The sequence below is a fragment of the Diadema antillarum genome, unplaced genomic scaffold, assembly GCF_040938485.1.
Source record: "Diadema antillarum isolate AM-2024a unplaced genomic scaffold, OU_Dant_1.0 seq00000005_RagTag, whole genome shotgun sequence".
Classification (NCBI taxonomy): Eukaryota; Metazoa; Echinodermata; class Echinoidea; order Diadematoida; family Diadematidae; genus Diadema; species Diadema antillarum.
Genome location: NW_027271127.1, coordinates 282,137 through 570,494, shown reverse-complemented (window position 1 = coordinate 570,494; position 288,358 = coordinate 282,137). Strand labels below are relative to the sequence as shown.

Genomic DNA, 288,358 nt, shown 5'->3' with positions numbered 1-288,358 from the left:
ACATAATTTTGGCTATATTTTGCTTGTTTATCTATTAAATGAAATGAAATCCTACTTTAAGATAAAAACATATAAAGCAAAAGTCAATTCTGAACAGAAATATTATTGTGCAAAAGTGTAAATCAGAGCTGTTTCATGTGAATATGTTTAAGCTGTACCCTGGATAGCCGGTTTTATTTTATCACTTTTCCTCATGATTCTGACAAATCAAACTGATATGAATCTTCAAATAGAATTCTTTATCAATAGATATATCAGATTACTGCCCAGGCAGGCCTATTCCAATAATGTTCGTTTTATTTCATTTTTTGCGCAATTTCTATTCGTGTATCCCCGTGTCTTTAACATTCACCTAACCTACATTGTATCTCTTATTGGTTGGGATGTCGAAACGTAATTACCATTACAAAGACATATCTTCATGTTTGTGGTTCATTCTTGCTAAGGTGCAATATTGTGCCCATAACTAGTCTCAAAGAAAGACCTATATGGTGTTGATCGACACTTGAACACAATATTGCATACCGTCGTGGCGCTACTCTGTACATGTTTTTTAAGACATCATAAACCTTGATGTTCTCCCATAATTTCATAATCATTCATCGGAGCATTTTTAAATTAAGTTGAGTCCTTGATGAAAGGGTCTGCGAACAAGCTAACGAAGAATACCTGACTGCTCGTGTGGTATTCATCAATCAAAATGGAATATGTCACAGCATTCCCTGCATGCTTACTGTGCGATGACGGAGTCAAACCCTACACGCTAAAGATTTTCGTTGCGACTCGATCTCAGGACAGCAAAAATAAAAAATAAATAAATAAATAAATAAGAAATATGTCAATATTTTTTCAAGGCCCTCAAATCTGGAATTCCATCCACTCTGATGTGAAATGTAAGAAAACGGTACAAAGTTTCAAGAAAGCTTTCAAGCGTATTTTACTTGAAAGGTATTCTGGAAGTTACCAATATCATTTTACGAATTTATAAGAGACTAGCAAGATAGGGTGTGTTTGTGAAAATGACATCTTGTGTATTATTAATGTGCTGGTCCATGTTTTTGTCTGCGTATGCATGTGTGTGTATGTGTGAGTGTGTGTGTGTGTGCCAACGTTTTTCTCTGTATATAATTACATCATGTATTTACTTTTCCGGGATTAGTTTTGAATAAGGCCCATTGCCTTATCACTCACCCCTCCACTTGATATCTTTGGTTTTTTGTTTGCTTTGTTTGTTCGTTTGTCACAGTGGGCCGAATGCATAAAACAAGCAATTGCTTGTAAGCAATTGCTTCAAGCAAAAGCACAAGCTCGTCTAGCAAAAGGTCTAGCTCAAGCAATTGCTTAAATCCATATGCATAAACTTTTGCTTGTGCTTATACCTTTTGCTTGTCCCGCAGAAGCAATTGCTTGCGTTTTCAACAAAAAGGACGTCACGCCTGTTCGAACACAAGAACAAAAGCGAGTGTGATAGCATGTATTTGAAAGGGCATGTGTGTACGGAAACATTTCCTGACATAGCAAATGAGCTATGAAATGACACTCATAAATGCACACCCACAGACCCACACACACACGTACTGGCTGATTCCCATCACTGCTTATAGTAGCCCGGATGTTCCAGATCGCACGTGGAGCGAGGTCTCTTTGCTCTCCACCAAAGTCAGACATCCTACCTGTTTTTCATCACATTTTGCGTGCTAACCACCGGACATTCCCGTTGTTGAAACAAAAAGTTTCTTACACTACTTGGGAGTAATTTCTTCTAGATTTATACCAATCCTGCACAAGTGTGGTCCTTCTTTTTTTTTTTAATATGAAAAATGATACTTAAAAGGGAACGTCCCAGTTAAGCAAAAGCTCAAGCTCATTTTACAGAGCTTGGAAAATCGTAAGCAATTGCTAGCAAGCACAAGCAAAAGGTGTGCTTTATGCATACGTTTTTAAGCAAATGCTTGGTCTCTAAGCAATTGCTTACAGGCAGTAAGCAATTGCTTGTGCTTGCTAGCAAAAGCTTCTGCTCGCAAGCAATTGCTTGTTTTTATGCATACGGATTCAAGTAAAAGGTAGCACAAGCAATAGCTAGCGTTTATGCATTCGGCCCAGTGCCATGTTATACTTGTCATACCATTGTCACTTTTTATGTATGCATATTTTATTAAGTGAAAATAAATGAAATTATGAAATAGAATCATTAAGAGAGCAAAATTGCGGATATATATGGGTGCAAACTACACGATTTCTTTTTAAGGGTTGATTTTTTTTTTTCATGGATTCATGCACGGTAAAGCCTTAGGGTAGAATGCATGCACATGAAAGATGTAAGCACATGTTTCCATGTGCTTGCAAACACCACATGTCAGAATGAATAAAGACTAGCTGTGATAGTGGAATTTCTCATGAATAAATAATAAAGCATTCAAACCCTGGCGAAAGTTCATTGTCAGGGTGTTAACCACAAACTCCCATACACACCCATTGACCCCTGTGCAAAGTGAAAGTTTTGTACAGAGGGTTGGAAATAGAGCAAAATCTGTAACCTAACTGTGAAATTGATCATGGATTTCACGAAACTGATTTATGCTTTAATATCTAAACCACCTCCAACAAAATTGTACACTATACAGCTATCACTCATATCAATGCCAGTGTTATCTGATATATAGTTACTGAATTATTAAGAATCAAAAGTGGAAAATGTTTTTTTAAAACGCATAATCCATAGAATACATTCGATGCAAAATAATGACATGGATGTTTCCTCAAGTGTCAATTCACAGACCCAGTCGTCTGGTCACCTATTATGGGCATATTCATTCTTCTCTTGAACATGATTTATGAATTCAATGAATTGTTGAATCGTGCGAACTTATGTGCACATAAGTTGACTCCCAACTAGCTTATTGTACAGCTCGTGCATGCGTGGTTGAGCTGAGCATGTAGCGCAAATTCCATTTCCACAGCAGATCAGCTCTTCTGAGGCTTTTCGTAGCGGCTCACTGCAACTCTGACTTCAACATTATTTTGTCCACTTCATAATATTAAGACCCCGCTGATTCCTACTTCGAGGAAAATGGTGAGTTAGAATATCATCGTACAGCATGATTTGAAATATTCACAATGTTTTTGACCAAGGCCTTACTCTCGATATTACCCTTCATCAAATTTCTTGTATCTGTGATGTTTTTGGTTGTATAGCCATGTCTTATAATGTAGGCCTGTAGTCAGTAATATTAAGATGATAATTTTAGAGTTCTGTTAAAATTGGCTAGTTTTGTGCGTGATGTTTTCTGTTTTATTTTTTCTTTTGTTTCGTAACCATTCTGTGGAATAAGATCAGCTTTAACGATAAAATGTCTTGCTAAAGACGTCATGGCACTCCGATTTCAGATTTCAGATTTCAGATTCATTTATTTTCCATTTAGGAAATTCTTTTTGTTGGCATATGGGCGTGCACATAAGAATATCTACATACATGCATACATACATTCATGTACATGTACACATTAATGGTACAATTTTCACTATAATATACAATTATACAAGCATAATCTATACTCACAAGTATACAGTGAACACATACATCACCACAAATTTCAAATAATTCTTTATATTTACCGATCAACAACAAAACAAAATAGTTAAGAAAACGTGGAGTCGGATATTAATAGGAAGTGTATCCTTTAAATAACCTTTACCCCCCCCCCCCCCCACACACACACACACACACGAACTCCCAAGGATAATACATCGCGTCGTGCCATACCACATTTTAGATTAATAACGAATAAAAGGAACGGACGCTGATGAATTGTTGATAAACGTATGGATAAATAGACCAGTGTACTAACTAAACTTATAATGGCAAACATTGCACGCTAAGATATGCTGGGATAATTCTCTGTAGTCAGGTAGTGTTAGTGGTGGACTTAAGTACACCCTGTGTATGCCATAAGGCAGTGCATTAGAATTGAACGATACATTGAGCTGCCATGGCGAGAGTTATGTAGTCACATTTACATAAAGTCAGCTCTTCTGCAAAATTATCACCACACGCATGAGCAGTGGCCTTGAACTCATGACACTTGATTTTCCTTTTCAGGTATTCAAGCAAGATACAATAATGATGAAGAAGCTCTGACCACGTAAACTTATTCAATTCTGACGGACAGAGTGATTCCTCCACAGAATATGAAAGTTTCATTAATGAATTAATCCGTAATATATGTATTTTCAGGCTATTGATTCATCTAGATATTCAGTATGTGATATCCATAAAGTATAGTGAGCTTATTATTACACATGAACGCAGTTTTATCAGTTACTATAACGTAGCCATCATTTAGTGGGTTGCGGAAAATTTGATAAGACTGTAGTGCAATTTTTGATACCATCAATAATCGAGAGATATGTTACTCAAGTAGACTATTGCGATCATTCATCCTTGCCTTTTCCGTTCTACGTCTTCTCAGGGTTTTCTTTTTTCCTGAAAACTCCAGGATGGATTGTTACTCATACAGGCAGCATCTTTACCCCGCAGAACCTTCAAATGCACTGATTTTTTTTTTTTTTTTTTTTTTTGGGGGGGGGGGAGGGGTTAATCTTCTTTTCTGTAACCAGTATTATTAAAGTAAATCAAATCAATGTTATGAATAAGTAGTGGGGGCTATATTTTCACCTTTTTGGGTGTTTTTTTTTTTTTTAATGTGGTGACAGGTTTAGAGGTGTCAACCATAATGGGCATCATTACACCCATTGCCATGGCCAGCACCCGGGCCATCATCTGTGGCAAGCTCAGTAACGGCTGAATGGCTGAGGTCTACAATACAAGTCTTAACTCCCGTCCTAACTGTGTAAAATATACAGCAAACTGATGTTAAAATAGTATGTAATATGATGGTGTCTTACTTTGCTCTTTTATCTTATGAAGACTTGAGTTGGTCAGGAAAAACGTGGAAATAGTTAAATATGCCTTATGTTATAAATGTATACAGGCACTACATATTTGATAATGTGAACACAAATTAGGCGTTTTCACATCAGCCCGATGTTTCGAAATAGCGCGCTATTTTGCAGACTATTTTCTGTGAAAAATATCTCGAGCTTGGATTTTTATCGGGCTGATGTGAAAACGCCTACTAACGCCATAATTGTATCGCTCTGATCGAGAAAATTTCTCGAGTCCAACTCTGCAAATTTCTGAAAAAGCGGGATAGTAGCGCGCTATTTGATAATGTGAAAACGACTCGAGAAATTAGCGCGATGCATCCATTATGCCTCGCGTGTGTGACCCGATCAATCCAAGGAGATTTGAGAAATGGAGTTCCAACTGGCTGTAAACATTCAAACAGCTGTCAGTTTTCTTTTGACGTACAAAAAAATTCCACAGGTGCATTTGTGACTTTGATGATTGGGGTTCCATGCCGCTGTCTTTCCGAGCAAAGAGATGATTCATTTGAAACGTTAACGTAATGTCGGCTATATTTTATTTGTTTTTATATTAAAGGAAATTAAATTGCAGGTAATGATAAGACATATGAAAAAGAAAGTAACTCCTGTCGAGGAATATGTCAAAAAGCGTAAATCTGAGCCGTACGTTGTGAAAATATTTTAACTGCACCTTTACTGGAAAGTCGATTTTGACATCATTCCGATCACTTCCGACAAATGAAACTGATATGGTATAATCTTCAAGTGTAGTTCTGTATTCATTTATATGTTAGATTAGTGTAAAACATGTAAAGTCGGGTAATTCTAATTCTTATTTCATCAATTTTTGTGGAATTTTTATCCGCACATCCCTGTGTCTGTACCTTTATGTACCGCTCATGTTTCATAAGGAGGGACAGCGAAAAGTAATTACCATCATAAAGACATATCTTCCATCGAGAGTGACGAGTCATGACGCAATGCCATATGAATCAATTGTCTTTCTATCTGTGAGGCAGTTCCAGTTTGGCACATTCTTCAAATATTTGTTAGTGGCGGCATCAAACATGGGATCAAAGGGAATAACACTGCTGTTACTCCATCTCTTGAACCTCCTTGCTTCTACTACCTTGTGGGTGCCAGCAGCGTTCAAGATCAAATATAGTAGGTCATTGTCAAATTCTACATTGTCATTTCGTGTTCTATCTTTGTATCTCACCTGGTAAGCACTGTCGACATAGTGTTGTGGTATTCTTTCAATAACTTTCCACACTTTTGAGCTATATGACCACAAATTCACTCCTCAGATCATCTTAAGATGGCTGTCAAGTGTTGATATTGGTGAAGTCCGACTACGTCAACAGTCAAAAAAGTCAATAAGCTTACATTTGAAAATCAGTGTAAAATCACAAATTCGATATGTGGGCAAGACATCACTTCGCTTTTACCTTGTTAGATGGTGAATATTTGTGAAGCTTCCGTTTCTAATTCATACAGCATCACCATACATGTCTGAGAATAGTGGTAAAGAAGATTACAGACTGGCAACAACGTGCAAAATTCGCAAATTTTTATTTTGTGCCTTATTTGCTGAACGAACGTCGTAGGAGGACTACAACCTGTTAGGCAATATGGCGGAACAATAACTCTATTAGTAGCTTTAAAGAATAAATGGCAATGATGTAGTACTGAAGCATACTTTTCATTAGATACTTTTGCAATGACTCCATGTATACTTTTAATCGAACTAGGTATATGATTATCAATGACTTGTGCTTGAATTACGACAGAATGATTCGGTGAGGAAAGTTTTTTGTCATGTCATTAAGGAAGAATTGAACATGTCAATATTATGCTATTTGTTCCATATTTATTTCTGAAGTGGTTAAATGTATTTTCCTAAAACATTTTTCCTTTTATATATACCTACGTTGCATCCAAATGCCTATTCGTTGAAAAATGTGGGCAATGTATTCAAAGGTCAAAGATCATGGGTTAATGGGCCTAGGGTAAACAACATTTCACTAGTTGCTGCTGTTGTTTTTTTAGGGGGGGCACGGTTCAAAGTGTCCTGAAACCTTGTATAATACATGCATTTAGTTTAATAGTCACTACACTTGTTATATGTATGATGCCAAACTGTTCCCGCTCATTAATGCAGCCGTTTCAAGGAAATATGATATTCTTATACTCCATGATTTGGTAATGCTTAGGTGGTTCATAAGATTCCATTGATACTGTGTATAGAACACAAAGTGGATTTGACAATGGTATATGATATCCGCAATTTGCTCTTTGACGGGGCCTATCATCCGATTAATATGGATAAGCACGGTAGTCCACTATTCGGAAACTACAAGTTAGATAAGTTGCATTCATTTTGCACGCGACCATGGCGTTATAGCCAAAGGTGATCTGCAAATCCCTGTGTGCCTACACAGGATTGGAAAACGTAACAACTTTCTGTGAATAGAACAACGAAACGGAAACTGGTGCATGCTGTCAGTCACTTTGTTAGTCATAATGATGGTTTGCTCATTGCAGTTCCGGAATCTCAGCTCAAGGGACTCGAAGTGATCCCAAATCAGTCGGAATGCGTGTATCACCCAAAACAAAATCTGAACACATAACTACGATCCTGCATAGTCTCCATTGCTAGCCCATAAGGGCTGGTATCAAGTTCGATTTTCATATCATATAACTTGTATTTAAATGTTTTCATCGAAATGCCCGTATACGGTATGCGTATGTCAGTTAACTATCTAAACCATAATAGATAATTATTGTCGTAATCTACGTGCCAAGAAGCTCATGTTTTAAACAAGTGTGAACTCCAAGACATGTCGTGATAAGGACTTTAAGACAATTATTGGCATCGTCATAATAAAACAAACTCCTTATTATAAGACATGTTTTACATTTTAGATAAATTCATGTCTATGCTGGAAACATAACTTGTTAATGATTCATGATGACGTCAATGTTACATGAATATTGTACGCATGGAAATATGTAGGCCTATTCCTTTAAATGCATACAAACAACTTGTTAAATCCTCTTACAGTACTCCCTTTTTAGATATGGTGGATACTTTAGAAATGTAAGTAGCATGCTCTGTTTTTGAAGCTTTGTGTACTGATAAGAAGCATATCTTATTCTTATATATTATGTGAATAAGTCCGCATTCAAGAACGTTTTGAATAAAACGTATCCAGACAACTGCATATCATAATTTTACCTCTTCCTTCATGCAGATGTATACTCTTGCCTAAAGGGTTTGTTTGATAGATAGTGATAGTGCTCACCTTATTGGAAAGGTAATTCGGTAAATATTTGGTTTCAGTATATCATTCAAACACAACTAAAGGGCTTTTTACACATAAGCCCCACCGTTGGTACGGGACTACCCTTAGCCCACTTTCTGTTAGCACTCGTTTTTGCCAAAGTGGGCTAGCCACACCGATAATTCCGTACTATCTGGCCCTGCTAAATAGCTGGGTTAGCACCGCAATTGCGGTGCCAAGCAAGTGAGTGTAAACAGAACGAAAAAATAATCCTGGGCTAAGCGACGGAGACGAAGTCCGACCCTCACTGACCAATCAGAAACGAGGTAATCAAGTGCTGCCGGTGAGTGCGTGTACGTGTACAGTACACAGCGTAATCATGAATATTCATGTGGTTTGGAAAGTACCGGACTAAGAAACACGAGTGTAAAAAGGTCAATTTTCTCCTTAGCCCCGGACAAGAGCTTAGTACGGGACTAATTGGCGAGTGTAAAAAGCTGAAAAAATTGGTACGGGACTAACGATAGTCCTGGGTCAGAGAAAGTATGGGGTTAAGAAACACAAGTGTAAAAAGGGTTTTAAGGGCTTTTTACACTTGCAAATTTTTGCTTAGTCCCGTACCAACGGTGGGGCTAAGGGGGGGGGGGGGCTAAGGGGGGGGGGGGGGGCTAAGGGGGGGGGGGCTAAGGGGGGGGGGGGCTAAGGGGGGACTTAGCCCCACCGTTGGTACCGGACTTTCCTTAGCCCACTTTCTGTTTACACTCGTTTTTGCCAAAGTGGGCTAGCCCCACCGATAGGCCCGTATACTATCTGGCCCTGCAAAATAGCAGGGTTAGCACCTACCCCACAATTGCGGTGCCAAGGAACCGAGTGTAAACAGAACGAAAAAATAATCCGGGGCTAAGCGATGGAGACGAAGTCCGACCCCGACTGACCAATCAGAAACGAGATAATCAAGTGCTGCCGGTGCGTGCGTGTACGTGTACAGTGCACAGCGTAATCATGAATATGCATGTGGTTTGGATAGTACCGGACTAAGAAACCCGAGTGTAAACAGGTCAATTTTCTCCTTAGCCCCGGACAAGAGCTTAGTACGGGACTTATTGGCGAGTGTAAAAAGCTGAAAAAATTGGTACGGGACTAACGATAGTCCTGGGTCAGAGAAAGTACGGGGTTAAGAAACACAAGTGTAGAAAGGGCTTAAGATAACTTCTATATTAACATTTTCAAAACTCACAAATTCCACACACACACACACATATTTCATGATACACAAGATCCAAATTACACCAATCCTATACATTTACTTTGCAGAGTGCAACGCCAACATAAGTTTGATATACTGAGCAAATAGGCTTCTTTGCACCCTCACGAAGGGTGTAAAGTTGCACCAAAAGTAAAGGCAAGAAAGGGTGCAAAGTTGCACCGAAAAACTAAAGGGTGAAAGATCGCACCCACAAGAAAGGTGCAAACTTAGCACCACTTAGTGTGGGTGGAAAGATGCACCCTCAAGAAAAGGTGCAACCTAGCACCACATAGTGTAGGTGGAACGATGCACCCAAGGGAACAACTTCGCACCCTCAATAAAGGGTGCAACTTTCCACCCTCTCTGGAGGTGCAAAGGTGCACCGCTAGGGTGCAAAATTATACCATTGCACATGGTGCAACTTTTGCATCCATTTCTTGAGGGTGCAAGATAACACCCATAGGGAGCCACCAGTGTGACATCACTATGCACCCTTAAAAGGTGCAAGAGTGAACCATTTTTGTTAGTGTGTACAAGTGCTGTGACTTCAAAAACACATGCAGGGAATGAGCCTAGAAGACATATACTAAGTAAATATCTCATGAATTTTTAGTACACGGTTAATATTGTTTATTTCAACTCTACAACCAAATCGTCTTAATGGGGGCATTCAGTCACTCAGACACAGTTATTGAGGCACTTTTTCCCATTCACAAGTTTAACCCAAATGCAAGCTCTTAAAGGGAGGGTACAGTATTGGTGGAGATGAGAAATGGGCTTTTAACTTTTTGCAAGATACCAAGAAAACACTTATGATGTAGTACAGAGCATACCATTTTAAGAGGAATTCAAAGTTTATTTGATGAAAATCGGGTTTGGAATGACTGAAACATCCAAAAACAAAGTAAAACAAAGCAATCGTAATAAAGTGTGGGTCCCACACTTTAGTAGAATCGCTCTTTTTTGGATATCTCAGCCATTCCAAAACCAATTTTCATCAAATAAACGTTGAATTCCTCATAGAATTACATGCTCTTTCATATTTCATAAGAGGTTTCTCATTATCTCACCAAAAAATGTTAGAAACCTGAAATTAGGTCTCAACCAAAACTGTACGATCCCTTTAAAGGAACGTTTCCCATGGCAGCCATTTTGCATTTCAACATGGCAGTGTACCGACTGGAAGCAGTTCCGCTTACGCAATAATAATACTATTTACTAAAGTGATTGGCTTACAAATAGGTCCTACATGAAAGTGCTCCAGTATGCTTGAGTTTGCAGGGTAAAGATCTTACAGCACCAAATATGGGTCGAAATCCATCTTGAATTTCAAGAGTGGCAGCCAGTGCGAATAATCCATTATTACAGAATGTATAATTACGTGTGTGTGTGTTTGTAAAAGAATGTACAATGTACACCACCATAAACATTGATATGCCGAAAAGTTGCTTGCAATAAGCTGAAAAGCAGTCATTTTGAATGATAAAATGGCAGCCTCAAAAATGATCTTTCTGTATTGGTTACAACATGAAATATGGATCAAAATATACATTCTGGTATGGCGGCCATTTTGAATTTCAAGATGGCCACCTTTAATATCAAAATGGACCATCATTTCAGAAAAGATCTTTCAGAAAGTCTGATAGCATATATGCATGCTCTTTTCCCCAAATTAGAACCTATACACAATGCATATGATATGAGATACAGGCCAAATTACATTTGCTACGGCGGCCATTTTGAATTTCAAGATGGTCGCCAACCAAAATGATCCATCATTTAAAACAAGAATGTATATATTAGCATGTCTGACATCATAAGCATGCTTTTTGCCCCAAATCTATAGTTTCCATGGTGCTTACAACCTGAGACACAGGCAAAAATACATTTAGATATGGCGGCCATTTTTAATTTCAAGATGGCAGCCCTCAAATTGTATTAAAACAATATACAATATCAGGAGATGGTGTATCAGAATGTCTGACATCATAAACATGCTTTTTGCATAAAATTTGAACCTTCTATGATGCTCACATTATGAGAACTGGGTCAAAATACAGTTATGGTATGGTTATACAGTTATGCTATGGCGGCCATTTTGAAATCCCAAATGGCGGCTGAAGACGTGGTCGAAAAAAATGGAACAAAAGTTTTTTGGATTCAGCACCCCAAAATTGACCAAGTTAGCTAAAAAAATCCATTTTGGCACGAAAATCTCACGGGGTCCAATATTTCGACATAGCAGACCGCACGATAAGGGTTTACCTTCGGCAGCAATTTCGGAGTAGTCTATATTTGCAAATCCTCATAATATTATGTTCAAATTTGAAGTCACTTGTGTTAACAGTGTTCATTTTCTTGTTTGATGTAAAACGGGATAAAGTGTATCTCAAAGTATATCGACAAAAATTAAAGCACTTAAAAATGCGAAACACAAAGGAGTATTCTACTTTCATTAACAAAACTAGAAATGTCGCTATGGTATGCCTCCGCCATAATACACAGTTCTCCTAATAGATGTATTGTACAATGTCTTCACAATATGTGATGACAGTTTCACATAGCTGGCAAAATATTGAAATGACAGATTTGTCACAAATGTGTTGAATGTTTACTTTCCTTGAACTAGGTTTCCTATGTTGCCTAAGAGTGCAGGTACATGTATTGGGGGATTTGAGGATTTTTACTTGACTTTTTGGCCCTTTTAAAAGTTTATGCATCGGGCGATTTTCAAGGTTTATGAAGAAAAATGTAATTTCACTATGAAATAGAAAATTTTGCACTTTTCTCTGGAGTTTGACCCTTAACCTTTGACCTTTTGGCAAGAAATTTCCCAGAGAATCTCCATTACATGTATACATGTATATCAAGTTTCAAGAAAAATCCTGCAAGCATTGCATATATGAGGATGAAAATAGTGAGATTTTTAGGAGTTGACCGTGACCTTTGACCCCCTGACCTTTGACCCCTAAATTCCCTAGATAATCCCTGCCAGTCAGTACATGCATATGTATGTACCAAGTCCCATGAAGATACCTTGAACCATTTGCCAGATCTGGAAAAAGACGAAATCCCATTTTCATCTGACTTTGATCTTTTGACCTTTCACCACATGACCTGAAACTCTCTCTCTGGAGAATCTTTATTCAGTAGTACATGTCTACACTAAGTTTTAAGAAAATACCTTCAGGCATTGCATAGATATAGGGGAAATAGCAACATTTTTAACATTTGACTTTGACCTTTTGACCTTTGACCTCTTGACAATTTTAATCAAGAATGCTTAATTAATCGCCCCATCATACGTCATCCTTGGATTAAGTTCGGTGAAAGTTGCCTTTCCAATCTTGATTTATCGCTAAACAGATATATTTTAGGATTTGACCTTGATCTTTGACCTTTGACCTCAGGCCGATTTCACTCAAAACACAATCAAGCAATCGCCCTATCAAACGTCATCCTCAGACAAAGTTTGGTGAAATTTGCCTAATCCAGTCTTGAGTTATCGCGTAAATGAATACTATTTCATGATTTGACCTTGACCTTTGACCACTGGCCGATTTTACTCAAATTCTAATCAAGTAATTGCCCTATCATAATTTATACTTGGACCAAGTTTGGTAAAATTCTCCTCAATATTACTCAAGTTATCGCGTAAACGAATGGGGACGGACGTACGGACGTACCTACCTATACAGACGTACGGACAACTCCGGCACCCTTCGGGTGGAGGCATAAAATAACAAAAACACGTCGGGCCCAGGAATATAGATTATACTTCTTTGATGGTTCTGTTATGTGTTTTGATTGATATAGGGGCTCAGCCAATGAAGCTTCGAGATTTGTCTACAGGCAACTGTCTTTCCACACATTTATTCTTCCTAGACGTATTTTTCGTCGACTTCTAGTACATGTACTACGCACACTGACCAGCAGCTCCTCAGAATCGCGCAATCTCTTGACAGGTGATAAGAGAATAATGATATTATTATGGCTTTAAAAAACACAAAAAAGAACACAAAAAAAACCTGGATGAAACGTCGCATGTTTGAGACTATACGTGCGACCTGGCAGATTCGGGGCAACTAATATCAGTCGGGGACAGTGATGGGAATCACTTAGCATGTGTGAGTGTGTGTGTGTGTGTGGGTGTGTGTGTGTCTGTCTGTCTGTCTGTCTGCGTGTGTGCGTTTGTGAGTATCATGTCTGTTCAAGAAATGTTTCCGCACACACATGCCCTTTCAAATACTTTCAATCGAAATGGCAAGCAATTGCTTGTGCAAGAAAAGCCAAAAGGTTCAAGTACAAGCAAAAAGTTGCTTGAGGTGGATCTTTTACTTGACAAGCTTGTGCTTCTGCTGGAAGCAATTGCTTGCAAGAAATAGACCGGTTCTGTAATGTATACTGGATATATAGGCACGTATGGATACACTTTTTTTTTTCTTTTTTATTTCACTCGGGGAACTTGCTAATTGTACAGGCTTTGCTTCTTATGCAAGTTCCCTCCATATTCGTTACTAGCTAGTGCTATTTCAACTCAAAGTGATTTCATGAAGATCAAATTATTTGTATATTACGTAGGTTCATACGTGTTTGTAGTTGCAAGTGTGTATGTATTATACTTTTTATTGTACCAAGGAGGTTCAAGAGATGGAGTAACAGCAGTGTTATTCCCTTTGATCCCATGTTTGATGCCGCCACTAACAAATATTTGAAGAATGTGCCAAACTGGAACTGCCTCACAGATAGAAAGACAATTGATTCATATGGCATTGCGTCATGACTCGTCACTCTCGATGGAAGATATGTCTTTATGATGGTAATTTCTTTTCGCTGTCCCTCCTTATGAAACATGAGCGGTACATAAAGGTACAGACACAGGGATGTGCGGATAAAAATTCCACAAAAATTGATGAAATAAGAATTAGAATTACCCGACTTTACATGTTTTTACACTAATCTAACATATAAATGAATACAGAACTACACTTGAAGATTATACCATATCAGTTTCATTTGTCGGAAGTGATCGGAAAGATGTCAAAATCGACTTTCCAGTAAAGGTGCAGTTAAAATATTTTCACAACGTACGGCTCAGATTTACGCTTTTTGGCATATTCCTCGACAGGAGTTACTTTCTTTTTCATATGTCTTATCATTACCTGCAATTTAATTTCCTTTAATATAAAAACAAACAAAATATAGCCGACATTACGTTAACGTTTCAAATGAATCATCTCTTTGCTCGGAAAGACAGCGGCATGGAACCCCAGTCATCAAAGTCACAAATGCACCTGTGGAATTTTTTTGTACGTCAAAAGAAAACTGACAGCTGTTTGAATGTTTACAGCCAGTTGGAACTCCATTTCTCAAACCTCCTTGATTGTACTATTGTTTGTATATATTTGCTTTATGACACTACCATGCACCTTCTTGTAAAAATTGTTAATTCTACGTAGCAATAATTTTGTATAGGTTTTCCCGGTCAATTTCATACTTTTGTCATTCAAGTTCCTATTCCGAGCATTCGATTTCAGGCATTCTACGCTCGCAGCACTGAATCAGCAATCAAATTCGAAATCCGGTCATTCGAATTCACTATCCGAGCATTCAAATTCACTCTCGGAGCATTCAAATTCCCTATCGGAGCATTCAAATTCACTATCGGAACATTCAAATTCACTGTCGGAGCATTCAAATTTAAGAGAGGAGCACGCATTTCATCAATGAGCATTCAAATTCATGTCAAGCTGGTGACGGAATCTCGTCGGTCATTCAAATTCGTGATTAGGCAACCATGTTCCAAATAACTGCATTCAATTTAAAAGAAGTCCTGAATTTAGTTAGTTTGAGGCCATGTATGCATGTGTTTTTCATTTGGCTTTGAATATATTGGGATTTATGATGATTATTTATTTTGCAGTAGAGGTCCACCTGTTCATTGACAATTTTGAACTCGCGCTTAGCAAATAGGAATATACAGGCACATGTCCCTCGGACTGGACATAAAATGGAGGTCCCATGTGTAAGAGAGTCACCACCCATGCACGTAAAAGATCCCACTTCATTCATCGCAACTGAATATGCAGCTGAATATATGGGTTATCCAGCCATCTTCTTTGATAGAAAATGAACAAGCAAACAAACATTAGGCACTGTGTAGGCCTACAGATGAGCATAATACGGAGGGTTGGTTGACACTTTCGAGGAAAACAAAACAATTTCGACTACATTGAAACTGATACATGAACATTTTTTACGTGTTGTTTGTTGTGTATTGCTGTCGTATTTAATTACATTTGCGGGACTATGTGAGATCATTGTGTGTCAGTTTGTTTTTAAATTGATGAATTTTTATTATGTGGTTGGTGTTGCGGCATTGTCAGCATGCAATATATCATCAAGAAATATGATTACTAGTCGTTGTGTTGTTTGGATGCACTGCTGATTAGATATTGCAATTTGAAATTTATTGAGATGAAAAACAAAGAATACATGAACAGAGAACAATGTAGAACATGTAAGCAATCCTAATTACACTATATGCAAGCATTCATTGGTTGTGTTGGCCCCTTTTCCTTTCTTAAAAGTCTCCTCCATTTTACTCGTTAAATTGATTGCACGAAGTAAGAACTTGATCGCCTAAAAATGAATTTGAACGCTCCAGACAAGCTCATTGGGACTATCACGTGACTATCGCATGAATTTGAATGCACGAGTAGGAAAGTCGGTGCTCGCATTTTGACATTGAATGCCTAATCGTGAATTTGATTTCACGAAAACGAAATAGAACGCTCATAAATAAAATTGATCGCTCGGATTCTGAATTTGAATGCCCGAATATTTTCGCGTGCGTGCGCTGCGTGAATTTGAATGCACATTAATGAATTTGAGTGACAAAAGTATGAAATTGACCGGGAAAACCTATATTATTTGGATATGGAAATAAATGAATTAAATTGAGTTTTGTAGGCCAATTCGGTTTGGATGTTTTTTTTTTTTTTGTTTTGTTTTTTTTTTTTAATGGTGATTTCTAGCTGAGGGCTTCAAGAATGCCTAACCAAAAGATAATTCACGCGCTGACATAGCAACGCAAATGGCTCATTGCTAATGCCCCAGTCACATATAAACACGGATGCTCAAGGATCTACACGGTGATCCGGGGAGATCCGAGGAGTTCGGGGGGGGGGGGGAATCCGGGATAGTTTCAACCTCGATGGAGTGTCGATGAGCGTTGATATGACTGTACACACGGTATCGACACGGCAGCTAGACGGATAAGGCTGGAAGAGCGCGGCGTCTACACGGACAAACACGGCAGCTACACGGCAGCCATATACGGATCACCCCGGATTGCTCTGCCAGCAATGCCCGGATGATGCCGGATGTTTTTGACCTCCAAAAGTTGCCGTGTTGGTCTCCCGGATGTCCCCGGATCTACACGGACGTACACAGATGTCCAAGGATGTCCAAGGCGTCAACACGGATCTCTCCCCGGATCACCCCGGGGCAATAGTCCATTGGAATTTTGTTATTGTTGTTGTTGTTTAATTTAGCATTAATCTGTGCTTCTTTCTAAGGCCCCCCCCCCCCCCCCCGTTACGGTCGCCACAAGTTATAGTGCTCTGAAGTCGGATTCATCTATAGTGTACCTCCACCTCCAACTCCACCCTAACCCCCCCCCCCCCCCCACACTTTGTCTATGTTTGTACTGGGTGTTGATCAAACGGTCTGTCGCGCAGCTTTTCATTTTTACACCCGTGATTATGGCTACAACTTATTCACATCTATAGTAATCTATACCGACAGATGGCCGCTCGATCTTCTGTATTTGCGAATATGTTTGGAAATTTACTTACAGATCAGTTCGGCAAGACCATCTAGAGTCCATAAAAAGGAGTCCAAACTGCTGATGAATGCCTTTCTTGAAACAAGGTATCTAATAATAAATGGTTGAACTGCTGTGAAGGTTCATTCGAGGAAACGTTGTAAAGGCCTATAGTGAAAATAAGGCCTAAAGTGTTGAGAAGACTCTTCGTTTGGAGAAAAGAAAGTGTCGGGGGGGTGTTTCGTAAAGATGTTCGTAAAGTTACGAACGACTTACGAGCGACTGGTGATCAGTTCTTGTGCTGAATTATGGAACATTATGGAAATTCTGATAAGTATAGCACATCAGAACTGATCACCAGTCGCTCGTAAGTTGTTCGTAACTTTACAAACAGTTTTATGAAACAGGGCCCTGATCCTGATGAGAGCCATCCTATTTCTCACCAATGGTCAGCTGTATGCCCCTGGGATGGAGGCGAGGAAGTACCAATTATAATTAATTGTAAATAAAATGTATAACATGTAGAAGTATGACACTGATCAAAACAAGAGAAGTGACAGTTTTGTCTGTCTCATGAGGCCTAGCTTACATTTGACATGGAGTAATGTGCTGAAATCGGTCCTTACATGCCGACACCGGTTTTTATTATACCGACATTGCCCTTTTGAGTGACCAGGGCATATTATTCATCAGATGACCAATGATCATCTATATGATTGGTTAAAAGTATTGGCAAGGGGAGGAACATGTATATGATATGATATGTACTTAATTATTTTTTTTTCATCTAGTTGCCAAGAGGATGGACTCAGTGGGATTGCATGAAGCTTGAGAGTTTGGTACAAAACCATGCAGGGCCCAGAACTAAAAAATCAGTTAAAACTCTAGATCTTCATGGAGAACATCGAGAACATCAAGATTAAGTTCATTCCATTACTGTACACGTCATCGTTATCCACCTGAATAATGTCCGGCGGACACGACGGTTTCACCTAGTATATGACCTAAATGGAACTCAGTTGATATCGGTGTGTGTGTGTGTGTGTGTGTGTGTGTGTGTGTGTGTATGTGTGTGAGTGTGTATGTGTCTGTGTCTGTGTCTGTGTTTGCGGGGGTGGGACTGCATGATGCGTAAAAGGTACGCCAACATCCATGTTGAATGTTGAAAACCTCGTTATACAGACCCCAAAAGGTCAAGAGGACAAAGTTTCATATCTCGGACCCAAGAAGCTGAGAAGACGAGATCTCGCCTCCTCGAACACGGGAGAGGTCGAGAAGGCGGTAGATGATATCGTCTATTCACGGAAGCACTTATAAGCTTTCATGGATTTTCATAGAACATAAGTGCCACTCAGCGCGATCTCCTACTCCACGCCAGATGCTCTCTCCCAAGATCCCAACCCATAACAAATCCACCAGGGGAATCCCAACTTTTCCAACCAGATGCATCATGCACACGTCCTAAGTATGTCACACATACTAAGAAGATTATCAGCCCTGCGATACATCAGCCATTTTCCACAACCTCTCACATTAACTGCAAATCCTAATTGGTTAATATACCTCTAAACCTGCAGGAAGTGTACATATTATACGTATGAAGGTAAGACAAGAAACAGACTCCACACTTGATTCTCCAACACCAGGTCAGATACATATTAATCCGGCACCAAAGGGGAAAACATTCCCTTACACCATACATCGTAACCTCCAATCTACGCAATCAAAAGTCTCTCAATCTCCGGGATTGAATTAATCCAAAAATGCGCACAACCATCCTAATGAGGGGATCTTTCTGGATTGATACACTCGGAACGCTCTATCCAAAGAGCCCCAATGTCGAAGAATAACCCCAACTTGCAAATGGATGTCTCAATAGCCCTTTGCGGCTTAAGGAGGCACGCAAATCCAAATCTTTAAGCCCCGCTTCCTGTGTCACACCACTTTCACAACAGACACAATCAAATCAACAGGAGACCCAAAGCCGTATGTATACACATCTTTCCATTCGTTCTTGACTCACTCTCGAATACTACCCTATACATGATAACTTAGTTACTCGTGATTTTCAGCTGATATTAACATATTTGCCACAATTTCGTGAATAAATCTGATTTGACATGAATTACGCTGATGTTGTTCCCATCTTTTGTGGCTAATTCTACTATATCATGCATACTTTTGATATATGAATTTGTGAATGATTATACAGTATGCGTACGCACATGCATACGTATGTCTGTGCATGTTGCATAGATGGAGAGATTATACTCACCATTACCACACGCACATTGCGTCTATACAGATATGCACAGCTGCGCATGATAGTTTCTTTAAAGGATGGAGGTGATATTTACTCTCGAGACACATCATTTGAATATATGAATTTAAATTTATTTCGAATTCAATTTCCAATACTGTTGAATGGTATCGTGAGTAGTTAGTTTCATCTGTATAGGCTCTAACATCACTGACAAATCTATTATAGTGAAAAACTGAGAAAAAAGGACATAAAAGAAATTGGTATTAGATACGGTTTAGCTTGTGTAAGGGAAGATTGTAACAACTATCTTTTATATTGATGACTTCATTCTGAGAGGTATTCAAATCAGCAAATGATTATATAACAGACGATAGCCAGTCAATGATTTATAGAACACTGGATTAGTTTTCTATAGCAGGTAAAGTCAGTAAAATTCCTCCAACCAATGGCACCAAAAGAGTGCATAGATCATGGCAAACTAAGGAGCCAAAAAGGATATTATCCGAACGCATTTTTTTTTTCGTTTAAAGAACTTTACTAGCATAATTCTACCCACAAACTCATTTTGTTCGATCTCACTCTCTACATTCTTAAGTGACATATAAGGATGTGTTCGTAGGCATGTACATCTTCCTTGCTCTTTCTCTTATTTCATAACTCTTGCCGTTTTATTTCTCCCAAAAAGGGAGTAGTCAAGTTTCAGGTGATGAACAAGCAATAATTATAAAGTAACGTTGTAAAATGATAATATTTTGTCTATAAGTCAAATCAAGTGAAGCCTCCGAATTGGTGCATGTTCGCTTCTGAAAAATTGCTGAGATAGAACCGTCGCCATAATGTCATCGTAGTTAGATACATTTACGTAAGTGGAATCACTGCCGTATGTTAGAAGAACTGATTCACATACATTCTAAAGGATAAGCGTTACGACCACTACAGGCTATATTATGTAAACATGTACAACGAAATAAATACAAGATGATGCGCGACATATATAGTTATAGAAAGTTAAGAATTCTTTGGTAGACCATCATAAAGTTTATGACAAATGTTTATTCTTGTTTGATTAATCTTCCGTTATCTTTTATCTGATAGCTTCAAACATGACGCATTCATGGTGTATGACTTGGCTTGGTACTTGTATATGGTATATAGATAAGGATTCTATGTACTCTTGGCTTGCTGATCTATACAATAACATACATTTAGCGAAAAGTAATTGATCCTGAAACATCAAGCGAAATTCAGAGGTTGTACAATGAACTTTGTGTCGACATGATATATAAAATTTTGCCATTCAATGAAGAATCATTATCCAACTTACGATATAGATGTTCACACTGAATAGTACGTGTCCTCCCTTTCCGATTAAAGCAGTCAAGGGTCAATGAATAACAGGCAGTTAGGTGCAGTTGTGCAATGATAGAGATGCATAACCTTTCTGTACATACAGAATTTCTCGTTTCAAACGAAGTGGCTTCGTAAAGGTGACTCAAGACGTCTTGAAGTGGCCAAACATGACCTTCTCTAGCCCCATGAATGGGCCTTCAACCAGCAGCGAGAGGATCAGGGCCGAGGCATAGGAGAACACCAGGTTGCCAACGTAGACATAACTCTGGGACAGACGAACAAGAGACGAACATTTGATTTCACTACATTTTCAAATATCCGCATACTCAGGTCTAACAAACATTAGGCAGAAGAGAGACATTCATGTAGATATATTTGACTCCATAATTTTGAATTTGATTCTCATTCTTTTAGCATTCTTACAACTGGTATATAGTGCAAAAACACCATTAACTGTTCTACTACACTACTATGTCACGATGTCACATGATTTATTAATGAATAAGATAATTTGATTTAATTTGTAATTGATTAATTTAATGAATGACGATACATCAATTAATGACAAAGCTTTCTTTAACACGGCTCGTGACGGGCAAATGTGTGGCACATTTTGATTAATAGATGATAAGCCGAAGATGATATCTTCTTCCCGGACCCATGATACAGGCCTACACAGCACGCAATGCCCGTATGTCAACATTGGGAAAATTATGGTGGTGTGGAAGAGCCTCTGGACTTATATGAATAGAGTTCTGGGTTCACATCCTATATGACGATAAAATCCTTGAAATAATGATATTTCACTCACACGGATATGTGAGATATATTAAGCTGGAAACGCAATGCTGGGGTGTAATTGAGAGGAAGCTCTGAAAGAGTAGCTAACATTAAAAGGCTATACTCTCGGTGGACATATTATTACCATCATCATTATTTGCATTGTTATCGTCGAAATGGTCCAGTCATTTTAATGTATAGGGTTAGCCATGTAGAAACACACTTTCATTTATTCTGCTTCGACGCACATGACCAGTAGGGTCTACAGATACGAGAAAATACGTGGAGAAAGATGTAGTTTCGTCCTAGATGAAACAAAACGTTGGTGACAGAGTCGGAAAATAATGGGTAAGAAGAATGAACACGGGATTGAAAGAGGAAACACAGAATGCAGGCATTTAGGTTCAGTCAACGTAATTTTGTCCAATTTGATTTAAAGAATCATTCGCTCCGTTTAATGAGGGTATACTGCTTAAGTGGACAAGGCTGTACAGACAGCAAGTTCCTCATCAATGTGTACATGACAGGTAAAAATGGATTATAGGACAGGAACCCCCGTCAATGCCTCCAGGACAATCATACTGAGGACAATTAATCCACAAGACAACCACCATCTACAACAATACTTATTACCCCTATATAGGACAACTACCCCTAGGGCAATTATACCCTCAGGAACACAAACCCCTGGGTGACTACCCCCACAGCCCGCACATCCCCGCAACTACCCCTAACGAAAATGAAGAAAAATATAAAGAGAAAAAAACAACAACACAATGATGGAAGGATGCAAATAAAGAATAGCATATGGAAAGACAGCAAGAGGATATCAAAGAAAGATAAAAAAGAAACATAAGGGAAGAAACATAAGCAGAAGAAGATGAAAAAGATCAAAACATACTATCATGACCAAGAGAAAATGAAAGAAAGATCAAAACAGGGAGTTAATAACATAAGAAAAAGAAGAAGAAAACACGGAGATACATTACGAAGTATCTGGGGAGCTAGCTGTACATTGTTTTGAGATAGATTTCTTTAGAGTAAAATGGGCCCGAAGGGTAATTGTAATAAGGAGGTATCTATTATAGGAAAAGTTTTCTCGGAGTAGTTGTCCCAGTAGTTGTCGAGAGGTAGTTTTCCCAGGTAGTTGTCCGGTTATGAACCTATCCTCACGACAATCTTTTTTAATTATTTCGGGTGCGCGAAATCATATAGAATATGACCGTCATGTTTCAAATGCGTTGGGATGGGGTTTGGCGTGATGTCTGGGACAATATGACTGTGTTCACAAAAAGATATTAGTTTTAGAATGGTAGACCCCTGTCACGAGATTTTACAACATAAACATGTGAATTTATTCTAGACCAACAACATTCTCCCAGTGTCACTGTGCTTAATGAAAAATGTCTGAACTGTTATCGGTCCGAGGGTGTCCATTGGACAAGGCGTCTGGTTGGGCTAACTCGTCATTGATGATGATTTAGTAATGCAGGCGTCACTGCCCCGAAGTTGAGCAAAATTGAAATGCAATAAAGGAAATATTCCAATTCGACTTTGATCTTCATTCATCGAGTTATTCGCAAAGGCATTTTAAAGCCCTAATTGTATATCCGCCAGTGGAATTTCTGAGGCTATTAGTAAACGGTCGTACTTGTTTGGTTAGTGATCAGCTTTTAACTATATACGGATAAGTTCGAAGCCATCTTCGCGCGAAGTGAAAATTCCAGTCGTATAGCCATCCAGTGCCAATTTCGGGACACTGTGACGCCAGCCCTATAGGGATACTGTATACGAGTAAGACTTTAGTTCACCTCAGTGAAGGACCGAATGTTATCATAAGTTGAGATAAAAGACAACAAGTGTAGAGAAGGCCTTCTGCCACTGGTATTGTTCAAAAACATTAAGAGACCATGGTTAAGGATTTATGCGTGTGTATGTTTTATGGGGTTTGTACTTAACAGATTTGTGTACTGCTATTTTCTTTTATGTTTACAATATTATGTATAAAAAAATAATTCACAGTATATTTCATTCTAAAATTCTAGGCTTGCTTTCAGCTGCTAAGTTGACGAGCCACATGTCAAGACGTTACAGCAGCCCAACTGATAATTGGTGTGCTCCCTTGTATCCCAGTGCAACCATATACAGACGTACAAATGCTAGAGTCTGAAAGTCACCCGGTTGTCTTCTTTAAGGTGCCTATTTGCCATGTAATATTCTGTAGCAGATGTCGTGACAAAAAAAAATATCCCAGGAAATCTTTCTTTTTCATTGTTATTCTCAATCCACGGAACAGGGGAAAGATGTGCAATATATGGCTTCGAAACCTCTGCGCGACCAAACATCGGAACATTCGAATATTCGAAGTTACATGTACAGCAGCATTTTTTGAGGACCACTTCGAGCTACACCGTGCATGTTTCATAATTCTTCACCATACGAACAAGTATATCAATTAGGCTATTCTCGGCCAGGACGTAGTTACAAGAATGTACAGAGTGCAATGAGGCATGTACAGGGACCCTTTGTGTGATAGAAGTTCACTGAAAGGGGAGTGAAAAAAAAAGTTCCTCATTTCCTTTGACGTATGTAATACTATGTATAAATGTTTGTGAATGTATATGTAAATGAGTATGTTCATATAACGCCCTTAACGTAGTGAAGTTCATTACTAGGGTCACGCTAGAAAAACACCAAGCGATTGTTTCGTGATAGGGATCTTTGAAGAACTGCTCATTCGGCGTTGATTATTTCGAAGTTCTGATCTCAAAATACTCAAAACAACTCATTATCCTGGCAAATCGCGTCAGCAAAATATGTTCCTCGGTAGATCCTTTTGATCATGTGGCGTATTGGGGGGGGGGGGGGCAAAGGGGGCACGTGCCCCGGGCGCCACTCCTTGGGGGTGCCAAAAACGAAAAAAAAAAAAAAAAAAAACGAAGAAGAAGAAAAAAACTCGCCCGGTCCGGGGGTTGGGAGGTTGGGGAGGGAGAATGGGGGGGGGGGGGGGGGCAGTAAACCAAATCAAACAAGATTAAAAACAAAACGTGATGATGACGAGGACAAAATAACAATGTTTATTGTGTTCACAAAAGAATTCCATGTTTTGTAAGCTGAAATACAAAATTTTTCGACTCACTCGCTGCGCTCGCTCGCCAAAATTTATATAAAAAGGAAGATAAGAACAATCCAGTAACGTGATGATGACGCGGACAAAATGACAATGGCTGTGTTTATCAACTCCTTTTCTCGGCAGAAACAGGTTATCCAAACAGCTTTCAAGGAATTTTTACGAGTTGATAAACGCAAAGCTGTTTTGAAAGCCCTTTAGGAAAGCCTTTTACGAAAGGGTGCGTTTATCAACTCTCCTTTCTCGGCAGAAACAGGTTATCCAAACAGCTTTCAAGGAATTTTCACGAGTTGATAAACGCAAAGCTGTTTTGAAAGCCCTTTAGGAAAGCCTTTTCGAAAGCCCGAAATTTGTGACGATCCAAACAGGTTTCCTAAACAGGTTTATATCAGAAACCTGTTTGTAAAAGCCTTTCGAAGTTGATAAACGCAAAGCTGTTTTGAAAGCCCTTTAGGTCGCCCTACTGCGGTTACGCAACCATGCGTTTCCAGTTTCTGAAAAGACGCGCGCCACGTAAAGTGCACACGAGTACGTGTACACAGGTGTATATCATAATCTCTTTGGTGTATACATACAGCTGTGTGTAATGCACGCATATGCTTGGAACAAGGAGGTGTTTCTAACAAGGTTTGAGAAATAGAGTAACAACAGTCTCATTCCCTTTGATCCCATGTCTCATGCCGCCACTCAGAAATATTTGAAGTATGTGCTAAACTGGAGCTGCCTCACAGATAGGAAGACAATTGATTCATGTGCCATTGTATCATGACTCATCACTCTCAAAGGAAGATATGTCTTTATGATGGTAATTGCTTTTCGCCGTCCCTTCTTAGACGACAAGCGGCACATTAATAGTACAGGCAGTCAGGGCTTTGGAAAGGGCTCTCGAAAGGGCTATGGAAAGGGCTATCGAAAGGGCTATCGGAAGTTGATAAACGCAGCCGACGAAAACAAGCGGCACATTAATAGTACAGGGAGTGGACAGGGCTTTCGAAAGGGCTATGGAAAGGGCTTTCGAAAGGGCTATGGAAAGGGCTATCGAAAGGGCTATCGAAAGGGCTTTCGAAAGTCGTTTAAACTGGGGAAAGTTGATAAACGCAGCCTATGTCTATTGTGTTCAAACATGTCATTTTATATTTAGCAGGCAAAATGTTCAACGGAGCAGCGGCTGCAATTTCTTTCGTTCTCAGTTTGTTGGTATAAATCGTTATCTATAGGGCCGTCACTATATCTTGATTAGAATTGTAAGATTCAATAAGCAAAAAATGACAAGAATTCCATGTTTTGTAAGCTGAAGTACAACAATTTTCGGCTGGCTCGCTGCGCTCGCTCGCCAAAATCTATTAAAATTTATTACATTTAAATCACCCTCAAAAAAACCCTTTTAAGTGCTTGAAAAAGCATATCATGTGGACTACCAGGATGGGGCTGGGGTTGAACACTTTTTCAAAAATTAGGGGCGCAATGTTCACGCTTGCCCAGGGCGCCGTTTTCCCTACATGCGCCACTGCTTTTGATACATTGCAAGCAAACTCCAAATTGCGAAAGATGATTTTTTTTGAGCCATTCTAAGTACTGTTACAACATATATGTTCTATCTTTATGATATTTGACATCGATGCAGAAGACCTAATTTATCAGAATCAATTATCACTGAACGTACGCGCCTATCGGTAACACGCTCTAACAGACGCCAGCCGTGCCGGAATTAATACACTCCATAAGTTCCACATCCATAAAGATAATCAAGTATTTCTTGGGTTTCTCTTTACACATATCAAAGTTCACATACTATATTAAGGCCGTGTCACACCTTTCCGGGCAAGCCTTGCGTGCGACTTGTGAAGAACAATTTTTACTACCCGGAGGTTCCCGCAGATGACCCGCACATGACAGTACCTAGCACGTACCGTATCTCACTCGTAGTCGCCCGGAGGTGCGCACGCAAATCTTTTTACCCGTAACCATGTGTAGGCCCTGTCACACCTTTCTAGGCATGCTACGCGGGCTTGTTGTGGGTGGGAATTTTCCAACATACCGGACAATTTCTGAGGGCGGACAAGGATTTGAGCGAGTCAGAGCATGTGTCTTATTTGCTGGACGCGTTCTACTTAAATTCTACTTGCGGGTATACTGTGTGACCTACAGTATGTACCAGGCGCGTGGGTGCTGACAACTCAGTGAAGGAATTCCTCTGAAGGAATGGCAGAAGTCCCAAAGAATGTCATTATCTTGGCTGCATACGGGGGCTGCGAAGTACATGCGTGGGAGTTACCTGCGAGGTGCTGCCGCTTAGGGCCTCCTATGGCGTTCTGAGTGGATCTCTGCGGGCATTTCCGCGACTCACCTGGAAAAAGTTTTGGCCATGCTCAAAATTTGGCTGCGGTAAAATGGGACTTGCGTGCGCACCTCCGGGCAACTACAGGCGAGATATGCGCTAGATACTGTCAGGTGCGGACCAACTGCGGAGAGCTCCGGGTAGCAAATTTGTTTCCCCGCAAGTCAAGCCGCAAAACTTCCCCAGATACGGTGTGACAAGGCCTTGAGCATGCTCAAAACTTGTTCTGAGTGAGTCGTGGGGGTTCGCTCGAGAGGTACAGGCAGAACACCAGTAGGAGACCCTTACCGGCAGCACCTCTCAGGCAACTCCAACACAGGTACTTCTCAGTACCTGTAAGTCGCTCGTAACAGAAAACGGATCGGTTTCAAAGCTCTCAGGCAGGTCACACGGAATACACGCAAGTAGAAGATAAGTAGCACGCGTCTAGTAGGTAAGAAACAAGTGCGAAACTCGCAACATTCTTGTCCGCCCGGGGAAGTTCTCCTGCGTGCTGGAAAATCCCTCCTCGCAACAAGCCCGAGTAGCTTGCCCGGAAAGGTGTGACACGGCCTTCATATTTCATTGACATGTGTATTGAAGCGAATGCAGACGCCGCGTTTCATTTTTCTTTCGAGCCTTCTTTGACAAACGTCTTTCCAAAAAGGATGCGGAGAGTGAAGAAACAGGACAGCAATTTGTATGGGGAATAGGCCTGAAGGATGAATGTGGTGACAGTGGTGTGTTCATGCGTTGAAAGTTGAAAGTTGAAAGTTTATTTTACTCAACAACCCATAATCTGGGTATCGGAGTCCAATGTAAAAACAAATATCACATAATTGATTTAATGATACAGAGTTGCAAATAACTTTAAAAGTATACAAAACAACTATAACAAAGTAAATAAGAGTGACATACGATTGATGAAAAGAAAAAAAGAAAAACGTACGGAAATATACAATGTATACACGATATGTGGTGAACAAAAAGAAACAAAGGGTAGGGAAATATGACGAGAGAGATAGAGAGATATGGGAGAGAAGAGAAGAGAAATAGAGGTGATGAGGGAAGAGTGAGAAGGACACAAAACTGGTGGCAAAGTACTTAGGCCTATACAAATTAACAATAAAAATACGAGTGACATAGTTCAGAAAAACAAAAAAAGAAGAAGAAAGAAACGGAAAAAACGAAAAGACGTAAGGCAATAACATCAAACGATAAGTGAAGAGTGAAGGAAATAATTATGGAGACGAGAGCGTGAAGAGGAGAAATGGGGGAGAGAGTGAGAAGACAAACAAGTTACAAATTTAATAATTGTAAAGAAGGTACAGCCTGTAAAAAGGCTTATTAGTATGTTAATAGTATCTAAGAAAAGGACAAAATAGATACTAGTAGGTAAATTTATACATGTGTCATTACATAACTACAAAACTTGGTTAGATTGTGTGTGTGTGCGTGTGTGTGCGCGCGCGCCTGCGCGTTTACTTCCTCGTCACATGGGCGCAAATAACCCTTTGTAATCTTAACAATAGAAAATGGAAACAGCACACTTACATATGTCAGAGGATCATAGTGTGAAAGAGTCTTCTGATAGTCGACCTGGGAAATGACGATAACAAGATGGATGAGGTAGGCACAATACGTGAGCTTGGCCAGCGGAACCCACAAGCTCATCTCGAGAAGGCTGCCTATCGGACCTGTTGGATGAAAATTATACAAGATATCCTAGAATAGCATAAAACGATAAAACGCAGTGCTAAATTATATTGTTTTTTTAGTCAGTATAACAAAATACAGCAGAATAATTAAAGCATACAAGCATATATATAAGAAAATAGAATATACAAATAGAATATACAGAAAAGAAGCGAAGCAAACTTATTGAGACACCTGGAGTCCGTTTCATGAAAGTCTATGAGAGATTTTTTGCTCATAAGACACACTTATTAGTCCATGGGCCAGGCCAGATATTGGTACCATCTGAGGTGGCAAAACCTTTTTGGTGTCATTTTGTTTGTCGGGCATAGATATGCTTATCAAGCTATGATAGCATTTCCAAATGAGTAGCTTAGTCATAATAAATGAATTTTTAACCACTTTGGTCTCGTTGTTATATCCCTATACTTCTGAATCGAAACTAACCGCTATACAAAGAAGACCACTGTCTTCTGTATGTTTCATAGAGCTGTAAAATGCAGCTCTATGGTATGTTCACAGGTGTTCTGTTGTAAACGCGGTGCGCTTAGTCTTTATTCAAGGCAGCGAAGGGAATATCCAAAGGTTATGATGTCCACAGCGCTTAGTCTTTATTCTAGACGGCGAAGGGAATATCCAAAGCGTTTGATACAGTGTATATCCTTTTATCTAAAAACAACAACAACAACAAAGCAATTCCTCGTGAATTTTACCGTATTTTTCAATTATTTATCATTTTCCGGCGAAAACGCTACGGTGAAAACGCTAATACCACGCCAATGTCGTTTTATTTCCATCCAACGATATAAGATAATGCAAAAACAATGTACCGGTACACTACGATACATTATAATGAATAATATTGTAAATGAACAGAGTGATTTTTGTTTAAAACTGATGTATTTGTTGATAGGGTAGTATAAAAACAGTATAGATAATCCCTTTTATGAGGAACTTTAGATATGATAACGGTACATTGGTCTAGATAAAGACTAAGCGCACCGCGTCACAGCTGTGGACATCATAACCCTTTGGATATTCCCTTCGCTGCCTAGAATAAAGACTAAGCGCACCGCGTTTATAACAGAACACCTGTGGACGACAGTGCTCTTCTTTGTATAGCGGTTAGTTTCGATTCAGAAGTATAGGGATATACAAACGAGACCAAATTGGTTAAAAAATCATTTATTATGACTAAGCTACTCATTTGGAAATGCTATCATAGCTTGATAAGCATATCTATGCCCGACAAACAAACGGACACCAAAAAGATTGTGCCACCTCAGGTGGTACCAACAACCCATTTTTCGGGTCTTGGCCCATGGACTATATGAGAGACTTAATGAAATGGATGCGAAAGTCTATGAGCGACTTTGGCTACTCTGAGATTTATATAAAGAATATATTCCATGATAACAATGTGGAATAAAAAGTCAGTTTTTCATAACTATCTCGAAGGGTTCTCTCCAATTTTCAGCTACACTATATGAGAATAAAACATGAAATGAATACTAAAAGATACGATGCACATGGGTGCACGTCACGAGACCGACACCCACGAGTTATACAGCCCACTAGTCGTAGAGCTCACGAGTCATGCAGCCCACGAGTCATACAGCCAATGAGTTATACAGCTCACGAGTCATACAGCCCATGAGTGCGACACTAAGCCAACAAGGCCCACAAGACCGACACATTAAGCCCCGTGTTTTATCTGTGAACTAGTGGGCTGTTTTTACCTATAGTGTCGAACTCATGGGCTTTATTTGCCCAGTGTCCAACACATGGGCTGTATGACTCGTGAGCTGTATGACTCATGGACCTCTTTTCTTGTCGGTCTTATTAAAACAATGACCAAATTAAAGTTGTTTAAAATCAACAATACAGGAACGAACAAAGTTTTTTCTTGACCGCCGTGTTTATTTCTTTTAAAATACGTTCAAATTTCAACGTATGAACCCATAGATATCGCCACGTTTTCTCGTGTTTCAAGCGAAACCAAAGAGAATCGCCCGTACAACACGTACGAAGCTATATTCACAACATGTCGGCGAGCGTTGAAGTATAGGCCAGTTCGTAGTTCAACTTTGCGCATGAGCAGAAAAAGGTTATTTGTACCAGTAGGCGTGAAGTCTGGTTTTTAAATTTAATAGGCGTTTTCACATCAGCCCGATGTTTCGAAATAGCGCGCTATTTTCTGACTTGGGACATTGCTTGGGACATTAACCAGATCACGAAATAGCGCGCTATTTGGTAATGTGAATACAAATTAGCGCTAGTTTTATCGCTCTGATCGAGAAAATTTCTCGAGCCCAACTCGGGAAATTTCCGAAATAGCAGGATAATCAATGCTCAAGTTCAAGTTCAAGTTCAACTTTATTTCCATTTCCATTGAATAAACAAAGAAAAATAATATACAATACATTAACAGAACATATTTGTGACAATTTCAAAAAAAAAAAACGTACATGTGATCACGAGTAACAACAGGAATTCCTTTTCTAAGGTATATACAAATACATAATACAAAGACTAGAATGGAAATGGAGGGTCCCACTAAAAAGCAAAGCTTGTAGGGTATGGGACCCTCGGAAAATACATACAATGCGAACTAGCGCGCTATTTGATAATGTTCGGGCTGATGTAAATAGGAAATTAAATATCGCGCTAATTTGCGATCGCGAAAAATATCTCGAGCTTGGATTTTTTTATCGGGTTGATGTGAAAACGTCTATTGAGATAAGCATAATTATGTGATACAATGATTATTCATGCTATCCTCGTAAATGTTACTTGCCAGTACATCCACCTGACAGCAGGTCCGGTATATGGGCAAGATTAACAGAAACGGGATAGAAGTTCATTTTGTCACAATACATGTTTGATGAGACTTTCGCCTACTGGATTTGTAGGCTTCTTCAGATTGGCGAAAGTTCCATCAAACAGGTAAATTACAACTGATTGTGACAAAATTAACTTCGTTCCAGTTGGCATTCAAATCAGGTGAATCTTTTCAGCGATTAACAGAAACAAGAATCACTTTTTGTTAATGCAAGCAATGCGAAATCAAGAAATTGATGCTTCCTCAATTAAGTTGACGGACCATATTCTGGTCACCTGGTCTACGCAAGTTCATTCTTTGTTTGAATATGAATATAATAAATCGTTATGTCGGGCAAGCCGATGCACCATTACAATTTTAAAACGAGTGAAGTGCCTAACCAACCGAGAAAGTATAAAGGTCATTTGTCTCAGTAGGCGTTTTCACATCAGCCCGATGTTTCGAAATAGCGCGCTGTTTTCTGACTTGGGAAATTACCCCGATCACGAAATAGCGCGCTATATGATAATGTGAATACAAATTAGCGCGCTAATTGATCGAGAAAATTTCTCGAGTCCAACTCGGGAAATAAAATTTCCGAAATAGCAGGATAATTAATGCGAACTAGCACGCTATTTGATGTTTGGGCTGATGTGAATAGAAAATGAAATAGCGCGCTCATTTGCGATCGCGAAAAATATGTCGAGCTTGGATTTTTATCGGGCTGATGTGAACGTGCACGTGAGCTAATTACAAACTGGCTTATTTCATAGGCATGCCTCCGGAGCATGCCTAATAGAGATCGCCATGTGTTGCAACCGTTTGAGGGGGGATTGCTGTTGTTTGTTTGTTTGTTTTGTTGTTGTTTTTTAAACAACTCTGCCACAGCAAGAGAAACCTGCTGATAATGAGGATTTTCACTCTGCAGAGTGAAACTATTTCGAGTATGGAATTATATGTGTTGCAAAATTCGGAATAACCCCTGATGATGGGTTGAAACCCACTTACGACATGAGCACAGAAAAAATACGATCAGGGTTTTCTCCTTTGCACACAGTACTGCAGCGCGAAATGACGGATCAACTGTTTTAAATCCTGATATGTTTGGCTTGTTTCCTATAAACAGCTGTAAGACTGTCTCAAAACACACAAAAAAGAGTTATGAAATCGGACGTGTAAATATTTATTTCTGACAACCGTTGTTATCATTATTATTTTCCTTTTTCAGTGTTTGTGATTCCCTGAGTTATCTCACATACTAAATCAATTCCTGAATACTTTCCTATTTCAGTGTTGAGAAAGATTTTTAGAGAGAGAGAGAGAGAGAGAGAGAGGGAGAGACGGACAGAAAGACCGCAGACATGACATGGACAAACAGGGAGTTGGTGGAGGAAAGTTACTGAAATTAGCTATTGTGTTTCAGCACATACTACAAGAAATTCTCGCAGCATGGTGTGACGCATGCCCCCACCGTGTCGTCAGCAGGTTATATAGCTGCTATCAACATATTCATTCTTGCTGAGAGAGGTGTAAATCTGAGTGCACCAATCATCTAGCTCAAGTGGCATAAGTGCTACCACGAGAAAATTATGATAGTGGTCCTTTTTGGGTATCTATCTATACTATGCGGACATCAAAATGTATTCACTAGTATTATCGCTGTTGATGTCTTCAGAACTTGCTTGAAAAATATTCATACATATTTGAAATCCCATCGCGTTTGAGTAAAAGCAAAACAAAACAAACAAGTAATAAACATATGAGTATGCAAATCGACGAAAAATCTGGCAAGGGTGAAATCTGTAACAAGATCTAGATATAATCGATATTCATTATCGGTGACTGACATGAAGAAATCCACAAACACGCACAAGTGTGAAGTTCCATCGTTTTACATTTACATTCATTACAGTTATAACAACACGTAATCATTCTGTTCGACTGGTTCACATGCACACACACACACACACACACACACACATCAAAAGTTTTCATGCATTTTCAAGATTGAAGGAGGCGCAGATTGAACAAGAAGGAGAAGCAAGAAGTCTAGACTTACTTATTAAAAAAAAACACGGAGAGAACAGTTTCGTGACTCGTCCGGGTCACCCCTTCAGCTCTGACTGACTGGTGAGCGTTCACCCGTAATGGATGGATGGCGATGTTATTGCCTTTATTGTTTGTGCGTTGAGGAATTTTCCGGATCATCGACTTGTATCTTTGGTGAAAGCTGTGTCAGGGTCCCTCCGCTGTTGAGGGAAGGATTTTCCGTGTTCATGTACACAGCTCCAGGGACTCCTCGTTCAAACCTTCTGGTTTCTTTGTCAAGAATGACAATTATCTTTGTCCTCAGAATGATGTCCCGCGTTGTTCAGATGAATGAACACAGATGATTCGTTCAACGCTTGTATAGATCTACGTGCTTGAAAAGACGTTTGTGGAGAGGCTGTTTGATCTCACCAACGAAGACCAGTGTGCAATTCCACTCTTTGCGCATGAACAGAAATGGGTAATTTTTACCAAAAGCCATATGTTGGTTTGTAACTTCACTCAAGCCCTGTCTTAACAAACCTTACCCGACAAAGTTAGGACACCGTCCAGAGGAGAAACTTCCTCGCCTCGGGCAATAAAACCGCAGGAGAGAGCGAGGGGTACCGTTTTAATATTAGACGTTTTCAGATCAGCCTGATGAAAAAAAAAAATCCAAACTCGAGATCTTTTTCGCGATCGCAAATTAGCGCACTATTTTATTTCCTATTCATATCAGCCCGAAGGGAATTAGCCCGATTTTTTTTCGAGCTAATTCGATAGCTCAGCAGCGTGAGTAGAGCGCGCGCTTTCAAAAAAAAAAAAAAAAAATACCTGCGATTTGTATGCAGGTTGCCTCCATCGATCGGGTCACACACACTAGGCATGATGGGATCAGGGAGGTGGGATAATAATGCATAGCGCTAGTTCGCAGATTATCCTGCTATTTCGAATTTTCCCGAGTTTGGGTAAAGAAATTTTCTCGAGCTTATGCCCCAGTCACATAGACATCCCGGATCACCCCGAACCACCCCCGATCTGATCCGGGGTGATCCGCGGGAGATCCGTGTTGACGCCTTGGACATCCGTGAACATCCGTGGATGTCCGTGTAGATCCGGGGACATCCGTGGACATCCGTGGATGTCCGTGTAGGTCCGGGGACATCCGGGAGGCCAACACGGCAACTTTTGGAGGTCAAAAACATCCGGCGTCATCCGGGGATTGCCGTGTTGGCAGAGCAATCCAGGGTGGTCCGTGTGGCTGCCGTGTAGCTGCCGTGTTGATCCGTGTAGATGCCGTGTTTGTCCGTGTAGACGCCGCGCTCTTCCGGCCTTATCCGTGTAGCTGCCGTGTTGATACCGGGTGTACAGGCATACCAACGCTCGTCGACATTCCATCGAGGTCAAAACTATCTCGGATATCCCTGGATCACCCCGACCTCCCCGAATCTCCCCGGATCTCCTCGGATCACCGTGTAGATCCTTGAGCATTCGTGTTTATATGTGACTGGGGTATTAGTTTTTAGATTAGTGCGCTTATTTGAATTCACATTATCAAATAGCGCTCTAGTTCGTCAGCGGGTTATGAAAATCCAAGCTCGAGATTCTGAAAATAGCGCGCTATTTCAAAACATCTGGCTCATGTGGATGTGTGCCCACTGATGCGAAATCCCCGCCTTTTTTTTCTAGATTGTGCAAAAAGGGCCGCCTTTTTTTTCTAGATTGTGCACATCTAGGTAGGCGATCGTGTATAGGGTCCACGGTGTTAGTATTAGTAACCAAAACGTGGTTATAATCATTTGAACTACATAGAGAACGTGATCGGCGCGCGGTGTGTTAATCATTCTCTGTCTGCAATATTGTGCATGCCTGTTGAGTGTATCAAAGGAATGTTGTGGGGGTAATATCTGAGTAATTCCCCTAGTTCGATTTTCACCGACAGTCCTCAGCAGTATGGAAAATATTCCTCGACGGATCCGGAAGTTTCCTCGACGTATATAACAAGGGCAGTAACATCGCCCACTCATCAATCTGGGGTGAATTCTTGCCAGCCAGTCAGAGATAAAGAAGTACAAAAGTGTAGATACCTAGATGATACCAATATGATGATTTTTTTTTTCTGATAGACGTTTTGCCACATTGAGCCATGTGGACTGGCTCACTGAGATTCAAACGCCTTCTTTTGCTAAAATACTTTCAAAATTAAAACGCGTTCTTAACCGTCGCCATGCAGTTGGCATGAATTCTATGCACTACCATGCTATTATCACTGCGTGCGCAAGTACAATAATTTCAGTTACTTTTCTTAATTTACAATGATTTGCTCTTCCACGCAGAACAAACCAGCGATATTTAGGGGGTTTAAATTATGCTCGTACAATGTTTAAACTTCTGATCAATAGTTTTGCACTGCTCGCGAAGAGTGTAGTGGAAATCCCCTATCAGGGATTTCTATTCTTCAAATGCAGAGATGAGCATGATCAGCTTGGGGGTGACCTTCCCCTCCCTGACAAGATTTACTGATCTTAGAGTTACTGCTACGACTTATCAGTAGTTCATCTCTTCACAAAAAACAAACACGATAAAATCTTTGATCAGTGGTTTTAACTCATAATCAGGAGATATCCCGCATTCCGAAACTCATGACATTCAATATACAAATCCTTCTCGAGAGCCCGTCCACAAAGCTGATGTATATAGTGACCCCCCCCCCCCCAATCTGATGTGCGTTGAGCATGCCCAGGTCGAAGTTGCAAGAGTGGAAATAAAACTAGTACAACTTGCACTGAGATTCGGGATATCATTAAGTAGCTATGCCACTTCGGGACCAGAGATATCAATAATTATATACTAGTATGAGAAGGACGTCTGGTGTGAGCACGAGCCATGATTAAACTCTTGGTTTACCCGTTACTAAGGTTTGCGGGTGCATTTCAGGAGTTGAAACGAGGACTGCTTAAATGTTGCTGTGTAGGATTGCTATTCTGACGAATTTCTTTAGAGAAAAAAAAATTCATTTCTTGATTTTTCTGGCACAACGTGGCAAAGATGAATACAATATCCCAACATGCAGAAAAAGAAGTGAGTAAATCAATCGGGTACTGAGTAGGCACAGGAACTGGAAAGCATGTTATGTCATATCATCGACAAGGAGTTTGGTTCATTAGGACTAATGAAAGACGAAATGTTTCTCTCTACTGACCTCCATAACCGAAGAGACAAGCAAAGATGATCCAACAGATGGCGAGCCCCCACGCAAAACGACTAAATGAGAGGTAGATGACCGACTCCCATTGTTCAATGTAGCGGTCGTGGCAGGACCAGATGCCATACACAGCCCCGAACATGGTGCCAAGGGCACACAACCACAGTGCGACCACCACGACCTGCAAGTGCACACAGTAAAACAAGTTGGTGCCCCTTGTTAGATGATACGCTTACAGTGTGCCACCTATTGTGTTCGTCAAAATCTTCCTTTCTTGGTTGATTTGATCTGGTTGATTGTCCAGTCCAGATTGAATAACATTTTTCTTTTCTTTTCTTTTGTTTTTTTGCGGATAATATTATATTCGTATGGCAGGAAACAGGAAGAAAATACCAAAACAAATGATTTAGAGTGTGAGAATGGATAACGCGCTGTGGGATTAACTATCACTTCTGATATAATTCATATCCATATAATTTATATCATTATGTACTATGCTATTGCTTTTGCCTACGTACTGTAATACCCCTTGGCCCTATAATGAATTAATCTAATACACATTAACAATGTATATTCATAGTTATGCCATGCTATCAGTACTATATGGAATGTTGGTATAGCTCACCTCCATCCTCTATATCCCGACTGAGGCCCACGCATAAGTCACAAGTCAATCTCTGCTTTGGACGTGAATCAGCTTAGGAACCTCGGAGCTCATAATTATGTAATAGTGTACGCACAGCATATCATACCATAATGAACAGTACTAGTTGCGTTCAGACGGTGATCCGTACCTTCGAGAATAAGCTCTTGCCCCTAAACTACGACGCGCGTCCGCTAGGCGAAGCTTATCCTCAAGGGTAGCTTACCATCGATGATAAGCTCCTGCCCCCGTTATTATGAGCGAGTCCCGCTCGATGATATATATATAAAAAGAATAGAACCGGAAGTTCGCTATAACCCTAGTACGAGAGGCATCGTATTTATATTCTGGAGGTTGACCTGGAAGCTAAAGGGAGTAGGGGGTTACGATGAGGTCACGCTTAAGTTCAAGTTGTGTCCGTTGAAAGAGCGTTAATCTGAGAAATCTCGCGGTGCTTATTATCATCGAGTTAACTTCAAGTTAACTTACCTTTGAGTGCATCTACATGGTACTTAATCAAAATCTTATCCTCGAAGATGGCTTAACTTCGAAGTTAATTATCACCGTCTGAACATAACTTTATATGGGTAAATGGAGTTTATATTTGTCGTTATTCACTCATTCAGTAGGCCTAGATTTATCCTCTACGTTGACGCGGTTGTGGCCAGTGTGTTATTGCGCATGGTTGAAGTAGCTATCCAATGGGAACAAGCAGAATTAAAAGGAATCATTGGCCTGTTGCTTGCACGGTAATTACCAAATTTTCTTGCGATCAACAAGAAAATCATCGGGATATCTATGAATAGCCCGAGTATACTATCGGAAATAAATCAGGACTTAATGCTTTCTACCCTTTTCCACGAAAGAAAACAAAATATGGCCTAAGTGTGGAAAGGATTTAAGCTATAGTAAATATTTTTCTGGTAATTCTCAATTAAAAAAAAAACAATCAAAAACCGCACTTGACCCACATCCAGATAACATAATAATGTATGCTGTACAGGGATTGTCTACAACTTTATTTCGACTTTAACAGTCTATAGATCAATAATGTGTGACAACTTGTGGAGTATGTGATCGTGTGCAAGCCGTATTTGATATTATATTGTTGTGTTTGTTTGTTTGTTTGTTTTTTGTATTTTTTTTTTTTGGGGGGGGGGGGCAAACCTAACGGAGTTTTTAAGCGTATTCGAATGTGAACCAGTTAGTGACTTGCCGTTGTATGCAATGATGATAAGGGGAATTTTAACACAAATGCTTTGATTATTTCCCTCTAATTGGGACATTACCTACTGTGTTCTGTACGGTGATAGAGAGTAGCAATGATAAAATGAAGATAAACAATACCCAGTGGATGTTAATTTTCTTGTCCTTCAGGTTGTAGATTACATAGCCGAGGAACATCCCCAAGATGTATGTGACGATACGAGTGTAGGGTTTACCGTAAATGTTGTCAGCCGCTGGATTATTGGCAGTGTTGTTGTTGTATAGTCTGTAACCGAAAGAAAGAGCATTTCAGATAAAGTAGAACAAATCAAGCTCGTTCGAACAAAACAGTAAGAATATTGCATCATAAACGGGAGAGTGTTATGACTTTTGGAGGTTCAGGAGAGCTGTGGTGTTGTTATTGTCGTCCATGCAAATTCGATGACCAGAGATGACTTCATGATTTCAGCATCGCTTGCAGATAGGAGTTCACGCAAAATGTCTTGTTTATTATTGTTTATATGATAAAAATCATTTTTTTAAGTGTTACATACAAACTTCTTGGAGTATTTTGAGGCGATGTCATGATCTTCTGATTTAATCTTGAAGTTCTTGAGAGCAATATAACTGCTTCACAGCATGTTTGTGTGTGAGTGAGTGTGTGTGTGTGTGTGTGTGTGTTTTGCTAAACATTAAAATGTTACTACCTTTTTATTTCGGTAACATTTTAACAGAAGTTACAGTTGTAATTCTGTTTGTTCGACTTCTACTAGATTATCAATGAATTCAGTGTATTATTTTACTTCATTTAAGTCACATATAAATGGGAATGTAATTCTTAACTAACAACCTCAACCTCTTCCCCAACAACACTACATTTCAATTCTAGAAATGCCAAAACTTCCCCGTTTGGAAGGGGGATATACTCCGTCCAACATCCTCCTCCCGCTAGGTCCATCTCCATAAACTATTGTGGGTTTCTCATTTGGCTGGAGACTATAAGTTGTCGACCTGGGGGGTGTTTCATCAACGTTTGTCAGCGCTGACAACTTGAATCACCATAGTATCAGTCAGTGACCAGAGCATCTCAGCCAATCAAAACCAAGGATTTTGCTGAAATTGTCAGCTCTGACAGTTGTCAGTGGGGAAGATGCTGTGTGTGGGTACACCATTGTCCAGTTTGGATTCGCAGCCAACTTAATGGCTGCCCTCCCTCTTGGCGAGTTAACTCAAAATACTGCACATAAAATATTCTTGCCCCCAAGAAAAAATGTTCCTGCATACGCCATACACACAAAAGTCATTACTCACGGTTGAGTGCCGTATGGATTAAAGTTGTAGCCGTAGTACCAATTTAGTCCCACATTGCAGGCAAGAGACGCCACCAACAATGATGTGAGCAAAGCAAGACCAGCCTTTCCATTCCTAGGAAATTAAGAGCAAGGATAAATCATTATAACTAACACCTTCAAAGGTCTATGTGTTTATGAACACTAAGACATGCGCGTGTTAGCATAGTCTTGTTTGCCCTCGTTTAACAGTGACGAGAAACTTGAACATAACTCCTCCTCGTATTTGTTTCTGCAAACACAGGTTTTAACAATCTGTTATATGGACTATTTTAAGTGGTCTCCCCTCTCCAGTGTGTTTGTAAATTTTCCTCATCAGACGCTGGAGCTACATCCAGCATATAACTGTCTGTGAAATATCTTCTATTAGGTATACTGATCGTGTTTACATCTCCTGTACAATATTGCTACTTAACAATTTCTTTTGATGTGTTCACCTTCACATATATAAACAACGCCGTTTTTGCAAAAAAAAAAATATATATATATATATCTTTTGCCAATGGGAAGAGAAAAACTTGTATATATATCAGAAACTGATGAAAGATTTGACACATTCAGACAACAATGCTCGTGGCCTATTTATCTTTCGTAATTTTCACATTCTTGAGAGCAGAGTCTACTTTTTAAAAAAAAAACGCTGCAAAAGAAAACACAAAAAAGAAACACACTGGCCTACCTGTAAAGCACGAGTAATATAAACGGACTGATGATGTAAAACTGCATGTCGTTCGCCAAATACCAAGACCACCCCATGCACTGTAATGTAACCCAGAGAAAATGAAAACTTGAATGTTCCCCAGCATCTCCTTGTCTCTACTATGAACATGTTCAATCATCAAAATTGGGACGAAATCAAAATCTTTGCAGAATTAATGTCAATCTTCATATAGAGAGTGCTGTTACATGTCATTATAGGTACATTTTCAACAATATTGTCACTGGTATAGGGGCAGAACAACAAAACATACTTTTCCAACATGCCAACATGGAAGATGAATTAGGGCACTTTCAACTGAAAACATGCCCTTCTTCATTTTTGTGCCGGTACAGAGTAAACTGATTCTCTTTCTGCAATATACAAATAACTCATTTTTTTTACTACTGAAAGTGTATATATACATATATACATATATATATATATATATATATATATATATATATATATATACATATATATACATATATATATGTTTTTCTGTATCATTCTCTTCTTTCTTGCCTTGAAGACATACATTTCCTTAAATTTGGTAAATTCCTTTCGACAAACATTGAACATGTACCAAGCAACTGTATCATCTTCTCCTTGGGTCCACCATAATTATATTCTTCGGTTATGTGGCGTAATGATTGTGTTTATTTGGTCTAACAGACAGCAGTCAGCAGGTTTCTGCAGTAGTTTTAGTTCGCCTCATACCTGTGATCTTAACATACTCATCGGGTTCTTCATTTACCTGGTACGTCGCTTTATACCATACTGTGTATGTGGCTTGTCGTTAATCTTTTCCGTCAACAATAGTGGGGGAAATTATGAAATGCCTACAATAGATCGATTATTGGGAAAACAGCACATTTTCAGAAAGGTGTCGTACAGTATCTATCAGCTCTCCAGGCCATGGATAGAGGTTGTTTATGTAGAGAAAGTTCGTCCACCAGGTTTCCCTGCATGCGGTCCTGACCAGTTCGTGTTGAGCGTCTGTGCGGGGACCCTGAGCAAAGTGGGGTTTAAGCAGGGCCCAGATTCCCATTGCTGCTGCGTAGGGAGGGGTGAGGCGCCACCACCGATGAAAATAGAAAATACCCCAACTGTAGACTTTATCCATATTCTTCTTGGCTATTTGCCGCAGCGTGAAGAAGGTGACGAGAAAGCCACTAAGAAATCGTGGTTAACAGTGGAAATAAAAGTAAGTGCAAGTATCAATATGTGTGCTAATTGCATCAACTAGTTACTGTGAAGAAAAAAAAATCTCAAAAAAAATAAAGTTCATGTATTTTGCCGGGATTCAGCAGAGGAGCAATACGGTCCTCTCTCTAATTTGTCACATTTTCAAGTTTGTTTATAGCTGTATTTTTTTTTCTTCTAACCATTGCGTCGAGTAGATTCCATTGTCTTGTGTTAATGGTGCGAAATATGCACTCAACAGTGTCAGACAGAATCCAGCGAACAGTATTCATATAACTCATCGACATAATACTATGAAACCAACACCAATGCGTATATTCTATATTGATTTTCCAGGCAACATCGATTTAACGGATTGTGACACATCCGCATGTAAGTCGTATCTCGAAATCTTTAGGAATGTAGTGTTCTACTGCTCTAGTGATAATCATTTTATCTAATCTCTGCATGTGAAATCAAGTTCAGTTCAAAATTGTTGAAAAATCATATCAAAATGATAATCATGAAAAGCATTAACGCGTCTTTTTATCATCATAAGCAGATTTCTAATAAGAAACATGCCGAGATCTAAAGTTTGTTGTATTTCTTTCTTCTCAAACATTTTCATCGGTTTGTTACATAGTGTGTAAAAGTAGGCGTTGATGGAAGTCAACTGGTGAGGAGACGAATAACTGCAGATGGTGATAATTTTATAAAATATCATTCAAGATTACAAATACATTGTACCTCATAACGAAGAATGTGTCAACAGAAAAAGATGCATTCGCAACCCCAAGGAATCCGAAATTTGAGGTTAGCTCAATGGCTTGTGCATCGTTATCTGCACAGGAAAACGAAATAAGAACAATATTGTTATTGCAGAGCAAAGGAATAGGCTACTCGCCAAGTACCAAATATCACAGATTACGGCTCGTTTTTCCAAAGGTTTGTGAATCCAGAAACTATTCCAAAGGTTTGTTAATCCGAAAAAGAAATAAGGTTCGCACATGTAACTCTGAAGGTTCGTTAGCACGCACCCTTTTCTTTATTTCACATTAACGAACGTTATATCAATTTCGGATACTTTTGTATACTGCGCTTACAGGTAAATTGAAATGCCGCTCACGTTAGAAGCACTCGTTAAATACTCAGCACTCAGTGTGGGACCAACTCATGCAAGGGTAAGATGCGGTTGTATATCCCAAGGCTAGAATAAAACAATCATGCAAAGGGGACATCGATATGCTGTTTAACTTAGTTTTGTAAGTACATATCTGTACCAAGTAACTAAAGGAATTATCCAACATGCAAGGAATGCTTTACATACCATGCTATCAGGATAATATAGCCCCTTGTGTCCCTTGAATGCAGCTGTAATAGGCCTGTAACTGCTTTTTCTCGAAGTACTCTAACATCGTGATACGTGAGTATTTTTTTTTTTTTTTTGGGGGGGGGGGGGGGTCCATATAGTACTTGACTTTGATGGACTCACGGTGGCACCAGCATATACTTTTTTTTTCAATTTGGATTTCTCTTCGGAGGGGGGGGGGGGCAGAGGCAGTGTCGCCAAAATGTTTTGTACGACTACTGTGACTACAGTTGGACCAAAAAACAACAATATCATAACGAAAGAGTGGCAAAAGTATAGGCGATAATACCGATGTAAGGGATGTTAAACTGGCAGGTGTGTCCCAAGATGATCCAGAACATGCTGATGACGCGGAGACCGTTCAAAACTGCCATGTTGCCAGCGGCCTTCTTAGCGCTGAGAAGTTTGCGACCATTCGTCACTGCTGAGAAGGACATCATGGTTCCGTCCAGTACAGCTGGGTATGTCAAGGCATTGAAACAGAAAGTGGTATACAATGTGTATGAAGATTACAAAGTGTAGTGATGAGGGGATTTTGATAGAAAAAGCGAGAGGATAAGTGAGAATTAGATTCAATCTTATTTTCAGATGGTACATGCTTTATAGGGTAGGCCTATATAGCACCTGAGGGCGGTGAAGAGGGGTTATATAGTTGGTGTAAAGTGCAGAAATGAATGATACTTGATATGTACAGGACGAGGGAGTAAAGAGAGAAGACAGTGGTTACAACGCGTTCATCGTGGGAAATATCATGTATTGGACCCGCCACATTGATTATGCAAATCAATTATATCGGGGAAAATCAGGTTCTAAATTGCTTTTTGATATAATTATTCCTTTTATTTACACTTCTATAACTAGCACTATCAAGCCCACTTGTTGAAAAAAAATGACGTCGCATTAATGAATTAAATCAGTAGATGTGATAAGGTTAGGAAAGTGAGGGCAAAGTTCAAAATGTGTTTATAGAAACAAAGTACAGCAAACAACTACAAGTATTTTATGACATAAAAACATAACATTTTGTGATTTTTACAACGTGAATGTACCTTTATTATTTCGAGTGAGAAGACGAGATCAGGAATTAGACGTTTTAGATTTTAGAAAATAAGCCGTACAAAGTAGTACTGGTATTTTAACTCCCTGATCATCTATTGATCTATTGCCATTTATTGTTTTGTTTTGTTTTTTAATTGATACATGTAGTTTATCTGAGCCTGTCGAAATAAACTCGTGTGTTTCTTTCATTGTCAGCATTATTTGTCTGGTAATCAAGTCCAAACGTCCATTCAGATCAATGGCCGACAGTTTCGACACTTGCAATGGGCAAACGTCCAGTCAAAGGGGCCTTCTACAGCAAATGTTTCTTCCATCATGAATACTAATACCACTCACTTGAGGTCAACTAATTGTGACATATTCATTGTATACTCTATGGTTTTACTCTCTCCATTGCGTTTCCACCCTTACCCCAACCAAGTCGTATTTGTGGCTTCTCATTCTTCAGCTCCTTCGATTTTGGCGTTTGTGGGTTGGAACCGGGAAGGGCGATCTTGTGTTTTCCGGCTGTGTTCGCAACATCGAGCAACGCCGAACCGTTGCGGCAGTTATCAGTGTCTATGACAATCTTCTTTAGGACAAGCTTGTGCAAGAAAACGTCATAGAAAGATCCCACTACCACCATTAAGGCGAGTAACGACAAGATGGACCTGTTAACGCAAGAAGAACAGTCCGTGTTCAAACGTTTACAATATCTTCTGTTATTTAGTTACCATGGCATTCTGTCAAGTTGAATAGTGATTACGTAAGTTGAGCTTATAAAGAGACAAGTCATGTAGAGCAGGTATATGACCAAATGTGAAACTTGAATATGGTATGACACTGGAGGTACACAAGATGATTTTTAACTCAATTCCCTGCAGGTAATTCGGATTTTGTTGAATTAGGTTACAAGTTATTGGAATATTTTGAAGAAATGTGCTTTATAACCTTGATTCACTGTGACTTCGTTTGATACCGTGTACATGCTAGTAGTATGAGAGATATGATATGATATGTTAGCAATCAATGCTTAATTCAAACTTACAAGAATGCTATGTCCGCTTTTCGCCATGGCTCTGGGCCCATACATTCGTACGCTCCAAATGGCTCAGGGGCACCAAGAGCCAGCCAAACTGAGAATAAGAAAACGTTGTGAAGACACATTACCTTAGGTTTATGCTGAGATGGGGAAAATTGGGTTGAGAGGTGAACAATTTTTTAACATTCTGAACCGTTTTGTTTTGTTCACGGAGATCAAAGAAGTTAATGCTTTGGAAAGGCCACAGAATCGTAATTTCTCAAATATACTTCCCAAAGACAATACTAATTTATTTAAAACGCTGACTTTTGATATGACGCTCCATCACAAAACTCCTCTACGGAAAGGGAGGTTTTGCAATTTGGATAAAAACAAGGATAGTTATTATAGCCATCGCAGCTTTCATTTCCCCTTACATTTTCTATAGTTTATTATCTACAATGAACATGCCAGTGCTAACAAACTAAAACAACGTCGAAAAACTCAGTGTATTCGCCTATTTAGGGGTTTACCTATTGTACAATCAAAACCTATTAACATGACAGGAATATGGTAAATGCGTGTACATATTACTGCTGTATTAAGTCGTCTTTCACTTACACTCATCAGAAACAGCTTGGATTTCAGCCTGGCTGCATGTATTCGGAAAACAGGTTCCCCATGTCATTAGGCCAAGCTGTTGAAGAGTTATATATCACGAGGTTGCACTTCTTGAATTGATACTACGTGTGGTCTCACAAAATTGTGCAAGATCAAACTGTAAGTGTTCAAAATTTCTAGAGCAGATATATAGGTCAAATGGAGGAGAATGAGAATAACCATGGCAAAATGATACGAGTGAATTGGCATTTCCGAAAATATGACATTAGACAAGAAGAAACAAGGCGAAGGATGGCATTCATGCTCTTGTATCGTTATTATAATGCAAATATAAGTGGTATGGGATTTTTGGAAAAAAAATAGAATTGGTGTAAAATGCATCTTCTCTCGCAAAAAACCAAAAACAAAAACAAAAAACCAAATGTGATGCAACATGATATTCCTGACACATTTGTGCTCCTGATACTTTTATCTCTCATAATTTTTTTCACAAAACATGTCACTCAAATGCTTGCACTAAACTGTGTTGGTCCATATAGTTGTGCCCAACACATTTGAAAACCGCATATATCTCTAGGCTATCATTAAAAGATGCGAAGAACAGTCAAACGCATTTTCAAACCTACTTTTCAGGGTCAAAGAGAATCTAAAATCAAAGGACGACCTCACTTTCTTTTCAGATTAATATGATTGACAGCAGAAAAAAAAAGTCGCCATTTTTTTTTAGCCGGTTGAAATGATGGCACCTTTAAGACATCAATGTATCCGCGCCTTGACATATTTGAAAGCGATGCGTCTGAGACACATTTATCATACACATGAAATTCAATCGCAATTTACATAAATCATTTATGTTGGTTCAAAACGTGTAGGGCTCCACGCGGAATTTCTTACTGGGAAATAACAAAGAAAAATGATCAATAAGAGATAGATAAATTGAAAAGTATGAATGTTTTCAATTACACGATTGTTCTCATTCATCTGTCTTTAGAAATATCATCCTGTGTATGAAAATTACTCTGCATGTACCTCATCTCTTCATTAAAAACTCTTTTACTAAGATGTATTCATCCAAGGCACGCGAAGTCTATGCATGGTTTAGACCAAAAAGATCATGAAGAAAATTGTTATTTTACATGTACGTTTATTTTTGATGTTGACAGGTTTCCCTCTGTCATCTATCGCACATCTGATAAAACAAGGGAAAAGTTTTTCTTTATATAACAGGTTTTATAATAACGTTCAGGTGAATCCCGTGCATTATAGTTATACCTCAGTCACAGAAATCATTCCCGCACCTGGAGTACAGTCACTCTACTCCTTTAGTAGCAGTCCAGTCAGGCAGTCCCTCTACGTTAAGAGGGGGTATGCCGGGCAGGGAGGGGGGGGGGGGGGGGGGTGGGGTAGGCTATACATCCAACCATTACACATGGTCTGTACTCCCTATATGCCAAACCCAGAAGCCGAGAAGAGAAAGTGCTCCTACTTGTCATCTGCATCGCCCTCACTAAGGCATTTGACCTGGTATAAGTAGAGACGATGTCTACAAGATCCTCCCTACCATTGACAGCCCACCGAAAATGAGAATGACTGCATCATTCCACACCAACATGAAAAACACTCCGAAGTTTCGTAACCATGCAGCATTGTAAGTGGCGTTAAACAAGAACGTGGACTCGCTCCCCTTTCGTGATTTCTTCGCTATGTTTCTGAAGTAAGCCTTCTGCACTGCATCAGATTAAATACGGGACTATTCAACCCCGTTTGCCTCAGAGCAAGGTCCATGGTATGCAAAACCTTTATCGACACAACCGCTTTTTCCTGATATGATGCAGCACTTGTGTGATAAACATCCCTGGGGAACTCCTGATGGGGGTGGGCGGCAGCCTGGGAATGACAAACGTCTTGGAACAATATATGTGACCGTGCATCACAAAACGAACATAAAGTCGCACACACTGATTTTGTCTAAGGACTGAAAATAGGTGAAATGGGTCAACCCAGTCGATCTTTCTGAAAGAGTAAGTCTTCTTCTAAAATATACAAAATTTGGGATCATAAAATGGGCAGGAAAGTGTGTTTTTTAGCAGTTTATCTCGAGCACTTTTTGGGTATAATAGTAAGATTAGGTGTGTCTTTAGAGTTCACTTTTCATTTCTTAAAAACCTTGTACACATTCTTAACTTCCGACTCTAATAACTTTTGAAAGGGTGATGCTACTGCTTTGGAAGTTGGCATTGATTTATGGACAGAATATGTTAATAAGGCGTGCTCAATATCAGTTAAATCTGATAATCCCTTCATTGTTGTTACTCCAGCGGTTAACATCTTGTTTTTTGTCCCATTCATCACACAGCCAGCACGGCCTGGTGAAGATTAAGCGCTTGAATAGACACTGTACTTTAGAGTCTCTTTTCTCAGTTCACACTTTTCCTGAGTGTATGCTTTCTTTCCAATATTTGAATAGGTTAGAAGAGTCCATTTGATTTGAGTTATACATCATTGTAAAGCTTAGAGTCTGCTCTTTCAGAATACAAATTATGTTCTATAGACACGACGCCGCTCATTCTGCACTGCAACAGTGGGGCACTGTGGCATAGTTGATGAGAATCGCCACTTTCAATCGGAGGTCTCGAGTTCGATTCCCGTAAAGTGCCTACGTCCTTGGACAAGACGTACGTACGTGTTTACCCTCACTATGCCATTCTCGACCCAGGTGTATACATGGGTACCTGGCAACGTTAGCCGGTATTAGTAAGTGGCAGGGCCGTCTTGTAGAGCAGTGACAACATTGAATATTCAGGTTTACCTTAAGATAAAGAAAACCGTATGATGATGTTGGCTAAGAGCTTGAAGTCGTTGGCCAATTCCCTTATCTTGGCTCCACTATCATCAGGTCATTGGCGACCTCTCCCTGGACTCGACAGAGGATTGGGAAGTCAGCAACAACACTTGCTCTCCTCATCACATCTCGTGCCTGGGCAAATCCCAAACTGACTTTGAAGACCAAAAAGGGGGTATACACAATGTCTGTATGATTATAGTACACTACCATACGGCAGAGACACATGGACTACGTCTCTTCTGTCGTTATTATGGGCCATATTATAATATATATCAACACCAGACAGGAGAAGCGATAAAATACCATCTATCTGAGAAGCCAAGGTCACACCTTATTAGAAGGCCTATATTAAAGGACAAGTTCACCTTCATAAACATAAGGATTGAGAGAATGCAACAATATCAGTAGAACACATCAGTGAAAGTTTGAGGAAAACTGGACAATCGATGCAAAAGTTATGAATTTTTAAAATTTTTGTGTTGGATCCGCTGGATGAGGAGACTACTACAGCTTGTGAGTCATATACGTACAACAGTATAAAGAAAATGTAAAGAAAATTCAACATATTTTCACTTTTTTCGCATAATAAAAGAGCACTTGACTTGACTCTTTCTAAAGGCAGGGGGAATAATATTACCCATAACATTTGTTGGTAACGAGTCGGGGGAATGTGTACTTTTTGCAAAAGATGAAATTTTGTGAAATTCTCTTTATATTTTCCTTATATTGTTGTACGCATGTGACATCTAAGTTATTCACACACTGCAGTAGTCTTCTCATCCAGCAGTTACTGCACAAAAACTTCAAAAATTCATAACTTTTGAACGGATTGTCCAATTTTCCTCAAACTTTCAATGATGTGTTCTACTAATATTGCTACATTCTCTCAATCCTTATGTTTATGAAGGTGAACTTGTCCTTTAAATGTGGCAAGATTGAGTGCCCAATGCTGATGTCCTTGCCCATCCTGGCCTTCCCAGCAGGACGCAGTGAACAGGCTGGGACACGTCCATCGGATGGAAGATGGTAACATCTTAAATGACATCCTGTAGGAGAGCTATCATCTTGAAGGAGAACCGAAGGCCAACATCAACTGCGATAAAAGGATGTTGTGAATAAAGAGACCAGCATTAAGGGCCTCTCAGCTCACAGGAAAAAAAAAATGAGGAAAACCCTGAACCAGCGTCTCAAATCAGGGGAGGAGAAACTGATGCAAGCGTGTCCGGGAAAAAAAAATAGTAGAGTCATTTCAACAGACCAGAGACAGCCACCTAAATAATAACTCGACCCACGTGAGAAAGACTGTCATTCACACGAGACTGTTCAGTCACAATGGATGATGTCCAAGCCAAGCTGACGACTAGGATTCTAATTATGGTCGGTCTTCATTGAAGAAATCCTATTCAATTCAACTAAAAATCATACAGAAGATGAATGTAGCGTAGGTAAATTTAAAAGTTTTCGTAAACTGGTGTTACTGAATTAGTTTAATTCATTGTATAAATTCTATTGATTTCTTATGATTTTTATTAGAATGCAAACATACTCACACCACCCAGATAAGTTTGGAATAAACAATACTGAGCGTCGAAAGAAGGCACTCCTGATGTCTCGTTGGCCTTGTTAGAAGTGCAGAGCCAGATGTCGCCATAGCTTTGGAAATTGTAGGTGTACAACGACTTCTCGCTGGGAAGATCCCCGTGCGAAGTGTACACTATATAGGTGATAGACATCATGTTGATTCTGTTGCTAATATGACCATGAGTAGAGTTCATCATAATAATCATTGTGATGATTGATGAATGCAGTAATGGATTATCCTCACGTAATTTCCCGTTTTCTTGGATAGCAAGATCACCTTTTTTGAATTTAGATAGCTCGACATAATAGCGAAGTGAAATAGTCATGTTCAACGCCCACTCCCTATAAAAGAAGACAAAAGAGAATTCTTGAGACAATGTAGTGATTTGTCAACGCAGAATATTCTTCATTGCAATAATTTTGATGAAAGATATCAATACAATATGTTTCTATTATTTTGGATTACGTAAATTCCGGTAAACTGCGCGCTTAGAAACATCCGTATTAAGCGCCTAATAAATGTAATTTGTTATAGGTTTTCCAGTCCATTTTCACACTTTTGAAATTCAATTTCAAAGATTTTTCATTCAAATTCGTCCCGAGACTCTCACAGAATGCAAATCCTAACTTCAATTTAGTCAATCGTCACTGTAATTCGTTATTCGTCATGCATTTTCAGAGACATCGCATTCAAAATCGTAGATTGTCATCGACTGGAAAATGTAAGAATCAAATTCGTCTTTGTTCGCACAATTCTTATTTCATGATTTTTTTCAAATAAATTATAGCATTGGTCATATAGTGTGAGGGTGCACTAATTCTAAGCCTGCTTTACCTCACCTTCTCCCGGCATTGGAATCAGTAGACATTCGTAAACAATACAGTATATAAACACACACAGGAGATTGAAGGATAAACGGCAGTCAGAGAACATTTAAACCCGGGCATTTCAAACAGTAAAATTCTATTATCATGTCGTGACAACTTTTGGACTTAATCTTCTACTTCTGCCATCCGCACAAGCCACCGCGGAAGTACGTAACCCAAAAATAAACATTAAAAATATAAAATTGTCTGGAAATCGTGGATCACAGTTTTCGTTTGTTTGACAGTACATAATGTTTGTCTCCGTGTGTTCTGTGAGAAGGGAGTGTTTGTTTGTTTGTTTGCTTGTGTGTGTGTGTGTGTGTGTGTGTGTGTGTGCATGTCTGTCTTTGGTTTTTTGTGTGCAGGGGTACGGAAAACGTGTGTGCATGTTACTCCTAAGTCCTAAATGTGGAAAAAGTGAACGGTTGCAGTAAAAATGAAACAACTAAGAAACTCAACAGAAAAGATATGTGATGAATTTAAAGGAAAATTTGACGAACATGATCGCTAAAGACGAATTTGCTTTTGCTGTTATGTGTGCAGCGAGTATGACGGACGAATTTAAATTGTAAATGACGAAATGTGTAACGAATGACTATAGGTTGAATAGATTTTGTTTGAAAATGATCGACAAAAGAAAAATTTGAAACAAGGATTTGCATAGTCCAGATCTCTCGGGGCGAAATTGAACCACAAATCTGTCAAATCAAATTAAATTAAATGAAAAAAGTTTGAAAATGAAAGGCGCATCGGGCGAGCGCCCCCTCTTTATTTTTTTAAAACAAAGGAAATAAAATGAAAAATATGAAATGAAAACCGAAAGTAGTACCGGAAATACTGTTTCCCTCTTTACAGAATTCCTGGATCCACCCCTGTTAGCATTATTATCATTATCATTATTATTATCATAATTACTATTATCATTATAACGAATCATTATAACGTTATAACGAACGCGGTCATAACGAAATTCCGCTTATAACGAAGTAAAAGTTTGGCCGTAACGTTATTAACTTTATGTATTTCTATTTTTTATTTGTCCGGTTATAACGAAATTTCGATATAACGAAAGAAAACTGCCGGTCCCGAGGACTTCGTTATAACGGAAGTCCACTGTAACATGTTTCATAATGTTAAATATTAACATGAACACTGATCACAGTGGGTTACTTTATAAAATGGTACACACACAAATAAATAATAAAGATAGATAAACTCTAATGATAATATATATCAAAAATTATAAATCCAGAGGGTTAGATAAGTACCAACAGTAACTTTTTTTTTGCTGTCGAATCTTATTGACAATTGCAAAATTATCCATTTCGATGCAATGATATGGATAAGTAAAATACAATGTGTAGGCCTACCACCCAAAATTCTCATTGTGACGTCAGAATACTTTAAGACTTTTGCGTACTGAAAATTACTTGAATAAACAGTAAGGTCATGCACATAAACAAGACAATATTGTAACTGCATTAGTCAATGTTGTTTTAAAAGAGGGAAGCCATTTCTTTTGAGATGCCTCTCCAACGAGAACGTCGAGCACACAAATCACACAATGCGTGTCTTTGATGTCATTACAATGTCATGACTAGCGACTTATCATTCTGATCTAACTAAAATTATACCCAAAGGAGTCCAAATGTATATTCTCTACGATTAACTCTCTTATATATAAGGCAACGGCGTAGCCAGGATTTGATGTTAGGGGGGCGGTTAGTCTGCGAGGGAGCGAAGCGACCGAGCATGAGCGAGCGGAGCGAGCGAGGGGGGGGGGGGGGGGGGAGGGTGTGGGAGGGTGTGGGAAGGACTTTTTGCATTTTGATGTTGTAAATGGTGCAATTTGACGCATGTTTTTGCGCGTTTTATCGACGTGAAACAGTCCCACTTGTTTAAGATAGCAGTATACTTTGATGTAGATTATTATTGAACATTTTGCCTATAAAATGGTATCATTTAAATAATCATCTTGTATTAATTCTTACTCTAAATATCATGAACGCGACTGAGCCAGAGCGAGCGGAGCGAGCGAGGGGAAAGGGGAGGGTGTGTGGGGGGGGGGGTGTCTCCCTCCCACGGTGAGAACTTTTTGCATTTTGATGTTGCAAATGGTGCAATTTGATGCATGCTTTGGCGTGTTTTAACGAGTTGAGACAGTCCCACGGTTGCAGTACACTTTAATGTAGATCATTATTGAGCAATTTGCCTATAAAATGGTATCATTTATATAGTCTTCTTGTATTAATTCTTAAGCGGAGCGAGCAAGGGGAAAGGGGAGGGTGTGGGAGGGGGGCGTCCCCCTCCCACGGTGAGAACTTTTTGCATTAGTTGTAAATGGTGCAATTTGTTGCATGTTTTGGCGTGTTTTAACGAGTTGAGACAGTACCACTTGTTTAAGGTTGCAGTATATTTTAGTGTAGATCACTATTGAACAATTTGCCTATAGAATGGTATCATTATTTGAATAATCTTCTTGTATTAATTCTTACTCTAAATATCATGATCGCGACTGAGCCAGAGCAAGCGGAGCGAGCGAGGGGGGAGGCGAGGGGGTGGGAGGGGGGTGTCCCCCCTTCCACGGTGAGAACGTTTTTGCATTTTGATGTTGCAAATGGTGCAATTTGATGCATGTTTTGGCGTGTTTTAACGAGTTGAGACAATCCTACTTGTTTAAGGTTGCAGTATATTTTAGTGTAGGTTATCATTGAACAATTTGCCTATAAAATGGAGTCATTAAAATAATCTTCTTGTATTAATTCTCACTCTAAATATCGTGATCGCGACTGACCCCGAGCGAGCGGAGCGAGCGAGGGGGAGGGGAAGATGTGGGAGGGGGTGTCCCCCCTCCCATGGTGAGTACTTTTTGCATTTTGATGTTGCAAATGGTGCAATTTGATGCATGTTTTAGCGTGTTTTAACGAGTTGAAACAGTCCCACTTGTTTAAGGTTGCAGTATATTTTAGTGTAGATTATTATTGAACAATTTGCCTATTAAATGGAATCATTTAAATAATCTTCTTATATTAACTCTTACACTGAATATCATGAACGCTGTCTGTTCAGCAATCAAATAGAAAAAGCATGAACACGAGGGTGTAGATAGGGGCATATACCCTCCCACACGAAGGTGATTTTGCATTTTCAGACCTGAAATTCAGCGATCTGGTGCAAATTTTTGCACTAATGGTGCAATACTTTTTATATCGAAGTGCTAAAATCACGGAATTTAGCTCTTATTCCGAATGTGCATCATCTGTGTGTATGTATAAAGTCTAGTGAGGTAGAGCTAAGGAGAAGGAGGACTTCCCCTCCCGTTCGCGGAGCTTTTGCGTTTTTAATCGATCTGGAGCACACTTTTTGTGGAAAATTCGGAAGTTGTCATTCCCAAAAATGTACTAGGTCTATAGTGGGTAACAAGCAATGGAAGGGTGGCAAGATACCTCTCCCATATTCAAAGGAGCCTTTTTTCAGTTTTAAGTTTTTAGAACTGAAATTCAACAATCTGGCGCACACTTTTGTTGGAATATTATGGAAATTTGTCAATCAGAAGAGAAGTGCAGCAAGTCTGTGGAAGGACATTTTGTGTCATATTTGGAAAACTGTTTATGTTCAAAGTGTAGCCACAGTCTACTTCTATGCATGGGGGGGGGGGCGAGCAGGGAGAAGGCTTCGGCGAGTGTTATCTCCATCGTCCGCTTTTGCCTTTTTAAGTTGAAATTGAGATATCTCGTATGTATGCATACTTGATGGAATATTTGGGAAATCACACACAAAAAAAAAACTGATGGCGGGGGGGGGGGAACTGAGGGAGGAAAGGCTTGACTAAAAGGGGAAATTCCCCTTGTACATGAGGGAACTTTGAGTTTTCGGAATATAAGTGATAAGTCTTGTGCACTCAGCATTATTCATAATTTTTTGTAAATCTAAAATGTGTACTAAGCTAGAGAAAGAGGCACAGAGGGGGAGAGTTTGGGAGGGGGATACCCCCTCCCAAGCACGAGAGATTTTGCATATTTGGAATTGAAATCAACGATATGGTGCACACTTTGAGTGAAATATTCAAAAAAATATGATCTTATCTGACGACAGGTTGCAAAGGAGACCCGCTTCTTGTGCACGCATACAGTATACACGCATTTTTTTTTTCCGCCTGCCAAATCCCGGGTCCAAATCTTGGGGGGGGGGGGCGACCGCCCCCATCGCCGCCCCCCCCCCCCCCCCCCCCGGCTACGCCAGTGATATAAGGATATATAAAACAAAAAGAGTGTGTGGGTTTGTGTGCTTTGTTATGGCCATACACTCTGTACACGTACTAGCAATGAGTGTAGTTTGTATGGGGAGCGCGGGGGGGGGGGAGGGGGGGACTGGTTCGGTCACCGTGTGCCGTTGGGTTACGTACTTCCGCGGTGGATTGTATGGATGGCAGAGTGAGTGTAGCTGTAGCTGCCCTACGGTGGCGCTCTTCAATATGCTTCAAATGTGTGGATTGACCGTTAGAACGGTCTAAAAATACTCCTGAACTCAGTAAATTGTATGGCTACATTTTGCGTGTTTTAAATTACTTAACTTTACTCATACTGACTAAGACTTTCATATTGGTGATTTTAATCCTTAACTCACACTTTGGAACTATCTTAAGCCCTAAAACGAAATCATACCAAAGAAAAAATGCCACTTTTAATTGAAATCTTTTTCCAGAAGACACCCTTTCCCCCCCCCCCCCCCCCCCCCACCACCACCACCACCTCCACCACCACCATACAACTTACTTCTCCGGGCATAGTAAACACCATTGCGTATATCGGTGAGGTACTGCATCAGGTCGGTGTAGCATCTCTCGGAAAGAGGAGCGTCATCCATCAGCACAAATACGCGCTCGCCTGATGCCATCTGACGCACTGGCGCTTTGTTCACCATGTCTGTCAGCTGGTTGCTAGCAGCCTGCACGAATGCCAGAAAAAAAAAGAAAAAAAAAGATTTCTCGGGCCTGGAATTTTCCTGATGTGTGTGTTTTTCACACTGAAGCTCTTGCTTTCTTTTCATACAGGACACTATGTGGTTGAATTTTCTAACTGAATATTCGTGTAAAGATTAAACTGTAAATATCTTCTGCTCATTACGCGCATTGCAGTCATTTGACTGGGAATGGAGTTTATTTCTCACTACCATCAACCTGGGAACCCAAGCTCCTCGTTGTACCATATGACAGCTGTATGACGAACTCATGTCGGTGTTGTAACATTTTGAACGCATATGTGAAAATGTTGATACATTGTTTTAAAAAAAAGTCACTTTGAAAACATGTTAGATGATAAGATTGTAGAATCCAAATTATTCCTAACAACCATATAGTAGCTGATACTTTTGTCACAAATCCATAACTAAGTTGATTTCTACCTATACCTGTTTCACCCCAACATCACTGCCTTCATTCTCTTTTCTTCTCAGTAGACACACCCCCCCCCCCACTTCCTTGGTTGAAGCTATATACAATGTATCGATATAGACCCAAAATATACTTAAGAAGTAACCAACGTCCTTACCTTCAAGAATACGCTGTTGTTTTTGGAGAGAGACGTGATGTGTTCGTAATTCATTCCTTTTTCAGAGAATAGTTTTTCAACACTCCACTGCCACGGTTTAGTCTGACCTGTAACGTAAATCAGTATAAAATATTTGTATATTTGATTAATCACTTCTGCGATAGTATAAAGCTACTTAATGATTTCTGTTACATAATATTAGCTATCATCTGATCAGTCAGAGATTACTGACATTCCGATTTCGCTGAAGGGTATGTTTGCATGTTTCTTATACCGCATATTCATGTATAAAGTACAGTTACTTATGACAACCTTCCATATCTTGTCTTACATATTTTCCCTTGTTAACGCTTTATAAAGACAATTGCCGTCTAAGAGCAAACGAACAATACGAGGGCAGTTCTTTACGATTATCACATCACTCCACATCACATCAACGTCTGGAAGAAAAAAAAAAACATTTTGCTGTGTTCAAATACAAAAACTTGGAAGCTTACTTGTAACCCTTTTGAAGATGTTAACATCGGGATACATAAAACTCACCTTTTGAGATATCTTTCCAGATCCTATCTAGTTGAGGATTCCATTGGCCAAATATCGACGGTGGATAGAAAGTGACAAGGAGTGCTAAGTAAGAAAGAGCTAACACCATCTTAGATTTCGCCATGATAGCTTCTCGTCCCGGAATGATAGTTGACGTCCGGTGTTTCTGGCCATTCGGTGATAGAATGTGCAATGTCACACTCCTCTTTCAAACTTCGATACTAGTAGCAGTATGGATAGGTACCTACGCGATAGGTATATCAAAGGTAGATATCAGTAGTCTTGTTTCATGGCTTATCATTGAATTTAATATATTGTTAAGTTTGAGAAAGGGAGTATAAATGTGAATGAAATTGTTTTGTATTTTGCCTTCGGCTAACTCTGCCTCTAAATACAAGAAATCCTAGTTGTTCCCTGTACCAAATCATTCATATTGAAACAAAACGGAAAAGAACGAAAAAAAAAAATTACTGACAAATGGCCTTTAATTGAAGCTACTTTGTTACATCATTGGACTGTCAGAGAGAAGATTAATAGTTGATCTGCAACTAAGACAGAGATAAGGGATTACGTAGTACTTTAAAACGGAGATCGCTCAACTGCAAACAAGCAAAGGTGTGGTTGGTTCATATCTAGTTGCGATTATATAAGACTCCATCCCGGAATTTCCACCAGCGTTTAGCTCCTCAATACACCCTTTTACAGAATCGGTCATCAGCCAAGCAATCTACGGTCCTTGTGTGAGTGATTGTGTGTAGGAGCGTGTGTTCAGTCTGACATGGATTATGAATAAGTGCTAGAAAGAAAATTTTGTTGATTAACAGGACTACGCGTCATGGGTATTGTAATGTTATTTGACTGACTGTAGAGTAAAAACAGAAATCAAGAGTTTTGTTTTGTTGGTTTGTTGTTGTTATTATTATTATTATTATTACTATTATTATCATTATTATTATTATTATTTTGTCTATCAGGTTTAGCCTCATATTTGTGATTTTCGTGAAATCTGAAACAAAGCTGCCTCAGCAGTGTCGAGTGTTTGGAATCACATAAATTTCCAAATAATTCATACACTATATAGTGTTACTGGCCTCAGCGTCCCGCTCAAATGCATACACAGAACACACATCGGCCTTCATGCAAACACACGCAAACATGCACACACATCCACACACACACACACACACACACGTCACAGACCCTCATATCCTATTTATTGTATCTATACTTTTAGAGAATGGCTTATCAAAATAAAAACTATACACGATCAAGAAATTTTGCTAAACCTTGAAAGAAACTGTTTTACTATCAAAGATTTGAATAAAGGAATTCATCCATACAGGAAATAAACTACCAAAAAATGATATAAATGTGAACTGAGTGAAAGAAGTAATATTAACAGAATACAGCAGTGAAAGTTTGAGAAAAATCTGGCAGTCATTCAAAAGTTATGTATTTTAAAAGTTTTGGCGCCGTCATCACTGGATAAGGAGAAAATTTCATTTTTCATGAAAAGTATACACATCCCATTGACTTGTTACTTATGCCATGGATCCTACCACAAAAGGGTCCATGCTTATACATAGTTAAGAATGATAATATTATTCCCCTATTTCTTAAAGAGGTAAGTCAAGTGTTCTTTCATTATGCTAGAAATTGTAAATATGTTGAAATTTCTATATATTTTCACTAGACTATTGTCCATAACGATGTCATGAATTGTAGTAGTCTGTTTATCCAGCAATGACAGCTCCAAAAATTTAAAAGTTCATTTTTTTTTTTACGTAGATTGTCCGATTTTCCTCATACTTTCACTGAACTGTTCTACTAATTTTGCTGCTTTCACTAGATCCACAGTTGTATTTGGGTTCGGGTTTTGGAAATTTGACTGACGGGATTACGATGAACTGGCTGTGGTTCTCGATTTTTTTCATAGTAACTTAATAATAATACCTGAAGTTTAAGTAAAAATTTTGATTCCATAGAACTATACTCCTTTCAAAGTGAAATTATCTTCACTTCTCCGCTAACAGCTATCACAGACACCTGGGTCCATGAAAACTCCTCCACCATTATTCAACAAATAGAAAACTACAATACCGTTCTGATTGCTGGTGTGGCAACGGGGGTGCACGTCACGAGCTCAACACCCACGAGTCATACAGCCCACGACCTACAACAATGTGAACAAGTCCCATGAGTTCGACATCAAGTAATAAGGTCCACGGGCTATACGGCCCACCAGCTCGACACTTGATAAATAAGGCTCATGAATTCGACACAAGGCAAAAAGAGGCCCACGAGATTGACATTAATGACAGGATTGATGTATACAGTGTCGGTCTCGTGGGCCTTTTTTCTACCTAGCGTCGGTCTTGTGGGCTTTATTTGCCCAGTGTTGCATGGTAGGCGCCTTTAATTGTACTTTCGTGCGTGTCACTTGAAAGAAGTCAAATTTGATATTGAACTTGTACATGCATTGTAAGTCCCATTATGCGCTTGTCTTTTTTTTACAGGTATTTCGTGCAAGCACGATTATCATTTCCTTAAAAGATATATTTCATTATCTAAATGATCTGCTGCCATGACAACATCACCAAAAATCAGGAAACAGACAAATGATGTTAAAGTCCGCCATAATATGAGCAAAATTTAAACTACAGTCATCCATTACCTACTTTTTCATAGCACTAACTTAACTCAATATCTTTTGATTCTGGAGAAGATTTCTTTTTCAATTCCATAATTTGAGGCTTTTGCAAAATTTTAAGAAATTGTAAAATTTCAAAAGTTCAGGCTTAATACCCCCTACACACACACACACACACACACACACATCCTTAGCCACGAGGAGGGCACTCGCGCATCATCATAAGCAGATATTGTCTCATTTAATTACTGGTTATTGTAAGAAACTTATGTTGCTTCAATTCATAATAAACAAGTAGTGCGACTCCAAAGACATGAGCTTGCATTAAACATGACCAAACAAGGCGATTCTGTGACGTACAATTCTGAAGGTAAAGGACAATGGGTTGGAATTAAATGTTTCCAGAATGAGAAGACTCTATTTGTGACTTCAAAATACGAGGAAAGGGTATCCTTGATAGTATGCCTCGTACTGTCTGGAATGTGGACATCATTAAGGACGTCACAGCACAAGTTTATAGTTTGGTCAAGATAGGATCATTGGACAGGAAGCAATGACGTCAAGCAGAGGCTTAACCATTGCAAAACGAAATGGTTTAGAACATTTGACAGGAAGAAAACGCAGGACAGTGAGGAAATGGGGGCGGGACTTCTGCAAAAATTTTTTCCAAGAATGAATGTCATCTGACCTATTTTACATGGAGGCCTATGGTCTAACAAAGATGTTTGTGCGTAAATTTCAGATGCCGCATATGCGCATAGTATTGCTGAACGCTCAGGATCAGGCTACTAGTATTACGTCACTTCAAATTGGGAAGTTCAGTCAAGGAGGTTCAAGAGATGGAGTTACAAATGACTATAATTATTCAATCAGCTGTCAGTTTTCTATGGATGGACAAAAGAATTCCACAGGTGCATTTGTGTCTTTGATGTTCGATGCTTGAAGCCGTCATCTTTCTGAGCAATCTGAAGATTCATTTTTAACGCTAACATAATATTGGGTATATGCTGCTCGTTTGAATATCAAATGCAATGAAATTTCACCTAATGATAAAGCATATAAAACAAAAGTCAATTCCGTCCGAAAATATGTGCAAAAGTGTAAATCTGAGCTGTATTTTGTGAAAGTGTTTGAAATTTTACCCTCATGAAAAGCCGGTTTTATCACTTTTCTCCTTATTTCCGCCAAATGAAACTAATATGGTATCATCTTCAAGTATAGTTCTTTATAAATTGATATGTCAGATTAGCGTACAGACACGTACAGTCGAGTAATTTTGATATCCATTTCAGCAATATTTGAGCATTTCTATTTGCACACCCCCGTGCCTTTACCATTGTCTACCGCCCATCGTTTGTAAGTAGGGATAGCGAAAAGTAATTACCATCACAAAGACATATCTTCCTTGGAAAGTGGCTGGTGATTATGCAATGAGACACGAGTCAATTGTCTTCGCATCTGAGCGGCAGGTCCAGTTTGACCAAGGAGGTTTTATACATGGAGTTCCAACTGGCTGTAATTATTCAAACAGTCGTCAGATTTCTATTGATGTACAAAAGAATTCCACAGGTGAACTTGTGCCTTTGATGATCGATGTTCCAAGCCGCCGTCTTGCTGAGCAATCTGAAGATTCATTTTGAACGTTATCATAATGTTGGCCATATTTTGCTTATTTATTCATTAAATGAAATGAAATTTCACTTAATAATAAAGCATGTAAAACAAAAGTCAATTCCGTTCAGAAATTTGCGCAAAAGTGTAAATCAGAGCTGTATTATGTGAAAATGTTTAAAACTGTACCATCCTGGAAAGCTGGTTTTATCACTTTTCCACTTAATTTCCCCAAATGAAACTAATATGTAATGATCTTCAAGTATAATTCTTTATTGATAGATATATCAGATTAGTGCCCAGGTATGCCCAGTCGAGTAATTTTCACCTTCATTTCAGCATTTTTCCTCAATTTCTGTTCGTGCATCCTCGTGTCTGTACCACCTACCTTTTATAAGAAGGGATAGCGAAAAGTAACTACCATCACAAAGACATATCCTCCTTTGAAAGTGGCTGGTGATTATGCAATGAGACACGAGTCAATTGTCTTCGTACCGGCGCGGCAAATCCTGTTTGGCACATGCTTCAAACATTTTTGAGCAGCGGCTTCGAACATAGATCAAAGGGAATAACTCTGTTGTTACTCCATCTCTTCAACCTCCTTGGTTTGACACATACTTCAAATATTTTTGAGTAACGGCTTCGAGCACGGGATCAAAGCGAATAAGACTGTTGTGACTCCATTTCTCGAACCTCCTTGGTTCAGTGAAGCAGAGTGTGGGTATGTAATGTGATTCGGGGATTGTGCATTTCGGCTCGGACAGCCTGATCGTCCAGCAGAGAATCTCTCACCAGGAGGATTCGAGTTAATGACTATTAAAATACATGATCATTTTTGTTTCTAGTTATGTAAATACCGATATGGCATCGTATGTGTAAGGTCGGTGAATCAAACAGAATTTTAATTGCACTGTGGAAGAAAATAAAATACAGACCCAGAATAATGCTTAGATTTTAATGGGCTGCAATGATTTATCGTCCCAACTCAATGTTAAAAGATAATGATACATCGTGAAAGATAACTATGGAAATTATTTGTGGTTGATATGAAATTATGACTGAATTATGAATGTGTTTTTGTTGATAAGATCGTTGAAGAGAATCAAGAATAACAAAACACCACAGATTATAAGGGAAGTATCATGTTATTAAAATCAACAGGGTGTTTGGGGTTCCGAGGACCACAGTTTGGGTTCCGAAACGGAGCACAGTTTGAGGTTCCGACCAAGACCAAGGTTATTGGAGATCCAATGATCATAAAGGAAGACGACCTGCTACTCCAGGCAGGGCACCGTGTAGAGCCCACTAATGTCAAAATCGACCACTAATGTCAAAACAACCACTAATGTCATAACACGTCGAAGACAAATGTCATAACAACCACTTATGTCATAACACGTCGACGACAAATGTCAAAACAACCACTAATGTCAACACGTCGACGACAAATGTCATAATGACCACTAATGTCATAACACGTCGACGACAAATGTCAAAATCGGATTAACCACTTATGTCATAACACGTCGACGACAATGTCAAAATTTCCGTTTTTACTGCAAATGTCATAACACGTCGACGACAAATGTCAAAAGCGGATTAACCACTAATGTCATAACACGTCGACGACAAATGTCAAAATTTCCAAATTTACTTAAAGAGGAGTCGCCTTTACAAAATCAAAGGCTGGTGAGACCCTCCCCCCCCCCCCCCACCCCTCAATTTTCTTATTTTTATTCCTGTTGGGTTAACAAAATATAGAGAGGGGGCACCAGAGGGGGGTGCGCCCCCTCTCGATCCGCGATCGCGTCAACACGCAAATGTCAAAATTGTATTAACCACAAATGTCATAAGACGTCGACCACAAATGTCAATACTCATTGCTTGCATTATAGGAGCGGATACAGGCATTCCGTAAAGGGGAGACGCCTTTACAAAATCAAAGCTGCCGCAACCCTACTCCATTTTTTCTTTTTATTTCTGATGTTTTAACACAAAAAGATAGGGGGCACTAGAGGGGGCGTGCGCCCCCCCCCCCCCCCGCGATCTGAGATTGCTTCAACCAGACGTTAATGTCAAAACCCATTGTTTGCATTACAGGGGCGCATCCAGAAATTCAGTAAAGGGGAGCCGCCTTTACAAAATAATTATTAGGGCTGCCGCACCCCTCCCCATTTTTTTTTTTCTGTTGTTTTTATTAAAAAGAGAAGGGGCACCAAAAGGGGATGCGCTCGCTTCTCGATTGGCGATTGCGTCAACCACAAATGTCAAAACTCGTTGCTTGCCTTACAGGGGGCGGATCCAGGAATTCCGCAAAGGGGAGTCGCCTTTACTATAACAAAGGCTGGCTTGACCCCCCCCCCCCCAATTTTCTTATTTTTATTTCTGTTGCGTTAACAAAATATAGAGAGGGGGCACCAGAGGGGGATGCGCCCCCTCTCGATCCGCGATTGCGTCAACCGCAAATGTCAAAATTGGATTAACCACAAATTAACCACAAAATTAAGGCTGCCGCAACCCTACCCCATTTTTCTTTTTATTTCTGCTGTTCTAACAACAAAGAGATAGGGGACACTAGAGGGGGTGCGCCCCCCCCCCCCCGACCTGAGATTGCGTCAGCCACAAATTAATGTCAAAACCCATCGTTTGCATTCCAGAGGCGGATCCAGGATTTCAGTAAAGGAGGAGCCGCCTTTACAAAGTGATTATTAGGGCTGCCGCACCCCCTTTTTTTGTTTTATTTTCATTGTTTTGATTTTTTTTTAAAAGAGAGGGGGCACCAAAAAGGGATACGCCCCCTTCTCGATCCGCGATTGCGTTAACCACAAATGTCAAAACTCCTTGCTTGCCTTACAGGGATGGATCCAGGAATTCCGCAAAGGGGAGTCGCCTTTACAAAATCAAAGGCTGGCGAGACCCCCCCCCCCCCCCTTTTCTTATTTTTATTTCTGTTGCGTTAACAAAATATAGAGAGGGGGCACCAGAGGGGGATGCGCCCCCTCTCGATCCGCGATTGCGTCAACCGCAAATGTCAAAATTGGATTAACCACAAATGTCATAAAACGTCGACCACAAATGTCAAAATTTCCAAACGTACTGCAAATGGCATAACGCGTCACAGGGGCGGATCCAGGAGTTTCGTAAAGGGGAGGCGCCTTTACAAAATTAAAATTGCCGCAACCCTACCCCATCTTTTCTTTTTATTTCTGCTGTTTTAACAAAAAATATAGATAGGGGGCACTAGAGGGGGTGCGCCTCCCCCCCCCCCCCCCCCCGATCTGAGATTGCGTCAACCACAAGTTAATGTCAAAACCCATCGTTTCCATTCCAGGAGCGGATCCAGGAATTCAGTAAAGGGGAGCCGCCTTTACAGAGGGGGATGCGCCCCCTTCCGATCCGCAATTAAATCGCAAATGTCAAGATTGGATTAACCACAAATGTCATAAGACGTCGACCACAAATGTCACAATTTCCAAGCGTACTGGAAATGTCATAATGCGTCACAGGGGCGGATCCAGGAGTTTTGTAAAGGGGAGGCGCCTTTACAAAATTAAAGCTGCCGCAACCCTACCCCATTTTTTCTTTTTATATCTGCTGTTTTAACAACAAATAGATAGGGGCACTAGAGGGGGTGCGCCCCCCCCCCCCCCCCTCGATTTGAGATTGCGTCAACCACAAGTTAATGTCAAAACCCATCGTTTCCATTCCAGGGGCGGATCCAGGAATTCAGTAAAGGGGAGCCGCCTTTACAGAGGGGGATGCGCCCCCTCTCGATCCGCGATTGCGTCAACCGCAAATGTCAAAATTGGATTAACAACAAATGTCATAAGACGTCGACCACAAATGTCAAAATTTCCAAACGTACTGTAAATGTCATAACGCGTCACAGGGGCGGATCCAGGAATTTCGCAAAGGGGAGGCGCCTTTACAAAATTAAGGCTACCGCAACCCTACCCCATTTTTTCTTTTTATTTCTGCTGTTTTAACAACAAGTAGATAGGGGGCACTAGAGGGGGTGCGCCCCCCCCCCCCTCGATTTGAGATTGCGTCAGCCACAAGTTAATGTCAAAACCCATCGTTTGCATTCCAGGGGCGGATCCAGGATTTCAGTAAAGGGGAGCCGCCTTTACAAAATAATTATTAGGGCTGCCGCACCCCCCTTTTTTGTTTCATTTTCATTGTTTTGATTAAAAAAAAGAGAGGGGGCACTAAAGGGGGATGCACCCCCTTCTCGATCCCCTATTGCGTCAACCATAAATGTAAAAACTCATTGCTTGCCTTACAGGAATGGATCCAGGAATTCCGCAAAGGGGAGTCGCCTTTACAAAATCAAAGGCTGCCTTGACCCCCCCCCCCCCACCCAATTTTCTTATTCTTATTTCTGTTGCGTTAACAGAATATAGAGAGGGGGCACCAGAAGGGGTGTGCGCCTCCCCCTCCCCCTCGATCTGAGATTGCGTCAACCACAATTTAATGTCAAAACCCATCGTTTGCATTCCAGGGGCGGATCCAGGAATTCAGTAAAGGGGAGCCGCCTTGCAAAATAATTATTAAGTCTGCCGCAGCGCCCCCCCCCCCCCACCTTGTTTGTTTTATTTTCACTGTTTTGATTTTAAAAAAAGAGAGACGGCACCAGAGGGGATGCGCCCCCTTCTCGATCCGCGATTGCGTCGACCACAAATGTCAATACTCATTGCTTGCATTATAGGAGCGGATACAGGAATTCCGTAAAGGGGAGGCGCCTTTACAAAATTAAAACCTGCCCCACCCCCTTTTTTTTCATTTCTGTGTCTTGTTTAAAGAAAACCGTATTCTTACTGATTTATATCGTCTTCAGCTGGGTTGTTTTATGTACAATGTAGAAATTAACGCTACCCCTGCTGTATTTGAGGAAATGTTTCGAAAAAATAATGTTAGGTATGCGAATGATTATCATCTTCCTAAGAATAGAACTAGTTTTGGTAACAGAAATTTCACGTTTACTGGTCCTAAGCTATGGAATTCCTTTGATCGTTCACTAAAACAAGCTCAGAGCTTGAATAGCTTTAAGTATAAGCTCAAAAATTTGTTTCTTGATAAGTATTAATAAACAGTTTTATGGTAATAAAACGTATGTATATTTCAATCAATGTTTTCCAGAAGTACTTTCATTAAGTATACTCGGGAGGTTATCTTCTGTTTCATTCATTATTCTAATGGTATATGATGTACACTGTAAACACTTATACATAAACCTGTGCTTTGTAACACATACATGACTTGTTGTATGTATCCATAGTACAGTTCATGTGCCCTTGTAAATAGTGTATATATGGTGTTTTTGTTATTTCACTCAGCCTTATCCATGATATTATTTTGTCTATAATCTGTAGGGGGACTACATCTAACAAGCAGTGCTTCTAAGTAGTCCCCTCCACATTTGCACATGGTGTTATTTTTATCTCAGAATATCACGATATTTTGTATATACATGTAATATACTCTGTATAGTTTTGATATTTAATGTCCACTATGTGTTATACCCTGTATATTTTATCATTAAAAAAAATGTCCACTATGTGGAATATGAATAAATTTCATTTCATTTCATTTCATTTCATTTCAATGCAAGCAATGAGTTTTTCCATTTGTGGTTGACGCAATGATGGATCGACAGGGGGCGCATCCCCCTCTCTATTTTAGGTTAAACTAACAGAAACAAAAATAAGACAATGGGGGGGGGGGGGTGAGAGGGTGTCGCGCCAGCCTTTGATTTTGTAAAGGCGCCCCCCCCCCCCCCCCCCTTACGGAATTCCTGGATCCACCCCTGTGACGCGTTATGACATTTGTGGTCGACGTGTTATGACATTTAGTGGTCAATCCCCGATTTTGACTTGTGGTTGACGCAATCGCGGACTGAGAGGGGGCGCACCCCCTTTATTGCCCCTCTCTTTATTTCGTCAACACAACAGAAAAAAAGAAGAAAATGGGGAGGGGGAGGGTCGCGCCAGCCTTTGATTTTGTAAAGGCGCCCCTCCCCTTTACGGAATTCCCGGATCCGCCCCTGTAATGCAAGCAATGAGTTTTTCCATTTGTGGTTGACGCAATGATAGATCGAGAGGGGGCGCATCCCCCTCTGGTTCACCCTCACTATATTAGGTTAAACCAACAGAAACAAAAATGAGAAAAGGGGGGGTCGCGCCAGCCTTTGATTTTATAAAGGCGCCCCCCCCCCTTTTTTTTTTAACGAAATTCTTATGACATTTGTGGTTAATCCAACATTGATATTTGTGGTTGACGCAATCGCGGATTTAGAGGGAGCGCATCCCCCTTTCATGCCCCCTCTCTTAATTTTGTCAACACAACAGAAATAGATATAAGAAAATGGGGGGGGGGGGGGCCGAGGGTCGCGCCAGCCTTTGATTTTGTAAAGGCGCCTCCCCTTTATGGAATTCCTGGATCCGCCCTTGTGACGCGTCATGACATTTGCTGTAAATTTGGACATTTTGACATTTGTCGTCGACGTGATATGACATTTGCAGTAAAAATGGAAATTTTGACATTGTCTTTGTCGTCGACGTGTTATGACAGTAGTGGTTGTTTTGACATTGTCGTCGACGTGTTATGACATTAGTGGTTGTTTTGACATTTGTCGTGGATGTGTTATGACATAGTAGCTGTTTTGACATTAGTGGGCGATTTTGACATTAGTGGGCTCTACACACCGTCACCATAGCTTAGAGCAACCAAGCAAACAATCAAGATAAGGAATATTGAAAACTTATTGAGTTTGCACTTATGTTATCATTAAGATGAATAAAATAGATAAACAAAATTGAGATTTTGATAATTAAAAAAAAATTGTTACATCTGAATAATTTAATAATTTAAATAGATGGATCTGTGTGTATGTGTACATATCTATATATATATATATATATATATATATATATATATATATATATACATACATATATATATACGATATGGGACCCTCATGACAAACATGAATCCCTGATAGCTTTTCAATGGACTTACATTGCCAACGTCATGCTCCGATTTACTATCACGAAGATAAACGGTTCAGAGACCCACCTCATCTTGTCTTTCACTGACGCAAACTCACACCTCCGGCCCCCATAGAGACATTCCAGCCAGTAGTTGTGCCTTGTCCGTGATGGAATACTGTATCAGACTTTCCTGATAGTCAACGGTCTTAGTCAAGACCCTCAATAGCAAACAATCAAGATAAGGAATATTGAAAACTTATTGAGTTTGCACTTATGAGAATACTGTATGGTGGCACTATTGGTGGAATACTGTTGGTGGAATACTAATACAGTACTAATACTGTGGTAATACTGTTTGGTGGCACTATTGGTGTCTTGTTTGTTCGTTATTGATCATATGTACATAAAGTTCATCACATCGCATCCTGGTCGCTGATGAAGAATGCGATGACTAACCTGTTTGGTGTCTTGTTTCTAAAACATGCGCTTTCCTCGCCAGGATAAAGCGTTTTAATGCCATGTTAGGTTTTAATCTCATATATATATATATATAATCTAACATCACATCGCATCCTGGTCGCTGATGAAGAATGCGATGACTAACCTGTTTGGTGTCTTGTTTCTAAAACATGCGCTTTCCTCGCCAGGATAAAGCGTTTTAATGCCATTTTAGGTTTTAATCTCATTCACTTCTGTTCGTTATTGATCAGTGACTACCAGGAAAGGCTGGTTGACTATCAGGTAAAGTCTGATTGACTATCAGGAAAAGTCTGATTGACTACGGGAAAGACCGTTGACTATCAGGAAAGTCTGATACAGTATTCCATCACGGACAAGGCACAACTACTGGCTGGAATGTCTCTATGGGGGCCGGAGGTGTGAGTTTGCGTCAGTGAAAGACAAGATGAGGTGGGTCTCTGAACCGTTTATCTTCGTGATAGTAAATCGGAGCATGACGTTGGCAATGTAAGTCCATTGAAAAGCTATCAGGGATTCATGTTTGTCATGTTTTTTAACACTGATTTCATCCTTTCATCTTTGGCTCTTCGTGGAGGGAACCAGTCCATGGATGCGTCGTTGCTACGCCAAACGCGCACAGACACACTGCGCGGTTACCATGCACTGTGGCAGCAACTATCAGTCTAGACGCATTCCATCACAAGCAGGTTAGTTTTGAAATCCGTCCGACCAGGAGCAGACGTATACCCTTGTGTGTATGTTCTGCTTCAGAAACGGATTTTTAATCTAACATCACATCGCATCCTGGTCGCTGATGAAGAATGCGATGACTAACCTGTTTGGTGTCTTGTTTCTAAAACATGCGCTTTCCTCGCCAGGATAAAGCGTTTTAATGCCATTTTAGGTTTTAATCTCATATATATATATATATATATATATATATATATATATCATTCACTAATTGATTTGTATTCAGCTGAAAGAGACAGGGTATGTCAGTTGACATCGGTTCGTTTATTGTGTTTTATATTGATGTTTTGTGTATTTTTCTGAGGGTCCCATATCGTACAAGCTTTACTTCTTAGTGGGACCCTCCACTTCCATCCTCATCCTTAGTTGACTTGTATTATACGCTTTATGTATTTAACAAAGATGTAATCACATCTACTTTTCATTTTCATAATTTTCTTATGTACCTTTTCAAGTTTTGTTCTGTATCACAAATATCCCGTGTATACGCAATGTACATAAAGTTCTTTGTTCATTTTGATGGAGGTGAAAATAAAGTTGAAAAGTTGAAAAGTTGGTATTTTGTGCTTTCACCGATTACACACACACGCGCGCGCGCGCGCGCGCACACACACATTATTTTGATCTATAGTAGATAGATCAGCTCTTTGGGTGTAATGTACCAATGTCAATATTAATGGAGGTTGTTGTTGTTGCCGGGTGTTGTTGTTGTCGTTTTTAAACAAAATACACATGACACATGTATGACCGGAATATGTGTAATGAAAGATAACGAAATGTCTTCGCCATTACCATCGGAGTTAGACAAAAGGAGAAAACCTTTCACGCGTGCTCTTTGCTCTCTTTCTACGAGACTTCAATCATTTTCGCCAGGACAAAAGGTCGTGGCTTGGATGTATTCCTAATAAAGGCTCAACACGCATGCCAGACAAATTGAAATCCACGGTGTACATTAAACTTTTCACATTGATTCATGCAGATGTTAACTTGATTCTATTACTAGATCATCAGACGCCTTAAAAAATCTAAATACTGTATCGTAATTACAGGCTGGTTTTTACATGTCAATTCAGACAAAACAAAGATTGTTATTTTCTCACAAGGTAAAGTGAGGAAACTGCTTTCCTTTAAATTAGGAATTAAGTATAGTAGTAGGTATACTACGCATATAGGCATAACATTCAATCACACCAACAGATTTTAAAAAGCGCAGACGAAACAATTACACGAACCAAGCCAGGAGAGCTATGTAAACAAGATCACAATCTTTGCACCTGCCAATAGATATAATCTTGGAGTTATTTGACCAATTTGTTAATCCAGTTCTTCTGGGAGGCATCGAAATCTGGGGGTTCAAAGTTTATACGTGATCTCAAAATATTTCACATCAAGTTCTGGTGTAAATGGCTAGATAAGTCAACGGCAAATTGCATGGTGTTAGGTGAACTCAGATGTGTCGACGCAGTCTTTATAGAAGTATAGTACATCAATAATAGGATGATTGATTTCTGGTGTAATTTACAACACTCTGGCGAAAACAAACTATCACCGGTGACATAATAATGATAATGACAATACTACTACTAATGATAATAATAATGATAATAAAAAATAAATAAACTATAAATTGTTATAGACAATCAATGCAATCTTGTATAAAATTCTTTTCTCAACAGGCAACCAGTGCAGTTGGTTCAGCAAAGGAGTTGCTCTGTTTATGCTTCTGCATTTTAGAGCGATTTTCAATGCGCTGATCTCACATAGTCCCGCAATTGAAGTAAACAAAAAAAAACCAACAAAAAAAACCAAGACATATACAATGTTCATGTTATCAGTTTTGATGTAGTCGATTTTTTCCGAAGTTGTCAGTCAACCTTCCCTTTTATGCTCGTCTGTAGGCCTATACAGTGCTTAGATATGCCTGTATATTCCTTCTCGTGAGGCCCAAGTTCAAATTATTTTAGGATGAAAAGGTGGATCTATGCTGCAGATTAAATAATATTTATCATCAATCTTAATTCAAAGATATATGAAATAGACACACATACACGGCCCCAAACTATAACTAAATTCAGGACTTCTTTTAAATTGAATGCAGTTATTTGGAACAATACTTATGGTTGCCTATTCACGAATTTGAATGACCGACGAGATTCTGTCGCCAGCTTGAAATGGATTTAAATGCTCATTGCTAAAATGCGTGCTCCTCTCTTAAATTTGAATGCTCCGATGGTGAATTTGAATGACCGGATTTTTAATTTGATTGCTGATTAAGCGCTGCGAGCGTGGAATAGTCCAGGCTAGGCTCCGTAGAAAGTGCACCTAACCTTGTTTTTCGATATATACAATGTTTTTTGATGGTTTCTTGTCAATTCGAGGGTGCTGATTCCAAATCCGATTGATGCCACTCGCGTAACCTTGAGCATTTTCGGTAAAATGCAAAAATCCAAAATGGCCGCCAGATATGCTAATTTGACCATGATAATCCCATTCATGTCAATTTTATGACCGATTATTACATCAAACTTTTTTTAAATTTTTGTTCCTTGAGTAATTCTATTTGCACATGCTAGAAAATTTTCATTTAATGTAGGTACATTTAGTATTTTAAGCTTATTTTCAATTCAAAATGGCCGCCATTCCTATACTCATGTACTTTATGAATGGCAAAAAAATATGCATAGAAATAGAAGACGAATTTGCTGTTTTTCCAGTCACATACCTACGCTGTTATAAAGTTTTGCATGTACATAGCAAATTTGATGAGTACCACTTGCAACACAAGCAAACAAACAAACAAACAGAAAATATATTCTTTGTAATCTTATACGTTCTTCTTAATACAAAAATTCAAAATGAATGCCACTCATATACCCCTGTACAATATGAACGATAAAATGTGCGTGGAAATAAACGAATTTTCTCTTTTTTTCTGTCATGCAGCAACACTGTTTATCAATTCGAGTGCTGATTAGAAATCAGAAGAAATCAGGAGGTTGTTTAAGGCTGTTTTATTTGTGATGCAATCATCCAAATTTGCTTCCTCAATCTGGATTTTTCGCAAGGAATTTGGGAAAAAGCCCAACAGAACTTGAATTGATCATCACGATCGTTTATCAGGAATTATTAGACATGAACATTTGATACCTACTTGCCTTGAGATGTTCAACTTCATAAAATTTACTCTGATTTACTGAAGCTAAATCTCAGATGATAACACAAATGAAATTTCCAAATAACTATCTAAAATATCGAACTACCTAAAATAACTCTAATCTAAAAGCGATATTATACAAACAGTTCCGAGAAGGAACATGAGGCAGGGGAAAGTTGAAAAAAGGGACCACCCCACTTCCTTCCCTTAAAAATCTCTGATATTAAAAAAAAAAAGTTTTTCATGTTCACCCAGAGTATGATATGCTTGAAAATACAAATGACAAATGACCTTCTGTCTGATCTGTATAAAGTAGATCAGATTTACCACTGGTTCTGTGATGGCGTGATTTTTCACCTATTTGCTCAAGGTTGGTTAAATTGTAACAGCATGAACTTGTGTACTTGCCACTGTAAAATTGGTTACAACTCGTTATTCCGAAGGTTCGTTATTCTGAAGGCTCTTTAATCCGAAGATTCGTTAGTCCGAAGGTTCATTTTTCCGAATTTCATTTTCGGAATAATGAATCTTCGGAATGACGAACCTTCGGAATAACGCCACAAATGTTCGGATTAACGAACCCTTTTTCATTTTCGAATTAACGAACCTCTAGGTATAGGGAATTTGTGTGTTTCCGATTGACAACCCTTCGGATTAACGAACCCTCGAAATAGCGAACCTTCGGAATAACGAACAACACCCGTAAAATTGACACATTTTTGTGTCTGGAGATGAGTACACTGCTCTTATCATACCTTTCCTTCAGTGATGAATTGTGGAATTATGAAATATTTACCAATGTTAGTAAAATTCTGCAGGTGATTCATGATAAATATAATGGGATGAGTCCATTTTAGTCAAGGGGCTTGTTTTACACCTGTTTGCCCCCACCTCTGCTGCTGCCCAGCCCTGCCCGACGGCGACCCCTGCAATCCTGCAATTGCCTTACAAGGTACTTAGGGGTCACTGGGTGATCTTGCCATAGAAAGAAGGTAAAGACGTGGGGACTTGCTTGAGCACTCCTTTACAGAAGATCCAAAGCCCAACCTTACCAGCAACCATCCACAGAGCTATCTGACGATAGACATGCTGACATTGTTGCCTAAAATGTAGCCATGATAGGTGAAAGGCTTCACTGTTCTCGCGATAGATGGATTTTACCACCAGTTTTCTCGGAGTGAATGTCTTTGCGTATGATGTCCAGGGAGACTCTAAGATTTCTTAAGTGCTGCCTCATTCTGAAAGCAGTGCTATAACAACTTCACACTGCTTGTCTTTAATTTTCAGCACTTGCAGCTTCAGGATTTCGCAGACCAACTGACTTAATACTCTGAATGATGGCCTCCTCCAGGGTGGCTATAAACTAACTCCACTCCTTTTAACATGGTGACTTGATAATCACTTCGTGAAGGAAGTTTGCTCGTGCAGATGACCTTACCCTTACGTCTCATAGAATGTCCTTCGATGACATTAGCCGAGTACTAACCCATCTCAAGACAATAGAGGAGTAATTCTCCTTCTGGAGACTTTGCCTCAACCTTTACATGATTACCATTAGGCCCATGCCTTTCATCTTAGCAACCATCTTGTCAACGCTATTATGTTCAAGGTAGCCTTCTGTGGCAAGCATAGGCTAAGGAAGTCTACCCTCCTTCACTGGTGCTCAATCACTCTCCCTCCTTACGCTGAAAGGAAAGGATGGCAAGTGTCCCCGTGCAGTGCCGTCTACGCATACCCTGATCTTGGCTTCCAGTCATGATAACCTGATAACCTGACCTGCATGGGCGCATTTCATGAAGCGTTTTGTCTGACAAATTTGTTCTCAGACAATCAGATGCAATGTTTTTAGGCTTATAACAGTTTTTTTCCAAATATATATATATATATATATATATATATAGCAATAATAAAGTCACAACAGAGGAATGCAGGGAATGCATTAATAGCCAATCTTGATTTAATGAATAATCCGAATTTTCGAGGAACCTTCCTCTTCTTCAGGGATGACAATGCGAATATTCACAATGATTATTAAGAGTGAGGTGTTACTCCCTTGCTAGCGCGCGCAATAAGTGTAACCAAAACAAAAAAATAATAGATAATAACAACAAACGCATGTTGTGCGCTTATGAGTGTCATACTCTACGTCATAATAGATAAGACGTCACACTAGGATTGCGCGCGCTGCACAAAAAGATCATGAGACAATAATAGCAATAATAGAAACGTCATAAAGGCAATGAAGTTAGCATGATACAATGAAGGTGCCAATGGATTTTCACAGTGATATGTCAATATCCCACCAGTGCGCGTAGTATCAGTGTAACCAAAACAAAGGATAACAAATAATAACAATAAACGCATGCTGAGTTGCGCGAATATATGAGTGCCATACTGTGCGTTATAACAGAGAAGACGTCACACTGAGATGGCACGCGCTGCACCAAGGAGACAATAATTATGAACGATAATAGAAACGTCATAATGGCAATGAAGTGATACAATCTGTCAAGTGCTTGTACGCATTATATACAGAGGAGAGACGAGAGAGCAAAAAGTAGGAAAGGAGGGAATAAGGAGAGAAGAAAGAAGGACACAAGAAAAAATGTCATAATATACATGAGGTACACTTACTCGTAACACATCAAGACTGCGCAAGTTGTCTAGTACCAGAAAAATAAATTGAAGACCTCTACAAGGGTGAAGTTATCAGTAGCGGAGTAGCAACTGAAATTAGTTATCGGAAGAAAGTGTATGGGCTGAGCCAGGAAAGATCTTTGTTCATACCTGTTTCAAAACTGCGGCTCCGAACAATGAATCGCAGTTCTGCCCATTTTTCTGGTACTAGACAACTTGCGCAGTCTTGATGTGTTACGAGTAAGTGTACCTCATGTATATTATGACATTTTTTCTTGTGTCCTTCTTTCTTCTCTCCTTATTCCCTCCTTTCCTACTTTTTGCCCCACTGGACTACGCCCTCTTGTGGTATAATCTCTTTGGTTATAACGCACAGTATGGCACTCATATATTCGCGCAACTCAGCATGCGTTTATTGTTATTATTTGTTATCCTTTGTTTTGGTTACACTGAGACTACGCGCACTGGTGGGATATTGACATATCACTGTGAAAATCCATTGGCACCTTCATTGTATCATGTTAACTTCATTGCCTTTATGACGTTTCTATTATTGCTATTATTGTCTCATGACCTTTTTGTGCAGCGCGCGCAATCCTAGTGTGACGTCTTATCTATTATGACGTAGAGTATGACACTCATAAGCGCACAACATGCGTTTGTTGTTATTACACTTGCGCTAGCAAGGGAGTAACACCTCACTCTTACTAATCATTGTGAATATTCGCACTGTCATCCCTGAAGAAGAGGAAGGTTCCTCGAAAATTCGGATTATTCATTAAATCAAGATTGGCTATTAATGCATTCCCTGCATTCCTCTGTTGTGACTTTATTATTGCTATTTCTAGTACTGCCAATACGCGGAACAACTACAATGTTTATATATATATATATATATATATATATATCTGACAAAACGCTTCATGAAATGCCTCCCCCCGGAACCTGCCATCAATGTGTCTGAAATCCCACAAGCCAATCTAGATCTCCCCCCCCCCCCCCTCTCCCCATCACTGAAAGCTTTGACCCAAAAACCGGATGGTGCAGAAGCTGGTCTGAGGCCATGGACCATCCAAGTTACCTACAATACTGTCTCTGGCCTGGCAACAAAGCCAGACGGCTTCAACGGACTTTCATCCTGGTCCTACGGCAAATGATCACCCTCTGACCCTTGAGTGAGTCATGGAAGTGCTGAACATCATCAGATGTGGTTGCAATAAAGGCAATTGCGGGTAGGACTGATATGCATCTTTAGTCCTATAATCCTGCAAATTTGGGGCTGATGTCGCCTGCTGCCAAACATCAAGAGATCTTTGAAGACAATAAAAAAGAATAGTTTTGGTTTTAAGACGAGAATGAATGACCTCATGATGTCAAAGTATATGTAATAAACACATGGGAAGTGTGACAGAACTGAAAGAGGTACTTCACATTGGTCCTTGGTTTTGAATAGTTTGAAAGGAATTGCGTTTGGACAGTTTTGTTTATACCTTCATCAATGTTTGTTGTTGTTTTAATTCAAGATTCGATAACATCAAAGCGGTACTTTTAAATCATATCATATAAAGTGATGGAAGTTATGATCCATTTCAAACTCACCACAGGACTCCCCCCCCCCCCCCCAATTCCTTGCACCATTTCTGTCCCTATTAATAATGGTTTCAGTGAAATACATGTTAGAAGCCTTGCTTTCTAGTTTTCCCTCCATTTTCAACATTATTTGATAAATACCATGTATCTAGGTTCTTAACATTGTGTGAGTATTGCATTTTTATATGCAACCTGCATGCAGAACAGGAATGTATATTGATTTTTTGCGTGATGTGTAGTGCACTTATATTCTTTGATGAAACAGAATAAAAGATAAGAAATTGTGTTAAACATCGTAGCTAAGGGTTACCATTCATAATTCAAATAATTCAGTTAATAATCCAAATTTATGTGGTAAATAAGGACTTTTCATCACTAAAGAATAACTTTTTGTTAAGAACACCCTTCAGATATATGATCAGCACTAGATCTTAATAAACGATGTAGCTGGATGTCAGAAAAAAAAAAACACCCAGCAAATTGGCTTTCTATTTCCACATATATTTTTGCCATTCATATTGCACAGAATAAGAGTAATTGACGACCATTTTGAAGAATAAAAATACATGTAGGGCCTATTTATTGTAAGTGGCACCCAATATATTTGCGTTGCACACGCAACACTTTATAACAGCTTAGGTACGGGACAGGAAATACAGTGAATTTGTTCTATATTTCTATGCATTTTTTTACCAGTCATATTGTACATGAGCATAGGAATGGCGGCCATTTTGAATTGAAAATGAGCTTTAAATACCAAATAAATCTATATGAAACGAAAATTCTCTTCTAAATATAGATGGAGTAACTCTAGGAAAGGAAATGTACAAAGTTTGGCAGAATAATTGGTAATAGAATGCGCCTTATTCTGATTATCACGGCCAAATTAGCATATTTGGCGGCCATTTTGAATTTTTGCATTTTGCCGAAAATGCTCAAGGTTACGCGAGTAGCATCAATCGGATATGGAATCAGCACCCTCGAATTGACAAGAAACCATCAAAAAACATTGTATATATCAAAAAACAAGGTTAGGTGCCTTCTAGTCTGGTTTCCAGACCCTTTGCCAACTGGACTCCGCGGCGACGAAGTCGCCGCCTTTGCGCGAGAAAATCAACTTAAACTATACTAGTTTTCGACGTTGAGGGCGTCAATATCATGGATAGCGAAATAGTATGGGCAGAGGGTCTGGAAGCCAGACTAGGTGCCTTCTAGCCTGGACTAGAAAGCGTGAAACTGAATGCTCGGAATACGAACGTGAATGGCAAAAGTATGAAATTGACCAGGAATATAGCATATTAAACATCCCTCTAAAATCCTATATGACAGACTTTCACCAAACGTGCAGCAGGTAGCATCCCTAGGGTAATAGAATGTCTTCTTCTTTTCTTTTCTTTTCTTTTTTTTTCTTTTTTTTTTTTGTTCGAAAGGGCAACAAGCCCGGGGGGGGGGGGGGGGTGGAGGAGCGGAGAGGGTGAGAGGGGGCAAAGATCTCAATATTTGGGATTGTAAAAATCTATGGAATCAGAAGTGATATAGCTAATACAGCGCTATATAATTAGCACATTAATGAATGTGTTTTCAAGTTTGCTATGGCGAATCCAGGGATGCCCAAGGGCAGAATTTTCACATTTTCAGCTTCTTCTCGAAAACGGAGGAAACTGTTTAAGTGGTCATTCGACGCCAGATGGCCGCTATAGACAGGTGGTGGCTCTAAGACAGGTATTACTATACCCGTATACAGCCAAACCTGTCTACAACGGCCACCCCGAGGAAGACGGAAAAAGTGGCCGTAAACACCGGGGCCGCTATAGGCCTACAAGTTCTTTAACAAGGTCTTTTCTCTCGGAGGATTGTTTTTAGTGGTCGTACTAATATACGGCAGTTGGCCGCTATAGACAGGTTTGAATGTAGCCCTACAGTAAAACCTGTCTATAGCGACAATCCTAGGGAGACGACAAAGTGGCTGTTATAGACAGGTGGCCGCTATAGACAGGTTCTTTAACATGCTTTTTTCTCTCGGAGGGAATTGCATACTAGTGGTCGTATACGGCAGGTGTCCGCTACAGACAAGTGATCGCAAAACACGTCAAACCTATCTAAAGCGGCTACCCAAGGGAAATGAAAAAAAAAAACATGTCCGTTATAGACAGGTGGCCGCTATAGACAGGAGGTCGCTAAGACAGGTTTATAACTGTAAATACAAATGGTAATGGTCCATGCGTATACTAGTAGTTTTGATAGAGAGTTTATCTTCCATCTAACATTACATACACAATACCGGTGAAGTGAATGGTTTGCACATTTCCCGGCAAAACTGACCGTTTGCACATTTCCCGGGAGACGTTTGAACATTTCCCGGCTACCCGGCTCCACTCTTCGCTCATTGACACATTTAATACATGTATGAGAAGGGCCATTCTCAGATTAAGTGTTCAATTCCACGTGAGTAAAACCGAAAAATCAACCACAAAGTAATACATTCAAAGATGTGTTTTTGGTAACTTCAAAACCGGTCAAATACGAAACAAAAAGTGGAACATTCTAAATGATGGCCATTCATTGAGTAAAAATGGATTGAAATAGAGCATCATATATGATTTTTGATCACCAATCAGATACGTTACCGCAAATTTACATGTTGTAATGGACTCCTAACGTTGAATTAAATTTACTGTTTTGATCCAATTTCTGTTCAGGAAAAGACATTTGTCCCCCCTAAAGATATTGGGATTTTTCAAGAGGTAAAGACGTTGTCATCCCTTGCTAGTTAGTAGAAATTATTTCTGTGTGGTAGGTTGAAATATGTTTTATGCTGAAATAAAATATAACCTTAAGATTCACTTTGTATTTTTAACAAATTTCGCTTACAAATAAAGTTTTGAATGCCACAAATCATGCAAAGGGAACGATCCGATCTGGAATTTGCACAGGAAACAAATATGAATTGCTTTCCTGGGGAAATAACTATTGAAAAACATCGAATTGCCTTTGGTAACGTATCTGGTAAAATATAACTAATAATTTTAGTTGTGTATGAATTAATAAATATCACCTGTTTAGTTATTTACTTTATGAATTGATGTAAAAAAGAATGATGTAATCCCAAATTAACAATTTTAAACATTGTACGTAATATCTAAACTATGAAATGTAGTGGAAAAGAGCCCTAAATATGAGAGCTGAGTTCTTCATTCACAGAATATTCTCATCTTACGTTTGAATGTATTTATCCATCTGACTATAAATATTCATTAAGTTTTGATGGATAATGCAAACAAGGTTAAAAAATATATTTTTGCAGGCACTTAGAAGGAAGTAGGTACAGTCTCTATGAACTTGAAATACTAAAAAGTTGTTTTATCTATGGTAACGTATTTGGCTCACCCCTTTTAATGAAAATGAATAAATAATTGTTCAACTTATCAATGAATCTTGAGTAGTTCTTCATATGTTGAAAAACACTAGAATAAATATGCAACAGAACACTGAAACTTTTCTCGGAAGCTTTTCATAAACTAGTTTCTACTCTTTCAAAGTTAGGTAACGTATCTGGCGTACCGTAAATGAATCCGTCGGTGAAGTTACAGAGCAATATCTACTGAATATTCTTCATTTGAACATAACTTTAATTTTTTATAGAAGCATCATTCTATGCAGAATTGTTTTATGAACACTTTGTTTTACATAACATCATTTGTCACCGTGGGTGCCCTGAATAATACGTAACGTATCTGCTAAATCTGAAAAGCAAAAAACTGATATGCTGAATCATAGCTTCGTCTTGTAAAATAAACGTTAAAAGTTGTTGCATAGAATATGAAAGTGGCTGGGTTTTATAGATTAGAACTTTGGAATTTGTGAACACACAGAGATTTGTTTGTCAAAACATGTACAATTTTTTTTCAGCATTTTGATTATGTGGTAACGTATCTGTCGGAATACTTGGCATTAAGTTGTGAGACACTGACGCACAAAGAAAAATCATGTGGAAGTGTTGCTCTTTTTCAACTTCCTGTCCTTTTGGTGTAAGAATATAATCCTGAGGTCCCACAAAACGAAGCATGTAATGTGAAGGGATGAATTTTGACCAGATTTGATCCCGTGGAAGCACAAGACCAATGAACAAAATTCGGTCACGTATCTGCGGTAACGTATCTGTGGTAACGTATATGGTCGATCATGATATTATGAGAGCGATATCTACCGAATATTTCTCAGTTGTACTAAACTTTAATGTTGAATCGATGCGTCATTCCGAGGAGTAGCGTATAATATACAATTTGTCTGACATTGCAATATCTGTCGCAGTGGGTGGCGTGAAATGTATGTAACGTATCTGTCCAAATAAAAATGTAGAAAACCGATATTTCAAACATTGTACCGTATTCTCAATAAAAAGCTGTTGCACAAAAAATCTAAGTACTTGCAATGTATGGAGTATATCCTCAGGGTTTCATATACACAGGGTCAGTGCATAGTCTTGTTATTTTCGCAATGCTGTAACACTAAAGAAACTGGTAACGTATCTGGCGGTGAATTTGGCGACAGGTTTCAAAAGGCTATAAAAAAGAAGTCAATAAAAATTTTGGAACTTTTCGAGTATTGTGATTAGCACATATGATTTGCTTATCGTCCATGCAAATTATATTTGGAAAGTGTGTTTGTGGACGGAGAGGAGCAATAAAACATAATTCTAAAATAGCCGGCGACACTGCGTTTTGGGGGTCCTAACGAAGTTTAACAGCAAAATTTTATACAAAAAGGCAGACAACCGCATTTGATCGTGTTTATTTTTAACAAATAATGTCCTCGTGATATATTATAAACATTTAAATAGTATCTAATAGGTTTCAGGGAACCGCAAACGGTCATGGAATGTCGGCGACACCAAAATTCCGTATTTGCACACTTTTACTGAGAATGGGCCAGAAACTACCTGAAATGGATTTGAAAGTCTCCGAACTCGAAAGCGCTACACTGCGTGTGGTTGCTGGTGGGGAGAAGTCAGATATCAACACCACACGTACGCGCGCCAGCATTTGTCTCTCCGTGATGGTGGCCGGCTTTTCCTCGAAAGGTGGGCTGAGTAGAATCTAACAGTTAGATCTAATATTACATCAAGAGACGCCGAGTTTATATATGGGGCTTATACTTTGTAGTTTTCTCGGGTTTAATGTAGAGTCAGATGAAATTTACGTAGAAAGCTGTCATTCTTCAGACAATTCCATCTGTTTTAACGATGTTATATCGTGTAGTCCCATATGTAGTGTCTGCTGTAGGTTACACGGCCTTTTTTTTATGTTTTTCTAACGTTAGGACTTTTTGTAGCGTCTAGATATAGATCTACATTTGTAGATCTAACACTTAGATTCTAGACCCTCGCAGCGACGCAGGCCTAACGGTTAGATACTAATCTGATTGCCTCCGCCAAGGAAGGAGGATATATTTTCATCGGCGTTTGTTTGTTCGTGTGTTGGTGTGCAAGATACTAAGTTGTGAACAGCTTTGGATAATAATAATAATAATAATAGCTGGTTTTTATATAGCGCATTTCACACTTAAAGGGAAGGTCCTGTTTTGGTTGATGATGGCACGTCGGGATGAAATTTTTTGGCAAGATAATGAGAAACTACTTATGAAATATGAAAGAGCATTGAAATTTATGGGGAATTCAAAGTTTGTTTGACAAAAATTGGTCTAGAAATGGCTGAGAAATGCAAAAATACGTCGTCCGATAAAAGTGTGGGACCCACACTTTCCCCCGTGATACGACCTTACCTCCCTCTACCGTTTGAATTTGACTACATTGGGCTTGGGGCTTTTTCAACCGTTATCTTCCGCACACGCGAGCGATGTGTACCGCACGGCTTGGTCTGGGAGGTTGACCTTTTCACCTCCGTGAATTTGGGAGACAGACGGCGCGGCGCGGCGAGGGAATATTGCGTAATCATGGGGGTTCATGGCACATTTGCAGACCTGTATGCACGTCGTGTGTGCGTGGAGTTCTGTGATCGCACTGCGGTATCAGCCGTCGCTTGTTTACTTGAGGGCACATAGTCTCTTTTCCTCGGTGTGATGCTGCGTATAGAGCTCTACGGATTCCGACTCGAGAGCAACTGAAACAGTTAGGTTTTGCAAGACGAGGTATACATACGTCTCCGACCCAGAAACCTCGCAAAAGAATATAGAATCTTTCGAAATGAGGCGTAGGGGACAACGAAGCCAAGGGATCGCGATTATTGAAACTGGACAAGATGCCTTCATCCCGTAGAAATGAACCGACGCGACACCTGGATCTACCGACCCCAGCTCGCGATGTCCTGAGTGAAAAAGTGAGTATACAGGCATTTAGTGTAGAAGTTAGTCAGTCCGACCCATCTTTATCCGTAAGTGCATGATGTGAGAGCTTGAAGTTTATCTCGTGAAGAATATCCTGTGCCTGCTAGAAAAGATGTATAGGATGACCCACAAAAGACTTGATTACTTTATTTTTTCACCTTGATTTTCAAGGTTTTATGCGTGTAAAAAGTTCAGAAAAATAGATTTCTGAGTAATGAAATTCGCGAGGGGTAATCGGCCAAACGAGAATGAAGTAGGGTCCCTTAGTGCAGAGTGTTCGTTGATCTGTAAATGAAATAAATTTACTATTCTGAAGCGTCCATAGTATTCTCAAGATTATGTGTATCGATCCGAAAACGAAATAAGGCTCGTTATTCCAAAAAGGAGATTCGTTAGTCAAAAATGAAGGAATATTCGTTATTAATTCTAAAAGTGAATAATATGTGCCCAAAGAGAATGGGGGAAGGGGTGATCATAATTTCTGTCGAGTATAGTTTACATGAGATTTGGAAGGGGATGATCTACACTGTATACTATACTAGGTAGTATCAGAAACAGGGGAACACAATGGCGCGGCAGCATTACACCCTCGTCGTGTCATTTTCTTTTCCCTACCTTTGAGTAGCCCCTATTTATAATAACCGTTTCTACATCATATTACATAGCTCATCCTTATAATGTAATTAATCTGTCATATCATAATCATAAAAATGAAGTATACAATACCTGCAACATAACAACTAACGCTGGCCGTTTGGCGGAGATTCAGTGGTCCGATGCATCATGATAATGTGCGTGTGTTTGCGTATCATTTTCATTCAATTTTCTCTGCGTAGTATCCTATATGCTTTTTTATATGTATTATGATTTGTTTGCTTTTGTTATCAAAGCTCTTCAATTACTGTTTGTTATTATTAAGTCGACTGAGACTCTACTTGTATAGGCCGTAGAAGACTGTAGGTTGTTCATTCACTGTGTCAGTTTTGTCCATCTATGTAGATCGTACATATTGTACATAGATCCATCATGATGAATTGCTGTTTGCTTTGATGTGCCCTTTTCTTTGAAGTGCTGAATAATTATGAAAGTTATAATAAATGGAAATATGAAATAGATTTTGTAATTTGACAAGCTATAAGATGATTTGCAGGTTGCATAATTCCATTTCCATTTCATAATTTGTTATCACAGTCAGTGTGAACAGCTTGATGTCAGGTTCTAAAACTTTTTAGGATGCTATGATTATGTTCCCCGGATGAATCCCTTCTTCATCCTGGGAACAATGCGTGTATAATTTTTCATAGATTGTCGGTTATGAATGCAACCAATGTATTTTCCTTTTAAACTTTCAGTAGGCTATGGATACTCTACATCTCAAATGGCACTTTAGTGGTTTCTCGGGACCTCTGAAAATGAAATCAGACCACCAAACTTCTAAACAGTTTATATTTTGACGGTTCTATCGGAGAACTGTGTCGAAAAAAATGTTTCCTTTCATTGGTAGGCCACGATACATTTCTTTTTTCGGGTCATCAAAATTCGAATTGAACGTTTTTGTAAGCGATCCGAACAGGACACCAAAAATAAATGAATAAATAAAACTCAAGTTTGTCTCGGAATTAACTTGTGAAAACTCAATTGATTCCATTAACAGGGAACGCGGGATATTGCGATGAATCATGGTAGTCAATGAGATACGTTGTATGACCCGACGTTACTCTTTCAATATACGTTTACGCGTGAAAAAAGAATGAATCTCTAATTCCACTGTATCAATTTTTTTATAGATCTCAGGAGCAAATCGAGAAAAGACAGGAATGCGCATTGGAAGCCAGTCAACAAAGGTAATGTTATTCTAATAAATATATCAACAAACGTGACCTGTTCTTTTTCGCATTGTGTGTGTGTGTGTGTGTGTGCATGTGTATTTGTGTTTTTGTTTTATTTTGTTTTGTGTTTGTTTTTTTTTTTGTAGGATGTGAAAACACGTAAGGCCTATATCGGCCTATATGACGCTTATTTTTATTCCGCGAATTTCTTATTAGTCAGAATGGAAGGCATTGTGTGAATATCATTTTACTCTGGTACATAAACTACGGGATGTGCAATTGGATCGTATATTAGTTGAAGAAAATGTCTACTCATGGAACCATGGTAATGATAAAATTATATATGAAAATGTTTCTGTTTTGTTCTTTATTACACAGGCAGATGTGTTCAACAAAATAACAAAACCAAAACCAAAAGCACTAAAAAAATTGGAGAGGTTCGGACATGCCGATTTTCTATTCCCGGCCACGAAGTATCGCCAGAGACAAGTCGCTTTATCCATCTGTCTTTCTCCTGAAAAGTTTCTTCCTCCACCTCTCCGAAGTTCGGCTGAGCCCCTTCACAGCCTGAACGTTCCTGGCGAAAACCATGCCCAGCCCTCATTCCATCTGGCCCGCTGCTACCACTGCCCACCTGTCTAAAGAGTTGAACATTGGGGAACGACGTTGATGGCATCACAGCGAGTATCCACGGTGGTTGTTCAAACTGTGTGAACAGTTCCTTTGGTAATCTACTCTGCTGTGGAATCGGCAGTAGACTATATCATGGTGTACTATTAGGCCGTATTTTTTTTTTTAATACAGTGTACTGTACATTGTTCTAAGTTTTGCACACAACTATATCCCCACAAACACAAGAGTCACTATTAGGGTTCGCGCGTATGCCAAAAAGCGGGATACAAATCTCGAGATTTACATGACCATCGTAATCTCGAGATTTTTGCAAATGTGCACACAAAATCCCACTAATTTTCGCGATCAGCATCGCGACGGTACCCCCAACAAATCTTGCACTTGATTTCTGAAATAGTGCGCTGATTTGCTCCCGGTGACCGCGTAAACGGCTGACCGAAAATACTTTACTCATCTCCAGATTTTATATTCCATCATTCAAACGAGCATCACAATAATGGGTAAATGACAACATCACACTACTGTGTGGCAGCTGCGTAAATATTGTCGGTACATGCAAACGCGTGAAGAGGGGGAAAAATCTCGAGATTTGGAGTTCAATCGTCATCCTGGGTCGTCATCCCGCTATGTTGTTATACGTGTGGATCCGGCTAATGGCGCGTAGATATTCTACATACTGGAAAGATAGTAAACACAATATCAAGACATGCATGATCATGAATGCGAACGATCCGGGTGAACAAGCGCATGTTGTATCATTGTACTGATAGGGTATTATGAAGGAAATTGTACGTATAAGGTCCACGAGTGTTACTTTAGTAGCCGCGTTTGTACGTACCATATAGCGGGTTACCAAGCTCCCCGAAACTCGAGTTTTTATTTTGTTTTGTTTTATTTGTTTTCTTTGTTTTTGTTGAAACCGTTAATCGACACTCTCCAAATTAATTGGTTAGTAGAGTATACTATGCGCTCGGAAACTAGAGTTTGTTGGGCTTTTTGTCTGTTTCTTTATTTGTCTGTTTTTATTTTTGCAGCCTTTCTCCCTTACAGAAATACTAGTAACTCGCTAATTGCCTATCGATAAATCGATAAAACTACAAGCGTTGTTCTTGAACCTCACATACATTGTCGAGTGCACGCCGTTGTGGCGTGCGCTATGAATGATGGGATATGAAAGATTCGAGTTTTTGTGGTCGACCGTTCACACGTATCTGCGGGACAAAGATTAGCGCGCTAATGACAGCAAGATTTCTTGGGTTTAGCATTGCGCTGCTGACCGCGCTTTGTTGGGTTTTTGTCCACTCGTGCAAAGAACTCAGTTTACTAGCGGGTTACAAATTTCTCGTTTTGTTACCCAGTAATTTTTATACGTGTGAATCCCCCTATAGGCGTGTATAGATGGGTAATGAATGCCAGCGCGTTTTCACTTATTTTCATGTTTATTTAGGCTGTATGTTTGTTTATTATTGCCCTTGTCATATTCAACAAAACAACAAATTACGATACAAAATAATAATATTATACTCGGTATACATTACGCAACAGTCACTCCAAAGATATTACCCTGAATGCCCATCCCCCGTCACATGGACGTAGGGCCTAATTTACACTGTACAGTGACGTTCAAACAGTAAAAACATTGACTCAACGATCAATCATTAGTTCACACATTGTATACACACATGTTTACATGTATGCTGGTTAATTTCTTTGGTAGTGCAATACGCTGTACAGGCCTGCTGGTAAATTCCCACAAGATGTTCGTAATCTGTCCTTTTTAGTACCTCGGATAAGCTTGATTTTCAGACATTTCCTTTTTTATGTCGAAGGTATATTTTCTCTCTTCCTTTTCTCATATTATCCCTGTGAATTATCCCTGGATGAATTTTCTTTGCAAATATGTGGCTCGACCGTAAGTTTCTTATAGATAATCTATTACATCGGTAAGTATGTATATTTTGCTATTAACAAACAGGCAATGTTCGCACCTCTTTAAAATAATGGCAGAGAGAAGTTTAAATTTGCGCTTTCAAGCACAGCGATATGCTTGACGTGGAATTATTATAGGTGATATATTGAATACGACTGGGAAGAACACTGTCGAACCGAAGATAATGATAATTCACATTTACTGCTCAGTATTATCAGTGTAATTCATTTTTGTATAATATTCACATTATTAGTATTATGTCTCGCCATCGTTGTTGTTCCTGTTACAGGTCATTGGTCATTGGTGTTTTTTGTTTTTGTATGTGTGCTATATGCCTATATCTCGCGAATCGTGAAGAGGCTAATGGCTGGGAGCCAAATGATATCAGATAATTATTGTCGATAGCATTAGCACTAACTGGAACGGATTCCACGTACTCTGGCGTTATGAGCATCGTCAAAATAATCTTGACAAAACATATTTTCTCCTCAATCAAAACAGAGGTTCTCAGGAGGTTTGTAATGACAACTTATATAGAGAATGAAATTATATGTGATGATGATAATAGTACAGTATTCATGATAATCATTACAATGGTATAAAAAACGGTAACAACAAAGGCAACAATTTCAAGCGGCAATACCAATTCCAGGAGTTAGCTGTTTTGTTTAGATATAACTTCGATTTTTTTTAATACCACGAACTGCGTGTTTGTGATTGATGAAAAAAAAAGTTAAGTGCATTAATTACTTCACGCAACCACATTGGCCTCATTAGCTGTTATACGAGTTGATAAGAATAGTCACAGAAATATTCATTTTCAAAAGTGATTGACACTTCGTCTTGTAATTGTACTTACATTTCCCTTGAAATGTTGGTATGTACGGTCCGATATCACCATCTCCGGTTCTGTCCGAGGTCATAATGTGCAGTAATCGTGGATACTGGTTAGCTCGGTTAGCTTCAAGAGGGATAATTTTAAAGCGAGATGCCGATCCAGAGCACTTGCAAGATATACTTACTTTATACACTTACTTTATACACTGACGAGAAACTAACTGTAAACAATCGAGGGAACTTGATTAACCACAACTGAAATGCTCTTCCAGGGAATATAAAGCATATGAAAATATACAAGGGTTCACCTTCAAGATCAACTCTTCTTGTTTTGTTCTAATTTATTTATTTTGTAATTCAATTATTTTTTAGTGTCTTTTTATTGCACTTCATTGTACTTGAATGATGGTGAATAAAACTAGACTGAACTAAACTAGAACCGAGTTTGTAATCCTTGACAAGATCAACCTTGTTTCGTTATGTTCGTCAAGTTCACAGCTTTGTCGACCTCATGTTTCAGCAAGGAACTGTGAACGGAAAGATATCCCCTCCCTCTCTCTCCCTCCCTCTCTCTCTCTCTCTCTCTCTCTCTCTCTCTCTCTTTCTGACCTTAGTTTCAGGCTTACCGTGTTGTTTTGTTTCAGTTTTTACATCAGAATTGTCGGAAAAGATTTGAATGTAATCCATGGTCGGGGAGGTGTGCTGCCGCACATTTTCAGCCCTCGTCTTACTGCATCCGATTGAAAAATTGCCTTTTATACATCGACGTTTATAAGCATTAGAAATCTGATCAGTGTTTTTGAAGTATCTTTGACAAAATAAATCATGGATGTACATAATCGAGAAGAATTCAAACCTACGACCTCCTGATCTCCGGATTTTCAGGAATATATTGACATCTTATTCCTACACAAAATTTTGGTACACTGTCTTTTACATCTATGTATCTGTGTATGCCCGAAATGAGTTGGATGTGATGTATACAATTTCTATAAAATGATACATGTATCTATAGTTCACACCAATGTCTCATCTGTATTATGGTTTGCGAATTGTCTCCATGTTGATACTTTATAGTTTTCCCCTCCAAAATAGCCCAAAAGAGTCTTGCTATTTAATTTAAAGAGAATTGCTGCAGTCTGTAGGCCTATCGTTATATTTTTATACTATGTGAAAATTATTTACCATAATACACGCATTTTTTTAAATATTACAATGTTATTGTATATAAGATCAACAGATTTATCATTATTTATTATAAGGCTTGTTTCTTATACTACTTACCTTTCCGCATCAAACAAGATACATTGTTTAGCACTGTCAGAATTGTGATTGAAAAAAAAAATTATGTGGTGTGGTTTACGTAGGTACATGTATACAAGTATTTATTATATATACAGATATATATGTATATATATTATATATATATATATATATATATATATATTATATTATATATATATATATATATATATATATATATAAAGTAAAAGAATTAGTAGAAGAAAAACGCCGTAAAAAAATAAATCATAGACCTTGAAGATCTTAAAAACGGAGCATAGCTCTCAAATACTGAAAGGCAAGGTCACACTCTTCATCAGTTCAAGAGTGTGACCTTGCCTTTCAGTATTTGAGAGCTATGCTCCGTTTTTAAGATCTTCAAGATCTATGATTTATTTTTTTTTTACGGCGTTCTTCTTCTACTAATTCTTTTACTTATTATCATCAAGATGCCGAGCAGACCAATTTTCTTATTACATTTCTGTATATATATATATATATATATATATATATATATATATATATATATATATATATATTGGCCTCTTGTTATTACTATTTCTATTTCTGTTCAAATGCATGCAAATTGGTTGCTATTTTGCTTTTATGTTTATGTCTCATCAAGCCCTTGAAAAAGGCTGGTGAAACAGCCGAAAGCTTGGGGAATAAAGGCAAGACTGAACATCACTGCAACGTCTATACTGCAAGTTTTCCTTCCGTCACACTCACACACACACACACACACACACACACACACACATATATATATATATATATATATACGTAAAACTGTCTCGAAATTACTCAAATTTCCAGTTCTATTCTGAAGAATGGGAAAAGACACGCGAATACAAGCGGTGTTCAAAATTTACAACAAATACACATGTAAACACATCTATGAACACTGAAACACTGTACAGTTTGTGATATGATGGTCACTGCATGTTATAGATTTTGCTTGTGGAGATAGATTGACAAGAGTTTTTGCTTGACGGCATCGTCTTCCATACGGTTACAGCTCGTTATTCCGAAGGTTCGTTATTCCGAAGGCTCGTTATTCCGAGGCTCTTCAGTCCGAAGTTTCGTTATTCCGAAGGTTCGTTATTCCGAATTTCATTTTCGGATTAACAAAATCTTCGGAATAGCGAACCTTCTGAATAACGCTACAAAAATGTTCGGATTAACGAACCCTTTTTCATTTTCAGATTAACCAACCTCTAGGTATAGGGAATTTGTGTGTTTCGGATTAAGGAACCTTCGGAATAACGAACCTTCGGAATAAAGAACCTTCGGAATAACGAACAGCACCCTTCCATGTACAGCCAAGATTTCAACCTGCAGATGAGCCAAGACACCTTGTTTCATACGTGAGTATATAGGTATCATAAAAAGCTGTCATTGATTTGAAATTGTAACACGACATTTCCATATAGAATAATGTAAACCTAAATATAGAATCAAATAAAATGTCTTTCAGGGTGCCTTACTAAAAATTGTTTGATTAAAACATTGCTGATTTCTCCGTACCGAAACTTTTATGGATCATCACATCGCCTCCAATGTATACGTTGTTTATAACAAACGCTCAGTAAGATTTGTGTAATATGAACCATGACTCTATTCTGTCAATATATTTCGAGTTTTGCAGTCGAATTTCACTGTGGGGTGTTTGAGAGATGTACATCATGATAACTGCTAGGGAGTTGAATGTTCCAGCATGATCCTGTCGAATTTACTTGTATTATAGGTATACATCGGAGCTCTATTGTAGCTCGATCCACTAAACATGGGCAAGTCAGTTTGCATGCTATGCACAGTGAAATCAGTGAAATTTCGGCCACTGTAATTACACTGAACAAAACATACGATGCCATCGCTGACAAAAACCTGACAATTGATATTATATATAGCATTCTATATCACTAGAAGTTTCCATGAAGTATAATACAACATAAATATGTAATCAAGTCACTGCCAGGGGGTCTTACCAAAAACAATTCTGAGTAAAATATTTTTGATTCAATGATTCATCACATCGCGTTCGGTACGTGTTTACTTATTTTGTTTACACGCGCTAAGCAGAATAAAGCAGAATGAACCATTTGTCAAGCAGGTAAGTCATATTATTCATGACGTGATTGACAATACAGACTTTGCCACAATAGTTCCGTAACGGTAAATTAACACAAAATCTATAATCATCGTTTGATGATAAGAAACCAAGTGTTGTCTTTATTATATTCCATGAATACTTCACGTATAAAACGTTGTGATACTATATACTTACGATACCTGCCCGTAAAAAAATGGATCATTCACGTAAACAAATCCCCGCTCTTATTTTTTTTTCGGCAGTTGTAACGGGGAAGTGACTGTATGTGTATCAGACACAGCTATTAAAAAAAAAAAAGGTGATTTCATTCATGCAAACGTGTATTATTACTATTTTGTCGCATGATTTCGGACATGAATTTCATACAGTTCAGAAGCAGCAGTGAGATTGAAATATCAACATACCTATAGAGATGACCCTTGGTTGCTAAACATACCGATTTGGCAGTCCAAATCAAGGAACCAGCCAATAAATGGTATATATTTTCCTTCTCTAATTCAATTCAATGTATTAATTTCTTTATTTCCATCTTTGAAAAGACATGATTAAGAAAAAACTTTGAATTTCAGAAACTCAAGTCCTACAGGCCTACCGGTAATTGCAGTGTCGTTGATTTTCAATTGACAATTACAAATGCATGTCGCATAACTCACATTATTATCAAACATAACTCTCTAAAAAAAAGATCGAGTGAAAATATTCACTCTCGAAGGAGTGAATACAAAAAAAGAGTGAATTTAGAGTGAAATTGGAGTGAATTTCGAGTGAACATGTTCATTTTCACTCATTTTGGAGTGACCGCAGGGATCACTCGAAGATTTTGGACTTTGCCACAATAGTTCCGTAACAGTAAATTAACACAAAATCTATAATCATCGTTTGATGATAGGAAACCAAGTGTTGTCTTTATCATATTCTATAAATACTTCACGTATACGTTGTGATACCAAGGAGGTACTACGTACGATACCTGCCCGTAATATGGGTCATTCACGTAAACAAAAATCTCGGCCTCGAATTATACGATTGGTAAACAAAAGCTATCATTGATTTGAAATTGTAACACGACATTTCCATAAAGAATAATTAATAAACCTAAATAAAATGTCTTTCAGGGGGTCTTACTAAAAATTATTTGATTAAAACATTGTTGATTCCTCCGTACCGAAACTTGTGTATGGTTCTATCACATCGCCTCCAACGTATACATTGTTTATAACAATATAACGCTCAGTAAGACTCAATAGGCGCTTTCACATCAGCCCGATGTTTCGAAATAGCGCGCTATTTTCTGACTTGGGAAATTAAAAAATATCTCGAGCTTGCAGTTTTATCGGGCTGATGTGAAAACGCCTATTGTGAACCATAATAAGCATTATAACTCCATTCTGTCAATATCGCCGGTGGAGCTCTATTGTAGCTCGATCCATGGCATGGGCAAGTCAGTTTGTATGCTATGCACCGGTGAAATCAGTGAAATCTCGACCACTATAATTATACTGAACAAAACATACGATCCCATCGGTGACAAAAACCCGACAATTGATAGTACAAGTATATATAGCATTCTAACTAGAAGTTTCCATGAAGTATATACAACATAAATATGTAATCAAGTCACTGCCAGGGGGTCTTACTTAAAATAATTCTGATTAAAATATTTTTGATTCAAATGATTCATCACATCGCGTTCGGTACGTGTTTACTTATTTTGTTTACACGCGCTAAGCAGAATAAAGCAGAATGAACCATTTGTCAAGCAGGTAAGTCATATTATTCATGACGCGATTGACAATACAGACTTTGCCACAATAGTTCCGTAACAGTAAATTAACACTAAATCTATAATCATCGTTTGATGATAAGAAACAAAGTATTGTCTCTATTATATTCTATAAATACTTCACGTACAAAACGTTGTGATACCAAGGAAGTACTCCGTGATACCTGCCCGTAATATGGGTCATTCACGTAAACAAATCTCTGCTCGTTAGCTTTTTTTCGGCAGTTGTAACGGGAAGTGACTGTATGCGGTAAATTTTGATTAAAAAATGATAATAAATGACCAGACGATAGATTGCCTGAATTTCACCCCAGCATTTTTTTTTTTTTTTTTTTGGGGGGGGGGGGGGGGGGGACTGTAACTTCACAATTAATTTCTATAAAAATGTAGTGTCTATACTAATGTATTTTGGGTCATTTGGAGGTTGAAATCTTGATGCAAACTTCTTTCGTTTCATGTGTGTGAAGCTGCAGCCTGCAATAGGTGTAGCGTTTCAAATATTGGCGTCGTCTATCTGTTTGGATACTTTCTGAAATGTCTGTTGACACACACACACACACAAAATCGGAAGTTACCGATCGAGTTTTTTTCCTACTTTTGGGAATTGTGAGGGTGGCTAGTCGCGATTATTCATAAGTGCCTCACATGCGCTGATCAAGCCCGTGTCAAGACAGTCACTAACATATCTCTGAGCTGGCGGTTTGAACATCAAAAATTCAATCGAAATCCATCTAGGATCTTTTTTCTGTGTGTGTGTAGTAGCTAGTACACGTGTGTCTAGTCTTCAAACTTTCATGTTCGAGATGATAAAATCGTTGATGCCGGTGGTTCTCAAATACAGACATACGTGAAATATCTACAGTCGGTGCCATAATCATTCAATTACAGTACTTTCTTCGGACTCACAAAGTTTAGTACCCAATGGCACAACCTTGGATACATAGTATTTAATGGATGGAGCTGTACATTACTAGACATTCGGATTATTTCCATAACCAGGTAGGTAGGGATACTGGTATCGGCGACCCAACACGTTCAATGGGGTTACGATACCGGTGTGTGTTCCACCGTACACCAAATGAAGCAAGTGGCTGGGCATTGGGTATTGTGTGTGTCTCTCTGGTGTGTGTAGGCCTGTAGTACGGCGAGAGTTGGGAGAAGGGGAGAAAGATTCTGCCGAGAGTCCTTGGGGAGCTCGCAGAGTGATAGGAAAGCCTAAAAATAGATGTGTTTCGGTCAAGGGGTCAGGAGGGCCTGTCGCTTGGTGGAATGGAAGGCGTGGAAGGTGGCTGGAGTTTGGCTCGCAAAACGCAGAGACAGTATCGTATTGCAATGGAAACGGCAGGTGGCGCTCTGTATGTAACGGTCATCCTGATAGATGTTGGAAAGATGTTGCCTTCTCGCAGCAAATTACTATGTACTAAATTCGTAATTTTCTCATCTATTTTACCCTGTAATGTGAAACGAACCATCGTGGATGTTGATACTATCCTTCCTCAACACAATTTCATCAAGTATTCTGCAAATACTAGCTAATAAAATTCTGATACGCCACATAAACAGGAACAGGACCATCCCTTTAAGTGTCTCAATGCGCTTTACAGACTATTATTACCCCGGTCACTGGATACATGATTTCCAACCAGCACTAAACAGTGCTCATTCTCCACTCCCTGGGGAGCATTCCAGCCAGTCGCAGCCATTTTACAGGCGCGCACATGCTGATCAACCAACATAAGCTTTCTCATCCTACCGGGTACCCATTTATACTCCTGGGTGGAGAGCAGTAATGTGGATAAAGTGCCTTGCTGAAGGGCAAACTTAGTTAGATACTACACTAAATTTACAGCTCGTACAGTTAAATTTACACTACAGGAAGGGTTAAGAATGACACCAAGTCAAGGAAGTAGTGATCCGGAAATTTTTATGGATCTCATGAAGGATATAATTATATAAATATATATATATAAATTTAGATATATATATATATATTTTTTTTTTTTTTTGGGGGGGGGGGGAGCAGGTAGGGTCGATGAACTTGGGAGTTAATAAAGCTGCACGTACTACTATGTACTAGAGGTTTGCATATGCTGGACTGTAGTAAAAGTGAATGCTTGGGCGAGGTGCATGCTGCGCAGCTGGAACTATTAGACTATATTTAGGCCTAGAGAGCCTAGCTTCTATTTACTAGACATAGAACAAGATTCTAGCTATAGTGTGGTAGTGGAAGGCGCTGATGACATAAACAAAAGGCTTCTGAGTCTAAGTAAATATTAGGAAATTGGACAGTTTTCAGCCTGCATATATGATACGTATGAGTGGAAATCACTGATCTCATTTCATTTGGAGAACAAGATCAGCGACAGTGGTTGAAGTGAGCTGCTTGGCGGAGGTCTGCGCTCTCAGAATGCTTCTCTGGAAGCTAGTTAGTGAAAGTGAATAATTTTATAAGTTGGCTTAAATACTTTATGATGTCATCAAATAAAAAAAAAACACTGACTCGAAAGACAATTGTCCAAAGTACAACATGCTCAAATATGGGAGAATATCGAGCGAAAGTTACAAAGATACATGCAAAATAAATGTGAAAAAAAAATTAGATATAGGCCTAGATCTATTTCAAAGATTATATTCCTGATTATGATATCATGACATCATGATATAATTTGGAACCGTAATAACATGAAACTTATGCAATGAAATTTACATTTCATTATTACCGATATTGAAAATTTCATGTTAATTTGGCATGTCATTATCAAGATACTGCGTTCACAAAATTCTTCAGAAAGGAAAAAGGAAAAAAAAAAGAAGATTCTGTTTAATAAACAAACACAATAGGTAATACGCTATTAGCGTATCACCCCAAAAAAGGAATACTCTGTATTCCTTACATCTGACACTGTTAGGTTATCTCCTGATTATAGTTTTTATAAATACACTACACTGTAGCTGTCTATTATCATTGATAGACCAGTTTCTTCCTCATTTTTGTGTTTAACCAGGACCAACGTGACTCGATGAATTGCATGACTTGTCTGAGCCAGACTGACACAGTGCATCCTTGCAATACTGGATAGGAGTGATCTAACCCATGAGCGTGGTATGCAAGGGCCAAGAACACCATCAGACTCGCACTCAGAGCTTTTGATCTGTTAGTTGGACCTTCTACACTGTATGTCTTCCCTCAACATATCAACAATGTAGATATGTATGCATCCTTCCCTGGTAAGTACAGTATGTTATTCTTTTTTATGTTAGCCTCAGAAAGTTTGTGCAGTTGGTCCTCCCATACTCTAATCTCTGGCCATATGTTTGTGTTCATGCAGGGCTGCTGCCATTTTTAATTGAGCAATGCTGTGGCCTAGGATTGCTGGGGTATAGCTGAAGTCTGACATTACACCTCTGCCCTACACATACACCTGTACTTTAAGATCATGCGTAAACTAAAGGTACGCATGACTTGTGAGACTTCAATTTGCGTTGAAATTATGCTGTGGATTCCCATTATAATGAAGTCTTCAGGACCAGCAGTTTTCTTTCGTTATATTGAAATTTCATTATAACTGAACATGTGAACAATAAAAAGAGAGTGGCTAATGCTGCGTTCTGAATTTTTACTTTGTTGTAACCAGAAGTTCATTATAACCGTGTTCGTTGTAACCAGGGAGGTGGTCTCTTTCCACCTCCCTGTTGTTTTTTTAGCAATTTTTGGTTCAACATACATGTTCATATTTATGTAGTTCTAACCTCAAAACTACATGCCAGGGCATGACAAACTTGATGTCAAAAGATGTGAAAGACTCGGAAAAAAAAAAGTTGTCAAACATTGCAGCAATATATAGCGAAAACTTTGAGCAAAGAAAATGGGTTTTCATCGGGTTTTCGAGGGATGCGCAGTCAGTGTGACAGTGAATCTTCAAGGCATCTAGGTTGTATGTAAAAGGGCTGAATCCTTGCCAGTTAGCTGGGCTAAGTATGGGTTTTGGTAATCTTCAGATGAATTGAACAGTCTTGAAGATCCTATGTAAATTTGCATTCTCAGCAGGACATCAAGGTTATGGATGATGCAGACGTATTAGCTGACAATGGAGCAGTGCCTGTGGTGACCCTCAAATCTACTGTGGCAGAGGAGTCTGGTAATGAGGTAATGCAAGTGGACAGCATCTCACACTTTGTAATGGATTACATCATAGCTGTCAGACTGGCTGTACAGGAACTCTACTTCTCTGATGATATTGAAATACGCATGTGCTGGTGGCTTATCTACTGCCTCATGGCTGTATGTTCCTGCATCATCCTAGCCTGGAAGACCTATGGTCAGGAGATCATGATGGTACTGGCATGTCAAGACAGACAGATGACTACTTTGAAGTCAAGTGAAACAAGGGGTAGATCTAAGTAAGTAACTCAATTCTGTTTTTACTCAGTGCCCCCTCCGTCTTACACAATGTATCAGAAGCCTGCAGAAATGGCATTTGAGGAACCAGAAAGAGTACTATTGAGCTGTCAAACCATTTACTAGTATTACTTTAAATTTCAAAGAGTTTGAAGGTTGGTGCTTTATCATCTGTACAGTCTGTGAATCATGAATAAGAAAACTGAACAGGTATCACATGTTTGTGACAAAGCTGATGCTAGCTTTTTGACCTGAAAAAAAAAAAAAAATTGTTTTAACACTCAACCACCTGCTGTAGCACATAAATAAAGACACTGCACACAGTACTTGTCTACAGTAGCAGTGTTTGTTATATTGAGTTTCCCCTGTACTGCATACCAGAAAATTTGATATGCACTGTAGGGTAGAAACACGGGCAATTCAAATACAGTGCATTCCCGTTACAACGAACACGGTTATAACGAAATTTCGTTACAACGAAGTAAACGTTCTGGTCCCAAAATTATCGCCATTAAAGTCTATGGTACAAATTCGCTTATAACGAACACGGTTATAGCGAAATTTTCGGTATAACAAAGTCTTTTCCGAGTGCCACTTACAAAGAATAACGAAAGAAATGTGCTCCGTTATAAGGAACTGAGGATCACTTTCGAAAATATGTAGCGGAACAAGCATTTATAGCGTCTCTGCATGGGCGAACGCGTCACATCACTGTGTGTTCGCTTGGTGTGTCACTCACAGTTTCCTAGGGGAACTTGCTTCATCGTAATACAATAATCTGAAATTAAATAACTATTTGTTTTATTGTTCACATAGCTTTCAAGTGTATGACGAGTATTCAACAAACAGAATATCATATGCGTGGCTTCCTTGTTTTCGCTATATATTGTATTTGTTCGGTTATAACGAAATTTCGTTATAACGAAAGAAAACTGCCAGTCCCGAGCATTTCATTATAACGGGAGTGCACTGTAACAAGAAATGTGCTGTAATCAAAATAAAAAAAAAGTTATGGTGCAACCTAGGTTTGACATCCTGATGAAAACTGTCTCATGGACAGCAGTCATACATGTAGGCCTACATGTCATTGTATCCCTAGTACATGTACAGTGCACTCCCGTTATAACGAAATGCTCGGGACCGGCAGTTTTCTTTCGTTATAACGAAATTTCGTTATAACCGAACAAATACACTATATAACGAAATCAAGGAACCACGTATATTCATATTATGCTTGCTGAATACTCATCATACACTGGAAAGCTATGTGAAATGTGATGGGATAATTGCAAGTATTACAACAATAAACGTTAGTTCCCCTCAGAAACTGTGCGTGACACAAGGAGCAAACACACAGTGTGAAGCGTTCACCCATGCAGAGACGCTACAAATGCCTGTTCCGCTACGTATTTGCGAAAGCAATTTGCATTTCGTTATAACGGAGCACATTTCTTTTGTTTTTCCTTGTCTGTGGCGTTCTGAAAAGACTTCGTTATAACGGAAATTTTGCTGTAACCGTGTTCATTATAAGCGAATTTTGTACCATAGACTTCAATGGTGATAATTTTGGGACCAGAAAAATTACTTCGTTATAATGAAATTTCGTTATAACCGTGTTCGTTGTAACGGGAGTGCACTGTACCAGAGGATACCTTGGATTCAGAAGTGTTATGCTGTTGCCACCGGCAAGTCACATTTGTATTGGATGTGCAATACTTGCTATGATTTTAGGCTGCAGATTTTATTCAAATTCGTGGAGGTTATCATTTTAAAAATAAAATATATACCCGCTTATTACTATTGCAAGTACACTTGTAGCACACTTTGCTTGTTCTGTCATTACATGCCAAAAGGTTGATTTTTTTAGAGTCTGCTTGTAGGTCTGTTCTTGACTGATTTTGTTCAGGTTTTGTACAGAGGTTAAATTATGCATCTATAGTCCAATCTTCTCTTTTATGGGGTCAAAACCAGTCATTATTCCAATCCAGTGATATGAAAAAGTAGGGAATGGTCAAGGATGAATTTTTCAATGTGTCTGTTCGTGGATGACTGTAGAAATATTGCAGCAAATCATTTCATTGAAGTTCTCTTCAATGATGAAATACATACTGGAGAGCTGAAATTCTAAGTGTTAATGTATGAGTTGTATCAAAATCAGGTATTACAGGGATCAGTATAGTAAAGATTATGTATGGTATACACGCCAAAATTGCAGTACACAGAAGAATGTTCGTCAAAATAGGAATTGCAGATTTTATCATTGTTCCCTTTTCTTTCTTCTCATCTTGCCAGTCCAAGGATTAGCACACATAAAGTGTCTGCACCATCGAAGACACCTGAAGACCTGTGGGGATTATCAGGCAGTAGGAGACCTCTTGAGTCATCAGTTTCAGCTCCCAGTCACCAACAGCATTCCAAAAAGGATTAGTTGTGAAGTCTTGAAGTAACAGTGCTGTGAAAAACAATGGAATAGTCACCACAGACAGTCATGATAAAGACAGTGTGATTTTAGAAAAGTGTGCCTGTTGCATTTGAAACAAAAAAGGCCGAAAGCCACCACAAGAATCACACACAGGAGAGCAATATCACATTGGCGTGATGTTTGAACTATGGTTGTAATTCAGTGACAATCTTCACCTCCATCTGTTGTGTTGTCAGATGTGAGCTTGTGACTGTTACTTATGTGTTGGAGAATGACAGATGCCAAAATGAGAGATATTAGTGAGACTCTAGCTGGAGTGCATCTTGCTGGTTGTGTGGTTTATTGGAGCAGACCCAGTTGCTGCACGCATTGCAATGGTATGCATGTGTGCACAGTGATATCAATAATATAGTCAATCACATAATAGAACATCCCCCTCTCCTTAAAAAAAAAAGAAAGTATGTACATGTACTTTACTATGCAATTCCTGAAAAAAGTAGGCTTGATTTGTCTCAATATGTATGCCTCACAAATCTCATTTTGGATGAGCTTTAACAGTTAAGTATCTTGGGTCATATGCGCCAGGTGATAAATGGAATACAAGTAAAAACCTCAAACGGTTCATGCAGTTGAACACATTGTGCCTGTGCACATAAATTTCATCTTCCAACCCCTACATGTAGCTATCATTATGCATACATTATGAAGAATGCATATAACTTTTCTTTTCTTCTTTTGAACTCAATAAACATCAACTTGCAACACTTGACACCTTGTCAGAGTATGATAACTATCCCATTACATTCATGGTATTATTTCCTTTAAAGATGGGCCATCCTTTTTGCATTCCTTCCTAAATAGCACAGAACATGATATATTCCACCAGAATGACAAGACTATTGTAAAGCTATAACATTTCTGTGATATTTGAAGGTTGTTAGCCGTCAAAATTCAAATAATGCACCAAATGCTCACTGTAACATATTCTGTGTACAAGGCACTGCTGCATATACTAATCCTCCTGTGGTTGTAATATGATACCTATACTTCGAACAAAAGATATGCAAGTTAAAGCTGTCAGAAAAGAAGAATTCACAAGCTTTAATCTCTAACTTTTTTATCGATGGCAAATAACAACACACCAATTACATGAACTACATAAGTGCATCACACAGGTCTGTGAAACTAAACGTAGTTTAGATAAGTGTAATTTTTTCGTAGTATGAAAAAAATTATTCAAATCTTAGCAGTCAATTAAACTAAACAAATAAAGACCCTCTTGAGTTCAAAATTTACAGGAGGTTTCCAAATAATGTTTTTTTTTTCAATACCTAAGTGTTCTCACCAATTTTTCAAAAATTTGCATGCAGAAGGGATGGCCCATCTTTAATTTGAATTTAATGACGTGGTTGCTTTGCTTATCATTTAGCTAAGAATCTTTAATATGTCACTATGAATTTTGCATTTTATTATCTTAATACCGAGGTGAAATTTTCTTCAAGTCATCAGTCTGTTATTGAACCTATTCACATCACACTTAATGTTATTAAAAATCATTTCTTTTATATTTACAAGACTTTCATCTTTATACCACATCAATGTGTTTGAAAGAGTTAAAATGCATAACATATGTAAACAATTCAATTCCCTCGAATCTGCCTGCTTGGGCTAAACAGTATAATGTATATGGTTTGTTTTACTTGCACGAGTATGAGTATGAGTGAGGGTGTTTAGGCAATATCCTTGTTCTACTGTGCCTCAACTTGTCAGAAAGCCGCTGGTTGAATTATTAGCATATAAGCTGATGTGGGTTTGGAACTTATGCTTCTCAATACTGCAGTGGCTTCCTGACAACTCTTCCAGACCTGGTAACCATGGTGTCGTCGGCTGACTGTCTCTTGAGAATCGGTTTGGGAGGGGATTGTTCGAGCGTAGGCTGGGGTTCTGTAACTTCTTCTGCAAAAGTCACATGCCTTCGCACTGGGGTATTATGTCCTTGCTTCGCACATGTGTGTTAGTAGAGGGGACTTCCTGGAGGTGGCTTTGGTTCCTCCTGAGCATTGATCCACTGAGTGTTTCTACCTTGTAGGAATGCGGTTGCTTGCAAACTCTTGTCACCTTGGCAGGGATCCATGTTTGATTATGCTTGTCTCTGACTCTCACCCTTTGTCCCACTTGGAGTCATGGGAGGTTTGATCCTGCTGTTCTGTCATAGTTTTCTGTCATCTTTTCCTGCTTTCTTGACAGGTTGTGGAAAACCTCATGAGAATCAAGGTGTCTGTAAGGTGGTGACTTGGCAGGGTCATGTGTATCTGCCCTTCAAACAGAAGTTCTGCAGGTGATGGCAGCTTACCTCCGAGGGGGGTGTTTTGATTAGTGTTGTCCGAGCAGTGTACACTAAACTTGATCCAATAACTGGTTGTCCAAATCAGCTGCCACATAATTGCATCCAGCAGCCAGTTGTCGCAATCTTGTCACATATGGGGTAACTGTTTCCCCATCTTCCTGTTCTGTTTTACAAAACAAATGGCATTGAAATGTGGTGTTTGATGTCACCATATAGTGTGCATTCAATGCATCTATGTCTTTCTGGTATTCCTCCTTCTTTCCGCTATTCAAAACTTCTTAAAAGTTTCCCTAACTGCGGGTCCTGTGGTGAAGTAACGCCCTCCGCTGTGCTTTCTGCTCCGCTGTACTCTCATCGAGAAATAGGCCATGACTGTCGACATTGGCTTTGAACTCTTCAAGCCATGCCTTCCACTTCACGCTCACGGTGCTTGCATCGCCCGTCGGGTTAAAATAAGGAACACCGCAAAGTGCTAAAAATTCAGCTCCAGCGACTGCCATGATGAAATGTTCCAGCTCAAAGCCACGGATTTGAAATCCGAAATGTTTCTCCTCGTCACCAATGTCATATTTGTGGCCTGAAATGTAAAATTAATAGCAACATCAACACATGATTTACCAGTGGCACATTGGTGTGTATTTATTTCCCTGCTTCCATTATTCCACACATTCCGCGCCTGCCTACATCGCACACATGCGATCTGACCTCAGGTCAGGTTAATAGGTCAACCTCTATTTGCATACATCTCATGCATATTCATTATCATGACAACAGTCTAAAGCTTTGCTTCTGCACCTGTTCACAAACTTATCAATGGTTTCGGTAGAGTTCCAATCCTTTTACTTGCAAGCAATTGCTTGTTTTTATGCATACAGTTTCAAGCAAAAGACTAGCACAATCAATTGCTATTTTATGCATACTGCTTGTTGAGGTAGGCAATCACAAATCATACAAAAATGTGTGTGTACATAATAACTCTACAACTATGGAGTCTAGATTACACATACTCCAGTTTTATAGCATTTTGTTACTTAATTTGGCACATATGTTGAGTTGAATGTAAAGTTATGTAAGACAATTTTTAATTAAACTTTAGCAGAAAATGCATTGCAATGGTAACGGCACATTGTGGCTCCTAAATCGGGTAAAAGGCTTGTGGATGGAACTACAGGTGAATGGCCACTTCTCCAGTTTTCTCGCGATTCAAACAAAATTTGGCACAAATGTTTAGCACAATGTAAAGTTATGCAAAGCTCATTTTCCAATATTGCAGAGTGTGTTGTTATGGTAACTGCATTATGGCCCTCAAATCTAGGAAAAAGGCTTGTGGATCTCACTAGAGTATTTCACTGATTCATAAGAAAATTGCCACACATACGAGACAAAATTTTCAAGATACTGGGCAATGCACCACCATGGCAACAGCTTATGGCCCCCATTAAAAAAAAATAGCCTTACAGCCTCCAGTTTTTATGCAGCTAAGAAGAAATTTTTGCACATTCATGACTGTGATACAAATGTATAAAGTCTTGCATGCCGAATCTGTAAAAGTAGCGGAAGTGCGTTGCCATGGTAACAGTGCATTAAAACCCCTAAATCAGGATAAAGCCTTGCAGATGGAACTTCTCCAGTATATAAGCCATTTGAATGAAATTTGGTGCAGTTCTTGAACTTGATTCAAAATTGATGACAAATGTGTAAGCTTAGCAAAGAGTGTGTTGCCATTGTATCGCTGCATTATGGCCCCAAAATCTGGAAAAAGTGTTATTGTGAAATGAAATGACCAAGATTGTAAGCAGTTTAGAATTCGGCATAAGTGGTAATTGTGCTGTAAAATTGAGCAAGACTGACATTTTTCTTGAGTAGCTGAAAATATGTTCAGTGGGGGTATTCATCTTGAGTGATAGATCTAGTTGAGATAAGACCAAATTCTAAACAAACCAGTTCCAATCTGTGTTCATTATTGCTATTTTGGGGATAGGTTCATTACATAACATTAATCAACAGCACAATTTATGGCAGGCCAAGAAATAACACGGTCACACAGAGTTTTCCATTTTACTCAAGACATACAATGTTTATTATTGCAATGTGCAGATTCAGCATACAAAGTTGGCATCGTGTGTACTGTGTGCATTACAATGATGACTTCTGACATAAATACGTCAGTACATCACAACCTGTGAAATTGTTTGATTGCATGATGTACAGTGGACTCCCGTTATAATGAAGTCCTCGGGACCGGCAGTTTTCATTTGTTATATGGAAATTTTGTTATAATTGATCAAATAAACAATGAAAAACAAAGAGAAGATAATGTTGTGGCCTGAATTTTTATTTTTATTGTAACCGGAATTTAGTTAAAACCATGTTTGTTATAACAGGAGTGCGCTGTACATATCAACTGATTAGAGTCATTTAATTCGTTTTTCTGCATCAACTAAGCTCCGCCCCTCAGCAATATGTCTTGCCTTTCATGATGTCAACAGTAAAGTTGGCTTAAAGGTGCATGGTCCCGGTAGTGTGGAGGGCGCTGTTGATGATACTGCTGATCACCATTAGCATTGATACGAAGATTACCGAAGTTGAGCTGTCATCAAGAGTAAAGTGCGTAGGTGTTGCTAAGTAACGTTCGTTGTCTTCGTTGTCTTCTGTGCACATCGCGCAGTCTGTAGTAATGCCAGGGTGCGTGCATATGTGCTTGTTATTATGACATCACAAAAGAAGCTTGCTAAAGCTGTCATCCCTCTCAGCCGAATCATGAGCTGAACTGTGATCAGACCACTGACTACAGTGAATGGGACTTCTTCGGACTCGGGGAAGTGGGCCACAGCGTAAGCGCCAAAGAGGAGTCGATAGCATAGGTATAAGAAACTTGCGCCGTGCGCCCGCGTATGCATTTGACTAAAACACCGGGACCATGCACCTTTAAATAAATGGTGTGCATGGATTGCCATAATCGGGTCCACCAGCTTACAATACTAAGACAGGTTTCATACAATAGGCCGTTTCTGTGTATTACAATGCATTGATGTTTCTTTCCAACATACTACATGTACTATCAAAGCATTTCATTCACCAGCTCCTAATTAGGTTCCTATGGCTGGAATTCACATAGTTGTTGCTAGGTTGGGAAAACCTCTGGCAAGCTTTGTGATTGTTAAGGATAACCTGTGAACAAAGCAGGCATAGAATTTGAAAACATTACTTTACCAAAACAGTCTATTCCACATCTTTTCTAGCAATACTCTTGCTCCTGGAACATCTAGCACATTGCAAATGTGTACACTCCAAATCACAAGTGTAATTCTACAAGACCTGTTTTGCTGTTGTGAGTTTGTGCATTAGACAAGCTAAGGTGCATAACATGTACACATTGTGATACTTGTGTTAGCCGACTCAATTATTGATGACATCACAAACTTCAAGAAAATTCTGTTTTTATGGGGACAGGTTAGTTTGTGTACCGCCAAGTCACATTGTAGTTGGATGAGAAATGTTCCTCTTATTTTTAGTTCCAGCAAAGGACCTGTGTGGTAAGCAGATCAGTTTTATCAAAAAAACAAAAAACAAAAAACATATATATACATGCATATATATATATATATATAGATACAATTTAACTTTTGGAATACGCATGTACTTGTATATCAATGTCGTCCAGTGCAGGGCCAGTAGGTACAGGTTGCCCCTGTTACATGAACATGAATATCATGAAATTTCGTTAAGAGTAAAAATTCAGAAAAAACCTACTAGTCTATGGTGCAAAACTCCCCACAATGAACACAACTTTAGCACAGGTACAACAAATAACATATTTCCCCGGCAATAAGTCTTAATTCCGTAAGAACATGTCATGTGAATAACAATTATTAGGTTTCACAAGCAATCTACACAGGAACATGGATGAAGGGCGTCAAACGGATGTCATAATCAAGGACTTCTTTAAATCTTTTGACAAGGTTCGACATGAGCAGCTATTATGCAAATTGGACTTTTATGGTATCAGGGGGAAAATCTTAAATGGATTCAAAGCTTTCTCCAAGGAAGAAGTCAGTTTCCTACATGATCACTGACAATAAACATCATACATAAAATCTTCAAGAGGACCTAAACAAAATTGGTGACTAGGCAAAAAAATGGATGATGGTTATGAACACAGAAAAGTGCAAGGTTTTGACAATTTCCAGGAAAAGAAGAAAAGTGCAACACATGTGTCATCTAAACGCCCCTCTTGAATCTGTTGAATACGTGAAGTACTTGGGTGTACCCATCAGTTCTGAGTTGAAGTGGACCCAACACATCAATAATACTGCCAATAACGTCCTTGCATTTCTATGACGCAATCTTCGCATAAAATCCTCTGATGTCAAGGCCACAGCTTACAAAGCATTGGTTCAACCAATTGTAGAGTACTTATGCTTCCTCAATTTGGGACAAATCTTCCAAGAACCTCATCAAGAAAGTGGAAATGGTCTAAAGAGCTGCGAAGTTCACTCTGAATTGCTACCATAGTACTTCAAGTGTCACTAAAATGCTGCAAGAACTTGAGTGGACTACTCTGGAACAGTACCGAGAAAATGACGGGCTAACCATGATGTACAAAATACACAATAATCATGCTCTTCTTTCAGCACAGGACTATCAAACAGGTTGCTCCGTTGACGAGAGCCACCCAACCACATTCCTATCAGATACCATACTCAAGAACTGAATCACATCACTATTCGTTCTTTCCGAGAACAGTAAAGAGCTGGAATTCCCTGTCCTCAGAAATTGTTGCAGTGCCATCTGTGGGAGCATTCCGTAACCAACTAACGTTGATCACAGCGACTAGTCTTTGTTCTTCATATAAATTTGTTATGTTCATGTAAATTTCTCTACATAAACTGTATTATAATGTAAATAACACAGTCTGCAAGAATCTTCAGCTTATTAAAGGAGGAAGACTTAGGCAGAAGAAGAAGAATTCATTTACTCTAGTTGAACCAACTACTAGTATTGGGGCGTGGTGCCCATTTGAATTATTTACAATGTGCACTCCCGTTATAGCGAACACGTTTAAAACGAAATAAAATTAAAGCCGTAATATTTTGTGCTCAGTGTTTTTTATTGGTTCTTTGTTCGGTTATAGCGAAATTTCAATTATAACGACAGAAAATTGCCATTCCCGAGGACTTCATTTTGGCTGTCAAATTTATCATATCTCCCACAAAGTTTGGTACCGGTAATAAATTTGACCATGCTTTTCGGCTCATCTGAGCCAAAAGCTTCAAATGTGAACTATTGTGATCATTCATCATCCAGCATGCCTTGTGTGCGCAAACTTTTTACAGTTTCATCTTCTTAAAAACCCCATGACAGATTTTCAACATACTGGCCAGCAGGTAGCATTCCTAGGGGGAAATAGCAAAGTGGGGCCCAATATACACATGGTCATCTTCTTTTCGAAAACCTGTGGTCAGATTTTTATCAAAGTTGGCAGGTATTACCGGGAGAGTGTAGAATATATGTTTGTACTAATGGGCACCATTCCCAAATTTTGGGTACACAAGGGCACAATGCCCATAGGGGGTGGGATGGGTGTGGGGTTGACATAAAGCTCCCAATATGAGGAATCATTACAAATCTGCCATATGTGAGTTGTTGTTTTTTTCACACTGGCAATAATACCTCCTAAGTTTATAGAAAATGTGACCATGCATTCTTTAAAAAGAGCAAAATGTGAAAACTGGCCCCAATTTGGTCCAATTTGGGGGTTCAGGGCATGCTGCCTCCCCCCCCCCCCCCCCCCCCCCCATTGTACACACACACACACACACATAAATGGGCATGTTGCCCTTTTTTTCAATATTCTATCACCCTAAATTTTATCATCCAAAAATTCTGCTAAATTTTGTTAAAATTTATCCAGGCATTTTCAAGAAGATAAAATACAAAAACTGGCCCCAACATTGTCCCCCACCCACTACCCACCCCAATCAGGGAAGGGGTCATTGTGGCAATTTGAAGAAATTCCGATCCTACCACCCTAGGGATGCAACCTGGTAAGTTTGTGAATATGTGTTAAGGTGTTTTCAAGAAGAAGCTGCAAAAGTAAAAAGTTTACGCACAATGCACGCCAGACAGCGCATGACAGACAACAGACGCCAGATGAAGAATGAAAAAAGCACAGTAGACAATGGATACTGAGTGGCGATGATTTAAATACTAAACACTAAACAAAAAAAAAAGTTCCCCCTAAAACAAATTGCTGTAATTTCTGAATCAGGAAGCTTTGAGGAAATCTTAGCACAGGGGCAAGTAGTTGAACTTCCAATTAAGCTACCTATCACGTAGATTTCAGTGTATATCGTCGTGTCACGCTTCAGTGAGCACGACTTGAAGGCAAAATGGTCACTTTTTGAAGTTCACAAGCCGTATTTTGTAACTTTCATTTAGTGATATTGGAACAAATTTCAATTTTCCAGCATAAGAAGGCATGCAATGCACAATTTATGTGCTTCCTGTCATACCATTTGACTTGTGGGCAAAATTTCACGGTTGAGTGATCACAGGGTAAAAATTGCCAAAATGGCAGTTTGGACAGGTTTCCCATGGTACAATTGTTTCAACAGATGAAATTGAAGTTTTGGAAACCTAACAACAACTTTTGCACACAATGTTGGACAATTTACGGTTGAATGACCACATTATAAAAAAAAAAATCATATTGAAATTATGCAGTAGGCAGTGCTTTGATTTTGAGCTTGAATCAACTGAATGACATTTTTTTTTTTTTTTTTTCATTGTGCTTAAGACCGATGTAGGCCTACATGTGCAGTGATCCTGTAGCATTTCCTTCAAGATGTCACACTTCAATGAGCATGTGGGGCTGGTAAACCCCTTTACCCTATAAATGGACTAAATTCAGTTCCTGTGTTGTGTAGACTTCAAATTATTCATGGGGAATTAGTCTAATTTCATCTTGATAAACATTCTGCTGTGTTATGCTTCAGTGAGCACAAGAAATGTGCCTTTCAAAAGAATTTGTAAGGATTTGAAACTGCCACTAAGGAACAGTTTTGGAGGTAAACTCTTGCTTCTTGTTGGCCTCAATTCATGTAGGCCTATTCAGTAACTCACTGTAGCATGAACAAAGGCTATCAATACAGTAATAATTGCTACATTTCAGCATCACTTTCACCACTATTAAGAATATGTTCATACATCAACATGTATAGGGAAGCAGATATTTGATATAACGTCGGCCCTAAAGTGACTGAATGACCTCAGAAAATAAAATCAAACGGAAATTTCATTTAACTTTACATTTCAATTTAAAAGGAATTTCAAGCAATGCGTGCATATTGTTATTTTGTAGTTTTATTACTTCATTCAGCAATTTCTTTTTATTCTATACCTTGTAAAATGCCCGTTTTCTTTCACAAATCAAAATAATAAATTAAACAAAAAGGAAAACCATCTTGTTCTTTCATTATTGTAAGCAAGTGTCAACTCGTGTGAGACAAATTATTCTTCATGAAATTTTAAATGAATTGAATTCTTAAGGTTTACAAATTTCCTATTGTTTATGAAGAAGTTTAATATGTAATGTGTGAATGCAGATATTATGCAATCTGTATTGTATTGTCAAATTATCACATAGAAAGTCTGCAAAAATTCAGACATACTGCCTATACAGAAAAAACAAACCTGAATATATTCATGTGTGTTGAATGTGTTAAGTAATCATATTGTCGGAGATATTCTTTTGTTGCTCATTTTTAAAAGTGTGGACATTATATCAAACTTATGACTCCTTACTGTCAAGCCATATTTTCAACAACGGAGGACATTAACGTTTAACAGAAGTGAAATTTGACACTTTTTCATTGTTTAATTATGCTCATTTTTGCCATAAGTTACTGCATGACATCATGACGTCACCAAGAATCAAAATCTTAACGCCAAATCAATATCCATTAGCAAGGTCCCAAGGATTGGATTTGCATAATTGCTCATCTCTGTGCTCGCTGAAGTGTGACATAGTGGGATATTATCCAAATAAGATCAGAATAAGAGAATGCTTCAATACTTAAACCAAAGGTAGCGAATGAACATGAAATGTACAAGTTAAATGAAATTTCCATTTGATTTTATTTTCTATTTTTACCCGTGATCACTCAACCGTGAAATTTTGCCCACAAGTCATATGGTATGACAGGAAGCACATAAATTGCCTTCTTATGCTGGAAAATTGAAATTTGTTCCAATATCACTGAATCAAAGTTACAAAATACGGCTTGTGAACTTCAAAAAGTGACCATTTTGCCTTCAAGTCGTGCTCACTGAAGCGTGACCCGACGATATACACTGAAATCCACAGGATAGGTAGCTTGGAAGTACAGCTACTGGCCCCTGTGTTTAGATTTCCTCAAAGGTTCCTGATTCAGAAATTACAACGATTTGTTTTAGGGGGAACTTACTTTTTGTTTAGTGTTTAGTTGCTTAGTTTAACCCATTTAGCTCTGGGGAGCAATGGCAAATGATTGCACAATAGCTCAGTTGAGTCCATTAAGCTAGGTGAGCTCAAAAGGGAACAAAGCAATATTGAGAAGAAGCTTTTTGTGGTGTTGGTACACTGGGAGAAACGATGAGACAATGGTGGAACAAAGGAGTCAAATGAACAGAACTGGATGTTGGTAGTGGGCTCCTGGACTGAAATATTGTACATGCACTGTTTTCTTACAGATACATTTCAAACAACTTCCTTTCACATATTTCACAAGGGATCACTAGACAACCATATTGGCGCAAAATTTTAAAAAAAAATAAAAATCCACAAAAATTAGCGTATTTGCATAATTAATAAGCCGTAATTAGAAAATTGTGGCAATATTTGTAAAATTAAAGGACAAGTTCACCTTCATAGACATGTGGGTTGAGTGAATGCAGCAATATTAGTAGAACACATCAGTGAGAGTTTGAGCAAATTCGGACAATCCATTAAAAAGTTATGAATTTTTGAAGTTTCTGCTCAGTCACGGCTGGATGAAAAGACTACTATAGCTTGTGATGTCACATGAGTGCAACGATATAAAGAAAGAATAAAGAAAATTCAACATATTTCCATTTTTCTCGCATAACAAAAGAACACTCGACTTCTCTCTTTCAGAAGGCAGGGGGAATAATATTACCCTGAACATAGGTCAGCAGCGAGTCAAAGAAATGTGCACTTTATTCAAAAAGTAAAGTTTTGTGAAATTCTCTTTTTATTTTCCTTATATAGTTGTACGCATGTGACATCATACACTGTAGTAGTCTTCTCTTCCAGCAGTGACTGTGCAGATTCTTAAAACATTCATAACTTTTGAACGGATTGTCCAATTTTCCTAAAACTTTCACTGATGTGTTTTACTCATATTGCTGCATTCTCTCAATCCTTATGTATTTGAAGGTGGACTTGCCCTTTAACTATGCATTCTTTTCGGCTACATCATAAACTAGGTGCATGCTGAATTTGGTGACAATCGAACTTTCCATGGCCGAGATCTAGGGGGTGGGGGCCATGATGGCCCCCAGTCCTCAAAACCTTCAAAATAGCCCAGTCCTTTTAGGGTTGAACCTTTTGCTTGCCAAGCACAAGCAATTGCTTGCGATTTCAACAAGATACGTCACGCCTGTGCAAATACACACAAAGGCAGGTTTGATACCGTGTACAGCGGGACCAGCAATTTTCTTTCGTTATATCAAAATTTCATTATGACTGAATGAATAATAAACAAGAGACCCGGGGGGTCACGCGCTCACCCGAGTATCGCAATTTCACCTGCCATGCATTCTTGCACACTCTTACCTGAGAACATTGGAAACTTAGGTCTGCATATGGATCCCCCCTGGATCTGCAATGAACAAACTTGAAACTAAAGTCATCAGTGTACAAACTCATGGTATTAACTTTGCTTTATCATTTCTGGTTCTAGAGTAGATTTTAAATATTCCTTAATGTGGGGGGGTGGGGGCCTCTAGGGGCCCCCCAAGAGGGACATGGTGCCCATTTGAAGGAATTGAGATTCTATACCCCTAGGGATACTACCTGCTAAGTTTGGTCAAAATTCGATCATCATGAGGTTTTCAAGAAGAAGATGAACATGTACAATTCAGGCCCCATTAGCACCCATCCCAATCTCCTCTCCTGGGTCCCAAGGGGGGGGGGGGGCACCCCTGATTCCGCTAATCCTATGAACAAACTTGAAACTACAGTCATCAATGTACGAACTCATAGTACCATACTGTATTATCTAAGCCCTATCACTTCTGGTTCTAGAGAAGATTTTTAAAGATTCCTTAATTTTAGGGGGTTTGGGGCCCCATGGGGGCCCCCCAGGTGGGCCATAGTGCCCATTAGAACAAACTGAGATCCCATCCCCCTAGGGATGCTACCTACCAAGTTTGGTGAAAATCAGACATGGGGATCTCAAAGTGAAGATGAATATGTACAATTTAGGCCCCATTAGGACCCCTCCAAACCCCCTCCCCTGGGTCCCAAGGGGGGCACCCCTGATTTCCCCATGAACAAACTTGAAACTACAGTCATCAATGTACTAACTCATGGTATTAACTAAGCCCTATCACTTCTGGTTCTAGAGAAGAAGATTTTTAAAGATTCCTTAAGTTTAGGGGATTTGGGCCCCCCTGGGGCCCCCCGGGTGGGCCATGGTGCCCATTTGAAGAAATTGAAATCCTATCCCCCTAGGGATGCTACCTGCCAAGTTTGGTGAAAATCGGTCATGGGGTTCTCAAGAAGAAGATGAAAATGTAAAAAGTTTACGCACGACGCATGACGGACGCTGGACGAAGAGCGATCGCAATAGCTCACTTGAGCCTTCGGCTCAGGTGAGCTAAAAACATGGAGTGAATAATGTTGCGACCAGAATTGTTACTTCGTTGTAACTGGAATTTCGCTATAACCGTGTTTGTTACAACGAAAGTGCACTGTATTTGAAAGGGCGTGTATGTGTGAAAACATTTCCTGACATAGCAGAAGAACTGTAAAATGGCACTCATAAACGCATACACACACAGACACAGCCACACACACACATACTAGCTGATTCCCATCACCTCCCCAACTGCTTTTTAAAGTAACCCGGATCTGCCAGGTCGCATGTGGAGAGGTCTCCTCGCTCTCCACAGAAGTCAGACGTCCTACCTGTTTCTAATCATATTTTGCATGCTAAGCTCTGGACGTTCCCCTTGTTGAAATGAAAAAGTTTCTTATACCTCTTCGGAGAAATTTCTTTTAGATTTATGCCACTCCTGCTCAACTTTGGCCTTTCTTTAATGAATATGAAAATGATGCTTAAAAGCAAATGTCACAGGTATTGAAAGCAAAAGCTCAAGCTCATTTTACAGAGATGGAAAATCAAAAGCAACTGCTAGCAAGAACAAGCAAAAGGTCTGTTTTATGCTTACATTTTTAAGCAAATGCTGGGTCTTTAAGCAATTGCTTGTGCTTTCAAGCAAAAGCTTTTGCTCACAAGCAATTACTTGTTTTTATGCATACGGATTCAAGCAAAAGGCTAGTACAAGCAATTGCTAGTTTTACGCAGCCGGCCCTTTGTTTGGCACGGGTATCTATATCATCACCAGTCAGTGTCTTGGTTTGTCAACACTTCATCATGTATGTACATGAAATCTGAAAATATTTCCATATTCAACTCCACTTACCCTTTACAATGTCTCATATATGTTTTCTTTCATCTTTGGGTACACAATGAAATACACTATTTAGTGATACAAATAATGGCTGCATTTATCTAACTCCAGAGAGAGAATCATGTTTCAAAAGAAGTTTTGAATGGCTTTGTACGAACATGGTTCGAAATGCAATTCTCGTAATGCTGCATTTATCTAAACATTAATGCCAATTCAAGTGCAATGTTGACACTGTGGAGCTGCTTTGCACCGTTCGACCTGGGAAGTAGACGTCAAGCAATGCGCACGCTTTTTTGTAACCAACATCATGTACAGTAGATGCTGGAAGTTGACCTTGGAAGCTTGAAGAAATGTGTTTCAAAACGACATTGCACTTTCTTGCAGAAAGGCGATCATGGTCTCAAACGCATTTCAAATCGCCCTTTGAATGGTGTTTCAAATAAATTTTTCTAAATGTGTTTGAAAACATGGTTGCATTCATCTATGCCTCTAACGCATTTAGGATTGTGATTCTGCCTCAGAAAATGTTCAGATAAACACATCCAATGAGTGTACAGAAATCGAGTACCATAAATAACGGTTTTATCCACACTCCCTTTGTTTGGTCATCTGGGAGAAAAAAGTGACAGCCTGCCCACGACGTGGATAATGCCATACAATGGGCGGACATACTGCCAACATGTACGTTGGTTAAATTGAGTGAAATGTTGGTCCAAAAGAAGGAAATATACGGTAGAATGCCTAAAGGAAAGGAAATATTTCATATTTCACCAACATTCCATGTTGGTAAATGACCGATTAATAGAATATTAGCAAAGATGTAAAAAACAAAACAACTTTAATAGTGAACATTGTCTGCACACTAAGTGCAGACAATGCATTGGTACATGTATTGTCTGTAATATAAACCGCACGCTGAACTTTTACACTCTTCAGCAGGAAAAAAGATGCGGTTAATACCAGTATACCGTTATTTACGGTATGTAAATGGCCATACACTGCATTCAGGAGGTTTCCAGGTTTCCAATATTGAACTCGGGTATCTCTCTATGATAACAGGTTGCTATTCTTAACTTTGTTTAAAGTGTGCACTTCAAAGACAGAGCAAAACCTCCATTCAATAGGTACAAGTGTTGTAGGACTGTATGCATTCTTAAGATGTCTCCACCTGTGTTAAAATCTTGTCTGTCATGCATTTCATTACATTATCACCTTAAATAGAGCCAAGTAAAACTAATACTGCTGTACCATTCAATGACTAAAGTCTCAAACAATTTCTTTTGACGACTCACTTTGGCAGCTTCGACATAATTGAGAAATCACATATTCCATCAAGTACACACAAATCTATGTTTTCTTGCCTTATTTATATTTTACACTCCCACTTAATATCAAACAAAAGGTGACAGACAATAGAGAATTCTTCATACTTTTTTTCTTTAAATTCACAAAATCTGACACAGAAAGAAAATTGAGAGGATAGCAATTGTCACCTGAAGTGCAGGGAACCTATATCTATGACTCAGGAGGATGCACCAACAAAATATGCAGGTCCATAACATTTGTGCCTGTTAAACCTGTGATAAGTAAGTCCTTCCCATCATTCCATGTTTTGTAAAAGGTGTATGAGTCATTGTTCCTCAGAAAGCTTTCAGAATCTAGCCCAAATTGCCTCATGGCAGTTGAAGAGTTGAGGACTGCCAGAGCCCCAGCTGCATTTGTTGGCCCATCTTGCCCATCAGTTCCAGCAGAAAGGAGACCAACACGATATCCTAGATGGTGGAACTTCTGGAGAGGCAAAGAAGTTTCCATGACAATGTGAGCCGCCAGGGCAAGCTCTTGATTCCGACCTCCTTTTCCTGAGCCTGTGATCGTGACGACTGTTTCCCCCGCACCAATGATGCAGACGGGCTTGTTGTCTCGGACTGCTGCTTTCACAGTATCTTCCACATCTTGCACTTTATCTCTAAATGGGTTGAATGCCACCTGCAGTGACTGCCATGTGTGACAAAAATGTTCTTTTTTATCGGTCAACTGTGACTTACAAGAGTGATATACCTCAGAGATGGCAGTTGCTAGGGCAACATACATTTTTGCAACATCCTTCGCTTCACCATCAACTGCACATGAAAAATTCAAAGCTGAATAACCCAGGTCTTTGGCACAGTTTATTGCACTTGCTACAGCAATGGCATTGCTGCCAATAATGAAATTGTTGACATGAGACAGATGTGTTAAGGCTGCTTGCGACATGAGTGCTGTAGTACTGTCTTGAATACTAAGGCACTGAAAGATGGAAGGAGGAAGTTGTTCTACTCCTAGGCCAAAGTCCTGAAGTATCTTGAGACAATCACCTGGAGAGGAGTGATCAGGAGCAGTTGGGCCACTAGCTATGAGGTCTATAGGGTCTCCAATGATGTCTGACAGGATCAAACTAATGACCTGCAATGAAAATTACACAAATGTATAAAGCATTGATAAAGGGTTCAAGGTCACAATCCCATGCAGGTTCATATGAATTTATACTGCATTTGACTGCATTGACAGCACTTACTTATTCATTCATTTTAACACTAGCTATGTTAAAATAGTGCTCTACATTTGGTCTTACATCTTGTTTTATGCCCTGCCCCATTATTTCTCAACCAGAATTGCACATTTTGCTTTACAACAGCTTAGGTTTGATATGCAAGCTTATATTGCTGATGTTTGGAACCCTTCGAGTTTAATGATCTTTGTTTTGTTTTGTTTTTTTCTTTTTGCTGTATGTATACTCGGTGAGAGATCTTTTGAATAAAATAAAAAGGTAGGCCTGAAGTACGATTAGTAAATATCATCACGTCACAATGCTTGCTCAGCTATATTGAGATCCTTTTCTAACACCTCTGTCACACAGTCACATCCCAACATTGGGCCTATTATAGTTAATTGTCCCATACATAAAAAGTAGCAATTGCTTGTGCTGGCCGTTTGCTTGAATCAGTAGTAAGAATAAGCAACTACTTGCAAGCAAATGCTTCCAATAGCAAGCACAAGCAATTGATTAGATATGAGGCATTTGCTTAAAAATGTATGCATAAACATACTTGAATATGCTTGTTCTTGTGAGCATTTGTTCAACCTCCATCATACCATCTAGAGCTTTTGCTTTAGACGCATTCACATTTAAAGGACAAGTTCACCCTCATAAACATAAGGATTGAGAGAATGTAGCAATATTAGGAGAACACGTCATTGAAAGTTTGAGGAAAATCGGACAACCCGTTCAAAAGTTATGAATTTTTGAAGTTTTTGTGTAGTAACCGCTGGATGAGAAGACTACTGCAGTGTATGAATAACTTAGATGTCACATGCGTACAACAATATAAGGAAAATATAAAGAGAATTTCCACAAAATTCCATCTTTTGAAAAAAGTACATATTCCCTTGACTCGTTACCGACATATGTTAGGGGTAATATTATTCCCCCTGCTTTTAGAAAGAGACAAGTCAAGTGCTCTTTTATTATGCGAAAAAAGTGAAAATATGTTGAATTTTCTTTACATTTTCTTTATCCTGTTGTACGCATATGACTCACAAGCTGTAGTAGTCTCCTCATCCAGCGGTTCCAACACAAAAATTTTAAAAATTCATAACTTTTGCATCGATTGTCCAATTTTCCTCAAACTTTCACTGATGTGTTCTACTAATATTGCTGCATTTTCTCAATCCTTATGTTTATGAAGGTGAACTTGTCCTTTAAGCATCATGTTCATGCTCATAAGAGAAAAGCCAAAGTTTACATTCATAAATAACTTGCAAAGAATCGCTCTTCAGTCATATATGAAACTACTTATTTTCTACAAGGAGAATGCTCAATGGCTAGCACACAGATTTCTATGTGAAAGTGATGAGAAACAGGAGGATGCCTGACACTGGCGGAGAGCATAGAGGCTACAGTCCACTGTAAGCCTGGCAGATTCAGGTTACCAGTCAACAGAGGGGGAAGTGATGGAGATCAGTCAGAATGTTGGTGAGTTTGCTTGTACAATCTGTCAATACATTCTTCCTTTGCATACTATGTACAAATTTATGTGATCAAGCAGCACAAGTGAGTGAAATACTACACTATCTGCCATTTTCTTCGTGTGTGTGTTTTTTTTCTTTGTGAATATGATTTCAATATTATCAAATGAAATTCTAATAAAAAACACATGAAAGTGTGTGTTAGTGGGAGCACATGTGCAAGCATTTGTGAGTCTTCATTTTTACTGCTATGTCAGGAAATGCTTCCTGCATACCATGCACTTTGAACGCAATAAATACAAGTACAGTATCAAAGGGAACCTGCCTTTGTTCTCTATGAATACTGTTTGTACAGAAGTGACGTTGCTATTGTAGAGACCTACATAACAGCTTTGAGCACAAGCAAAAGATTTATGCATATCATACATATTTAGGCATTATTAGGCATATTTAGGCATGTTTTGCTTGACTAGCTTGTGCTTGTGCTTGTGCTTGTGCTTGTGCTTGTGCTTGTGCTTGTGCTTGTGCTTGTGCTTGTGCTTGAAGCAACTGCTTGCAAGTAATTGATACTTTTTATGCATATGGCCCAGTGTCTAGACTGAAGTACTTCTGTGTTTATATGAAAACCATAGAAGACATCAGTCTATGAATGCATTATTTGAATTGGATTCAAACTGGCATTGATAAAACCATAGGCCCTAATGTGTTTCCCATGTGTTTATGGGAAATAGATCAACATCCTCACAATGTTGGACACATTCAACAGGGAATAATTTTCCTGGCATTGCTTAGCAATTTGCAATGCATTTTGGTATACCGGTAACTGCTATACGAAATGTCACACGTGTTGCAATTTCATTACACTGAATTGTAAACTAAACACTAAACAAAAAGTAAGTTCCCCCTAAAACAAACCTCTGTAATTGATGAATCAGGAACCTTTAAGCCCCTGTGCCACTATGCCATTCTCGCTACGATTTGACAATTTTCTCAGATCGGGAAGGATCGCGTAAAACCTGAGCCGATCTGGACACAGTACGATGTTAGAACGCTCTAAGTACGCTGCAGTTACGACTACCACGTTCTTGCTACGCTCTTACTACGATGATCGGGAATGAGGCATTACGATCTCTGCCGCTGCAGCTACGCTTTTAAAACGATGTATCTACGCTGTCAGTGCGATGTTGCCGATGTTATCCGATCGATGCACGCTGTATCTATGCTCTGAACGATCTATATGATCTTATCACGCTGTCAGCCCATTCAGAGAGCTGAAAAGTGCCTGATGTGCCCCGATTCGACTGTCGATCTGCAGTCAGTCAACTTATTAGCATGTAGAACCGACGAAGAAATATATTGTGTACCTACAGTAGAAGAGGCTCCTCAACTTACGGTTCTTTTGCAGCAATGCATTGCTATAAACAAAGATGTGCTGATTTTTCCAAGGCTTTTTCTTGATGTCCTTGCTTTTATAGTCCGTCTTCCTCCAGTTGTAGATGATTTCATATTCTTTAAAATTCTGCTATGTCCTCTTCCTCCTCTTTAAGCATCACGTGCAGTCTCTCTTTCTTCGCTTATGGGTAGCTGCTTTGCTGCTTTCTTCTCTTCTTTTTTTTTCATCTCTTCTCCTTCTTCGAAAATTTGAGCTCCTTCTTCTTCATGTTCTGCCCTGACAGGTGCAGCGACAATGCCAACCTCCTCCTCAACAGTTCTGCCTCTCGATCTCTTTGATCTTCTTCTGGCAGACACTTTTGGGCAAGTTTGCTTCCCGTTCTTGTGCCGGTGTTACTACGCTCAGAAAGACCTTGTGATGCTCATTCCGCTACGTTTATGATGCCACTACGCTCTTCCCGCTGCGTTTATGTTGTCACTACGCTCTCCCCGCTTGCCGTACGATTAAAAATAGGTCAATTTTGATCGGGGAGATCGGGAAGAAATTTTGAACAGGTTCAAAATTTCTTCCCGATCTGAAAAAATGCCCGCTCCAACCCCGACCTCCACACGCTGCTGCTACAATGCTTCCGATCCCCGTACGCTTTTGCCACTCTCTCCCGATCTTCTAAATCGGGACAGATCGGGGTCCAGATCGTGATAGTGGAACGGGGGCTTTAAGGAAATCTGAATACAGGATCATGTAGCTGTATTTATCGGCTACCTTTCAAGTGAAATTCAGTGGATATCACTTGGTCACGCTTGAGTGAGCATGACTTAAAGTAAAAATGATCTCTTTTTGAAGTTCACAAGCCCAATATTGAATCTTTGATTTGGTGATATCAGAACAAATTTCAATTTTCCAGGATGAAAAGGCATGCAACGTATAATTTATGTGCTTCTTATCGTACCGTGTGACTTGTGCACAAAATTTCACGGTTCAGTGATCATGGGGTGAAAATTACCAAAATGGCCAATTTGACATGTTTCTCATGGTAATTTCTGTCAATTGAGATTGAATTCGTGCAGAGACTCCAACTCTCCTGCTTTCGACGGGAGATCTCCCGCCGAAAGCCCATTTTTGCAGAATCTCCCGTTCTCCCGCTTGAGATTTGATTTCTCCCGCTTAAAATGATTTCTTCTTTAATTTTATTGTATGTTGAAAAATAAGCCTTAGAAAGCGTGAGAGAGCATCTAGAACCCTAGACCGCCAGGAACTTTGCGTTCGTGATGTGCCCTTCGGGCACATCAAGTTGGAGTCTCCCGTTTGCTAGGGGTTTCAGGTGGGAGAATCTCCAGATCAGAAGGTGCTTGGGGTTGGAGTCTCTGTTCGTGTGTTGAACAGTTTTTAAGCACAATTCACGTAATTTCACGGTCGAATGAGCACATTAAAAACAAAGAAAAATAACAATTTAAATTGTGCAGTAAGAATTGCGATAATTTTGTGCACTGAAATCAACTGTATGATGTTTTTTTTTTAATATTGTGCTAATACCCACACGCATATCAGTGACCACCTGACATTTCAGTCACGCTTCAATGAGCATGTGAGGCTGGAAACCTTTTTTTTTTTACCCTACACAATGAAAAATTGGCAGTTTGGCCATAATCCCCATGGTAAGTTCATGTGAAGAGGAGGAATTTATGTTTTTTAAAGCTAACAATGGCTTTTGCATGTAATGTGGTTTATTTTACGGTTGAGTGATCACATTATGAAACAATGATTTATCTTATTGAAATCATCCAGCAGGTGTTGCTTTGATACTCTGCATTTAAAATCAACTGAAAAAAAACATTTCATTATTGTGTTTTAGGACCTATAAAAATGTCTCAGTGATCCTTGGCATTCCTTCAAAATTTAACACGTCAAAGGGTACCTGGGGCCGAAAATCCCCCTTATAATCCATGGCTACCTTTGATTAGATATTGAAGTATTCCTGGGAAATTGGTCTACTTTTAGTCTGATGAAATCCCCTTGTTGGGGCAGAGATGAGAAATTATGCAAATTAAATCTCTGGGCCCTTGTTCTCGCTACTGAATACTAATTTTGGCATTAAGTTCTTGATGTCTTTGTGACGTCATGAAGTCATGCATTAACTCAAGGGAAAATAAATGCAATTAGTCATTGACAATGGTACCAAATTTTACTTTTGTTAAACATCAATATCCTCCCGCGCTGCAAATATGCACCAAGAATCTGGAGACAGATAATGATTGTGGTGAGATAGTGGCCTTTGTTGTTCATGTGGTGTTGATGATTGTGATGGTGATGATAGTTGCTTAAAATGTTGGTTGACTATTATGTGATCATTATGGCAATATTACACAGATTGGGTAGCATCTGCACTCACTTTTTAGGCTCTATCCGCTAACACCACTGAACACGTCTTCATAAACAAAACAAATGTAAATCTTATGGGAATTTCAGCCACGAAAAATGGTTTTGACCTGCACACTTTGCTCATCTTATGTGCTCACTGAAGCATGTCACCATGTAATTTTTTATTGAAATGTTATTTTTTTCATTGACATCAGGGTAATTTTCCAACATTTCAACTAAAACATAAAAACAATGAATACTCTTTTATCATATAGGGTAAAAAGGGTTTTCCAGACCCATATGCTCATTGAAGCGTGACTGAAATGTCAGGTGATTACTGTGTGCACAGTGGTATTAAACACAATACAAAAAGCATTAAACAGTTGATTTCAGTGCACAAAATTATCGCAATTCTTGCTGCACAATTTAAATTATTTTTCTTTGTTTTTAATGTGCTCATTCAACCGTGAAATTACGTGAATGGTGTGTAAAAACTGTTCAACAAACGAATTCATTCTCAATTGACAGAAATTACCATGAGAAACATGTCAAATCGGCCATTTTGGTAATTTTCACCCCCTGTTCACTCAACCGTGAAATTTTGTGCACAAGCCACATGGTGCGATAAGAAGCACATAAATTATACGTTGCATGCCTTTTTATCCTGGAAAATTGAAATTTTTTCTCATATCACCAAATCAAACTTGCAAAATTGGGCTTGTGAACTTCAAAAAGTGATCATTATTACTTAAAGTCATGCTCACTCAAGCGTAACCAAGTGATATCCACTGAATTTCACATGAAAGGTAGCCGATAAATACAGCTACATGATCCTGTATTCAGATTTCCTCAAAAGTTCCTGATTCACAAATTACAGAGGTTTGTTTTAGGAAGAACTTACTTTTTGTTTAGTGTTTATTTCATTTAAAAAATATGTCCATAGACTAAAATTACTACTAGTATTTAATTTTGAGAAGGAAAATTATCCCTGGTTCTAAGCAGCCCACTGCGTTTCCTTCTACCTCTGCATATCTTCTTGGTATCAATAAAATATCAAAGCTTCATAGAAAACAAAAAGGAAAAACACCCATAATCAGCATGTTTCAAAACCAACTTGAAAACAGTATACATGAATAAGGATGTCATATTATTTGTGAACTTCTAAATGGTCATTAGTCGATCATACTTGTAGTCATGCTCACCTGTGCTGGGTATGCAAGCTTTGCAAGTCGACCACCTTTTAGTGTAGAGAGATTCTTTCTGACTGTGTTAAGTTGCTTGATGGTAGCTCCGCGGCTGGCAAGGAGATTGATTGTGTGAAGTTTGTCTTCTAGGCTGACAGGAGGAGCAGGGGCAGGAAGAAGTGCAGAGCCACCACCTTTATACGATATGAAAGAATACGGTATCTGTAGAATGCTGTAAAACAAAATGTTTTCATAGCACGAAATTTTTCGCAAATAGGAGCCGACGACCTTTTATACGGCATGAAATTTTGATAAGTTGCCTATAACATTCAATGCTTATAGTGTACTAAGAACTTTCACATGCATTTTAATTTCTCGAATCTTGGCTCTAGTGAAATTTGCAAAATTAAAATGCATGTGAACATTCCTCGCTTTACAGTATCATGTGCTGTCAAGAGTGCTTGACTCCAGAATAAAGCATTCTTTGTCTGTGCCAACACTCATTATTTTGCTCCTCAAACACCACTGTTCTACCGCGTTCACACATTGAATGTCCATGACTGCAATGTCTTGCAAGTTGCCTCTCTGATGCAGGTATTTCACCAAAAGTCTTCCCCCATACCTCACTGTAATGTTTTGTTTGAACAAAAATGTACATAGTTACAACACCTGACTGTCAACAAAATTCCACCAATGGAAAATGGACACAAACATCCATTCAAAATTAACTCGCCACCTTGGTCCTGTCATTTGAAATTCATTTACTTGTACACTATTCAAAATTCACAATTTAACAGGACATTCAAAAAACATTTGAAAATATTCCTCCACACAAATATGAGTTTCAGAAAGGATGAAAGGATGGGTTCGAGAGGTGGTGAAAGAGTCAAAGTGAATACCTGCGTATTTGCTGTATGAATTAATGTTAAGTTCACAGCTTGCCCCCTTCAGTACATCATCTGTGATAAGACCTTGTTTTATTTATTTGTACGTACTTTACTCTTTCTGTGATAAGACTACCTAGTACTTGTTTTGTAATCATTGTTGTCTCTTTTACAATGTAATTCTTTGTGCAATTCAGTCTTATGATGGATACCATTTTACCAAATACCATTTATCTCTCAATTTATGAACACTTTAAGGACCTCTGTATTCTCTCTCCTGACAACAATATTCTTGTAGCAGGATACCTTCATCCATCATCAGCCAAACAAGGCATTGTACAGTGTATAAGCTGTTATTTTCGCGAGGGTTCAATTTTCGTGAATTTAACAACACATGAAAATATTTCCATGCTCGAAGGTAACAGCACATGTACAATAAGCCACGGTGTCAGTACACGAAAACAACATCTTGCGAAAATGTCTATGACCTCCCCAAATGAATATCTGTATGCGAAAATAACAGCATATAGAGTACATAAAAGCAGTGCAGTAACCAGCACAAATTTCACAATGTTGTATGCAACAGAGTCAAGGGAGAATCTTGTAGACTAAGTTTACTATTAGAGGTATGGCAGACATAGCAGCCTCATTAAAGTGTTCAAAATAAAATACTTTTGTTTAAAAAAAATTGATAAAATGTGAGAAGTGATTTATTATGGAAACAATCACAGAAATCAAGAAATGAGAAAGCTCTTCAGAATGTTTCCTTGGTTCTCTTTCATTGCCTGTAGTTCATGAGATCGAGAAGTACTGGCTTGAATGGAAAATGGCCACAACCATGAGAAACTGAAGTCACTCTCATGAAGATGGAAATGTCATAAATCATGACAACTGGGTAATTCTGGCTATTTGGGCCCTCACCCAGGGAGTGTTCAGAGTGTCATTTGCACATAGGCCTCTGATTGTCAAGGTGAAAAGGTGAGCTACTCGTGAAATCAAAAAATTTGCGTCACTTGGGGCCCTCACTATCATTTCTAAAAGCTATGATCGTTCCCCAAAATAATGATTCCTAATGAAAATGTCACAAATCACACACACACAAAAATGGCTAATTCAGGATATTTGGGTTCCATCCAGGACGAACAACCACATTTGTACAAACTGTTATCCTCTTTCAATGATCATTCCTTCCAACTTTGGCTAAAATCCAGTCATCAGTTGTCACACAGATGAAAATGTGAACTAGAAATGTTGCTATGGTGTGTGGCATGCCTCCGCTATATCACATTATTCTCCTAATAGGTCTACAGTGATTGGCAAGTAACCCCTACCTCAAAACATTGTCCCATGACATTTGCTCCTGGGACAATAGCTCCCATGAAATATCTGCACACTTAGCCAGATATAAATTCTACCCACAAACATAACCCTAACCCTATTCCTAATTCTCATATCAAACTAAACCTAAAACCCTAACGCAACTCTAAATTAACCCTAAGTACTTGGAGAAAATAAGACCAGAGCAACTGTCGCACTAGCAAAATATTGTGTCACCGGTAACATATATAGACCAATTTTCATGACAATACTTTGAGCCATTTTCAAAATGTGGAGAAAAAAAAAACAAGGCAAGTGCCATAATGTGTCTCGCCCATTCGCGCACAAGAAATTTTACGGGAATGGGAAATAACAGATAAACAAAAGAGACAAACAGATAAAAAAAGAGTGTATGAAAGGGTAAAAATTTATGGCAAAAAAGAAACGTGCCATAAAAACTTACAATAGGGCCCTCAAAGATTGTTGACCCCTGCCTGTGACCTTTGACCTTGTGGTGATCATCCACTCCCCAAGTATGGTCACAAATGGAGTTGTGGATCAAAAGTTATGACCCATAATAGAAACGCGCCCTAAAAACTTAACATTGGGCTCTAAAAGTTCATTGACCCCTGCCTGTGAGCCTTGACCTTGAGGTGACTTTTATATATAATAAGATGTGAGACTTTGTATGACCCCTCTTCCCTCGAAGTTTGATTGCAATTAAAGCCCAGAGTAAAGAGTTATTGAAGTTTTTGTAGCGTGACGGACAGACGGAAGACGGACGGACGACGGACAGACAGACGCCGCAGGCGATCCCTTAGTCTCCCCGCACCTCCGCTGGGCTCGACAAAAATCACATCTTAACATTTTCACTTCACCTTTGACCCCATGGCTCACATCTTTCCATACAGAATCATTGTGCTGTAATCTTGTATGATAACAAGTTTAAGTGAATACATTGATTTCCTTTCAAGGTCGGGAGAAAGTAGATTTCAGCATTTTATCTGATACCGGTACTTGACCCTTGACCTTCAAACACATGATCAAAAACTTCCCTAGAGAATCACTGCCATGTAATCCATGCACATGCACAAAGTTTCATGAAAATACCAAAACCATTTCTGAGAAATGGAGTAAAAAAGTAAAATGTTAGCATCTTTACTTGATCTCATGGCCCAAACCTTCCCTAGAGAATCTTTATCTGGTAATGTATACATTAAATTTCATGAAATAACCATCCAGCATTGCAGAGATATGGGGGAAGCAGTAAAATTATAAAATTTGAACTTGACCTATGACCCTTTGGGCCCCTATGTTGAAAGGCACACTTATACATACACATATGCCAAGTTTCAAATTTGGATACCTACATGTGTAAAATGGTTATACCAGTTACTAGGCCCGGCCTCAGGCTGGCCCAAATTGCGATACTCGGGCCCGGAGTTTGTGCATTTACACCAACGATTTTGAGCCAGCCTAAATGAAAACATTTATATCTTATCAAAGTGGCACTCCCAAGACAAACAAATAATTCTTTGAGTGGCATACAGTACCTCGCACTGGAAATTTGTAACAGTCACATTTGATATGTTTATATCTTTACTTGGTCCATCCATCAAATGAGGACCATTTTCAGTTTTTTAACGAAAAATTAACAGCTATTCCTGTTGTAAGTCATGAATGAAGAAGAGTGAAAAAGAAAATCAGGACTGTACAATCAACAAAACACAGCAAGAAGAGAGCAGTATGATGAGGAGCGTTGTCAAAGGAATACATTTCTGTTGGTTTGTGCAATTGTTCTTGTGTGCACTGCAGATGTTAGCATTTTACTGAAGTATCAGCAGTTGTTTAAATTCAATGAAATCTGCTGGGAAATTTGGCCGATACTGGTGGAGCACACACAAGAACTGTGTTGCCGCCATAAAGCACCCAAATGCCACTGAATGCAAAATATTCTCCACAGACTTTGTCAGCCGACGATTACGATCATCATTCTTTACCTATTCAAAAAGGTGTATAGTATACCCGGTAACTGGGGGGGGGGGGGGGGGGGGGGGGTGGAGAGAATAAATAAAAATCCCTCTACTACTGGACACAGGATTCCATAGTGATTTAATTGGCCCTCAGCAGACCAGCTCTATGTCATTGAGGAGCTCCAATAAAGCTTTAAATTGATTTTGCATTATTACCTCCGCCAAGGAAAGAGGTTAAGTGACCATCGGCGTTGGTTTGTCTGTTTGCAAAATAACTCAGGAAGTGGAGAACGGATTTGCATGAAACTTGCAGGAAAAGTTGATAATGACTGGTAGTGATTTGGGAATTTTTATGGATTTTTGAAGGATTTATCTTTTGGCGTATAAGGTCAATAAACTTTGGAGCTAAAGCTGTGCGTACTGGATGTATATACAGTATGTGCATTAAAGCACATGTTTTACTTGGGCAAAGGCACCGTGCAGCTGGAAGCTGATGACATAAACAAAAGGCTGATATTGCATGCATGTATGGGTGGAAATGAAGTAGCTTGATTGGCGGACATCTATGCTCTCCACGTACTGTAAAAGTGGATATTTTTGCATGACTTGTTTTAGTTCTAGGCTGCGTAAGATGAGTTTCGCATGTTTTTAATTCAGCAGAATCAAGCTATCAACTACTGGACTATACAGCAAATAAAAATATTTGCATGCTTTTATTTTCGTGCTAGTTTCTGGTTGTGCAAAATGCGTGAAATTTCCACTTTTACAGTACTTTTATAGTTACCTCCACCAAGGAAGAAGATTAAGTGATCTTTGGCTTTGGTTTGCTTGTTTGCAAAATAACTCACAAAGTTGTGAATGGATTTGAATGAAACTTGCAGGAAAAGTTGATAATGACACAAGGAACAGATTTAAACTTTGATAGTGATCCTGGAATTCCTTTTCCAAATATCGACCGATTCTGTGAGGCGGTTTGTGTATTATCGGCATGGGCAGCGCCATTACTGCCGTGTCCCAGCCGACCCCCTCCCCCACCCCCTCATTACATTAGCACACGCACGGAATGAAAAACTGATGCATGGTTGTTTTAGCCAATAGGCGTCTCGTACTGAGTGCACGAACGCTTGCTCAATGCGCGAACCTTTGTTACAAGTGCGCGTACTCCTGCTACAAGTGCGCGATAAACATGTTACCCATGGGGTGGGGGAGAGGAGGGGGGGTAGGCTGGGTCACTGCAATTTGATCTAATGGCTGCGCCCAGTGCTACAAATTGTCTGCTGCCCTCAACGAACCCGAATCGGTCAATAGGTTCAATGAACTTCGGGGTTCAAGCTGCACGTATTACAGGTTTGCATATGCACATTAAAGCATGTGCTCTGCTAAGGCAAGGTGCCGCGCAGCTGGAAGCCGATGACATTGTACAAAAGGCTTCTAATTGGGAAATTGGGTGATTTTCAGCATGTGTGTATGGTTGGAAATAACCTGCTTGGCAGAGGTCTTTGCTCTCTGAGTGCTTTTCTAGTTGTCTCAATGAGTGGTTCCTGCACAAAATCTGGTCATGATGTATTTATTATGAGGGAAATGATGAAAGGTTATCCTTTTTCTTTAATAGAAGGCCTATTTGGACCACCTTTTTAATGTTATTAACCATTTTCATCTTTTCTTTTACAGGTTTCAACTTGCAAAGCGTCAATTACGGTTTAATACTAATGCTCAAGACATTAGGCCTACTATTATCTACTACTTTTGATCGTCAATGCCCTGCTTCTACATCCAAATGTATTTCTAGTAGCCTTCTAAATGTGTTAATTAGGTGGGAAAGTGGTAAATATACATGCTACTCACCAGATATCAAGACAAGCATAATATCCTTTTCAGTTAAACTTTCAGCTAGTGCTGCAATCTCTGTAGCAGCTGCTAATGACTGTGCATCTGGAATGTTGTTCAGAGCCCCTTCCATGAGCTTCACCTTTGACTCAAAGGAGGGGAGCAGGTTCCTGCAACTAAATTGCATACATAAACCACACAAGGGCCTGTTTTATGGGGAGATCGACAATCAATGTAATTTTAATGTAGACACTTGTACAATAAGTAAACTGCTCAGCACTGACTGGTTACATTACATAGGTGAAAATTTTCAGTGTGAAAATTGTTGTGCATTTTGTACGACCAGAAACTAGTGCAAAAATAAAAGCACTTGAATATACTTTGCTTGTCATATGTTCCACTGATTAATAGCTTGATTTCACAGGAATAAAAACATCCGAAGTTTATCCTTCCTGACCGGGGCGATCACAAAAAATTACTCATTAGAAAATATCCACTTTTACAGTATCCAAAGTGACCGGTTTACTATAGCATCAAAGTTTGGAGATATTCACTTCATTAGAATTGAGTGACAGGCTTTTCAGTTCACCTGTTGCTAACTAAATGCAATTTAGTTTGCATGCATGCATAAGATGTTACTACGTAAAGCAAGCTTTATGGATGTTGTGAAACAATTTTTATTACCAAATTTGTGAGTAAACTCAGCCTAACAGGTACACTCAGCTCCTTGTAATGGGGTCATGAGGGGCCGAGTTTACCCATAAATATGGTACAAAGGTACATGCATAAAATCTTTATATACCTGTGGTGCATACAGTTGTAACCCAGGCTTTGCATATTACAGCTGTAGGTTTATCCACTACTGGCAAAATGTCTGCACCTCACCATCTCACCATCATGGAGGCTCACTATTCTCTCCTTATTCACCAGTTTGACCCAACACTCTTTCACCCTTCTACAACAGTCCAATCCCTTTAGATGCATTCAAATGTGAGCAGTTCATGACATTTCATACTTGGGCAAGTCCAAGATAACACGCACGTTACGTATGGGACATTCAGAGACTTTTATGACCTGAAAAATAGTGTTAATGGCCTTTGATCATATTGAACTTTATCATGGTGATTGATATCTAGGAGAAGTATAATCATGTAAAAAATTGCAAAAAATGACCTTGACAATTATATTCTAGAAGAGAAAATATGTGCCGTTACGTATGGGACCAGAAAAATTTTGTTTTTTTGAACATTTTTTTCAACCTCAAAACTCTCTGAAAGTATTTCATTCTACAACTTGTAACTCACTGTGATGAAAGTCACAACACTCAAGATTATCACAGGTAAGTTTCATGTCATTAGGCAAAAAGCTCTAATTACAGGTTCTAATTAAAGAGAGACATGACGTGTTACGTATGGGACAGTTACGTATGGGACACTTTGTCCCCCATTCATTTAGTGTGTGGAGAACCATGTTTATGGGTATTTTGCATAATTATTGAAGTAAAATCAGTTGAAACTACTCAAATACTGATCCAGATTGTCAAGGAAACAATATTCCCCAAATATTCATCATCATAGTCATATTCAATCATATTTTCATATTTTTATGACCAACCTGAGTATGCATGCCCTTTGTCCCCCATTCGTTCAGTGTGTGGAGAACCATGTTTATGGGTATTTTGCAAAATAATTTTGCAAAATACCCATAACCAAATTTTTGCATTTAATTATTGAGGTGGAATCAGTTGAAATTACTCAAATACTGATCCAAATTGTCAAGGGAACAACATCCCCCAAATAATTTACCATCATAATCATACTCAATCATAATCTATATTATTTATGACCAACCTGAGTATGTATGCCCTATTTTAATCAGGATAGTTACTACCTAAAAAATGAATATTTTAAAGTGTTTACTTCCATTGATGAAGGGCAGTTGGCCATTTAGTTTCAATAAAAACCAACTTGACACAAGAAATATTAATCTTGATAGATAAGCAATACCTGCTGCGTGGAATTCCAGTAATTGAGTAGATGTATGATGTCTGTCTAGCAGTCAGGTCATTGATTTGAGTCACACCTCAGTATGTATACCCATGAATTTTGTTGTGGCTACTATTGAAAACTGAATAAGGACAATTTGTGTATCACTTGCAATTTTAAAAAAAAAAAATCATTTTACTTTATTTTATTTTTTTTTTATATCACAACCATTTCAAATTGGATCGCCATCAAATTAACTTTGAATTCCTCTAGTCTTAGAATTGTATGCTTTTTAGTAATTCATATTGTTGGTTTCCAGTCATCTCATAAAATGTTGAAAACTGAATCCCCATTTTATTTCTACAAAAACTATACCATCCCTTTAATACTGATTTTCATTGTGTACTTTGCCATCTTCCCCTCCCCCTTTCTGAAAATTGTTCAGTCAAGTACATGTATTGTTTCAAGTGTCTATAACTCAAAAAAGTAGCTCCAAAGTTGGGATGCTTTCTCCAGGATGATTGACCATTTGTGCACTGAGAGACCTTCCCAGCTAGCTACATGCATTCACATGCAATATATATGAGGATGTCCCATACGTAACGCATTTGTCCCATACGTAACATTATTTCAATGCCTAATAAAGAATATTTCTTTTGTACTGTTTTTTCTTTTTTCTATGGTATTTATTTTCTCTAAACAATAAATTAGAACTTTCCAAAAGGGCATTCAAATAACCTTAGCAATTTCAGAAAAAACCTAAAAAAATGACCTCATTTTGTTACGTATGGGACATCTCATGATAGGACACAAGCTAATTTGCATAATCATTTGCATAATCCCTAAATTTTCATACCAAGTTAAACTATTTGATGAACTTCTTATGTCCACATATTAATCAAATATCATTTGCTTTCCTTTGAATAAATATGAATTTTTATAAATGTCCCATACGTAACGCTGTGTTTTACATTTATGCAAATGAAGCCCTTGAAATTTGCATAAATTTACATAATATCATTTTTTCCTCCATGGAAATCAAAACTTCAACTCATAAGCTTCAAAATGATACCAAATATGTCAATATTGAGCAAAGATGAAATTTTGCCTTCTGAGGGGACCTTATCTTGGACTTGCCCACTTCCTTTACTGTGACCACCCAATGCCCTCATGCCAGACCAATCCCCCTTCATTCACATGAATTACGATAAAATGTTGTCACATCATAAGCCAGTACTGAGTAGTGTTCTTCATGCCCATGCCCGTGTGATGCCCATGCTATTTCCAACTTTCATAAAAATTGAAGTGTGCTAATGTGTGAAAACGTGAACTAGTGAGAACAACTGGAAGAGGCTGATACAGCAATTACAGCATACATGATAAGGCATCACTTAGGACTCCCACTGTGTATAGGACCTACATGTACAGGCATACTACGTAAAAGCATTACAGTGTGAAACTTTCCTGAATTAGATCAGAGTTTTTCATGGCATGAAACTTGTGAATTGCCGACCATGATGGTGTTACAGCATTGTACCAGCATTCAATGCACTGCGTAGACAATAAACTTTTGCATGCGCTTTACTTTTGCGAATCACAGCTTCTCGTAAAATTCACAAAAGTTTCATGCACATAAAAATTTTTGGTTTTACAGTACCAATTGGTACTGCATTTAGCAAAAGAATTTGGTCAAATACCTTACCAGAATTCATCTGTACATTGCTACTGTACAATTCTGGGCAAACTTTGGACAAGGTGATAAGGGTCACCTAAGTTGCTTGAATGAATACTCACTCTCTGTCTTTAAGCATATCCTTGATTCCAGATGGAATACTGGCAATGCCACCTGCAACGTTTTCTCCTAGGACATCCTCTACAGCACGCACCATTCCAGTGACAGCCTTCCCAAATGCAACTATGTGGACATTATGATCCACATGATATTGCTGCTGATTAACGGTCAATGTTTTCCCTTTTAAATGCAGAACATCTAATTGTCAGATATATGTACAAATCAAACAAAAGAAAACAAAAATAGTAATTTGAAAGAGAAAACAAACTTTCATTTTATAGCTGGCATCAACAAGCAGTAGGAAAACTTGTTTCTATAAGACTGATAACTTTTTTTCACACAAAACAAGGAAAACAGAATCACATACAGAATGTTTGAGATGTTCTGAAAAAAGAACTTAAGACAAAATAAGTATACACGACAGGTACCACGAAGTCTAGATGTTTTCATATATTTCACAAAAATGTCAAATCTTCATTTTCTCTTTGATACCAGTGAATAAAGTCTGAACACCAGAATTTGTCTCAGCAATTTCCTGACCAGCACGCCAATCTCAATCTTGTTAAGTTAACAATTAACAGTTAAGTTTATACAATACTTAAAAATAATGTAGCTATCTCATTGGTCCATTGCTCATCACCTGACATGCAGTTAAAAGATCCATTGCACACTGTCACTGACAGCGTGCAGTACCTTTCAAAATATAAATCAAGCCCTTACCTCGAACCATATTACCAGGGACAACAGACTGAACACCAGCATCAAATATTTGTCTGGCAGATTTCCTCAGCAGCATGCCAAAATCATTTTCCTCTTGTGTCAGTGAGGTAGAAATGTTAGCTGCCATTAGGTATGATGAAGAGCCACACAAATTCTTTGTTGACCTTAAGGCATGCTTTGTGATGCAACAGGTGTTCTTGGATGCCAACCATGAAGTCCTCAGCATAACTCTTGTCACTCCCTGATTTGTTATCATAAAACTGGAGGTGTTGTAATATTACCTACAGCAAACAACAAGAAAGATACATACACTGTAGTGAAATTTACATACATATGTTTGCTTACAGTAAAAGTGGAAATTTTCGCACATTTTGTTGCAGCCAGAAACCAGTGCGAAAATCAAAACACACTAATATTTTCGCACATTGTATGTTCCACTAATAAATGTCTTGATTCCATGGAATTACAAACAAGTGACATTCACCTCACCCAGCCAAGGGCAAAAAAATTGCTCACATGAAAATAACTACTTTTACAGTATATATCCGTATCAATGCCAGTATTACTACTACAGGGCTGGCAGAACTGGGGCAGGAGTGGGGGGGGGGGGGGGGGGGGAGGCTGGGGGGGGGGGGGGGCGGGGGATACATAGGGTGTGACCACTTTGGACCCCCTCCTTCTGTTTTTCACCCCGGAAGTGGCACAAAAAAAAATATATATAAAATCTGGTTAAGCTTTTGACATTTGCTAGCTGATGAAGCAAGGGAACAGCCCTTTTTTTAATTTTTTTTTCCTTTTTATTTGCTTGTCAGCTCATTTGAAACCCAGAAGTGGCACCAGAAAATATAAAGTGCCCCCCCCCCCCCCACTTTTCAAAATGTGGTGCCATGCAGCCATGTGCCATGTATAGGTATACTAATATGCCACTGTCACATAGACCGTTGTTCCTTTCATGAGACAAATGGTCAGTTGCAAGCAGGATCTACAGTGACTAGATTCATCAAAATCAAGAGGTGCCATAAAAAAAAACAGACATGACATTCATCAGCAAAGAAATTTAATGACTCATTATAATTGATGAAAGGTGCATTGTTGATTTTTTTTTGTAATAATAACAGTTGTACCATACTGAATGTACCGTGACTTTGTAGAAGTGGCAGAGTAGTTAAATGACTAGTGCATATTACTATACATGTATCTGTAATATATGTGCTAAACATATACATTTAAAATATTAGATACATAGGGCAAGACCACTTTGGACCCCCCTCCCCCACCCCCACTTTTTTTTTTGTTACCCCGGAAGTGGCACCAGAAAAAAAAACCAAAACAAAACGTAAGGTTTGGTTAAGCTTTTGACATACGCTAGCTGATGAAGCGAGGGAACAGGCTTCTTTTTTTTTTTCTTTTTTTTTTCTTTGCTTGTCAGCTCATGAAACACAGAAGTGGCATCAGAACATATAAAGTGGCCCCCACCCCCCCCCCCCCCCCCAGCCCAACCAGATGCTTTTAGTACGCTCTGTGTCGCTGCTTCAGCGACTGGGCTGTGTAAAGTTCCCCCCCCCCCCCCCCCCCCCCCGGCCCCCCAGCTTTTCAAAACGTGATGCCATGCAGCCATGTGCCATATAGGCCCTTACATGCCACAGTAGGAGCCCACAGTCACATAGACCGCTGTTCGTTATCATGAGACAAATGGTAAAAAAAAGGTAACGTTAGGTTGCAACTTGCAAGCAGGATCTACAGAGTGACTAGATTCATCAAACTTCACGATCAGGTGCCATTTAAAAAAAAAAAAAAAAGAAAAGAAAAACATGAATGTACAAAAATACATTGAATACGAACGGTAGAAGTGGCAGCGTGGTTAAAAAAATAGTGCGTATTACTACAATGTAACTGTAATATGTGCTGAACACTACAAATACAATAGTTTAAACGACTAAACATTAACGTTAAGTTAGATCTAGATCTAACGTTAGTTCTTTTTTATGAATTCACAATTATGCAATTCACAATTATGCAATTTGCAAACATGAAAATTTGTATTCATTGTTGAAAATTTCTGTACACTAAATGACTAACATGTTAATCTTGTTGAGACTCTGTCATAACTCGACTCCCGATCGGGAGTCGATAGAGTTTAAAATCTTACAATCTAATTGCTACAGAGAGTACAGGTGCAGGCAGACAGTCGCTGCCCCAGCCCTAACCCCGTCGCGGTGCGCTGTAACACAGTTTACGGTACGTATTTGTCCGTATGGGGTCGCTGCTGCGGTTACGGTTACCCCAGCCCCAGAGTATCCAACAAGAGGATGCATGCTGGCAGTGTAGTAGTATCTGGTACTCTACCGGATTTCGAGCAGCAGAGCCGACGCCTACGGACCGGGAACTGGCCAGCTACATCCGACAATCGGCAGTCAGCGGGGCGCTGTAACACAGTACGTATTTGTCCGTATGGGGTCGCTGCTGCGGTAACTACGTCAGTGCCGTATATCTACAGGGCCAGGCACGAGCCAGGGAGGTGAGAGGAACCTCTCACCTCCCTGGTCCTATTAAGGATTGGTGCATAGGCCGCGCGCACAGACCTCGATGACAGGCCTAGTAATACATGAACATGTTTTTTACCGTACTATATCTTGTCAAGATTCAAGACCAGGAAATTAAATATAATATTCCCATTTTGAAGATAATCACGCTTACCGCAGGTGTCGCTATTGTTGTGTCGAGTCCAGTGCCGTATATTAAGAGAGTCTGGCCAACTCGGTTTTCGGCTTATGTGTTTTGAAGCCTGTGATTGGTCAAAAGCTGGTCCCGTGATCGACAGGCGCCATGTCGTTACCAAAGTCAATCACGCGGGCGTGAGCAGAGTTCATACGCAGTGCCCATTGTTGAACATGCGCAGCTACGCGTTAATATTGCTTGCCTTTGGGACATCCCCAATATCAGTCACGGTGCAGTGTCCTTGCCGTTGTCTATTTTATTGAAGTATACGAAAGATATTTTGATATCTTACTGCGATAAACTGAAAATTCGTCATGCTTTTCCTGCGCAGCATTGCGTTGCGCTTACCGACCTGGCTCAAGTGTAATGATGCACCGCTTTCCGATAGATCCAAAACGAAGGAAAGAAGTGGGAAATTACAGTGTGACGGGAAAACTATATTATTTTTTTTTCTTTGGATTCCTCGCGGTGACTATCCAAGTTTTGATTCACATTAAGATTGTATGTCACCACTATAACGTACGAAGTGTCGCCTGAGGCATTTTGTCTGTCCTTCATTCGTAATCAATTTTGTTGAAACTGTTGGCCATGAAACTTGACATGATTGTGTGCATGTGAGAGTGGACGAAGTTTTTTTCTAGCATATAGTAAACATGCTCAAAGTGAACGGTCAAAATCATAATGGTTAAAATCTTAAAATACTGCCATTTCCCTCATATCTGTATACAATTTCTGAAGGTGAGTATAATACATGTATTTCCAGACGAAACTTACTGCACGACCGTGATTCTCTTGTGATTTTTTTTTTTTTTTGAGGGGGGGTTTGGGGTTGGGGGTCATGGGAGGTGGCAAAGGTCAAGGATCGATGTCAGGTAAATGTTAAAATTCTACTATCTATTGTTTAAATATTATTACCCAGTTCATCCATACCTTGGAGATTATACCCAATACACAAACTTAAAACCTGCATGCCAGCACCATTACTACACAATGACGAATAGGGAAAGATTTTTGCCATGATGGTCAAAGGTCAAGTGAAAATACTAAAATGACAATAATTTCCGCAGATTTTTAAAATAACCGCTTAAAGTATTGCCATGAAAATAGATTGGTCAACTTACGAGTAAAAAATGCTCAAATTCCTTAATACTTCTCTTTTAAATAAAACTCATCCATTTACACCTAGTTCAAGGAAAGTAAACACTCGACGCATTAAATTTTGTGACATATTTTTCTGCCAGTAATAATAATATGTGAAACTGTCGTGTAACATTGTCAAGGCGTACGCTACATCTGCTAAGAACAACTTATATGTCGGAGGTATACCGGTCGCCATTTGGACATTTTCATTTTTTAAAACTCATTTCATATCCATTCAATGGTCCTGATCATAGTTTATATTTGGTACGGATGTCATTGACGATATCCCTCATGATTATTATGTTATTCAGGTACTTGTGCTTGTTCAATTGTTCAATTACACATCTTTTTTTGAAATCATTTTTAAACAATTTGAGATCATTTTACATACCATCATATGCACTTGCCGATGACGCTTCATGTTGTATATACATTGTACATAGGTGTATTCCTCTTGAATTAGGGCCTACTTACACTAGTAGGCCTTCATGTCAGTTTATGGTACTAAATAGGATGGTAATTGATGGTTATTTATGTGCGAAACAGTAAAACTGTGAAATTCGTCTATCGTCTGTGCACAGTACAGCTAGAATTGTAAATATCATTAATCATTTTGTTATACAATATTCTTGTTCCCTGGACAACTTGCTAAATATACAATAATATAGCATAGGGGCCTACAGTCTAGTGAAAGTTTACGACACGACATACTGTGAATTCTTCTTTTATTTATACAGCAATAATTTATCATATTTATATTCAGGAATCATGTCCTTTAAACAGCTTCCCTATTGTTTATATATACCTGTGTGCTTGTGTCTATTTGAATGTGTAAAAATGATTGATTGTTGGCTTTGTTCAACGTGGATGGAATGAATGAATGTCCCTCCCCCAACCTACACCCTTTCTCTCTCTCTCTCTCTCTCTCTCAAAAAAAAAAAAAGTCAAGCAACACAGTGCCTTGCGCCTTTGGGACGCCTGCGCTAACCCCAAAGCGCACACGCTAAAACCATAAGCGCACTGTACGCTGGGTAACGACATGGCGTTCAATTTATGAGTTGGCCAGACTCTCTTAATATACGGCACTGGTCGAGTCGCTACTCGTGCACTACAAGGACTCGTTACCGTATGGGGCCGGGGCGCGTTGTTACACCATAGAGATATCTGGTTAAGCACTCAGTATCAAAGAGCGTAGCGAGCATGCACGCGCAAAAGGGGCGGGGCGAAGTTACATGTACACGCGTGTACATGTATTTTTATCGTCTGCTACCGGTACGTTAGTGGACTGGTAATCCGGCATGGATGTTATGGATGTTATTACCTCCGCCAAGGGGGGAGGTTATGTTTTCGTTACCGTTGGTTTGTAAGTCAGTTAGTTAGTTAGTTTGTCCATGTGCAAAATAACTCAAAAAGTAGTTAACGGATTGGGATGGAACTTGCAGGAAAGGTTTAAAGGGATGGTACAGTATTAGTGAAGATGAGAATTAGGCTGTTAACTTTTTGCGAGATATCAAGAAAACACTTATGATATAGTACAGAGCATACCATTTTAAGAGGAATTCAAAGTTTATTTGATGAAAATCGGGTTTGGAATGACAGAAACATCCAAAAACAAAGTAAAACAAAACGATCGTAATAAAGTGTTGGTCCCATCGGGCCACACTTTCTTAGAATCGCTATTTTTTGGATATCTCAGCCATTTCAAAACCAATTTTCATCAAATAAACGTTGAATTCCTCATAGAATTACATGCTCTTTCACAATTCATAATAGGTTTTTCATTATCTCACACACAAAAAAAAAAGTTAGAAACCTGAAAATCAGGTCTCAACCAAAACTATACAATCCCTTTAATGACACAAGTAACAATTACACGATTAACTTTTGGTAGTGATCCGAGAATTTTGGGGGAATTTATGAAGGATGTTTGATATTTTGGCAGGTAGGGTCAATGAACTTGGGAGTTCAGGCTGCGCGTATTTGAGGTTTGCAAGCGCGCAATAAAGTGCGTGCTGCGCTCTAGTTTCTGCTAGGGCGAGGCGCGCCGTGCAGCTGAGGGTTTATGACGTAACAAAGGCTTCTATATTGGGAAATCGGGGCACTTTCAGCACACATGATTGGTGGAAATCACCGATATCTCTATGGAAGAAGAAGATCAGTGGTGGAAATGAGCTGCATGCTTGGCGGAGATCTGCACTCTCAGAGTGCTTTTCTAGTTAGGTTTTGTTTTTGGTGAAATTGATTCATATTTCATATATTTGGAGACCATTTTTTAAATTTATGTTAATTTGCTGTTTCGGCTTTGGACGGGATCAACCTGTTTGAATATAACTCGTTTCCCCTCCACTTCGTGAGTCTCTTGTTGATGTTGTTGTTTTGATTTATTGGCGGTATCATTCATAGTATCTGATGAATATTTTGTCCAAGTAGGTTGTAGACTTGACAGTCTGCGGCCTACTTACAGTCTTGATAGTCTCCTAAGGTGATATATATTCTTAAACAATCATGTAGACCCCGAAATGATTTAAGAGCTCAGTCATGAGAGCATTCTCATACTTTGAACAGCTATATAATGGCTTTTTTTATACACTGTTGGTCAAAAAGGTGGAATAATTTTGTTTTGAATAAAAGTCAACCGTTTTGTTCGCATTGAAAAGGCTGTCTGTAGACAATCTGGTATGTTATTGATTACGTAATGTCACCCCATTATTCAGGTGATATTTGAACATGAGGAATGTGTTATTACGCAACGAAGTTACCTTGTGCAGACTATAAAGCTACTGCTTGTAGCTACAAGGGCTACAAGCAGTCTCGTATAGGAGAAATCCTATGGATTTCACAGGGTATACAGTCTCCAAAATTCTTAAGCGTCATTGTGAGAGAGGAAATGTACTGCCACGGAAATCACCAGGACGTCCCAGACTGATATCAAGTAGAGATGATCGCCAACTGTTGAATCTTAGCCGTAAAAACCGGAAGTTACCCTCGAGTCGTCTTCAACACTTGTGGAGGAGACATCATGGAATCAACGTTTCAAGATCAACAGTCAATCTCAGATTGATACAACATGGCTCCCGAGCACGATGATTGGTTAGATGTCCACGCCTGGCGGTTCGCCAAGGGGTAGCTCGTCTCCTTTGGGTCAGGCAGCACAGGACGCTTCCACTAGCCTGGGAAATTGGCAACACGTTATCTTCATGGACGAGAGCCAGTTCATCCTTGACCATAGAGATGGGAGACGGCGAGTTCGTCGGTTAGCTGGGGAAAGCCTTCGGGATGACTGTGTCTACGAGACAACCCAAGATGGAAGAGCTAGGCCCAGCGATGGTCTGGGCCGGAATCCATTACGGAGGAAAAACGCCACTAGATACCGGGTGGCACCACTAGTGGCGTTCATTGTTACTTATCTGGTGAACGCCGCTGTCTGCAGGGAGATATTGGAGTTCCACTGCCTTCCATATGAAAGACATGTGTATGGATTCAATTTCCGACTGCAGAATGATAACGCTAGACCGTACAGGACAGCTGTAGTTAGAGAATTCCTAGAGGTATAGGGGGTTGAGCAGTTGCCATGGCCAGATTGTTCGCCAGATATGAACCCCATAGAACATGAATGGGATGCCCTAGGCCGAGCCATCAACGGCAGAGAGGTCATTCCTCAAAATCTGCAGGAGTTGGCAGCTGCGTTGAGGGAAGAGTGGTAAGCCATACCTGTCGACGTCATCGACAACCTGGTGGACAGCAATCCACAGAGCCTACGCGCACTGATTCGTGCTAGGGGCGGATATACCCGGGGTGGACAAACCCGAAATGTCCACCCCAATGTGAAATCTTAAGAATAGTGACTCAATTTGATGTGAACTTGTCAATGAAATCACAAAACAAGTTTTCTGGAAAATTGAATGACGTTTAAAACAAATATTCTGTTGATAAAGTTTCTTTTGTAATAATATCAATGTTGTTTCATGCCCATAGTTAAGAGTGATTTAGACATATACTTGTTAAAAATCACTGTGAAAGTGTGTAAGCGGCAAGATAACAAAGTTAAGTGATTGATATACATTAAACATATTATTTTCCAAGCACATTGTAATGGATATGTCGTAAAAGTTTGAGACAGAAAAAAAAAATTCCACATTTATGACCAACTGTACTTACGGGCTTGTACCACGTTACTTCAAATGAGGGCAACGTTTTCACTACGGTTATAGCGGCGAGGCGTGTTCCCTATTTGAAAAGGAAAAAAAAAACTCTGAAAAGGGGGTACTTTTAGTTCTACGAAATGCTGCTCGAGAATTGTTAAAAGTAAATCAAAACAAAAAACACAAAATAAAGTAATAAAACGAGGTGTATTTGACTGTGCCCAAGAATATTTTTTTTTCCTTTCTGATTTCTTTAATCTCTTGGGATTTCCTGAAAATTTTAGAAACATGGTTGTGAAAGTTTGAAAATCATAGCAAAATTGATCGACATTTATGGTACGAGATTTTCATTTTCGTATACTGAAATAGTTCTTATGTGTTATGAGATCACATTTGACCCCCCCCCCCAAGAAAAAAAGAGAAAAGAACCCCTAAGATATTGTCATAATTCGTAAAACCTTACCTGAACTGGGATGGGGTGTCTGTCTTGAGATAGGGTGTGGGAATGAGAGCTATCACCTTGACCATATGAGACTTAGAGGACGCATTGAGTATTGTTCCGGAATTAGGGTGTCTCCAACGTTGGAACAGCTTATGGAGAGTGTCTGCGAAAATCCCACAAAAGAGGGGGAGGGGATCAGCAATTTTGGCAGCCCTGAGATAGGGTGTGATTTCAAGGGGAGGGAACGACAATAACTACTCTAAGGGGGGACTTTATACACACGAATAAGTTTTTGTTTTTTTAAGGGGTGGGTATCCCCCCCCCCCCCCTTCTATTTGGATTCTGTGAAATTTATGTGATCTGTGTTGACGGCTAACAAACCCATACATTATTGATCCGCACGTTTCACTGAGGAGAAATAATCTGAAGAACTTGGTGGTTTATTGTCAGTCATTAATTTTATTCTGCCACTAACAGCCATTGTAATCACCGTATCCTGAGATACTGCCACAGAACTCTTCACTCTTGGGCACTATAGTAATCAGACAACAGGGGGCGCTAGACCACAGTGGAGCACTGTTTTCTTTCTTGCGTCACCTATTTTCTTCTTTTTTTTAATGATTTTTTTCTTCAACCAAGAATGGTTTCTTTTTTTCTTTTCTTTGAAAGGTGAACAAAAATTGCTTATACCTCCCTTTCCTCCACATCTTTTTTCTTAGTATAAAAAAATGTATATATATATATATATATATATATATGAAGAGTTTGTTTGCAAAAGCCGATAAGTCCATTTTTTAAGATTTTGAAATACGGTCTCTGTCATAAAGTACAAAATAATACCTTTTAAATGATATGTTGGTCACTACATATAAAGGTATATTTTTGAAGTTATGGTCAAAAGAAGCAAAAATGTTCTTATTATTCTCTTTATTTTTCTTGACCTTTAATCGCAAATATCTCCATTTGACAAATATGGACTTATCGGTTTTTGCAAACAAACTCTTCATAAATATATGACGCATTCTTGCATAATACGTGTGGCCATTATAGAATTTGTATGATCCGTGTATACCAGTTCACAGTTTCATTTTTCTCATGAGCAGGAAAACGTAATTTGCATAATCAAGCATGTTGGGTTTTTAATTAACTGTTATGAGCGTGTGTGTTGTGATGATGTCAGGGCCGGCGGAGCGTTTTCAAAAGTGGGGGGGGGGGGGGGGAGGAGGCCACTTCCGGGTTTCACGAGCCAACAAGCAAACCAAAAAACAAACCAAAAAAAAAAAAGGTCTTCAGCTCATCTCTCCCCTTCCACTTTCGGGTTTCTTCAATTGACAAGCAAAAAAACAAACAAACATAACCTTCCCGCGCTCACACTGCAACATCTCTATTATTTCTTTTTAGTGCCATTAACGTACTTCCGGGTTATAAAAAGTGGGGATGGGGGGGGGGGGGCAAAGTGATGACACCTTATGTATTCCTTTGTATGGTGCACAAAAAGTGGGGGGGGGGGGGGCCCTGACCCCCCCGATTCCGCCGGCCATGGATGTAATGATGGTTCATCGTTGGTCATTACTTTTATTCTGCCATAACCATTGTAATACCATTATAGACGTGTACCGGTAGCTACCCTTGGGTTAGCTACCCTTGGGTTAGGCAATCAACGTTAAATACAAACAACAGGGGGCGCTAGACCACAGTGGTGAATGGTCTGCTTGATCGCATCGCTTCTTTTCGTTTTTGTTTTTCTGAATGAGCTATCTTTTTTTCAACCAAAAATAATTTTCTTTTTCTTTCATTCTTCTGTTTGAAATATGAACAAATGGCTTCTTTTTTTATCATTTTATTCTCTCTGAAATTTCCAATTTTCCAGTTGTCGTTTTGTTTGTTTTTTGCTCCAAAACTATATATAACCATTATTTTATGATTATCTCATAATGTTGCCATTGTAGATAAAATGTTAGTATGTTCACAGTTTCCCTTTGAGCATCCGCACACTGATCTCTTCTCACTACGGGTAGAGACCACTTGTTTCGTATGAAAGTTTAGTGTGTGGTGTACGGAATCAGTTCCTGACGGGTGCACGTCACGAGTCACGAGTCACGAGCCATACAGCTCTCGAGTCATAAAGCCCACGAGTCATACAGCCCACGGGTCATTATACAGCCTACGAGTCATACAGTCCACGAGCAGGGTGCTTGACACCGGTCAGATAAGGTCTATGATTCCGATACTGCGCAACAACAACAACAACAACAAAAGGCCTATGAGTTTGACACTAGGCAAACACGGCCAACAAGTCCGACATGCACTCATAAACTAGCCTACATCACGGGGCTTTATTGCCGACCTCGGCAGTGTCGGTCTTGTAGGCCTAGGGCCTATTACCTGGAGCAAATGCACACCTGTTTAATTTGCCAACATACATACGCAAAACACACACCTAATTTTTTAATTCTTTATCCGATTTATAAAGATTCGTAAAAACAATACACAACACGCACGCACACGTACAGATGAATACTTTTCTTCGAAAATATGTATTTCTGATTCCATGTATATAGGCCTAACAAAAATTGAAAATTACTCAGTCATACTGTAATCAGGCCCTATTTGGCCCACTATCCTGTAATTTTCATTATCTAAGTCCATTCGCTCTGATCAGGCTGCAGCTGTTCAGATAAAATCAAAATTTTTGACCTACGCCACAATGATCAAAACGTGCTTTGTCTGAAAATAAATACACTTGTATCATTCAATTTTCATTGCGAATACCTGTATCATCCTTTAATAATTCACAACACCGGATTTTGTCACACACACACACATACACACACACACACACACACACACACATGCACACACACACATACACGCACACACACACGCACACACACACACATACACTCTCTCTCCCTCTCTCTCTCTCTCTCTCTCACACACACACCTTTCATTTTCGGAAATACGAACATTATTTCATTTCCCGACTATAAAAGAACCTACAGAATTCGGATCATGCAACGAACATTAGGCCTATTTTCAGACAGCGGACCTTCGAAATAATAGGAGTGGTACATCGTCTGGAAACCAAATCTTATTTCATTTCCTGATTAAAACGAACCTTCGGAATAATGATTACCAACATTATTTCATTTTCGGAATTACGAACAGTTGGAATAATTACCTTATTTAGAGTAACGAACTTTCGGAGTAATGAACTGTAAGGCCCTCATCTCACTATATAGGAAGGCGACCATGGCGATCTGTGGCGATTTAACAAATCGTGGCGCGATCGCCGTCCGTCTCCATTTTTGGCCTCCGAGGCGATTACACTATCTCTCTAAGAAAAAAAAATCGAATGATAATATTCACTCTTGAAGGAGTGCATGAATACAAAAAAGAGTGAAAATGGAGTGAATTTCGAGTGAAAATGTTCATTTTCACTCATTTTGGAGTGACCTCAGGGATCACTCGAAGATTTTGGAGTGATCCTTGACGTCACTCTAAAACGAGTGATAATGAACATTTTCACTAAAAATTAACTCCAATTTCACTCTAAATTCACTCTCTTTTTGTATTCACTCCTTAAAGAGTGAAAATTCTTACTCGATTCTTTTTAGAGAGTACAGTTTCCCCACGCTCAACCTGCGCTGTAGGCGATAGCGCCACGATGATAATACGACTCTGCCACGTTGTTGCCGCATTTCCAGGCCGACGAGACGCGCTGCTTCTGCGATCAAACCGACTGTATTGCGATATTCGTACGCTTTTGCAAGACCTCGCTACAACAGTGATGCGATCGGAGCGACAGGGATACGTTGACGCCGGGCTCATGCTACGACCTCAAGCGATCGGGGTATAAAATGGGTTTCATAATTGAATTTCTTCAGACAGATGTCAGTGACAAACCAGCATGGATATGCAGAATATGGTTTTACCCTTACATCTTAGCATTCTAGAACACACCAGTTAGAACCTGATGTGAAATTGCACTACCAGTATTAAGTAAGTCATCCATTCAATTAAAAGGGTAACATGTGTATATAATATTAAAGAACCGGCTTACGAGCAAACTACAAATCGTATCCTACGATGAGACAATTTTATGAAGATATATTTGAAAAGATTACAACTTAATTTACTCTCATTGACTCATTGAGTGGTATATGACAAACAAACAATTTTAATAAACAGAGTTGATTCGTACTGAGTATATATAGGTGGAAAATGAATTTTACACGTTTTTCTCCATGTCCACCTTCCTGGTCTGTGCATCACTTTCTGTCGTTCATGGTTGGTTCCTGTTACGTAATACAGTAAAAGTGGTAATTTTCATGGACGAGGGGGGCCGCTTTCCGATGCGCTTGAGTTACGCCTATGTACGCGTTACTACCGCTCGTGAGGCGATTGTGATACGCTCGCTACGGAAGTTTTGGACATGTCCAAAACTTCCGTAGCGAAGTCGCCGACCATGGCGATGGTGGCGACCCTCCGCGCTTCTGTACCGCTCAAGAAACGATGGAGAAGATTTAAAGCGATCGAGCCACGATCCGCCGCGCTTTGTCGATTTTTGATGATCGTAGCGGAATCGCCGTCTAGTGAGATGGGGGTATAATACATGTAGTACAGATGTTGTACCACGTGGTAAGAAACAGGGGCCGCGGAACGTGTTTCAGTGTTGGGGGGGGGGGGGCTGCGGGACCCCCCCCCCCCCCCCCCCCCCCCCCCGCTTAGACACACCGGCGTAGCCAGGATATGATGGGGGGGGGGGGTTACTATGCGAGGGAGCGAAGCGACCAAGTCCGACCGAGAGGGGGAGGGTGTGAGAACTTTTTTGCATTTTGATGTTGTAAATGGTGCAATTTGATGCATGTTTTATCGACTTGAAACGGCCTCACGTGTTTAAGGTAGCAGGATATTTTGATGTGGATTATTGCTGACCAATTTGCCTGTAAAGTGGTAGAATTTGAATAAACGTCTTGTATTGATTCTTACAATGAATTTCATGAACGCTCTCTGTTAAGCAATCAAACAGAAAAGGCATGCACACGAGGGTGTACATAAGGGATATTTCTCCTCCCACACGAAGGTGATTTTACATTTTCAGACCTGAAATTCAGCGATCTGGTGCAAACTTTTGGTGCAATACTTGGAATTTTTTCTAGCTCCCCCCTCCCCCCCCCCCAAAAAAAAAAATAATAATAATGGAAATGATTAGGGCTTTTTTAGGGAAATGTTAATAGCAAAATCACGGCATTTAGCTCTTATTCCGCGTGTGCTTCATCTGTGTGAATGTACAAAGTCTAATGAGGTAGAGGGGGGTGTGGGAGGGGGATGCCCCCTCCCGCTCGACGGAGCTTTTGCGTTTTTAATTGAAATAAAGCGATCTGAAGCACACTTTTTGTGGAAAATTCGGAAATTGTCATTCCCCAAAGTGTACTAAGTCTGTAGAGGGGATCAATCAATGGGAGGGTGGCAAGATAAGCCTACCCCTCCCATATTCGAGGGAGCTTTTTTTTTTTTCATTTTTAGAACTGAAATTCAACAATCTGGCGCACATTTCTGTTGGAATATCTGGAAATGTGTCAATCAGAGAAGTGCAAGTCTGTGGAAGGAGACATAGCAGGATGATGTGGGAGGGGATAAGCCCTATTCTCCCTCCTACATGAGGGAGATTCTGTATTTTCTGATCGCAGTTAAACGTTTTGGTGCACACATTTTGTGGCATACATTTGGAAAACTCAAAGTGTAGCCATAGTCTGCTTGTATGCATGCACAGGGCGGGGGCAAACAGGGAGAAAGCGTGGGAGAGTGCTATCCCCACCCTTCCCGTACGAGGGAGCTTTTGCCTTTTTAAAGTTGAAATTGAGATATCTCGTACAAGCATATTTGATGGAATATTTGGAAAATTATCCAGAAAAAATGATCGGGGAACTGAGTGGAAAGGGTTGATTAAAAGGGGATATTCCCCTTGTTTATGAGGAAACTAAAATTTTCGGAATGTAAGTGAGAAGTCTTGTGCACTCAGAATTATTCAGAATCTTAAGCCCCCCCCCCCCTTCCCCCCCCCCCCCCCCCCCCCCCCCCGCTACGCCGATGCTAAGACGGGAACTTTATGTAGGGGCGGAATCTTTGGAAATTCAAATTCATGGGTGTTGTGATTTTTTCCCCAATTCCCCCCTTTTTTTTTCTTTCTTTTTTTTTTCACGAACCAAAGCCCCCCCCCCCCCCCCGTTTCCGCGGCCCCTGAGAGGTATTCAATGTGCTAATTTCGAGCCGCTACGCAAGGTTTCGATCCCTTGTCCAATTTCTGTCTTTCTTCACTCTGTCTATTATTATTATTATTATTATTATTTATTCGGCTTTCATTCACAAATTTCATAGTACATATTTCGAAATCAGAACATACACTGGAGTGGTAAGGGTGCACCAGGTTGGGCAGCCCGGGTCTGGAAAGAGCCAACTAAATGACTTGGGCCCTCAGGCCATCCTCCCCAACCCACCTGGTGCACCCAAAACAGTCAGTTTACAATATTACAAAAAATACAAATTTCATTAACAGGCATATATTTAAACAAAAACAAAAACAAAAGAACCGTTTCTTTATAAGTGTCAATTTAGATATGTGTAACTACCAATCTTTCTTATTCCATTCAAATATCAGAGGCCATTTTCTACATAACAAAACTAAGAGAGAATATTAATAATACTTTGCACATTATGTTTGTCAACTCTTGAATGGCAGACATCAAAACCTGACTCACTTAAAAATACATGCAGTTAACGCACAATGCATAAATTTAAAGTTTCCATATAAACCATATATATTCCCTACAGCATTTCATTTTGACTTCATTATATTTGGACAATTAACAAAACAGAACTGCAAGAGAGAGAGAGAGAGAGAGAGAGAGAGAGAAAGAAAGAGAAGAAGATAAAAAGAAAAAAAAAACATCATAACTATTAAATATCTAACTCAACGTACCCAACCCAACGTAGCACCCAGGGAGCCAGCTCAACCAGCAATACATAAATTTGAAGTTTCCATATAAACTATATTCCCTAACAGCATTTCATTTTAACTCCATTATATTTGGACAATAACAAAACAGAACTGCAACAGAGAACGAGAGAGAGAAAGAGAAGAAGATATAGAGAGAAAAACATCATAAATAGCTGAATATTTAACTCAACGTACCCAACTCAACCCAATACCCAGGGAACCAGCTCAACCAGCAATGATTATACTGCATGCTTTCTATTGGGAAAAAACAAAAACAAAAACAAAAACTACCATGGCAATGTACCGCTGCGGCGGCTCAACATTGAATAACTGTACACTCTTAAATTTTCGTCTTACCCGTATTATCCGGCTATAAGTAATTTTCAAAAAAAGAAAAAGAAAAAAGAAGAAGCAATAAACTCGGGGTGTGGCCTAATAAGGAGTATAAGCCAGCGCAAAAAAAAAAAAAAAAAAAAAAAAAAAAAAGTTGTCACCTGCTAATTTAAAACCGCTGTTGTGTTTCCGTGCCAATTTTTAGGAGATGCGCAGCGCGAACAAGTTGCTTCGCAGAGCCACCATGACCACTGCATAACAATACTAGTAACCTGTACTGCATACATTGATCACACATTGATAATAATGATAGCTCTATCTCATGCAGCACAATGTTCCGTTATTGTACTGTACAGCAAGCTAGCTGTGTGAGTGAAAACACAAACGTGCACGCTTTTTTTCATACGAGTTCTATTCCGTAGTTTGATACATAAACATTACGGCCGGACACACACTCAGTTTCACGGGACACGGAGTTCGCGTCATTCAGTGTTTATACCGTCAAAACAACTTAGAATAACACACACACACACACACACACACACACACACACACACACACACACACACACACACACACACACACACACACACACACACACACACAGAATTAGGGAACATGCAAAACCATACATACGAAGTTTGTCAAAATTCAGGGAAAAAAAAGAATTGAAGTTTTAAAAAGAATAATCCTTCCGCATTTTTTTTCCTTCTTTTTGGCGCCAAAGTCGGGATGCGGCCTACTCGGAGGTGCGGCCATATCGCCGGAGAATACGGTATAAAGTATTCATTGTGGTGTTTACATTTTAGAATGAGCAGGTGGACCTAGACTGCAAAATGAATACTGACACAATCTAGCTTCATCATTAATCCCAATATATTCAAAGATAAATGAGCAAAAAAAAAAAAAAGGAAAAAAGAGTTAACACTGCATAATTCAGGAATGCAGTTATTTGGAACATGGTTGCCTATTCACGAATTTGAATGAACGAAGAGATTCCGTCGCCAGCTTGAGATGAAGTGAATGCTCATTGCTGAAATGCATGCTCCTCTCTTCAGTAAATTTGAATGCTCCGATAGTGAATTCGAATGACCGGATTTTGAATTTGATTGCTGATTCAGTGCTATGAGCGTGGAATTCGTGACACTGAATGCTCGAAATAGGAACTTGAATGACAAAAGTATGAAACTGACTGGGAAAACCGACATAAGCATAAACATGACGATAACTACAGACAGGGGAACACAGAAAAATAAGAAAAGGTTAGCACACTGAAAAAAAAAATAATTGGATAAACAGAATGAAAGAAGTTTCATCAAATTAAATATTGAATTTCAAAGATGTCACAATTCGCTGAAATCATAGTATGCTTTGCAATCAAGAGCGCTGGAAAGGGGGGGGGGGGGCAGAGGGGGCACTTGCCCCCCCCCCCCCCAAAAAAAAAATATATATATATATAAACGCGACTTTTGTACTCTGTTTTTACAGAAAGTCCCTACCCTGGGAGGGGGAATACCCCCCTCCCACACCATTCCCCCGCTCTGTCGCTTCGCTCCCTCGCCGAGGATCTCAAACCGTCACATAAATGTACCCCAGCATGTTATAATCAGTCCTTCACACCGATCTTTTTCCCGCTATGTATGAATCCCTAGTATTTGCTTTTAAATGCCCTATAAACGCGACTTTTGCACTCTGTTTTTACAGAAAGTCCCTCCCACACCATTCCCCTGCTCTGTCGCTTCGCTCCCTCGCCGAGGATCTCAACCCGTCACATAAATGTACCCCAGTATCATATAATCATAGTCCCTCACACTGATCTTTTTCCCACTATGTATGATTCCCTAGTATTTGCGTTTAAATGCCCTATAAACGCGACTTTTGTACTCTGTTTTTACAGAAAGTCCCTACCCTGGGAGGGGGAATATCCCCCTCCCACACCATTCCCCTGCTCTGTCGCTTCGCTCCCTCGCCGGGGATCTCAAAACGTCAAATAAATGTACCCCAGTATGTTATAATCATAGTCCTTCACACTGATCTTTTTCCCACTATGTATGATTCCCTAGTATTTGCTTTTAAATGCCCTATAAACGCGACTTTTGTACTCTGTTTTTACAGAAAGTCCCTACCCTGGGAGGGGGAATGCCCCCCTCCCACACCATTTCCCCGCTCTGTCGCTTCGCTCCCTCGCCGAGGATCTCAAACCGTCACAAAAATGTACCCCCGTATGTTATAATCATAGTCCTTCACACTGATCTTTTTCCCACTATGTATGATTCCCTAGTATTTGCTTTTAAATGCCCTATAAACGTGACTTTTGTACTCTGTTTTTACAAAAAGTCCCTACCCCCCTCCCACACCCTCCCCCCCTCGGTTGCTTGTGTCCCCGTCGAGATTTCGCCCCCCGAAAAAAAAAAACAAAACAAAACAAAACACAGAAGTGTTCTGGGGCGCTTGTTTGCAACTACAGCTGTACACACACACACACACACACACACAACTTAGATATTGTGAAGTCACCACCTCACAATTCTACTTGGGATTTGTGCATAAAATACAATGTACACTGAAAATAATGTTTTAGATCACTAATTTAGTGATTGTAATCTCTTTCTCCAGAAAATCTGAATTACTCTGTCAATGTAAGTAGGCCTACATGTACAAAGAGAAAGTTATGCAAAAGACATAAGTTTTTCATCTTGATTTCACGTTCTTAAAAAAAAAAACATGCCTCTATGGGACTGGAATGCCTCTGCTACGCTGCATTATTCCCAATATGTCTATACATCTTACCAATGTGAGACAAGTTCACATGACTTGCAAATAATCACTAAATGATAATAACATATGAAGAGTTTGAATGCAAAAACAAATACCATTTTCTTTTCTTCATCATCAAATAGGGAACATGAAATCAATGACACTGCAAAACTTACATAACAAGAAATATTTTTGAAGACATAATCAAAAATATCATCTGAATTATTTGTTTTTCTGCAGACCAAATCTCAAACATCCCAAATTGATAAGGATAGATAGATCTGTTTTTGCAGTTAAACTCTTCATGTATAATATACACTAATTTCCAAGATAATGAATGTACTTTAAGCCATTTTCACACTATTGGAAAGAATATGAACATTTCAGAATGTCAACTTGACCCATAACCCCATGGCCAGAATCTTTCCCAATCGAATCATTGTGTGGTACAAAATGCATGTGCAATGTATACACAGTACTAAGTTTAATCAAGTGTATATATGTTGAGTAATTTCAGAGGCATGGAGAGTATAGTGTCATTACAGCATATTAACCTGACCTTTTACTTCATGACTCATAACTTTCCAAGAGAATCTTTTTCAGGCAATACAATATGTACTAACATTCATGAAGATACATTGAGCCATGTCCAAGGTACGGAGAAAGGGGATTTTTTCTTTTCTTTTTTTTTCTTTTTTTTGGGGGGGGATTTTCACTCGACTTTTGACCTCTGAGCCAATGGCCCAAAACTTTTCCTACACAATCTCTATCTGGTAATGCATGTACACACTCGGTTTCATGACAATACCTTCAGGCATTACAGAGATATAGGGGAATAAGTGAAATGTTAGAATTTGACCTTGATCTATGACATTTGTCCTTAAGCATGTGTACCCACTCTCATTTTGGATGTACCATACCTAAAACAGTTCTTAAGTTATGCCATTTACAAAATCAATTATGGACAGATGACCGGACAGGCAGATGGATAACCTGAAAACATGTCTCTAGTGACACTTTGTGGTGGAGGCATGACAAAAAAAAAAAAAAAGACTAGGAATTAGTGAACATTTGTGTGTAAGTTGAAGAGAAAGCTTTTAGGGTGATGACATCATCCTCTCCCCAAATTTGCACATATGGCTGGTCCAAATATCAGTGTTTGCTGAAAACGTAGAATCATTTTGATGAAACCTCTACCATTCTGTATGTCTGACATCACTCTACTTACAATCAGAGCCAAGTTGAAAAAACTGTGGAATTTGCCATTTGTTATGATGATTTAATGTTTACTTTTCAAGGTGAGAGGATATGCTAATCATTCCTTAACATATTCTTCATTCACTCATTCAAATGTTGCTTATGAATTTCAAGTACCAGCATATGCACAGATATGCATATCACAGCTAAATGTATTACATCTCAAATATTTCAGAGAAATCACATATAGATAGCAATAAGATAATCCTATTGAAAAATTTCACCCTTTTGTCATACCACATAGACTCAGAAACTCTGGTTCCATCAGGGAACTTACGCCATACAGCAAAATGCACTGTATGTTAGTTTTCTAAAAATGGCACACAGTAATACTGAGCTGGAACTTGACAGGAATGTAGTTGGTAGTAATTGTGAATTGTTAACTAAAAACAAGAAACAAGTTTTGACTTAGACCTTCATAGGTAAGTTGACGTGTGGCTCATTGTGGATCACTACTTGAGTTCATTATCGAAAGAGTTTGACAATATTTTATCAACTGAAGATGTACTGCAAAGCATAATGTTCTGTGTCTGTATCTTAGGAATTTGATAAGTTAAAGATTGCTCTGTTTATAACCAACTAATTCTGGTGACTGCTCATATACACTTAAAATCTAATTGGGCCACCATGAACAGCTGTGCGTAAGTTTTTAAATATTCAGCCATGAAAGTTCTAACTTCTACACAAAATTGGCTCTATCGGTACTGGATATGGGAGAAAAATTGTGCAAATCAACTTGTATTCTCACATGTGGACCATACTGGACCCTTCAGGCCACCCACCTAGACAACAGCACATCCTATATCCTTCTGAATTATTCCTGCAAAGTCTAGCTAAATCTAGATCTTATTATCAGAAAGATTGAGGATTAAGGACCTTCATATAGCTGAAATTGTATTACCCTGTGGGCTATTCTTGCTAAGTTTGGCTGAAGCAAGGAGGTCTGGACTTAAGCGTCTGACCATGAAGAGCTTTTACTCTTCACCAGCCACAAGGCTTTGATGCTACAAACACTCGCTCAATCAGTTTGGCCCCTACCACTGACATAACTCTGAAATCAGAAATGTTTTCCCCTGCACTTACTAGTACCAACAAAGATTAAACCAGGGCTACCAATGAACAACTTTTTTTCTAACTGTCATGGCTTGTAATGCTTACATGCAGGTTTAAGAAGTTTGTAGTACACAGCATTGTCTGGTATCCTGCCCGTTCCAGACCTGTGTAAAAATGTTTCCACTGTCTAACTTACAAAACCATGTCAAAGTTGATGATGGCTGATTGAAACATTGAAGGGGACACTGTGCACAGAGATATGGAGATGAATAAACTTAGGGACAAGTGATTTGTATTCATGATGCAAGTGAATAGTTAAATAGTTGAATAGTTTCAAATCACATCTAGTTAAGTCAGTAATTTCAAGTCACACCACAAAATTCATTTCGACATAACAGAATGACACAGCACTGTGTATAAAAAACAAACTCCAAAACATAATTGATTAAAAAACAAGCAAAATATAAAGACAGAACTACTACTTCTTTTGTCTCCAAAACCAAAGTACATGTAGTGTCTTTGACCTTGTGAAGCATCAAAAGATATTCCATGATACATGTTCTTCTTAATCCCCTCTAATTAACAGGAAATTCTGACATTTTGACCGTGGCCTACAGTATTTGTATGATTCATGCCCTCTGGCTCATCAGTAATGTGCCTTGTCACAAAATAACCTATTCGATTTCTGACATCTATTTCTGTATCACATCAAAATTACAATGCCTCCAGCAAGTCCCTTAGTGGAGGCATGAAAACAGTGATGGAAGGACATGCAAACCGACTGGCAGACAAATGGATGGTAAAAAAAAAGAAAAAAGAATATGATGCTTTCATTGCCATTTGTGCACAGGAATATAGACTGAGAGACAGATATGACGTGACTATGACTGCAACATATAGATTTATACCCAAAAGCTGGTATTTTCATACAAATACAGTTTGGCCAGACAGAATTAAATCTTAATACAAATGTTCACAAACAAATATTGTGCAACATATTTGCTTCTGTTCACTGTTTTGGTCTATTTCCTTAATTTTTCAACTACAGTTTGGACTAGAATAATTTTGGAATGAAAAAAAATCCAAAAATCTCCTGAGTATTAAGTTTGCTCTCTTCAGTCCATCAAATGCCTGCCTGAAAAATAGAATCAAATAAAGGGTGTCTGAAAAGCTATCTTGAAGTCAAATTATCTTACTGTATCACATCTTACAGACACTTCTTGCCAACTGGGTACCATTCAGTATCATTTATCCCTGAACCACTTCTCAAGATCAAATTGAAACCAAAAAACTAGTTGACAATGTCCAGTTTCCTTCTGAATGCTCACAAAGATCAATGACAACAAAATATGATGTATCATTATTTACATCACAGTTCCAGTATGTACACTCCTTTACAAACTTCAATGAGAGCAACAGTCTCTGTGGTGAATTGATTTCACAACTGGTGGTGCAGAGAAAATATCTGCTGCATTTATGTTCAGAGTACTATTAATAGAAACACTCTTCCGTCACGTTTCAAGTAGTCGTCCAATCACTCATCCACCATGTGGTACTCCTTTTCTCCGCGGTTTCCAGTATGTACACTCCTTTGCAATATCATTCCAAATGTTAGTCTTTGTGGTCAAGTAAATCTTCAACTGCTCGTGCAGATGAAATTTCTGCTGCAATTATGTTCAAAGCACTGTTGACAGGAACACTGTTCTGTTCAGTTGAAACATGTAGTGGTCCAATCACTCATCAATATTGGGTAACCAGAATGCCTGCATAAGATTTCATAAGTGAACAGAAAGAACAACATACACTGTAAACAAGAGCATTTTATCTATTACGAATTACTGTATAATTTGTATTATAGAGCGAAAGAGTGACACCTTACTATGGAATCAATCATTACAGAAATTGTTTTAACAGTATCAGATATGGTGACTTATATTTGTATGACCTCCATGCAAAGAAAACAGCAACATTTATACTGCTGTGGAATTGATGATTGTATGCTTCCCCTACACAATATAAGAACAAATTTCCAGCCATCCCTACATATCTTCACATTCATTCAATGTTTCTGCAAAGAGACTGTGCAGTAACATCAACATATTTACAAGTGTGTAATTGTGATTCATGGGTCAAATTGTGATCGTTACTTTGGTGCATTCATTCCCCTAATCACACATCTCATATGCAAATTGTTAAATAAAATGTAGGTGAAAAACTTGGGTTAACCATCCATATTTAGAAGTATTTGCAATGGCAAGACATTAGTCAATGGAAAACTTTGAAATTGCTGGTAATTTGTGACTGGATTCAAGTCCATACATATTGGCACAAGCAAAATTAAAATCAAGAAAAAAAAAAAGCAATATGAATACCAAAACTTACGTATTTCTTCCAATTTCCTGATCTACCCTATATCTGTTCCAAGAAATCAATCACACGAGTCACAAAACGCTTTCATCAATTTTGTAAACTTATCAATACTGTTAATCAGAACAATGTCTGAAAAGGAATATGATGCCTGAATAAAAAATAATAACAATGATAAGAAGTATTGCTTTTGATATTATGAACAGTCATTAAAGTAACAAATAAAGAATATCCCTCCCGAACAATTAGCCAAAGGAGCTAACGTTGATAGTCCTGAACCGATTAAACAGCATACACGCAAGGAACATTGCATGCAATTCTATACATGCATTACTGTCCAATGATCCCTCACAAGATTGTTACAGAACATTTGCCTTACCATGTGCTGTGATGAGCTGGCAAGCATGAGGAACTTTGGGTTGAACTGGAGACAATAGATGGGGTTTTCCTCATGTCTAGACTCTAGTGTAGCTACCTTGTGGCCATTCTCAGTGTTCCAAACATGGATAATTCCATTTTGTGAACCTGCACATCAAGAAATTACAACAACAAATGTATAAATATTTTCTGACTGTGACCTTCACCTTAGATCTCCATTCCCTTGGCAAAACACAGTAATCCATCTGATGATTTGTTTGCATTATGTGATGACACAGCTGGAAAACTGTGTAAGTTTGATCCTGTCACTGAAGAACCTGTCAAGAATACATTTAAACTTTGTAATGCGATGTCTCCAGCATCATGTCTCATGAAGAAATATCTCACAAGTAACCTGGGCACTCTGACTATGATTGTCAATCTTTCCTTGCAGTCTGGTATATTTCCTGTTAATGCGGATCACGCAATCGTCACACCAATTACCACGAAATCATCACTTGGTAAAGAAGACATAAGATGTTATAAAAAGTTGTAAGAGTTCTTTATGCTATGTCACTAAAAAACTTACTGAGAAAGTTGTTGCCACCTAGTTCATGGATCATCTGTCTGGGAATGAGTTGTATGGTTCTATGTAGTATGGATATTCAGAGGGAAGCTTTTAGTCCATATGTAGTTGCTGCAGCTGCCAATGATGATTATATTGATGCTGGTATTGTAAATAAAGAGGGCTGGCTTTGCAAGTTTCATTCTCTCCAGTTTCTCTCGTCTGTCACTCTTTCTTTGCTCTTTGAATGATGAAATCATCTTTCTTTTTCTTTTTTACAGAATATTCTTGCAACAACAACAAAAAAACGGTACTTATCTATTCAACTAGAGCAAGTGCTAATATGATAGCAATCATAGCATCATAATGTGCCGACTAGCATACATACTGCAAACACTTGAAAAAAAGTTCAATAATTCCTTACCTGACAGAACATATTGGGCATCTGGGCTAAACGATGCTTACAAGCCAGGCACCCTTGCCATTTAGGTGGCCCTGTATGGAAAAAGAAAAATGGGAAAACTATATGCAAAATATGTGACTGTGTATCACAAAACCTTTATAAAAAATGGCATGCCAAGTTTTTTGCGTGAGGACTCAAAATTGGTGAAATGGGTGAACGTAGTCAATTTTAGGTCTCTCAGTATTTTCTGGAAGAGCAAATTCTTCAAAATAATAAGTTTGGGATCATTAAATAAATGAGAAGTTGTGTTTTGTTTTGTTTCTTATTTTGCAGGGTTTTTTTTTTTTCATTTTTTCTACAACACCTTTTATGCAGAAGTGTGATTCGGTATGTCTCAGAGGCTCCACTTCATTTCTTATAAAGCCTTTCCACCTTCTTCACTTTCAACTCTAAAAATGTTTGAAAAGGTAATGCTCCTTCTTTGAAAGTTAGCACTGGCCACAAATGGATTGGGTTAAAAGGGTGTACAAATTTTAGCTTTATCTAATAATCCCTTCAGAGTCATTGTCATTTTACATACTATTTATTATCTATTACTATGCTATTGAATAGACCCTAAACTTCAAAGCCTCTCTTCTCAGTAAATACTTTTAAGGGTACAGAATGTACTTTCATTCACCTATTTAGATAGGTTAGGAAAATCCATTTGTATTGTGTTATGCATCATTTCAAAGCTTGTAGTCTGCTCTTTTAGAATCTGCCAGTAACTAAAAATCTTTAAAATGTATGTCTGGCAACTGTTTGGTGGTTTTGTGAGGCAGGTTTAAAGTTCTATACTAACAGTGTGCATTTAGACAGATGGCATTCAATGACTGACAGTCTTCCTTTCTTCTTTTGCCTTTCTTTCTCTCATCTCTCATTCCAGGGGCAGATCCAGGAATTCCGTAATTCCGTAAAGGGGAGGCGCCTTTACAAAATTAAAGGGGGGCGCACCTGCCCCCCCTTTTATTTTTTTTAAATTTCTTTTGTTTTAACCAAAAAAAAAAACTTTTTTTTCTATCTATCTCAACATTGCTGGCGCATTCAATTCTAAATACAACCATAGAAAATCTTGACCTTTTTTCCCTTTTCTATATTTCTACAGTAATTAGTATGCATGAAAATTGTTGTACTGATGTCAGCAGGAAAAGACAGTTGGTATTTTCTCAGTGAGCAACATGGCACCTACTTATGCGTAGGTAAATGAATAATGATCTGTCGCTTTCTTATGACCTAGGGCAACTAGAGAGTTTGAATAAGCCCTCAACAGTAAAACAGGGCAGAAAGGTAAGTTTTGAGAAATCTCTCTCTTGCTTTGTTGTTCCAAAGAAAGTGCCTAGCAAATTTCAACAAGTTGCCTTCATGCCATCCAAGTGTCAAGTAGGCGCCTGGCTCTAAAGGAAGTGTCTGGCAAACTTCGAGAAGCTGTCTTCTATAATCCTCGAGGCACCACAGGCAAGTTCCAATGTCACCTTGCTGCGTGTTTAATTTTCTGTAGATAGCGCAATATGAAATGAATACTACACTTGTCACACATACACAAATCCACACACTTGCACTCAACAGCAAATGCCAATTAGCTGCGGCTGTCCACAACTGGGAGCAGTGGAAAATGAATCTTAAGTAGCTAGTTGCAGCAGGGGCAGCCTGACAGAAAAATCTGATGAATGTGGAGTGAGTGCACTGTAGGTGTGACTGGGGTAAACAAATGCTGTGAATCGATGTGATGGAAGAGAGCTCTATGCAAGATGGAAAATACAATTACAGCCAACTATGGATACCTCGACATCGGATAAGCCGAATATCACTTACCTCGGGGGCAAAATGAAAGTCCCGATTGTTCCTATGGAGTTTTCGTGTATTAAAATTCGCTTAGCTCGAAAAAAATAACTCGAAGTTCGGTTACCTCGAAGGGAAATCTACTGTCCCGATCTTAATTAACTTATTGTTTTTCCAAGCATGTTGCTCGAATCAAAATTGCAAACATCACTCAGCATCTCTGATTAAGCATGCATGGACAGCAAAGACATGTCAACAAATCCGTTCACACTCGACTGTAAATATTCTGAGACCAGAACAATCGCGCGCTCAAAGAAACAAGCGGCACACAGTTGACAAGAAAAATCAAAAGTCAAGCAATTATTCGACATTAGTTTTAGCACCATACGGAGCTGAGTCTTATCGTCATTCATTCCCAAAAATATGAGCAAACATCAGACATTTATTTTAGTATCATACCGAGTCGAATATTATCATTATTCATTTCCAAAATTTAAAAGCAAACATCTGACATTTATTTTAGCATCTTACGGAGTCGATTGTTACCGCTGTTCATTTTCAAAAGTAAAGGCAAACATCCAACTTTTTTTTTTGGTGGCGCGATCAGGCTACCTAAATCTTTATTTCTGAAATTTTTGATTTCATTTCCGATTTTCATTCAATTCATTCATATAAAAGTCGATTCAATTCCAATTGACAAGCATGTAAACAATCCGTAGGCACTATAACAGATACCATGTTGAACATCGATAAATGTCGGATAAGTCGAAGAAATTCGACGTACATGCACCTCAAATTTCGCGTACGTCGAACCATTTTCTTCAGTCCCGACAAATTCGAGGTATCCGAAGTTGACTGTATCTTTATTATCAAAATCATCTCTAACATCACAATCCATGTGATCAGAGTGCAGTAGATCAGCTGAAGTTCTTCATGAGTATTCTGAGATAGTACGAGATACATGCACCAGATTTGTATTGATGCATTGAGAGAGGCAACCCAATTTTCTTTTTTTCCTTTTTTTCCCCCTTTTTTTTTTGTGAATATTATGCTAACAGAGCAGATAAATATACATCATCTGCACCCACGAAATTCTTCTTTTTATATGGAAGCACAAGAGACCAGTGAGTCTAGCGATCACAAGCAGTGCACTTTACTTTCATGGCACTACACTTGAGGAAAACTATTTCTAAAATCTTGAGATTCTGGGATTGTAGCAGGCATCTTGGGCAACACCCAACTAATTTTGGATATGGGCCCCACCCCAGGGTCTTCCATAGGGGCACCACCACTACTCTGTTAAAATTATGACTGCTTCCCTTATGATGATTCCTACCAAGTTAAGTCAAATTCAGCAACCAGTTCTTAAGACGACGAAAATGTCAAAAACTATAAAAATTAGCTGATTTTGTGTAACTGGGCCCTACTATACAGACCATGGTATGGTGTGAGACCATCATTTGTATAAGCTATGATCCCTTTCCTCCAATGATTATTCATGCCAGGTTTGCTCAAAATTCAGCTCCAAAATTTTTGGAAGAAAGGCCCAACTATACAGACCGTGGTATGGTGTGAGACCATCATTTGTACAAGCTAGAGGTTCTATAACTATAACTTCCTTATTATTTGACTGATCATAACCACTGTTAATACTGTTAACTGGAGTCTAATCATTCTCATGACAGACCTTTCCCCCTACAGTTGTACACTCAGGTGTGTATGACTTTGAATTAAATGTTTAATCATTAGGAATCACATTTAACCCTAACTAGGCCGGGCTATTTAGTTAGATGATAGAGCCGGGGGGGGGGGCCTCCCCCCCTCCGGATCTCGGCCATCGACCGCGCGATCGCGACGAAAATTGGCACACGCATTGCCTATGATGTAATATAAAGTACCATAAAGTTAATTTTGAATATCATTTACACTAAATTATGCTAATTTATGCATAATGATGCATGAAAATAGACAATTTGGTATAAATCACTAAATAAAGCTCAAAACAGGCACATTTTTGGTGTAAATATTCTTTTTAGTGTCCTTAGCAAATGTAAGAGAAAAAAAATTGCACAATCAAAAAAAATTTCCTAAGTATTTTATTGTTTTTTGAATTTCTTATGTATTTCTTTGTTTTTTCGACTTTATGTTTTTCTTTGTTTTTTCGACTTTATGTTTTTCATTGTTTTTTTGAAGAAATTTGTCCGTGACATTGTTCCGAACACGAAAATGCGTTATTAATTGATTTTAATCAATAAACCCCCAAATAATCATGCTTTTATGAAATTTGCCTGTAAACACAGTTTGCATTGAAATTGTACACAAATTCACGTTTTTGAGCAATTTTTGGTCTGACATGCACATGCATATTTATGCACAACTTCGGAACCGGTTTAAGGGTTAAGGACGTTCCTCAGTTATGTTTGTGTGCATCATAGCTGCCCAGGTTGGTCAGTGATGTCACAATAAACAAGCAATCATTTGCCACACGCACTCAACAATTACAAGTGCGCTTACAAGCGAGTATGTTGTCACTCAGTTAATAACTTCAACCGATCAGTTTCGCATATGTACAAATTGTGAAGATTTTAGGTATGTTTTTGTTTCTTTTTAATCCTACTCCAAATGCTCATGGCACTAACGATTTTTTTTTTTCAAAAATCTTATTCTGCTCCACTCTGAAACCATAGAGGGTTAATTACAGCTATTTCATGTTTTGTTTTGTTTTTTTGTCTTTTGTTTTTGTTTCGTTTTGGGGGGAAAGGGGGTTGGGGGTGGGGTACTCAAGGTGCATCGCCACAGTTTACAACATATCAACCATTGCAACAACCAACAAATGCAAACTACAATTAACGCCATCATGCCAAGATTTTTTTTCCTTTGGAGGACAAACTCATGTCAAAACTCCCCTTTCCTTACTTTCCTTACTTTCCATCTTCCAGTATCACTTTCTGAGTTACAGCAGGAAAGGGAAACAAAAACAAAAACAAGTCATGTCAGTGTGCAGTTTTCCACTAACATCCACATATGGGCTGTGCAAGGAAATTAAAAAAAAAAACATGCACATGGACCATCCTTTCTGAATATTTTCCCACCCCATCACTGCAATTTTGACAAGTTTTTTGAAAAAAAAAATGGGGTTTTGAGCCTACAGCATGAGATTTATGACCCCACCCTATCAGGGCATCCCTGCATAGGTTCCTGACCAGATTTTGGGGTCTTGCAATGATTTCTGTAGCATGGGGGCACTGCTAGCACAAAAACGAATACACGAACCTCCCATTTTTATTGTGTTTCTGCATTTTAAGTAACCCCTCTTCTACAATTTTGTAAAGTTTCGTGAAAATGACATGGGTTTTGAGTGTACAGCATGAGATTCGTGAACCCCACGTTTTGAGTGTACAGCATGAGATTCATGAACCCCACCTGATCAGGGCACCCAGGATAGGTCATTAACCAGATTTTGGGGTCCGATGATTTCTATCATATGGGAGTGCCGGCAGCACAAAAACGAGCACACAAAACCCCCATTTTTATTGTTTTTCTGCAATAAGTAAGCCTTTTTCTACAATTTTGTCAAGTTTCGTGAAAATGACAGGGGTTTTGAATTGTTGTATACCATGAGAATCTTGCACCCACCCGATCAGGGCATCCCTGGATAGGTTTATGACCTAATTTTGAGGTCTTACAATGATTTCCGTCGCATGGGGGTGCTACTTGCACAGCAACGAGTACACGAACCATCCATTTTTACAATTTTTCTGCATTTAGTAACGCTTCTTCTACAATTTGGTCAAGTTTCATGAAAATGACATGGGTTTTGAATTTACAGCATAAGTTTTATCAACCTTCTCCTATAGCCCACCCCCTAACAGAAAACGTTCCTGACAGGGATTTGAGAGATTTTGGCGGTTTCTGCCGCGTGAGGGCGCTGCTTGTTCAAGAATGAGAGTGTATACACCAACTTTACACACTTTTCCTCGTTTGGATACCTTTTTCTGCAATTCTTGTAAAATCTGGAGAAAATAAAGTGGATTTTGAAAGAATTATGGGGATTTAAATTTACCAGTACAGATTTTGTTGCCAATCGTGGCCTTGATCCTATAACACTATCATTTTGGTACTGGACGGCAGATTGCCATATTCTTCAAAGTCCCATAGAAGAAAAACAAGCACATGAACCTTTGGTTTTATTTGCATCATGTGAAAGTGGAAATTTTTGCGGTGTTGAAATTTTCGCGCATTTCGCGCAACCCGAAACTAGCGCGAAAATAAAAGCACATGAATATTTTTGCTCACCATATGTTCCAGTAGTTGATGTCCTGATTACGCGGAATTAAAAGCACGCGAAAGTCTTCTCAGCCCGCCAAGTGCGAAAAATCAGTCACGCAAAAATATCAAATTTTACAGTATTTGGGCTTCGGATGCGTCAAAGTTACGTTATGGGGAGTTTGAAGAAAATGACATGGACTTCACCTTAAGTGAAGAACGTCCTTATGTTGTTTTTCATCCATGTTATAATTTAACAGGACTGTCGGCAAAGACTACCCATCAACTCCCACACATGCTTACCATGAATGTCTGCAAGGCCTGCCCTGTGAATGCATCAATGAGTCTGATGACAGGGCCATTCGTGGTGATTAAGATCTTTCGTCCATCTGAGCTGAACTTCAGTGATGTCCAGTCACAATCCCTGTCTTGCAGAAGCTTGAAGGTGGTGAAAGGGCCCTGAAAACACAATAGTTCACACTGAGTACTTACTTCTTGTGGGTTTTTTTTTTCTCTGGCTGCAATTGTTAATCAAGTATACTTATGCCATGATTTCAGTGCAAGTGAAATGTTGTATCGTAGGTTCAGTTGTGGAAAATCAGTCTTCTGTCATAATGTGGAATAGCACTGCACTGTCAGTGTGAAGATAATGCAAGAGATGACATGCCCTTCCATTGTTCTGAAAGTGATATTTCTTTCCAATATCCTTTAAAGTAACAAATTTCAAGACATCTGATTTTTATTGCTTTCCTTCATATTAAGCTCTTTTACAGAAAATATTGTCATTTTTCCACCTAGGTAAATATACTGAATTAACCCTAAAAAGACTGGGCTATTTTGATGCCTCGCAGGACTTGGGGGGGGGGGGGGCTTCATTGGGCCCTCCTCCCTAAGATCTTGGCCGTTGACCGTGTTGATCGCAAGGAAAATTGGCACGCGTGTCACCCACAAGGTAATCTACAAAACTGAATAACTAATTATTCCACAATTATTCAAATTTATTTTTGATAAATTAATCATGCTAATTTATGCATGAAATTAACAAAATTGGCTGTAAATCTGTAATTAAAGGTCCAAAACTGCTAATTTTTGGTCTAGGTACTCTTTGCAGGATTCTTATCGAATGTACATCAAAAAAAGGCGGTATCAATTTTTTTCTTATGTATTTTATTGTTTTTTAAAATTTCCTATGTATTTCATTGTTTTTGACTTTTTGTTCTTTGTTTTTTTCGATGGAAATCATCGGCGACACTATTCCGATCATAAACAACTTAAAAATAATTGATTTTGATCAGTAAAAGTAAAAATAATGATACATTTATAAATTTTGGTCAGAAACGGAACTTGCATTGGATTTGTACATGAAATCACATTTTTGAGCAATTTCGGGTCTGACATGCACTTACAAAATATTGCGGAACTTCATAACTGCACACCCGGGCGTCGTGAATTTGGTCTCAAAAGTTGCGCAAGACTTAAAAGAAAAAAGTCATAAAACATCGCGGCGCAAGATTTTTACATTACAGATTTATCGTGAAAAATGTAGAGGGGGGGGCCCAAAAAGCCCCCCCCCCCCCCCCCGTCTTTTTAGGGTTAAGCCAATTTCTCCTCCCTTCAAAAAAAGAAATAAATAAATGAATGAATAAATAAAATAAAAACATTTTCTTCCCACTCGATGGTTTCTTCTCCAGACCAAAACTGAACAATAAATCTCCCTTGATAATACATGCATTATGGTATGAGGTTTATTCGTTCAAAAAACAACTTTTTGGCCATTTCCATCACTTCAAAATCTTTCTCCTCTTAATTTAATCACTCAACACTTTTACAACAGTGGTGACAGGCATGTAGTTTAGAGAACAAAACAAACAAACAAACCAACCTGACATAACATTCATTTTACTTCTGGAGTCTCCGAAAGAGACTACATTGAGAGACCTGCTTTGCGCACGCGCAGTCATATCGCTTTTCTACGCACGAGTATTCGGACGTAGTTCCCATATCGCAGTCGAATTATCGGGTTTTTGATCGCGTTTTCGCAGTACTAACGGTTCTAGAAACCAGCAGTTAGTGGAATTTAGATTTCCGCAATCGTCCTATATCGTACAACGATTATTCGGTGCTTAGCAAGGCGGCAAGCACAGCCTCTTCTAGTGGCCTCATTCCACGAAAGTCACGCGGTGGCTACATCGTGATGGAGGCACAACAGCTCCAACAGCTGCATCATCCGGCTAAGCCCGGCGCAGCGGAACGCATCAACGTTGTTTGCGAAGAACGTTCCTCTCCGACAGACAAAAATGTCATGCCGAAAAAGAAACTAGTTAAGTCGGATATGGGTTCCAGTACTAACATGGCGGGTAAAGTGCCGCAATCGAAGTGGGGCCAAAAGACGGCCGAAAAATCCTCGGATGTCGAGGACAGACTATCGAGACTGGAAAGTCTTCTGAGTAAAGTGGTCGACGCGCTGCCCAGTGCAAACTCCATGCCGAAACCGGCATCGCGCCATTTTGTGACATACGATGAGGCGCACAGCGCCAGACAGTGTGAAATTCCTATGGAAACTGATTTTCAACGGTGCAGGGAACCGCACGTGCGGCTCCACGCACATGACACGGGCGAAGCCAACAGGGAAAAAGGCGAATTTGCGTCAGACGCGGCAGACGTCGTGCAAGAAATTCCCGTTCTCGCAGCAAAATTTGCCAAGCCAGGTGATACGGGGCTACCGGTGGACGAGGACTTAGCCAGCTCTACTACTTACAACATCAGCCACCCGCTAGAAGAAAAAGTGTTGGAAGAGACGGCATCTAAGTATCCAGCCCCGAGCAACTGTGTTTACCTCGCTACACCGAAGGTGAACGGCCCGATCTGGGATAACCTACCGCAACACACACGCGGTAGAGATGCTAAGTTACAGCGTGTGCAGAAATCGCTGACGAAGGGCCTGAGCGCGCTAATACAGTCCTTCCCATCACCTCGGCTGACTGACACACAGCAGGACGCATTGGCGTTGCTGTGCAATGCCAATTTTGAACTCAATTCGTTGAGGAAAGAGCTTATGAAGCCGGACATGGCAGCCACTTACTCTCATCTTTGCAAACCTTCCACTCCCGTTACAAAATTCCTATTCGGGGATGAATTGGGAAAGAGAATGAAAGATCTCAAAGAGGAGCAGAAAGCTGCATCAGGGGTGATGAGAAACCCAATTTCGCGGCCACAGTCTAGTACGTACTACCCGTACAGGGGAGCAGCTTTCTCCAAGCCACAATACAGAAGCGCTGGCTGGACTGCAAGTTCAGCTGCTTCAACACACAGACCAACAGCCGGCGGTAGTAGCAGATCTTTTTTAGGTCAGCGCCCACAGTGGGGTCACAGCAAGCAGCCACCACCCAGCACAGCAAGCCGCCCCCCACAACAGGCTCCTCAGCACAGGCCTCCAATGCAGCGCAAGAAATAACTACCAGCATACCCAAAGAGGTAGGCAGTTTCGATTCACATCATGATCATACCTGCCGTCCCCAATGTATTTGTACATGTGTGCCATGTATTCCAAGGAAAGCTCCAGTGGCAGTCGGAGGTCGAGTGAGGCTTTTTTACAAGCGACGGTGCCAAATCACAGCTGATCCATATATTTTGGCAGCAATCAGGGGTTAAAAAATTGAGTTTGAAGAAGCATGTAGGCCCCCGAGGAGGGATAAGCCCTTCATTCAATAAAAACCAAACCAGCACAATTCAGCTTGTATTGACAGAGAGATCTCAAGCTTACTGACTAAGAATGTTATCGAAGAATGTGGTCATGAAGAAGGAAAATTTCTCTCCAACATTTTCACACGACCCAAGAAAAATGGGGGTGTCCGACTACTACTTGATTTGTCACATTTGAACAAGTGTGTGAGCGTACAACACTTCAAAATGGATAACATTCATACAGCTGCCCTTTTAATCTCCCCAGGAGATTTCCTAGCCTCAGTCCACCTCCGAGATGCTTACTACTCCATCCCAATTGACAATGAATACAGAAAATTCTTGAAATTTCCATGGAAAGGGAAATTTTACAGATTCAAAGTCCTACCAAATGGGCTCAGCACAGCGCCCAGACTTTTCACCAAGCTCATGAAATCTCCTGTCTGAACTAGGTTTCGTAGTCCACGAGGAGAAATCTATGCTAGAACCCCAACAAGAGCTCACATTCCTAGGGTTTAAGCTGCACACGGGTGATATGACTATCTCCCTGCCAGAAGAGAAAATGCAGGACATTATCACAGTCTGTTCAGATTTGCTTGACAATGCTAGACCCACAATCAGGCAGGTGTCACATGCTATTGGGAAGATAATAGCTACTTTCCCTGGAGTCCAACATGGCCCTCTTTTCTACAGATGCCTAGAACGTGACAAAAATGCCGCCCCTAAAGCTAACAAAGGCCATTTTGACAGACCTATGAAGCTGTCATTAGAAGGGAAAGAAGAGCTAAAATGGTGGATTAATCATGTCATTGAGGAATGTGCACCTATTATGCATAACAGACGTATACTTGAGCTGCGTACAGACGCTAGTGGGCTTGGTTGGGGAGCCACAAATCTGTCCATGGAAACAGGAGGCAGATGGAACAATCTTGAAATGAAATGAGTTAGAAAGAATGATATCGATTACCTGGAAACATTGGCAGCCGGGTTTGGACTGAAGTCCTTTTGTTCTTGTTTACATGATGTTCATGTCCTCCTTAGGTCAGATAACACAACAGCAGTTGCTTATTAACACGGGAGGTATTAAGTCCAAGGACTGTGAGAGTGCAGCTAGAGACATCTGGAAGTGGTGCATGGAACATAATATTTGGGTTACTGCAGCACACCTTCCAGGGAGTGAGAATACTGAGGCAGACAGCAGGTCTAGAAAGTTCAGTGACCGAAATGAATGGATGCTTAACAAGCAAGCGTTTAACAAACTAATTTCAGTTTTTGGGCTTCCAGACATTGATCTCTTTGCTTCCAGACTAAACAACCAACTTGAGAGGTATGTCACTTGGTTGCCAGATCCAAATGCAGAAGCCGTAGATGCATTTACATTGGATTGGGGAGAATTCAAATTCTATGCCTTTCCCCCATTCTGTCTCATCCCAAGATGTCTTCAAAACACTAGGACCGATAGAGCTGAAGGCATAATGGTAGTGCCAAATTGGCCCACACAGACATGGTTTCCTAAGCTGAAAAGGATGTTAAAGGGTGAAGCACTGCTAATTACAAGGAGTAAGAACCTATTAACACAACCTGTAACGCATGAACCACATCCCTTGTATGATCGAATTGATCTTCTCTGTTGCAGGTTATGCGGCAGTCCTTCGAAAGGACAGGACTGAAGAAGGAAATTGTGGACATTTTGGCGGCTTCTTGGAGAGCCTCTACCCAGAAGCAATATTGTGTGTACATAAGGAAGTGGAAAGACTTTTGCAAGAGCAAGAAGAAAAGCCATCTTCACTCTAGTGTTCAGTTTGTTTTAGAATTTCTTAGTGAGCTTTTTCATGTAGGAGGTTTTGGATACAATGCACTCAACACAGCAAGAAGTGCACTCGCGTCATTCCTAGTTCTTGAGGATGGTGCCTCTACAGTTGGGAACAACATTTTGATATCAAGATTTATGAAGGGAGTTTTCCATCTCCGAACCCAAAGACCTCACTATGTAGATACTTGGGATGTAAATATTGTGTTTTGCTATCTCAGAAAGCTGTCACCGGCAAATGCACTGAGTCTACGAGATCTCACCAAAAAGCTATGCATGCTCATTGGCTCTCATCTCAACACAGAGAGCACAGTCATTGCAGCTCCTGAATTTGGACAACATGATACTCAAGGGATCATCAGTTACATGTACATTTCATTTCAGCGAGCTACTAAAACAAAATAGGCCGGGAAATGCTGGCTTCACACTGAGCATGAGAGCCTACCCCTCCAGATCATCAATTGTGCATTGTCAACTACATCAAAGCCTACATGCGGAGGACTGAGGAAATTCAAGGTCAAGAGCGTCGGCTCTTTATTAGTTTTCGCAGACCCCATGCGAAAGTAACATCGCAAACCATCTCCCGGCGGATCAAAGATGTTATGGCAGTGGCAGGAATCGACATTTCAAAATATAAGGCTCACTCAACAAGAGCAGCTGCGACGTCAGCTGCACACGGAGCAGACTTGCCAGTTTCGTTCATCCTTGAGAAGGCAGGCTGGACGAATGAAACTGGAAATGTCGCTATGGCGACCGATGCCTCCGCCATAATGCATGATTCTCCCAGTAGGTGTATAGTACAATGTCTTCACAATGTGTGATGACAGTTTCACATAACTGGCAAAATATTGAAATGACAGGTTTGTCAGAAATATCTTGAATGTTCACTTTCCTTGAACTGGGTTTGCTATAATTGTCTAAGAGTGCAGGTACACATATTTGGGGAATTGAGGATTTTTACTTGACTTCTGACCAACCCTTTTATAAGTTTATGCACTGAGTAATTCTCAAGGTATGAAGAAAGAGTGTAATTACAGTACAAAATAGATTTCTTTTTTTTTTTTGCATTTAAACCTGGCCTTTGACCCTTAACCTTTGACCTTCTGGCTGGAAATTTCCCAGAGAATCTCCATTAGGTAATACATACACCTATATTAAGTCTTAACCCTAAAAAGACTGGGGGGGGGCCTAAAAGGCCCCCCCCCCTCGACATTTCGCGCGATTACTCTGCAACACGCAATGCTCTCGCCGCGATGCTCTATGACTTTTTTCTTTCAAGTTTCCCGCACATTTTGACACCAAATTTGTGATGCCCGGGGGTACGGTTCTGAAGTTACACAACATTTTGTACATGCATGTGAGGCCGAAAATGGCTCAAAAATGTGATTTTGTGTACAAAGTCAATGCAAATTGAGTTTTTTCACATGGTTCATATAAATATGCTTATTTTTACTCTCAATGGCTAAAATCAATTTGTTTTAGGAGTATTATGCTTCAAAAAGTGTCTGCCACAAATTTTGTTTAAAAAAACAACGAAAACAAAAGGTCGAAAAAACAAAGAAATACAAAAGAAATTCATGAAACAATAAAATGAATAAGAAATTAATTTTGATACTAAATTTTTTTTCAAGTGCATTTGCTAAGAATGCCACAAAGAATAATTAGACCAAAAATGAGCACTTTTGGAGCTTTATTTACTGATTTATATCAAAGAGTCTGATTTCTCGCATAAATTAGCATAAATAATCAAAATAAAATAAAAGAAGACTATTTTGGAAAATTTAAATATACGATCTTGTAGATTACATCGCACACTATCCTTGTGCAAATTTTCGCGGCGATCGTGCAATCCACGGCCGAGATCTTAAGGGGGGGCCCTTTAGGCCCCCCCAGTTTTTCGAGCTACCAAAATAGCCCAGTCTTTTTAGGGTTAAAACTAATAATGCAAGCATTGCATATACTAGTATATGAGGGAAATAGTAAAAATTTGAGGAGTTGACCTTGACCCCCTGACTATTGACCCATGACCCCTAAGTTCCCTAGATAATCCCTGCCAGTCAGTACATGCGTATGTACCAAGTTCCATGAAAATACATTGAACCATTTGCGAGAAAAGTGAAAATGTAACATTTTCACCTAACCTTTGACCTTATGACATGAAACTCTCTGGAGAATCTTTATGCAGTAGTACATATCTACACTAAGAAAATACCTTTTGGCATTGCATAGATATGGGGGAAATAGCTACATTTTTAGCATTTGACCTTGACCTTTTCCCTCTTGCCAATGTCACTAAAATCTACTCAGCCCATTGCCTCATCATACATCATCCTTGGACCAAGTTTGGTGAAAGCTGCTTCATCCAGTTTTGAGTTACTGTAAAAGTGGTTATTTTCGCGCGACTAATTTTTCGCGGTTTGCCGGGTCAGAAGAGTTTCGCTTGTTTTTAATTCCGCGGAATCAAGACATCACGCACAGGAACGTATGGCAAACAAAAATATTCGCGTGTGTTTATTTTCGCGCTAGGTTCTGGTTGCGCGAAATGCGCGAAAATTTCAACACCGCGAAAATTTCCACTTTTACAGTATCATGTAACAGATAAATTTCAGGATTTGACCTTGATCTTTGACCACTGACCTCTGTCCCATTTCACTAAACAAGAGACCCGCGGGTCTAGCGCTCACCTGAGTATCGCAAGTTCACCTTTCACGCAATCACTAATCTAAATTATTCACAGCTCTACCAAAATTTGACCAGGCATTCTCAAGTAGAAGATGAAAATGTACAATAAGGGCCCAAATTTTAACAGATTCCTTAATTTGGGGGGATTGGAGCCCCCTGGGGCCCTCTGGGTGGGGCATGGTGCTCATTTTGATAAATTGAGATCCTGACCCCCTCGGGATGCTACCTGCCAAGTTTGATGAAAATCCATCACGAGGTGTTCAGGAAGAGAAGATGAAAATGTACAATTCAGGCCCCCATTTGGACCTTCCCAACCACCCCCCCCCCCCTACCCCTGCCCCCAAGAGGGGCACCCCTGGATCTCCTATGAACAAACTTGAAACTACAGTCATTAATGTACTCACTCGTAGTATTATCTTAGCTCTATAACTTCTGATTCTAGAGAAGATTTTTAAAGATTCCTTCATTTTGGGGGTGTGGGCCCCCCTGGGGCCCCCTGGGTGGGGCATGGTGCCCATTTTAACAAATTGAGATCCTAACCCCTTAGGGATGCTACCTGCCAAGTTTGGTGAAAATGGGTCATGGGGTTCTCAAGAAGAAGATAAAAATGTACAATTTAGGCCCCATTAGGACCCCTCCTCACCCCCCTCCCCTGGGTCCCAGGGGGGGGGGGGGCACCCCTGATTCTGCCATGAACAAACTTGAAACTACAGTCATTAATGTACTCACTCATAGTATTAACTTAGCTCTATCACTTCTGGTTCTAGAGAAGAAGATTTTTACAGATTCCTTAATTTTGGGAGGTTTGGGCCCCATGGGGGCCCCCTGGGTGGGGCAGGGTGCCCATTTTAACAAATTGAGTTCCTAACCCCCTACAGATGCTACCTGCCAAGTTTGGTGAAAATGGGTCATGGGGTTCTTAAGAGGAAGATGAAAATGTACAATTTAGGCCCCATTAGAACCCCTCCCCACCCCCCTCCCCTGCGTCCCAAGGGGGGCACCCCTGATTCTGCCATGAACAAACTTGAAACTACAGTCATCAATGTACTAACCCATAGTATTAACTTAGCTCTATCACTTCTGGTTCTAGAGAAGAAGATTTTTACAGATTCCTTAATTTTGGGGGGTTTGGGCCCCATGGGGGCCCCCTGGGTGGGGCATGGTGCCCATTTTAACAAATTGAGATCCTAACCCCTTAGGGATGCTACCTGCCAAGTTTGGTGAAAATGGGTCATGGGGTTCTCAAGAAGAAGATAAAAATGTACAATTTAGGCCCCATTAGGACCCCTCCTCACCCCCCTCCCCTGGGTCCCAGGGGGGGGGGGCACCCCTGATTCTGCCATGAACAAACTTGAAACTACAGTCATTAATGTACTCACTCATAGTATTAACTTAGCTCTATCACTTCTGGTTCTAGAGAAGAAGATTTTTACAGATTCCTTAATTTTGGGGGGTTTGGGCCCCATGGGGGCCCCCTGGGTGGGGCATGGTGCCCATTTTAACAAATTGAGTTCCTAACCCCCTACAGATGCTACCTGCCAAGTTTGGTGAAAATGGGTCATGGGGTTCTTAAGAAGAAGATGAAAATGTACAATTTAAGCCCCATTAGAACCCCTCCCCACCCCCCTCCCCTGGGTCCCAAGGGGGGCACCCCTGATTCTGCCATGAACAAACTTGAAACTACAGTCATCAATGTACTAACCCATAGTATTAACTTAGCTCTATCACTTCTGGTTCTAGAGAAGAAGATTTTTACAGATTCCTTAATTTTGGGGGGTTTGGGCCCCCTGGGGGCCCCCTGGGTGGGGCATGGTGCCCATTTTAACAAATTGAGTTCCTAACCCCCTAGGGATGCTACCTGCCAAGTTTGATGAAAATCGGTCTTGGGGTTTTCAAGAAGAAGATGAAAATGTAAAAAGTTTACGCACGACGCACGACGGACGACGGACGACGGACGACGGACGACGGACGACGGACGACGGACGACGCACGACGGACGACGCACGACGCACGACGGACGCCGGACGAAGGGCGATCGCAATAGCTCACTTGAGCCTTTGGCTCAGGTGAGCTAAAAACTAATCAAGTCATTGTCCCATCATACATCATCCTCGGACAAAGTTTGGTGAAATTTGCTAAATCCAGTCTAAGTTATCGCGTAAACAAATACAATTTCATGATTTGACTTTGACCTTTGACCTTTGGCCGATTTCACCCAAAATCTAATCAAGTAATTGCCCCATCATACCTTATACTTGAACCAAGTTTGGTAAAATTCCAGTCAATATTACTCAAGTTATCGCATAAACGAATGCGGACGGACGTACGGACGGACGGACGGACGGATAACCCGAAAACATAATGCCTCCGGCACCACTTCGTGGGGGAGGCATAAAAACTTTCAGAAAGTTCTACAGCAAACCCTTGCTCGATGATGGGAGCAAGTGTCTCACAACTGCTCTACTAAAGAAATGACCAGACAAGGTAAACAATTTACCCTTTTTGGTAAATGACAATTCATAGTCATTTCTGTCATCTTTCTTACAAATATGGCTGCTGGGCTTCAAAATCTCAATGTAGTCTCTTTCGGAGACTCCAGAAGTAAAATAGAAAGATTAAATGAGAACTTACCTGTTTGAAATTTGATCTTTATTTTACGAGGGAGTTGTAGGAAGAGAATACATTCCCTCCTCTCCCTCCCAAAGTTTTCAAACTTGAGGCTAAGTTCTCCATAATCTTTCAAATATCCAGCAGCCACATTTGATGCTTTGAAAAATGACTGCGCGTGCGCAAAGCGGGTCTCTCAATGTATTCTCTTCCTACAACTCCCTCGTAAAATAAATATCAAATTTCAAACAGGTAAGTTCTCATTTAATCTTTCTATTTTTACACATTCTATAGAATAAAGTCAACTTTGATTACAGAATCATATAGGACTACTCTCTTATTTACTTGCATCTTGCACACAGTCTAGAGTTCTACCATGCATTGACTTCGCTAGAAAGTCTAGTTCTGTAAGACCACAACTGTATTTCCTTTATACCCGAAAGCAGTACAGCTGTATATTATGGTCTGTTACACACCTTGTCAAATGACCGAAGATCATAAAGTTTAATCATTTCTGAGTTGATTCCACAGGCAAATATGAGGCCTTCAGGGTCAAAGGAAGCAACAGGTCTGCCTTGAAGATGCATCAGTCCCTGCATGTAGAAGAGACAAAAAAAAAAACACAAGCAAACAAACTAGAACTATCACTGAATAGTTACACAGCACCACTACAGCAGTCTCATATGCCAAACTTCAAGTCAATGCTCAAACACTGAGGGAGATCAATAGGTCAATCAACATATTTTTGCATGATATGATATAAAAAATCAAGCACTGTTAAAACTGCTGTTGCTTTGGCAACAGATTTCTTAACACTCACAAAAAGGTGTCTTACAGAACTACACATTACAGTGATCATATGTGCCGTATTTCAAGAGAAGTGCTTTAAAACTGAGAGCGTTTACAGAGTTCGAAATTGGCGATGGTCCGCTGGCCATTGGCCACCCAAAATCACGTCGGACTAGCTAAAAGTCATAAAATTCTGAAGTTACTAGTCCATCTGGCTAGCCAAAATATTGCTTCAGTGTCAAAATTGATTCAAAGTAGTCCGCCTGCCTAGTTTAAAAAAAAAAAAAGTTAAGTGCGACCCCTGGTTTAACCCACAACATTTTGTATGATTTTAATGAAAATTAGCTGTTGCCATGACAACATATTAAGCAATACTGACAAAAAAGGAGACTTACACATCTACAAATGTACCTACGATAATTGTCACAAATTTCAAGTCAATTGCTAAAAAAAATGAGGGAGTAGTTAAATCCACAAGATTTTGCAAGAGACAAACTTACCGACCGACCGACACACTTCTAGTCTCTGAAAGACACAAGATACTATTTAATGGTTTTTAATGGAAATTGTGAGACCTTTTTCCATTAAAATCACATATACGTTTGTATATTGAATATATAATGCCATGCAGATTGGTCAGACATACCTGGCAGCTGGGAGATCTGAGATCCCAAAGCCTGATAGTCTTATCCAAAGACCCCGACAAGAAGCTGTCATCTATGGGAGACATACTCAGACTGACGACTCTGTAAGCATGAATGGGCATTTATAAGGAAGATTGTGTAATAAATCATACAAACTGCCCTGGCAACACTGGTTCACTGCCATGGAATCTCCCACCTACAGTTCACCTCTACACAAAATTTTGAGAAAAATCCATTCAACAATGTCGCTTGTAAAGTGCACACAACATTCACCCTTTTACCTATTAATGGTGGAACAGTGAAGACACTGTCATCCTAAAGATACATGTAGGCGACTACCTGGTACATTTTCTATGATATACCTCTTCAACAATTTTGAATGAAATGCGGGAAGAAATGTGGCAGGTGAATAGCACAGAAAATATGTAATGCTGTATCTTTTAGATACTTCTTATTCTACATGTTTGACCAGTATCTTAGCATACCCTTATCTTGTGGAATTTTGTTTTCCTAGACATGTTTTCAGAGATTTTGCCTTTAATACTTCTGCTTTCATTCTCTTTAATACATTGTTTTTATATGACCTAGATATCTGGGCATTATATCCATCCAAAACACTACTAAATTGCACCATCAGAGCTAATAACTTTATAAATCTGAATGAATTTGGCCAAACATTTCCTGTGTTTTACAACATTAAAATAATTATGACCATCGGTATGACTTCAAAGCATACAGGAATGTTAGACATCCAATTATAATGCTTTAGAACCCAAACATGTGTTTGCATGGATTATAAAGGGTTGCTACTCCATCTACAACGCCTCCCTGGTCTGAGGCAGACAATATGAAGGGAAAACACTTGAATTCTTTTGTTTCTTTCCCCCACTGCCCTTGACCGCTGCCAGCGGTGTGAAAGCGTAGAGATGATATAGTACAGGTTGTACTTGCACTGTCACTAAACTCTTCGTTCTGAAGTGAGAGCCTCATACAGTACAGTATACCTGATAATTTAGAAGCGATAAATATCAAAAAAAAATATGCTACAAGTAAATAGGACACACAAAAAGGCTGCCCGCAGAATTCATATCATAGCTGATAAATTCCATAAATGCCATGAACTAGTCCTTGGATTTCTCTTCACAGAAATCATAACAATGATAAAGATATTTCATTGCCAGAGTGCTTTAAAAAAAGAAAAAAAAAGTCTTTTTTAGCCTGGTGTTCCCTTTGAATACTCTAGCAATATTTGTTTGTTTTTATGCCTCCGCCACGAAGTGGTGCCGGAGGCATTATGTTTTCGGGTTGTCCGTCCGTCCGTCCGTCCTTCCGTCCGTCCGTCCGTCCGTCCGTCCTTCCGTCCGTCCGTAATGAATTTTGTGGACAGGGTAACTACCATAACCTTTTGAGGTATCCTAATGAAACTTGGCATGTATGTGTATTAGGGGGTGAAGTTGTGCCTATCAACTTTTGGGTGCACATGCTCAAGGTCAAAGGTCAAAAGGTCAAGGTCAAATGCTTAAAATTTTACTATTTCCCCCATATCTATGCAATGCCTGAAGATATTTTCTTGAAACTTAGTGTATACATGTACTACCCAACTAAGATTCTCTGGTGAAAGTTTGAGGTCATGAGGTCAAAAGGTCAAAGGTCAAAAGGTCAAGTAAAATGTTAAAATTTCACTTTTTTCTCTGTGTCTTGGAAATTGTTCAAGGTATCTTCATGGAACATAGTGTATATGCATCTACTGACTGGCAGTGGTTATCTAGGGAATTTAGGGTTCATGGGGTCAAAGGTCAGGGGTCAAAGGTCAGGGGTCAAAGGTCAAGGGCAATACTTCAAAATCTTACTATTTTCCTGTGTATTTATAAATGCAATGCCAGCAGGATATTTTTTTTTTTTAAACTTGGTGTATGCATGTCTAACCCAATAGAGATTCTCTGGGATTTTTTTTTTTTTGCCAAGAAGGTCAAAGGTCAAAAGGTCAAAGATCAAGTGAAAGTGCTGAACTTACTTTTTTCTCCATATCTCGGAAGTGGCTCAAGTTATCTTGAAACTTAGTACATGCTGAATTTATGTATGTTCTGCCTGACAGTGCTTCTCTTATAAATCAAAGGCCAGATGAAAATGATAACAATTTACTGTTCTATACGGAAATTGCGCTTTTTCTCCATACCTTGAAAATTACTCAGTGCATAAACTTATGAAATGGTCAAAGTCAAGTTAAAGATCTTAAATCCCCAAATACATGCTCTCCTATTCATCCAATTAAACATAGGTCAAGGAAGGTAAACATTCAATACATTTGTGACAAATATGTCATTTTAATATTTTGCCAATTTTGTGAAAATGTAATCACACATTGTCCACATGTACTATAGACCTATTAGGAGAATCATGCATTATGGCGGAGGCATACCAGTCGCCATAGCGACATTTCTAGTTTGTTTTGGTTTTTTTTACATTTTGTTGCAAAGTAAAATGTGCAAGCAAGTGTGATTACATTCAATATGATACATTATCTTCTATATAGGATGTTTTAGCGGTGCATCAAAAACGCGTATTGTAGTCCGCTCAATTTTTACCGTTCAATATCAGAGCATATTGAACGAAACGCATATGCCAACGTATTAATTCCCCATAGACTACCGTTGTTACTGACCGTTCAAGATCACACCATATCCTGTCTTGTGTGTTGCGCGAGCACTTGCTGAATGCGCAAACGCTTGCTGCTAGTGCGCGTCATTTTGTTACAATTCACAAGCGCGCAAACATCTTGCTAGTTGTTTGTTCCCATACGTAGTTTTAGGGGCTTCCCCTTTTCAGCGCTAGGATGTGACTGCCAAGTCAACTTCAAAGACGAGTAGAAGCCCGGTAATTGCGAGCAGTTTATGCTTGCTCTACTTGATTGTATAGATGATAATAATTATATTGGATGGCCTTGATTCATGGAATACCAGGGAATATCGCACTCGTTAGGGTCAATATTGCACTCATCTTCGATTCGTGCAATATTGGCCCTGACTCGTGCAATATTCCCTGGTATCCCATTCATAGCCATCCAATATAATATAAATATTACACTGTACACTATAACACTGCACGTACATGTAACTCTACTATATACACACACAAAAAAAAAAATCAAGGATTTTACGAAGGAACATCATACCTCAAAATTACTCACTCACTTATCTGTGGGATTTAATCAATGTCAAATCATGCAACATGTACAATATGTATACGTCTGTATGTGTATATTAAATACATTATACCCATGTCATTATTGATATGAAGTTTATTTTTTCACATTTGAACGTCTGTATGCTAATAAGTATGGATGCTTACACCACTTTTCTCATATCTTGTATATCAAGGGAACAGTTTGCACTTACTTTTTAGTGTGACCAGGAAAGTATCTCAGGTACTTGTTGTCATGAAGTGACAAATATCGAATGGTGTCATCAACCTTGTTTGATGTGTAGATAACAGTGTTCTGAGCATGAGTAAACCGAATAAGATCAACTCCATACTTCTTGCTGTAGAGGGTCCGCTTGGGTCTGTAAGGAGATATAAGTGCATTACCGGTACACACAAATTTAATGACTTTTTCTTCTCTAAGCCAGTTCAAGTCATGGTACAGTGCATTTCCACAAAATATTCAAATTGACTTTAAAAGAGTAAATTCTGACAAACAATGGATGAAGTTTCACACAAATCTTGACCAACAGAGAGTCAAAGAATCTCACAATTTTATGCTTCCACGATATCAGGAGCAATCACACACACAGACACACACACTGAAGAAGGTGCTGACGCCATTACCGGTACCTTGCAAGCTTCCATTAACTTGCACATCACACTTCAGTAAATTACCTTTTTTTTTACATGAAACCGGTAAGAATAAATAATATCCTTTCATATCGAACACATAAAGTCATTGTAGTCCTGTAAGGACCCAAACTTGATGAGTTTTAGGGGAAAGGGGTTGTACTTGCAAATTATGAAGCAAGAAAATGATTTTAGGATATTTGTACACAAAACATAGAAAGAATTGTGAGGTAGGGACAGCAGCTGCATCTGAGTACTATTGAGTACAATCACTTGATTCTAACAAGTGCCAAATGTTCACGTACACACTGGTCTCAATGACACTAGACAGAATACATACAATGTAGTATAACACTACCACAATCTGTCTCATCTCAGCATTTGGGTCATGCCCTCCCCCCCCCCCCCCAAAAAAAAACAACATAACAACAACAACAACAACAACAAACAAACATGATCACATGAAACACAAGACCATGTTAACCTCTCTATTTACCCTGCTGAAGCAGCCCGTACCAAGTTTTGTAGTAACCAAACGTCACAACCCGTGTGCCCCAAACACACTTTATGCCAAGTGAATAAACCCATGGAGGTTGAAAACTATTCCTCCACATAATAAACAAAGTCTTCAAGAATCAAGTTTGGGCAAACCATGGGCCTAATATACATGGACTAGAAACGACAGTCTTTCTTTGATCGCATATCACCGCTGCCACCCGATTAAGTGCATCTTAATGAGTACATTCAAGTGCTTGGATAATGACGATTGCACAATCATGCATCATCACTGACAAAAAAAAAACATTTCCCTCACTGCAGTCTTATTTTGCTGAGGTGCCTTTTCAGACTCAGGTGCTTTTGAGTAAACACCGATGAAAGGGAGCAGCAAACCCGAAAACATGATAGTTCTGTCACAAAATTGAAAATTACTGAAGTGGACACTTGTGGACAAGCATGTAACATGGCGTAATGATAGGACATTCACATGTCATCTACGGTCACTGTCCATGTTTACTCTGGAACATTGTGCGAAAAATGAGAAAAATTAGATTACAAATCACACCCAACTTGCCAAAATAATTGCTTTCTCTTGTAAAGTACACTCATTTCACAAATGAAATTGCTTGAGCGATAATTTTCCCAGTGTACACTACATGTACAACTGCACATGCATTTTTCTTGATTTAAGATAATTACTATCTTCTGCGCATGTAGTTTTTAGATTCCTCAAAGCGTCATCTTGTTTCTATCCAGGCTGGCTGTCGGTGGTGATGATGAGATCAAAGCAGGAAAGCATGTTTAAAATGCTCTTGTGCCACTTTTGACAGAAACAGGTGCATGAATTAATTAACAAGCGATGAACGTCCATGTGTAGTAGGTCCATGGGCAAACCAAAGATTTAGGGGCCATGCACATCTACATTGTATGACCTCAAACTGACATAAATTGAACCATGGACAATGGGCACAGATAGAAACTTCCTTTCATCTCTCCCTCTTTTCGTTATTTCCTGCAAACTCTTTAAAATGGGTGCAAGCATAAATCTGAAGAAACTGTAGCATGATAAGAGGAAAGAGAGTGCTTAGGTTTATGTTTCAACATCATAAGTGTACAATGCGCAGGATACAATTCTCCCTATCGTACATAACTCTTCGAATTTGAATGCGTGTGGCGCTTTAATTTTTTTACCTTTAAGTCTTGGGATATAAACTTCCGGTTATGAGCGCGCGATGTGTAAATGTACGATTTTATGCACATTGAACAACGAAGGATAGTATTCATAGATCGTATCAAATTCTGTCTTATAATCTCGCGAATAACAGAGTTATTTTCTAATCTGTAACTTTACATTAAATCAATGGGATTCTTCTGCGAAGCGGCCCAATGCTGGGCTGACAATGCCAAATGACGAAATTATGGAAAATATCCATAGATGAAGAATGAGCCGTGGGTGAAGTTCCCAAGAGACAAAGTTCAGCAGAAAGCAGGGAAAATCTGCTTCACAGGAAAGACCCCTTTGACCTGAAGTGAAACATGCATATTTGTTTGAGACATTTCCAGAAAGGAGCAATTTTACCACATGGCACTGCAAATGCCTCACCGAAATATTTTTACTGGAACAATTTCGGACAAGATGAAGCACGAAGGGAGAGAAGTGCTCCATCCTAGTGCCGACATATCTGGGCCAGTTCGCAATCATTGCCCAGACCCATGCCCAGCCTAGCCGCACCAGACGTGGACCCGAATGCGAAGCGGCCACTTCGTGGCAGCGTACAGGGGGTTGCCCCCAGCCCTTCATTTACCAGTCATAGGAACATTTCTTTCACTAAGAAGGTCCTTTAATCGCGACACAGACATTCTCGATATTGGTCATCAGGTCGATCCATGTTTGCTTGTGCATGACAAGTTCTGAATGTACATTGTACGATCAAAGATCCTACACTATATGGGACAATTTTCCAGACCTGCAAAACCGGAAGTATACATCCCAAAAGCGATCAATCAGATATCGGTATCGCGAGGTGATATCGCTTGATATCGGCTATATGCAACAGGGAGAATTGATTGGCTGTATCACTATGTACGAGTAGACGCATTTATACACACCATGTGCAAACCTCTAGTTGTACCACCACCACACACACTTCCTACAGTACACTGACATACAATTGTACTATTAAATCGCTACACGTGTTCAGAAATAGCAAAGTCCCAACCTTTCTTCAGGCCCTCTGTGAAAAAACAAAAAACAAAAACCTGTCACCATTAACCCTACTGCAAAGACAGCAGAATTTGCAGCGGGATTGTGGCTGCATGCCAAGCAAAGGACAACAACAGAGATGTAGGAGTTGAAAGTCTAGCTGCACATAGCATACGTTTACTAGTAGGCAAATCAAGCTACTAGGTAGAAATTGATGAAGACTTGGTTTACATGATGTTGGGGCTACTGTGTGCAGCTAGCAGATTGTTTACACAAATAGGCTGCAGACACAAACTCCTGCACATGGGAAGTTGGGGTTTCTGGCAAAGCTTTTGGGACTTTTGTGTTTACAAGTGTCAGAATGACAAGCTGTAAACCCAGTGTGGCGGTATATTACACATGTATAGTGCCCATGCAGTCGCAGCGGACGACTATAATTAACTCCCCCGAAACCCACGAAACGTTTTGAATTTTCAACCGTCACCGAGGCAGTGCGAATCGGGCGTTCTCAATTTCACCAAAATTTCACCTTCTCATATCTCCGCTATACATTGACCAAAATCGCTCAAACTTTCAGTATCAATGTAAAATCATGATTTCTATCTACATACGAAAAATCACGAGAAACGATCAAGGATTTTTAAAGTTATTCAATATTTCATGTTTCTCTGTCTCGGAAAACTACCGTCCGATTATTTCCAGACACATCTGGACGCACCACTTAATATTCATGAAACTTGACATACATATTCATAAGACATGTGCGGACGTAAATGTAGCCCTGTTCGCTTTGCCGAAGACCTATTTTTGAAGTTACAAGTGAAAATAAATGAGGTATCTTGTCAGAAATCTTGGAGCAGCAAACCAGAATAATGACGTCATATTCTAAGAAAAACTGATTTGCGCTTGCGCAATGAATGAACTTTCCCATGCTGCTTCGATCCAGCGAGCTGATTGGTCGATGCATTGCAGCGTACTGTTACTGTGCGATGCGAGGTGGCTACTGCGGATGCCTAGTAAACTGCACATGCATGTTATGAGAGTGGGACGCGGTGTGTCGATAAGTACATTGTACAATGTACAGCAGTGTGCTGGGGACCTCGCTATACCTCAAAGACAAGCACTTACGTTATCAGAACTGTCCTATTAAAAAGAATATAGCAAAAATTTGAATATATATTCGGCTATGATACCATTTAAATGCAGTTGCAAATTCTTGACATTGGATTATTCGGACTTAACGCAGATTTTACTGCACTATAGTAAGTAACATTACAACTACGAATTCCCGGTACGAGTTACGATCAGAGTACAGCAGTGCCGTACGGCACTGAAGTACAGGTGACGTTAGAGCGACAAAGATGTGGGTACGTGGGACTGTACCCTGTCTTCCCGTGTGCGAATGACTATGAAATTTCGTGCTCGGAACGAAGGTAGAAAGTGCACCACTTTCGATTATTTCCAGACATATCCGGACGCATGACTTCTCGAATGTGATATTTTAGAATTCCGGAAAGAAATACATACTTAGTAACATATTGGAAAGTTTTTTGTTGTTCACGAAGTCAAAATGTGAAATTTTAGCAACGATTTCTGACAATTATTTTCCGTTTTGAAAGTGAAGTTATGCCCCATTTTGGATTATTTTCTCGTCGTTATTTAAAAAAGTTAACATAATGATAGGTTAAAATGAGGTTTTTACTTTTCATAACCGTTTGAATTATCAAAAAATATGAATAAATAGTAAAGTTACGGCAGTTTTGCTGCGACACTTTCCTAGCGGTTTTCGTGCGAAACGTGTTCATTCAAGAGGAAAGCGAGGTCAGGTCAAAATGAAAACAGTGAGTTAATTGCACCCGTCCGCTGTGACTGCATGCTATACCGTGCTGTGCGATGCAGATACAATTGTACAATACAGGTGCATACTTCTGCGACATAAATGAGAGTAGACGGTCTATTGAAACACATTTTCTGGAAGTGTGTACTTGGCTTTAATAACAGGTAAGAAATTTGCTTCTCGTCACTACCCAATTATGCAGAGACTCTAAAAGGCGCTAGTGCAGTTTCGCATTGGGTACCTAATTTCCAGTTTTATGACATAAAATTTAATCTTTAGCTCAAGGCAATATGTGAAAACCTTTTCCTATCCCTCTCTGAACTTGTCATTACTTTAAATTCTCAAAACAATGAATTTTCATGTAAAACTAGAAATGTCGCTACGGCGACTGGTATGCCTCCGCCATAATGCATGGTTCCCCTAATAGGTCTATAGCACAATGTCTTGACAATGTGTGATGACAGTTTCACACAATTGGCAAAATATCAAAATGACAGGTTAATAATAATAATAGTGAGACTCTTATAAAGCGCATATTTCTACCTAAAAAAGATACTCAAGGCGCTATAGAACAGAGTACATATTGTGTCACGTTACAACAGTATCACAGAAACTAATAAGACAATAAACCAACAAACAATAGGCCTACAGCAGTGTATATACGTACACCTACTACACATCGGGTACAAGCTGTATACAATATCGTCAATTCAAATTAAAAATATTGTCTTGAGATTCTTTTTGAAACTAGCAATGGAAGATGCTTCTCTAAGAGATTTTGGCAGGCCATTCCATAGTTTTGGGCCCATATTTATATGAAAAAGCCCGATCCCCCCAATCATGCTTGATTCGAGGTACCTGTAATTTTAATAGCGAGTTTGATGAACGGAGATTACGTGGTGGTTGGTGAAGATGAAGAGTATTTTGAAGGTAGACAGGGGCAAATTTGCGCAATGTACGGTAAACAAGAAGAAGAATCTTGAAGTTAATACGTTTTTCTACAGGAAGCCAGTGTAGGGACCGAAGTATTGGGGTAGTATGCACAGTTTTCTTCTTGAAAGTAAGTAATCTAGCGGCACAATTCTGAAGTCGTTGCCGTTCACTGAGTTCTTTTTGTTTGCCACAAATGCGCTGAATGTTCACTTTCCTAGAACTAGGTTCAATTGGATGAATGATTAAAACGTCAGAGTGCAGGTATTTGGGGGAACTGATAATTTTTACTTGACTTTTGACCCTTTCATAAATTTATGCATTGAGTAATTTTCAAGGTATTGAGAAAAAGTATAATTTCAGTATCAAATGGTAAAATAGTATTATCTAAACCTGGCCTTTGACCTTTGCATTCATCAAGTTTTAAAAAAAATCCTTCAGGCATTGCACGAATGAAAGGAAAGTAGTAATATTTTGAGGAGTTGACCTTGACCTTTGACCCCTGACCTTTGACCCATGACCCCAACTTCCCTAGATAATCACTGCCCATCGGTACATGCATATATACTAAGTTCCATGAAGATACCTTGAACCATTTGCGAGATATGGAGAAAAACATGAAATGTCAACCTTTTTTTTCCACAAAATAACCTGTGACCTTTGACCTTTGACCCGTGACCCTAACATCCACACAAAGTATTATCCCCCCAGGATATACCCTCATACCAAGTTTGATGCAAAACCACCTCACTGTTCTTGAGATATCGACAAAAACAAAACGGGACAGACGTACGGACGTACGGACGTATGTACGGACAGACGGACGGACGACCCGAAAACATAATGCCTCCGGCTACTTCGATGGCAGAGGCATAAAAAAAATCAATGGTAGATCCTACACATTTTCACGGCAGCATGCAATACAGTCAATTGTTTGATCTACAATGTGTAGTGACCTCAGAGCGATCACAGCAAGTTTTTCTGTGTTAACTTTAAAAAAATAATAATAATAAAAATACTTGTTTTTTCCTTTCCCTCAGCTTGTAGTGTACCAAGTCTTGCGGTATTGGTTGTATAATACAAAGCACTTGATTGAGGTTTGTTGTTATACTGTGTCGTGTGTGTGTTTGAACGAACTAAAAATCTGAAAATGTGGTTCTAGTAATTTATGTCAATCTTGAACTAGAAATGTCGCTATGGCGACTGGTATGCCTCCGCCATAATGCATGATTCTCCTAATAGGTCTACAGTACATGTGGACAATGTGTGATTACATTTTCACAAAATTGGCAAAATATTAAAATGACATGTTTGTCAAAAATGTATCAAATGTTCACCTTCCTTGACCTAATTTAAATGGATGAATAGGAGGAGCATGTATTTGGGGATTTAAGAACTTCGACTTTGACCCTTTCATAAGTTTACGCACTTGAGTAATTGTCAAGGTATAATTGTATGGAGAAAAAGTGCAATTTCTGTATTGAACAGTAAATTGTTATCATTTTCATCTGGCCTTTGATTCATAAGAGAATCAATGTCAGGCAGAGCATACATATTGTGTACATAAATATGTACAGTGTACTAAGTTTAAAGATAACTTGAGCCACTTCCGAGATATGGAGAAAGAAGTACGTTCAGCACTTTCACTTGATCTTTGACCTTCTTGGCAAAAAAAAAAGAAAATCCCAGAGAATCTCTAGTGGGTTATACATGCATACATCAAGTTTTTTAAAAAATAATCCTGCTGGCATTGCATAAATTTATAAGGAAAATAGTAAAATTTTGAAGTATTGCCCTTGACCTTTGACCCCTGACCTTTGACCACATGAACCCCAAATTCCCTAGATAACCACTGCCAGTCAGTAGATGCATATATACTTTGTTCCACAAAGATACTTTGAACAATATCCAAGATACAGAGAAAAAAAGTGCAATTTTAACAATTTACTTAACCTTTTGACCTTTGACCTTTTGACCTCATGACCCCAAACTTTCACCAGAGAATCTTAATTGGGTAATACATGTATACACTAAGTTTCAAGAAAATATCTTCAGGCATTGCATAGATATGGGGGAAAAAGTGAAATTTTAAGCATTTGACCTTGACCTTTTGACCTTTTACCTTGAGCATGTGCACCCAAAAGTTGATAGGCACAACTTCACCTTCTAATACACATACATGTCAAGTTTCATTAGGATACCTCAAAAGGTTTTGATAGTTACCCTGTCCACAAAATTCATTATGGACGGACGGAAGGACGGACGGACGGACAGAAGGACGGACGGACGGACGGACGGACAACCCGAAAACATAATGCCTCCGGCACCACTTCGTGGCGGAGGCATAAAAATAGTGAATTTTGGCCTTCAGTAGACTAGAAATTACTGAAAAAAGTGGAGGAGACAAAGGAGAGAAAAGAGAGACAAAGAGATAAAGAAAAAGGATGGGGCATAACCGCATGGGGGAAAAGGAAAATACATAGTGTCCAAGAATATAAAGATACAGTGTACTGGTACATGTACATAGCACTAAAGGGACAAAAACACAAACTAAAAAGATTTTGGGGTTAGAAAGTAGCCTTGAATGAAAAGGAAAAGAGCATAGCAAGGAGAGAAAGAAGAGACAGACGGGTTCAAAACGAAAGGAGCAAAGGAATAATATAAAGATAAATTAAAAAAGGAAAGGAACATACATGTACAGAAATGGATTGAAAATTAAAGAAAAGATAAAAAGACAAGAAAACAAATCAAAAATTATATTGAAAAGAATGTTAGACCTTTGACCTCAATACAAAGTATTTACCTCCGAAATTTTCAGCTGTCAAAAAAAGCTCAGAAAAGGAAAGACAAAGGATACAATGTACTTCACTATAAGATGTGAAAACATATTGGTCGGGAAAGAAAGAAAATGAGGATGAAGGGAAAGACAGATGGAAGGAAACAAAGTCAAAGAACAGATAAGAAAAAGCAGCGAAAAAGATATTTTAAAAAAGTCAGGAGGAAAGACAAAATATTGATAGGAAGTTCAATGAAGAATATACATGCACTTAAAAAATGAAAGAAGGAAAGATAAACACACACACACACACCCTCACACAATCATACATATCACATATTGATTAAACATCAACTGCTCTGTAGGCCTACAATTGTAGAATACAACCACTAGGCACTACAGCAAGACTTGGTACAAGCTGATGGAAAGAGGAAACAATATCTTTTTAAAGATAAGTAGAGGCCTATTGTTACTTCCTCCAGTCCTGGAGAACTGCATTTGATTCGCAGAAAGAAATTTAATGATACACCAAGCATCATGTACTAACGTGGTCAAGAGTCAAATCGAAAAAAAAAACTGACAAGAACCAAAGGAGTAAACAAAAGCAAAGATCTGAAAAGATAAGGCAGGTGTTTGATCATGCAGGAGATACAACATGTATGTGTGACATCACAGACGAACATATCACATACACAGAAAAACCATAGCATAGATACCATAGAAAAACTCCCTGTGAATAGGCCTAGTAGGGTTGGGGGTACCACCTATCATCACCCTAAGGATCTGTAGCTTGTTTATTCTAAAAATATAACACAAAATCGCCTAATTCTTAACTCAAATATGCCATAAATACTGCAGTTTTGAATGTCGTGACCGTCTCGTTGATTATGAATCTCCGTTTTAAAATAGCGCAATTTTAGTGCGTGCGTTCAGTTTTCTTCGCGCAGCTAAAAAGGGTACCTTGCGATCGGCACCCCCTCGGTAATACACGTGAATTTCACAGCATAGGTACTACACGTGAATTTCACAGCCATGCGTCGTTACTGAGCGGATGTGTAATTTTTAGCTTGGTTTGTTAGTTTGTTTTTTAGTTTAATTTTCGTTTCTTCGTTTTTATTCTTTATATATACAAGTAGCTAATGACACTTAATCCCGTGCGTACCATCGCGTTGAATTCTATACACAAACAGCCATGATACGGAGGGTGCCGATGGGAAGGTACCCTGCCGATAGGTGGTACCCCTACCATACTAGTAGTGTGACTATTTAATAGTATTAAATGATCGACGGAATCACGCGGTGCCTACATGGAGTAAAATAAAAGTTTGCCAAATAAACATTCATTCTGCACAACTGAAACACATTAAGACTATCAAACGTTAGGACTCCCACTGTCCTGTCACTTTTATTAAGCATTTGCCCATTCCACTTTGTAAAGGCTGCCATTTTTAAACACACACACACAAAACAGTGCTGTGCATGCACCACATGCCACAGACAAATCTTCAGACCAAAAAGTCTAATTCCGCGAAAAACTTCTCATTTATAATGATGACATTTGCTGGGTCAGTTTTTCGCTTAAAACTGACCCAGCAAATGTCATTTATTATAAATGAGAAGTTTTTCGCGGAATTAGACAGACTTGTCGGTCTAGGGGTGCGTTTATAAGATTTTGCGGGCCTAGAATCACTGTTTTGAAACACTGTTTTGAAACACTGTTTCAAATCACACTTTCGTCAGGAGAGCGTTTCTAAGATTTTTTCTCCGAGCGTGTTGGGGCTCTCGCTCAGACTGTGCCATTGTGCAACTCACTCTACGCAGTTTTTCCTCGGCAAAAGATCAAACAGGGTGCGCGCAAGGCATTGTGACGTCATTATAAACAGTGTTTGCGATCGCGGTTGCGTTTATAAGATTTTTGAAACACTGATTCTACAGAAACACTGTTTGTAAACGCACTATTTTGTGCGTTTACAAACACTGTTTCAAAACACTGTTTCAAATCAGTTCGGGAAACCCACTCACAAGGGGGGCCCCTCCTTATGCACTTGTCAATGTAATGACGCACCCCACTACCCCCGGACATGGGTGCGTCATGGTCATTTTTTGACTGACCACACGGGGTTTTTGACGGACACCACAGTCACTTTTTTGACGGACATAACGCTGCAAGTGACGAACACCACAGTCACTTTTTTGACGGACAACACGTTGAAAGTGACGCACACCTCGGTCACTTTTTTGACGGACATCCTCGGTACATTTGACGCACCCCCGTAAATACTGAAACGATTTTTGCATACGTTTTATTCAAGCAATTTCATTTTCTTTTGGTTCGTACACATAATTTGTAAAAGTTTCGGCAAGTTTCCCTTACCATGTAAGCACCGTATTGTCATTCACCGTACATCACGCTGCTGCTACGATATTCCGTACAGTAGTATGTACGTATTCTGTGTATGCAATCCATACATGCAGGGAGGTGGAAGAACCTTCCACCTCCCTGATACATGACAATCACATGTGTGCAGAATGCGCTGTATGTGCGCGGCCATTGCTAGTGCGGTTGATGCATACTGCTGCAGCGCAGGTAGGTACACACCACGCTACGGCATTCATATTCCCGCTCGAGTACTGCGTAACTACAGCCAAGTCGCGGTACGTAGAGATTCGCACAGCTAACAGCGTCGCGCGCGCGTCTGGCCAGCTGGTCGGGCTATCCCGCGAGCAGAAAATGGCATGCGGCAAGCAGTTCTTCTGCTGCCGTTTCGACAGGAAAGATTGAACTAAGTTGTTACATCGCTGAACAGTCCCTGGTTTGAGATTGAGTATGCAAGATTTCATGGGTTTGTTGGAGGGAAAATGTAAGGAGAAAGGGTGGCTTTTAAATTCTTTGCTTGCTAGATTCTGGCAAGCATTTTTTCCTCTTATTCCAAAACGCTTCCCGACTTTGATTTTCATTTGCCGCGGGAAAGCGCTCACTGTAATTTCACTCGCGGTACGTGTATCCGGGGCCGGTAGCGTGCAAAAATGCGTGTTATTTTCCATAGCCAAGTGACGTACCATGACGCACCCCTCGGTCAAAATTTTGACCGACAATGATGGGATTTTGACGCACCCCTCGGTCAAAAATTTGACGGACAAAGCTGGTAAAATGACGAACACCTGGGTCACAAATTTGACGGACCAAACGAGGAAATGACGCACCCATGTCCGGGGGTAGTGGGGTGAGTCATTGCATTGACAAGTGCATTATAAGTAACCCGTCCCCCTTATAAGTAACCCCGTCCCCCTTATAAGTAATCCCCGGGGCACCCCTTATAAGGAGTCTCCACGCTTTTTTGCAATGCAACGCGAAAATGAAAGGACTGCAGCAATTCGCTTGATTATGTCCATAAAGCTTCACAAGTTTCCTAGTTACTCACGAAATTTGAGCAAAATCGGTTTGAGGCATCATATCTAAAATCATGGATTTAAATGCGATGTCAAACGACCCATGCGAATGCTGAAATGCGAGCGATTACTGGCGTGAGTGTCGCCAGGCGCGGCGGCGCGGCAATGCTTGAGTGCAGACGTGGCGACTGAGTACGCACTCGAGCATTGCCGCCCCGCCGCGCCTGGCGACACTCACGCCAGTAATCGCTCGCATTTCAGCATTCGCATGGGTCGTTTGACATCGCATTTAAATCCATGATTTTACTTTTTAGATATGATGCCTCAAACCGATTTTGCTCAAATTTCGTGAGTAACTAGGAAACTTGTGAAGCTTTATGGACATAATCAAGCGAATTGCCGCAGTCCTTTCATTTTCGCGTTGCATTGCAAAAAAGCGTGGAGACTCCTTATAAGGGGTGCCCCGGGGGTTACTTATAAGGGGGACGGGTTACTTATAAGGAGGGGCCCCCCTTGTGAGTGGGTTTCCCGAACTGAAATCACGGCGAACGTTTATAAGATTTTTTTTCGAGCTAGAATCACTGTTTGGCCATAAACAGTGTTTCAAAACACTGTTTCTGGCCAGAAGAAAAATCTTATAAACGCACCCAAAGACAAATCTAGCCTACTTCTACATCTAGCCCTCTACTATAGATCTAGACAGTACCAGACACCGCACTGTGCTCCGAAACGCCGTGCGGAGCACGGCGTCTTCAATTCCGTGCACCAGCGACTGGGCAGTGTAGCTGTTTAATAGACCATACATCGTGAACTGAAAGCTGCTGCAGATTAACATTAAATTTACATTTTTTTTTGGGGGGGAATACAGTTTTTACTACAACTATCTGCAATGAGCCTAATCGATTAAGAGCTCAGACTCTATTTTATAGGCCTATTAAACGTTAGGCCTTTTTCGTTAGACAGTCGTTAGAAGAGAAGGGAAGCTCATCATAAATAAGCAAAGCTTACTTTCCCTCGAGGCAATCGTATATAACAATCGAGTCATCTTCACTGCTTGATATGAGCGTCTCGCCGTTGTGGGAAAAGTCGATGCTGTTGATGCGTTCAGTGTTTTGATCTTTAAAGAGTTTTGCGACTTGAAAACTCTTCATCACTTGGTCAGACAACTTCATGGTGAGGCAGCCTATTCTACGGCACAAAAATACATATCGATGATTTCTACAGTACAGAATACTTGTAGCGTTAGCTATGTAGGCGACTTCACTCGGCGACGGCGTTCTACAGCATATGCATAACAGGCATTACATGTGCGTATAAACGAGTGTTTGTAAAATACTACGTGCGTGCTGTGTACATGTATAGATGTATGCTCTACACTGCTCTACACTACACACAAAGCGATGTACCCACAGATACCGCGCTGACATGGTCGGAATGGTTGTACGCACCGAACTAGTATTTGCGGCTCTGAGCCTGAGCTGTACGTACAGCTCTATGGGTCATGCTGTAAGTTGAATGTATGACAAGCCAAATGTAAATATATAGTACTCAGTATATCCAACTGGCCACATACTAAAAGTACAGTAAGTGATGTAACGTGATGTTGCGGGTATCTTGAACCATGGACCTACAAAAGCAGTTCCATGCTTGAACCAACTCAATTTAGTCTACATGCGTTTGCATTACAATATACATTGTAATATAATTGGCAGTTGTAGTAATCCGAAACCAGCCCATGAACGAGGAACAGAGGGGTGTGAAATTGTGAATTTCAGTATTTTAACGCGAAATTATCCCCAGTTAATAATTATTACTTCTTGAGTGGTTTGTTGTTTGTTTTATTTAATTTTCTTCAACATAAATTCATACATAGGTAAAAATAATTGTTAGTAATATCACAGAAAACATAAATATACAGATAATAATCAATAATGTACAGTTGTAGGCCTTTCATATCGTTCATGGGAGTGTCATATCAATGATTTGTGAGATTATTTTACGTAACATACAATTTAGATGCAATATTATTATGTTGAAATATTGTCTTTTATCTGCTTTGATGACGCTTTATCCAAGTCAAGTAATCCCGTATCTAACTTATGGAGTCCTTGCTTGGGGAAATGCATATTTGACATACACGTAGCTTGACAAACTTCTTCTTCTTCTTTCGCTGCTCCAGTGATATATAGATTATAAGTTGGCGGCTCGTGTTTTGACAATCAGATTGAAGAAAACAATAATCATTGTATTATATCTGAAGACCAATACGGTTTCATGAAAAATCGTTCTGCACCAGACAGCATTGATATATCATAAGAGTATTATACAAGGAAGATTTGATTACTGTGATGTAGTGTGGTCAAATTGCAGTAATATAAATTGCACAGATTACAAAATCGGACACTGCGTACCGTTCTGAAGGTGAACTAGAGGTTTTCAACACAATTGATATTATGATCAGTTAAGTATTTCTACTATCGAAATAAGACAGAAACACAGAATGTAACATGCAATGCATAAAATTGCTCATGGAGTTTACCCCCAATGTCTGTGTGAGTTGTTTTCATTTGAATAGACAAATTATTTTTTTCAGATGTAATATGTTAAAATTTGAGTTAGGTAGATTTTCAACTAATTTTAAACGTAGGAGTTTACAATGCAGGGGATGTAAAGTGTGGAATGATCTACCAGATAATATCAAGATTATGAGTTTTAATAATTTCAGGTTTCATTTGAAATAGCAGCAGTTGTAGTTTGATATTCACTGCATTTACATCATATCAATTATCATAATGTTTCGTATTATGTTACGCGATGAGTACTATTGACATTTATTTTATATAAATCTCTTGTCAACGTCTGTATTTTTTTATTCATATGCTGTTATATGTAGATATACTTTTCTCTTTCTTCGTGATTTTTTTTCTCTTTTTTTTTTTGTTCTTATTTCAATCATTGCTATACTGTCGCTGTTACTGAATCTATATGTTTCGTTCTGTTATATCATTGTATACATGCACGGACTTGCAGAATAACAGCCGATGGCTAAGCAAGTTTCCTTTTTATTGCCGTGTTGAAATAAAATGAAAATGAAATGAAATGAAATCAGAGTGTATACAGACAGTTCAGGATGTAATCGATTATTGCCAATATACTGAAACACCCGCTATCATTATGTCATTAGATTTCAAGAAAGGATTTGATACTTAACCATGAATTTTGTTTGGTTTGTCGAAAGAACTTAGATTTAAAGGATCTTTCATCAAATAGATTAAAACGTATAATGCTAATGGTAATGAATTGTGGTTGGATATCTGAAGATTTTTTTTTTTATTAAAAGAGGTGTACGGCAAGGATGTCCGTTATCAGCTCTTTTGTTTATTATTGTTGCAGAATTTTTAGCGGCAAAAATTAAACAGAATGTGAAAATAAAAGGTATTTTAGTTCCCAACATTGAATCAGATAATGAGTATAAAGATATTCGAATAACGCAATTTGCTGATGATATGACTACAATTTTAGTCGATTCTGCAGTTGATTCGTTTAAAGAAGTAATGAAAGAAGTGGAATTTTTTGGTTAAAATGTTGGCCCAAAAATAAATTGGTAAAAATCTAAGTTTATGAGATTGAATTTAGATATTCAAAATATTGCCGATTTAAAGGACAAGGCCACCTTCATATACATAAGGATTGAGAGAATGCAGCAATATTAGTAGAACACATCAGTGAAAGTTTGAGGAAAATTGGACAATCCGTTCAAAAGTTATGAATATCTTAAGTATCTGCGCAGTCTTTGCTGGAAGAGAAGACTACTACAGTGTATATGATGTCACATGCGTACAACTATATAAGGAAAATAAAAAGAGAATTTCACCAAACTTGACTTTTTGAATAAAGTGTACAGTTCTTCGACTTGCTATACTGACGTAATTTAAGAGTAATATTATTCCCCCTGCCTTCTGAAAGAGAGAAGTCGATTGTTCTTTTGTTATGCGAGAAAAATGGAAATATGTTGAATGTTCTTTGTTCTTTCTTTATATCGTTGTACTCATGTGACATCACAAGCTGTAGTAGTCTTTTCATCCAGCCGTGACTGAGCAGAATCTTCAAAAATTCATAACTTCTGAACGGATTGTCCGATTTTGCTCAAACTCTCACTGATGTGTTCTACTAATATTGCTGCATTCACTCAACCCACATGTCTATGAAGGTGAACTTGTCCTTTAAATCTCACAGAGGATGCCATAAAATGTCTTGGAATGTATATGATGGGAAATGTTACAAAGAAGTCGAAAACCTTAACTGGGAAGGCAAAATAGGGAAAATAAAAAGTACGTTAGATTTATGTAGAATGAGCAAACTGACACATGCATGAAAGGTGACCATTATCAAGCAATTAGTTACATCTCAGTTAGTATATATACAGCTACAGCAGTATACCTGTGCCCTTAAAAATTATTAGATTAGTAAGTAGATTATACTATTCCTTTTTGTGGAATTCCAAACGGGAAAAGGTAAAATGCACTGTATGCTGCAACCCAGAAACAAGAGGAGGACTTAAAATGGTCGATTTGTTTTCAAAATGTTTGTCTCTTCGTTTATCAAGGATTAAGACGGGTTTTTTTTTTTTTTTTTTTGGGGGGGGGGGACCAATGTCGGGGAAGATTTTGTTTCAATATTGGACCCAGAAGATTGGTGGAATGCCTTTGTGTTTGAAATCTAATTGTAAGAAAAATTATGTATTAGGGATATGCAGAAGAAGAAAAATACCTGAGTTTTACATTGACCTTTTCTGCTCATGGTCTGAGTTAAAGTACATAGATATGTTTAATGTTAATGATAAAAAGAAAGAAGTTGTTTGGAATAATAGTAATATTAAATATGATAATGAAATGTTATGTTTTCAGAGATGGATAAGGTCAAATGTTATTACAGTGGATTATGGAAAATGGGGAATGGAAATATGTAACATCCATAAAAATGAAACATTCCGAGATATAGGCTGCTGCTCGCCTCATTTGAATTGTCAAAGTTGAAAAAAGCATTCCCCAGGTTTTGGCTGGATAAGTTACGTAATAACATACAGACTCCTGTATGTACGGTTGCAAAATGAAGAATTTGATGTTATTGAACTGTCAACAGGTGATCAAATCAGTGTTGAGAAAACGTCAGCTAAACATTATTATAGATTACTTCTGCATAAGAAAAAACAAGAACCTTCGTGTTTATATTTCTGGCAAGGTTATTTGGATCTACCCTGTGATTTTGATTGGAAAAAGGTGTTGCAATATAAGTTTCATCAGATTAATGCAGAATAAAGCAAATCTCAGTTTTGAACTTTTTCATCGAATATTACCCAGTAAAGACAATTTGTTTAAATGGAAAATTTTGAATGATGATTTGTGTATCATTTGTAGCTGTAAAGAAACCACTTGTCATTTTCTGCTGAAATGCAAAAATCAAGATATATTGGAAAGTAATTTCGGTTTTAATTCGAAATATATTCGATCTTGCAATTGATATCAATATTGTTTCATATCGTGTGATGACATCGTGTGATACCATCAAAGTTGTTACTCGGCGCCCAGATGATGTACGTTTCAAGCATCTGAAAGCTCGTACACAAAGACTTTCAAAGACAGCCATGCACCTTTTTCCCATTTTATGGGATCAGCTGCCCACGGATTTCCGCACAGATTTCGTGCTCGTGAACTTTCCAAACTGGAAGCAAAGACTGAAAGCGCATGTCTCTTCCCTTGATTAGACAATATTTGTATATCTAAAGTATGTATTCTTTTTATCTGTTCGCAAGGTATTTTGAATGGTACATTTTGAATACAAATCATTAAAAAATGAAATTCGTTAATATGTATGATTTTTTTATCTGTTGATTTCAATTATGGCACATGTTACCACTATACTACTTACCTGTACAAAATTGATCAGTCGTCATTGCTACAAAATGTGTTGCCATGTTAACAGCATATTTTGAATGTAAATTATATAATGTTGTGAATTTATTAAACTCCCTCAGTTTTTGAGTAATCTGATTTAAGTTTTGGCACATGTGAAAGCTATGATATATAGTTTTGTAGATTTCATCGTTTTTCCCATATTTTTTTCATGTCAGGCATTGTGTTAACATGGTAATAGCATTTTGTAACGAAAATCATAGAAATTGTTAATTCTAATACTTTAGTTGAGTTATGAGCATTTGATTTAAGATATGGCACATGTGATTATTAGTAAGCAGAGTGTATAGTTGTCAAATGTTGAGCGGTACTTTGCCATGGTAGTTTTTTGTTTTGTTTTGTTTTGTTTTTTTCCCAATAGCAAGCATGCAGATAATCATTGCTGGTTGAGCTGGCTCCCTGGGTGTTGGGTTGGGTTGGGTACAATGAGTTATTAGATTTAGTTATTTATGATTTTTTTTCTCTCCAAGAAGATATATATATCTTCTTCTCTTTCTCTCTCTCTCTCTCTCTCTCTCTCTTGCAGTTCTGTTGTTAATTGTCCAAATGAAGTTAAAATGAAATGTTGTAAGGGAATATGGTTTACATGGAAACTTCAAATGTATACATTGTGCATTAACTGTATGTATTTGTGAGTCAGGTCTTGATGTCTGTATATATAGCCATTTCAGAGTTGACAAACATAAAATTATATGCAATGTGCAATGTATTATTGATATTTTTTTTTAGTTTTGTCATGTACATCGTAGGAAATGACCTCTGATATTTGAATGAAATAAGAAAGATTGGTAGTTACACGTATCTTAAATTGACACTTATAAAGAAATAGTTGTTTTGTTTTTGTTTTGTTAAAATGTATGCCTGTTAATGAAATTTGTATTCTTTATATTGTAAACTGACTGTTTTGGGTGCACCAGGTGGGTTGGGGAGGATGGCCTGAGGGCAAAAGTCATTTAGTTAGCTCTTTCCAGACCCGGGCTGCCCAACCTGGTGCACACTTACCACTCCAGTGTATGTTTTGATTTTGAAATATGTATTATGATATTAATTTGTGAATGAAAGCCGAATAATTAATAATAATAATAAATAATAATAATAAGGTTATTATTCTCAGATTATTATGATAATCAGGAGACAAAAAGATTAAATTAGTAAACTTTGTTTTGAATTATGCCCAATTCAATGTATACAGGAATTATGTCAGAGAAAGCAATGAAAGAAACAAATGCTTGTTTAATGTACAACATTATTTAGTAGAAGAATTGAAAGCGGAATTCAGATTTTATATCAGTTTGAAGTACAACCAAACAAGATTTGATAATATTGGATTAAAAGGAATACGTAACTACTTTGGTTGGTAAAACTGATGCACCCTTAAATTATTTTTTCCGTCAAAACGGGTGTGTTGAGTCATTGAGTGCCTTTTGGACAATTATTGATAAAGTGATTGTAAATATGTGAAGTCATGTGGAAAATAAAGTACTTCAAACTAAAATAGAAAAAAAAAACTTCTTCTTTTGCTAAAGATTTGAATTGATCTTTCATCTCCATAACCGCGCAATAAATACTGATGATTTGTTCTGAGAACATACAACTATATATGAAAATAAAAGATTTGTATCTACAAATGTATTACAACTTTGTCAGTATATTATGTTTAATTACATCTGCAATCGTCTATATACCTAGAATATTTCACGATTTATTTTATCGTAAAAGTCAAGTAGAGGATTATCCCACGAGATGACAATCTCCCATTCTTAATGAGAACTACTGCAGTATACCCAAAATTTATTTGCTTGTATCCGCTGGACCCAGATTTTGGAAGTAGCTTTAATTATAGATAACAGCTTTTAAAAAACTGTTCAGTTAATTACATTTAGAAATAAACTGAAAAATACTTGTTTTCCATGCATACCAGACACTGTTTATGTAAAATCTCACAGGGGCCGCGGAACCGAATTTCTCACAAAAAGTGTGCTTCAGATCGCTTTATATTGATTTTAATAACGTAAAAGCTCCGTTGAGTGGGAGGGGACAGCCCCCTCCCACACCCTCCCCCTCTACCTCATTAGACTTTGTATACATACACACAGATGATACACACGCGGAATAAGAGCTAAATGCCGTGATTTTGCTACTAACACTTTCCTGAAAAAATCCAAATTATTTCCATTATTTTTTTTTTTGGGGGGGGGGGTGAGGGAGCTAGAAAAAGTTCCAAGTATTGTACCAAGAGTTTGCACCAAATCGCTGAATTTCAGGTCTGAAAATATAAAATCACCTTCGTGTGGGTGGAGAAATATCCCTTTTGTACACCCTCGTGTGCATGCCTTTTCTGTTTGATTGCTGAACAGACAGCGTTCATGAAATCAATTGTAACAATAAATTGATACAAAAAGTTTATTTAAATGCTACCTCTTTACAGGCAAATTGTTCAATAATAATCCACATCAAAATATCCTGCTACCTTTAACAAGTGGGGCCGTTTCAAGTCGATAAAAGACGCAAAAACATGCATCAAATTGCACCATTTACACTATCAAAATGCAAAAAGTTCTCCCCATATGGGAAGGGGAAACATCCCCCTCGGGTATCTTTCAGCAAATGCTATAATGAAAATGATTTCTTACGGAAAAAAATGTAATGTGAAATTTAACAATAGTTTGTGTGCGGATAAAGAGCTTGGGACGGAGAGAACGTGAAAATAATAGTGGAAGGACGCGTTAAAAGGGGTTAAACATCCCACTCGGGGTATCTCTTAGCAAATGCTAATGAAAATGATTTCTTACGGAAAAATTATAATGTGAAATTCAATGATAGTTTGTATGCGGATAAAGAGCTTGGGACAGAAGAGAACGTGGAAATAAAAGTGGAAGGACGCTTTAAAAGGGTTTAACAGTTTGAAGTTCAGTCTCTAGTTCGGGATTTTAAAGGAGACCTCCGGATGATTGTCAGATTTTTACATTTGAACAACTATGAATTAGTTATACCAAGGACAGAGTTTCAGAATTTGTGAGAACTGGGATGAAGAATTAGAATAATTTCACAATTTAAAACAACTTGCGATGAACAAGGATGATGACATGGCAGAGTCACCATAAGAATGCATGAGTTGGGGCTCAAGGAAGCAGAACAAAAGAAGAAGGCATGCAAGATTATACACAGGTGAACTCGCAAGCAAGCGGTATTGTAATGGAATTACACTGCTACATTTCTGAAATATGTGAACCTGCTATGTCATCATCCTTGTTCAGTGTAATTTGTTTAAGGTTTTTCAAAGCATTGTTTCTCTGCTCAAGAACCACAATAAATTCCACAAATCTATACATGGAGTTGTCGATTTATGTACTATACATGATGTGAAATTATGAAAATCGTCTGGAATGTCCCTTTAATGAAAACGAGAAAGTGATAAAGTATTTAAATACGCTGTTGATGTTGGGTTTTTTTCTTTGATTTGTTTGTTTTGTAGTGCGAGGTCAAAGTGTCAAGGGACATGAAGGAGAAGAGAGGAATAAGTGCCATACAAACGCATGCAAAGTGAAACACAAAACTTAGAAAGAACTAGTAGCATTTATGACAGGAAACTCAAAATATAATCTATATGAATGACTTGAAACATTAAAAATTACGATATATGATTGAATAAATTCCCATTCGAATGATTGAGTTACTATTCCCTTGGTATATTTGAAATGAAGCTACGCGAAAAGGGCATGCTGCCAGCCGCCATATGGGGCCAGGGGTTTAGATTGATTGAGAAGAATGTTTGATTACGTCAAACTTTAATACTTGATACAGATCGCACGATGGAGGCGAATAAAAGGGGTTTATGTGAAATCATTGGCTCAGACCATTGGATGAAGTTGCAGAAGCACTTCAGAAGCTAAAGATATACGACATGTTTTTTTCTGTGAATAGAAATTTCTATTTCATTTTAAAAGTATTTTACTTAAATTTCAGTCTTAGCTCAATTTTATGACTACATGAGTTGAAATAACCTATGCATAATGGGATCAGTATACAGTTGTGAACGAAATGGTTTTCAGCCAGTTATATTATATCAAAATTGACATAGGCACGAGTAGGGCCTCCGTATAATTATATACTACTTTCTAAAGTGATTTAAGTAACGATATATGTCATCTCATTTGGAAATTAGATGTGAATCAATCTTGATGCTTTTGAAGTGAGGCAAGTATTGTGCGCAGAAAGAGATGCTGTTTGGGAAAATATAGACAATTTACGATGCAAAGAGGAGGTCTTGAATTGTATAATAAGGAAAACGAAAGTAATGGGGATAAAGGTTAAATGAAAAAGGTATAAATGCGATAATTATACCTTTTGGAAATAATATGGCAACAAATGTGAAACCATCGGGGAATGTTTTTCTTCATTGGTAGGAGCTCATTAGGCTATATTATACTTAGCAAAATAGACTTTTCGAATGATGGGAACAACTCGACAGTTATATACAGGGGAAATCCATTTGGTATCCATAAAGACGTCTGCATCGTAATTACTGGGAGGGGTAATAAGCCAGTTCGGAGTTAGCTCATGGGCACATTGGTCCGAATGACCTTTCTTTTGTTTTCTTCTTCTTCTTCTTCTTATTCTTCTTCTTCTTTTTCTTCTTTTTTTTTTTTGCAGTCGGTAGGGGCACTTCACTCATTTTGAGTGATATTAATGCGTAAAATTTATGTAACAAATGACGGAATTCATTGAACCTGTCCAAACAAAGAATAAACTTGCATAGACCAGATGACTAGAATGATCTGTCAATTAACACTTGAGAAAGTATCAATTTCATTATTTTGCTTTGAATGAATCTCTTTCTATTGATATTGCCAAATACCACTTTTGCCGTCTGGTGGATGTGCTGGCAAGCATTATTAAGGATTACATGGATAATCAATTACATCACAGATGCTTACCCTAGTGAATTCAAAAACCAACATGCTTGTTGGTACGAATCAAAGAGCGTAGGTTTCTATGCTCTTTGGTATACGAATGACCTTTCTTCTGCTCAAAGTGAATATTGCCCTGATATTTACGATTGACCATCCAGCTGAACGAACCTGCTACTTCTTTTGTCGTTAGAGGGCGTTGATATTCTAGGAAGACAGACTACACGTATACTGGACCCACAGAACTCTTACCGCTTCGTTCATGTGCAAAGAGCATGTGGGATTGCCCCTCCCATCCATGGCTAGCGCTCGCTGCGCTGCGCGACGCACCCGTAACCGTACCCTCGCTCGCTTGACGTAAACAACATCCTCTGGCTAGGCTCTCCTATTTATAGTGATCCCATCGACTCTCATCTCATCTGAAAAGTGTATAGCGTGGAGATGTGAACTTTTGACGGCGAAATCATGTACTTCTCCCAATCCACGCCACGGATAGAGAACATTGTCTTTTTGCTAACCAATTAACTTCAGTTTCTAGCGCTTGAAGAGCCTTGCAACGACACCTGCAGGCCGGCAGGATCGCGAGGTGCAACGGCACCGTCGTAGGAAAGGTGTATCGTGATCGTGGTGACAGTCAAATTGGTAAGCAATATAATGCAGTGGGTATGGGTCGTAGGATCAGCTCTCTCTCCCGAATGCTGCTGTGACTATGCATGTAAAATTTACGGTTCGGAAGTAGGTTCTTCCTCTTGTCTTACTCTAGACCTTGCCGAATAGAAAAGCAGTTAATAATGATCTCCACACATGCACATGAAAACTGACCCTTGTTGTTCAGTAAACCTAGAAATACATGCATGCATCTGGGTCTCCAAAGTCGAATAACGTAAGATTAAGAAGTCAAGTTTTAACACTTTTATTATAGTATTTACAAATGTTGGAGAATTGTTGGAAAATCTTGATTGCTTGAAATTCAGGTACATGTAGAAATGCTGTTCTGTACGCAAGCACAGTACAAATACATTCAGCGCATGCACCTTGGGTCGATCATTTGGTCTGAATGTAGTCACACAGTGGCTTTTTCTTTGGCGTCATTGAAAAGCAAAAAAAAATGTTCTCTCTTTTCCTCGGCCAAGTCTTGTGTTTAGATAGTGGTTGTAGCTTAGTAAAGCGATTGAGCGTGTGCATGAGTGTGTGCTGCCACTTATATCTTTCTCTTTCTTTTCTATCTTTTCTTCTTTCATTTTCATGTAGATACTAGAAGCTACAGCTAAATTTCCTTTTCCTTCCTATCAATAATTTCTTTGTGATTTTTTTAACTTTCTCAATTATCTATTTAACTGTATTTTCTCCCTAATTGTTCTTTGTTTTCTTCATTGGTTGTTTTCCCTCCAAGTACAAGGGTCTTTCCTTTCTATCCTCTCCAATATCTTTTTTATGTCTTTCTAATGAATTCTTTTCTTTATTTCCTTTTCATCCATTATAAGATCTTTCTTTCCTTCTTATTCATCTTTGGTTTCTTCCAGTTTGATTCATTTCTCATTCTATATTATTCTACCTAGTGCTTTACTGTTTTCAGTCTATACTTTGCTTTCCTCTGTTCTTTTCAAACATATCCATCTCTACTTTGCTTTCCTTTATAATGCAAGTTTCTCTTTCTATCCTTCCATTTAGTTTATATTTTAGTGTACCGTACCGGAACTCTATTTAGTAAACCTTTAGTGTCATGCTTCTCATTTTTTACATTTTCTTTCATTTCCTTTCCCCCCTTTTCCGAGCTATAGGCATTATATTCTTTCACCCTAGCCTTGTCTTATAACCACACTTTTTACAATCTTCTTTCGTTAACACACATACACACACACACACACACACACCCTCACACACACGCAAGTGCAGGCGTACATGCACACGAACACTCACAACATGAACAACCCCAATCCTTGTTCACTCCGATCCCGCGACTCGGTACAAGCCGAAAGAAAGGTGGAAAGGTATTATCTTTTTAAAGATACCATAGAAGAACATGCTCTGATCGCTATGAGTATGAAAAAGAGCCTGCATTCAGATCAGTTGTGTTGCTCGCTGCTGTGAATGTGTTACACCGTGCTGTCTGTACACCTGTCTGTTCATGTGCAACGCAGTTTTCGCAGAGTGGAATAGCTGCTATCGACATAATTCGACAAGTGTTTGAAAAGTGTCAAAACTGTGAAAATTCCTTTTCTACTGGCCTTGAATCTCACTCAGATGCAAAAATTCAAGGCTGTTGGACATTTAGAGTGAGTTTGTGCATGTTTGGAAATCATTTGATAAACTGGTTCGAAAGTACACTAGTGTCGTTAAGGCCATACAGACGGATTCAAAATGAGAATCAAAATAAATTAAGGCCTAACGCATAATACTGCTTTATTTTCGCACCCCACGTCAGCATATTGTCTGTGCTAGGCAATACACAGTTTATAAACCACAGCTTATCACTATCAGACATTCAAACCCTTTATGGGTGTTGACTCTATACATTGGAGTTTTTTTGTTGAGTCCTGTATTAGATATAATGCATCCTGCCAAGCAGTTATTCAAGTTCATCTACAAATGTATTCATGAATATTTATGACATGTCAAGTCTCTTTATTCTAAACCACTTTACTGGCAATTACTGCATGGGTGTTGAAACCACTGACACTTTAGCTTGGCAATTGTACACTTTACAGCCCTATATTATCAGTGCAGGATTACCTACCCTAATTGAGCAGTGGGTGCGAATTCGAGTACCTATCAGGCACCGCGGGTTCGACAGCATGTGTTCCATACTGTGCTGTGTGCATGCATAAAGTGTGATGCAGTGTGTGTATGTGTCAACATGAATGTGCGTTATGAAAGCACTTATGGTACGCCACATGGTTGCTCTAATGCCCTTCCCTGCGCGACGTGATTGAGAAGAGACAACAGGGTGCTGTGCGTGCATTGGCACAATACAGAACGCAATTAGTGATAAACTTTTGTCGTTTATTCATGATTTTAGATGAGTGAACACTGTGTTATTATCTCAAGCAGGGGATCACTTAACCTACATTGTATTGCAGAGGACATTTTGTCCACTGCCTTGGTGAAATTATTCTTTGAAATAATGGGTATAAGTTAATATTTACTTCCATTTTTGTGAGCCATCTATTCACTCATCCCAGAGATGCAACACTTGTATCTAGATTAAATTGCATGCATTACACTGATTGGTCTTTTGCTATCAATACCCATATTCATAAAGGCAGAGTCATTCTACATACATGTACTTATTCAGGGCTCAACACTAACTTTTTTGTTTGGTGGCCTGTTCATTCTGAAATCTTTAAATCAGAAAATTTGATGCCCCCCCCCCCCCCCCAAAAAAAAAAAAAGACATGTGGTGGCCTGAAATAAATGAATTTGAATATTAGTTTCTTGATTGGGCAAGTACAGATAGATTTGGTGGCCTTGCACTTTAGAATTTTTAACAGCCGTGGGCCACCGAGCCACTGCTAAAGTTGAGCTGTGTGTATTAGTGAATGCTTCCATTAGTTGGGTTTATAATGTGGACTGCATGCCCATGGGCTGTGATACAGAGCCTTGCAGGACTTTAAATGTACCAAAGAATATTTGTAATCCTCCCATGACTTAAAAAGATTTGTCGGTAACATATGACTTCAACAATAATATAGCAAGTAAAGATGAATCAAGACTTGTTCTCTTGATAAGTAGATGAATGCTTTGTTGTAAAGTTGACTTTCTTTTTTTATTTTTTATGTATGTTTGTTTGAAACTTGTTTTTTTTTTTCAGTTACTGGTACACAAAATATGCAGTAACTGTATTTTGGCTGTTACAACTATTCATTAACATCCAAAATCTCATTCAACTATTTGAAGAAGATATTGACACTCCTTCGTAATCCACCAAGATTTGGCTAGGTCATACACAAAGTTTCGTACAGATGAGCTGTTTACTTATTTGTACATGTATACATTGTACAGTGTACAGTATGTACATTACATGGTTTTATGTGAAATACCAGATCAATGTATTTTTGTACCCACGGAGCGAACATCATTCTACTCTTTCCACCTAGCTATACTCTAGGTTAGTTCTGCCTGTCACCTTAGTGTACAAGTTGGCTAAGAGGCCGATGTTTGCATTTTGTGGAGCATAGCCTAACATTAGGTTTATATGGACTTTGCCCTACCCGAGAGGTAATCTGAAGCCATGTACCATATAACACGTAACATATCTTATCAGAAACATGACAGCCTATTGCCTTTACTTTAATAAATCAAGTGGTTTTAGAGACCAGCAATGAAGTTACATTCAAATTCACCTGCCAGTCACCTGTTATGAGCAATCACTATCTCTCGACAACCATAAAATTTTCACCACTTCAAAAACTTTTAAACTGATAAGTGTCATAGACTACTGTAAGAGAAGAAATTTTCATGGTGTTGAAATTTTCGGGCATCTCACACAACCAGAAACTGGTGTGAAAATTATACAAGCATGCAAATATTATTGCTGGCCATATGTTTCAGTGGTTCATGTATTTTAGACACAGATTTAAAAACATGCGAAACTTTATCTTGCCCTTTTGAGCTCGAAAATTATTCATGCAAAAATGTCTGCTTTTACAGTATGTCAAACATAGCAAACAACCATCATCACATTCCCATGATCAGAGTTTTGCCACACAAAGCAGGCAGTATTTTAATGGACCGTATCAGCTCAGTATTGTAACAATGTGTATGTTGAAGAGCTTGTACACAGCAACACATACGGTAGTGGTTACTTAGACCCCGTTTACAGTGCGGGGCTGGGCTGAGCCGCAGCTGAGCCCAACCTCCATTGCGAGGCCGAGCCCCGCAATTTTGTCCGTTTACACTGCCGGGCTAGGCCACGCTTTTGATTCAAACGTTTCAATATTTTGTCGTAGTGGCGCTCTGCTTGTAAACAACGCAATTTGGTATTGTCCGGTTTTCAGACCCTTTGCCAACTGAATTCTGTGGCGACTTAGTCGCCGTTCGGGCAAAGGCCTTTGCCGAAGGAAAAAATCTTTTGCAGGAAAAAACAACCTTAAACTATACTAGTTTTCGACGTTAAGGGGGTTAATATCCTGAATATCCGAAATAGTACAGGCAGAGGGTTTGGAAGCCAGACTAAAATTAGCCGCCCATTTGGCCCAGTTTGCGTTTACACTGAGAAAAGGCCGGGCTCGGCCGCAGCTCGGCGGCGGCCAAGACCACCTCCAGAGCGTGGCCTAATGCGAGGCCAATTTTGGCCTCACATTTGGCCTTTTGCGCATTTACACTGAAATGAAGGTGGGCTCGGCCGCGGCTCGGCCACGGCCGAGCCTTGCACTGTAAACAGGGTCTTCGAAAATTATGCCAATGGTGAATATATCTGCATGCAGGTTAGGACGTGTCTTGACAGCATTGATTTTAATCATCTTCAGGATTGCATTTTTTATGGAAGTTTGTTTTAATTTGAATCCTTAATAATCTTGTGTACTGGTACTTTCCATACGGGTACTTTGTGTATTACAATGTACAGTCGTGTAATTATACTGTACATGTATCACCCATGGATACAGCATAGTACAGAACATGTACAATGTAGCATTTGTAGTATCGGTACAAAGTAAAGATTCATAAATGTGTCAGATTTGTTTAATTCAAAATGACAAACATGACTCTATAATGGTTAGTGGTTTCCCTTGAATGACCTTTCTGTACAGATTTGGTGAGGATATACATTGTACGTGTAAGTTAGTGTATGAACTGGTATATTTTTTAAGGTTTATCCATATGTAATTCTACACGTAGGTGTTACAAAAAACATTTCCCACTTTGATAATTCAAAGACTATATCAGATAAACACTGACATTGATATAAGCAATAGATGAATAGTGTACAATTTTGGTGGAGGTAATTTTAAAATGATAGCATAATGTCGTTGGAGTGACAAGACCTTGTTTCTCAAATTTTGGTAAAATGACTTTGTTTGGATTAATGGTCAGATAATCAGTTAAGTCATGTCCTCTCCAAATCCTAGATGTCTTACCCCAAAAATGAAGCCACCACAGCATATCAAAGGAAAGTCTGTCCCATTTGACATACACTGTAGTGCTTTGGCTGCCATGTCTTGTTTTTGTTTGTTTGTTTTTTGCTCTCTGGAACATTTGACATTTTGTAGATATAGGAGGTCTTGTCGCCCCAGCGATGATAAATCAGTTTTATTAAATTCAAGATTTATTTTTAGTTAGGGTTCAGGTTTTGGTCTATTTTCAACCCTCCATACAAAACTTCAACTTTGCACAGGAGTCAGTTGGTGCATTTTACCCTTTACTATGAATTCAGACTCTATGTGTTCAGGGCAATCCATCATGAGTTATTAATAAAGTATTCATGTGCCTTGTAGCAAGAGACCAGAAGCCTAGTCAGCAGAGCTCTAAAAAAGATGAATTTGTGGTATTCATGTCTACGAGCAGCACCCGCGGAAATCCGTGGGTCTGAGGGCCTCATATTTTTTTTTCAATTTATTCATATTTCTTTCGCCCTGTTATTAGTTTAAAAAATGGAACTTAATTCCCGGGTTTTTTACATACATGAGTCCTCCTGGCCTCCACAGACACACATGTTTTATCTTCATTCGAAAGCTTGAAAGTAGCGTACATTGTATGTCATGATTCATACTTCTTTTACCACATTTTAATTGAAAAAAAAAAGAAGATTTTTCCACCAACGCAATGTCCTTTCCCATAATGTTGACACACTTGTTTGATTGATCACGACACACACATAAACACACAGACACACACACAGACACCTTTTCGGTTCATTAAAAAGATGCAAATAAGTTATATCATCATTTATATTTCTTTTCCCACATTTTTATTTGAAAAAAAAAAACGTCTGTGCCCCTTCCACCCGATGATAATCTCATCTGAGGGTTATGACTTGTTCCTGAAATGCATTTGATGGATCATTCATCGTTTTTTCTCCCTCTCTCTCTCCGTCTCTTTCTCTTTCTTTCTGATGTTCTTTAATTCCCTGTGGAGAACATGTGTCTATATAGACAAAATCAATCTTTTCATTTAACTACCTGTTCATGTGACTCGTACTTTTGCTGTATTTTTTTACTTCATTTTTTTATATATTTCATATTTGTTTGTTTTCATCGAAAATTGTGGTGTTTGCGTGTGTGTTTAAAGAATTGGCGCTGGAAGTACACTATTCCACTGCTCAGTTGTACAGGATATAAATAGAGTGTGAGAGATGGTGAGGAAGAGAGAGCTAGACAAATTTCCAGAGAATGTTTTCTGTCCTCTTTCTGTGTCTTTTTATTTTTTTTTTTCTGATAACATTGTTTTTTTTTCCCCCTTTCGAGAACATGTGTCTGCATCAATGCAATAAGGCCTTTCAGAAAATGACCTAAAAATCTGACTCGGATTATCACTGTTTTTTGTTTTTGACTTCAAATAATTTTTATTTATATTTTTTCCTATTTCTTTATTTTACCAATTTTCGTGTTTTGTTTTGTATTGTCATTTTTTTAATGTTTTACCCCTTTATGTGGAGGAATAGGGCTGAGAGGGTTTGGATGTGCATTAAAAAAAAAAACAACGCAAAAAAGAGAACAAAAGTATTTTATAGGGAGGAATAATCATTTTAGGGAAGGGAAGAAAAAAAAAAGTTAATTCGTCCATGTCCGACGTGTGATACATGGAGTCGTCTTACACCTCCCGTGTGTACGTACTGTATTCAATATGATGTATACAGTGTCCATCCGGAGCACGCAGCTGAGGCGAATCACCGAGTAAAATCTCGCAAGTCTCAGATCATGTGTACGCAGACAGCTGTAGGTACTGACCAACACCACGATTCTAATGTTCGTCACTACAACATCCTTATAAATATATCTCCTGAAGAATTCTGTGGATTTGGTTAAAATTTGATAAAATACCAATGCTTAGATTTGCAATTCCCGGCTGACCCAGGCTGCTCGTACGTTGCACATACAGTATGCAGCAATAGGGCTTACAAAGTATTGTGTACACTGATTGACTCGTCTGCTCAGATTATGCAGCGGCGTGGTCATTATTGCAATCCCTTTCATGAAAGGCAAACACATAGCCATACAGCAGTCTGTGTACAATGACATGTTGTGAGGGTAAACTCAATGACTCACCTGAGAGGTGCAGAGGATGCTGCAGTTGTGCGAAATAAAATACAGCATTCGTAGCTTCCCGTGTACCGAGAACATATCATGATATGCAATGTACAGGCCACTCTACGCAATAATCTACATTTGTATTTGCCCGTACCCAATAATATATGCATAGTGCGTGTATAATCCATTGTCTCCGCGAACGATCAGCTGGGCGGGCGAGAGAGAAAACCCGCCGAAAGCCCACTGCGACAACAGAACTCCACGCATATGGCCTATAACTATCGCCCATAACTATCGCCCATGGCGAAATACTGTAGGCAAGTTCCCGTGTAGGCCCCTATACAAATGTATTACCGTGCGTACGCTCTCTGCGAGCAATCAACTGGGCGATCACGAAAGATGATCTAGAGCTTTCGCTGCACCCCATTATCCCGCTAGAGCTTTCGCTGCACCCCATTATCCCACTGGCACCCCATTATCCCACTGAAGCAGGGGTCCAGCGCATGCTTTTGTTTTTCTCTGTTTTTTGTGCCGCTCTTGACGTCAACACGGAGGCGGAGCGCGGACGAAACCCGGACGGGGAATAGGAAAAACCCTCCCGCTTCCGATGGCACCGGTCTCGGGGGCCCGGAGCCAACGGCTTTGGAGGAGATAGCCACACAAAAAAAGCATGGGAAGGCATGGGGGCGATCCTTACGCGATTATAATATGTTCACTAGCAGCACCTATGGAAATCCACGGGTCTGAGGACCTCATATTTTTTAAATTCATGAGACATTCTTTCGTCGTGTTTTTAGTAGTTAAAAAGAAAAAACTTTACTATTTTCTCCTTACACCCTTTTCTACCAATGGCCATCCCCTCCTAACACCTGATGAGCTGAGGAGCCGGTGCATGGGATGGGACTTTTTAACAGCACCCCTGGAAATTCGAGGATTGTCTTTTCGTCCCCTCTCCCCCCCCCCCCCCCCCCCAACGCACACAGACACTTCCGGCACCAAAATAATACCCGTGGTAACCCATGAATTGTTTTCTTACCCCTCCCCCCCCCCCCCCCCCCCCACCAGACACACTTTTGGCTACAAAATACACAATGATAATAAAAAAAATCGTAAAAAATGTTCCCAAGAATGTTAATGACTTCCCGGGTTTCTTGCCCAAAGATTCTTCCCGTCGAAGCAAGGGGGGGGGGGGGTTGCCATTTTCATTTGCCCTGCATATCTCCCCCTCCCCCATGCTATTCACCCTCAGTCTCCCCACCCGTTGAAAAAGAAAAGACATGAGCCCTTTCTGGTCCCGCGCACACACATCTTTTCTCTTCATTAAAAAGCTGAAAAGTGGCGTTATGTCATTAATAAAATTTCTTAAATCCCACCCAACGACAATCCCATCTAAGTGGGTCGTCGTCCGTTCCTTATGTTGGTAGACTTGACTGATGGATCATTACACACACATATACTGTAGACACACATTGCACACACACACACACACACACACACACACACACACCTTTTAGATTCATTAAAAAGATACAGATTGGTTATATCGTCATTTATATTTCTTTTCCCACGTTTTAATTTCAAAAACTCGAGGATATACAAACTGTAAGTTAGAGATAGCACATGTTTTAGAGTTTGTAGTGTGTCTATCACCAGCAATGGGCAAGATACAAATAGAGGCTATCAAATGTACATATTGTGCAAGTTTGCCAAAATTTCACCTGCTGACATATGTGCAAGGTACTAGCACTGATCTTCCATGCTGCAAGCGCTGTCATGATGATCAATGTTATGCCTGGTGAGCAATGTTTTAGATATTATACAGTCAAACCTGCCTTTTGCAGCCACCTGTAGCAGTCATTTGGCTTATGCAGCCACTGAGAAATCCCTCCTTGAAGAAAAAAGCCACATTGAAGACTCTGTGCATAGTGATATGCAACCCATCTGCCGAGGCCAGTGGCCACAATTTTTGTCTCCCCCAGTAGATAATAAAGATGCGCAGACCCGGAAAGCGAACTTGTGAAAATGGGTCTACGTGTAAGCGCTAAAGAAGAGTCGATAGCATATGGTGTCTGTAGGAAGCTTGCGCCATCCGTCCGCATTGATGCGTTCAACTAAACCACAAGGTCTATGTGCTTTCAACCTGTGTGTAGCCGCCACAGACCCATAAGGAGCCATTGTCCAGCTGATAATTCAGTGTGTTTTAAAATTCCGATATGTTGCCATGCCTGTCATGTATGGCTAATAAGTTAAGTTCAGATAATTAATAAACAAATTTGTGAAAAGCTTGATGCCTGTATGCACGTTAGTGTGCAGTTAGCTCATTGGATAATAATAACGGCAATGCTCAATGCATGAAGCTTGTGCATACTTTTTAGTGAGTGTATGTGCACATACATACATGTACACATGAAAGTACTTAGATGTGTACAACCATGATACATAAATGTACATGTATGCAATCCACACAAAATGTCAGATAACCTGTCTATAGCAGCCACCTGTATATAATGACCACTCTTTTCGTCTTCCTTGGGTGGCCGCAATAGACAGGTTGGACTGCATTTCACAAACTCTAAGAAACAAGGATACTCTGTCATGCTCAATTGTGGGTTATAATGTTCCATATATACACCATCAGCCCGGTGCAATTCAGTTTCACTGTGCCCTTTGGCCTCAAAGAAACAATGCCTGGGCCATGTTTTATGAAGAGTTAAAATTGATTATTATATTTGATTTCTATTATAAGTCAATGGCAGCCTGTGTGGTAAGGAAATTTATAATCGATTTAAAGATCTTTTTGCTAAAACGGGGTCTTGCCTGCACTCGCATTGCTTATAAATATATAATGTCATATCAGTTTATTTCATTGACAGTGAGATCATTCAATTTGCAGGTTACCTATTCCTATCACTGGTGTGCCTGCCATCTGTTGGCAGGCACACCAGTGATAGGAATAGGTAGTGCAAATTCGGAACTTAGTAAATTTGATTGCAAAGGTGAAATAAATGGCCACACTTTCCTTGCTACTTATACATGGAATCTCATGTCGGAAGGAAGACATTTCAGCTAATGCCTAGCTGAATCCCAAAATGTTGCATGCTCCAAACTTTTTCATATGTCAGTGGTAAAAGCTAGTGACATCAAGGTTCCTGATAGGTACGTCTTTTATGTTTTTAAATTACACAACATGCAACATACTTGTCTGTGTTGTTTTTTTTTTCTCACCAGTGTGCGGACTATTAGATTGCCTTGACCATGGCAGATGAACAAACTGACCAGCAAGAACCTCCCACTGGTCAGGGTCTACAGCAGAGCAGCAACGTAGTACCCCTTGAAGAGGCAGTCTCTAATGTTGACCTTCTGCAGGATATTCCAACCCCAGACCCACAGCCTTTGATAGAGGCTAAGACGATTGCCCTCACATACCATGCCAATTTTGATACTAACTTCGGTGACAGGACAGCCTTCATCACAGGGATAGCACGGTACATGGAGGAAGCAACAGTACACTCTGAGATGGTAAGGAATGTTATTTGATCAATTTTAGTATAGTTTGCAACGAACACTCTTTAAAATTATAGCAGACTTTCAGCATCCCAAATATGTCATTTCCGAGCTTCCAAGCAAAATGTCAATTACCCATACGAGTAAATGCAAATGAACAAAAACAAAAGCAAAAAACGCAGAAGGAAATAAAGAATTATGACCCTATGAATCATCTAAATTAGGTCATGGTATTTTGCATGGTTCAATTGAGCATAAACCTCCTTTTGTAATATTTACAATGTATTAGTAATGCAAACATATGGATGATTCCTGCCACATTGGAGATGTGATGGGCTAGAAAAATAATGGAATGACCAAGATAGAACAAAACCCTAAAAGCACTGAAAACTATGAATCATTTACAGGGATGATACAATGTATAAGCAGAGGGTCCTTGCATGTGGAAAAATAATTAACAGTTTCTTTTCAAAATCATTACTGAAATATCGTGTAAACAACAGCAAACAATGGGAGAAGAGTATTATGTCATTTAACCAAGGCAGATAAATGATAGCCCCTACAGGTTACTATCATCGATGGTAGATTCTTCCATCAAATTACTCAATTCACTGCTGCTCCTTATATGTTTTTTTTTCCTTTTGTTTAAGATTTTGTTGATCTGTTGTTGTTTTTAGCTCACCTGAGCCGAAGGCTCAAGTGAGCTATTGCGATCGCTCTTCGTCCGGCGTCCGTCGTGCGTCGTGCGTCGTCCGTCGTGCGTCGTCCGTCATGCGTCGTCCGTCGTGCGTAAACTTTTTACATTTTCATCTTCTTCTTGAGAACCCCATGACCGATTTTCACCAAACTTGGCAGGTAGCATCCCTAGGGGGATAGGATCTCAATTTGTTCAAATGGGCACCATGGCCCACCTGGGGGGCCCCAGGGGGGCCCAAACACCCTAAAATTAAGGAATCTTTAAAAATCTTCTTCTCTAGAACCAGAAGTGATAGGGCTTAATTGATACGTTGAGTAAGTACATTGATGACTGTAGTTTCAAGTTTGTTCATGGGGGAATCAGGGGTTCCCCCCTTGGGACCCAGGGGAGGGGGGTGGGGAGGGGTCCTAATGGGGCCTAAATTGTACATTTTCATCTTCACTTTGAGATCGCCATGTCTGATTTTCACCAAACTTGGTAGGTAGCATCCCAAATGGGCTCCATTGCCCACCTGGGGGGTCCCTAGGGGGCCAAACCCCCTAAAATTAAGGAACCTTTAAAAATCTTCTCTAGAACCAGAAGTGATAGGGCTTAGATGATACTATGAGTTAGTACATTGATGACTGTAGTTTCAAGTTTGTTCATGGGGTTGGCGCAATCAGGAGTGCCCCCCCCCCCCCCCCCCTTAGGACCCAGGAGAGGGCTGGGGAGAAGTCCTACAATACAGTTGTAATGGAGCCTGAATTGTACATGTTCATCTTCTTCTTGAAAACCTCAAGATGAATTTTGACCAAACTTAGCAGGTAGCATCCCTAGGGGGATAGAATCTCAATTCCTTCAAATGGGCACCATGTCCCTCTTGGGGGGGGGGGGGGGGGGGACTAGGGGGCCCACCCCCCCCCCCCCCCCCCACATTAAGGAATATGTAAAATCTTCTGCTCTAGAACCAGAAATGATAAAGCAAAGTTAATACCATGAGTTTGTACATTGATGACTTTAGTTCCAAGTTTGTTAATTGCAGATTCAGATCCAGGACTGCCTGCCCCCCCCCCTCAACCCTAACCCTAACCCTAACCCTAACCCTAGGCCCCCCCCCCCCCTCAACCTCCATATGCAGACCTAAAGTTTCCAATGTTCTCAGGTAAGAGTGTGCAAGAATGCATGGAAGGTGAAATTGCGATACTCAGGTGAGCGCGTGACCCGCGGGTCTCTTGTTTTCATTACCTTCAAAAATAACTTTCGATATGGCTTTTATTTCCTTTGTTAGACATGAAAATGAAAATAGATGGATGGCTTGTTTAATTTGTTGGATTTTAAAGCTCACCTGAGCAGAAGGCTGAAATGAGCTATTGCAATTATTCATTATCTGACATTTGTTATACATTGTATTACCAAATGTGGGGTCAGTTTTCACATTTTGATCTTCTTTTTGAAAATGCATGGTCTACTGTCACAGGTGTTGATTGCCGTTGTGATAGAATACTATATTTGATATAAATGTAAATCAGTGAACAAATGGATGGTACCCCAAAGCTCCCAAAGTTTTCTACCCCCCCCCTTCCAGAATTGTGGAAGATGACCTTTGCAATACTCAGGTGAGCTTAGATCAGTTTCTAAATAGTTTTTGAAATGTTTCTATGTTCTTTTCAATCCCATGCATGTATAAAGGGAAAAGGAAAAAAGCTATTGACAGTTATCCATTATTTTACCTGATGAATATTTATTTTCATATCAATTGACTTCTGAAATTCTCATATTTCTTTGCCCTGCAGAATAAAATTTTGAAAGAAGGAGAAGAGCATGCAGTCATGTTGTACACATGGAGGAGCTGCGCAAGAGCTGTGCCCTCAGTAAGAACACATTCCCCTTGCCATGTGATATGTAGGGTTTGTTCCAACTCTCTGAAAACTACTTGAGTGATATCATGTTTAAAAAGAATTACCTTGCAAATATGAATACCATACAAAGACAAACTGATGCATAATATTTCAGGTCCTGATTAGAAACAGTTTGTAGGTATGATGTTTTCGCTCAATTTTCACCAATCTTATATCAAGGTATGGCGAAGAATTTCAGAAAAATGGTGTGTGAAACCATCTTTTTATGGAAAGCACCTTTTTTACGCTGTCATGGCTGTTGTTGCATTTCCATGCACTTCTTGTCCAGTTATAAAAAAATTTTTCCACATACAGTACCTCCGTGCAAAAGCTCAGAAAAGGATTTGATGGATTATGGTGAAATGCCAAGATAATTTGTATTCTCATCACACTGCAATCAAATGTTACCATATCAGGCTTGATATGGCGATGAAATTCAGTGTTGTTGTTGGCGTGTTTTTGTTTTTATTGGGGGGGGGGGTTGGTTATTCAAACAAAGTGTATAGTATCATATAATCAAGAAAATAATTCAAAACTTGAAATGTTTCTGTGGCTTTTTTTGTTCAGGCTTATTACACAGGCACTTGCATCATAGACACAATGTACAATGATTAAAATCCATTGTCATCTCTTTATCATTATGTTCAATGATGTCATTGTATTCTTATTACAGTATTTTGTGTTTTGCCATTTTCGTTTGGTACCATACTGGCAATAGCTTCATGCCATTTGACAACATTATATTCCTGAAATGCTGATGAATCAAAAGAGTTCCATAGTTTCCATAGTTTGAAAGATGCCTGGGTTCTGAGTAAATTTGTTTACAGTGTTATTCCTGTACGATACTATTTTGTACATATTGATTTTCTTCATATCTCAGAATTGTTCATTTAAGTTGATTTATGCTTCAATCAATTCCCAGGGATTTGGTTTCAAGTGGTTGTCTTACAGAATCCCACAATGAAGTCAGTAGTAGGGGCTTATCCTGTAGGCTTGTTTTGCACATTAAAGGGGTCGTACAGTTTTGGTTGAGACCTAATTTCAGGTTTCAAACATTTTTTGGTGACATAATGAGAAACTTCTTATGAAATATGAAAGAACATGTAATTCTATGAGGAATTCAACGTTTATTTGACGAAAATTAGTTTTGAAACGGCTGAGATATCCAAAAAAGAGCAATTCTAATAAAGTGTGGGACCCACACTTCATTGTCCCCGCCGAACGAGTTCGAGCAGGGGACTATGAAACGGGCTCCGTACGTGTGTGTGTCTGTGCGTCCGTCCGTGCGTCCGTGCTAACGAGAGTATGCTTGTGTGGCTAGGAGAACAATAGTGCACAATAGATGGCCTTTATTCCGTCAGGCTTGTGTGGCTAAAATTTTTGCTTGTGTGTCTGTTTTAACAAAAGGGAGAACAAAGGGGTAGACACACAAGCATATCACCGTAAGGTTGTCCGTGCGTCCGTGCGTCCGTGCGTCCGTCCGTGTGTGCGTCCGTGTGTGATCAAAATGTTCAATTTGCTACTTCTCTGTCATTTATGAGCCAATTTTGATTCTGTTTGCTTTATATGATAGCACTACATGGGAGCTTTGAAACTTCTACACAGAATTTCAGTCGCGACCTTTGACCTTGACCTTTGACCTATATTGTACATTTTGCTACAAAATGCTACTCCTTCGCCATTTCTAACCCGATTTCGATTCCGTTTGCTTTATGTGATGGCACTAGGTGAGGGCTTCAAAACTTCTACACAGAATTTTGACCTTTGACCTTGATTTTTGACCTACAGCATTGTACATTTTGCTACAAAATGCTACTCCTTCGCCATTTCTAACCCGGTTTCGATTCCGTTTGCTTTATGTGATGGCACTAGGTGAGGGCTTCAAAACTTCTACACAGAATTTTGACCTTTGACTTCTTTGACCTTTGACTTTGATTTTTTACCTATATTGTACATTTTGCTACAAAATGCTACTCCTTCGCCATTTCTAACCCGATTTCGATTCCGTTTGCTTTATGTGATGGCACTAGGTGAGGGCTTCAAAACTTCTACACAGAATTTTGACCTTTGACTTCTTTGACCTTTGACCTTGATTTTTGACTTATATTGCACATTTTGCTACAAAATGCTACTTCCGGCGGGGACATATATTACGCACCGCGTAATTTCTACTTTTCCTTGTTACAATTGTTTTGTTTTACTTTGTTTTTGGATGCTTCAGTCATTCCAAACCCGATTTTCATCAAATAAACTTTGAATTCCTCTTAAAATGGTATGCTCTGTATTATATCATATTAAAGTGTTTTCTCGGTATCTCGTAAAAGTTCAAAGATACCGAACAGTTTACAGTTTCATGTTAAGTGAATAGTGATGTGGTTGCAGTCACATATGAATTAGAGTTGATGTCACCATATATCACTCTCCATTGGTGTGTACATGAAGCTGTCATAAAGTCACATTTAAACGATCAGTGATTTAGCAATAACAGCCCCTTTCCCTTTCAAATTCATCACTGCTAGGTTTACGATAAATTTGATGGGTGCAAGAAGGACATTCGGTGAATATGTAGAGGTCATTGAGAGACTTGTCAGTTGATGACATACATGATACAATTGTATGCAGATATGTGTTTGTTATCAATATCACTATTGGGTTAGAACATAAATCTGAAAAACTCCAATGTACTTGTATCTATTCTGGATCCTGATGAATTTTCTGCCATTCTGTATCTTGATCGTATTATAGTCCTTAATATTCAGTCACCTTGAATGTGGAGTGACTTTGCACCTACCTAGTAGTCGAACTCTCCTTTTTTGACACTGTATATTTTACATGTATGTATTCTATTTCAGATCAAATCAAACCTACAAGAGAACAGAAGGGAAATCAAAGAGACATTCGTTGAGATCATGAAACCAGAGATTGCCAAGCTAACAGCATTTATGCACTTCCAGGTGAGTAGGAAGCTCTGAACAAGCTTAATTGTTGAAATTCATGAATCATCATTTTGTGATTAAAGTCATCATAACTGTTACAGCAATGGATCTCTGTAAATGTCACATTTTCTCTGAAACTATTTGGGTTTATTAGATATGTTTTCCAGTAAAGGAGACCTCCGGATGATTTTCAGACTTTTACATTTGAGCAAGTATAAGTTGGTCATACTGGGTAAAGAGTATCAGAATTTATAGTGATTGTGATGAGGAATAAGAATGTTTTTCAAAGTTTATAACAAATCACAATGAACGAGGATTATGACATGGCAGCTTCACAATAAGAATGCATGATTGGGGGCTCAAGGAAGCACAATGAAAGAAGAAAGCATGCCTAAATTCTACACATGTGAACTTATTAAGCAAGTAGTATTGTAATGGAATTACATTACTACATTTCTGAAATGTATAAGCTTCGTATGTCATCATTCTTGCTCATTCTTGCTGTTCTTGGTTTTTTTCAGGTTATTGGTTTCTCTGCCTCAGGGCCACAATAAATTCCACAAATCTATACATGGAGCTATTGATTAAATATACTATGTGATGTAAGATTATGAAAATCGTCTGGACTTCCCCTTTAAGTGATCCTTGCAGGGATGTTTTACCAGAGATAAGAGCCTGTTTAGGAAAATCTAGTCATGTGTTCTTGAGTGTAGTGTAAAGCCAGATACAATCGCAGATTGCTGACCATGAAAAAATTATGAGCACCTCGAGAACTAAATGGAGATATTGCGGTTGAATAATCAAGCAGGAATTTTTATGTATCTTTGTAAAAATTTATCATTACTAAAGACTCTTAGATTTGTTTACTTTTGATAATCAAATTCATAATTATAGCATGCGATCCACTCCTTGAAGTCAAGAGTATTTTTTTCTTATCCTTTATGTTATGAGACATTCTGTATTCTGTTTGTTTGTCATTGTGTGTTTTGGTTTGTCTTTGTCTTGTCCTGTTCTCACATCTTTCATGCCTTGAACACATTAGATAATTAAAGTTGAATGAATAGTTTAACAAATTTTTGGTCAGCCGAAAACAAGGGACACTTCCTTCTGACTGCTGCCTGCCACAGCTTACCTGTAAATCTCTGTACCTAATTTTCATTGTATATATTTTTTTTCACTGTTTAAATGATATGTTCCTACATGTAGTTGTATATGTTTGTTTGGTTTTTTTTAATTCATGTTCCTTGCTTTGGTGAAATGAAGAAACTCGAAATTAAATGAAATTTTTGCCTGACTCAGTATTATGGGGCTTTTATTAAATGAAATATCATGACCGCATCAGAAAGTACAAACGTATTTGTTTTGATGCCTGTCAAACACTGTTGGGTTAAATTTGGAAAAGCAGTTGATTGTGCACTAGGTCTAACTGTTTTAGCAGTGGTGCAAATCAACTTGCATACCTAGTACAGTTTACAGCATTGTACTTTCATTCAGTGCATTGTGTAGAAAAAAACTTTGGCGTGTATTTTGCTTGCGAATCTTGGCTCCTCGTTAAAGGACAAGATCGCCTTCATTAACATAAGGATTGAGAGAATGTATAAATATTTGTAGGACACATCATTGAAAGTTTGAGGAAAATCGGACAATCCATTAAAAAGTTATGAATTTTTGAAGTTTTTGTGCAGTCACCGCTGGATGAGAAGACTACTGCAGTGTATGATGTCACATGCATACAACAATATAAGGAAAATATTTAGAGAATTTCACAAAATTTCATCTTTTGAAAAAAGTACACATTCCCTTGACTCGTTACTGACATGTTATGGGTAATATTATTCCCATTGCCTTTAGAAAGAGGCAAGTCAAGTGCTCTTTTATTATGCAAAAAAAGTGAAAATATGTTGAATTTTCTTTATATTTTCGTTATACTGTTGTACTCATATGACATCACGAGCCTTAGTAGTCTCCTTATCCAGCGGTTCCAACACAAAAATTTTAAAAATTTATAACTTTTGCATCGATTGTCCAATTTTCCTCAAACTTTCACTAATGTGTTCTACTAATATTGCTGCATTCTCTCAATCCTTATGTTTATGAAGGTGAACTTGTCCTTTAAAGTTTCATGTTCACGAAAATTTCTGGTTTTAAGTGTGCGTCTGCACTGGGTATGTAAGTATACAGGTGCAGAATGTATGTTTGTGTCTGCTTGTGTGCATGTGGATATGTGTTTGTATGTGCTTATGTTTCTTTGTCTTCTTTAAGCCTTAGCCCAGTGTGTCTGTCTCTGTCTCTGAAATAATTTTCTGCCATATCCATTACCCTAAAGCAATACAATACCATCTCTAGTCTGCAATAACAATGGTATTAATATCAAGTATAAATTTGCAATTCTTATCTGCTGTACACATAGTAGTGCCATAATTAGGTGATACGCTATCAGCATATTGTAACGTAACCACTTTCACCACTCGGGTTGGGGATTCCAATCTGGATCCCGTGTTTAAATTGTCATTGCAATTATCCCTCTCACACCTCTCCTCACTCTCTTTGATTCCACAGAGTATGATTAATGCATCCAGCACAAAGATGATGTACCTTTACTGTTCTAACTTCAGCATTTATTCCTTTCCGTCTCGTGTCCCGGCCTAGTAGCCTGACATCGCTAGACACATCCAATCCCTAGCCCTTCTGTCTCCAATCTGATCTACTGTGTCCACACTCGTACTCCGTACAGCCTATACACGCACACACAGCCAATCCCTGCAAGGCTGGCTGTGCGCGCCTGTGCTGCAGGCCTACACATGTACGTAACACAATGACACACCCTGTGTGTATAATTAATACACACAGCAACTACAAACACACGCAGACGGGCCACTCACACACACATACACAGAGGAAGAGAGAGGGAGAGAGAGAGTAAGGAGAATGGGAAGGAGAGAGAGGGAAAGAAAGGAAGCGTGAAGAGATAGAAGAGTGTAGTGGCCAATACAATGTACAGTGACATTACACTAGTAATCAATTTTGTTACACAGCTCTCCCTCTAAATTTGAAACATTACTTAAAACAATGCTTTAACAAAATTGAATATTTTTCAAACATTATCCCGAACATCAACTGTCTTTTAAAAGTTTCTTTACAAAACCAAACTTATTTACACAAACCCATTGACTGATGGTCCTACGGGATGCTGCTGTAACGTTACATCAAATATAACACTGAACATATCCAAATGAATACAGTAATACCATCTTTTTCAATCGATAAGGCTCATTCTATGCCCTACTCAGTACCAATAATGTACCAAACTAATGTGTGTTTGACACATCCAAATGCGCACTTCTTCTTGAATATAATTATGATAAAATTTTGGAACACGATAAATGCTTCGAACGTTATGCAATCCACTTGGCGAACCGTCGACCTACTATCTTGACACTTCAAGAGTACAAAATCGATGTCTGAGTATCCAATACTGTGTCACAACCAATGATGTTACATAGTTTAACTCAAACTACTGTCAGTGGCTTAATCTATTCCACGTGTAATGATATATCACTGAATTCTTCAATTTAACATACACGTATATAGTAAACAATATGCCCATGCACTCTGTAAATGCGCAGACATTACCCAGTATTCACATAAAATTAACCTTCGAGAGATAATCATCTCCATTATTACTCCTTTAACATTCGGTTCCCACTTTCATTTCAATAATTTCCAACTCGATCTACTGTAAACGTGGAAATTTTCGCGGTACATTAATTTTCGCGGATTTCGCGCTACGCTCGGCAAGCGCGAATTCAAAAACGCGCAAATATATCGTCACAATTTTCTACGCACATTTTGAACGGGATGAATTGTGTGCGCTTCATCGATGATACTGCTACGTAGTACAATGTACAGGCATGTTTACGCTACTAGTACTGTGCGAAGAGATGATACCCTAGATTGCTGTGTACTGTAGCATGCATGTGTGCACCGCACGCATCGATGCTACAGTCCCCCGTGACTACGGTACTAGAGTCACAGCTGTACTACGTATTTGAGTGCTTGTACTCGCAGTCGAGCCGCTCGCTACGTCCCTTGTCGTACGCTGGCATAGCAAGCTATGTAGCAGAGGCTTTGGATGAAAGCAGTGAATGTGTACTACAGTAAAGTAACCTGCTGCGGAGCGCGAATTTAAGAACCCGCGAATACGTTTTCGAGCCGCTCAGCGCGAAAAATTAATCGCGCGAAAATATTGACATTTACAGTAGTCCATGAACAAGGTGTTCATACAACACATCACTAAAACCACTAGATTTTTTGAGTTAGAAACCAATGGCATATGCTCCAAATTACATACAAATGAATACCTCCAGTGCCGTTATTTTTTGCACCAAACTTTACTTACTGTCAATGCTGTACATAAACCTAAAGCATTCATGCCGAGAAACGACTTGCACATAAAAAAAAATGGACGGTAGTTATTCATGGAATGCAGTAACTTATGACGATACCCGTCTTCTCAGTCACTCACATAAGAAAAGTGTCATTCTTACAGATCTCCCTGAAAATAGAAACATAACTTGGCAGGTCATCCAAACAGGGAAGAAAGGCACCAATAAAAAATGTATAATTTCTCAATAACACCTGCGAGACTTATCGCAATAACTACCAGTAACTAAACAACATAACAATGGCAAGGTAAGAATTAGTTCCACTTGGGCAGTTCATTGTGACACTGATGCTGATTATTTAGAACCCATGACTTTGGCACAAGCTTTCGGTAAAGTGTCTGTCTGCTCGACTTGGCGAACTACCTCCCTGCCGATGTAGTAGCGGACGCAGATCTTCTCCACCACTGATGCGATGACTTAGTCCTTTTCCTCACCAGGGGTAGGGGTCGGCTCCTCACCAGGATCCTCGTCGTTGTCAGAGTCGTCTGCAGAGCTAAGACCATTTTCCAGTGCTGCTCGCAGGAGCATAGCCCGAGGTTTTCCTTGAGGCGGAGGTGCCATATGGATGCCTGGACTTGCGGGGTAGAAACGGAGAGGGGCGTAGGTGAAGCCGCTATCGAGAGAACAGCTGGACTTTGGTCGGCCTGAGGTTGCCTTGGAATGTCGACAGGCCTATCAGATGAGGTGGGCAGATTAGCGGAGGTAGATGGTGGATCCGAATGAGATGGCACGCTGACCTCCGACGTCGGGAAACGCTGTTTTGCATCACGTTTCTCCTGTCCCTCCGGGAGGACTGGTCTCAATTACAGCTATGCATAAAGCCCACGTGACGCTTCAGGTTGAAAAGTTTGTTCCCGATATAATCACACTCCTGGCACTTGAATTCTCTGCCACGGTAGATTCCATGCACCTTCCTCAAATGAAAGTCAAGGCTCCTCCTTTCACGGTAGTCTTTGCCGCACTTCCTGCAGTCATACCATCCACGACAGTTATCCCTGTCTGCCCTCTAACAGGATAAACGGAAACAAATTACGAATTACTAAAAAATTGCGTTTTGCAACGTTGCCGCATGGGGTACCGGCTTGACCTGCCAGATTCTTCTTGTACAGCTTCGACAGGCTCTCCTGCTGGTTCGTCATATACCTGAGAACCAGGATGAGCTATGGGTGAGCCAACATCATTACTTGCTTGACCTTTGCCTGGGTTTTGTGAGCCAGCCAGGTCTTCAATGTCGTGTGTGACCACATCCGCAGGTTTCTGATACTTCCAGGTCGACCTGTCTTTGCTCTGGTAGGGCTTAAGACGGTCACTGTGGACCACCTTTGGTCTGGACCTTTCAGATGCTTGTATCCTGAAGGTCACATCCGAGAGTTTGGACACAACCAAATAGGGACCTGTCCATCTCAACTTGAGCTTTGGCGACATCCTTTTCTTGCGAGTGGAATCATGTAGCCAAATGAACGTCCCTTCGTTGATCCTTGGGTGTTGGGTATGTCGATCATACTGCCGTTTCTGGCGGACCGCACTTTTCTTCAAAGATTCTTCTGCTCACCTATAGGCTGTCTGTAGACGGTTCCTCAGATCCTCTGCAAAATCACCCAAGGTCTCCTCCTCGGATGGTATTGAGGGCATGGTGAAGTCGGCAGGGATGGAGACTTCCCGCCCTAGCATCAGCATATTATTGGTCTCACCCGTGGACTCCTGTGGGGTAGCCCGATATGCACTTGTTGCATATGGCAAGTATTCGTCCCACTCATGGCGTTTGTCCTCTTCACAGAGTATGGAAACTACTTTTAACAGGGTCCTGTTAAAACGTTCCACGAGTCCATCAGATTTTGGATTATATGCGGTGGTGTGTGTCTTTCTGATGCCCAGGAGGCTACACCTCTCCGAGAAGAGGCAACTCTCAGAATTTGTTCCTTGGTCTGAGTGGAGTTCCTGTGGCACTCCAAAACGACAAACAAATTGTTCCACGAGAGTCTCGCCACTGTCTCTGCTGTGGCATCTGGCAGAGGGTACAATTCCATCCACTTTGTCGCATAGTCTCCTACAACCAAAATCCATTTGTTATCTTGTTTGGTCTTCGGAAGTGGGCCTACAAGGTCTATTGCAATTCTTTCCATTGGGGCACTTACACGATGTTGCTTGAGTGGAGCTTTCCATTTCGTCGGGGGAGACTTTCTTCTTTCACACAGATCGCATTTTCTGAGGCTGGACCTCGCATCAGCAGTCATTTTGGGCCAGTAAAACTGGGCCTTTACTTTTTCCAGGGTCTTTTTCAACCCAAAATGTCCACCAAGGGGTCCACAGCTTGGCAGCTGGTGATTGATCTGAAACAGTCTCCCATGCTGGTCTGTTCTCTCCACTCTCTTTGGCTCTCAGAAGCCAAGTCATTGTGTCATCACGAAGTTGAGCTTTTCGTACATCTGCCATTGTCAATGACGGCTGAAACCCAGTGCTCCGCACGCTCCTGTCTTCCCCAATGACAGTCTCTGGGGTTACCTAGTCGCCAGTCTCCCCAGCGTCCTCCTGGCGGCCACATTGCATGCACTTCATCCGTGACAGGCCATCTGCATTTCCATGCTTTGCTCTGGCCCTGTGCTAAATGGTCATGTCGTACTCGGATATCTGTTCTAACCACCTGGCCATTTGGCCCTCAGGATATTTGAAGTTGAGTAGCCATCGGAGGGAAGCATGGTCAGTCCTCACGGTGATCTTGCGTCTGTACAGGTACTGCCTGAACTGTTTGAGAGAGGTCACTACGGCAAGCAGTTCTTGCCGAGTGACGCAGTAGTTTTTCTCGGGCTTACTGAACTTTCTGCTGAAATAACCCAAGACCCTCTCGCTCCCATCCTGCAATTGTGACAACACACCACCCTTGGCATCAGCACTTGCATCCGTGTCCAGGATAAAGTCACCCTCTGGCAACGGATATGCCAATATTGGGGCACTTTGCAACCTTTCCTTCAGCTCAATGAATGCACTCTGGCAGCTTTCACACCATACAAAGGGTATTGCCTTTGCAGTGAGGTCATGGAGAGGGGCAGTGAGGTCATGGAGAGGGGCAGCAATGTCGGCAAATCCTCGAATGAAACGCCGATAATACGATGCGAGCCCGAGGAAACTTCTTACTTCTTTCTTGCATTTGGGGACAGGCCAGTCTGCAATTGCCTTTACCTTCTCAGGATCAGTAGAAACGCCGTCAGCCGATACAATGTGACCCAAGTACAGCACTGACTTTCTGAAAAGGTGACGCTTGTTTGGCTTTAGTTTGAGTCCTGCTTCCTTCAGTCGGAAGAATGTGATGCGCAAGCGCTGAATCTCCTCTTCGACTGTTCTACCAAAGACGATGATGTCGTCTAGATAGATCAATAAAATGTCCCACTGTAGGCCCTTCATAACCCTCTCCATGAGCCTCTCGAAGGTCGCAGGGGCATTGGCAAGCCCAAAGGGCATCACTTTCCACTTGTAGAGCCCATTCCTTATGACAAATGTTGATTTCTCCTGAGCATCCTCGTCTAAGGCAACTTGCCAGTACCCGGAGGACAAGTCCAAAGTGGAGAACCACTTCGCTCGTCCCAGGGCATCCAGTGTTTCATCAATCCTGGGTACAGGATAGGCGTCCTTGATCGTCACATCATTTAACGGCCTGTAGTCAATACATAGGCGCTTTGTACCGTCTTTCTTCTTCACCAAGACGACATTTGCTGCCCAAGGACTGTTTGAGGATTCAATAACCCCTCTTCGCTGTAGGTCTTGAACCTGTTTGTCTATTTCTTCCTGGTTGCAGGCTGGTTGACGACGTGGCTTCTCCTTGACTGGCTTTGCATCGCCAGTTTCGATACTGTGCTTGACAATAGGCTGAAGATATGCTTTCCTAGCTCTGAAGCCCTCTGGATATCTTCACTTTGTAGGATTCTGTCGGCATCTCTTGACAATCTCCAAAGAGAATGATTCATTAGTGTGTGCAAAGAGCCAACATTACGGTGGTACAGAAACGTTGACTCTCTCCTACACAACTCCACAGCATCACTTCCTTTGTCCCTTTTAGTCACTGCATTTTTCCACCAGCGCTGTAATTCAGTGATCTCCTTGTATTTACTGGAATTGTACATGACAGCCATGAGATTTGATGCTGACTGCTGCTGTTTCTGCTGTGTTGCTGCCAGTTGCATGCCACTCCAGATATCTTGCAAGCTGCAACCCGTGGTGTGGAGGGTGTGAGGGAGATGGGAGTCTGGGGTTGCTCTGTTGAACTTTCTCCCCATGCCACGTTGCTCTCTTGCCTCTTTTAAACATCTCTGGAACTTCCGACAATAAATAGGGCAATATTTCTGGAGCTGTTTCTTCAGTTTTCCTTGGGGCAGAGAACACACAGCTGCCTTGAGTATACTCCTCTTATCCACACTGGCCCTGGGTTCCTTCCCTTCTTCTGTCAAACGCTTTGCCAGCAGGGAAATGAAGCGGACAGCTCTCAGGTGCCTTGACATCGCTGCAGTGACGTCTTAACAAGGTCCATGAGAGTCACAGTGTCCTATCTGCAAAGCTTCATAATGTGTATTAATGCTGAGCCATCTTGTACATGCCAAGCTCTGGCCCCAGGTTAGGTTTGAGTCTGATGGTTCCAAACACGAAGATTTTAGGCCAACACTGGTAGATATCATGGAGAATACACAGCAGCATTGATTCTGGCTACAGAAACATTGGCACTTGGAGAAGAATAATATGGGAATTCCCAATAAAATGTACAGCTGTAGCTCTTATCACCACAGGCTTTGACACTAATCCCACCGCTGCCACCACTTGTAACGTAACCACTTTCACCACTCGGGTTGGGGATTCCAATCTGGATCCAGTGTTTAAATTGTCATTGCAATTATCCCTCTCACACCTCTCCTCACTCTCTTTGATTCCACAGAGTATGATTAATGCATCCAGCACAAAGATGATGTACCTTTACTGTTCTAACTTCAGCATTTATTCCTTTCCGTCTCGTGTCCCGGCCGAGTAGCCTGACATCGCTAGACACATCCAATCCCTAGCCCTTCTGTCTCCAATCTGATCTACTGTGTCCACACTCGTACTCCGTACAGCCTATACGCGCACACACAGCCAATCCCTGCAAGGCTGGCTGCGCGCCTGTGCTGCAGGCCTACACATGTACGTAACACAATGACACACCCTGTGTGTATAATTAATACACACAGCAACTACAAACACACGCAGACGGGCCACTCACACACACATACACAGAGGAAGAGAGAGGGAGAGAGAGAGTAAGGAGAATGGGAAGGAGAGCGAGGGAAAGAAAGAAGTGTGAAGAGATCTATAGAAGAGTGTGTAGTGGCCAATACAATGTACAGTGACATTACACTAGTAATCAATTTTGTTACACAATCACCTATTGTGTTTGCTAAAATCCTCCTTTTTTTTTTAGTTCTTTTCTCTTTCTGGACAATTTTGTGTCGTCTATATCTCAACAATGACATGACGGAATAACATGAAATTTTCAGTCAACATATATCATGACAATATCTAGCCACAATAACATTTTCATGACAATAGCATACTATCTGTGACATCATCTAGGCGCCATTTTGTGATTTTCGGACAATGTCACATGATCAAACATAACTTCATAACTAAATATCATTTCTGTATCATTTTTGGTGGACTTAAAGTTCAGGTCACGTTTGATCTTCGTTTTTAATGCTGATAACCAAGGTTATCAGCACGCATCAATTTTCAAAACGACTTCCCAATGGGAAATCTCGAAGTTTCAGACAATTTTAAGCGTTTCAAAAAAATTCTGCGCGTACGCATTGGTCAGCGCATTTTAGCGCGCACAGCACGTAAACAACATGAAAATGCAAATTTTTTTACTGTTTTGAATTTCTGATACATTAAGTAACACTATTCATTGATTTCCGATCGATTTTGACCTATAACAAAGAATGCACTGGCGTCAAAGTTGGAATTCCGCGTGCGCGTCTATGTGCAAATATAGTGAAAAAACATGTCTTTGTTTATTTCGCCATAGCTCTTTAGCTCCCTATGTTTTTATTGCATATTACAAAAGCATATGAATTGTAAATAACATTTCAAGTATCAATATTTCCATATATATGACGTCATCATATCGCCATCTGAATTAAAAAAAGTGGAATTACATTTTTTGAGGTACTGTTTCTGACATTCATTTGCTAGTATCTCTGTTGTTTTAGCTCAATATTATCCTAAATTCAGATATGTTGTGCTTTGAACATTTCTCTTTCAAGTCCATGTCATTGTTTTGAAATTTGATGACGTCATATTACTGGAAATTATGATTAAAGGCAAGGTATCAAAATCAGCCACGTTTATGTGTTATGTCTATGGGAGGTGAGTTTTTTTTAAACCATGCATTGACTTGATAACGCTCAAGCACCTACAAATTTGTATTACCTCAGCTGATTTTGCTCCATTTCCTCTGAAACTTAAGTATGTTGTAGTTCAGACAATATGTTGCAGTAATCATGCATTTAGTATTTTCAGATCTCCCCATTAGGTTGAAAATTTTGCAGCTGAAATTTGAAAATGAGAATGGAATGTGTCAAAACGATTCCTAAATTACCTTTTGGCAAGCTTATGTTCCACTCACTTTCCTCATCAAGACGTATAGCTGAGAGGTTAAAGACAACATCTCTGGCGTGAAGTTGCACACGCGTGGGTTCGAGCCCCACAAGAACACAAAACAAAATACATGTACTTCTATCTTTTACTTTTTTTCTTCAATGGAGTAATTACACCTTCTTCCATGTAGAAATCACATCATACGCACACACACACACACACACACACATACAATATCCCTTTGTTTTGTGTTGAAGACCACATTGCTTCGACTGCTGCAAATTTTTGCAGGTTGAGTTCGTCAAACTGATCATAGTGTATAATGACGGCAGATATGTTGTACTTTGAACAATTGTCTTTCAAGTCTATGTCATTTTTTTTTGTAATTTGATGACGTCATCACACTGAAAATTGTGATTAAAGGGACTGTACAGTACTGGTTGAGGTAGGGATTCATGTTCTGAACACTCCTAAGTGAGATAATGAAAAGCCTCTTATGAAATATGAAAGAACATGTAATTCTAAGAAGGATTCAACGTTTATTTGATGAAAATTGGTTTTCAAATTGCTGAGATATCAAAAAAAGTGCTAATAATAAAAGGCGACATGCCACAACTTTATTAAGATCTCTTTGTTTCACCTTGTTTTTTGACATCTCAGCCATTTCCAAACCGATTTTCATCGAATAAACGTTTGATACCCCTTAGAACTGCATGCTCTTTGACATCTCATAGAGTGGTTTCTGAATATCTCGCAAAATGTTAAAAGCTAAATCTTGACCTCGACCAGAACTGTACACACCCTATAAAGGCAAGGTATGCAGTCGATTTTACGTGTTATGTCTACGGGACGTATTTTTTCCCAGTTGCCAGAAATGGCACAGCGCCATCAGTCGTTCCAAGGCTACATTGCCGTCTAGCAATACAATACATTTTCACGCGGCCATGTTTGTTGAGTGGGCATTGACTTTTTTCCCCCTGTTTAGAGTAACGGTTTCGCGTGCACGCATTTGAGGGATCGATGCTCGCAGGACACTTTTGTTTTTGATTATTTTTTTTACTCTTTCCAGATAACGTTTTATATTCACATTCTTTTCGTTGTCAACCACGGATGACCTGTATCTAATATCAACCCAGCGTATCACCAACTCGTCTTCAGTGACGAGTTTCATGTCTCGTTAAACAATACTTCACTTTTTTTACAATACAAATAAGTATGTCTTCAGATTTTCTGAAGCTATAGATCAAGGGAAGGACATGCTCAGTCTAATGTGACATGGTATGCTATTCCATTTTAAAGCTCTGTAGTGGAAACATAGTAGTACTTGCTACTACCGACATGCTGCTGACTCCTTTTTTTTTCCCTCTCTCTCTCTCTCTCTCTCTCTCTCTCTCTTCTTTTTTAATGATAAAGATCTAAATAATCCACGAGATATATACCCTAACATGTTCTGAACATACCAAGATGCTGGAAGCTAAACTACCACCTAGGCAGAATTTTATTAGAGAAAGCCAAGAGAGCGAGCCTCTAAAATTTAGAGGGATGTTTAATAGCCATCCTTATTGTTCTCTGCTTGGTCATGTGATGACCACTCCTTACTAAATAGGATGCAAACTACCGAAGAACAGTACCTGAAATGTCATTTAAGGTGATGGACAGTACGATCAGTAGTTTTGAGTGCAGTACTTAAAGGACAAGTTCCCCTTCATAGACATGTGGGTTGAGTGAATGCAGCAATATTAGTAGAACATGTCAGTGGGAGTTTGAGGAAAATCGGACAATCCGTTCAAAAATTATGAATTTTTGAAGTTTCTACTCAGTCACGGCTGGATGAAAAGACTATTTAGCTTGTGATGTCATATGTGTACAACGATATAAAGAAAGAATAAAGAAAATTCAACATATTGCCATTTTTCTCACATAACATAACAAAAGAACACTCGACTTTTCTCTTTCAGAAGGCAGGGGGAGTAATATTACCCTCAACAGTAAAGGCATGAATATGTATTGGAAAGTGGCATGACAAGAAAATGTTATAATTTGCATTGCAAAAATAACCTTGTGATGTATTTTAAAAAGTACTGGAGGGATAAAGTATCTCTTGTGTTTATGAATGTGCCATGACAAAATGGGCAAACTTTGTGCAGGTGAATGCTGCAAGCAAGCTCAAAGAAGTTTGATGTTGGCAGGATGTACATTCAGAGTTATTTTCTCATGAGATATCTTGATTAAAGAAATTAGAAAAGGTATCACATAGCTTCTTCATGAAAGGCTTTTTATCACATAATTGACACATAAAAAGAAACAAAAAAGAGCCATTTGAAAGGCCCTGTTTTCTAGTGGGGAGCCAAATGTCCCCTTAGGCATGAAATGTGCCCCATCATAACACATTATATTTGTCCAGTACTATCTTCCTGATTTGACAAACCTGGCAGGCAAGAAAAAAATCGTAAAATCAAAATTTCCTCAAGAAAAAAGTTGAAAGCAACAAAAAATCAAAACAAAACAAAACAAAACAAAAAGTCAGAATTGAGGAAGTGTGGTTTTACTTAAATCCCCTTTAATTCAATTCAATTCAATTCAATTTATTCATTTCATAAAATCACATATAAAATATTTACATAGATGTGTGAGTCAAAGGAGGAAATCACGCAAAAGCCTAGGGCTTGGAAATGGAGATTTCCTTTACAATATAGTTTAAAATCACAGTTTTGAATGAAACATATATATATCAAAACAGAACTTAAATTAGAGGCCGTTACAAAATCAACAATACATTATGATAGAGACAGGGAACAGGAAACAAAACAACAACTGAACTAATACAATATTATACTATACAATAAAAAACAAACAAACAAACAAACATGCAGGGTAATTGTCAAAGGTTTGTATGGGAATTGCACAATTATTCATCATTCATTCATAAACATTAATCAATACAGATTAAGAAGAAGCTGCTTATATTGAGTCATAAAAAGATTCAATGTGTTAACAGATTTCAGTTTCATGCTTAACAAATTCCACAATTTAGCCCCTTTGTACTTTATAGAGTTGGACTGACTGATTTTCAGACGATAAAATGGTAAAATATAACATTGTTTATTTCTAGTATTGAAAGAATGTTTCTTGGCATGAGAAGAAAAATAATCATTGAATATATCTGGCAAGACGGAGCGAACATATTTATACATAAAAATACCAAGTTTAAATGAAATTCTGTCTCGAAAATTTAACGTTTGCAAGTCCTTAAATAATGGAGGGGTGTGGGCAAGATTGAGGGAATTTGTACAAAGGCGAATGGCTTTCTTTTGGAGGACCGTTAGCCGATCTAATTGTCGCTGGCTAGTCCCTGACCAGACGAGATTACAATAGTCTAAGTACGGCAAGATAAAGGCATTGTAAAGCATGAACAGTGTATTTTTCGGGATTAACGAACGAAGCTTGAACATCATACCAAGTGCAACACTTATTTTTCCATGAACATAATTGACATGGTCATTCCAGGACAACTTTTCGTCAATATATACCCCTAAAAAGTTTCTTGTGGCAACCTTTTCAATTTCGTTATTATCAATTTTTATAGAAAAGTTTGGACAAAATTGTATCTGTTTTCTGGAAGATTGGAAAATCATGTATTTCGTTTTACTAATATTCATTTGTAGTTTGTTTGCCTTGAACCAGTTGCATAAGGATTGCACTTCTTCATTAACAATTTGGTTAAGGATTTTCTGATCAGAATGTGAATATATAATATTGATATCATCAGCATACATTACAAAACGAAAAACTTTCGATGAATTGATAACATCATTGACATAAATCAAAAAGAGAAGAGGGCCAAGGATACTACCTTGGGGCACGCCATAAGATACGGGCATGAGGTCCGACTTAGCACCGTTAAAACTGGTGTATTGTTGTCGTCCACTCCAGAGACTCCAACTCTCCCGTTTTCGACGGGAGATCTCCCGCCGAAAACCCATTTTTGCAAAATCTCCCGTTCTCCCGTTTGAGATTTAATTTCTCCCGCCCTGGCTCAATGTCTCCAGTTGGAAAGGATTTCTTACTTGTTGCTATCATATGTTGCAAAAATAAGCCTTAGATAGCACCAGAGAGCATCTATAACCCAAGGAACTTCACGCTTCGCACACATAAACTTGGGTCTCCCGTTTGCTGGGGGTTTCAGGCGGGAGAATCTCCAGATCAGAAGGTGCTTGGGGTTGGAGTCTCTGCCACTCAAATAATCAACAAACCAAGAATGAGGCACACCACGAATACCATAGTGTTCTAGCTTGTGCAAGAGTATGTTATGGTCCAGTGAATCAAACGCTTTGCTCAGGTCAATGTACATAGCCAAGGGAATTTCTTTCTTTTCAAGGGATAAAATGACTTGTTCCAAGGTGTGTAACAATGCTGTTTCGGTCGAAAAGGAGGGCCGAAAACCAAATTGTTCTTTTATGAGAAGGTCATTTTCGGACAAATACTTGTACAAACGTTTATATACTATGCGTTCAATTATTTTGGAGAAAGTTGGAAGAAGAGAAATTGGTCTATAATTTTCTATCAAAAATTTATTATTCTTCTTATAAACAGGAATTACCTTTGCAAGTTTGAAGGAGTCTGGGACCTTACCTGAGCATAGTGATTGATTGAATATAAGAGCCAGGGGACGAGCAATATAATGGATAATTTGTTTTACAAATTTAGAACTAAAACCATCATGACCACATGAAATCTTACAATTCATGTCTTTCACAATTTCAGCTATTTCCGACTCATTGGTAGGACAGAAGAAAATGGAAACTGATGGTTTCGAGCTCAAATAATCTGTAAAATGCTTTGGACAACTTTGAATGTTTTCTGAGATTGAGAGTCCTATATTCGCAAAATACCGGTTGAAAACATTTGCTATTTCTTTATGATTTTCAATTTTTTGACCACAAAGTTCAATAAAAGGTGGCAATTCAGATTTGCTACTTCTCCCCAAAATCTCATTTACAATTTTCCATGTTTTACAAAGGTTTGATCTATTTCTTTCAATCAAGTTTGCAAAATAAAGTCGTTTTGATTCGCGTAGAATCACATTCAATTTGTTTCTATATCGTTTATACACAACTTCATTCTTACGTGAGGGAACATGAATATGTTTGTAATATAACCTTTGCCTTCTATTGATTGACTTTAATATTCCTTTTGTTACCCACGGCTTTCTTATAGTATATTTTTTGGTCTTCTTGAGTGATGCACGCTGGATAACATGTTTATCACAAATCTTGGTGAAAGTCTCAAGAAAATTATCATACGAGGAGTTAACATCACTCCCATTTTCAATAAATGACCAATTTACTGAGCATAATTCCCGAGAGAGCTCTTTCATATCAAACTTTTCATAAAGTGGCTTTTGATCGTGACTTTCGAGCCTGTACTGTTGTTGGTGCTGTTTGTCAAATTTTGTAAATTGAAAAATTGGTAAGTGGTCAGAAACATCAGAAAAAAGGATTCCTGGAGTCGCTGGTTTATCAACAACGTTGGTAAATATGTTGTCAATACAAGTGTATGATCTCGCTGTTAACCGGGTAGGTTTGGTGATAAGTGGGTACAAACCGTGCGAATACATTACGCTCATGAATTCGCTTGTACATGAACTCACAGAGTATTTAAGTATGTCGAAGTTAAAGTCCCCAACAATGTAACATAATTTGTGTTCCATGGCAATAGCTTTCAAAGACTTTTCTAGCATACCATTGAAATCACTAGGGTTTGAATTTGGAGCTCTGTACACCACACCAATTATAACATTCTTTGCGTGCTTCATATCAATTTCAATAAATAAAGTATCTGTATATTCGTTGCAAAACACCAAATCATCTCTTTCCTTAAACACGTATTTAGATTCCACATAGAAACAAACCCCTCCTCCTCTTCTTCCTTCACGTGATCTATGTAACAAAGAATAACCTGGCATATTGTAAAGGGAGGACACATTCGAGTTAAACCAAGTCTCAGTGAAAGCATAAATTGAAAATTTATGGCAAAGGCTACTCAGATAGTCGGTTAAGCATTCGTACTTTGCAGACAAACTCTGAGCATTCAAATGAAATAGGGAGAACACAGCCTCGTTTTGACATTTCAGAAATTTGTGATTGAAAGTGTCATTGAAATAATAATTGCATGGACTTTCTAGATTATTGATGGAAACATTATCATCACTATTCATGCCAAACACATCAAAAACGTGGGAGTCAAGACCTGATTCAAATGAGATATCACTGCTAGAGTAGTGAAAAAAAGAGAATAATTCTCTGTGAAAATCATCATCTTCAAGAATGTGGTTAAATGGCAATTCGTTTGAGATACACGAAGGACAAATATAACATTTTGGATTTAAGTGCAGCGAACAGCTTGACATGTAGCATGTCTCATGACGTTGCTTATCGCACAATTCACATACACATATCTTGTGATTCGATCTTACGGTGTTCGAACAAAAAGTACACTTCATACGGACATAACACTTATATAGTTACATAACACATAACAAGTTGCTGGGAAGGATTAATACGGTTATTGCAAAATCAAAAGTTCACAAGTTCAGCTAACAAAAGGCGTACGGAGCCGTTTGTGTTAACATTCCTCAAAACCCGCCGGCGATTTAGCGTCCATAGCAGCTGTATATAAACAGGTGCGGTCATGTTAGGTATGTTAGGTATGTGTATGCTTACAATGTTCCGTCCAGTCGTCCAGTCCTTCACCCGAAAGAGGGAAAGGGAATTTTGGCATCATTCAGGGCAGTGGGAACATCCCCAATTTTTTTAATGCTTTTGGTAATTCTGTGTGATAGAATCATTTCCTCGTCTGCGGCTGCTGTCTGTTATTTTGTCATAATGCTACTGTTATTTAACTGTTACATTTGCTTGGAGAGAAATACCAATTCAAACGTACTGTCATCACAAACCTTTCCAAAGCATACACTTCCAACACAGTCCATTCCACATAATGCCACCCTCATTGTCTTTGTCCAGTATAATCAGTTGGACCAATCAAGTTACCCCATCTGTGTCTCGGGCCAATAGTCTGCCACCAGAATATTCAGGCCAATGTCATCAGCCCTTTTTGATAGACAGATCAGAATGACAGACTTCAAAGGCTAGGGAGTTACCTTTTTGTAAATCACCTTGTGATAGACTGGTAGTGTAAGCAAATATCTAATGAAAAAGAAGATTTGTATTTTTTTATTAAGAAGTATTTATTGTCATCACCTAATCACAGTAATTTATCATTGAAATATTGCAAATATTTTCTGCACTTTCTGTCATAATTAGTTGGAAAGTACATTAAAAATCATAAATGCTGTATATTCTATGTTGTTAACATTTTCAAAGTGACTTTGTACACATCCTTTATACTGCATGAAACAGAAATGAAGATTACTACATAAAAACTGACTTGATAATGTAATGTCTCAACAAAATATATTGAACAATGTTGCAAACAATGCATTGTGGGACCAAAGTAGTGTTCCTTGACTGATTGTCACACAGATAATGTGGCAAGTTTTATTTTACTTTCACTTATCTTAGATCTAAATCATTGAGTGAAATGGCATGCTGAGTGATGACAGTTTATACAGAAAATCAATTTATAAGAATGGTAGACATTAACTTTAAAAAAAAAATGCCCTCTTTAATTTTATTGTGATCATCTCAAAATATATCACAACCTTCACTGGAGGCCATTTTGTCTTCTAAATTTGTGTGATTATAATAATAATAATAATAATATGGTCTTATTTACCCAGGGTAGCCTCTTCAGTGTTGCCACTGTTCTACCAGAGGGCCCTACTATTATTATTACCCTAGCGTTGCCAGGTACCCATTTATACACCTGGGTCGAGAGGGACATTGTGGGTAAAAGTAAAAGGAAAAGTGAAAAGTGGGTGAGTGATTGAGTCCCTAATGACACGTAATAGGAATCTAACCTTTTTTGTTTTGTTTTGTTTTTTGGTTATGTTTTGATAGTAGCACTGCTGTCTTTAAGTACAGATTCTGTAATTTTTATACTTATTGCAATTACATCAATTGAACAAAAAGAAAAGATGAACAATACAAGCAGCAGATCAGGCAAATTGTTCAAGTTTTCATGACAAAAACACCAAACGTCATGCAACTTCCAGTTGGGTATTCAATTCAACTCTTCAATAAAATCCAGAATTGATTATGCACAGAGGCAGATTGTAAAAACAGATCTACCTATTAGCTTGTACCGTGTGTTTGTACTGACAGTGAGATTAAAGGTCTGGACAATCCCTCTTTTTACTATATGGCTCCTGTCCAAGATTTCTTGTGTGCTTTCCGCCTTCTACACTAAGTGTCTGGTATGACATACTTTATCAGCTTCCCTATTCCCATTTCTCATGCCAAACTTCCTCAAAACAGTTCTCAAAGTCAACATTGTGTACATTTTCAAATATTGTGCAGTGTTGCATATGCGTGAGCGTCAAGAGAAGGCTAAAATCCAACCCTATTCAGGAAGTGAAAAAGAAAAAAAGGACATGTGCTATCTATTCACTGTCACAGGCATGCTCACTACCCATTGTGTCACATAGAGCAGGATATACACATTAGTTTTTCTTTTCCAAACATCAACAGGGAATTACCATTTTATGCCAATCACTTTTGCTATTTATGCCTTTGTGATGATAGAAATTTGGCCATGTCACAAGTCAGAGAATATTACAGCATTATCGTGACCAGTACTTTCAGGCTACTAGCTGCCAAGGCAAAATAATGAGAAGTTGCAGGCCTCAAAGACAGAAAAGTGAAAGTCCATTGTATCAAAGGTGTGCATTATGATGATGTTAGTTGTGATTCAGGCTTGATGAGGGTTGCTATTAAAGAATTCATCCTTGTAAATACTGATTGCTCAGTTTCATGATTGTTCATTCACATCATAATTGCAGTACATCTATCAGCAACAATGAACTTATCACTGCTCAAGACCATTAGGTGAAAAAAAAATGGCTACCAGTCTTGATAAAATGTGTCTGTACAGCATTGGGCTCTTCACACAAGACCTACTGCAATTGAAAGAGCTTTGAAATGCTGTGTACAAAACCTGTCTCACCCCCTTCTGAAGTAAATAACAATATATCGTCTTAATACTCACATTGTAATTAAAACATGACAGTTTTTTTAAAACAACTATTACATGATGCAATTCTATTAATTAGTTAGTATCAGTTACTGAGAAAATATGGCATGTGTACGAAGATTTCTTCTGAAATATTTTTTGCACATGTATGGCTTATAATCTAACTAGCATTCTAAATTTGGTTGTACTTAGCGGTAACAAGTATCACACTTGTTTCCCTCGTTAATTTTCACACCCATGTACAGTTGTTCTTTGTAGGCAAGGAAACAAAGTGGGAGCATAGTTCAAACAGATAGAATATACTTTGAAGCTGATAGACTTGTAGGTAAATGATTAGTGCTTTCTTTCTTATATTGATAGGAAAGAGCAATCAATGAGTTCTGTGAGGACTTTCGTCGTCTTTGCCATATTGAAAAGAGAAATGACTTTGTCTCTGAGAGCTACCTCCTGACGCTTGGCCGTCTTATGAACATGTTTGCTGTCCTTGATGCCTTGAAGGACAGCAAAGCCAGTGTCAGGAATGACAACTCGGCCTACAACAGGTAAGAGCAAATAGGTATTTTTAAAAAGAAATAGAAATTGTATTTTGTATTAATATATTATTTTTCATAATATTAGTTGGTTAGTTTGTTTAAAGAAAAAAGGAGGTCAAAAATATGCCCTTCTTTTCAGGCAACCTGTGATCATCATCAATGATGTAGAACATATGGATATATTTTGGTTTTTGTCAAATGTGGACATCATTTATTCAGCATTCTTTTTATCATAAAAACAGAACTAATGTATCAATAAAGTAGGAATTGGAGGTGCATGCAACATTACATAAAATGTCATATTTTATTTTGTAAGTCTCAATGTCAAGACTACGCATTACATGCATATATATGAGAATATGTGAGATCCCACCCATGCGCACATGTTCAATTCATTCTTTTGATCTTTATCTTATTTTATGAGTAAGGCAAAGAGGAGAGACTATTTGCCCACCTCTCCCACCCAATGCATTGTACCTTACTCAGGTCTTCATTGTGGTACGTTCTCAGCTTTATCTCGTGTCAGAATCTTGTAAGCACTTAGTCACTTTAAAGATTTAACTCATGCATGCGGGCGGGATCTCAAATATATTCATACACAGTAATGTATCGTCTCTCCTCTTCACCTTACACCTAAAATAAAAATCAAATTTTGAACAGGTAAAGGTTGATTAATGCCATATATTTAGCGATTCTGAATTTTGGCGAATCGGGACTTGCCGACAATTTTGCAAGTGGTTATATTTGCAATCGTGGAGTACTGTACTGTATGGAGAAATGTATGTGTACATCACATTCATATTGGGATCAGAGTCATTATTTTCCCATGTCTTTAATTTCGCAAATAGCATGTGACTCTTGAAATTCGGGGAAAATAAAAACCTCATGACATTCCGTTAGACCACAATTCCTCAATGCACTGTACTCCAGAACTAGAAGTGATTTAAATTTGTTCATGGCGAATGTGGGGGTGACACCCCCGGGGCCCAGGAGGGGAAGGGGACCAATTTATCTGGGACCCAATTTTCACATTTTCAGCTTCATCTTGAAAACCCCATGACAGATTTTTACCAAACTTGGCATGTATCATCCCTTGGGTGGATGGGAGGATCTTGATTTGTTCAGATGGGCATCATACCCCCGTGCTCAGACACAGTCTGTTCAATCTGTGCATCTATGACAAGAGGAGAGGCCCTCCAAAATGCAGTCACTGCTCAACAGCACAATGGTTGTGATAGGATCCCATCAATCAAGGACATGATATGCAAAATATCACCTACTAAATGTCTCATCAGTTTCTTCTCACCAGGCATGACAAGTAGGGCATGAGAACTAATGACCTCTGAAGTTCTGTAGTGAACATGACAATCTTGTTTTGCCACTGAAAGGGGACTGCCAGGCTTAGGGAGACTTTGTCATGTCTATTTTTGCATTAAAAACACGTACCAATAAACTGTACATTAACTGATTTCTGTGAAGAGAAAATCAAGAAATGATTCATTGCATTTGCATATTTTATCGTGTATATAAATTCTCTGTGAGACTTTCGTCTATTTAAGCATTATAATGATATGGATGTATTCAGTGCTTATTGTTTCAAAATTGTTGGGTCCACAAATTTGATAGACCTACTGTTAAGTGAGTTTACACTTCAGGATTGAGGCACTGTGGGACGGGGAGTTTTGTGGCTGTGCTAGTAAAATGTACTGTTTCATCTCTCGGCGCTTTTACATCACGTGATGGCGGTGAAACACGGTGCAGAAAAAATAAATTGAAATGAGCTGATTGCCCTTGTTGTGTCCTGCTCAGACTTTTATTTGAGCATACATTGCATTATGTGTAAATACTTAAGACAGGTGAGCCATTTTTGCAGACATAATCCTATTGATCTAGTTGATGACAGAAAAAATATTGTGGCAGTACTGACAAACAGATGCCTTGATGAAATAGACTTCACTTGGGCTAATTATGCCTTTGTTGTGCATTTCATTTAGTGTAGACTGTTAAAGATCATGTACTATTCATATGATATTGATTTTTGGCAATGAGGCCTCTCATCCTGTTGCTATTAAAAGGCAGTATAAACATGTGCCAAAATCATTATGGAAATTCCATTTGCCACATTATTACTTATGAGTTATGTGGTATTAGATAGAAATATACAATGTGTTCATAAAGAGCACAGCAGCTGTGTAGCTTACCTATAATGCATTTGATCCTTTTCAGAGATGCCAACTTCCTGCGATCAAACATAGATGTGAATGCTGTGCAAGAGTCTGGGAAGATGACCCTATTCTTGGCTACCAACCAGGCCATAACCTTGAATCTCAAGACCACCTTGCTTAAAATTGAGGGTTATGAAGAGATGATCGCTGATGTGGTCAACCTCTGTGTAAGACTCTTTAACAAGGGGCAGTATGTCCTGCCCACTGAGAAACATCTTCTAGTTAAGGTGAGTAGTGCACTTGTGATCTTATAAAGAAATATAAGGTGAGAATTGCACATTTTTACAAGTGTATGCTCTAACTATATGCTTGAAGAAATAAACAAAGTTGTTTCCAGATATGACGGATTCTTGGGAGTGTTTAATGTCATTTTCTGTCTTTACCTAAATCAGCTGTTGGCTGGTCTTATATCCCCTTTCAGATCCCAGTCATTTAGATAGATTCCATGAACTTTGAGTAATTTGTCAGAAATACAAATACAATATCATGGTCACAAACAATTTATATAATTTTCACTACTGGTATTCCTTTAGCACGTAGTAACTGAAATGTGTGCATTGTTTGTTTTTTCATGTATTATATGTAAATAAGAAATATCAGATTCTGGGGTGCATGTCCTTGCCACAGTTAGTCTAAATTCAATTGTGAAGGCAAGGTATGCCCACTCAATAAATGCTTTCATCCATGGACTACAAGTTAACTATAAGAATATTGAATTACACTACCTTTTTGAATTCGAACCTGGAGGTCCACTACATGTTTTATTTCCAAAGTTTTTTTTGTCCTGAAATTTAGTATGCAGTTGCTCTCTTTGTTTTGTTCTTCAGTATAAATGGTGAACAGTAACAAAATATGGTTGTTTCACAGGATATAGCTTATTTCAAGTTATAAAGTTGTAAGTTTCAAGACATTGGGTCCAACTTTCACTCTCATTGTTGGCTCAATGACTCATAAATGTTCACTTTGTCAAATGAAATATGCAGCGTTCCTTAGTTTGTGAACTATTATTGATTCCATAATGTGATATGTGTGCTTGTACAGGTGATGGCAATCGGACTCTTCTTGATGGACAATGAGAACAACAGCATTTACAAGATGGACCAGAAAAACAGGATCAGTCTATCCAAGATAGACAAGATATTCAAGGTAGGGAATATGGAATTACACCTCCAAAGAATATAGTTGTGCGGTCCTGTGTGACTGCAAGCAAAAGCTCTGTATTTTGTAGATGGTATGGTAGTCGGCTTCAAATTAAATAGACCATAGCATTTTTCGTCAGTGCCTTTATTGTTTCTGACAATCACAATCAAAGCAAACTGAAGCAGAGAAGGTCAGTGCCAGGGCAGTTCACAAAGGGGAACTCCGGCTGATTTTCAGACTTTTACTTTGGAACAACTGTAAATTGGTTATACTGGGTACAGAGTTTTGAGAATTTATAGTGATTGGGATAAGGAATAAGAATGTTTTAAAAATTCATAACAAATCACAATGAACAAGGATGATGACATAGCAGCTTCACCATAAGAATGCATGAGTGGGGGCTCAAAGAAACAGAGCAAAAGAAGAAAGCATGCATTAATTCTACACAGGTGACCTTGTTAAGCGAGGGGTATTGTAATGGAATTGCATTGCTACATTTCTGAAATATTTGAGCCTCCCAACACATTCCTATGGTTAGGCCCCACTCATCTATTTGTAAAGTGAAGCTGCTTCCTTGTTCAGTGTAATTTGTTTTGGGTTTCCAGAGTATTGGTTTCTCTGCTCAAGGACTACAATTAATTCCACAAATCTAAATAGGAGTTGTTGATTTATGTACTTCATGATGAGAAATTATGAAAATTGCCCAGACTAAGATCTCTGAAAGTGATTATTATTTGATGATAATCAGAAGTACACAAGGTACTTCATCACATGAAATTAGTATACAAAGTGTATTTGCATTTATGCATTTGTGTTAATGATTGTCTGCTAGGGTGATATTTGTGCTGGAAGTGTTTTTCTTTGTTTCATGAGAGTTTAACCTTAAGACATGGTTGGTATTTAGATTTATAGTCATACTTTCGTTTTTTATAGCACTGAATTGTGGATTGTGTATTGCAGTCAAACTATTTCATTTATACATTGCTCCCCCCCCCCCCACACACACACACAAAGAATGATTATTGCACTCCCCTGTGCTGAAACCAGAGCACATAAACATTGTAGCATTGCAACTAATTGACAAATTGACCTAAATTGACATAAAAAGCACCAAATTAATCAGTATAGTACTAGCCATGATGAAAAATCCTGGGCGTACATACTCGCGCAGGATTTGAACCTATGACCTCCTGATCACCGGACAGGCATCTTACCTACTCGACCACCAAGCTTCTGCCCAACAGCCAGTGTTGGTTCTGATCCTTATAGCATGCAGCGGGCACTGCATGTTTAATTATATTATAAAATTCTTGTGTTCAAGATGTTTCTATTGCAAGTGATTTACAAATTGCCTTATCGCACTTATTTACATTGTATGTCAATGTAGGGCAATTTATCGATCAGTTGCAATAGAAAAATCTTGATGCAAGAATTTCATTAATCTTAATTGTAGCATTGATTGAAATGTACAGTTTTAATTCTACTTGGGGGGTTCAAATGTGCTTTGCACCAAATATCTAATTCCTGGTGATAACATAGACTGGTATGCTATAATACATGCATAGTGATAGTGACCATTACCAGGTACGTGCAACGTGAAAATAGGTAGGCGGGATATGCATAGAGAATTTTGAGCCAATGTTGCTACAGTCTAGGGGAAATCTTCACTTCTCAAACATGGTGTGTAATCATATGGCATGACAAGAAAGAATTGAGCCATAAATCCTGACAGAGACATAAAATACTAGATATTAGTAGTGAAATAACCTTACGTGACCCCAATGTGCTCTCCACCCTGTATAATTTGATCACATCTCGGTGTCCTTTACTGTCAATGTTCTCACCCATAGCAACTGGAAGTGGTCCCTCTGTATGGAGACCTCCAGATCTCTGTGTTGTCTTTCGTCAAGAGATGTGCAAACTATGAAACACACCAGTCATTCTGGAAAAGTGAGAATATCTCAGCCTCTGGTGCACAGTTCAATCTTCTGCAGCAACAGGATGATTTGCGAGACAAGCACACAAAATATGTGGCACAGTTGGTCAAGTACAGTAAGATACATCCCCAGGGGAAGGTCACTGAGGTAGGTCATCAGAGATGCTGTATGCTGTAAGGCATTGTCTTACATTTTGATGTATTTTTTTTTCCGGCTTCCTTGCCTTTAGCAGCTTGCAGATTTCTAAATCTGTATATACATTTTTGTATATACACACACAGCAAAAAAAAGTAAGTAAACACTTTCCAAGTTTGTATTTCTCTTAAAATATTGCCAAAATATTAATGTTTGATGTACCATGTTAAAGGGACTGTACAGTTGTGGTTGAGGTGAGGATTTAACTTTTAACGTTTTGCGAGATATTTAGAAACCACTCTTTGAAATGTCAAAGAGCATGCAATTCTAAGGGGTATCAAAAGTTTATTTGGTGAAAATCGGTTTTGAAATGGCTGAGATATCCAAAAACAAGGTGAAACGAGATCCCAATAAAAGACGTGGCCTGTCACCTTTTATTATTATCACTTTTTTGGATATCGAAGCCATTTGATACCTGGTAGGTGAATAACAAGGGAAACATTACACTCATCTTTTCCAAGGCGCAAAAGTAAAAAATGCAAAACTAAACAAGTTGTCAATCATGTGGAAGTGCTCTTGCATGTACATAACAATGAGAACAAAAGACAAATTTATCACAATATGAACATGAATTGATTTGCAAAAATAAATCTATGATCTATACAATGTCTTTGTAGCCCCCCCCCCCCCAAGATGAAGAAAGGCTGAAGATAATAGAAAAAAATGAAGAATCTTCTGTCAAATCTGAATTCAAATGACATTAGAGAAGAAGCAATATTAACAAAAATGGTAGAAATTTGAAATGTTATTTCAATGCAAGAAACGCAAAAATGATATTTTGTTCTTGATTTTTTTCTCATGAATTCTTCAATTCGTAATCAAAAGCATGAAATAAAGAAATTATGTCCTGTTTATCAGCTTTGCGGCTTATTCCTTATGTCATTTGGAGTTTGAGTTGACAGAAAATTCTTATTTCCCCCCTTTAGTTTCCCACTTTGGATTTGTTTGAGGATATAAAGAGATTTAACTAGGTCGATCACGCGATCGCAACGAAAATTGTCACACACATTGCCTATGACGTAATCTAAAGTACCATGAAGTTAATTTTTCACAAAATTATCATTTATGCTAAATTATGCTAATATATGCATAATGATGCATGAAATCAGACAATTTGGTATAAATCACTAAATAAAGCTCAAAACTGGCACATTTTTTTGTGTAAATATTCTTTAGTGTCCTTAGCAAATGTCAGAGAAAAAAATTGTGCCATCAAAAAAAAATTCTAAAGTATTTTATTGTTTTTTTAAATTTAAAAATGTATTTCCTTGTTTTTCGACTGTATGTTTTTCATTGTGTTTTCAACGAAATTTGTCCGCGACATTGTTCCGAAAAAGGAAATATGTTATTAATTGATTTTAATCAATAAAACCCCAAAATAATCATGCTTTTATGAAATGTGCCTGTAAGCACAGTTTGCATTGAAATTGTACACAAATTCAGGTTTTTGAGCAATTTTTGGTCTGACATGCATGTACAGTCAAACCTGCCTTAGCGGCCACCTGCCTATAGCAGCCACCTGTCTATAGCGGCCACTGAAAAATCCCCCCGAGAGAAAAGCCCAGTTAAAGACCCTGTATAAAGCGGCCACCTGTCTAACGCGGCCAGCGGCCGCAAATTTTGTTTCCCGCGGTAGATTTTAACCTGTCTATAGTGGCCACAGAGCTGGTAATTCAGCATGTTTTTCTGATTTGTGGCCGTGTCAGTGATCTATGGCCAACGTTCAGTGATCGCCACCGCTGCATTCATCACTTATTCAGTCATAATAATGCGCTAGTGTTAAAGCTTTCTTCACGACTGTACAACATGCTACTGTGCAACAATTTCATAAACACGGGCATTGTTCAATGCATGAAACACACGTGTGCATACGTACGCATACTCGTACATGTACACCGTGCTAAGTACTTACAGATGTATACAACGATGGCACATGTACATGTACATGTATAGGCAATTCACACATATAGTTGGATAACCTGTCTATAGCGGCCACCTGTCTGTAATGGCCACTTTTTTCGTTTCCCTTGGGTGGCCGCTATAGACAGGTTTGACTGTATTTATGTATGCGCAACTTGGAAACCGCACGCCCGGGCATCGCAAATTTGGTGTCAAAAGATACGGGAGACTTGAAAGAAAAAAGTCATTAAACGTCGCGGCGATAGCTTTTCGCAATAGTGATACATTGTGCGGAACGTCGAGGGGGGTCCTCGGAGGCCCCCCCCCTGGCCTAGTTAGGGTTAAGGGAACAAAAACTTAATTTTGCTCTTTCAATCTAGTTTCTCATTGTGTTAAATTGGTCTTAGGTGGTCATTGCTGCCTTGGAGTGCATTTGCAAATGAATAACAAAATGTCAATTTCTGCAATTTTTACCTTTGTGCCTTGGAGGACAAAAACATGTGTTCACTTGTGCGTACAATTTCTCTTTGTATAAAACCTCCTGGATGATAGCCATACTTCGTAATATCGGCTTCATTAGAAAATATTTGAACCGCTCTTCTACCGAAAAATTAGTCCATGCCTTGATATCCTCTAGGCTCGATTTTGGAAACTCTGTCTTATTTAACTTACCACAAACTCAGCTCTCCATGCTACAGAGGCTTCAAAATGCGGCAGCACGCATCATCACACTATCCAAGAAGCACACTCACATCACCCCTATTTTGAGATCACTTCATTGGTTACCAGTCAAAGATCGCATTATTTTTAAGATTTTACTTTTGACTTTTCATTGCATTCAGGGCGCTGCTCCTCAGTATAACATTGACTTACTCCATAATTACATCCCTGCTAGATCTTTACGCTCATCCAACTCCGGTTCTCTGATAATTCCAAGATTCACTACAATATGGGGCACACGTGCCTTTGGCCATGCTGCTCCCACCTTATGGAATAACCTACCTTCAGCCGTTAAAAATTGTTCTTCATCAGACTCCTTTAAAAGCAGTCTAAAAACTCACTTGTTTAAAGCCTCAATTTGATTACTCATTACATGTACTTGATATTTGTATGTCTTTTACTTCGTCACTTTCTCTTCCTTCCGCGCCTAGAGCACTCTGCAGAGTGGATTTGGCGCTATATAAATCATATCAATTATTATTATTATTATTTATGATACAGTGATTTTTATCTTAACCTTCTATGAGAAATATGAACTTGAAAAAAGTTTACTTTCTTTCTTTGCTGAGTGTACTCAAGGTACTGTATGTACACATGATGAGATATGCTGATCTCAAATTCATCTTTTAGCACATATCAAATCTTTGTTTTTCATGAAAACCTTGAAAAAATAAGATCATGAAACACAATGTGCAGATGTATCAAAGATTACATCTGTATGTTTATGTAATGATATGTAGATATTGCCATTTGTATGATTACTGTGCAAGAGGTAGAATGAGATTGGAACAGTGCACAGAACATGTTATTTCTAACAATATTCCTGTTTGAATACTCATGTTCCAAAATCAAGTATAAAGGAACTACCAGTGTATATGTTTTGTTTATGTATGTCCAAAAAGGAGCAGAATCAGAAAGTGAAGGAAAAGAGTGATGAGGAATGCAGAGCAATCTATGACCTGGCAAGAGAGGGACTGCAACTCCTTTCAAATCTCACAGCACTTGTAACAGAGATGGTAAGACACTGGTGATTTTTATGCCTCCGCCACGAAGTGGTGCCGGAGGCATATATGTTTTCGGGTTGTCCGTCCGTCCGTACGTACGTCCGTCAGCATTCGTTTACGCGATAACTTGAGTAATATTGACTGGAATTTTACCAAACTTGGTCCAAGTATAAAGTATGATGGGGCAATTCCTTGATTAGATTTTGGGTGAAATCGGCCAAAGGTCAAAGGTCAGGGTCATATCAAGAAATTTTATCCATTTACGCGATAACTCAAGACTGGATCAAGCAAATTTCACCAAACTTTGAGGATGATGTATGATGGGACAATTAATTGATTAGTTTTTGAGTGAAATTGGAATGGGGTCAAAGTTCAAAGATCAAGGTCAAATCCTAAAATTTATCTGTTTACATGACAACTCAAAACTGGATGAAGCAGCTTTCACCAAACTTGGTCCAAGGATGATGTATGATAGGGCAATTAGTAGAGTAGATTTTAGTGACATTGGCAAGAGGTCAAAGGTCAAAAGGTCAAGGTCAAATGCTAAATATGTTGCTATTTCCCCCATGTCAATGCAATGCCTGAAGGTATTTTCTTGAAACTTAGCGTCGACATGTATTACTGCATAAAGATTCTCCAGAGAGAGTTTCATGTCATAAGGTCAAAGGTCAAAAGGTCAAAGGTTCGCTAGATGAAAATGTTACAATTTCACTTTTCTCGCAAATGGTTCAATGTGTCTTCATGGAACTTGGTACAAACGCATGTACTGACTGGCAGGGATTATGTAGGGAATATAGGAAATGTAGGGGTCATGGGTCAATAGTCAGGGGGTCAAAGGTCAAGGTCAACTCCTCAAAATTTTTCTATTTACCTCATATACTAGTACATGTATATGCAATGCTTGCATTATTATTTTTAAAATTTTATATATACATATACATGTATTCCCTAATGGAGATTCTCTGGGAAATTTCCAGCTGGAAGGTCAAAGGTCAAAGGTTAAGGGTCAAAGGCCAGGTTTAAATCCAAAAATATATCTTTTTTATACTATAATTATACTCTTTCTTCATGCCTTGAAAATTACTCAATGCATAAACCTATAAAAGGGTCGGTCAGAAGTCAAGTAAAAATCCTCAATTCCCCCAATTCATGTACCTGCACTCTTAGACAATTATAGCAAACCTACTGTAGTTCAAGGAAAGTGAACATTCAAGATATTTCTGACTAACCTGTAATTTCAATATTTTGCCAGTTATGTGAAACTGTCATCACACATTGTGAAGACATTGTACCATACACCTATTGGGAGAATCATGCATTATGGCGGAGGCATCAGTCGCCATAGGGACATTTCTAGTTATCCATTCATTTTGTCTGTATTATGCCATGTTTTTTAATAGTGCTTGTACAAACATGTAGTTCAACAATTTTCCACTTCAGATTTCTTTCATTGTCCCCGCCGAACGAGTTCGAGCAGGGGACTATGAAACGGGCTCCGTACGTGTGTGTGTCCGTGTGTCCGTCCGTCTGTCTGTCCGTCCGTCCGTCTGTCTGTGCGTCCGTGTGTGATCAAAATGTTCAATTTGCTACTTCTCTGTCATTTATGAGCCAATTTTGATTCTGTTTGCTTTATATGATAGCACTACATGGGAGCTTTGAAACTTCTACACAGAATTTCAGTTGTGACCTTTGACCTTGACCTTTGACCTATATTGTACATTTTGCTTCAAAATGCTACTCCTTCGCCATTTCTAACCCAATTTCGATTCCGTTTGCTTTATGTGATGGCACTAGGTGAGGGCTTCAAAACTTCTACACAGAATTTTGACCTTTGACTTCTTTGACCTTTGACCTTGATTTTTTACCTTTATTGTACATTGGCTACAAAATGCTACTCCTTCGCCATTTCTAACCCGATTTCGATTCCGTTTGCTTTATGTGATGGCACTAGGTGAGGGCTTCAAAACTTCTACACAGAATTTTGACCTTTGACTTCTTTGACCTTTGACCTTGATTTTTGACCTGCATTGTACATTTTGCTACAAAATGCTACTCCTTTGCCATTTCTAACCCAAGTTCATTTCCGTTTGCTTTATGTGATGGCACTACAGTCTGTAGGTGAGGGCTTCAAAACTTCTACACAGAATTTTGACCTTTGACTTCTTTGACCTTTGACCTTGATTTTTTTTACCTACATTGTACATTGGCTACAAAATGCTACTCCTTCGCCATTTCTAACCCGATTTCGATTCCGTTTGCTTTTTGTGATGGCACTAGGTGAGGGCTTCAAAACTTCTACACAGAATTTTACTGTTGACTTCTTTGACCTTTGACCTTGATTTTTGACCTATATTGTACATTGGCTACAAAATGCTACTCCTTTGCCATTTCTAACCCGATTTCGATTCCGTTTGCTTTTTGTGATGGCACTAGGTGAGGGCTTCAAAACTTCTACACAGAATTTTGACCTTTGACTTCTTTGACCTTTGACCTTGATTTTTTACCGATATTGTACATTTTGCTACTAAATGCTACTTCCGACGGGGACATATTTTACGCACCGCGTAATTTCTACTTTTCCTTGTTTTAGTTAACATGGGCATGTTAGTTAACATGTTTTAGTTAACATTCATACATAATGCTCGAGTGAATTATTGTGATGTAGTGCTTTTTATGCCTCCACCATGAAGTGTCACTGGAGGCATTATGACCCCGTTTACAGTGCGAGGCTCGGCCACGGCCGAGCCCGCCTTCATTTCAGTGTAAACGCGGAAAAGGCCAAATGCGGGGCCGAAATTGGCCGCTCAATTGGCCACGATCTGGAGGTGGTCTCGGCCGCGGCCAAGCCGCAGCCGAGCCCGGCCTTTTCTCAGTGTAAACGCAAACTGGGCCAAATGCGCGGCCAATTTTAGTCTGGCTTCCAAACCCTCTGCCCGTACTATTTCGTTATTCAGGATATTAACCCCCTCAACGTCAAAAACTAGTATAGTTTAAGGTGGTTTTGTTCTGCAAAGGATTTTTCCTTCGGCAAAGGCCTTAGCCCGAACGGCGACTTCGTCACCATGGAATCCAATTGGCAAAGGGTCTGAAAACCAGACTACACCAAATTGCGTTTGTTTACAAGCAGAGCGCCACTAAGAAAAAATATTGAAAGGTTTGAATTAAAAGCGGGGCCAAGCCCGTCAGTGTAAATGGACAAAATTGCGGGGCTCGGCCCCGCAAAATTGAGGCTGGACTCGGCCGCGGCTCGGCCCAGCCCCGCCCAGCCCCGCACTTTAAACGGGGTCTTAGTTTCAGGGTTGTCCATCCACTAGTCCTTCTGTACTTCCATCCGTCCATCTGTCTGTAATCAATTTGATTAGATTTAACTAGTATAACTTAGAACTGTTCAAGAGATCCTAATAAATCTTGGCATATGTATGTTTTAGTGGACAAATTTGGGCCTTTCAACTTTGGACGCACATGCTCAAGGTCAAGATTAAATTGTCAAAATTTCACTATTTCCCTCATATCTATGCAATGCCTGAAGATATTTTCTTGAAATTTAGTGTATATATAATGTATTACCCTGTAAAGATTTTCTCGAGAAATTTTGGGGCCATGGAGTCAAAGGTCAAGTGAAAAGGCTAAAATTTCACTCTTTTTCTCTGTATCCCGAAAATTGCTCAAGGTATCTTCATAGAACTTTGTACATACACAAGTTAGGCCTGACAGTGATTCTCCCCAGACTTTGGGGGTCATGGGGTCAAAGGTCAAGGTCAAATTCTTACAATTTCACTATTTCTGCCATATCCATGCATTGCCCTAAAGTATTTTCTTGACACTAACCTATATGTATGAACAGATAAAGATTCTCTGAGGAAGTTTTAGGCCGTGAAGTCAAAGGTCAAGGAAAAATAATAAAATTTCACATTTTCTCCATATCTTAGAAATGGCTCAAGATATTGTCATAAAATTAGTACATATGCTTATACTCCCTGGCAATGACTGTCTTGGGAATTTTAGGTCATTGCTCAAAGGTCAAGGGTCAAAGATCAGGTTAAAATGCTACAATTCTACTATGTAATGCTGAAATTACACTTTTTTCCGTATCTTTGAGATTACTCTATACATGAACTTAATAAAAGTAATTACTGAACAATGATTCTGTAAGGAAAGTTTTGGCCATGGGGTCACAGGTCAAGGGAAAATATTCAAATGCCACAATTTTTCCCATATTTTGAAAATAGCTCATTGACAAAGTAGTGTTATGAAAATGGATGTTACCAGTTGGTAAGTATTTGAAAAATTTGGGTCATATGGTCAAAGGGAAAGGATCAAAGGTCAAGTGAAAATGCACAAATCCCCAAATAACTGCTCTCTTAAATGATCTAGCCACCCATCCAAATGAAATGTATATAAGGAAAATAAACACTCAAGACATTTGTGACAAGCATGTCATTTTATTTTTTTGCCAATTACATGAAACTTCTGTCTCATATTGTCAAGACATACTGTAGATGTATTGAGAGAACCATGCATTATGGCAGAGGCATACCAGTCACCATAGCAACATTTCTAGTTGGCATCTATTCTGTATTTTCTCATTCAAACTTTTTTACTCAAACAACTACTTTCTGAAGATGCAGGTAAAAGTTTCAAAAAGACTCATCCTTTTTGGAAGGGAACCTCAAGTTGTTTAAATGTAAACAGTGCTCCCCAAGAGGGCATGAGGATAAGACTGCAGTTTTTCTTTGTCTTTGGCTGGGAAAAACCTAGTACTAGTTTATATCAGCTTACTTTTCAGGAGGTGTCTTACAGAATTGTATACTGAGGTTAATCGTTTTTCAAATGGATTCCTAGGATATCAAGGGGTCATTCAAGGGGCAGAACTCAGTACAACACTTGAGGTAGTTTGATACAAATTTCCTTTTTTTTTTTGTAAATGCAAAACTGATAAAAGTTTAGGTGTAGCATATTTGTTACAGTCTTAATCCAACTACATGGGACTTCAATTGCACATTTTGTATCAATACACAATCTTTCCGTTTGTAAAGTTCTCCTGGAAGCTGCTTCATCCCAGCACCAGTCACAAGAAGGAGGTGGAGGAGGCAGAGGAGTATGAGAAAGCCACTCGTTTCAACTACAACAAACAGGAGAAGTTTGCTCTCATCGAGATCATTGCAATGATAAAGAGCCTTCAAGCTCTCATGAGCAAACTGGAACCTTTCTTCAAGGATGCTATCCACCGAACGATCTATGCTGAGATACAGGACTTTGTCCAGCTGACCCTACGTGAACCAATGAGGGCAGCAGTCAAAAGGACTAAGAAGAAGAAGGGCCACCTCATTCTCACGTGAGTATAGGAATATGCAATGAAAGGAAGGTTTACCATTTGAAGCAGAACGTTGTCATATAAGTGCAACAGACAACAATAATGATTTTAGCAGTTATCATGATCTATATTGAACATTTTGGCGGCACATCAAAATGTATCATTGTGGCCACTTGATTTTCACTGCAATACGAGAGCATATTGAACAGAATTCGTAGGCCTATGTATTAATTCCCGGTGGGCTACTGTTGTTAATGGCAGTTCAATAATACACTGTACTTATTTTGTCTTTTCTGTTGTGCGAGCGCTTGCTGGGTGCGTGAACACTTGCTACTATATGAAGTGTGTGAATTTTAATTGTTACAATTCACATGCACACATACATCTTCCTGTGTACGCAGAAGTACAGTGCGAGTCACTCCTTTCTCAGTGCAGACGACTTCAAATTCTAGTAGAATTATGATACTTTTTTCCAGTTCATGCCATGATTATGGATGATAATGTTAAGCCTAACCCTAGCCCTGCAATGTAAACGGGGTCTAACTGTGGGGATCATCTTGGGAGATGGATGATTCAGTGCAGTGCCTTGAGGAGAAAAAGAGTGTACCAAGATGTTTGTGTGATGGTTGTTATAGTGCACATATATAAGGAAGAGCAAGACCGTGGATGCATTTTAAGGTGAGGAGTAGTATTTTAGTGAATATGAGACATGATGGGTTGCCTTTGTAACTGACAGACATTGAATCTCATGTGACAGAACGTTGGTCAATCTGTGGCAAGTCTAGCAATGGTATTTTGAGTTTGCTTTGATTTCTTGATGTGGGTTGCATTCAGACCATAGAGTATAACATTACAATAATTCAAATCAGTTAAAATGAATGTACTATTGTCACATACAGTAATATCCCTCTTATGACTGCTCCTAAATGCACAGCACTCTTCACTCTTGTTATGAAATGTGTACAGATCTTATGTTGGATGAAATGTAGAGCTCTGAATACTGAAATGTAGAGCTCTGAGATACCAATGAAAGGAGTGAAACACCACTCATTTGCATTGAAATGCTCATCTTTCATTTGTCATGTGGTCATCTTTTTCTCATAAGTACCACTGGCAATAACATTTCTAACTGAAGGTACTACTGACAAATATTTTCCCATATTTTGAATGTAGCTCAAAGTTTTGTCATGAAAATGGATGTTACCAGCTAGTGATTATTTCAATAATGGTGGGCCATTGAGTCAATGGAATGGATCAAAGGTCAAGAGCAAATGCTCAGATTCTCAAATACTTGCTCTTTTAAGAATTTAGCCATCCTTTCAAATGAAACCTAGTTCAAGGAAAGTAAACACTAAACACATCTATGACAAACATCAAACATGTCATTTCATTTTTTTTTTTTTTTTGAGGGGGGGGGAGGGGGCCAATTATGTAAAACTGTCATCTCACATTGTCAAGATGAACTCTAGACCTATTGGGTGAACAATGCAATATGTTGGAGGCATATCAGTCACTATAGTGACATTTCTAGTTTTTTTATAAATCTACCGGTATTGAATTTTCTATTTGTAGTAAGATAGATTTGAAACAAAGTTAGTATTCTGAACAGATATCTGAAGAAATATATGTCCCCAATAGCTGTGGTGACATCCAGTAAATCAGTGAGATAACAAGCCTCTGAAATGTTACTGTCACATTGTCCCATTGAAATAATATTTACCTATAAAAAGGTGACAAAGGTACTGTGTTTTAGTGTTGTCCTTCCATCTGTCCCAGATCTCCACAATACCTTACAAACAACAAAAAACAAAAACAAAACAAAACAAAACAAAAAATTTGGGGTTTTGAGTGGTCTAGATCAATGAACATCCTCAAAATGAAGATAAAGGGTCATACATAGCAAATACTGCGTGAGACAATGGAGGCTTCCCATTTGATTGTGCACTGCTGTCAAATTGCTCGAGTTAATAGTATTGGGTGAACTATCAGAACAAATACCTCATCTGGCATCCCTGTATTGGACACTATATTATTGTGCAGTGGGGTTTTCAAGAAAATCTTTCTACGTAAGGTTTACTGCTTTTGTAGGCTCTGCAAAAGCTCCCCCATCTTTATGTGGGCTTTTTGACAACAAAATTGATATGGAATCTAGATGTTGTAAACAAAAGCAGTTAAATGAAACAAAAAGATTAGACTGCATACATAGATGTTTCAAACACACCATTTTTTTATAGGGTGACATCATAAGTTACAATATTATTCTATTCTTTTGTGTTTTGGTATTCAACATCTAATTCAGTGTATATCTAGTCAATATGCAACCCTCTGTGCCCCTACCAAGGGTGGTATAGGTTGCCAGTCTATCATTCTATCCCACACTGTTGATGACAAAGCTGTGCTTTCACTTTGTGCATGCCAAGCCATCTCTGGTTTGAGGCAGAGGTCTCCATTGCTACTTATTGTCATTTTTAACAGACTAATTTCCATACAGACAACCATTTACGACAGTACATACATAACGCCAGAACAAGGTGTCAGAAAATTGCACTCATGATATGGAATTTGTTGTCACAAAATTAAATGGTAATAGTAACTTTGCTGTCGGACTTTGATATCATGGTTCCATCGTAGAGAGATTGAAAAGGACAAGATGTCCCAGGATTCTACTATAATGGGATCATGATATCTATACACTGCCACTGTCTGCAGTCGAAAGAAGCGAGTAATGCCCCACTGCATTATTTTTCTCTGTTTTGATTTGTAATTGTTATTTCTGTGCCAATGTAGATGTTATTCAACCATTATGATGGTGTTATCTGTTTGGCATGTTTATGTGTATACAAGCATGGACCATGATACGAGTGAGATCATGTTTTGAATGAACATAAAACAAAATTTTTCCATTGAAAATCTCATATTTGCTCTTTTATTTATCATTCTCTTGTTCAGCATTATTCGAGGGGTACGAGAGAGCTGCTGTGACTGGTTGAAGGGGAATGCACCCACAGATGACCCTGTCCTGAAGGGTGACAAGGACCCAAAGGGGGGCTACACACCAGAAGCAGTCCCTAGAAGAGCTGTTTCACCTTCCACTACTCAAGTAATGTCAACCATTTGAGTGGCTTGTAGCCTGAAGGAAATTGTGAAAGATAATCTTGATTTTCTTTTTCTTTTTCCTCATTATCAGTGTGAAATGTAAACATGAGGCCAGCAAAAGCAGTTTGTAGAGTTGATGCATCCAGGATATTATCTGTGCAGTCTTAGAAGAAGGGTGTGAACATTAATTTATTATGCCTGATCAATCTCTTGACTTTTGACGAGGCATGTTTATGACAACCCAAACTGTAGAGGCAATGTGAACATAACATCTTGTTCACTGACAAATATATTTGTTCTCATGATACAGAAAAAAACAGGCATAGCAGATTGAAACAGGAACATGTAAATAGATTGACAATCTCATCTCAACCAGCGGAGTGAGTCCAACCCAAGTTCATATTAAGAACATGTAAATACTGTACATGTAGTTGGGAAAATGCCACATGACATGTAGCAAATTACATTGGAGCATGAATATTCAATCCCATGCAGCAGTTACAGTCCATGAGAATTACATATTAATCGTGTGTGGAAAGGTATAAAAGAAGGAGTTGGCTGCTTGCAGGTAGTTTCCAGCCGTGGGCAAGGCGTTACATTTTTGAACCTTTTTTGTCATGTGAATATTTTCCTTACATTTCCCTTGTCCCTGAGCAAGACATTTTGTCCAGAGTGCTCATTTGAACCCAGCTCAATTGATGGATAGGTTGAGAGGCATTGACTAGCTTTGATCATACAGATGGCTTCTGCATACAAAATGACTCTCATGCAGTGGACAGATATGCATGTGTGTGAATATGACAATGACAACATACTAAACACAAGCTAAAACATAGTTCTCAGAAGGGCTCAAAATTCATCTTCCACCATCTGGAATTTGCTGGCAATACCTCGAAAGGCTGTACCAAGAAACTTGTCTGACTGATGGGATTTGCCATGATAATGAGTTGTTTTAGAGCATTTGAGGATCAAACTTAAAATAATAAAAGTCAGTGTACGTGACTTGTATTCCTTAAGCCCCCTCCCTGTGCAGTAGCAGGTACGTAGAACGTTACTAGTATGTGATCATGCCCCAGCAGTAATCACACACTAACAAGCTGCATACACTCTTGTGTGCAGTGAATACTGCTATCGCTGGATAGAGTGTAATCAAGTAATCTAATAGAAACAACACATATCAACCACAGTTGGGTGTGCTCTGAGATTGCATTACTTCCAGCATGCCCTTTTTAGGTAATATTGAACAGTTCCATCATTACCAATCTGAAGTTGTGTTATCACAGCATTATTTCACACATCAGAAAAATCAGCAGTTTCTGCGGTCATATGGAAGCTATGTTTTACTTTTAAAAGTGTAAAGGCTTTATTGGTCACAGGGGATGGATGCATGAGCCAAGGTTCAATTAAGCTATTGCGATCATTGTGTGAATGTTGTAGGTTGTCCATATTGCATTGTTCATGAACTGTATACATTTGCATCTTCTTGTTAAAGGTCCATATCGTCGCTAGAGCAACAAGACTTCATATCTACAAAATGTCAAATGTTCAGGAGAGCAAAAAAACATTGGCAGCCAAAGCACTGTATCCAATGGGATAGACATTTCTTTGACATGCCGTGGTGGCTTCATATTTGGGGTAAGACAGCAAGGATTTGGACAGGACATCACTTAACTGATTATCTGACCATTAATCAAAAAAAGTCATTTTCACCAAAATTGCAGATACAAGGTCTTGTCACCCCAGCGACGATATGTTTTTTGTTTTTTGTTTTCTGAAATTTTGAGTAAGTAGGTCAATACAATTGTATTTACTTTACATAACTGATTATCATCAAAAGTCAACAAAGGGGGGTAACATCAAGCCAGAGTTTACCAGAATCTTGAAGCTCAGCTGAGCATCAAGCTGTGGCATCTGAGGCCCTTAGCCTGTTCACTTCTGATGAAAAAAAAAATGTTTCTGTTAGTACATTAAATTATTTCATGATTATTTTTCTCTTTTCCATTTCTCTGCCAACAGTTGTATATGGTACGAACCATGCTAGAGTCTCTTGTTGCAGACAAGGGAGGTTCAGGCAAGAAGACCATGAGGCATGAGCTGCAGGGTCTGTGCCCTGTTGAACCCTTTGAGGAATTCCTCAGACGGTCCTTTTTCTACCTCCACATGGTCAATCTGCCAGGCAAGTAGAATTTAGAGGTACTAGGGGGAACAGTATTGCTGGCTGGAATGTACTATGTTGTACCAAAATGATAATTGAAGTGAAAATGAATGTTTCCGTGATGAAAATTCCAGTAACCTGGATACTTAAGGTAAATTACCTCTATACTGCACTTTAAATGACAACAGTACTAGTTTGGTGGTGGTGGTGGTGGTAGTTAAGTAATAGTAGTAGTAGTAGTAGTAGTAGTAGTAGTAGTAGTAGTAGTAGTAGTGACGGTAGTAGTAGTAGTAGTAGTAGTAGAAGTAGTAGTAGTAGTTGTAGTAGTAGTAGTGGTAGTAGTAGTAGTGGTGGTAGTGGTAGTAGTGGTAGTAGTAGTAATGGTAGTGGTAGTGGTAGCAGTAGCAGAAGTAGAAGTAGTAGTACTGGTAGCCATTGTAGTAGTTAGTAGTAATGATGATAATGATAACTTATTGGTATTTCATTAATGCTGTAGTGATTATTAACTTTGTCATTACAGTGACGATAAGAATGATGGTGACAATCTGTGTCACACAAACTTCCGTCATCAGCTCGTGAAAAAGTGAAGAGACAAAGCATTTTACACATTGATGGAACAGCAAGATCAAACAGATACTGTAAAAGTGGTTTCTTTCGTATACAGATACTTTCGTGGTTTCCATCGGTGCCAACTTTTTCACGTGTGTTTAAATTTGCGGTCAACAAAATCTGTGAATGCACAGTCGGCAAAAACTGTTTTATTTTGCACATGAAAACCCGAACTATAAACCAATTATTCTTTTATTTATTGAATAGAAATAAGAATTAAATGCAGGCTTACCTGAAATCCCATCTCTCGAGTACTTTATAACATGCTTGTAAAGTTGTAATACTGTGTACATTGCACGGTATCGCTGTGTGTGTGTTGACCATCAATACACTCAATGCGCGGAATCTTCATGTGTGCATACGTACGCAATAGCGTTGTAACAAGCTGCGAGTTCAAAACATTTCCTTGCGTGGTTAATTTTGCGCTACTTTTTAAAACATTTTTGCATGATGTTAAATTCGCGGTTCAACCTCAAAGCGCAAAATGCGCGAAAATAAAACCACCGCGAAAGAAACCACTTTTACAGTACATGTATGCCTTCATCCTGTTCTTAAGATATTCAATAGATGAAGCATAGTACAAAGTCTAGGGAATGTCAGCTCCAAAACCAACAGTGCTGCATGCATGAATGGCCTATCATCCCAAGTACCCAGTACCTTTAGTAAACCAGCGTGTGTAATCAAGGATGTCTCATCAAAACAATTATTATGGGCAGAGAATCAGGTACACAATGAGAGAAGGCAACAAAAGATTGAATGTAATGCAATATATACAGTGGGTAACTAAAAAGAGCAGGTTGTATGCCTGAAATTTCTTTCTTCTTGATAATTGGCTGGAGTTGCGGTGACAATTTCACCATTCAAGTTTACAGTTTTCATCCCATCGTATGTTAAAGAGAAAATACAACCTATTGAAGGAAAAAAGTGTAGACCACCCTCAAAAGCTGCGAGAAATAATCTGAGAATCTCATGAAAGTGGCTGAACATAATTAATATATTTTCATGATAGCTTTGTTGCTTTGTTGCAGATACAATCCGCAAGTGTGGTGATCTCTCACAGCTCTGGTATAGGGAATTCTACCTTGAGATGACTATGGGAAAACACATTCAGGTATTTATTTTCTTTTTTCAATAGAATGTAGGCATACTGCATGAAGCACTATCAGCCATTCAGGCAAACAAATATGCAGAGCAAGTGAGAGAAAATTGTGAGAAGTTGTGTCATTTCATATTCAAGCAAAGTATGATCAGTCTGAAACTCACTGAGAGTTATGCTTGTTAAAATAGGTATTTCCTTTTTTATGCCTTTGGATTTACTTCTCAAATAAAAGTTGTATGTGCTGATACAACTATTGTAAAGACAAAGCAATGTATTAGTTTACGAGGTAAGGGTGTTTTATAATAGTTACTGGTAAATGTACATGCCAACAAGGTTTCATATAAGCAGGCAAAATAAGTGCAGCATGTTCCTACTGTATCCTTTACCCAATGTTAATGCTTAGAGGACAAAATATGTAGACAAGCTTCTCTACTTTAGAGAAGATCCTCACAACAGGTTCTTCCACATTGTGTTCTAGCTAAGTAACAACCAACTCCAGGGCTAATTTCACCCCCTGTTTTATGAATTTCAAAACATTAAAACTAAACCAAACACAATCTCATCCAAGTTGCCTCAAGTTGCTCAGATGTCAAAGTGAAGACATGTTACCCCATCTCACAATTACTGGTATGTGTACTATTTCAGTAGTGAGGAGGTTTGCATGGTACATTAGATGCACAACTACATATTTATATTCTGGTTAGATGATTTTGCAAGCTTTACAGTGGGAATCAGTAGTAATGCCCCCAAGACATGACAATTGTTGGTGTGCAGTTGATCTTCTATTTTCATCTTTACTCATCTGTATATCAGTTTCCCATTGAGATGTCGATTCCATGGATCCTGACAGATGAGATCTTGACAGCCAAGGAACCAGGACTCATGGAGTAAGTTTATTTTAAGAGACTGGCACTCATAGATACATTGTATGCATACTGTGAGTAAATCATTTTCCCGTTATCTTTATGTTTAACATCAACCATGCAGTGTCTTATGTTCAAAGCTCATGTGTAAATAGCTCATGAAAGCCCTCAAATCATTGGTTTATTTTTCTATTCTTTGTCTTGTTCTCCTTTGCCCTGCATGTTCACTTGCATGTCTTATCTTGTTCAATTAATTACTGTAATGATATTATTTCTGTTGTGTTGTTATGTCATTCATTGTTTTCTTTTGGTGTTTGATAAACTTCAATAAAGTGATGATGTATAAACAAATTCTGTATTGATCTGAACTAAGCAGCATTATCACAAACATAAAGAATGGAAATAATGTTAATTGAAGAAGAGTGGAAAATAAAATTAAAGATGATTAAAGAATAATAAAAAGAAAGAATAAGGTTAAACAAAGAATTGCAAATGTTGCCTGACTGTCTTGTGCTTTCTTGTGCAGTCTTGTTTCTAATCTTGTGAATTGCAGTGTGATACCAAACTCTCCAGTGTTTTAGTTTGCTTGGACACCATTCAACCACAGGCAACAAATCATATTTTGAATGTATACGATGCTACCCTTCTATTTCTTTTTTTCCTCAAATGCTCTTGCAGATATGTGTTCTTCCCCCTGGATCTCTACAATGACAGTGCCCAGTATGCTCTATCTGTCTTCAAAAAACAGTTCCTGTATGATGAGATAGAGGCTGAGGTAGATATAATTATTTCAATTTTTCACAGTTATATTTTTTTCCTCTTTTTTGTTTTAGACTGAGATATGACTTGCCAACACCAAAGCCTAGAAAATTTGCCAAATATCAATTTCCTCATTTTAATGTCATCAAAGATTTCCAATGATTTGTTTGTTATTTATCTGACTTTATTTAAAGCTTCTCACAAAAATGTTCAAAGTTAGTAAACCACCATATTAACATAACTTTTGTATTTAAAATGATCTTTAAAGAGTAGTAGATTTAGTGAAGCAATCAAAAGACTAGGTATTAAAACACAATAGGTCAGTTCATGATACAGTAGTGACATGTTTCTTTGGGAAAAAACAAACAAACAAATGCTTCCATGTTCATAACAATGTTTGAATTCAAATGTGGGAATGATGTGGATAAGAATAAAGGATACAGGCACAGTAATAACCATATGAAGCACATTTTTGTCGATACATTTGATGAGTATGATACACTAGTATGTGTTTTGATATCAGTCAGGTGCGTGTAGGGTATCAGTTGCTGATTAATTAGCCAGAAATTTAATAGTGTGCAGTGTTTTAATTTATGTGTTCAGAGCTTTTGAATGTTCTGTGAAGCTAGGAAAAATGTCACAAGACTCATGAATCAAATTTTGGAAAGGAGTGAGGCAGTGGTTTCTATTCCGTATGTCATTTATCATAAGAATGTGTTTTTATATCCAGGTCAACCTGTGCTTTGATCAGTTGGTCTACAAACTTGCAGAGATGATCTTTGCCTACTACAAGGAACTAGCTGGAAGGTACATCTTTTATACCATTAATCAGACGTGTCACAACCGCTCTTAATAATGCATAATGACATGTGATGTGTGATTAATTACAAGGCAAGTGCAGACAGAAGAGTTGATGCAGCAGTCTGTATTGGTACTGATAGATACAAAGCTATCAGGAATTGGACTTGTTTTCTTTCAGAGCTGTTACATGCATTGATTGCACCAGAACAAGGTGTTGTATGTGTAAATTGCATGATTTAGTTTGCATCAAGACTGCACAAGTTTGATCTGGTAGATACACTTTCATTGTGCTGTAACCTGATTTACAAGTTATATTTGTCTTTCTTTCAAGCCTGTGATTATTCCTCTTTTATTAATGAAAAGTGAAGACAACATGATGTGTTTTTATCAAAGGCAACAATCAAGTAAGACAAAATATTTGAAATGGCTACATCAGAGACTCCAACTCTCCCGTTTTCGACAGGAGATCTCCCGCCGAAAACCCTTTTTTTCAAAATCTCCCGTTCTCCCGTTTGAGATTTAATTTCTCCCGCCCTGGCTCTGTGTCTCCCGTTGGAAAGGATTTGTTACTTATTATACCCCCGCCAAACGAAGTTTGAAGGGGGTATATAGGAATCAGCGGACGGTCGGGCGGTCGGTCGGTCCGTTGCAAATCTTGCGTCGCGAACTACTTCCTCAGTTTTCAACCGATTCCCATAAAACTTGGCACAGATGTGTGCCTCGGGTTGTAGATGTGCAAGACATATTTTTTGACAGTACCCAAAAGTACGTTGCCATGGTAACGGCATATTATGGGCAAAAATGGGTACAAATCTTGCGTCGCGAACTCCTCCCACAGTTTTTGATCAATTTTTATGAAATTAGGTACAGATGTTCATCTGAATATGTTAATGTGCAAGACACATATTTCTGCAGTGGCAAAAAGTGCGTTGCCATGGTAACGGCATGTTATTGGTAAAATATAGGGCAAAATGCTTCATGGCAAAACTGCTTCATCAGTGTTCTTCCAATTCTCATGGAATTCATATTGAATGTTTGTCTTAGGATATAGTTCAGCATGACACATTTCTTGACAGTGACAAAAAGTATGTTGCCATGGTAACAGCTCACATATTATGAGCCAAAATGATGGAAAATTTTGTGTTGCAAACTACTTCCTCAGTTTTTGCCCAATTTCCATGAAACTTGGTACAGATGTGTGCCTTTGGTTGTAGATGTGCAAGACGCGTATTTTTCGACAGTACCCGAAAGTACGTTGCCATGGTAACGGCATGTTAATGGCAGAAGATCAAGGAAAGATCTTGCGGATTTAACTACTTCCTCAGTTTTTTCACTCAAGCTTATGAAATGTTGTTTTGACCAAAGCTTATGAAATGTTGTTTGGCGGGGGTATAACCAGTGGCTGTAGCGACATTTCTAGTTGCTATTGTATTTGAAAAAAATAAGCCTTAGATAGCACCAGAGAGCATCTAGAACCCTAGGAACTTCGCGCTTCGGACACATCAACTTGGAGTCTCCCGTTTGCTAGGGGTTTCAGGCGGGAGAATCTCCAGATCAGAAGGTGCTTTGGGTTGGAGTCTCTGCTACATGTAGAAGGGGACTGTATATGTCCCTCACTATCTTTTTTCAGCATGCTGCTGGACAAGAGGTTCCGCAAAGATTGTAAGAAGCACCACATTGACATCCCATGTCAGCCTGCCAACAGATACGAGACCATTCTTAGGCAACGTCATGTCCAAGTAAGTATCTTGAGGAGGCCTTCTGCCATCTATACTGTGGAAGAGTTCGTTTGAATACTCTCCCATGAATAGCATGGACATGTGTGACTTCAATCCACATGTAGAGACTAAGCAAATTTCAGTTGTAAGGGTACATATCTCTTAACCGTGTTGGGTAACAAGGAGAATGATTTTTTTTTTTTTTTTTTGTCGAGCCCACTGGAGGTGTGGGGAGACTAAGGGATCGCCTGTGGCGTCTGTCCGTCCGTCTGTCGTCCATCCATCCGTCTTTCGTCCGTCCGTCGTCCGTCCGTCGTCTGTCCGTAACGCTACAAAAACTTGAATAACTCTCTACCGAGGATTTCAATTTCAATCAAACTTGGAGGGAAGAGTGGTTATGCAAAGTTACACATTTTACCAAACATGAAGGGCAGTTCAAGGTCAAAGGTCACAGCAGAGGTCAATGAACTTTAGGGCCCACTGTTAAGTTTTTAGGGCGCGTTTCGTTTATGGCTCATAACTTTTGATCCCTTCGTCTGTTTGTGACCAAACTTAGATGGTAGATGTCCCTTGGGAATTTGAAGGTTACCACAAGGTCAAAGGTCACAGACAGGGGTCAACGAACTTTTAGGGCCCAATTTTTTTATGGCACGTTTCGATTATGGCTCATAACTTTTGATCCCTTTGTCCGTTTGTGACCAAACTTGGATGGTAGATGTCCCTTTGGAAGGTGAAGGCCATCACAAGGTCAAAGGTCACAGACAGGGGTCAACAAACTTTTAGGGCCTAATGTTGAGTTTCTAGGGCGCGTTTCGATTATGGCTCATAACTTTTGATCCCTATGTCCGTTTGTGACCAAACTTGGGCGGTAGATGTCCCTTGGGGAATTGAAGGTCATCACAAGGTCAAAGGTCACAGAAAGGGGTTAACAAATTTTTAGGGCCCATTGTTTTTCATTTTCATTTCATTTATTTCCACATCCTGATAAAAAGCATTAATACAAAGGATACTAGGAACAATACATACACAGTATAACATTGGAACAAAAGAGGAAATGTTGAACCTATTACAATTACACAACAGACAAACACAACATAAAGCAATCATTTCAGTTTGTGGGGGGAAGTCTTTATGGCTCATAACTTTTGATCCCTTTGTCCGTTTGTGACCAAACTTGGATGGTAGATGTCCCTTGGGGAGTTGAAGGTCACCACAAGGTCAAAGGTCATAGGTGGGTCAACAAACTTCTGGGAGTTAGAAAAATATTAATTTCTTGTACGCGAATGGGCGAGACACAATTTGGCACTTGCCTTGTCTTTTTAGCCATCCTTCATTACACCTCTGTTGTGAAAAGAAGCAATAAATTGTTCACTTTGATGTACATTTTATTGCCCATTATTTTCACTTAATTTATATTTCCAAGAGTACATCTTGACAATATTTCATCATACCTGGCCTGAGAATTTCCTCTAGATGAAGATGAGCTTATGTAATTACTTTTCAAAGTAAAGACAACATGCCGATCTATGGTTCACTAAAAGGAGACAAATTTCAAAGTAATGAATGTTAGTACGTGTCATTGGTCATCTCGGTCACCTTGCTGTCAGGTCATATTTTATAGTAATCCACATTTGTCTTAAGTGTAAAAAATGCCATTGAGTTGTTATACACATTACATATTAAGTGCTTCCAAACGTATGCGCATGTGTATTTGTTCAAATTTCTTGTGACCTTCAAGCACAGTGTGATAGCTGAAAAGTGTGTGGCAGTGTCTGCATTGCATGGATGCAAAATGTGAGACCAGCTTGTGCATATATTTCATATTTCACCCTCAGCTATTAAAAGTAATCTGTTTCACTTTGGTCATAGATCCTTGGTCGGTCAGTTGACATGAGCAAGCTGCTATCTCAGCGCATCGTCCAGTCCATCACCACCAGTCTTCAGCTGGCCATTGCTAGGTTTGAAGGTCATGGCATCAATGAGGGCCTTATTGTGAGTGCTGTAACAAGTCTCTTCCTCTATGTCATATATGGGTTGTCGACGGATGAGAACAAGTGATATTACTGAGATATTCCCCCTGTAGGAAAATTAAACCAAGGCTGCACAGGAACTTTCATTAACAAATCATAAAAGGGTACCTGGAGTAATTTTATATTCACACACCTGCAGTACTAGATTTGTAGTTTAACCCTAACTAGGCCGGGCTATTTAGGTAGATGATAGAGCCGTCGACCGCGCAATCGCGACGAAAATTGGCACACGCATTGCCTATGATGTAATCTAAAGTACCATGAAGTTAATTTGTTCAAAAATTATCATTTACACTAAATTATGCTAATTTATGCATAATGATGCATGAAATCAATTTGGTATAAATCACTAAATAAAGCTCAAAACAGGCACATTTTTGGTGTAAATATTCTTTTTAGTGTCCTTAGCAAATGTAAGAGAGAAAAAAAAAAAGTATTTTATTGTTTTTTTAATTTCTTATGTATTTCTTTGTTTTTTCGACTTTATGTTTTTCATTGTTTTTTCGATGAAATTTGTCCGTGACCTTGTTACGAACAAGAAAATGCGTTATTAATTGATTTTAATCAATAAACCCCCAAAATAATCATGCTTTTATGAAATTTGCCTGTAAACATAGTTTGCATTGAAATTGTACACAAATTCACGTTTTTGAGCAATTTTTGGTCTGACATGCACGTGCATATTTATGCGCAACTTCGGAACCGCGCACCCGGGCATCGCAAATTTGTTTTGTCAAAAGATGCAGAAGACTCGAAAGAAAAAAGTCATGAAACGTCACGGCGATAGCTTCTCGCGATAGCGATACATTGCGCGAAACGTCGAGGGGGGGCCTCGGAGGCCCCCCCCCCCCCCCCCCCCCCCCCCCCCCCCCCCGGTCTAGTTAGGGTTAAAGGTCCTATTTACCTTTGGGAGGAGTGATTTAAAAATGTTCAAGATATCACATTTGATGCATATGTGTAGGTCTGTTGTATCACAAAACATCCTACCATACAGAATTTTTGCAATAAAGCCTAAAATATAAGGAGATATCAGCATTTTTTTCTCATTAAACAGTAACTGTAGTAGACGGTTTAGTCTGGAAACATTTTTATTATAACTACTGTTCACATTTTGTGTATTTAACAATACTTAACATTGATTATATTATACGGATTCAAATTTTTACAGTGGTTGTTTGTATCTCTAAAAAACATTTTTGAACTATTTTAAAGCACTAATGCTGGGTTTTTGTTTCGTCTGCAAATTGTAAATTATGCCTTCAAAGAAATCTATAGATTTCAAGCCTTAATTTGGAATTCTGACATTGAACTTGTTTACCACGGTGTCAAATCACATGGTTACATGCTGCTGTCAGTCCCACACATTGTTTCTTTCTCAAAAGTGACACAATTGCTATAGTATTGACAAATGCAAGAATTTATACCATATGCCAAAATGGTACACCCATCCTTATTCATATTTATGCACACTATGCAAAGACGGAAGTCTGATACAGGGCAAACAAGGGGAATAGGCCTAAATATCATTTTGCACTGCATTTCACTTGAGTTTTCTGTGTGAAAGCATTGAGAGATGGGAAAGTAGGTTGTATGAATATGGCCTGTTCAAATCTCCATGCGGCAGTGCTTCTTCTCTTGTAATCCCGTGAATTCCTGGAGCCTTTTTTGTTTTTACCATTCAATTCTCAGAACCTATTATGTGTGAGTGTATGTGTTTGTGTGTATATTAACTCTTCCATGCATTTCTGATAACCCTCCATTCTTATAGCTTGCTTTATTCGCCTATGAAATCTCAAGAATTTTCTTTGGTAACCCATTTATTCACTGTGCCTTTTTGTTTAACCCTCTCATTTTCATCTTCTTCTCTTTTGTGAATCCTTCCATTTTTAAAGCCTTGTCTTATCCAGAGTTTAGTTTGAACCTTTTCATCTTCATAGCCTTGGCACCAATATATTTTCGTTTCTGAAAGACCAGCCTTATTCACTTCTTTGATCCCTGCCCTTTTTATGCAGGAGCTGGACTGCTTGTTCCAGATCAACCAACTTGCCCACAGTATGCTGAGTGCATACATTGTCCTTCCAAGTTTCCAGTCTCTTGTCAGTGAAGCAGACAGCAATGTAGGTGGGCCATGTGGAACCATTGCCCTTAATCTAGCCCTGGACCTGAGCAGTGAGGTTCTGCCAAAATACTGCTACAATGGAACCACACAGAGGTATGACTATGACGATTGATTCATTGAAATGTAGAGAAGATTTACTGTGCAGGTCATTTGGTCCCTTTAAAGGCAGACATGCTGTACATAGATGCAGACCTGAAAGTGGACAATTAATTTTCAGAGTAGTCATCACCTCATTTGAAGGAGGAGAGGAAGAGGCATAGAAACATGACTGTCGATTCATAAGATGAAGGTACTAACATGTTAAGGGGAAGATTAATTTGTAATGATGAGTTTCATGTGTACAGCCTGATGATTTAAAAGCACCTCTAAATCACGGAATAAATGTATGGTATAAAGTTTTTAATTTTTCATTGTGTCAAATACTGCAATGACTTATATGTTACATATTGAGATACCAAAGAAAAGGAATTGTTTGAGTGTGTGTTTTTCTTTGTTAGGTTTGTTCGCACCAAGCTTATATTTATAGAGGACACAGCCAAGGACAAACCTGCTACTGCCCAGCCTGCTTACTACTTTGGTAGTAAGGTGAGCAGCTTGTGCTTTATAGTTTACAGTGCCTGATTCATCAAAGGAGTGTTGTATAAGCTGTTATTTTCACAAATTTCACAAATCACTGTTGGACTGCAAATTTGATAAAGTGCAATAATGTGGCCATGCACTAGAGCAAAAAGCACTACGTTTACGATAACCTTGGTGTCAATTCGTGAAAACAACATCTCAAGGATAATGTCCATGACCTCATTCACAAAAATGACTGTATGCAAAAATAACAACTTGCATGGTTTTCAGAAAAGACTCTCACTCAATTACAAGGAAAGTTTTGGTCTGTGCAGTCACAGATGATTAGCCTTTGTTGACATCAGAATAATGACTTGCCTGTTTGCGTATGCTGACTAATTTCAACCTTTCATTCACTTTCCCCCATTTGTGTGTTTTTCTATTTTTTGTTTCGTTTTGCTTTTCTAAATTATCGGTGCTGTTAGTCATGGTCACTATGGGTATGGGGTGTAGATTGCCAGCGTGTAACTTGCCTGTGCTATTTTAGGAAAGACAGGTGGAAAGTTATTGGACAGATAACATGCACTCTGATTTTTCCTTATGAAAGGAATGTGACATACCTTTAATAGTATGTGCATGTTCTCAACATACATATTTTCTCGTAAAAATGACAAGAGCATGCTTGCCGAAACGTCCAATAAAATGTGTAGGTCTTTTTCAGCGCCACATACTACATACCAAGAAAGAATATGTGGTGCACCATTAAGCCTACTGTCACCCAGCTGATGAATAAGTCTGTTGTACACTAACATGCTGAAAACTGGATGAGAATGATACCAATCCCATATGATTTGTAATAGTCATCAAACTAGCATCAGCCAGTCACATTGAGCCATGTAAAAGAAGTGGATTAGGGTTGCAAAAAGATGAGCCAACAAAGTGTGCAGTGTGGGCAGTAAGAGATAAAAGCTAAGTATGGCTGTATGCTCTGATCAAAGCCCTCCCCCCCCCCCCTCCAAAAAAAGTAAATTAATAAATAATAATAAAAATAAATAAATAAATGAATAAATGAATAAATAAATGAAACAAATAATAATGATAGCATTAATAATGGTAAAAAAAGATGAACAAACAAAGCAACAAAAACAAAGTGCATGATGCTCTTTAGTACAGGGTAAACACAAACACATATTCTCATACACAATTATGAAAGAAAAAAATAAATATACTAGCTCAGAACATTAATCTTGTTAAATGACATACATTGCTGATGCCTGGGTGAACACATAGACACATATACTCATACACAATTATGACAGAGAAAAATTGATATACTAGCTCAGAACATTAATCTTGTTAAATGACAGTCATTGCTGATGCCTCTCATGTTCATTTCATAATAGGCCCTGAATACAGTTTATGGGCAGTTAGCTGGTCTCTACCAGGGATATGTTGGCACAGAGCACATCCGCATTATGGTTCGTCTGCTTGGCTATCAGCAGCTCCATGTTGTCATTGAGGAACTTCTCAAAATTGTCAAAGGATGGGTAAGTTCTGTCGATCAACCTTCAGTTTTAATATGCAAATTAAATAGGCCAAGTTAGTGCTCAATTAATCAGTTTTACCTGTTCATGAATGGTACATTGATTTTTATAATTGGACACATTTGTTTACTTCAGTCTATTCAAAACAACATAAGTGACCCAGTTGGCACTGAATCAATGTGTATGTGATCTGCTTACAAATAATATTGAGAATCTTGTGTAAAAAGTGCGCTTTTCCCCATCAGGAGACTCCAAAAGTGGCAGTTTGCATTATACAGGAGCTCACCAGGTATATTACCTGTCCATGAATAAGCAAGCATGATCCTCACTGTTCTATCTAGACTAATTACAGGGCTCCTATGAAATTTGTGACTGAAGAATTTATAGTAAGTGAAAACCCTGTCACTGAAACGTTTTCCCATGGAGCAGGTTACATTTAAATATGTAATTTACAAGCTGCCAATGAAAAGCAGACAGAAAAATATGCATCTTGGAAATCTGCAAACTGCTATTAAAAGGCACACAGTCAAGAATTTATCTAGGTGGTCCTTCACGGAATTTCTCCAAAATAGCATGATAATCTATATTGTGCTAGCTAAATGCAGAATGATGCAATCAGTTAAGTCGATGCTTGGTTGTACTGAAATAGCATTCCAATTCAGACCGTATTAATTTGGTACAAAATGCGCGTGTGCTCCCCTGATTTCTCATACCCAGCATCCTTCATGGACAAGATATGTCCTTGTATGTTGTACACTGTTTATCTTGTTATGGTTACAAATATTGCTTAAAAAATTGTGGTTTCATACAGCAAATTTCTAAGAAGCAACTTGACAGTTGCACAGACAAAACATTCAGGCCGACCTTGAAAAGTGCCACACATTTGACAAGTGTGTGCCAGTCAAAAAATTATCGTTATTTCAGTGTGCAATGTTTCACTGCCAAAAATGAAGCAAAATATTGTGTTTGGATGAAAAAAAAAAATGCTTTATAGCGTTGGATTCAGATTGCATTAGTGACCTTACTCTTTCACACAATTTTTAGTTACTAAACTGCAAACTTATGTTATGACAGCTGAGCTTAGGGGATGATTACCTTGGTACTATCACATTATTTTGAGCAGTTTAACACCACCTACTATCAATGACCCACTAGTCTTTTGTTACTGTGAGACTTGAAACTGAGAAAGACAGAATATTACGCAAAGGACTTGGGCCATTTACTGTACCTATATCCTGCCTGTCATCAACTTGTGGGGCCAGCAAAGGTTGTGCATAGCTCTAACTGTTAGAAAGAAGAATGAAAGAGCAAATCAGGAAAGCAGAGTGATCATAGCCTTTTGTTTTTTATGTTCTTTAAAGCTATTTTTGACCACTTTGAACCATTGAGAACCAGTCTGACAAAAAAAGGAGCAAACTTATTAATTTAGAGGTACAGTGTTAGTCTGGGAATATACAATTTAAAGTCCTGTGAAGTTCCTGTTTACAACATGTCTAGAGTAGATTTGCTTTTTGCATGTGACAAATTTTGAGGTAGATACATCAAGCGTTATTGAAGAAAATAGTGACTTTTGAGAATAAGGAAAGTCACTGGATTCTTTTTTCCTATTTAAACTGAGATTATCACTCAAGAAATGTCACATATTAATACCTGGCCATAACAAATCTTCCAAGTTTTCATGGAGTGCTATTATCAATCACAATTTTTGATGCTTTTGATTATTTACTTGATTCACAAAGTGCAATTTCCTCATTGTGTGTGTACTAATGTGGTATGTCAATCATGTATTGTTGTTCCTTTGAATTGTTTCTCAAATTAGATTCAGAGCATGTGCGTCCCATATGTCAAGGTGTTACTCCAAGAGGCTATGCCAGCCAAATGCAAGCTGCCAAAGACAGAGTATGGAACACAAGGTATCCTTCTAGAATTTTCAAGTTGTTCATACACATACTTGTAATAACATGACATAACATGAATGAGGAGGTCTTTAAAGGGTTAAGAATTGAACATATAATACCAAGAAATTGTGGAACTGATAAATGAAGCAATTGTAGTGTAAGGTAATGTATTTCAGTAGTAAGAATTCCTCATGATATTTTCAATAATATTTCCATTGATAAAATGCAAGTGAAAAGTCTGTGATTTTACATAAATCCTGCTGTAAATGCATCAGTGTTTTAATCCATAAGATCATGTGCTGTTTATGTGAAATTCAGACTTTTAGTACATCTGTTATTAGTGTTTTATAGCTCATAAATATTAATTATTCCATGCACACAGTGCACTCACATGCCATATTTTCACTGAAAGTACACATATTTGTTAATCCTGCATCTTTGCCTTGCAACAAATGTTCCACAAAGCATGAAAACAAACATCAATGCACACTTCCATAGCGACAAGGCAACTTGCATGGTTTTTTACCTTTAATAGGTAAAATTGACTTTTGATAGCAATTTGTTCTTGACTCCTTCCAGTATCTAAAGTAAAAGTTGAGGATATTTCAATGACCCACAATGTCTCACACTTAACTTTAAATTGGTTGTATCTTTGAAAAGCACGAAGTCACACAAAGTTTGTCCCTTCTAACTTTAAAGGTCTTGTGGTGTACTATTACACTCATGTGCAAGATGTGGTCCAGTATGGGGACCTCCGCACCCACTGCTTGTGCAGCTTCCAGTCTGTGGGAAATGCCATTATCTTCTTCCACCTGTTGGACCAGATTCTGAACGTGGAAGAAGCCTTTGATTTATTCCAGGCATCACCTTTTCTCAGGATCCTGCCCAAGCCATATTGTGCAAGTAGGTACTGAATGATGCGATTACAAATTAGGTCAACAATAATGTGTAATGTTGTTAGCCACTGTATGTGATCATAACAGTGTTTCCTTTCCCAGTGTACCAGTATGAGTTCTGTAACCTGCCATATTTTTTTTTCTGTGTTCTGCATGACCTGATCAAACTTAATGACATGATCACAGGTATGTTGTAATTTTACTAATTTGTGGAGTTAACGTTCTTGAACCTCAGACACTCTCATACCAAGCATAGTGTTTATGTAAGCAATTTGCCTGAAGAACCTTGTATAATTTTGAATTTCAGTGCTAATTAATAATTTTTCTGTTATTGTTAACCCATTGAGGACGAGTCCCGAGTATACTCGGGCAAGCATCTGTGGGAAATGCGTGTTGTAGCAAAATCAAACCGTCCTCAACAGGTTAAAGGGGCTCAGATTAGAAAGGTTATTACTCATATCAACAAATGTTTGGTTCTGGCAGAGTATGATTACACTTTAGTTCAAGTGACAACAATATTATCAGCTGTCTGAATTTTAGGTGATCTTTGGCCTGTGATCCCTTATATGTCTACCCAAAAATTCATGTCATAGCTTTGCATCCAACCAAGCTTAATGGACTGTCAATAAACAGTTGAAATTAATGCTTAGAATATGTATCATAACTTTTGCCTCAGCCCTGCATCTGATGACCCTTAACCCTATAACAATTCCGTCTTTCAATGATCATACATCTATGTTCCAGTACCAAACATATTTATTTTCTCAAGATGTGTATGTCATGTTATCATATTTTGTTAAAGTTAGAGGTTGAATAAAGGATATACTACATTTAAAGTCCAGTTGGAGAATTGCAGACACAGCTTTGCGTGAGTCTGCTTCAAGCAATGTGCATGAATCTCTCCCTGGGCAATGTGTCATATGACACTGAGTTAGCTGTTACTGACATTGAACATTGGAAACCATGGATTGCATCACACAGCGTGTTGCATTGAACACATACACATGCAATGATCTTTGACTTCAATGCCACCTTTTGCTCTGTTTCTGTAGAGGGAGAGAAGCAGGAGACAAAGCTGAAACAAATGGAACAGAATTATGCTGCTCTGCACATCAGTGAACTAATGCAGAGGCTTGGCACTAAGGAGGTTTGTCATGCTCAAAAGCTACACTTGTATGTTTCATGAAGTTCAGATCACTTGAAGAGATATAAAGTGCTATATCTAGTTCACATCTCTATCACTTTCTCCCTTTGATTGGAAGCACCATTTTAGTTTAAAGGGAAAATATCTGGCGTACACATACAAGCAGTGTTTAAACAAGTATGTCCTGCCAATGCTATGCATCAGGGATTGTGGTAAAAAGCAAAAGCTTTAATGAGCAGTTCCACAACAAGTTCAAGTTGGCTTTGATAAGCAGAGTAAAAATCAAACCAACAGAATTATTGAGATGTCATCAAAATTGGACATCTGTGAAAAAAAGTCTTGGTATATTGAAGTTCTATATGTAGAGATGCCAACTGTTACTTTTTTTTACAGTGTTTTATACTGTTTTTTAAAGCAAATAATACTGCAGGTTAAAGGGAAAATATCGTCCCCCCCCCCCCATCATATTACTACACATGTCCATATTGCAGGAAAGGTAAAAATACCATTTTTACACCAAAAACTTGCCTTTTCAGCCCTCAGAATACTGCCATGCTGTTTACAAGGTTGGCTTCCCTATGTGTGTATTTATGAAATGATGATACTAATAGCAACCACATGTTCAAATTACTCATAAAACTTAGGATCCAAGGCCTTGCAAGCTAAATGTTCTTTTCTTTGCATAAAATCAAAAGGAAAAAACTTGTATCCTAGGTAACACTTTTTTGTTATGTTGTAATAAATAAGCAATAATGACTTCGATGTGTTGTAGTTGTAGTGTAAATTGTATCATATGTTTTTGCACAAACAGGACAGTTGTAGGTTGATGATGTCATCACCTTGGCCAATTTGTGCATTGTATTTACTTCATTTTAATCTTGCCATTGAATTCAGTGGAAAATAGTATAAATTGCAGATTAAGTGTAATTTTTACAAACTCATCCAGTAGGAATTTTCAAAAGCTGAAAAGTATGATTTAGCATCTATTTTAAGTATTGAAAACTGTAGGTTTAGGGTTTTTGTTTTGAATGTCATGTTATGAGTTTGTTTCAGAATATGTTTCATACAAAGTATAAAGTATAATAGCAGCCAAAAATTAGGACTGATCATTTACAAGTGTTTTGAAAAATATGAGTAATATACACATGTACAAAGTTTTTCAATAAGTGCCTCAAGTGTTCAAGCTGGTATATCATGAATGTGCTTTTATATTTTCCTCTTGTAGCAACTTCTTCATGTCCAGGAGAGTGAGCTTCTCTTACGGGAGCGTGGCGCCTGTGGTAACATCATCTTCAAGGAGATCTTACTCAGGATCCAGAGCTTCCTTGATGACCCAGTGTGGAAAGGAGAGAAAGAACCAGAAAATGGAGTCATGCACATCGATGAGTCCAACGTTGAGTTCCAGCGGCTGTGGAGTGCCATCATGATCGTATGCTGCCTGCCATTCAATGAAAACAACATCAGTGTAGAGTGAGTTGTGAAAGTGTGAGAGTCTCCCCTCATGTATGTCATTCAAACTTGGTGTGGATTTATATGGTTGATCATTCAGGTTAACTGGTACTTCATACCGGCAGCTCTCTATGAGCTACAGGTATATACATTATATAGGCTAGCATGTGTCATGCCATATATGCGGTCTGCTGCGCATATTCTAGACCGCATTTCATTCAGAATTGCTAAGGAAGTGTTCATGGGAAAATCTAGCTGCCTGTTGCATTTGATGACAGCACCCCCTCCCTGTTCTGACTGCAAACAAATAATAACCATGATGCCCCATGCTCTAATGAAGGTTATACATTGTCAAGTTTTTCAGTTTTGGCTTTTTTTGTGAGAGAGTAATCCTTCTTGTATCAAAATGTGAAGTTACATTCATTGAGTGGAAATATTGTTTCTAACACTTATCACAGATCTATGTTCTTTGGACTGATTTTTTTTTTTAAGCAGTAGTGTTGATAATTTGAAATAATTGTAAAGTTCATTGAGGTCAGCTTATCTATCTCTAGTTACAGTTGGTGAAGAATGTCCCATGTAATTTGTATATTCATCACTTCAAAACTAGGAATCTATTCCTTCATGATCTGATGTTAACCAAATAAACATATCTGTCAATTAATTTGTTGGTTTTGTGATGCACCAACACAAATATATTGTACAAGTTTGTTTGCACTTCTCAAATTATGTGTTGGTTTCTTTTTTTCCTCTTCTTCTTTGGTTTAATACTTTTGTGCCTAATTGGTCCTTGAGGAATCCAATGATTTGCTGTACCATGAGGCAAACAGTGGTAGAAGTAGTAATAACATCATCACAAATTTAGTGTTCTGGAATCAAATTTAGACCCACATATCATACAGGTTTGTATTTTAAGATTTCGTTTATTTTTTAAAATCTTATTTGTCTTATTTGTTACCTTCAGGGAGAGCTATGGAGATGGTCTCAACTGGGCTGGCTGTACCATCATGACACTCCTAGCCCAGGCCAGGAAGTTTGAGCTCCTCGACTTCTGTTCCCATATCCTGAGAGTCCATGATGTCGACGGCAAGACGGCCAACATCAATGGCATCGTAAGTTCCACATTACGTACAGCTCAATATTACATCTGCAATGTGTTTGTTAATGATTTTGGTGTATTCCACATATGTGCAACTATTTTATGTGAGCCATGTGGTGGGGAAAAAGAAAGAGAGAGAGAGATAGGGAGATGTTGATACTTCTGACATGCCCATTATTATCAGACCAGCCCCTAGAATTTACTGAAGTCTGAATCTCACTGTTTTGTTGGGGGTTTTTTTTGTTTTGTTTTTTTTGTTTTGTTTTGTTTGTTTTTTTGTGTTTTGGTAGTTTAAGTTGTTAAAGAGCAGTAAGTCTTGAAGTAGATTAATCCAAGCAGTCATGATGGCATTGTTCAAGGCAGATTTACAGTTTTCCTGCTACTCCACCCACTGTTTCTTCTGTTCAAGCGGCAATTTCAGGGTGGTATCTTTTCCAAGCAAAGCTTTCCTTTCCAGACAGGTCATCCTCATTGTGTACACTTATTTTTATGCCTCCGCAACGAAGTGGCCGGAGGCATTATGTTTTCGGGTCGTCCGTCCGTCCGTCCGTCCGTCCGTACGTCCGTACGTCCCGTTTTGTTTTTGTCGATATCTCAAGAACCGTGTGGTGGTTTTACATTAAACTTGGTATGAGGGTATATCCTTGGGGGATGATACTTTGTGTGGATTATAGGGTCACAGGGTCAAAGGTCAAAGGTCACAGGTTATTTTTGTGAAAAAAAATTGAAATTTCATGTTTTTCTCCATATCTTGCAAATGGTTCAAGGTATCTTCATGGAACTTAGTATATATGCTTGTACCGATGGGCAGTGATTATCTAGGGAAGTTGGGGGTCATGGGTCAAAGGTCAGGGGGTCAAAGGTCAAGGTCAACTCCTCAAAATATCACTACTTTCCTCAAAATGCAATATATGCCTGAAGTTTTTTTTTTTTTTTAAACTTGATGTATGGCATGTATTACCCAATATATATTTTTGGGGAAGTTTCTTGCCAAAAGGTCAAAGGTCAAAAGGTAAAAGGTCAAGTGAAAGTGCTAAATTGCACTTTTTCCTCCATATCTCGAAAGTAACTCAAGGTATCATCATGAAACTTACATATTTATGCATGTTCAACCTAACAGTGATTCTCTTTGGAACTGTGAGGTCAAAGGTCAAAGGCCAGGTTTAGATAATGCTATTTTCCCATTTGATACTGAAATTATACTTTTTCTCAATACCTTGAAAATTACTCAATGCATAAACTTATAAAAGGGTCAAAAGTCAAGTAAAAATCATCAGTTCCCCAAATACCTGCACTCTGACATTTTAATCATTCATCCAATTGAACGTAGTTCTAGGAAAGTGAACATTCAGCACATTTGTGTCAAACCTGTCATTTTAATATTTTGCCAATTGTGTGAAACTGTCATCACACATTGTCAAGACATTGTACTATAGACCTATTAGGAGAACCATGCATTATGGCGGAGGCATATCAGTAGCCGTAGCGATATATCTAGTTTCACATATTTTGTTTTGGTTTTTGGTTTTTTTTTTTTGCAGTATGTTGGCATTCACTTTGTGTTTGTGATTTCTTTTTTTTTAATGTTTGTGTAACTTAATCAATATTGAGTCTTTAACCACTAAATTACTTTGTTGCTATAGTGATAATGATAATAAAGATGATGGCAGTCTAAGTAGGAGCAAAAATTACAGACAAAGAAGTGTTCTTATCAGAAATTGAGAGTAGCTAGAGTATGATTTCATAGTTTGCTTGCGTTGGTTCGATGAAAACCCTTTAAGTTAAAATCAGTATGTTTCTAGAAGTAGCATTTGCGGAGGGAGAAATGTTTTAATGGTCATAATAATAGTAAATTATTTGAATGATTTAGTAAATGCATGTGCAGTAATTTTTAAACTGTAGTAGAATGAATCATAAATGAAAATAATTCACAGTATTCATTCGCTCTTTTTCTCACCTGTCTTTCTTTTCTATTTGTCTTATTGAAAAAAAAAAAAAAAAAACTCCCAGAATGTAAAGAGGTACGTTGACCGAATCTCCAATTACCAGATCCTCAATCAGCAGATCTTCAATGTGCTGAACAAAACTCTGCAGACTGGGGAGCAGGTAGAGAAATCACCTGACAGCGTGGCACTCTACAAGCCTCCGATCCATCAGTCAATGGTCACAGGAGGACTGGTCCATGGAGACTGAGTGAAGGATTGGGGATAGTCACAGAAACTAAGCCATAGTAAAGAATTTTTCACCCTCATTGTCAGGTACCAGTAACTAATGGGACAGCTTACTTCTTCACATATTTTTACAGATACTTAGAAGTACATTTTTCACTATTAGGTTTGTTTTCAGTAAGTGGAAACAATGACCATGGATATTTACATTGGATAAGTACAATGATTAAAAAGGTAGTAGTTTATGTGTGTTGTTATGGATCTACTATGTACAATCATGGAACGAGGAGAAAGGCAAGTGCCTAATTATAGAAACCAAGAGAAATAGAAGGGAAAGAACATGGTTTTGGGGTAGTGTTTTATTCTTTGACAAATGTTTACTGGGACGACCTTGTTGTAGTATAACGAGTGAACATCTTCAGTGCTTTCTTTATACTGCTTTGTATGGAATATTCAAGAGACTTAAAAAATAACTTTTGTTAGTTTGTGTTCATGCAAGTCTGTAGAGTTGTAAGGTTGATTGACTGCAGTGCATAAAGGAGCCTAAAGTTGCGAGTGGCTGATTCTCTGATAATGACATGTTACTATTTCCCAATTTTTTTCACGTTCATTTGATACATGGCATGTTTCATAAAAGTAATCTTGTGCAGTGATACACATCGTATTGTATATAGCATTCACCCATCTATGTAAAATCTAACATGTAATTAATGTCCTTATGCATTCTACATGTGCTGGGAAGAAAATGGTTTCATTGGTAATCATCGTACTTATCAGAGATAAATTTACCTTCTGCATACTGGGAACAATCTCTCTGCAATATATGGAACAAACCCAGTGCACAGCTGACATGTCAGTTGATTTTCAGTTTGTCTTGTAAATTTCTGTACAATCAGGAGCCACTATTTGAAAACAATGAGTGGGAAGATTTTTGTCTTCTCCATAAACTGTAGTGTCACAGAGTTTTAACCAGAAAGAGGAAAAGTAAAAGACTTCACCCTGAAAAGATAACAACATGATCAGAAAGAAAGTGTACGAAGGGGATAGTTTTTGTCTGCCTCAATTGACCCCAGGAGCACAGCAGGGACAATGTCAAGAAAATACAGAGAAAACAATAACAGCTTATGCACTCACATGTGTGCTCATGCAACATAACTGGGTGTTTGGCTTTGTGCAAACTTTCAACTTCAATTAGTAGCAATCAGCTGAATGACCAATAAGAATGCTCCCCTTGTTACTAGGGGCAGAGTTTATGTGTATGTGTAGGCGAGGGGGTAATATGCAGCTTGGGAATTTGAAAGTCTTGAAACCCCTGAAACATGCAGCATTTAAAAAAAAATGCTTATTTTTGGCCTTTCCTGTAATCATTTTGTCAAGAAAGTTCAACATCTGGTACAAAAAAACCCTTGACTACATTATCATGCTAAACACAGAAAATCATTGATTTTGACCAGATTCAACAATCTGATTTAAAAGGTGATGTTGGGTTTGGGTTTGTGTGTGTGTGTGTGCAGCTGTTTCCAACTTTTAGCCCCTTGTATTGAGGCTCTTCACATATTGATCAACAGATGTATTTTATGCTGCTTTGGAACATTTTCACAAGTAGCAGAAAAACCAGCTGAAAGCTTTTCAGAGGACCTAGGCCCACTGATAAGTTGAGGAAGTAGTTTCTTAAGCTGTCCATATTAGTAGAGGGCTTTCAAGGAGGATGACTGACCACATTCTCACATCACTGGTAAGACAGGCTTGTAGCAGACTTCATTCATTGTACAGTGTTTTGTAACGCATCAAGAATTGAGAAAGCTTGAGAATGTGACAGTATGAGCAACTTTTGTGCTCATAGCCCTGTACACAGATAAGTAATGCAATACTTCAGTAGGATATGACAGTCAATAGCAGAAATGGACATACAATTTTTTGTTTTACATGTAGACGTGAATTTTAACATGTAATCATGACACCATGAGTGATACCAGTGCACTTTTAAAGTGCACAGGTGTAATGTTTAATAGATGATGAGTCGTCTTCAGGTTGTAAGTTGATTCCACTGTCTTATACATCCAGAGGCCACTCTTTTGCACGATGACCAAGATTTGAGGCAAAGAGGTGAATATTAAACACATAGGCATTAAAACTGGGGATCTTCCCAAAAGAGTGGCAATTACTGAAGGAATATATTCAGTTTTTATCTTGCGTCTAATAAGCAACCTCTGGTCGGTGTATTGTATATTCAATTGAAATGTCATTTGTTATGATATATTTTGTTATAAATTGTCATGATGGTTAGTTCAAGTTATAGAGATGGGCTTAGACATATTCCAGAGAGAATTAAAGAACATTGTCATCATAGGTTTACACTTACATTATTAATTGTATCACATCACATTTCTGTTTATAATGTCCAGCTTTGTATGTCAGCCTTCATCACAGTTTGTAATCAGTAAAAGAGACATTTATGTATCTTTTGTGTGTTTGGCTTTATCAAATGTTACACATCTGCATCATGACCTAGTGCACATATTGGCCACTACAGAGAATTAATGTGAATTTATCAGACAATTTGTATGTGAAAAGTGATGTATGATTTCATTCTTTGTGCCTTAAGGTTTGCATAGTAGCCCATACTTTATAAACTCCTGCAAACTAATTAAGTGAGTTTGCATCATGGCATGCTGTGATTAATGTTCTTGTTGACTGTCATCCAATCTTGATAAAAACTATCCACCAATGTCTTTCAAAGCTCTAGCCTGCAGAGCTAGTCCACTTTGGTTTTCATGTGTTGTCTTGTTGTTGTCGTTGGGTTTGGGTTTGGGTTTGGGTTTTGTTTTGGTTTTTTTTTTGTGCGTTTTTTTTTTTTTGGTAATGCAAGTAGAATGTGGGACAACTGTGTTTCATAATAGCAGTTTCATATTGATTTTGTGAAATTTATTACTATATAAGCTGTTCTTTTTGGGAGGGTATAATTTTTTGAGAATTTCGCAAATCAATGTTGGACCACAAATTCAACAACACATGAAAATATCTTGAACTGAAAGGAGATAGTGCACTTATGATAGCCTCGGTGTCAATATTGTGAAAACAACATCTTGCGAAAATGTCTATGACCTCCTCATTTGCAAAAATATATGTACGCGAAAGTAACAGCTTATACAGTAGTTTGTGTTGTCATTTGTTCATTGTGGACATTGGTAGGAAAAGTTTTTTTTTTTTAAAGAATATCTTTCATTATTAGCATTTTGAAACAGAGAGGTTTCAAATATCTTGTTTTCCACTGTTCAAGAGTGTATGTGCATCCTAGCTTATGATCCCATTCCTACAGTTAATTTACATTGCAATGAGGACACTTTATGAATTAAAACACAAGTTTTGTGTTAGATGTTGCCAGTAGTATATGGAACATTTGCACTGCTCTAACACCTACATACCTACCATATGTACTGGGATGAAAATGTGGCAAAATGATGCTTGCTTTGGTAGGTGTGTCTCAGAACACACCACTAGCAATGCAGACAATGAAGGAAGTGATGTCGTGAAAAAAAAAAGGCCACAGATAAGGAGCAGTGCTGACACAGGAATACAATATCATCTCAGGGGGTTAGTGCATTGCTATATATGCAGTCTTCTATGTGCTGGTGTGAACTCTCTCCTAGTACTGCATTTAATTTTGTATTTTTTCTAGTTCTGTGTTTTAATCAACGAGTGGGACTTATGTCAAATAGATGCTCATCGTAGTGTAAAGGGTACTTCTAGCTCTAACTTATTATTGATCATTTGCCTATATGAAAATGCCTATTGTCTGTATAAAGTTGTCATATGTTCAAAAACTTTGTTTACAACTCATCACCTGTTTTCCGTGCATTCCACATGGCTCAGAGTAATGAATGCAAGGAAAAGTTCAATCATGTTTTTTTAATTTTCTGGGCATAGCCAGAAATTCTTAAGTGAAGTCTTGAATGCGAACATTCCATACTACTTAAAAGTTACAAACTAGGAATGTTGTAGTGTCAAGTTTGATGTAGCGGAATTGCTGGGTGATTAGGTGGTAATGAATCTCTCCATGTGTGATTGCCTTAATCAAGTATGTGTGGACTGGAATCTTGCCATTACCTTGAGTCAAGAATATGATCCATGGAATAGTAATTCGGTCTATAGGATATCTGTGACTTACATGCTTGTCACAATATGTCATTCATTATTATTTTTCTGCTTTAGATGTTTGTGTCATATTCTCATGTCCTTTATTCCAGTCTGTGTTCAAGATGTGTGCATGCAGATATCTGATTTGAAAGATGTACAACTTGTATATGTATTGGCCAATAGACTATAGATATCAACTCTATATTTGTACAGTGCACAGGATATTCATGACAGTTATAGTGATTCGTATGCTGCTGTTATCTGTGAAATCATGAGGTAATGTAGTCTTGCTTCCTGACAAGTTGCTTTCCACACCCAGGAGCTTGCTTTGTTGAAAGTGTCCCGCATTTCCTGCATGACATCGATGTACAGCTGTAGCTGGTACCCCAAAAGACATGGCTTTCTGATATGATTATTCAGATGTGTGCCATGATTGCATATAACATGAATATTTATCTTCCACATGTTATGATAAAGATATTAAAGGATGTATGCCTTCTCGAAAGCCTCCAATGTGATCAAGTGCCTATTCCACTGGGTTCCTTATGCTGTGCAGCACAAGTTGATGTGCTCTTATATTTCCAACTCCCCTCATACTGTGTCTGTACCAAGTGTTGTGCATGTGTACAGGACAAATGAATACTGACATTCCTATTTTAAAGGTATGACCCATTAACCCATGGTGTGCCTATACAATGTGCTTTCAGTCAAAAATCTGTATGTGTCCAAACAACATGCATCTCACATTATCTCTTCAATTTGTTTTCTTTTTCACAAGTTTTGAATGCTTCAGACAGAAGTCAGCATGAATTGTTGGAGTTGGAGAAATGTTCATCACTGTTATTGAGGCCAAGTTAACCTATTTTTATGTCTTTGGTTTGGGTGCATTTGTGTGAAGTATGGTTCTTTGAAACATATTCATTAGGTTTTTATGGTTTGTAATGTATGTACTGTAAAGCTTGACATTCGATAGAGCTTGTAGAGTGAAATAGATATCAAAGTTGGATATTCATAAATAGATTTATATCATTTACAAATGCAATTAGTCTGAAAAGGAAGTGACTTAACATCTGTACTTAAACTCAATTTAATTGATTTATTCATATCATCATAAATATTCATGTACACCTTCCATTTTTATATAGCCAGATTTACATCTCAGAGCATTTAGTAGTTTGAGAAATGACAATTAAACTAGACTTTTAATGCTTTCCACTGAAAACGTTTGTTATAAATGCAAAGTTTTATGTAATGTGTAGAGTATATGGTATAGCTCAAGTCTCTGGCTTTTGTAGTGAATGGTATGATGACCTGATAATTTGTGAAATATATGTGGGAATATGGGCTTTGTGATATGTGATGTGTAATGTTTAGTGGTTTCTGATATGTGCTGTATACTGGTGTATACTGTATGACATATACTGGTTTGTGAGAGGGTAATATACCCCATAGTGGAATATGAAATAGAAATGTTACACAAATGAAATAGAAATGTGACACATTTTACTAGTCACTTATTTTACATCTTAGATTTGTATATTGGTTTACATTTGTAAATACAACCTGCACGATGCTTATTTGTAGTTTGCTAATTTAATTATCATGTTACCTCATGGATATTTCATTATCTCTGAATTACAATGAATTCCAGAAAATCCAGAACTCTTCCATTAGCCTTGTTCACATATTTTTAATCAGAGAAGTGTATATCATATTCAAAACGTTTTTAGTACCAAAAAGTTTAGCATATGCATGAAAAATTGTCAAAAACATTGTCAAATTCCACATGCAAAATGTTTAGAATAAAAGCATCTCTGATAAAAGCAGTGTATATATTGCCATGAACTCATTTATTATTGTACCATTATTTATCTTACATACATGTACATTTCATTGTACCTCCTTCCCAGATCTCATTCATTTCTGTGTTAGTAACTTCAGACCACATGACTGTCTTTTAGATATAATTCATCCGTCAAGGCATAATATAAACTCTACAATAGCACTTGCTCAAGGTCTGCTTAGTGAAGAAAAAAAAAGAACACCACTATTTTGGAATTAATGAGATGCTGTGTGACGTGATCTGTGGCATTTTCTTATCTTAGGTATAATTGTTGTCATTGTTAAGTACTTCATCTCACAGATATTTAGGTCATTTCAGCCAAAAAGGCAAAAGCACTAATAATTCCATCCACTTCTCATGGTCAAGAAATATTAATGCCCAAGAAATATATTGTTTTTGATAATGTGCATTGGTGAAATATGAAGGTTGTTCATGGCACTTCTAGGGGAGGGGAATGCAGTTATTCAAAAACGTAGTATGAAGTCTCCATGAAGACCTGTAGGATAGAGACCTTAGGTACAAACTTTGGGGCAGGATTTT

General features: G+C 38.9%; 7 protein-coding genes across 10 annotated transcripts; 4 read left to right on the top strand and 3 right to left on the bottom strand.

Annotated features, from left to right (window-relative positions):
- Nucleotides 1–21,039: 21,039 nt before the first annotated feature.
- Nucleotides 21,040–56,898, bottom strand: LOC139724928 (nose resistant to fluoxetine protein 6-like). The gene is made up of 14 exons (XM_071636049.1): nt 56,845–56,898; nt 56,071–56,242; nt 50,394–50,561; nt 45,409–45,496; nt 44,793–45,031; nt 43,612–43,779; nt 42,701–42,794; nt 41,664–41,943; nt 40,751–40,830; nt 40,034–40,147; nt 38,864–39,008; nt 36,871–37,054; nt 28,679–28,821; nt 21,040–21,162 (listed from the first exon to the last, which is right to left on the bottom strand). The coding sequence occupies exons 1-14, from the start codon at nt 56,896–56,898 to the stop codon at nt 21,040–21,042; spliced, it is 2,052 nt and encodes a 683-aa protein (XP_071492150.1).
- A 25,323-nt stretch (nt 56,899–82,221) lies between these two features.
- LOC139724937 (uncharacterized) lies at nt 82,222–102,405 on the top strand. 3 transcript variants are annotated; one of them, XM_071636060.1, is made up of 5 exons: nt 82,222–82,307; nt 96,981–97,203; nt 97,305–97,427; nt 98,024–98,376; nt 100,667–102,405. In XM_071636060.1, exons 3-5 carry the CDS (start codon nt 97,413–97,415, stop codon nt 100,800–100,802), a joined length of 504 nt encoding a protein of 167 aa, XP_071492161.1. In that variant the 5' UTR covers nt 82,222–82,307; nt 96,981–97,203; nt 97,305–97,412; the 3' UTR covers nt 100,803–102,405. The 3 variants fall into 3 exon arrangements, with proteins under 3 accessions (XP_071492161.1, XP_071492160.1, XP_071492159.1); XM_071636059.1 differs by lacking the exon at nt 97,305–97,427; XM_071636058.1 differs by lacking the exon at nt 97,305–97,427 and having other exon boundaries at nt 98,021–98,376.
- Nucleotides 83,470–86,188, top strand: LOC139724936 (uncharacterized). Its single transcript, XM_071636057.1, has 3 exons — nt 83,470–83,562; nt 85,357–85,413; nt 85,777–86,188. Exons 1-3 carry the CDS (start codon nt 83,485–83,487, stop codon nt 86,038–86,040), a joined length of 399 nt encoding a protein of 132 aa, XP_071492158.1. The 5' UTR covers nt 83,470–83,484; the 3' UTR covers nt 86,041–86,188.
- Nucleotides 102,406–113,342: 10,937 nt separating the features above from the next.
- LOC139724925 (glycerate kinase-like) lies at nt 113,343–134,543 on the bottom strand. Its single transcript, XM_071636045.1, has 5 exons — nt 134,282–134,543; nt 133,564–133,759; nt 129,803–129,960; nt 123,802–123,977; nt 113,343–117,285 (listed from the first exon to the last, which is right to left on the bottom strand). Exons 1-5 carry the CDS (start codon nt 134,535–134,537, stop codon nt 116,359–116,361), a joined length of 1,713 nt encoding a protein of 570 aa, XP_071492146.1. The 5' UTR covers nt 134,538–134,543; the 3' UTR covers nt 113,343–116,358.
- An 18,946-nt stretch (nt 134,544–153,489) lies between these two features.
- On the bottom strand, nt 153,490–193,841 carry LOC139724935 (WD repeat-containing protein 82-like). The gene is given in 9 exon segments (XM_071636056.1): nt 153,490–156,886; nt 157,870–158,015; nt 158,837–158,873; nt 158,875–158,907; nt 165,203–165,358; nt 176,156–176,272; nt 177,115–177,214; nt 180,508–180,672; nt 193,586–193,841. Coding segments are annotated over 9 exon segments (948 nt in total). The 5' UTR covers nt 193,750–193,841; the 3' UTR covers nt 153,490–156,856.
- LOC139724926 (uncharacterized) lies at nt 167,094–168,353 on the top strand. The gene has a single exon (XM_071636047.1). It carries the CDS (start codon nt 167,094–167,096, stop codon nt 168,351–168,353), a length of 1,260 nt encoding a protein of 419 aa, XP_071492148.1.
- A 9,971-nt stretch (nt 193,842–203,812) lies between the features above and the next one.
- Nucleotides 203,813–287,561, top strand: LOC139724934 (cytoplasmic FMR1-interacting protein 1-like). Of its 2 annotated transcripts, none has more exons than XM_071636055.1 (27): nt 203,813–204,101; nt 214,874–215,164; nt 217,619–217,696; nt 220,576–220,677; nt 241,227–241,408; nt 243,626–243,851; nt 244,666–244,770; nt 246,615–246,848; nt 250,424–250,531; nt 255,556–255,854; nt 258,783–258,933; nt 260,946–261,105; nt 262,722–262,804; nt 263,606–263,679; nt 264,334–264,430; nt 265,145–265,221; nt 266,846–266,954; nt 268,803–268,925; nt 270,976–271,175; nt 271,580–271,667; nt 273,044–273,187; nt 275,004–275,097; nt 275,782–275,985; nt 277,031–277,125; nt 278,348–278,592; nt 279,536–279,683; nt 281,681–287,561. In XM_071636055.1, the coding sequence occupies exons 2-27, from the start codon at nt 214,901–214,903 to the stop codon at nt 281,861–281,863; spliced, it is 3,873 nt and encodes a 1,290-aa protein (XP_071492156.1). In that variant the 5' UTR covers nt 203,813–204,101; nt 214,874–214,900; the 3' UTR covers nt 281,864–287,561. The 2 variants fall into 2 exon arrangements, with proteins under 2 accessions (XP_071492156.1, XP_071492155.1); XM_071636054.1 differs by having other exon boundaries at nt 250,418–250,531.
- Nucleotides 287,562–288,358: the final 797 nt, after the last annotated feature.

Excerpts from the sequence above, each read along its gene's own strand:
- LOC139724928 (XM_071636049.1), bottom strand. The coding sequence starts at position 56,898 with ATGAATTACGAACACATCACGTCTCTCTCCAAAAACAACAGCGTATTC. Across the intron at positions 39,009-40,033 it reads AATCCATACGGCACTCAACC|ACTATACAACAACAACACTG; the intron begins GTGAGTAATGAC and ends TTTCGGTTACAG. Across the intron at positions 37,055-38,863 it reads AGAAAATTAACATCCACTGG|GTCGTGGTGGTCGCACTGTG; the intron begins GTATTGTTTATC and ends GTGCACTTGCAG.
- LOC139724936 (XM_071636057.1), top strand. The coding sequence starts at position 83,485 with ATGCCTTCATCCCGTAGAAATGAACCGACGCGACACCTGGATCTACCG. Across the intron at positions 83,563-85,356 it reads GCGATGTCCTGAGTGAAAAA|ATCTCAGGAGCAAATCGAGA; the intron begins GTGAGTATACAG and ends ATTTTTTTATAG. Across the intron at positions 85,414-85,776 it reads TTGGAAGCCAGTCAACAAAG|GCAGATGTGTTCAACAAAAT; the intron begins GTAATGTTATTC and ends TTTATTACACAG.
- LOC139724937 (XM_071636058.1), top strand. Across the intron at positions 98,377-100,666 it reads GAAACAAGGGGTAGATCTAA|TCCAAGGATTAGCACACATA; the intron begins GTAAGTAACTCA and ends TCATCTTGCCAG.
- LOC139724925 (XM_071636045.1), bottom strand. The coding sequence starts at position 134,537 with ATGATAACAAATCAGGGAGTGACAAGAGTTATGCTGAGGACTTCATGG. Across the intron at positions 133,760-134,281 it reads CCCTGGTAATATGGTTCGAG|ATGTTCTGCATTTAAAAGGG; the intron begins GTAAGGGCTTGA and ends TCTGACAATTAG. Across the intron at positions 129,961-133,563 it reads GATATGCTTAAAGACAGAGA|TTGCAGGAACCTGCTCCCCT; the intron begins GTGAGTATTCAT and ends TATGCAATTTAG.
- LOC139724926 (XM_071636047.1), top strand. The coding sequence starts at position 167,094 with ATGGAGGCACAACAGCTCCAACAGCTGCATCATCCGGCTAAGCCCGGC.
- LOC139724934 (XM_071636054.1), top strand. The coding sequence starts at position 214,901 with ATGGCAGATGAACAAACTGACCAGCAAGAACCTCCCACTGGTCAGGGT. Across the intron at positions 243,852-244,665 it reads AGAAACATCTTCTAGTTAAG|GTGATGGCAATCGGACTCTT; the intron begins GTGAGTAGTGCA and ends GTGCTTGTACAG. Across the intron at positions 278,593-279,535 it reads GAAAACAACATCAGTGTAGA|GGAGAGCTATGGAGATGGTC; the intron begins GTGAGTTGTGAA and ends TGTTACCTTCAG.